At 38.5% G+C, this 288,358-nt stretch overlaps 3 protein-coding genes and 1 non-coding gene across 10 annotated transcripts; 1 reads left to right on the top strand and 3 right to left on the bottom strand.

Moving 5' to 3' along the window:
* Positions 1-3,498: 3,498 nt before the first annotated feature.
* GUCA1C (guanylate cyclase activator 1C) lies at positions 3,499-55,156 on the bottom strand. Of its 3 annotated transcripts, XM_054551551.2 has the most exons (5): positions 54,953-55,156; positions 16,250-16,399; positions 11,972-12,059; positions 3,790-4,068; positions 3,499-3,675 (listed from the first exon to the last, which is right to left on the bottom strand). In XM_054551551.2, the coding sequence occupies exons 1-4, from the start codon at positions 55,154-55,156 to the stop codon at positions 3,881-3,883; spliced, it is 630 nt and encodes a 209-aa protein (XP_054407526.2). In that variant the 3' UTR covers positions 3,499-3,675; positions 3,790-3,880. The 3 variants fall into 3 exon arrangements, 2 of the variants coding, with proteins under 2 accessions (XP_054407526.2, XP_009236829.3); XM_009238554.3 differs by lacking the exon at positions 3,499-3,675 and having other exon boundaries at positions 3,960-4,068; positions 11,932-12,059; XR_010139143.1 differs by lacking the exons at positions 3,499-3,675; positions 3,790-4,068; positions 54,953-55,156 and adding an exon at positions 26,561-27,141 and having other exon boundaries at positions 11,846-12,059.
* Positions 55,157-59,577: 4,421 nt separating this feature from the next.
* On the bottom strand, positions 59,578-234,886 carry MORC1 (MORC family CW-type zinc finger 1). 2 transcript variants are annotated; one of them, XM_054551550.2, is made up of 29 exons: positions 234,687-234,865; positions 231,111-231,164; positions 227,489-227,523; positions 220,619-220,687; positions 217,198-217,288; positions 216,127-216,235; positions 205,622-205,781; positions 204,170-204,275; positions 174,175-174,300; positions 167,686-167,765; positions 166,520-166,590; positions 164,372-164,436; positions 161,920-162,063; positions 159,303-159,457; positions 153,680-153,769; positions 135,228-135,356; positions 132,634-132,739; positions 127,663-127,801; positions 106,986-107,048; positions 105,028-105,273; positions 104,775-104,846; positions 100,547-100,651; positions 86,892-86,961; positions 84,726-84,792; positions 79,542-79,694; positions 72,711-72,783; positions 71,059-71,112; positions 64,766-64,960; positions 59,578-60,458 (listed from the first exon to the last, which is right to left on the bottom strand). In XM_054551550.2, exons 1-29 carry the CDS (start codon positions 234,749-234,751, stop codon positions 60,303-60,305), a joined length of 3,048 nt encoding a protein of 1,015 aa, XP_054407525.2. In that variant the 5' UTR covers positions 234,752-234,865; the 3' UTR covers positions 59,578-60,302. The 2 variants fall into 2 exon arrangements, with proteins under 2 accessions (XP_054407525.2, XP_024100675.3); XM_024244907.3 differs by lacking the exon at positions 153,680-153,769 and having other exon boundaries at positions 234,687-234,886.
* On the bottom strand, positions 118,831-119,043 carry LOC112132973 (small nucleolar RNA U3). Its single transcript, XR_002914663.3, has one exon. It is a non-coding gene; the product is annotated as a small nucleolar RNA U3 (small nucleolar RNA).
* A 74-nt stretch (positions 234,887-234,960) lies between the features above and the next one.
* C2H3orf85 (chromosome 2 C3orf85 homolog) lies at positions 234,961-266,148 on the top strand. Of its 4 annotated transcripts, none has more exons than XM_054551128.2 (5): positions 234,961-235,172; positions 238,333-238,414; positions 251,674-251,726; positions 262,998-263,131; positions 264,550-265,989. In XM_054551128.2, exons 3-5 carry the CDS (start codon positions 251,678-251,680, stop codon positions 264,637-264,639), a joined length of 273 nt encoding a protein of 90 aa, XP_054407103.1. In that variant the 5' UTR covers positions 234,961-235,172; positions 238,333-238,414; positions 251,674-251,677; the 3' UTR covers positions 264,640-265,989. The 4 variants fall into 4 exon arrangements, 3 of the variants coding, with proteins under 3 accessions (XP_054407103.1, XP_054407104.1, XP_054407102.1); XM_054551129.2 differs by having other exon boundaries at positions 238,333-238,488; XR_008523425.2 differs by lacking the exon at positions 262,998-263,131 and having other exon boundaries at positions 264,550-264,562.
* The last annotated feature ends 22,210 nt before the right edge of the window (positions 266,149-288,358 follow it).

The raw sequence follows: 288,358 nt of genomic DNA, 5'->3' as shown, positions 1-288,358 counted from the left end.
AGGCTGGAGTGCAGTGGTGCAATCTCGGCTCACCACAACCTCTGCCTCCCAGATTCAAATGATTCTCCTGCCTCGGCCTCCTGAGTAGCTGGGATTACAGGCATGCACCACTACGCCCAGCTAATTTTTGTTTTTTAGAAGAGATGGGGTTTCACGATGTTGGCCAGGCTGGTCTCGAACTCCTGACTTCGTGATCCACCCACCTCGGCCTCCCAAAGTGCTGGGATTACAGGCGTGAGCCACTGCACTTAGCCCTAAAATTATTTTGCTCCTGAATTTCTGACTTATCTCCTTCTTTGGACCACCCTCAGAAAAACTATAACATAGATATTGTTTTATGGTTTGTTTTCTTATAATGAAAAGTTAGTATCTTCACATTCTCCCAATCCACCAACCAGTGTTTTTTGTTTTTGTTTTTGTTTTTGTTTGAGACAGGGTTTTACTCTGTCATGCAGGCTGGAGTGCAGTGGCATGATCACGACTCACTGCAGCCTCAATCTCCCAGGCTTAAGAGATCCTCCCACCTCAGCCTCCCAAGTAGCTGGGACCGCAGGTGCACGCCACCACACCTGGCTAATTTTTGTATTTTTTGCAGAGATGGGGTTTTGTCATGTTGCCCAGGCTGTTCTTGAACTTATGGGCTCAAGCGATTCTCCTGCCTCAGCCTCCCAAAGTGCTGGAAATATAGATGTGAGCCACCGTGTCTGGCCTCAACAAGTTTTCCTAAGCAACCTACCAGGGTGTGCTGTGTGACACCAAGAGAGGACACCCAGATAGGACAAAGCTATTCTTTGGAAAGGAAGTGAGTACCCCTTTCACTACTCTGCTATGAACCTGGGGGGTCAGTTTGGGAGGCAGAAGACCTGGAGCGAGCTTTGGGTACAGCGCATAGAACAGAACTTAGAAATCTAAGAGGCAGCATCTAGGAAGAAACCAAAACCAGATCTGGGCAAACTACACAAACCAGTCATGATGCCAAACGGACTATATGCTGAGAGAGAGGATCAAGGCATGAGGCAGCAGAGTGATGGGAGCCTGGGGAAGTCAAAGGGAAACTACAGGGTTTAAAACAGACAGTGGGAGGCGAGGCCCAGGCTAAAGCTGAGCTTGGATGCTCTTAATATGCTACCTATGTTGGTGATGGTGTCTGGACGGTGTCTCCTTGGCTCGTCCTACCCATCCCATCTGTGCTGGTAATTAAGTCATGAACTCTCAGCTCCAAGCCCATCCTTCTATAATAGGCTCTGTGATGCTGGGGTGGAGTCCTACTGACAATTCTCCTTTGCCAGCTGTTTCCCTGGTAGGCTCAGCCCATAGCGGGTGCTAGAGAGAAACTGCTAGGCAAGAGGAGGTAGAACGACCTGATCCCTCCCGCTCCTGTCAGCCTTGCCTCAGCAACAGCCCTGTCGTAGCAGTGATCGTTGATTGCAATGCTTTTCCTACATTCCTCTGAGGCACCCTGTGTTCCTTCCATGGAAAACTGGATCCCAGCTCTCCTCTTTCAAGCTTCTGTGTTCTAATAACCCCAACCTCTTCCCTTTGCTCCCCTAGCCTAGGATGGTAGCTGCTTCCTGCCATTACTGGTTCTGTGTTATTTCTGTGTCTTCTCTTTGCATTTCCAGTCTTCCAATGCCTTTTAAATCAATTCCTTATATTAAACTCTCTCTGTTAATATAAGTGTGGTCTCCATGTGTTTCCTTGACTGGATCTTGCCTGACTGAAGGGTCAATCCTGTTGAAGGTGGGGAACCCACCCGCTTCTTTTTCTACATGCACTGAGCACTTACTCTGGAATTTTGTTGAGTGAACTTATTTAATCCCAATAGTCCAGTGATGGTGCTGTTATCCCCATTTAATTCTGGTAGCTGAGACTCAAAGAAGTTATGTCATTTCCCCAGAGTCACAAAGTACATGCTATTAGAACATGCTAATAGAACTTGATTCAGACGCAGCCTTGCCTGACTCCCAAGCCCTTCTCTTGTATTCCAACTTGCTGCCTGCTGTTCCTGCCGGTGTCCCAACTTCCTCCTTGCACTCTTCCATCATCTCCTTCTCTTTCCTCTGAGTGGGGTGTGCAGAGGTGGTTGAATCCTGGGGCAGAGGAACAGAAGGGCCCTGAGTGCCCATGAAAGATGGGTGGAGGGGAGGATGTTGAGGCTACAGAGTCCACTGAGTTGAAAGGATCCATGAATACAATACAATGTCTGGAGTGAGAATGGCGCCACCAGTAGTGAAAATAGCCAGGCCAGGGAGGGAAGCATTGGGTGGGAATTCTGAAAGTGAAAGCCAAGATGGGGTGAACTTGGGAAGCAACAGCTTCTGCTTTGAAACTGCTGCCTTTTCTCTAAATAGGTTCTGATACCTTGAGAAAGATAAGCTACAAGGAAAAAGCTCTGTTTAGCATTATCCTTATAGCTTGCATTTGCAAATCTTAACAATACATGGAACATTGGACAGTTTAAGGCATAATGTCATCTGGCAACACAACAACTTCGTGGGATTGTTTACCTTGCTGATATTCTGGCTCTTATAATGATGTTTCCCTTTTCACTTTTAGGAGGCGCAGAGTCCAAAGAGTAACCCACCTTTTGCAAATGAGTGAACTTTGTGTCACCACCGCTACAATAATTTTCCTTATATTATCTGTGATAATTTTATTTCAACATTTTATCTTGCATTGCATACATCTTTGTGAATCTCCTTGAAATCTTTTGGAAAGAAATTCCGAGGACATTTCTACCTCCATCTATATGTTCATCTAAATGTTCATCTATAACTTTTTCTCGACCTCCATTTATACTTCATTTCTACTGCCATTTATTTCCTCCTTGCCTCCGTTTCTGCACTGATCTGCTCGGACAGCTGTGAGGGAGAAATGGATAGTCCAACTCTGTCTTTGTAGCCTTCCAGTTGTGTGCTTTTAACCCACATTTGAATATGAAAGTCTAATTATGAAACTTTTGACATAAAGATGGTTCACATCTGGTCTTAGAAACCTCCACTGTGTTTCTACAAGAAAGCCAGTCATTGACAGACATACTAATGGGCCTGTGATACAGAACTCAAGTCTTAAAAAGTTCTAACCCATCAAGAAATCCCATTCATCATTTCATTTTCTGGAAAGGATATAAAAAATGAAATGTCAGAGCTATAACGTCAGGACTGTTTAAAATGTCAAGTGCTTGTTGTTGCATAGCCTGGCTGTCTGCTGTTCTGATCAAACCTCCAACTGGCATAATAATTACAGATGATACATCGCATTTTCATGCACAACTGGACGCAAATTTATAACGAATCATATGAAAACATTCTCACTGCCCAGCCTGAAGTTTTCTCCTCTTACTACATAGCTTAAGATTTTTCTTTTGAAGCAGAGCATCATCACTAATGCAAGACAGCATTCACGAATGAGAAATAAGTCAGAAAAAAAAGTTTCTCAAATAAGCCAGACTCAGTCATTTATAATATACAGATGCAACAAGAGCAAAGAGGCAGCAAACACATTTACCACATGAATGTTTAATCTAAGAATGCTAAACTGTGGAGACACTTTCCAACTGATAATCCAGATCTATTCCAAGGTGTAGATTAAGTGCACAAGGAAACACATATGAGAGTTCTAATTTGAACGGATAGGTATGGAGACAATCCTTCAGTGTCATCGTTATGTTTTAATCTGCAGAGAGAGCACAGAAAAGCAACAATGCATCTGTTTAGGATCTTTATGGAAGTCTCTATTGGATTAAAATCAGTGCTATATTCACAAGCCTATATGAATTATAACAAAGACCTGAAATCAATAGCATGTACATGGTGAAGATTCTGTTTCTTCTCTACTGAAATGTTGTGCTCATTGATAGCTGGGAAAGGTATTCTCACAGCTACTTCATTTTCACCTTCCCTAGACCAGCCTTGTCAGGAGATTTGGAGGAGTCTGTCTCCATGTCTGGCTGCTTCCCATTACAGATTACTCTCAGCACATTGGAGAAGTCGAAGCTCTTGTAAACAATCTCCAGGAGATCCTGATCTTTTGCCATGCCATTGATAAATTCTTCTAAAGTCAATTCCCCTGGAAAATAATAAACAGTTAATAAGAGGCTTTGTCTATACCACTCACTGGCACAAATGATATACTCACTGTTATGTTTATTGATATTCTTTTGATATCCTTTCCCCTCAGCCAGACTCTAAGATCTTTGAAGATCTTCATTTAAAGAAAAAAAAAAACATTCACTGGTGGTGTTGCCAATGAAAATAAAGATAATGAAACTATTTTTAGGTTTAGTTGAAAACATCAGGTAATGCCCCAGATGAAATAAGAGCACATATACAATTATATCTCTGCACAGTATTGGTTTTTGGACTTTTAATCTTGAAGATATGACCAAGTCTTAGGAGCATGATAGATTGGAGATTTTTAAGATCAAGACAAAATGACTACTCACAAGGCTATTTTCAATATTCTTCTCTCTGAAGAAATAATTCTTGGGACTATCTAAATCTGTGAGAAAGCTTCAACATGTGTTCATTCCACAGGTTATTTTTGCTCATTAGTTCTCTTCTCCTTTTCTGGTTTTTGAGTCCTAATCTTATTACCTTGACTTACGCCTTAGGTCTGTGCTGGCCAGCCCACTGCTGTAAATTTATCGCCTTATATCCATGTGTCCTGGCTGCCATGTTTTTCTCCTACCTTCACCCCACAAGATGACTTTTAAACATTTTTGGGAAGGTGGAATTCTCTGTTGATATAAATCATTTGAGTTGGGATTATGAGTGTGTTCAAGTTGAAGGGTACAGATGCAGTTACTGATCTCGAAGAGACTACCCAGGGGAGGTTTGTGGATGGATAGATCAGCCAAAGACAGATCGAGTGCATTCAAGAACTGGAGAAAGTACATTCAAGGAAGGAAGTCAACAGGGACTGAAGTCAGGTGTTAGGCTGTACCTATACTTTTTAATGGAGAAGACAAATATCTAAAATACCACAATATTGATTCAAATGTCAAAAAGCATGAATCATCATATATTCGTAAGACACCTCCCTTTTGGTTTCAATGCAAAATGCTAAAATGCATTTTTTAAGAGAAAAATCTAATCTGTGTTCTTTATGTTTTGCTTAGGCCAAAGAAAGGTCTGTGAAAAACCTTAGTTAACAGCAGTCAGGAGTAGGGCCCCACGTGTGTCAAAGAAAAGGAACAATTGTAGAATAAACCATAGGGAGTAGAGAAGATTGCAAATTTTTAAAAGTGGTATGTGTGTGGCAGGGGAGAGTCCCATGGGTCAGTGGCAACGGGGTAGGGAACCTCAAACAATCACAGAATAACCGCCCTTTGCAAAAGAAAGTCACAGCTGGCAAATTCCCAACCCCAGAGACTTTTCAAACTTATCGGGGCTCAGCATGACCAAGAGAGAAGTGCAAGTGGAGCTGGAGACAGTTTTGACTGTTTAGTTATCAAACTTCTCTGCTATAACTACTGGCTATAGAAGAGGCAGCATCTGAAAGAACCGGGATATAGTAGTGGTCTCAGCTGAAAAGCAATGCAGGTTACTGACATGGAAAAGAGAGAAAAGATGGAAGTATTCACTGCTGTTTTTTCACTTTCTTCAAAACACTTGTGAACTCTGCTTAACTTTTTTCATGTTACCTAACCACTTACCATAAAAAAAATCTCTGTTCCAAATCATCAAACTCTACCTATAGTTACATGTTTACTATATCTAAACTACTTCTTTTGAAATTTTCTTCACTGTTTCCCTCTAGCACTCAACATTCATTTATTCATCACGTTTATTAAGCCCTAACCACAATTACCATTTTCTATTACCACACAGCTACCGCCACTATAGCCGACTACACTGCTATGAATATGGTAGGTGCTCAGAAGGCACACACTGACTAATTGCCTTCCTTTATCTGATGTTCTTTAACATTGCTTCCTATTCTGCTTTAATTTGACTGTGGTTTAGGCCCCAACAAATTAAAAGAATGGGCTTCCGTATTTCCCTAGAAAGAGTCACCTGTTGAGGTCCAGAAGCTTCCCACTAAAGAATCTACCAGCAAGGCCGTGAGCAGTGGCTCACGCCTGTAAATCCAGTACTTTGGGAGGCCAAGGCGGGCACATCACGAGGTCAGGAGTTCCAGACCAGTCTGGCCAACATAGTGGAACCCCATCTTTATTAAAAATACAAAAAAATTAGCCGAGCGTGGTGGTGGGCGCCTGTAGTCCCAGCTACTCGGGAGGCTGAGGCAGGAGAATGGCAAGAACCCGGGAGGGAGAGGTTGCAGTGAGCCGAGATCGCGCCACTGCACTCCAGCCTGGGCGACAGAGCAAGACTCTGCCTAAAAAAAAAAAAAAGCCAATGCCTGTGAGAGATGATAGAGCAGGGAGATCATGGGACTTAGAAGGAATCTAAAGTCCTTACTGAGTTTTTATTACTTTGTATAAGTAATAAAAACTTATTATATGTTTTATATACACAGACACATTTCTTTCTTTTTTTTTTTTTTTTTTTTTTTTTGAGACAGAGTCTCGCTCTGTCTCCCAGGCTGGAGTGCAGTGGCACAATCTCGGCTCACTGCAAGCTCTGCCTCCCAGGTTCACACCATTCTCCTGCCTCAGCCTCCCGAGTAGCTGGGACTACAGGCACCCGCCACCACGCCCGGCTAGTATTTTGTAATTTTTGGTAGAGACAGGGGTTTCACCGTGTTAGCCAGGATGGTCTCCATCTCCTGACCTCGTGATCCGCCCACCTCGGCCTCCCAAAGTGCTGGGATTACAGGCGTGAGCCACCGCGCCCGGCCGACACATTTCAATTTTTGTAGGACATTATTCGGAAACTTCACGATTTTATTTTTACAAGTTGAAATATATGTAATTGGAATCTACGTTGTTTAGGGCTGTTTGTTGTATTGGTGGGTGCATTCTGTAGGTCTGGGGACCATGAAGGTCAGTATCACTGGTGCTCTTTCATCACTCACTACCAATTTCAGTTTCATTAGTAATAGAATAGCTACCCAGGAATGTTTAATTAGTCCTGTTTTTGCAATCCGGTTACCTGTTGATATTCCTAAATCATGCATTTCTTCCCATTTACATCTTAAATAATCTTTTATAACAAAACAAAACATTCTCCTTCACCCTCACCCCCCTCAAAAAAAGCAGAATTTACTGTGCATGCCTGCATTAGCATTTCTGATCTAAAGAAGTCATCCTGGTTTTAAAAGAAATCAGCCTGTGTGGAGGATTTTTTTAAATTTTAATTTCTTTTCATTATAACGTCATAAAATTTTGAGCTGGGGCTGGAACAGCAGCAAATATAGGGTGGAGAAGATTCAGGAGATGAGAATAACCAAGTTTTCAAGGGAGGATGCTGGTGAAGATTTTGAATGACACAGAATTGTGTTTATTAGCAAGGTGGCACTAGAGGCATTTAGCGACATTTTACAGGAGAGCTTTAGCACGCAGTAATTTCTTTTCCTCTCCGTGGAAACTCAGTTCCCTCTCATCTCCTGGTAATTCTCGGTTTCCCAGTTTGATTCAATGTGACCCTCGTGGTTTTTCACAATGTTCCAGTCTAAAGCACTGGTCTTTCTTGTTAGTTAATCAATAACATTTATTTATGCCCTGCCTATGTTTTTTTACCCAAAATATCTGCTCAATAATCACCCTTTTCGGCCGGGCCCGGTGGCTCATGCCTATAATCCCTGCACTTTGGGAGGCCGAGGCGGGCGGATCGCCTGAGGTCAGGAGATTGAGACCAGCCTGGCCAATATGGTGAAACCCCGTTTCTACTAAAAATACAAAAATTAGCCGGGCGTAGTGGCGGGTGCCTGTAATCCCAGCTACTCGGGAGGCTGAGGCAGGAGAATCACTTGAACCCGGGAGGCAGAGGTTGCAGTGAGCCGAGTAGTGCCATTGCACTCCAGCCTGGTGACAGAGAGAGACTCCGTCTCAACAATAATAATAATAATAATCACCCTTTTCATTTCCTCTTTGGCCTCTTTTCACCTTCACCATTTGTTATTTTGAGCCACTTAAGTCTCCCTTATTCCTGTGCCTTATTTGGCTCCATGTGAGACTTACCGAGGCACTTTCTGCACTTGATGTTGTGAACATCTATAAATCTCCCTAAATCATGTCAAGAATGATGCCTAAATAGAGCATGGTAGAATATGGATTGCTATTCTTCTGGTGATAAAGCCTGCAGAATTCCACACTTAATCATTTTTCCTGACTTGTCTTGTTGTCTTCTCTGTTTTCATTTTTGAATAATATTGAATGTTTAGCTTCAATTTTCTGCCTCTGTCTCTTCAAGCTGTCTTTCCTGATGCTTTTGTTCATAATATAAAAATAAAACTAATTTGTTAAATTATAACAATAATATGTCCTCATGATTAAAAAAATTGAACAATACAGAAGGATGTAATGAAAAGAAAAAAATTCCCCTTTAATCTCTTTCTGGCACCTGGTCTGACTTCCTGGTCAGGTAATTAACTCCTGCTAACTGATCCAGGTTTATATTTTATGAAGTTTTTAACATACATGCATATATCTGTTAATTTCCAAAAAAAAAATTCTAGATACCTTTCTTCCTATAGATAGAATTGCATATTGTGCTTGTTTCTTGATTTAATCTTTTCTTTATATCTTATATGACATCTTCTTAGCAGACACTCTTTCATTTCACAGTTATTTATAGAGCACCTACTGTGTGCCAGCATAGGAAATATCAAAGTACACAAAATGGAAATGGTTCTTGCCTTCATGGAGCTCATAGCTCTTCATCTTGTTATAAATCTAGCATTAATCCTGTACCTTTATTTTGCTTAACTTTCTAACTTTGATTTGCTATTATGAGAATTATGTTTAGAATATTTCACAACTGTTGTGTATTTTTCTGTCACAACAGATGTGATGTTGACCATTCTTTTGCAAACAATTAACAATCAAATTGGGATTTTTCATATATGTACCCAAAGTCTTTTTAGTTGTATCTTTGTGTTCTGTGATCATCTTTACTTTTGGTTTCAATATTCATTAGATTATCGGCACAATGATGTGCTTGCTTTTTATTTTAAGAAATAAAATATATATGTGTCGGCATATAGTCAACAGCATTTTGGTGTACTTAATTGAGCAACTCTATCAATGCTGATGTTTTGATAACAATGATAATGAAAAATAAAAAATTATATTTGAGGTATACAGAGTTGAGCTTTTACAAATGTGAATAGACATTCTCCTCTGTGGTGCTAACTCCCCCTTTATTTGTAAATGAAGCACTTCATGTTATTCTTTTCTGTCAAATACTGGCCAAATCCTTTTGTACTTCTGCAAATATCAACCTTTTATGTCTTCATCACTTTTTCTTCCTTGTCTTCGGTTACACTAGGCTGTCTCTGTCCACCAGCACATTTGTTAGCATCTTTTTCTTGATGTATGGAGTGATCCAGCTGTCTCTTGATGAAACAATGTAACGGCTGTCAATAATTTTTATACAAAAGCAAGTTCTATCAATTTTAGTTCTGTATATGCATTTGCTAAGAAATAGTAATACATAGTTACTCCAAAGTATATATGGATGTGGATGTGTGTCTATTTTTTTTACTTAAAATACAAGTATTTGGGGCTGGGCAGGGTAGCTCATGCCTGTAATCCCAGCACTTTGGGAGGCTGAGGCGGGTGGACCACAAGGTCAGGAGTTCGAGACCAGCCTGGCCAATATGGTGAAACCCCATCTCTACTAAAAATACAAAAATTAGCCGGGCATGGTGGGGGGTGCCTGTAGTCCCAGGTACTTGGGAGGCTGAGGCAGAAGAATTGCTTGAACCCAGGAGGCGGAGGTTGCAGTGAGCCGAGATCGCACCACTGCACTCCAGCCTGGGCGACATAGCAAGACTCTATCTTAAATAATAATAATAATAATAATAATAATAATAATACAAGTTTTTATAAGAGGAAACAATTAGTGTATTTAGTTCTATAAACTATTCTAGAAACCATAATTCATCCCCTTTTTTCTGTCGTTGACTGATTCTTGTAGGTGAAAGAGCTCATCTCTCTAACTTCAGGTAACCTCAGCTATTGCCCAGGCACAATTTCTGTTTTCTGAATTCACATCTCTTTTAACCCAGCGCTTTCTATTTCAAGTTCCTTTCTAATCACAGTCCCCATTTTATCGATTCCTTATACTTTGCCCTTGGGGAATCTTCTTGGATAGTAAACAAAAAGTCCTGAATCATATTCATGTTTTCTGGAATACATTATCTGTGTCCTCAAACTAATAGAATCTTAGTTTTTTCCTAAGAATACCAAAATCTTCATACTTCTCCGAGGAAGGTCACTTTCCTATTTCCCTCACTCCTAGCACTAGAAGCAGTGTTCATGGATATTATCAAACATTCTTGAGCTGCCCTTTTGAAAGTCACTATGCATAAACCAAGTCTTAAAACTTTGTGATGTCCCATCTTCTACTCATTCTTCTACATCAATGCTTTCAGCCCCAGGCTGAAATGGATGATTTACTCTACTCCAATCCCTTCCATCCTGCAGCACCTCTAAGATTAAAAACAAAGTGAAACAGAATAAAATCTACAGCACTTCTCCAGTTCGATGACCACAATTTTCAGTTGCATATTCCAAGTAAAGTCTTCATTGTCCTCATCAGACCCTCCACTCTCCATTTCTCTGGTCCTTTCCTGGCTGCACTTAGCCTCCTTATCTACTCTGGGTAGTCTGACTCTGTTTCTTACAAGCTTTCACATGTACTGGCATGTTTCATTATTTGATGTCAGTATACTAGTAGGTGAGCATACTGAATTGAGATTCAGGAGAGGCAGATCTACACCGAGGTCCTTAAGAGAAGAAAATTGATGCGACCGATGCATCTTCAGATTGCTTTCTTGAGCAGTATACTCTTGTCCAGTCGTTTGGCTTTTTTGCAGCAATGGCTGCATTTGACCTTCCTCCCGGCCTCACCATCCCATCCTGCCACGCTGAGCTGCCACATTTTACTAGTACAACCTGCCACACTCAACATGGGAACATGCGTCTCTACTGCCCTCTCGTGTCTACCAGAAGAAGTGATGCATGGTGGGCAGGTTGATGCCTTTGGAAGTTTTGGAATGATGACAACTGTGATTGGCATGCCAATGCCTCTTATCCATTTTTTTAAACCTTTTACTAATATCTTATATGTTTAACAATGTCAAATTTTCTGTTTTTCAAGGACCATTCCTAGATCTTCTGCCTCAATCTCAAGTCATTATGCTCACCTACCTGTTTGCTGATTTCAAAGCTATGTGGTAGAAGCACTCATTTCTCTTGGGCTGTCTGTGTCTTCTCTCTTCACTCCTACCTCTGAAGAAGAAAGGTACCTCCTCTGAGCTAAACAGGAACCCAGATTACAGAGTAGAAAGAGCAGATGGAGAAATAATTAGAAAGAGCAGAAATGTAGATAGAAAAGGTAGAAAAAGCAGAAATGGAGGCAAGTGTGGACTCTTCTCCAGAAATGTTTAGTCCAAAGGAAGAAAAAAGCCTGATAGTAGAAGAAGATAGCATAAATGAAGGAAAGTTTTCTACAGTAGGGAAAACTTGAGTTTATTTATAAGCTCAAGTTTTCTATTACTGGAGAGTTTTCCTCTCCAGTGGAGAGGAACTGATTAATAGAATGTGTCTCAGAGCAAACAGCAGAAGGTACTTCATCCTATATTCTTCCGATTTATTTGCTCATCTCACCTTTACTCTTTGTATATCCCAACATGTCAAGCACCACACATTGGAAATAAATATGATCAATAAATATTTACTCAATTGAATCATACTGAGAACATTGGATTTGTCCCATTATGAAGCCCAAATCACAACTAGGGTTCTCTTGAATGGTTCCTGCTTTTGTCTAAATGACACTCCCCACTACCACCATCTCCTACTTTGTAGGAGAAGTGATCCAGTAGACAGAAGCTCCATTACCATCATTGTTTATATCAATCTTATGGAACACCAAGTTGATGAATTCTTCAGGACTCAGAGTTTGCTGGCCATTGAGGGCTTGTACCGCCTGCAAAAAGACATTAAACGAAAGAGGTCAACTTTTCTGGAAGCAAATACATTTTGCAACATTTCTGCTCCAATGTGACAGAATTTGGGGATGTGCTGTCAGTTGCTATCCAACCTGTACCAGTTGTTAAAAGTAAATAAAAAGAAAAGATTGTACGTCAGTTCTGGGTAATAAGACTTGGAAATTCAACGAACTGAATAAAGACTGAAGTCCTGTTTTATACAGCATACAGGGATCCATTCAACATATTAGATCACAACAGATGCAATGAGCCCATTGGAGAAAATATTGTAGTGGTTCCAGACCCAGAAAACAGACATTGCTCTCAATTTCAGACAGATTCATTTGGGTCTTATGGATGAAAGTAAAAGGATGACCACAATGCTGTAAGAGTCTCAAGCTTCCTCTCTGGCTTCCACCGCTGGCATCCCTGGTTCTTTGTGCCCCTTTTGTGGAATGATTGACTGGGGAGACAGATATATACGCCTTAGAAGGGCACTGAATTTCTCCCACATACTGCCAGGGCCCAGGGGGCAAATGACATTTCCAGCCTTCCTAGAGGGAAGATGTAGCCAACCTCCCCTAACTCCAAGATGATTAAATTAAATGACTCAGACTTGACATGGAACTTCATAATAAAATGAAAGAGCATTATTCATTTGGGAATTTGAACATAACTATCTTGATTGAACATGAAGGAATCTTTAGAAAAACTTCTAGCAACGTATTTCAATTAGAGGACACAATCATAAATATGACTCTGTCTCTCTTGCTGCTTCCCAAGCATTACCAACCTTGAGTTCCAGGATTAATCATAATAAATGACAGTAAAACACCAGTCTTGGCTTTAGCAAGTTTAGGTCTGATGCATCTCATGGTTAAATATAGGACAATATTTAAAGTAACAGTTACATACATATAGCATCACATTTGAAGAAAATTTTAAGGATTTCTCAGTGTTTGGTCAGAGGCTTCAAAGGCCTAGAAAATGTGGCCAGGTATCCAGTATCCCCACATTCTGAAGTGATATTAGCCCACATAAAAAGTCATAACAAAAAATCGTGAGATCTTGATTTGTTCATCACCAAGTGAAATACTGATTGGAAAGTGGAGGAGCACTGAAGGGATAATATTTTTGGAGGGAGTCGTCAGCTTGCTCTGTTTTCCTTCTTTTTTTTTTAATGGAAGCAGCAGGATCGGGGGATAGGCAAGAAGCTTTTTTTCTTCTTCTTCTTTCCTTCCTCATTTACTATATGCAGTCTTTCTTCCCTAGTTTCCTAATCGCAGTCTCTGAGCACTCCCTATGTGGGAGCAGGAGGATGCAGGAGAGAAAGGGAAGCAGGAGAGTTCTCACTTGGCAAGTACTGTCCAGTTAGCTAATTTCCGTGTTCCCTGGCCTGAGAGGTGTAGACTCTCTCTCCTGCAGTTCTGTAGGCATGAATCATGCATCTTGATTCCAGCTGGTCCCTTTCCCGCTTAGAATTTCTTAAAATCTGCAGCCGGGCGCGGTGACTCACACCTTTGGTCCCAGCACTTTGGGAGGCTGAGGTGGGCGGATCACCAGGTCAGGAGTTCATAGACCAGCCTGGCCAATATGGTGAAACCCCGTTTCTACTAAAAATACAAAAATTAGCCAGGCGTGGTGGCGGGCACCTGTAATCCTAGCTACTCAGGAGGCTGAGGCAGGAGAATCGCTTGAATCAAGGAGGTGGAGGTTGCAGTGAGCCAAGATCATGCCATTGCACTCCAGCCTGGGTGACAGAGTGGGACTCCATCTCAAAAAAATAAAAAAATCTCTTAAAATCCGCACAATTGCCATTTTCAGACTAGGCAATTCTTTCTTGTTCAGGGCTGTCCTGTGCACCGTTGAATACTTGGCAGCATCCCTGGTCTCTAAGCAATAGATGGTAACAGCACTACGCATTCTCTACTCTCCAACTCACCAAAATGTCTCCAGACGTTGTGAAATATTCCCTGAATAGACAGTGCTCTAGGTCTACCTGCAGCTTTGAGCTTTCTTCACCTGTGCCAGTGGCCCTGCAGGATAAGATCTAACACAGCTCTATGCCAGCTTCCTCTCACAGTGTTCCATGCCTGGTCTATGGAAAACACCCTAGCATCCTTTGTCCCGACAAATTCTAGGAAGGCAGATACTTCCAAAATGTGCACTCTTGCTGCCACTGTTTGCTTCTTTAGACTTCTCACTCATGACTCAGACACTCACTGTTGTGGTCCTCAAATTGCAGGATACAACCACATCTCAATGGTTTCCTAACATCCCCATGTTATTGACTTGGGGGGGGTCCTACTAAATAAATTTCCCTCAAAAATCCTTAAAAACTTTATACCCTTGAAGTGAGATTAACCTATAACTGTCTCCTTTGTAGATCCTGCCTATACTGTGGTACTTCCTTGCAATCTCTTAATGCCTGGGCTGAATTCCATTTTAGCGTCTGTTTTATGTGTAGACAGAACTTAGATTGTACACTTTGTATTTACCTTGCTGATTTTTTTCACTTTCCCGTTATATAGAAAGTATGTTCCTAGGCTACCAATTTCTCAATAAGTATATATTCCATTGCATTAATTTATTTAAACATTTTCCTCTTTTAGTATTTTAAATTTTTTTGCTATCTTAAGAGATTCTGTGATGTAAATCATAGGACTTTTATCCTTAATAATTGTTTTTCCTGACTCAAAATAAGTAATGCTAACTCTAAAACAAAGATCAGCCTCTTGACACAGATTACCACATTTCCTGGAATGTTTTCTCCACTTACACCCTCTCCACAGTGTGTAAGGTGCCTTCCTTACCATGCTCTTACAAGAACTTGCTATTATTGTTTTTAGTACTGATTAATTTAATTAGAGACAAATGATATCTAATTATTACATTTCTGTTCTGTGATTTTATTATTTCAATTTTCCTATGTTCTTTTTTTTCCCTTTCTAAGTTTAGCCCTTAAGTTTAAGGCCTAAAATGACTCCTGAAGGCCATTGATTCTTAGATCCCAGAATAAAAACCCTTGTTTCAAGAAATGCTTTGGTGGCATCCTAAGATCTGTATGCTGTATTTATATTTTCATTGTTTTTAGAAAAAGCTGAGTATTTAAGAGAACATTTTAAAATTTACACGGGGTTGGGTATTCTCTATAGAATATTTGATTTCTAAATTTGTGTTGCAATATGTAAGGTATAGGCAGAATTTCTAAATTGTTCACTTGCCAAGTGAATCCTAGCACATTTTTTTGTGTGAATGATCTATGTGAAATTAAAACATTAGCAATATTGGTATTATCCTACCCTTGAATTCTTTCCATATGTTGGTTAACTCTACATTCGCTTATTTAGCTTTACATTTTTATCTGCTTTGAACATTTGTTGAGAAGTTTAATTATAAATGTAGTTCTACTCACTTATTTTTCTGGCATTTTTGCTAATATTTCTACTGTGTATTTTATTTGTAACTCAGCCCCTTCATCTCTGAAACAAAGAATTTGAACCAGATCATTTCTAAGACATCTAATTCTAATGCTCTTTGAGTCTGTGATACAAATTCAATGTCTTGAATTCATAACATTAATTACACCTCTGATCTTCATTTAGGTATAGTGTCCCGCTTAACCATTTTTTTTACTCTGGGATCTTCGTTGTTTCATACCACGATAATAACTATCTCCTACTCCATTGGGGTGGTGGTATAGTGGCTCATAAAGGCACTTATTGAACTTTAGATATGGAAAAGACCTGAGATCCCTGAACCAACTATTAGAAATACTTCAGTATAGCTCCCAGAAAGATTAGTCCTCACATACCTTCATTCTTAGTCCATGTCTCTTGTTAAACATATATAAACCATCTCATAGTTTAGCTATTCCTCACAAGGTATTCTGCACTGAGGCAGAGAAAAAGATAAGTTGTTTTACAATATCATATTTGTTTCATTTTTTCATCGCAATGCTCTGTTAAATTTGTGAATGTCAGGGTGGACTGCACCAAGAAGAAAAAGCTGATTTGCCATTGCCCATTCAGTAATCAATAGGTTAAGTAAAGCTTATATTACTTCAGCAATTCAAAATGTATATCCCCAAAACAGCCAACCCCATAGACAGCTGTTATCTACTCCATAGGAAGGGAAATTGGGTTAACTATATAGCAGCCTGAAAAGGATACTTTACTACTTCACTTACCATGAACATGTCCAGTAGTTCATTTTTGTCAATAGAACCATTTCCATCAGCATCATACAGCTTAAAATACCATTTTAATTTTTGCTCCATTTTTTCTTGCACGATTAGATTTACAGCAGCAATAAACTCCAAAAAGTCAATAAATCCATCCTATGGAAAGTAAGGTGAAAAGAGAAATAAATATTTAAGAAGAATAATTGTTTTTTATTTGAGAAGTCAGCATTCGTGAGCAGGGCCTTTAGTATAACTTAAATCAATCCATAAGATTTCAGCATAAAACTTTTCCCTAGTGTTTCATTTTAAAAAATGTTTATAGACACAAGTGACTTTAATTTTACAATTAAGTGCCTTAAGTAAATAGGCATTATTTTTTAGTGTAGTTTTAGGCTCACAGCAAAATTGAATGGAAGGTACAGAGGCTTCCTATATACTCCCTGTCGCCACACATGCATAGCCTCCTCCATCTCCCACCAGAATCGTACATTTGTTACAATTGCTGAATCTAGACTGACACATCATCATCACCCAAAGTCCATAGTTTACATTAGTGTCCACTCTTTGTATTTTACATTCTGCAAGTCTAGATATATAATGCCATGTACCCACCATTATAGTATTGCATAAAGTCGTTTTGCTATCCTAAAATTCCTCTGTGCTCTGCCTATTTAGTCTTCCCTAACTCCTGGCAACCATTAATCTTTTTACGGTCTCCATAGCTTTACCTTTCTAGAAAGTCATATGGTTAAAATTATATAGTATGTAGTATATAGTATGTAGCTTTTTCAGATTGGCTTCTTTCACTTAGTAATATGCGTTTAAATTTCCTCCATGTCTTTCCAGGGTTTGATAGCTCATTTCTTTTCAGCACTAAATAATACTCCATTGTCTGGATGTACCTCAGTTTATTCATCCATTCACTTCCTGCAGGACGTTTTGGTTGCTTCCAGATTTTGGCAATTATAAATAAAGTTGCTATAAATATCTATGTGCAGATTTCTTGTGGACTTAAGTTTTTAACCCCTTTGGACAAATATCAGGGGATTTGGATGATATGTAGGAGTATGTTTAGTTTTTAAGAAATTGCCAAACTATCTTTCAAAGTAGTTGAACCATTTTACATTTCTGCCAGCACTGAATGAGAGTTCCTGTTGCACCACATCCTCACTGACATTTGGTGTTTTTAGTGTTCTGGATTTTGGCCATTCTAATAGGTGTGTAGTGGTATCTCCTTGTTTTAACTTGCAATTCCCTAATAATATATGATGTTGAACACCTTTTTGTGTGCTTGTTTACCACCTGTATTTCTTCTTTGGTGAAATATTTGGCCTATTTCTTAATCAGATTGTTTTCCTTTTTTCAATTTTTTTATTTCTATAGGTTTTTGGGGATCAGGGGGCATTTGGTTACATGAATACGTTTTTTAGTGGTGATTTCTGAGATTTTGGTGCACCCATCACCTGAGCAGTGAACACTGTACCCAATATGTAGTCTTTTATCCCTCGCCACCCCCTACCCTTTCCCCAAAGTCCAATGTATCATTCTTTTACCTTTGCATCCTCATAGCTTAACTCCCACATATGAGTGAGAACAGACGTTGTTTGGTTTTTCCATTTCTGAGTTACTTCACTTAGAATAATAGTATCTACTTTTATCCAGGTTGCTGTGAATGCCATTGTTTCATTCCTTTTTATGGCTGAGTAGTATTCCATGGTGTATACACACACACACACACACACACATATGGATAATTTTCTTTATCCACTCATTGATTGATGGGCATTTAGGCTGGTTCCATATTTCTGCACTTGCAAATTGTGCTGCCATACACACGCATGTGCAAGTATCTTTTTCATATAATGACTTCTTTTTCTCTAGGTAGATACCTAGTAGTGGGATTGCTGGATCAAATAGTAGGTCTATGTTTAGTTTTTAAGGAATCTCCACACTGTTTCACATAGTAGTTGGACTAGTTTACATTCCCACCAGCAATGTAAAAGTGTTCCCTTCTCTCTGCATCCACACCAACATTTGTTGTTTTTTTTGATTTTTTGATTATGGCCATTCTTGCAGGAGTGAGGTGATATTGCACTGTGGTTTTGATTTACATTTCTCTGATAATTAGTGATTTTAAGCATTTTTCCATATGCTTGTTGGCCATGTGTATATCTTCTTTTGAGAATTGTCTATTCATGTCCTTAGCCCACTTTTTTTATTATTATTATACTTTAAATTCTGGGATACATGTGCAGAATGTGCAGGTTTGCTACATAGGTATACATGTGCCATGGTGGTTTGCTGCACCCATCAACCCATCATCTACATTAGGATCCCTCCCCTAGCCCCCTACCCCCCGACAGGCCCCTCCCTGTGTCCATGTGTTCTCATTGTTCAACTCCCACTTATGAGTGAGAACATGAGGTGTTTGGTTTTCTGTTCCTGTATTAGTTTCCTGAGAATGATGGTTTCCAGCTTCATCCATGTCCCTGCAAAGGACATGAACTTATTCTTTCTTATTAGCCCACTTTTTGATGGGTTTGTTTGTTTTTTTCTTGCTGATTTGTTTGAGTTCTTTGTAGATTCTCTCTATTAGTCCTTTGTCAAATGTACAGATTGTGAGATTTTTCTCCCACTCTGCCGGTTGTCTGTAAACTCTGCTGATTATTTCTTTTGCTGTGCAGAAGCTTTTTAGTTTGATTCCTATGTATTTGTCTTTGTTTTTGTTGCATTTGCTTTTGGGTTCTTGATCATGAAGTCTTTGCCTAAGCCAATGTCTACAAGGGTTTTTCTGGTGTTATCTTCTAGAATATTTATGGTTTTGGATCTTTGATTTAAGTCTTTGATCCATCTTGAGTTGATTTTTGTATAAGGTGAGAGACAAGGATCTAGATTTATTCTTCTACATGTGGCTTGCCAATTATCCCAGCACCATTTGTTGAATAGGGTGTCCTTTCCCCCACTTTATGTTTTTGTTTGCTTTGTCAAAGATCAGTTGGCTCTAAGTATTTGGCTTTATTTCTGGGTTCTCTATTCTGTTCGATTTGTCTATGTGCCTATTTTTATATCAATGCCATGCTGTTTGGTTGACTATGGCCTTATAGTATAATTTGAAGTTGGGTAATATGATGTCTCTAGATTTGTTCTTTTTGCTTAGTCTTGATTTAGCTATGCAGGCATTTTTTTTTTTGGTTCCATATGAATTTTAGAATTTTTTTCTAGTTCTGTGAAAAATGGTGGTATTTTGATGGGAGTTGCATTTAATTTGAAGATTGCTTTTGGTACTATGGTCATTTTCACAATATTGATTCTACTCATCCATGAGTATGGGATGTGTTTTCATTTGTTTGTGTCATCTATGATTTCTTTCAGCAGTGTTTTGTAGTTTTCCTCGTAGAGGTCTTTTGACTCTTTGGTTAGGTATATTCCTAAGTATTTAATTTTTTGCAGCTATTGTGAAAGGGGTTGAGTTCTTAACTTGATTCTCAGCTTGATCGCTGTTGGTGTATAGAAGAGCTACTGGTTTGTGTACGTTAATTTTCTATCCTTAACTTTTGCTGAATTCATTTATCAGTTCTAGGAGCTTTTTGGAGGAGTCTTCAGAGTTTTCTAGGTATATGATCACATCATCAGCAAACAGCAACAATTTGACTTCCTCTTTATTGATTTGGATTCCCTTTATTTCTTTCTCTTGTCTTATTGTTCTGGGTAGGACTTCCGGTACTAAGTTGAACAGAAGTGGTGAAAGTGGGCATCTTGTCTTGTTCTTAGGGGAAATGCTTTCAACTTTTACCCATTCAGTATGATGTTGGCTGTGGGTTTGTCACAGATTACTTTTATTACCTTAAGGTATGTCCCTTCTATGCCAATTTTGCTGAGGGTTTTAATCATAAAGGGATGCTAGATTTTGTCAAATGCTTTCTCTGTGTCTATTGACATGATCATGTGATTTTTGTTTTTAATTCTGTTTATGTGGTGTATTACATTTCTTAACTTATGTATGTTAAACCATCCCTGCATCCCTAATATAAAACCCACTTGATCTTGGTGGATTTTTTTTTATATGCTGTTCGATTCAGTTTGCTAGTATTTTATTGTGGGTTTTTGCATCTTTGTTCATCAGGGTTATTGGTCTGTGGTTTTTTTTTGTTGTTGTTATGTCCTTCCTGATTTTGGAATTACGGTGATACTGGCTTAATAGAAGGATTTAGGGAGGATTCCCTCTTTCTCTAGCTTTTGGAATAGTGTCAATAGGATTGGTACCAATTCTTTTTTGACTGTCTAATATAATTCAGCTGTGAATCCTGGACTTTTTTGCTGGCATTTTTTTTGTTACCATTTCAATCTTGCTGCTTGTTATTGTTCTGTTCATAGATTCAATATCTTCCTGATTTAATCTAGGAGGTTTGTGTATTTCCAGGATTTTATCCATCTCCTCCAGGTTTTCTATTTTATGCACATACAGGTGTTCATAGCAGCCTTGAATGATCTTTTTGTATTTCTGTGGTTTCAGTTGTAATATCTCCTGTTTCATTTCTAATTGAGCTTATTTGGATCTTCTCTCTTCTTTTCTTGGTTGATCTAGTTAATGGCCTGTCAATTTTATTTATCTTTTCAAAGAACCAGCTTTTTGTTTCATTTATCTTTTGTATTTTTTTTTGTTTGAATTTCATTTAGTTCTGCTCTGATCTTCATTATTTATTTCCTTCTGCTGGGTTTAGGTTTAGATTATTCATGTTTATCCAGTTCCATGAGGTGTGACCTTATTTGTGCTCTTTCAGACTTTTTGATGTAGGCATTTAATGCTATAAACTTTCCTCTTAGCACCACTTTTGCTGTATCACAGAGGTTTTGATAGGTTGTGTCACTATTATTCAGTTCAAGGAATTTTTCAATTTCCATCTTAATCTCATTGTTGACCCAACAATCATTCCGAAGCAGGTTATTTAATTTCCATGTATTTGCATGGTTTTGAGGGTTCCTTTTGGAGTTGATTTCCAATTTTATTCCACTGCAGTCTGAGAGAGTACTTGATATAATTTCAATTTTCTCAAATTTACTGAGACTTGTTTTGTGGCCTACCATATGGTCTATCTTGGAGAATGTTCCATGTGCTGATGAATAGAATGTATATTCTGTAGGTGTTGGGCAGAATGCTCTGTAAATATGTGTCAAGTCCATTTGTTCTAGGGTATAGTTTAAGTCCATTGTTTCTTTGTTGACTTTCTGTCTTAATGACCTGTGTAGTGGTATCAGTGGAGTATTAAAGTCCTCCACTATTATTGTGTTGCCATCTATTTCATTTCTTAGGTCTAGTAATAATTGTTAATAAATTTGGGAGCTCCAGGCTGGGTGTGGTGCCTCATGCCTGTAATCCCAGCACTTTGGGAGACTAAGGCATGTGGATCACCTGAGATCAAGAGTTCGAAACCAGACTGACCAACATGGTGAAACCCCGTCTCTACTAAAAATACAAAAATTATCCAGGCATGGTGGCAAATGCCTGTAATCCCAGCTACACAAGAGGCTGAGGCAGGAGAGTCATTTGAACCCAGGAGGCGGATGTCGCAGTGAGCTGAGATCGTGCCATTGCACTCCAGCCTGGGTGACAGAGCAAGACGCCATCTAAAAAAAAAAAAAACAAAAAATTGGGGAACTCCAGTGTTAGGTGAATATATATTTAGAATTGTGACATTTTCCTGTTGGACTAGTCCATTTATTACTATATAATGTTCTCCTTTGTGTTTTTTAACTGCTGTTACTTTAAAGTTTGTTTTGTCTGATGTAAGAACAGCTACTCCTCCTCACTTTTGGTGTCCGTTTGCATGGAATGTCTTTTTCCACCCCCTTACCTTAAGTTTATGTGAGTCCTTATTTGTTAGGTGAGTCTCTTGAAGGCAGCAGATAGTTGTTTGGTGAAGTCCTATTTACTCTGCCATTCTGCATCTTTTAAGTGGAGCACTTAGACCATTTATATTCAATGTTAGTATTCAGATGTCAGGTATTATTCTATTGATTGCGCTATTTGTTGCCTGAAGATCTGGTTTTTTTTGAGATGGAGTCTCGCTCTGTCACCCAGGCTGGAGTGCAGTGGCGTAATCTCAGCTCACTGCAAGCTCCGCCTCCCGGGTTCACACCATTCCCCTGACTCAGCCTCCCAAGTAGATGGGACTACAGGCGCACACCACCACGCCAGGCTAATTTTTTGTATTTTTAGTAGAGATGGGTTTTCACCGTGTTAGCCAGGATGGTCTCGATCTCCTGACCTCATGATCCGCCCGCCTCAGCCTCCCAAAGTGCTGGGATTACAGGCATAAGCCACCATGTCCAGCCTGGTTTTTTTTTTCCTTTTCATTGTGTTATTGTTATACAGGTCCTGTGAGATTCATGCTTTAGGAAGGTTCTATTTTGGTTTATTCTGAGGATTTGTTTCAAGATTTAGAGCTCCTTTTAGCAGTTCTTGTAGTGCTGGCTTGGTACTGGAGAATTCTCTCAGCATTTGTTTGTCTGTAAATGACTGTATCTTTCCTTCATTTATGAAGCTCGGTTTCACTGGATACAAAATTCTTGGCTGATAATTGCTTTGTTTAAGGAGGCTAAAAATAGGACCCCAATCCCTTCTAGCTTGTAGGGTTTCTGCTGAGAAATCTGCAGTTAATCTGATAGGTTTTCCTTTACAGGTTGCCTGATGCTTTTGCCTCGCAGCTCTCAAGATTCTTTCATTTGTCTTGACTTTAGATAACCTGATGACTATGTGCCTAGGCAATGATCTTTTTGTGATGAATTTCCCAGGTGATCTTTGAGCCTCTTGTATTTGGATATCTAAATCTCTAGCAAGGCTGAGGAAGTTTCACTTTACTATTCCCTCAAATATGTTTTCTAAACTTTTAGATTTCTCTTCTTCCTCAGGAACCCAATTATTCTTAGGTTTCAACATTTAACATAGTCCCAAACTTCTTGGAGGTTCTGTTCATTTTTTTTTTAATTCTTTTTTTTTTTTGTCTTTGACAGATTGGGTTAATTCAACAGCCTTGTCTTTGAGCTCTAAAGTTCTTTCTTCTGCTTATTTGATTCTATTGCTGAGACTTTCTAGTCTATTTTGCATTTCTCTAATTGGGTCCTTGACTTCCAGAAGTTGTGATTGTTTTTTATTTATGCAGTCTATTTCACTGAAGAATTTTCCTTTTCCTTTCATATCCTATATCTTTAAGTTGGTCTTCACCTTCCTCTGGTGCTTCCTTGATTAGCTTAATAATCTACCTTCTGAATTCTATTTTGCAGTTCAGAGATATTGTCTTGTTTTGAATCCATTGCTGGTGAGCTGGTATGATCTTGGAGTCTTGTTTTGTCATACTATCAGAATTGTTTTTCTGGTTCCTTCTCATTTGGGTAGACTATAACAGAGGGAAGATCTGAGATTCAAGGGCTGCTGTTCAGATTCTTTTGTCCCGTGGGATGCTCCCTTGATGTGATGTTCTCCCCCTTCCCCTAGGAATGGAGCTTCCTGAGAGCCAAACTGTAGTAATTGCTTTTGCTCTTCTGGGTCTAGTCACCTAGTGGAGCTACTGTGCTCCACGCTGGTACTGGGGAGTATCTGCAAAGAGTCTTGTGATCTGTCTTCAGGCTTTGCAGTTGTGGATACCAGCACAGTTTTTCAGCATCTCAGGAAGACTGCAGTGGTGATCTAGTTCCTTCAAAGGGTCTGTGGATTCTCTCAACTTTCCTAATATGTACCTGTGGTAGTTCTTGGAGCAAAAGTCCATGATGTGAGTCTCCACACACTGCTCCATCCATCTGAGCAGGAGCTGCAAGCTAGTCCTGCCCCTCTCCACCATCTTAATACAGATTGTCTTCTTCTTGTTGAGTTTTAGGAGTTCTTTTTGTATTCTGGATAACAGTCCTTCATCAGCTATGTTTTTTGCAAATATTTTCTCCAAGTTGGTGGCTTGTCTTTTCATTCTCTGACAATGTCTTTTGCAGAGCAGAAGTTTTTAATTTTGATAAACTCCAGCTTATTATTTTTCATGAGTTATGCCTTTAGCATTGTATTGAAAACATCATTACCAAACCCAAGGTCATCTAGATTTTCTCATAAGTTATCTTTTAGGAGTTTTATAGTTTTGCATTTTATATTTAGGTCGCTGATTCACTTTGAATAAATTTTTGTGAAAGGTGTAAGGTCTTTGTCTAGATGCTTTTCTTTGCACATGGATGTTTCATTGTTTCAGCACCATTTGTTGAAAAGACTGTCTTTTCTCCACTGTATTGCCTTTGTTTCTTTGTCAATGATTAGCTGAATAGATATATGTGGGTCTATTTCTGGCCCTCTATTCCTTCATATTGATTGATGTAACTATTCTTCCAGAAATACCACACTATCCCAATTACTATACTTTTACAGTAAGTCTTGAAGTCAGGTAGTTTCAGTCCCCCAAATTTGTTCTTCTCCTTCAATATTATATTGGCGATTCTGGGTCTTTTGCCTCTCCATATAAACATTAGAATCAATTTGTCAATATTTACAAAGTAACTTGCTAGGATTTTGAATTTCATTGAATCTACAGATCAATTGGGGACAAAGTGACACCTTGACAATACTGAGTCTCCCTTTCCGTGAATATAGAATCTCTCTCCTTTTATTTAGTTCTTTGATTTCTTTTATCAGAGTTTTGTAGATTTCCTCATATAGATTTTGTACAGATTTTGTTAGATTTATACCTTATAATTTCATTTGATGGTGCCAATGTAAATGGTAATATGTTAACTCCACTTATTTATTGCTGGTATATAGGAAAGTGATGACTGATGACTTTTGTATAAAAAACTTTGTGTCTGAAACTTTGCTAAAATCTCTTATTAGTTCTAGGAGGTTTTTTTTTTTTTTTTTTTTGGTCAATTCCTTTGAGTTTTCCAAAGTTGAGCATCACGTTATTTGCAAAGACAGTTTTATTTTCTCCTTCCCTAACAGTTTAAATTTTATATCCTTTTCTTGTGTTAATGCAGTAGCTAGGACTTCCAGTAAAATGCTGAAAAGCAGTGATGAGAGGGGACATCCTTGCCTTGTTTCTGATCTTAGTGGGAAAGCTCTTAGTTTCTTACTATTAAGTATGAGGCTTACTGTCAGGTTTTTGTAGATATTCTTTATCAAGTTGAGATTAACTACCTTTTTAGAGAAAATGTTTACTTCTTATGCCAAAGAAACAAACATAAAATGCCATGATAGAAGGCTGAATCCTCACCACTGAACTTCTTTAATGCCTTTCTTTCTCTGAATTTCTTCAGATTTTGTCCTCTTCTGAAGACCAAGTACCAATTTTTAATAGAGGGAAAACATATCAAGCAGACAAATTTTATATTCCTTTTAATAGGAACTGGTTGATATTTTTGGACTGCTAAATTCCAGGTTAGGATTTAAGTGCATAGTTTCAGGTATGTCAAAATTAATGAGGCTCTTTTTCTATAAAGATTTTGTCGTATTCATCAATCTTAGAGAAGATTATTTAAGGACTGCAAGTTTAGGTAGTGTCCCTTATCCTGTTTTTAATTGGTAAAACATTTTCAGTTGAAACAGAAACAATCTGTGTCACTGTTTAGAATCATGTGCTTCAAACCTGGCATACGTAAATGTTCAACTGTTTTAGGAAAGGTGGCCAGCTCTCGGGAGGCATGTGACTCATTCTTCGCTATTTTCCCATGTGAGTTCTGATGCTAACGGTGGCATATCCAGCACAAGAAAACATGCTGCAGGCTGTAGTCTTTTTGGAGTATTTGTGATGCCAGGGCCTGTTTACAAAACCGGGATTTGACATAAAGTAAACCACTGCTCCCCAGAAATAAAGAGCTTTAGATTTATCAGTCTGTAAAGTGTTATGTGTTTGACTGAGTCGCAAGCTTTTGTGAATAGTTTCACGAAGTCTATAAGAAAAGCAACTGAGAAACAACCAATAGTTCTGAATTGAGAAGCAAAGTCTATTTGGCTTTTTAAAAGTTTTTAAAAATAAGATTACCACAATATTTCAGATGTTGGAAGCTAATATGGTAATCACTGTAGCATTGTTTTCTAAATTTATTATACTTTTATTTTCTACACTGTGGATGTTTTACCTTTACAGTCAGAAAGTGATAAGAAAACATTTCAAAGTCATTTTACTACATTTAGTATTAGATTTTTGTGTTTTACAACTTAGACCTCTTTACCCCATCACTAACTCTGATACTTCTTATAAGAGATAAGATTTCTTCTAACAGATAGGATTCTATTTGAATGGGTGTCCTAAAAGAAATTTGTTCAAATACACAAAACCTAACTGATTTTACCTTTTTGCTGCTTGCCTTTCCTACTGCTCACTGCCACTTCACTTTATTAATCCCCAGCAGAGCTATGACTGAGACAAGAGAAATATGTTATTATAGGGTTGAAATTTATTTAAGATGACAATGAGGTATCATATCTCCAGATTCGGCAGGACATGACCATTATTTTTCAGAAACAGGTCTGGAAGTGTGGATGAAATAAGCTGAATGGACAGTATCCAACCAGAGGTACATTTACTCCCAGGCCTTCCTCCGGGGTCTTTAGGGTTGACCAATCAATTCAGCAGTCTCCTGGACAGTTATTGTGTGAATTTACCAAAGAGTCACAGGAGCATCCTCCCTGCAAGCCTGGCTTGTTATTAAGTTGATCCTCCAGAGTTTCCATAAAAACCTTTTATTTGATGATGGTCTGTTTCACTTTACAAGTTCCACTTCAGTGACTGCATTTTTCAATGTCACCTGCATGATGAATGGCAAAAGGCTAAATACAGCAATGTTGCCCTTAGAACATTTGATATTTTATTTTTAGGTACAGTGCATGGGTGGTCCTAATATTTTTCAATTCAGGCTCTAAGAGCTCTGGGCAAGCCCTTACCATGAGATGCACATAAATATTTTCACTGTATGGTTTTTAAATGATCAACCTGGTTAATCAAACCTTTCTACTTAGACAAGGGCATCCTCTTTCAAAAGCTTCTGTAAGCAAAACATTTTGTGTTTTCATTTCAGTATTCTGTCATGCACCCAGGCAAATTAATCTTTACAATTTACAGCCAATTCTTCTGTTCCATTATATTTCTGTTAAGATTTTGTAGAAATTTGCACTGGTGAAATGACTTTGGCAAATGTGACTTAATGGCTTGTATTAGTGTTGGAGAGGGTTTAGGGTACTTACTTATTCTATGAATCAGGAGGAAAAAAAATTACGGTTTTCAGTTAATCTATGGATTTCAAGGGCTGGAGAGGGGGATAATTATCACTGCAAAGGTGAGGAGATGTCCCTGCAAATGTGACTAAGAAGGATGCAATAGAGAAAGTCCAAAGGTTTTCTTTGGGGTGATCCAAGGGAACAGTCTTTTTCTTCCTTTCTTTTTTTTTTTTTTTTTTTTGAGACGGAGTCTCGCTCTGTCGCCCAGGCTGGAGTGCAGTGGTGCTATCTGACCTCCCGAGTTCATGCCATTCTCCTGCTCAGCCTCCCAAGTAACAGGGACTACAGGTGTCCACCACCACGCCCAGGTAATTTTTTGTATTTTTAGTAGAGATGGGGTTTCACCGTGTTAGCCAGGATGGTCTCAATCTCCTGACCTCGTGATCCGCCCACCTCGGCCTCCCAAAGTGCTGGGATTGCAGGCGTGAGCCACTGCGCCCGGCCGGGAACACTCTTAAGCTCACGTTTCCATAGTTGAACTTCAGGAGTCCCCTGACACATGAAACTGTTTGGAAATGACGAATTCTTATTGGCCTGAGCCTGAGTGGGGTTCATAAATTCCTTGCATGAGAATCATATGGGGGATAATGAAACATGCAGATTCCTAGACCTCCCACCAAAACAAACAAACAAACAAACAAACAACAAAAAAAACCAGCATCAAAGCTCCTTGGGATATAGTCCAAGAGTCTATATTTTAAAAAGCTCCCCAGATAAGTCTTATATGTCCTAAGATTGGAGAACCATGGACCTAAGCTGTTTTTCTAATCCACACCTTTCTCTGTAGGCAATTTTATCATCTAGCCATCTCTCCAAGTGGCTATTGTAATTGTGATTTATTCCAATCTAAATTTATGTAACCTTATTAAAACTAATTTGGAAAATTATGACCTGTATGGCTCAGTCTCAAAATGATATATGCCATAACAATAAAGTCCAGCAGGCCGGGCACGGTGGCTCATGCCTGTAATCCCAGCACTTTGGGAGGCTGAGGTGGGTGGATCACCTGAAGTTGGGAGTTCAAGACCAGCCTGACCAACCTGGAGAAACCCCATCTCTATTAAAAATACAGAATTAGCAGGGCGTGGCGGCGCATGCCTGTAATCTCAGCTACTTGGGAAGCTGAGGCAGGAGAAATCGCTTGAACCTGGGAGGCAGAGGTTGCGGTGAGCCGAGATTGTGCCATTGCACTCCAGCCTGGGCAACAAGAGTGAAACTCCATCTCAAAAAAAAAAAAGAAGTCCAGCAATCAAACATTAATTTCAAAATAATGGAAGGTCTTTGCTTGTATTTCTGGAATACATACGAGTTGCAAGAAATTTTAAGGATTTCTTCACAACACCCTCTTCCTCTCTCATCTGCTTCTCCACATATGTCATACTCTTCAATTTTCAACAATCTCCACTTCCTAATCTTTCACTGCCAGCCCTAGCATGAAAACATTTTATCCTTTTACCCCACCAATTTTTCTTATAATGCTACATCACAAAATTGTAAAGAATTTATTTGGCAATGGCAGAATCCCCCTCTGAAACTGAGGAAGGGGAAGAAATTAAGAGCTCACAAAGCCAGAACCCATTCTAGTGAGGCTCAGGAAAGGAGAGTTTGGGAGCATGTATATAAAATAATTTTAACCCCAACATGTTTATCTATGTATACATCATGTTCTGGAGAGGATTCCAGGGAAAAGTTTAATGGGGGGCTAGGGGAGGAGGTGTCAGGATATGAAAGCATAACAGCTTCTCAGGCCCCTAAGGGAGTTTGGTTCCATTATATATTGTGAATCATTTCATAAGGGGGAGAGGAAAGAAAGAAAAACTATATGGAGACTTCAAATTTAAGGTTTCTTCTGGTTCCTAAAACCTATGGAAGGTCAACATCACTAATCTTCAGAGAAATGCAAATCAAAACCACAATGAGATATCATCTCATACTAGTCAGAATGCCTATTATTAAAAAGTTAAAAAACAATAGAGGCTGGAGAGGCTGCAGAGAAGAAGGAACATTTATATACCATTGGTGGGAATGTAAATTAGTTCAGCCACTATGGAAAGCAGTTTGGAGATTTCTCAAAGAACTTAAAACAGAGCTAGCATTTGACCCAGCAATCCCATTACTGGGTATATACCCAAAGGATTACAAATCATTCTACTATAAAGACATATGCACACTCACGTTTATTGCAGCACTATTCACAATAGCAAAGACTTGGAACCAACCCAAATGCCCATCAGTGATAGATGGGATAAAGAAAACATTGTACATATACACCATGGAATACTACGCAGCCATAAAGAAATGAGTTCATGTCCTTTGCAGGGACATGGATGGATCTGGAAACCATCATCTTCAGCAAACTAACACAGGAACAGAAAACCAAACACTGCATGTTCTCACTCATAAGTGGGAGTTGAACAATGAGAACACATGGACACAGGGAGGGGAACATCACACACCAGGGCCTACTGGGGCGTGGGGGGGCAAGGGGAGGGAAAGCATTAGGAGAAATACATAATGCATTCAGGGCTTAAAACCTAGATGATGGGTTGATGGGTACAGCCAACCACCATGGTGCATGTATACCTATGTAACAAACCTGCACGCTTTGCACACATATACCAGGACTTAAAATATAATTTTTAAAAAGTCAAAAAAAACAATAGATGCCGGCGAGGCTGCAGAGAAGGAGGAACGTTTATATACTGTTGGTGGGGATGTAAATTAGTTCAGCCACTACAGAAAGCAGTTTGGAGATTTCTCAAACAACTTGAAACAGAGCTACCATTTGACCCAGCAATCCCATTACTGGATATATATCCTAAAAGAAAACAAATCATTCTACCAAAAAGACGTATGCACTTGTAAGTTCACCACAGCACTACTCACAATAGCAAAGACAAGGAATCAACCTAGGTGCCCATCAACAGTGGATTGGATAAAGAAAATGTGGTGCATGTACACCATGGAATACTATGCAGCCGAAAAACAGAACAAAATCATGTCTTTTGCAGCAACATGGATGAAGCTGGAGGCCATTATCCTAAGGAAATTAACACAGGTACAGAAAAGCAAATACCACATGTTCTCACTTGTTCTTGCTCTTAAGTAGGAGCTAAACGTTGGGTACTCATGGACACAAACATGGCAACAATAGAAACTGGGGACTACTGGTTGGGGAAGGAGAGGAAGGGAGCAGGGGTTGAAAAACTACCTATTGGGTACTATAATCACTATCTGGATGATGGGATCAGTAGTATCCCAAACCTCAGCATCATGCAAAATACCCAAATAACAAACCTGTACTCCTGAATTTAAAATGAAAATTGAAAAAAAAGACCATAAAAAATATAAGCACATTTTTATATCTATAAAGAAAGCATAAAGGCCGGGTGCGGTGGCTCATGCCTGTAATCCCAGCACTTTGGGAGGCCGAGGCAGGCAGATCGTGAGGTTAGGAAATGGAGACCATCCTGGCTAACATGGTGAAACCCCGTCTCTACTAAAAATACAAAAAAAAAAACATTAGCTAGGCATGGTGGCATGCACCTGTAGTCCCAGCTACTTGGGAGGCTGAGGCAGGAGAATCGCTTGAACCTGGGAGGCAGAGGTTGCAGTAAGCCGAGATCACGCCACTGCACTCCAGCCTGGGCAACAGAGCAAACCTCTGTCTCAAAAAAAAAAAAAAAAAGAAAGCATAAAAATACATATGTACAAATGTATGGTTAATTTTTTTCCTTTCTACCATTAAATAGATGAAACTTTAGAAGTCAAAATAAGGAAATAATCAAAAATAAGGAAAACGAAAGCTTGTAGTGCTTCTGTCCAACAGAAAACCAGAAGTGGAATATATGGTCTTCAGGCAATGTTCATGAGCGCCCAGAAATCACAGGTGTTTTCAGGACATGATCAATTTGTAGGCAGGTAAAAAGTTAAATTATAAGGCTTATATGAGGTGGGGTGTGGCGGCTCATGCTTGTAATCCCACCACTTTGGGCAACTAAGACAGGTGAAACACTTGAGCCCAGGAGTTTGAAACCAGCCTGGGCAACATGGTGAAGCCCCGTCTCTACAAAAAATACAAAAATAAACCAGGCGTTGGAGGAGCCAAGATGGCCGAATAGGAACAGCTCCGGTCTACAGCTCCCAGCGCGAGCGACGCAGAAGACGGGTGATTTCTGAATTTCCATCTGAGGTACCGTGTTTATCTCACTAGGGAGTGCCAGACAGTGGGCGCAGGCCAGTGGGTGAGTGCACCGTGCACCAGCCTAAGCAGGGGCGAGGCATTGCCTCACTCGGGAAGCGCAAGGGGTCAGGGAGTTCCCTTTCCAGGGGTGACAGACGGCACCTGGAAAATCGGGCCACTCCCACCGGAATACTGTGCTTTTCCGACGGGCTTAGGAAACGGTGCCCCAGGAGAGTATAGCCCGCACCTGGGTCAGAGGGTCCTACGCCCACGGAGTCTCGCTGATTGCTAGCACAGCAGTCTGAGATCAAACAGCAAGTCGGCAGCGAGGCTGGGGGAGGGGTGCCCGCCATTGCCCAGGCTCGCTTAGGTAAACAAAGCAGCCTGGAAGCTTGAACTGGGTGGAGCCCACCACAGCTCAAGGAGGCCTGCCTGCCTCTGTAGGCTCCACCTCTGGGGGCAGGGCACAGACAAACAAAAAGACAGCAGTAACCTCTGCAGACTTAAATGTCCCTGTCTGACAGCTTTGAGGAGAGCAGTGGTTCTCCCAGCACGCAGCTGGAGATCTGAGAACTGGCTGACTGCCTTCTCAAGTGGGTCCCTGACCCCTGACCCCCGAGCAGCCTAACTGGGAGTCAACCCCGGCAGGGGCAGACTGACACCTCACACGGCCGGCCAGGTACTCCAACAGACCTGCAGCTGAGGGTCCTGTCTGTTAGAAGGAAAACTAACAAAAAGAAAGGACATCCACACCAAAAACCCATCTGTACATCACCATCATCAAAGACCAAAAGTAGATAAAACCACAAAGATGGGGAAAAAACAGAGCAGAAAAACTGGAAACTCTAAAAAGCAGAGTACCTCTCCTCCTCCAAAGGAACGCAGTTCCTCTCCAGCAACGGAACAAAGCTGGACGGAGAATGACTTTGACGAGCTGAGAGAAGAAGGCTTCAGACGATCAAATTACTCCGAGCCACGGGAGGATATTCAAACCAAAGGCAAAGAAGTTGAAAACTTTGAAAAAAATTTAGAAGAATGTATAACTAGAATAACAAATACAGAGAAGTGCTTAAAGGAGCTGATGGAGCTGAAAACCAAGGCTCGAGAACTACGTGAAGAATGCAGAAGCCTCAGGAGCCGATGCAATCAAATGGAAGAAAGGGTATCAGCCCTGGAAGATGAAATGAATGAAATGAAGTGAGAAGGGAAGTTTAGAGAAAAAAGAATAAAAAGAAACGAGCAAAGCCTCCAAGAAATGTGGGACTATGTGAAAAGACCAAATCTACGTCTGATTGGTGTACCTGAAAGTGACAGGGAAAATGGAAACAAGTTGGAAAACACTCTGCAGGATATTATCCAGGAGAACTTCCCCAATCTAGCAAGGCAGGCCAACATTCAGGTTCAGGAAATACAGAGAACGCCACAAAGATACTCCTCGAGAAGAGCAACTCCAAGACACATAATTGTCAGATTCACCAAAGTTGAAATGAAGGAAAAAATGTTAAGGGCAGCCAGAGAGAAAGGTCGGGTTACCATCAAAGGGAAGCCCATCAGACTAACAGCGGATCTCTCGGCAGAAACCCTACAAGCCAGAAGAGAGTGGGGGCCAATATTCAACATTCTTAAAGAAAAGAATTTTCAACCCAGAATTTCATATCCTGCCAAACTAAGCTTCATAAGTAAAGGAGAAATAAAATACTTTACAGACAAGCAAATGCTGAGAGATTTTGTCACCACCAGGCCTGCCCTAAAAGAGCTCCTGAAGGAAGCACTAAACATGGAAAGGCACAACCGGTACCAGCCACTGCAAAATCATACTGAAATGTAAAGACCATCGAGACTAGGAAGAGACTGCATCAACTAACGAGCAAAATAACCAGCTAACATCATAATGACAGGATCAAATTCACACATAACAATATTAACTTTAAATGTAAATGGACTAAATGCTCCAATTAAAAGACACGGACTGGCAAATTGGATAAAGACTCAAGACCCATCAGTGTGCTGTATTCAGGAAACCCATCTCACGTGCAGAGACACACATAGGCTCAAAATAAAAGGATGGAGGAAGATCTACCAAGCAAATGGAAAACAAAAAAAGGCAGGGGTTGCAATCCTAGTCTCTGATAAAACAGACTTTAAACCAACAAAGATCAAAAGAGACAAAGAAGACCATTACATAATGGTAAAGGGATTAATTCAACAAGAAGAGCTAACTATCCTAAATATATATGCACCCAATACAGGAGCACCCAGATTCATAAAGCAAGTCCTGAGTGACCTACAAAGAGACTTAGACTCCCACACATTAATAATGGGAGACTTTAACACCCCACTGTCAACATTAGACCGATCAACGAGGCAGAAAGTCAACAAGGATACCGAGGAATTGAACTCAGCTCTGCACCAAGCAGACCTAATAGACATCTACAGAACTCTCCACCCCAAATCAAATGAATATACATTTTTTTCAGCACCACACCACACCTATTCCAAAATTGACCATATCCTTGGAAGTAAAGCTCTCCTCAATAAATGTAAAAGAACAGAAATTATAACAAACTGTCTCTCAGATCACAGTGCAATCAAGCTAGAACTCAGGATTAAGAATCTCACTCAAAACCACTCAACTACGTGGAAACTGAACAACCTGCGCCTGAATGACTACTGGGTACATAACGAAATGAAGGCAGAAATAAAGATGTTCTTTGAAACCAACGAGAACAAAGACACAACATACCAGAATCTCTGGGATGCATTCAAAGCAGTGTGTAGAGGGAAATTTATAGCACTAAATGCCCACAAGAGAAAGCAGGAAAGATCCAAAATTGACGCCCTAACATCACAATTAAAAGAACTAGAAAAGCAAGAGCAAACACATTCAAAAGCTAGCAGAAGGCAAGAAATCACTAAAATCAGAGCAGAACTGAAGGAAATAGAGACACAAAAAACCCTTCAAAAAATCAATGAATCCAGGAGCTGGTTTTTTGAAAGGATCAACAAAATTGATAGACCGCTAGCAAGATTAATAAAGAAAAAAAGAGAGAAGAATCAAATAGATGCAATAAAAAATGATAAAGGGGATATCACCACCGATCCCACAGAAATACAAACTACCATCAGAGAATATTACAAACACCTCTACGCAAATAAACTAGAAAATCTAGAAGAAATGGATAAATTCCTCAACACATACACCCTCCCAAGACTAAACCAGGAAGAAGTTGAGTCTCTGAATAGACCAATAACAGGAGCTGAAATTGTGGCAATAATCAATAGCTTACCAACCAAAAAAAGTCCAGGACCAGATGGGTTCACAGCCGAATTCTACCAGAGGTACAAGGAGGAGCTGGTACCATTCCTTCTGAAACTATTCCAATCAATAGAAAAAGAGGGAATCCTCCCTAACTCATTTTATGAGGCCAGCATCATCCTGATACCAAAGCCTGGCAGAGACACAACAAAAAAAGAGAATTTTAGACCAATATCCTTGATGAACATTGATGCAAAAATCTTCAATAAAATACTGGCAAACAGAATCCAGCAGCACATCAAAAAGCTTATCCACCATGATCAAGTGGGCTTCATCCCTGGGATGCAAGGCTGGTTCAATATACGCAAATCAATAAATGTAATCCAGCATATAAACAGAACCAAAGACAAAAACCACATGATTATCTCAATAGATGCAGAAAAGGCCTTTGCCAAAATTCAACAACCCTTCATGCTAAAAACTCTCAATAAATTAGGTATTGATGGGACATATCTCAAAATAATAAGAGCTATTTATGACAAACCCACAGCCAATATCATACTGAATGGGCAAAAACTGGAAGCATTCCCTTTGAAAACTGGCACAAGACAGGGATGCCCTCTCTCACCACTTCTATTCAACATAGTGTTGGAAGTTCTGGCCAGGGCAATTAGGCAGGAGAAGGAAATCAAGGGTATTCAATTAGGAAAAGAGGAAGTCAAATTGTCCCTGTTTGCAGATGACATGATAGTATATCTAGAAAACCCCATTGTCTCAGCCCAAAATCTCCTTAAGCTGATAAGCAACTTCAGCAAAGTCCCAGGATACAAAATCAATGTACAAAAATCACAGGCATTCTTATACATCAATAACAGACAAACAGAGAGCCAAATCATGAGTGAACTCCCATTCACAATTGCTGCAAAGAGAATAAAATACCTAGGAATCCAACTTACAAGGGATGTGAAGGACCTCTTCAAGGAGAACTACAAACCACTGCTCAAGGAAATAAAAGAGGATACAAACAAATGGAAGAACATTCCATGCTCATGGGTAGGAAGAATCGATATCATGAAAATGGCCATCCTTCCCAAGGTAATTTACAGATTCAATGCCATCCCCATCAAGCTACCAATGACTTTCTTCACAGAATTGGAACAAACTACTTTAAAGTTCATATGGAACCAAAAAAGAGCCCGCATCGCCAAGTCAATCCTAAGCCAAAAGAACAAAGCTGGAAGCATCACGCTACCTGACTTCAAACTATACTACAAGGCTACAGTAACCAAAACAGCATGGTACTGGTACCAAAACAGAGATATAGATCAATGGAACAGAACAGAGCCGTCAGAAATAATGCCACATATCTACAACTATCTGATCTTTGACAAACCTGACAAAAACAAGAAATGGGGAAAGGATTCCCTATTTAATAAATGGTGCTGGGAAAACTGGCTAGCCATATGTAGAAAGCTGAAACTGTATCCCTTCCTTACACCTTATACAAAAATCAATTCAAGATGGATTAAAGACTTAAATGTTAGACCTAAAACCATAAAAACCCTAGAAGAAAACCTAGGCATTACCATTCAGGACATAGGCATGGGCAAGGACTTCATGTCTAAAACACCAAAAGCAATGGCAACAAAAGCCAAAATTGACAAATGGGATCTAATTAAACTAAAGAGCTTCTGCACAGCAAAGGAAACTACCATCAGAGTGAACAGGCAACCTACAAAATGGGAGAAAATTTTCACAACCTACTCATCTGACAAAGGGCTAATATCCAGAATCTACAATGAACTCAAACAAATTTACAAGAAAAAAACAAACAACCCCATCAAAAAGTGGGCGAAGGACATGAACAGACACTTCTCAAAAGAAGACATTTATGCAGCCAAAAAACACATGAAAAAATGCTCACCATCACTGGCCATCAGAGAAATGCAAATCAAAACCACAATGAGATACCATCTCACACCAGTTAGAATGGCAATCATTAAAAAGTCAGGAAACAACAGGTGCTGGAGAGGATGTGGAGAAATAGGAACACTTTTACACTGTTGGTGGGACTGCAAACTAGTTCAACCCTTGTGGAAGTCAGTGTGGCGATTCCTCAGGGATCTAGAACTAGAAATTCCATTCGACCCAGCCATCCCATTACTGGGTATATACCCAAAGGCCTATAAATCATGCTGCTATAAAGACACATGCACACGTATGTTTATTGCAGCATTATTCACAATAGCAAAGACTTGGAACCAACCCAAATGTCCAACAATGATAGACTGGATTAAGAAAATGTGGCACATATACACCATGGAATACTATGCAGCCATAAAAAATGATGAGTTCATGTCCTTTGTAGGGACATGGATGAAACTGGAAATCATCATTCTCAGTAAACTATCGCAAGAACAAAAAACCAAACACCGTATATTCTCACTCATAGGTGGGAATTGAACAATGAGAACACATGGACACAGGAAGGGGAACATCACACTTCGGGGACTGTTGTGGGGTGGGGGGAGGGGGGAGGGATAGCACTGGGAGATATACCTAATGCTAGATGACGAGTTAATGGGTGCAGCGCACCAGCATGGCACATGTATACATATGTAACTTACCTGCACATTGCTCACATGTAACATAAAACCTAAAGTATAATAATAATAATAATAATAATAATAAATAAATAAATAAATAAAAGAAAAAAATAAAATAAAATAAAATAAACCAGGTGTTGTGGTGTGCACCTGTAGTCCCAGCTATTCGGAAGGTTGAAGTGAGAGGATCACCTGAGCCCGGGAGTTGGAGGTTGAGATGAGCTGTGATTGCAACACTGCACTCCAGCCTGGGTGACAGAGTGAGACCCTGTCTCAAAAAAAAAAGGCTTATGTACATGTGAAAATATTATTTTATTATTTATTGCTAAGTATAAAAGCTACCATTACTTTTTCAAAAAAAAAATAAAAGAAAGAAAAAAGCCTATGTCCTGAGCAATGTGTTAGTCACTTTCAATGCATTATTTCTAATTCTAACAGCAATTTTGTAGGTCATCTTATTATTCTTACTTTACAGAGAATAAAACTGATTTCAGAGAAGTTAAATAAATGAATTAAAGTAATAAAAATGAGGACGGGGTGAATGAAGGATTTAAACCCAGTCCACCATACTCTAAGGCCTTGGTTTTTTGTACCACCGACCATTACCCTCAGAACTCATTACAATTGAATTCTCTTTCTAGGAGAGGCGTCACAGACTTGAGTAGATGGGACACATTGAGTGCAGTGCGCTATTCTGGATTCCTGTGTGTGAGCTACTTGGTAGTAGACAGAATTGTATAAAGTAAGGAAATTCAGAGGCGCTTGGAGATGAAGATGCTGCACCTTGGAGCCTATGCTCTTTTCATACTAGCTCAAGGGAAGTCTGGCCTGGATACAATCAACTGCTCAGCCTCGTGGAGACTCTGAGCCCAGACAGGTCTTGGGGCCACCACCTGTAGGGCCCTCCCACACCTCGCCTTCAGTGCCATCTGGCTCATTCTCTTTTTCTCCTCCTCTGCTTCCTGGTGTATTTCATGAACATTTCTTCTGTCCATTTTGGAATCCTTAGCCCTCTGCCCCCCGCCCATAAGTTTAACTTTCAGCACCCCATAGACTATAGTCTCCCTCAGCCTACAGTGTCCCCAGGAAATGTTCCCAAATGCCCTTCCAAGGCCTGATGTGTTCATCCTTGTCCAGCCTCAACTGACCTTGTTGTTAATCTTCACCCACACTCTCAGCCAGGAATCCACAGCTGGCTTTTGCTGTGCAGTCTGTCTTTGCTTTGATTCAGCATCTCTCCACCCACCTGCCATCCAGGGGGCCTCACAGCTGCATTATAGGCCCGACTAATTCTTCCATTCTCCCTACCCTGTGCAATCCCTGGGTGAAATTTCACTGCAGATACCATCTGATATGCCCAGTATGGTCCCACCATTGCTCCCTCTGTTTGCTTGCATAACTCCAGAAGCAGATACTAAAATGTTATCTTAGTATATTTCAGAGACATCTGCTTTGGGGTTTTGTCCCAATAATAGAGCTATGAATTTATAAATTGAGTAATGTCATTAAGGGAACTTGGCTTCATTTCATTGCTTCAAATCTTCGAATTTTAGTTCTAGAAACAGTCGTTTGTTTTTAGATGGGAAACAGACTGAACTAGTAATAATAATCATAATAAAAGTTATCATGATGACAATTATAATTACTGGTGTTGATGTAATACTTGCTATCCATATAAGACCAGGCATTGTGTTTTGCACACATGAGGCCTACACGGTGTTAACAAAGAGTTCTAATAAGGCTCTACACAGTGTTGACCAAGAACCATAGCATCTAGAGTTCTAGTAATATTAAGACTACAGAAGGCGGGGAACGTGGTGGCTCACGCCTGTAATCCCAGCACTTTGGGAGGCCAAGGAGGGTGGATCATGAGCTCAGGAGTTCAAGACCAGCCTGACCAAGATGGTGAAACCCCGTCTCTACTAAAAATACAAAACAGCCGGGCGTGGTGGCAGGTGCCTGCAATTCCAGCTACTCGGGAGGCTAAGGCAGAGAATTGCTTGAACCCGGGAGGCGGAGGTTGCAGTCAGCCGAGATCGCACCACTGCACTCCAATAGAGCGAGACTCTGTCTAAAAAATAAAAAACCACAGAAATAGAAATTGTTGTTATTACAGCAACTAGGGATAAACCCATTTATTCTATGTACCCTCTAATTTAGGAAAACAATCCAGCTCCAACAAAAATTCACTGAACTATAGACTCAGATCAAAACTGATTCCCCACACAGCATTAACTTTCAGTTATTTTTCATAGCATCACTATCTGTGAAAAATTCATGAATTTTCACAGCCCTATAACCTGAAGACATTTGCATGCTTTCTTTAACATACGACACTTTTCAATGACATTTTACCAGCTGTGGTGAGTTGGTAGCAACATATGAATTGAAATGTCTCTGAAAATGATTACTCAGATGGTCAGACGGCTAGCATAAGCACATTACACAATTGATTAATAATTGTCAGTGGTATTTAATTTACATTTTAGGAACTTTAAAAATAGGCAACATAAGGTCCTGTCATGTTTAATATATATTAATACCTTTAGTGAATTTTAAAAATCCGTAAGGGAAATGTTGTGTACAGGATTTATGACCTAGCCTATTTTCACCCACAGATACTAATATTAACAGCAAACACAGTCTCTATGAAACATGGAATTGCTGGAAGATCCTGACGAGAGGCTTGCCTCTGTGAGATCAGAAATATACTGCTGGCTTGGTAATTGGTTATATAATGTGATCTTTATGCAGATCTGAGATCAGACACTGTTGTTCTCGACTTGACCATGACTGTAATAATTCAAAGGGTTCTGAGACAAATGACTTCTCATAATGTTTACCAAATGAGCTCCTGATTATTTAATAGGTTTTCTGGATATCAGAAAGCCCTAGCCATCTGCCCCCAGAATGCAGCCAGCTTAGCAGGTCCACTGTGAATCAGAAGTCATCTCATGTGGGTTTGGGGAAGGCAAGACAACTGTCCAAGTTTGACCACTTCTGAATACTATAGTTAATTACTGCAGACCTAGGACTATAGTCACAGTAGTCTTTTGCAAGGAACTTCCTCAGGTAGACATTATGGGCTTCCTCTTACAAGCATCTGTCTTCCTAAACTGATTTTGCAACAGATAAAATAAAACCCAGCTTCACCCTTATTCAAACAGCCTGTCTCCTACAAGTGTTTCATTTCCCTTGTAACAGCCTGGATCCCTGCTCCTTAATTAATAGAAGAGGTGAGTTGAGAATGTAGAGAATGGCAGAATTCGATGGTGGGATGGATATAACTATTAATATATTACTTGCTTCAAGGCTTTTTTTTTTTTTTCTGAAATGGAGTCTTGCTCTGTCGCCCAGACGGGAATGCAGTGGTACGATCTCACTGCAACCTCTGCCTCCCGGGTTCAAGCGATTCTCCTGCCTCAGCCACCCGAGTCGCTGGGATTACAGGTTCCCACCACCCTGCCCAGCTCATTTTTGTATTTTTAGTAGAGACAGGGTTTTACCATGTTGGCCAGGTTGATCTCAAACTCCTGACCTCAGGTGATCCACCAGTCTCAGCCTCCCAAAGTGCTGGGATTACAGGCGTGAGCCACCGCTCCTGGCCAAAGCGGACATTTTTTTTTTAACGAGGGCTGTAACTAAAAGTCAGAAGAACTGCTTCTGAATTAGACTTAGACTGCGGTCTTTCTTGGATAGCAGTGATCCTTATGTGTGGCTACACATTAGAATCATTGGGCAGCTTAAAAAACAAAACGATTTAGTTGTTCTGAGTTAGAAACACAGCCACTGGTATTTTTAATAATGTCTCTACGTGCTTCTCATATATAGCCAGAACTAAGAACCATGATTTCAATAGATTTTGTTAAAATATGTGAATTACAACAGCTTACGTTTAAATGTATGTCAGTGGGTAAAGTTGATGTCTTTAACAGGTAAAATTCTGTGAGAAGCTTAACCAAAATGTTGTGTTTGATAGTATATATGAAAATTCTTCATAAATTATGAAGTGCCAAACAAATATGACGTATTTTATTATCACAATAAATGCTTCCTGAGAGCTTCCATGCTAGCAGCTCTGAACCTTTGCTCTTAACCCTTAAGAGATTGCAACTTAATGATTTACAATGTAATATAAGATCATCTATTTCCAGTAAATATATCTTATGAATGTCAACAGTTAATTGTGGTCACTTTGTAGGCCAGAAAACCCAGTACAGTGTTATAGGTTGCAGGGTAGCCAGGGGTTAATGAACAGCAGTGATTATGACACAAGTTAAAAGGCATGTTGCCCGTTCCAATTTCTAAGGGCTCCTACACAAAGAAGCTAGGGAGCAGATAACCAAAGGTCACTTCTGAATTTCAAGTAGAGCTGGGGCTCCCAAGCATGAGTCCTGGGTTATAGTAAGATGACAGTCAAAATACTAAAATGATTCTCATTTAATGAATTTCATTTCATGATTGGCAGCCATTGCAAGGGGCAAATGTTGCCCAAAACAGCACGAATAAATGTCCAAAGCATTAAGAAAAATTAAAAACAAGAAATGGCAGGAAAGCAACTCCTGCACCTGTAGAAACACCTTTCGTTTGGAAATACAATACAAGCTTGATAAGAAGTACTGTTAAATCTGCACTGTTATCAAACCTGTGGGGGCTGAGGTCAGAGTTATCTGCATTTTACAGATAAACATTCCATTCATTTGTGGACTGGATTGCACGTTTTTTCAAAGTTCTTTCAACTGCATTGTTTCACATGAGCTCAATGATAATGCAGGTATAGCATAGGTCTTGTTGTCCCAGTTTTGGAAATAAACCATTTGAGACACAGAGAGGTTAATGGTCTTGTCCAAGATTACATACCAAGTAACGGTCAGAGCGGGGACAGGAGGCCAGACATTCTGATTCTTCCCAAGGTGCCGCCTCCACTGTCCTGTTGTTGGGCTGTGATTCATATCATAAAGAGATTCCCTAAGGGGCTCATTAAAAAAAAAACAGCAAGGACTTCTGCTACATTAAAACTAAGATGTGGTTTATGGACAGATTTGTAGGTAAACCATCATCACATCCACTGTAATAATCATTATTCAAATCCCACAGCCCCGCTACTTCTCATTCCTCTTCCTGTCCAGGATAAACCTCTGCCCTGTTTCTAAGAATTCACTCATCATCCCCTCACTCCTGATGCCCAGGGTTTGGCTGAAGCTGCTAACTGAAAATAACAACCTAAGGATTTTCTGGGTGTTGTGTTTTATCCTGGAGTTTACATAAACCTAGTGCTGACAACTGTTCTTCTGGCTTAAACTGGCACTCCATTTGTGGTTTGAGTTCCAAACCCATACATTTAGAGAAACCATTTTACCTCCCTCTGTAAGATCTTTGGAGCCCCAAAAGAGGCAAAGACTTTTGACAAGTCTTTTAGACCCCTGTTTCCCTCCTTCATTTCATTCCCCTGCCACCAAAAATCAGACTTCTATTAGTTCAGTTTTGCCCTTTGGAAATGGGCTCATCCCTGCCTTCCTGCATCTGACAAGTGAGTATTCTTAGAGGAGTTTTGGCCTAGTTTAAGGGTCAACAATGACATTCTATTTGGATAAAACCCTGAGGGCCATTTATTTACCTTCACACCCTATTACATCAACAAGAAGTTGGACCAGAAACTGGAGGTATCATCAAAGGCTGACTTTCTGCTCTGAGACTCTCCAGGCATCTCAGTGCTCTGAGTGCCTCATTTCTCAGCTAGGATGTAAGTGTAGTCCTGACGACTGTTTGGTTGCCCATATGGAGCAAAAGTTCTTGTTGAGACACCTAGAGTCTGTGGCCAGTTATGCTCTAGCCGTAACCCTCTGCCTCAACTAGGCCCCCAAATGCCGTCTCCCTCTTCCCTCCTGCTCTAATTAGAGCTGTTTTTTCCATTACAATTCTCAACTCCTTTGTTAAAGGTGGAATAACACACCAATTCAAGGGTGCAGTCAGCATTCTAATCCTGATGTGTAGTTTCTGGCAAGTTACTTAACTTCTCTGTGCCTCAGGTTCCTCATGTGTAAATGCGGATGAGAAAAATAGTATCTACTCTATAATATTGTTGTAAGGATTCTATGAGATAATAAACATAAAATGCATAAAAGGGTGACTGGCACAGAAGTGTTGAGTGTTAGCCTTTATGAGTAATAATCAAAGTTTTTCACTTCTTTCAAGATCCCCAAATGCCTCAACTTCTCCAGAAAGCCTTTCCTAACTAAGTCCATCGCTCAACCTCTGCTGCATCTTCTGATCCCAGTAAATGAACTTTGGATCACGCAGTCAGTCCTGCTTATACTGTCTTGTTTTATTCATTGGTTATATAATCTCGATATAACTTTTTTCCTCAACTAGGTTATAAATTATTCAAGGGAACAGAAAATCATGTTTTCTACATATTCACACACCCCTAGCCCCACACAACCCTAATATTTGAATGTAATTTTTCTATTCTTATCTGCCCTGCTGGGATGGGATTGAAGAATTCCCCTAGGGGACCCTTGGCCATATTACCAGGTTTAAAAGCAGCCCTTAACACCATGGGTCCATTTGGAACCTTGGAACCCCAGGGTTAGTACAATGTGAGGGAAACCTCTCTCAAGCTTTGATTCTTTATTTACTTCTTTTTATTTTTTGAGGATGTGCCTATCTTCCCCACTAGATTGTAAAGTCAATTTAGGACAGAGACCAATTATTATCCCTTTTTGTGGCATCCTTCCCTCCTCCGTGCCTCCAGGTGCTTAGTAAATATTTGCAAGTGCAGTGAGATAGTAATACAGAATGTTAACTATGTGAGTTTGCTCCTGGTAATCCCTCCTGTCATCCAGCTCTCCCCACATTCATAAAGACATTCATTGCCTAAGAGATAGGTCATTGTAGCAGAAAATCAAGCAGGAATCAAGAGTTCATTCTTAGCTCTCAAGTTTCAATGGTTGAAGCCATTTAGGATTCAGAGCATAAAGTTTATGCCATAAACAAAAGATTTAGAAGAATGCATAATTAGAGGGAGTTTTTCTAGTTTCTCTACTCCTAAACTACATAAAGATTCCATAGGCTGGGAAGGTGTGGAATAAGGGAAGGAAGAGAGAGTTGCCAACTATCGAGGGGGAGGGGGGCGCTGATATGTGAGAGCCAAGAATGGTTGGATGACAGACAATAGGAACACCACGTTTGGCAATTGTAAGAGCAGAAGCACCCGTGATTCACCTCCTGGGTAGAGATACACCAAGTTCCCCTGCACCTAGCGTAGATTGGGAGAAAAGGCTGTAGGTATATTTGGCCAGAGAAGCCTGACCCAGACTAAGAGGCCTTGGAGTATAAAGTAGCTGAGGGAGAATCTGACTTAGGAGGCATAGCTGTGAAGAAACAGCCCTCTGCATGAATCAGAAGATAAGGAGGGGGACTATCTCCACAAATACTGGTGTAGACACATTCTCCCCCAACACCTTGAGGTTTGGATGCACATTTGGGGTTTACAAGCAATCCTGGAGAGTGGCGGGAGAGCCCTCCTTCGTAAAGGAGGACTCAAAATATAAATTTAGTAGTAAACTAAAGTAACATTTCTTGAATGCCTGAGTATGGAAGCTGAAATTCTTACCAGATACACAAATAAAAAATACATTTTAGTCTTTTATCCCTCGCCCCCCCTCACTTTTCCCCACAAGTCCCCAAAGTCCATTGTATGATTCTTATGTCTTTGCGTCCTCATAGCTTAGCTCCCACATATTACTGAGAACATATGATGTTTAGTTTTCCATTCCTGAGTTACTTCACTTAGAATAATAGTCTCCAATCTCATCCAGGTCACTCCACCTGTACCCCAATAACTTATAGACAAATTTTTTTAATTAAATAAATAAATAAAATGATAAACCAAATTTAAAATAAGCATATAAAGTCTGTGGACAAAACAAGAAATCCAAATAAAAAATAAACATATAAAGAAAAGAAATATATTTTAAACTTCTTGAGATAATTACTCCAATTAAGCACTAAGTTACAATGTGGAAGATATGGTGGCCTCCCTTGAAATATATATGGGGAAAAAAAGGAGGGAAAGAGAGGAATGGAAAGGAAAGAAGTGCATATGTAAAAGTGAGGCTACTTAAGTTGTTTCCTGCAGGGTAAACACACCTGATAGGAATAATTTCAGAGAAACCTGAGGATGACCCTGTCTGGCAGATGCACCTGAATGTGTTCTGAGCTAGAGAATCTGGGAGTAGTCAACCCAGAGATTTGTTTCTTGTCTATGAGGAACATCTAAGCCCCTGTCCCATCCTGTGGAACATGGGTCACAGGTGATTGAGGCCCTGAATTTTAGGTTAAATGAAGGTTGCCAGGTGGAGGTCATTAAGGGGAGGGTCTTAACTGAAAACACTATAGGAACTGCATGCTGTTTGTAAGTGATTGCAGTTTTCCTGCCCAGCCTGCCACCACTGGGCCATGCAGTTACGTTGTCCAGCCCCTGCCACTGGGCTCTCTCTCATATGTAAGCCCCTAATGAAACCCCGTGTCTCATTTGCTGGCTCTGGGCAGCTTGTTTGGTCTCTTGAACCTGGTGCCTTCCTTATGAAGGTTAATAGGGGTTCAGCACAACATCTCCTCATTATTTTATTTAATCACTCAGTAAATATGTTTGCTATCTCCTGTATGCCATCATGCTATAATAGGTGCCCGTTCTGGGGAAATGTGGGATTTGAGGGGGTCAATAATCCTCTTATTCTTCATATTTCTATACTGTTGTTTCATGAGGATGAATTGATGCACCACTTGCACTTAAAAAGAGAAAGGAGACTCGGAGAGGAGTAAATGGAGGGTGAGAAAGAAGGCAGCATGCCTAAAGTACAGAGCGCAGGATGAGTGGCAGGGCCAGGTGCTCCTTCATCCTCAGCCTCTGCATTGATGTCAGTACAGCAGAAGAAACTCCACTTTGTGCACTCCCTAGGAGCAGAGCCAGAGTGCAGGTGCATTCCCAGAACAGCAAGTACTTTCCCGAGAACTGGGTGTTTTGTATCAATCTCCAGGTGAAGCCTGAGGATGCTTAGGTGAGAATAGTGCAGCCCTGCCCACTTTCACCGCCTTTAAGGAACCAATGGCCAACAACAAAAATCTACAGTTTCTGTTATCTGTGCTGGCCCGCACCTGGCCCTCAAAGGCTCACTAGGCTGTCACCAGGGTTTGCGTTGGCAGTAGTAGTTGCTGTGGCTGGTCTTTGGAGCCCACCTAACTTCAAGTCCCATCATCTCACCTGGTTTAGGTGTAACACTGACCACAAGAGCCACATACTTTCATTTTGTACTCATCATGGAGACTTTATATTTTGACACATTTGCACCAGTCTAGGACATCGGCTTTGAAGTCAGTAGAATTTTAATAATGGAATGGACGATTCCCAGTTGTAGAAACTAAGGAACTTGTGTTGCCAAGTCTTTCCCAGAGACAGATCTTAATTTTGAGAGGAGCAGTTTCCATCACTGACCTCACCTAGTAAGATTCGCTGTCTTCTGTGCTATCTTTAAATTTTTAAAGCATCCTGTTTTTAAGCATGTACATAGAACATGTACATATTTAAAATTAAATACAACTAAAAGGCCTATAATTAAAAACACTGAACTTGTGGGGTTTTTCCTAGTCTTAACATTTGTAATTAAGATGCTTATTCTTGTATCTTGATTTATTAATTTTAGACTTTGGCTTCCTGTTATACTAAAAGAGAAGTATTTAATTTTATGACCCTCATATAACCCAATGATGTGCTGGAGCATATTTCATCTGCCAGTGTGAGCTGATTGTTAAATTGTATAAGCCAAGTATTAAACAGTCATTAGCTTCAAAATTGGCCATTGCGCGAGTATTTACTCTATGGAAATCTGAAAATGTCACCAGAGTTACCTGCCCTTGAACCCTCTGAGCTAATGAAGCATTCACCAGCACACTATTGTTCTCCCACCAGATTCCCTTAATTGTAGTTAATCTAAAAGACTTTCATTTTAATGATTGTGGTAATTTGTTTTTTGAAACAGGGTCTGTCACCCAGGCTACAGTGCAATGGTGCAATCACTGCTCACTGCAGTCTCAACCCCTCCGGACGCAAGCGATCTTCCCACCTCAGCCTCCTGAGTATCTGGGACTATAGGTGTGAGCCACTGTGCCCAGCTACTTTTTTTGTGGGTTTTTTTTAGAGACAAGGTTTTGCTATGTTGCCCATGCTGGTCTCGAACTCCTGCACTCAAGCCATCTGCTCGCTTTCTTGGCCTTTCAAGAGTGTTGGGATTACAGGCGTGAGCCACCGTGCACAGCCTATGGTACATTTTGTTCTCTGCATAGCCGTGGCATACCAAAATTATTGACTTCCTTGTTATACATGGAGTTAGTAATTGCCTCATTGTAATCAGCCTGACACCACCTGAACCTAGCAGAGAATTCACTAAAGTAAGACAACCAATAATTATGTGCCTGTAAAGTATTCTTGCCAAACAAATCTGAATCTATTTAAGTTTCTATAGCTAAATACCAGTTTATAGGTAATATGAAGAATCAAAAGCAAGTTAGATGACGCAAGAGGACAATCAGATACATTTAGAATGCGGGATATTCTACAGAACCAATGACTCACTTTCCCTAATGAATCATTGGCATGAAAAGGGAAGGAGATGATTAGAGAACTATTACAGAAAAAAAATGAAGACTTGAGAGTCATAACCACAACTGCAACATGAGCACCTTGTTTGGATCCTAGCTCAAATCAAGAATCTGAAAAAAAAAAAAGTATGCTTGAAACAATCGAAAATTGGTCCACAGACTGGGTATTAGATGATATTAGCAATTATTAGTTAATAATAATGTGTATTTCAAAATCACTAAAAGAGTAGATTTTAAATGTTCTCACGACAAAGAAATGATAAGTATGTGAGATGATGTATATTTTAATTAGCTTGAGTTAATCATTTCACAATGTATTAACTATTAATAGCCTGCTATTGCTTGGAAGCCTTACCAATAACAGAAACAGTTGATTAACACATAGTTTCTATGTTATGTATACTGTATAATGCATTCTAACAATAAAGTAAGCTAGAGAAAATAAAATGTTATGAAGAAAATAATAAGGAAGAGAAAATATATTTACTATTCTTTAAGTAGAAGTGGATCATCATAAAGGTCTTCATCCTCATCAGGATATCCTCACGTTTAAGTAGGCTGAGGAGGAGGAAGAGGAGGGGTTCGTTTTGCTGTCTCAGGGGTGGCAGAGAAGGAAGAAAACCTGTAAGTGGACCCTCATAGTTCAAACCTGTGTTGTTCAAGGGTCAACTGTACATCATACCATAGCATTATACCCCATAAATATATACCATTATTATTTGTCTATTTAAAGTTTAAGATGGAATTACTGTTATTTTTAGGTATGTTAATGGCATAGTACTTACGGTTTAAAAATGTCCTTATTGGTATAGATGAATAATAAATATTTTTAGGATAAAATTACATAATGTTGGAGTATTTTTTCTTTTAAAAAATCCAGAAAACATGTAGGAGGACAGATGAAACAAAAATGGCAAAATTTTTATAATTGCTGAAGCTGGGTGATGGGTCTGTGAGAGCTATTCTCCTTTTGTATGTGGAAAATTTTCATAATAAAAATGTTTAAGCTATTTCATTTTAAATTTTGGTAGTTTTCCCTGTACTTTGCCTTGTTATCTTCAGTCAAATATAGCATCAGATTTGTTAAATATCTATTAACAAATTAATATTGCTTTTGAAATCCTCAAACATGGTAGCTGATTCATCAATGTCGTTTTTTAAGGTCTTCCTCCCAGGGTCCCCCTTCTTCCTTCTCAAACGGGATTAGCAGCTCATTGGGCTTTCTGCATATAGCTGTTGATCTGGACTTTCCTGTTCTATGATCCTCAGACTGCCCTTACCTGATTTCCTATGTTGGATTCCTCTTTCCCTGTTTGTTGATACATGTCCTCTGATATGGTTTGGCTCTGTGTCCCCACCCAAATCTCATGTTGAATTGTAATCTTCAATGTTGGGAGAGGGACCCGGTGGGAGGTGATTGGATCATGGGGGCGGTTCTCCCCTTGCTGTTCTCACAATAGTGAGTCAGTTCTCACGAGATCTGGTTGTTTAAAAGTGCGTAGCACTTTCCCCTTCGCCCTCTCTCTCCTGCCACCATGTAAAGACGTGCTTCACCCTTCTATCATGATTGTAAGTTTCCTGAGGCCTCCCCAGCCATGTCTCCTGTGCAGCCTGCAGAACTGTAAGCCAATTAAACTTCTTTTCTTTATAAATTACCCAGTCTCAGGTAGTTCTTTATGGCAGTGTGAGAACAGACTAATAAACCCTCATTTTTGATGGAGCACCTACTTCAGAGCTTCCTAAAAAAAAAGTAAGTGTGAAATAAATTTTCTAGTCTTTGCATGTCTTTATTCTCTCTTCATGTTTGATTTGGCTCGATAATTTCCTCTCAGAATTTTGGAAGGATTTTTTCCACTTTTAGCTTCTGGTGTTGGTGTTAAGAAGCTCAGTGCTATTTTGGTTTCTATTTCTGTTTTCTTTCCTTTCTTGAAAGACTTTAGGATTTTCTCTTTACCCTTCTTTTATGGAATTTCTCAGAATATGCTGTAGGTTGATGTCTTTCTGCATATTGTGCTGGGCCTTGTGAAACTTGTGTCTAACAGATCTGGGAATTTTTTTTTTTTTTCCTGAGATGGAGTCTCACTCTGTCACCCAGGGTGGTGTACAAGGGCACGATCTCAACTCTCTGCAACCTCTGCCTCCCAAGTTCAAGCAATTCTCTTGTCTCAGCCTCCCGAGCAGCTGGGATTATAGGTGCCCACCACCACGCCCGGCTAATTTTTGTATTTTCAGTAGAGATGGGATTTCACCATGCTGGCCAGGCTGGTCTCGAACTGCTGACCTCAAGTGATTTGCCTGCCTCGGCCTCCCAAAGTGCTGGGATTACAGGCATGAGCCACCGCAGTGGCCAATTTTTCTGATTTTTTTGTTATAATCTCCTATTTTCTCTGGCCCCTTTTTCTGTGAGTCTTATTAATAGGATAGTAGACCTATTCAGCTCAATTTAAGGATTTTATTTGGAGAAATCCATGTGTGGAAGGAAATAGGGAGGGAGTCTGTGACAGTTGAGCCAGCTGTCAGACCATGGTGTCAATCTGATCCAGGTGAAGAAGAAAGGAAGGGAAGGTTGGGAGAAGTGTCCTAGGCACTCCTGCAACCCAAGGTCCAGCAAAACTGCCAGGGAATCCCTGAGCCAAAGCCTGTAGACAGAGGACTCTCCTGTCTGTTAGGAATAACCTGGCCTTAGTATTTTTGCTGCACTCAATCATTGGTAGTAGTCTAAGCCCAGGCAGCATGGACTCAGGGCAAGCACAATTTGAATTCTAAAGTGAAGCATCTAGGGCATTGGTCAATTACATTCCCCAAAGGTCTGAGGTGCTAAGGCCATGGCCATTACTATAAAATAGGTTCCATTACCATTGTGATGGTTGAATGTATTCATCTATTCAGTGCACCTAGAGCACTGTCAGGCACATCATAACCACTCAAAAAGTGGGTTTTGTTTTCCAGCTTTATTAAGGAATAGTTGACAAATAAAAATTATATATATTTATGGTGTACAATATGTTGTTTTTATATGTGTATTCAATGTGAGATGATTAAAAGAAGCTAATTTCCATATCCATCACCTTATCACATACTTACCTTTTTTTTTTGTGGTGAGAACATCCAAAATTTTCTTTCTTAGAAATTTTCAAGTATGAAATATTTTATTAACCATAGTCACCATGCTATACAAGATGCCCAGAACTTACTCATCCTGCATAACTAAAACTTTGTACCCTTTGACAAACACCTCCCTATTACTCCTCTTCCCCATCACCCCCAGTCCTTGGCAACAGCCATTCTACTCTCTGCTTCTATGAGCTTGACTTTCTTAGGCTCCACATATCAGTGAGGTTGATGATGCATTACTTGTCTTTCTGTGTCTGGCTTATTTCACCAAGCATAATGTCCCCCAGGTTCATCTATGTTGCTGGAAATGACAGGATTTCCCTGTTTTTTTTAAGGCTGAATAATATTCCATTGCATATACATGGCACAGTTTCTTAATCCATTCATTTGCTGATGGATAATACTTGGGTTGATTCCATATCTTGCCTGTTGTGAATAGTGCTGCAATAAACATGGAGTGCAGATAACCTTTCAACATATTGATTTCATTTCCTTTGGATGTATACCCAGAAGTGAGATTTCTGGTTTATATGGTAGTTCTATTTTTAATTTTGTGAGGAACCTGCATACTGTTTTCCATAGTAGCTGTACTAGTTTATATTCCCACCAACAGTGTGTAAGGTCTCTCTTTTCCCCACATCCTTGACACTCAGAAAGGGTTATTGTTATTGAATGCCAAGGAGAAATCCACCATGCTGTGTGATTAGCTAAAAAATATTATTATAAATTTTATGCTTTAAATCTCAGAATGTATTTACTTTTATTTTAAGCACTATCCTAATAGGCTTGCTTAGCTTGAATACAATCCAAAGCCAGGTTAGAAATGGCACATTAAAAAGAGATCAAAAGCTCATTAATATTATAATAAGAAAGCTGTGAAATGTGAGGTTGACAGCAGGAGAAAAGACAGAACAACAAGAAAAAGCAAACACAATAATAAAAGCACAAATTTTCAGGGTTTTTAACATTAGGAAACAGCTCCAGAAACTTCAATGGGAATGGGTGTCTCATGATATTACACAGAATGTAACAACTGCTGTTCATAATAATGACCCTGATATATTAAGAAAGTGCTTTACCAGCACTTTGAGGAGGTAGAAAAGTATGAAATGCATTTTAAAATAATTTCCATCTATAGCACATAAAAGAAAAAGAAAAATATTGCATGATCTCATTTACATGTGGAATCTAAAAAAAAATCAAATAGAGTGGTTACGAGGAGTGGGGTGGGAGAAGAGGAAATGGGGAGATGTAGGTCAGAGGATAAAAGTGGCAGATATGTAAGAGGAACAAGTCTGGAGATTCATTACACACCATGAGGACTACAGTAATAAAATTATACTTATATGCAACTCATGCTAAATGAGTAGATTTTACTGCTCTTGCCACAAAGACCAAAAAATGGGTAACTATGTGAGATGATGGATATGTTAATTTGCTTCATTACAGTAACCTTTTTCCTATCCATATGTATCTCATAATATCATGTTGCATACCTTAGACATACACAATAAAATTCATTTTAAAAATAAAATTTAAAAAATAAAGTCGAACTTATAAAAACACAAAGAAAACTGCAGAGAAGCTGCATAGAAATAGTAAATCTTTGGGGATTCTGGACAGTTGCTAGTTTTATCAATTCATCTAATTAAATATATGACTTTTCCTGTGCATAATTGCACATCATTTCTTAGTATCACTTGATAATGAACAATCCTTACCCTTGTCATTTAGCACCTGATTTTATGTTGAGATCCCCACACCTTTTGTGGCATTTGTCATTACTCCTTAGGCTCACTTCCTTCCTAAGCAAACATAAAATCTCTTTGATGAATAGCAGCGGAACTTCCAAGCCATCTAAATTAAGCTCCTGGGATGGGTCGGGCCATTCCTGTGGTGGACACTGAGAGGGCTCTCACACCAAGGACACACACACCTGTTTGGACATTGTCCCTGCTTCCTTGACAGTGGGCTTCATCTGACAGCAGATCCTTGCTTCCACCCAGGACTCCTTTCCACATGTTCCCACTCTTGCATGTGAACCACTGACATGTACAATGCGTTCACAAATACTGGGCTAGCAACCTAACTGCTGGCATGGGATATGACATCAACGCCTTTGGATAATAACTGTAAAACTCGATGATAGCTCATTTTCTAACCTCTCAGGAGTACTTAGAGCCTAAGAAGCTGCTGTCTAGAGCAACAGACTTTCATCCTGATATTGGGCTGCTTATAGCAGCCATACAAAGAGTGAAGCACAGAGAATGACAGAAAGAAAGAGAAAACCAAGATTGAGAGCTGAGAGAGACATACACAGGGAGAGGCAAATAAAGATAACGTGGCGTCATGCTTATAGTATCTGGAACACATTTCCAAGATTAATAACAAAAGCGGAACCTGCCACATTTTCCCACTGATTTGTCAGCTCCTTGAAGATCGCCTTTTGCTTGCATTGACACTAAGTAAAATTGATGAGGAGGAAAGCACGGTCATGCTAAACAGGCAGTGCTTAACTCATGTTTGGTAACAAAGCACAAAAGACCATACCATAATGTCCTAAAGAAATCTATTCCTGACATTGCTACAAGGATTAAAATAGCTGTTAATTTTGCACAGGTTCAATCTTCCCAAGTTCCTGCCTGTTACCTCCTTTTAAGTCACCTGCTTCTTGGTTTAAAGTATTTTGCTAAATTCTACACATCCTATCAAACAACCAGTTGTTTTTTTTTTAATTTTACTCAATTTACCTCCCCTTCTTTCTCTTCTATTATCAGTTGGATGGCCTTCTAAAGTCATCTATTTTCTATTAGCATTTTCTCTGTTCCTTTTTATTCTAGTCAATATCTACACATTTTGAAATATACAAATCTACAGTAAAATAACCAAAATAAACAAGTAAAAGCAGGCAGAACTTGAGCCTGATATTTCAAGTTGTTGCTTTTTTGTCTCTCTTTTTTTTCATTTCCATATATTCTTTTCTCTTCTCTTTGTATTTTTTCAAGAAATGAAATTAAATGCACTACAGCTCCTCAGGAATGAGTAAATTCAAGATAAAAGTTGAGTAACAATCTTTAGAAACAAACATTTGTCTGAATTTAAAACTGTTAAGCTTCCATTTTCCCCAAACTAAATTGGTAAACTATGGGGAAAAAAGTAATAGGAAGCAGTTTAACTTTTGATTTGAGTACAGACAACATGTCGGCTAATTTGTATTGATTATATCTGCCAATCTAGATGCAATCACACTTTTAAAAGCAGAGTCCTGTAATTTGCTTTTCTATAAAATGTCACCAATGCATTAAATACTTTGAAAACAGTCTTTGTAAATCAATCTGTATTTATTAGATTTATTTAAATGATAGCATTAGAATTCCATGCCGAGATTTAATTTGGTTTTAAAATAACTCCCTACATGCAGAACACTTCCTAGGGTGGGAGAGGCTAGTTCCCAATTATTTTCATGCCGTCAGTACTAAAAGTGTTTAATGACTCACTTACCTACAAGCTGTGAGTTGCGTGAAGACCTCTCCATTCAGTGGGATGCACACATTTTACTTAAGGCTATTTTACAGGAAAAAAAAAAAAAAAAAGGAAAGCGTGCAGAACCATAGCATTTTCAAATGAAATGAAAAGTGAAAGATCTTACCTTGTTCGTGTCAAAGGTATTATAAACTTGATCAATATGTTTATTGGCCTTCTGATTCAGACCTTGCAGACCCAAAAGTGTCTTAAATTCATGTAGTGTTTGCAGGCCGGATGGATATTCCATCATAAATGTTCTGTACCACACATGGGTCTCTTGTGTAGGAACTGCTTTCTGATCACCAGCTATAGATTTGCCATTCCCCATCTTGACTCATAGTCTACAGCTTTTCCTCAGGTTGTTTTCACATAAGTTTTTGCTGGATTTAGTCCCTTACTCCTCACTAAAACTGAAGGCTAACATATGCCCTCAGAAAGCTACTCTAAACCTCTTACAGCAACAAGCTAAATAAGAATAGAAAGCCAGTGAGATTAACTCATCTGCCCAGTTTTAAAACCAAGGTCACTTGGCACTTGGTAACTAACATGCTTACAGGCATGCAGAGACATAGTTTTTTGTGAAGGGAACACGCAATATTTTAGAGAGGGTGATCCTTGTTATATTGCTAGCCATAAATTTTGCCTACATTATCGAGTGGTACAGTGGGTCTAATGGCAGGAACTTTGAGTTGCAATCAGGAAGCCTGGATTCTATGCTTTGTTCTACCACTTATTAACTACATTGAAACATTACTTACATTCTCATCTGTTTCCTCATCTGTAAAACAGTAAGAAAAGTTTCTGCCTTTTCATACCTGAGTATTGTGAAGATATATTTAGATAACATTTTACATGAAAAAATCATACACTGAGTATTATTAAAAAGAAGTCTATGTATAAGAGAGAAAAATAGGTAGAGAGAATCAAATAGTAGTAAGAAGAACTTCAGATGTAGTAGTCAGATAAAGGAACATATTGGGCTGTGTCTTCTGGCAGTGTTCTTCCTTTCTCTCCCCCACCCTCTGTTCTTACCTTTTTCTGGTCTCTCAAGTATCTACACATGCCATTGGCCTGCCAGCTTTATCTCACTCCAGTTTTCTAATCTGGCTAATCTTGTCCTAACCAAGCCCCATTTGCCAATGAACTTAAGAACAGGGTCAATGGACCTAAGAACTGTATCCAAGGTCCAGTAGTGGAAATGAATGCTTTGTGTGGTCCTCAGCCCATTTTGGTACCAACCATACTTAGAACCAGAAAACCCCAGGTGGAATATAATTCTGTTACCCCTAAATTACAGTTCTCCTTTTTTTTTTTTTTTTTTTTTTTTGAGATGGAGTCTCGCTCTGTCCCTCAGGCTGGAGTGCAGTGGCATGATCTCAGCTCACTGCAAGCTGCACCTCCCGGGTTCATGCCATTCTCCTGCCTCAGCCTCCCGAGTAGCTGGGACTATAGGTGCCCACCACCACGCCCAGCTAATTTTTTGTATTTTTAGTAGAGATGGGGTTTCACCATGTTAGCCAGGATGGTCTTGATCTCCTGACCTCATGATCCGCCTCAGCCTCCCAAAGTGCTGGGATTACAGGCACAAGTCACCACACCTGGCCTACAGTTCTCTTTTCTAACCTCACTCAATTCTTTCTTTTATTTTCATTTTGGCCCAGTTCATATATCTGGTCTCTGTCTTTGTCCCTACTCCTTAGTCCTGACTGATTACCTGTTTATTATAAAACCCTTGATTCCTAAGAAGTAGTCATCATGGCCTAAATGAACTGCCTTGACCAGAAGTGGTGGTGGTTACGGTGAATATGGTTAATTTTGTTTCAAACATATAAATGTAGACTCTCAATGGGACATTTCGATGCCATAATTAGAGTTAAATAAAAGGGCCGGGCACAGTGGCTCATGCCTGAAATCTCAGCACTTTGGGAGGCCAAGGTGGGTGGATCCCTTGAAGTCAGGAGTTTGAGACCAGCTTGGGCAACCTGGTGAAATCCTATTTCTACTAAAAATACAAAAATTAGCCGGGCATGGTGTAATCCCAGCTACTCGGGAGGCTGAGGCAAGAGAATCACTTGAACCCTGGAGGCAGAGGTTGCAAGTGAGCTGAGATTGTGCCACTGCACTCCAGCCTGGGCGACAGTGAGGCTCTGTCTAAAAAAAAAAAAAAAAGGTGAAAATAAGGTCATAGAATGTAAAACTTATCCATTTGAAAGAATTACTTGAAACCATTAGAGTGAATGATACTCTTTTTTGGACAGTAAAAAGGACAAAGGGGAGACAGTGAGGACTCAGCCTCGGGATTATTCAGCTAGGAATTAGAGAAATATCCTGCTAGAATTTTCAAAAAGCATTCTTTGGGGAAGTCCCCTTTAAGACTCTTTCTAAATGTCTGCCAGAGGATGCTCAGAGGCACTTCTTATCACCATTAACATTTATTAATCACTAATTTTTTAATTAAAGAAAAAACGGATACAGATGATGGCAGAGGAAGGTACTAAAAGTTTTCAAGGAGGCAAGAAAATCCTTTGAGGAAGGAAAACTTTGGATGGATCAAGAATATAAGGACCTGAGATCCAGAAACTGTTTCTTCATATAAATTCTACTTTAAAGAAAATTGGCCAAGCGCAATGGCTCACACCTGTAATCCCAGCACTTTGGGAGGCCGAGGTGGGCGGATCACCTGAGGTCAGGAGTTCGAGAGCAGCCTGACCAACATGGCGAAACCCAGTCTCTACTAAAAATACACAATTAGCCAGGCATGGTGGCGCGGCACCTGTAATTCCAGCTACTCGGGAGGCTGAGACAGGAGAATCACTTGAACCCGGGAGACGGAGGTTGCTGTGAGCGGAGATTGTGCCATTGTACTCCAGCCTAGGCAACAGGAGTGAAACTCGGTCTCAAAAAAAAGAGAAAAGAAACAAAAAGAAAACCTGCATAATGATCATTTGCTGATGCAGAAAAACTTTAAAATTATTTGTAAAATGAGAATTCTTATATTGAATACAATATTGTATTAAAAAATCAGGAGTCTTGCTGTATAGAACATTAGCCAGTCATAAGATCACGGGAAAAAGCCTTCATTCATGATAGGCTAAAAAATAAATCTAACTGCAATAAATATAACTAGGAATGTGCAAGATGTATTTGAAGAAAATTTAAAAACGGTACTATAGGGTTCCAATGAAGACTTGAGGATATGCAAAGGCATATCTTGGTCTTGGGTAGAAAGACTTAATATTAAAAAACATATCAGTTCTCTCTATATTAATCTGTACTATCACCACAAACCCCCATCTAAAAAAAATAGAATTTGAGGGATATTGGTGGCTACAAAATATAATTCTGAGAATCAAGCATAAAAAAATACACAAAAAATTTTGAAAAATAAAATTATTAAATAGCCCTACCAAAAACACCATGAATCTGGCATGAGAAAAGATGAAGCACTCAATGAAAAATAAATAGATTCTTTTTTAACTAGGCTCAATTACAAATAAGAATTTAATATGCAATAAAGGTGGTATGGTAAGACAGTAGGAAAGAACTGATTATCAATTAATAATTCTGGGACAAAGCTATGGCTATGTGGAAATGCACATACACACATACATAAACACAAAGCATTTCTAACTTACTTCTTACTCCAAAATAAGTTTTAGATGAATCATAGGTTTAACAATATAAATCACTATAAGAAAACAAAGCAAAATTGTTTTATAATTTTAGCATGGGAGAGTCCTCTCTAAATATGACCATAGAAGCCATAAACAAAAGGAAATTAAATCGTAATCTTTTAAAAAATCCCAGATGACTCAAAACACCATAAAAACAAAAATAAAGTTTGTTAGAAAATATCTGTAATATATATCATATAAAAAAGATAATATCCCTAATGCGAAGATAGTTCTTACAAATCAATAAGAAAAACACCCACCACCAAGTAGAAAAATTGACAAAGTCCAATTTAAAAATCTGAATGACTTTTAAACATATGAAAAGATGCTCAATCACACTCAAAGTATAAGAAATGTTTGTTCAAACTACAAGGATATACCACTTTTCACCTGTTTGATCAGCAAGATAAGAAAGTCTGGTAATCCACCAGGTAGGTGAAGGTATGAGGAAAAAAACTCATACACTGCTGTAGGAGTGTAGACCATAAAAATTTTTTCGAAGTGCTATTAGGCAGTATCTATTCATAATAAATGTATATGCCCTTTAATCCAGCAATTTGTTTGCTGAGACATTTGACAGACATAATTGTACATGTGCGAAATGAACAAATTTATAAGGATATTCATATGTTGTGTGTATGTAAATCCAAAAGAACAATAAAAACCTAAACATGCATTGATAAGGAAATGGTTAAACAGATTTAGTATCTCCATTGAATAAAACAATAAGGAGCAGTTGAAGATAATGAGAGGTTACCTCATTAGCTCTCAATACATATGTATTATTACATGTACTGGTCTCAATATGGAATGATCTTGAAGGTATACTGAGTGGAAAAAAGCAACAGCAGCATCTTTTGGATGCTATTACATCCATATCTATAGCTATATCATGATATATATGGTTTTACAGATATTGATTGTGGACAGATTTACGAGTAACTGGTAAAAACATGCCTCTTGAGAAGAGTACTTAAGTGGCTAAAGACAAAAATGAAATGAAGAGTTTACCATATTCCATTTCCCATGTTCCAGGCTTTTGCTATGTGCATATACATAAATTAAAATTATACAGTTTCACAAATGAATATTAAATGTTTTATTGTTTTTGTCTAAAGTTTCAGACATCTTTAAACAAAAAAACCACTTATCAAGAAAAGTGTAAAAACATACTTCTTTATGTATATGTAAATGTAAAACAACAATTTTTACATATGTGTAATATGCATACATATTATGCTTAGGAGATTTATTCTTTTACTATGACTAAATAATAAAATTATATAAGCTATGTCTCAAAGTTTTGGGGGGATTTGTATTTTCTGCTTGACTGAGTGTTGGCTATAGTGGAGAAAGGGCACAATGTCTTTCTTTTTCAATATCTTCAAGAGGAGGTGATTCTGTAGTCCTTCGCATATTGATTTTGAAAACATCTGCTTTTAAATTTTTTTAAGGAATAACAAAATTACAATAACAATCTTTTAAGGAATAACAAAATTTAAGCTTGAGTGACATTTTCATTTTTTTCAGTAGCTCACATGAAAATTAGAGAACGCTAGATATTATTAATATTTCTGAAAGAAAACGAAGATTTAGATAATAGGGTTAGGGAATACATAAATTGTAAATCGGTTTCCATTTCTAGAGTATACAATTTTCTTATTTGAAAAAAATTATTTCTTATTTCTTATTGTTAAACAGAATAGACTTTATAGTAACAACAATAAAAAAGAAAAATGTTTAAAAGAATCTTCCAATTTTCTCATTAGCATTTTTTTAAAAGGTAATAACATCTCTGACTTAATTTTCAGGAGTCTTTTCTTTTTTTTCTAAAGGGAGTCTATGTCTTGTATCTATAGTTACTTTATTTAAATTGTTCTGGAAGAGAAGATTATCTTCTTTAAGCAAAGCTTCTAAATAACTGTCAATCTGCTCCAGGTCACCTTCTGGACCACCCTGGAAAAGAGAAGCAACAGTCACACCAGGGAAAGAAGCTGCAGAGCTTATTCCTGTAATTTGGGCAGCCTCCTAACAGTCTTCCCTATGACTCATGCTGCAACAAAAGCCACCTTACATTTGAATCATGCTTTTAACCTTTCAAAAGATTTTCTCATTTAATGTCATTTTATGCTAACAAGTGGTTAGAAACTTGGTTCATTTTTTTATTCTTTAGTGGAAGTTAGTACAACTTTTTTTCTCTCTTTTTAAAAGATTACTTGCTATATTCCTAAAGCCCCCTCAGTCTAATCTCATCCTTCTCTGTTATAGGCTGTCATCTCCCATTTTTAAAATTAATGAATCTTTAGCCTTGTAGGCAAAAACAGACAAGCAGCCAAATTTTGTCTTCTCTGTTTCCTCTATTTCCATTGCAGAGTCTTTTCCCTCAGCTCTTGGCTTACTATCCCGGTCTGTCTCCTTCTCTTTATCCTCCCCTTCTCTCTTTAACTCAGCTCCCTACTGAGGCGAGCTCTTTAACTCATGCTCTCCTTTCCTGGGCTTCTTGATCCATGGAACAATTAGACGTATGAGTTGGGTCTTCAAAAAGTTCACGGAAAATGCATATTATGAAAAAACTATGTAGGCATGGATTTCAAAATTTTTGAACAAAAATAAACTCACACTAAGTTGTTATGACATATTTGACCAGGATCTAGTTTGAAGCACTAAAAGGATAAGATATCAGTTTTAAAGCAGCCCCTATCAGAGCAACATGAATTCTGCTGCAATTGAAGCAAGAACATACATCAAATTTATGGTGAAGCTTGGGTGGAAGAATGGTAAAATCACTCATGCTTCATGAAAAGTTTATGGGGACAATGTCCCCAACTGAGAGCCTATAACAGAGAAGGATGAGATTAGACTGAGGGGGTATAGGACTATGGCAAGTAATGTTTTAAAAAGAGAGAAATCAGCAGTTAACAAATGGATAACTTAAGAACAGATGAGATGATGTTGAAGAGGGAGCTAGCAATGTCAGACTGTCCACATCCCTTTGCAAGGCAAAAGTTAATCTTGTTCATGCTCTAACTGGAGAGGATGGACGATGATTAATAGCAGAAACAATCGCCAACACCACAGACATCTCAAGTGGTTCAGTTAACACAATTCTGACTGAAAAATTAAACTTGAGCAAACTTTCCACTCAATGGGTGCCAAAAACCATTGTGCCTAGATCAGCTGCAGACAAGAGCAAAGCTTTCAATGGAAATTTTAGACAAATGGGATCACGATCCTGAAGGATTTCTTCAAACAACTGTAACAGGAGATGAAACATGGCTTTGCAAGTATGATCCTGAAGACAAAGCAACGGCCACCTAGAGGTGGAAGTGGTCCAGTCAAAGCAACAGTGGTCGGTCAAGAGCAAAGGTCATGCCAACAGTTTTTTGGGATACTCATGGCATTTTGCTTGTTGACTTTTTTGAGGGCCAAAGAGCAATAACATCAGCTGATTATAATGGTGTTTTGAGAAAGTTAGCCAAAGCTTTCACAGACAAATGCCTGGGAAAGCTTCATCAGACAATCCTCTTCCACCAAGACAATGTTCCTGCTTATTCCTCTCATTAGACAAGGGCAATTTTGTGAGAGTTTTGACAGGAAATCATTAGGCATACACCTTATAGTCCTGATCTGACTCCTTCTGACTTCTTTTTAAAAATCTTAAAAAAAAATCTGTAAAGGGCATCCATTTTTCTTTAATAATGTAAAAAAGACTGCATTGACATGGTTAAATTCCAAGGACTCTTAGATCTTTAGAGTTGGACTAAAAGGCTGCTGCCATTGCTTACATAAGTGTCTTGACCTTGATGGAGATTATGTTGAGAAATAAAGTTTACATTTTGACTTTTAACTTTTAATCCCATTTTTCCACAAACTGAGGTCCCCTTAAATGTTCCCTCTTGGCTGACTGATCTAAATCTCATTCCCTTGGGCCCAACTATGGGATCAACTAACTCTCCAACTGAACAGATAGATAAGAGGATTTTTAGGAAGGGCCTTTCAGAAACAATCCCAGCACTAAGTGTCTAGCACCATTAACCTCGCCTCTGCATCTCTTCTCTGGTTCCATAAAATATGCTTCAACTTTACTCCCTCTACCACAGATTTGCTCTAACAAGGCTGAATTTTACTGAGTTCCAGCTTTGTGACTGGGACACTGTTCCTACAGATGGATTACAATGATGTTGATATTTACCTTGACTTCCAAATATTCGCTGACCCTGAAGAATGCCCTGTGACCCTGACACAAAGCACTTCTCGTCCTGTTAGATATAATCTGATCTTTTGGCTATTATCCTCTGCCTGGTGGAATAAACTTCTTCCAGGATGCTACATTATTTCCACACTCGGCTTCTTCATGTGCCTGCCCCATCTCTATCTGCTCTGGGTCCCTCATCTCGATTCTCTGCTGTACTCTACTGCAGTGGCTCTGGCAATCAGAAACTGTGAAACAGAAATTTCATGTGGGGGGATGAGAGTAACACATTTGGGCAGGAGCCCTTTGAGTACCTCTCCACTGAGATTAGGCAAAAGAGTTTCATACTCTGCTGGCTGAAGCCCTTCCCCTGCCTACCAAACTTTGTGAATACAGCAAATTAAATTAGTATGGTTACTCTGGCTGCTGCTTAAGAACCTAGAGGTTTGGCAGAGAAGGAGTAGTAAATGATTATTCTTTCAGTTTTTCTTAGCCAAACGTGGATTTGCTATTATGAAAGCCAATTATTTTATAAACTTGTTTAATAGTCAGGAAGTGGTATTCAGTTTCTGGGATACAGAATTTCTTTGGTCTTTCTAGTTTACTTGTTAGTGAAACAATAATCATCACTGAAACACTACCATGTGCTAGGCTCCATACCAGACTTTTAACACATGAAAACATTTGGCATCCTTCACAGCCACAAGAACCAAAAGGAGCTCTACTGAAATCCTACTCTCATAGCAATAAATAAACTAGACAAATTGGCTGAAATGGTATGGTTGATAGAAGCGCAAATACAATTACCTTTATATAAAAATTAGCATTAAACATCTTTCTAAATTTTAATAACATAACATTTTAACTGTTGCCTAGACCATCAAAGGGGAGAGGGACTTCTCTTTTGGCAATATACTTAAATTAAACAAAAAAAAAAAAAAAAAAAAAGCTTTTCTGCATTTTGTTTTGTACTCAATATAAGATAAATTTCAGATAAATTAAAATTTTTTTTGAAGTGGGAATGGACTCCCACATTTAAATGTTCACAACCAAGAATGAAATCCAGGCAGCCTGGCTTCAAGGTCCATGTTCTTCACACATTATACAGATGTATGTATGGCGAGTTTCCTTGTCTCTCCCCAGCCTTTTCAAGGGCAAGGCAACCCTCCAGCCAATCCTCCATAAAGGTCTCAGTTCTTGTCCCCTCACCTTGCATAGCCCAGTAAGGCTCTGTCTCCTGTTCCAGCACTGAGGGCCTATATTTGAGGACAAAATGCCACAGGCTCCCTAGGCTCACTGTTCTGGCTTGGATTTCTCAATTTATTTCTAGAATCCAATCTTGACTACATATATTTTCAGTTTTGTTGTATTTTATGCAGCATTTCCATGTGCTATAGAAGATGGGCTCTTCCTCATTAGTTCAACCTATCACATAACTCAATTCTTTATACATTAAAACATACAAAACAAAACTGACAGTAATCCATACTTACATGATGTTTCCTGACTTCTCCCAAACTGTCCTCTAAGATTAAGAGGGTTTATTTTTATTTATGCATTAAAATAAAAGTAAAGTAAAATATTTCGCTGTCTGAAAAAACTGAAAAAATAACCTACTGGTCACATGTTATTAAGGGGACACCAAGGGTGATCATGCTATACCAACAGCACAAGCAAAGATTCTGAATTAAGATACAAAAGAATGTGTGCCTGTAGTTCCAGCTACTCAGAAGGCTAAGGCAGGAGGAATCACTTGAACCCGGGAGGCGGAGGTTGCAGTGAGCCAAGATCGCGCCACTGCACTCCAGCCTGGCAACAGAGCAAGACTCCATCTCAAAAAAAAAAAAAAAAAAAAAAAGATACGAAAGAACACAGAGTTTCTAAATGTTCTGATATATGCCTTCACAGTTCATTTATTTATGATTTTCAAAATCCTTATGTGGAGAGTAAGGGCTGACTTAAGTGACTTGTCCAGGTCAGTAAGTGAATGACAATGTTAGGAGAAGAAGTGAGCTGAGTTCTCGTTCCATAGAGTCTACTCCTACTGCTCAAATACAATTTTTTCACTCACCAGTTGAAGTTTCTGCAACAATAGTGCCAGTTTTATACGAAGATTCTTCAGCTTATCCTCAGAGATTTTTCTTTTATTTTCACATTGCCCCAGAGAGATTTCATTATGTATTCCTCTTGTATTTGAATCATAGATAATGGACTGCAATTTCCTCTTTATTTTTTTTTCATATTGGACCATGTAAGTATTCTGTATCTGGGAATGTTTTAAAAACAGTTTTAGCATGTTTTTAAAATATTACTTTCCCCCTAATATCACTAGACAATTTCATATTCCAACTCTGCCTACATGTACCAAGTGCCAACTTTGTAGGTGGTCTAAATTTAGGAAATATTGATACCCTTAAGGAACTTACATACACTCTGATAGAAAACTAAGAGAGAAGAGAAAAATGTATAATGTTTCAGTAATTGTAATTATAAGGAGGAAAGAGACACATGACAGTGAGCTTGGAGACCTTTGCTCTGGAATGAAGAAGAAACCTCGTAAAGGTTGAATCTGTTCTCCCAATGGTGATCACCAGATTATTTAAGGCACAAAGTGAGCAGGTGCCTGTGACTCTCTCTCCACAGCACCAGTAATTCACAGGCAATGACAGAATGGCCCACCACTTGGGGCTGTCTAGCAGATGATGTAGTGTTACTTGTAAGGCAAGGCTGTAGCATCTAGAAAGCACAGAAACTACAGAAAGAGGAATTCCTGTTCTCACTTTCTTCGGGCTCCTTATTGTGATACAAAAAGTACAGGTAGTTATGTATATGACCCTCATTAATTGAAGAATCTTGGTTGTTCTCCAAAATTTCATGCTGTGCCTGAGGCACTCATGAAGTAGAAAGAGGTAATGGAGAGGCCAAATGCTTCAGTTTCAGAATGACATTAATTGCTTGTATAAACATTTCTAGAAGGCCAAGTGATATTCTGAGAAAAGAGATACATGGCAAATCCCACTTTGATAAGCATTTTGATGTTTATGTAATAAGGAGATTTCTGCGTTCTAATATGACTGGGTTGCCAGGAAAGTTGGAAGGTAGCCTCATTTGTCTTTTGGGCCTACCCTTCCCTCTTCAGACCCTCCACTACGTTGACTATGTGCAGACCCTTCTCTGACATCCACATCATCTCCTTTAGCATTCACTGACCTCACGAGTTTCCCTTTTCTACAAAATCCTTTAAACAAGCAAACAAAAATCCCTACATATAGGAAATTCTGTTTAATAAATATTCACTAACTAGTTCCTAACTCGAAAGCACTGCATTTAATTATAGATGATGTGGAGATATATAAGGTACAGTCTTTGCCCTCAAGAACTCTCTAGTCCACAGCATGAGATAATACAAGTGTGCAAATAAATCTTATGGAACATAAGTACCTTGTGCCCCCAAGAAAGGCACAGGGATTCAGGACAGCAGATAATGCAGCACTCACAGCAAGGGAATTTCAAACACATGGGTAAATCCTGCCTTGAAATCCAGGCTACATTTAAAGATCCTGGAAGGGAATCCACTTTTGAACATCTTTAATTCAACCTACAAGTTGATGACTTACAACTAAGGTAACCACCACCTCCACCAGGAAGCTTCATAGATGCTTCCTATAGAGGCTGCAGGCAAACCCAGGGAGAGACATCTACTGCCTGAAGGTGGAGTAGAAGGAATAACTTAACTCAGCTGGAATAAGGAGGACAGCGTTACATACAGTTCACCTGTCACTAGCCACTTAATTTACAGTTTTCAGAACTCCAGAATTTTATAGCTTTTGCCATGCTGAGTAATAGTCAGAAAACACTTTTTTCATAAAAATAAAAGCCACAATAAAATAAACCAAAACAAATCAAAGATAAATATCAAAAATGGCAAACATTATGGAAACATTATTTGAAAAAACAATAGTATTGCTCATCAGCCATCAAAAGGAACCTACTGATACACTTAAATGGACCCGAAGTGATGCTGAATAAATAAAGCAATTGTCAAATGACACATACATATGATTCCATTTCTACAGCATTCCTGAAAAGACAAAGCAATAGAGATGGAGAACAGATTAGTGGATGACAGGAGTTAGAGGTAATTGTGGAAGGGCTGAGTGGATATGACTATAAAAAGGTAGCATAAGGGAGATACTTATGGTAAAGAGAATTCTGCATCCTGATTTCGGTAATGAGAATTCTGCATCCTGATTTCAGTAATGGTTATACAAACTTCCATGTATGATAAAATGACATACAACTATACACACACATTTTACCAAATTCAATTTCCTGGTTTTGATATTGTACCATAATTATGCATAATTATGCACTGGAGGAAACCGGGTGATGAGTACACAGGACCTCTCTGTATTATTTTTGCAACTTCCTATGAATCTATAATTATTTTGAAATTGAAAGAAAAAAGCAAAAACAAAAAGCCTCGACACTATTAATATGAGATGAGACCAAGAATGTTTATATATTACACTACAAAGTCATATTCAGTCTCTGAAAGTTTACCTTTTAGTAACCAGTAAACTACGTTTTTGTCAAATTCTACAGGCCAGCTTTTTGGTTTATTCTCCTGCCTTTCTCTCCAGGAGGTTCTGCTAACCTCTCCAGGAAGTTTCTATGAAAGGTAACACTTTTGACAACTTTTCAAGCTCAGTGTAAAAGGACATCTAGTTGTACTAACTTTTTTGTGTGTTAACATTTTAATTAAAGTGAGAAAATAATTGTAACAAGATGAGAGGCTTAGTTCTGCTGGTTAAACCCACTCCTGTAGAGGTATCTGCAGATCAAAAACCAAAGTTTTTCCGAACTACATTAATTCAGAATGGAATTAGGATTTGAAAGAAAAGATATTTAACTGAGATTTTAATTTTCTGCCTTCAATTCAAAGAGTAGGAGCTCTAGCAGTTTTGCAGCTCCAAAATCCTAATGAGTTTGTGCAAAGTAAGGAAGGCCAACAACATCTATAGATTTTGTACCATACAAACAGGAATATTCATTTAAGTGTTTATGTTGGCAGTCACTAAAGCAGAAACAATCAACTTTGATTCAACATGTAACTATTAAGATCCAGATGCATTCAAAGGCACTGGTTGAATGCTGCTAGAATAGAGTTTGATGACAGGATTATTAACTTCAAGGATTCTATCATCTAACTGAGGAGAAAATGAAATATAATAAACTATTATAAGACAGAAATGTTAACTAATGCTAAAACAAAGTTTTAAGGTTCTCCCAGAACACAGAGAGGTCAAGATTAATTTCACATGGAGAAACTGAAAGTCTTCACATAAAACATAATATTGACCAAGCTCAATGGGGAAGGATTTCAAGAGGCCCACTGTGTATTGGGAGAGTCAACAGGAGTATTTTGGGGAATATCAGGAGGGGAAAGGCTCAGAGGTAGACCAGTGTAAGTAAGCTGGAATAACTCTGGGGCACTCATTTTAGATGGAACAGAGGCCTGTGAGGAAAGAATAAAAGATAATGGTTTGAGTCAGGTGATGCAGGACCACCAATGCTATTATGAATCATCTACTACTACAACAGTAGTTATGAAAACCACTGTTGTGACCAAAGAAGCCCGTGACTTATGTAAGTTTCTCCTGTGCTTTGATGTGGCTCTCTTTATTAAATGCACACACCTTAAATCAAGTTGTTCTGTGTTTTGCTTACGAGATCTCATTTCAGTAGGAACTGCTGGTCTCCTGATTGTTTATCTCGCTTTGATTTTTTTAATCCGACTTGTCCTGCATGTTAAGGGGATACTGCTCATCATCTATGCTAACTCTGTTCACCCTGAATAAGCATGTACCTTATTCACTCTGGCTCTACTATGAGCCAGATTTTCTACTGCTGTCTAGTAGTAATCTTACTACTGTACTACTAATGGTGTAGACATTGGAAAAAATATTTAGAAACAGATATAAAAGGGTATATATAAGCTTGGATAAACAGCTGTATGACAGTATAATTCTTAGCAAATTTCGAAGTTTTACAGTGTATTCAAATCAGAGTCCCCTAACCAGTAAATGGAGAGCTACAGGAAGATCCACGAGCCTTACTGATAAGCTCCTCAAGCTGACTGCCACAGACTTTCAGTTGGGACAATGAATTCCTGGTGAGCCAATACACCAACCCATCTACCACACACACCCCACAGAAATATATTACTGTCAGCATCTCCTCCATATATGTCTCATGATGTAATGTCAGGTCTCTAGTAACTTAAAAATAATTTTTCTACACCAACAGGCTGAGAAGTTGTAATATACTTATTGCAAGTAATACATGTGACCTCTATCACAAAGATGAAGTATTAAAGTCTGGATGAGAATAAGATGAAATAGCCAGGTGTGGTGGTACAAGCCTGTAATCCTAGCCACTTTAAGGCTAAGCCAGGAGGACTGCTGGAACCCATGAGTTCAAGACCAGCCTGGGCAATGTAGCAAGACCCTATTTCAAGACAAAAACAAGCGACATGAAAATAGAGGGGGTGGGCAAAAAAAAGTTGAAAAAAAGTAGAATGAAAACAACTTTGGAGTGGGAAAAATCAGGGTTCCAATTCTGAATCTGATCATGACACTGGGATATTATCTTTCTGAATCTCTATTTCCTCATTACTAAAAGAGATAGTGGTACCTACCTACCAAAGTTGTGAGGATAAATGAGTTAATATAGAAAAGACCTAGTTCAGTGCCTGGCTCTAGTGGCTCTCAATCAATCAATCCCAGTTTTACATTATTGATGAAAATAATATTAGTGGTAGAACAGCATCAAAATACATTGAAAGTAAACTTTGTCTTTTATTCTTGTTAGGAAATGTTGACGAGTAACTCTTCAAACTGAAAATGTTCAGTTACTGCTTTTACAGCAAAATGTTAATCAAAAAATAAATTCACTTTTCAGTTGAACAGTAATGGGAGACCAATAATTACACCTCCCCTTTCATTTCCAGTTGTTTATCACCGTCCAGTTGATAGAAACATCAAAGGCAAACGTATGAACAAGGGTTGTTAAATTTAGGCCCAGTCTGAACTTTAAATACTGTGTGATACAGTCTTTGTAAGAAGGAATATGGTTTAGGTTCTACTTGTCAAGTTTGCCTAGTTGTATGTCTTTTGGGAATTTACTTCACTATTCTTTTTCACTTATAAAACAAAAATATTCAGATGTCTTCCATTATAATTGCTTCTTGGACTTTTGGCTAAGATCAAATGCAAAGGTACGCCATTACCTATAAAAACTATGAGGCAGTGTCTCTGCTTAGAGTCATTCTTTGCACAACTCCAGGAAGGGCCAGTCACCTTTCAATCTTTATAGATTTTCATGTTATGAGAGCTTTCCAAAGATGGCTGTAAACATAAGCATACAGAAGAAGATGCTAATGGATGCACTAATGATGGAGCTAGTGATTAGGTGAGAAAGCACAGGTAAAGTGTCAACAAGACCCAACATTTCAGTATTGATCCTGGTGTCAAAGTTCTTGGCTACTCTGGCCTGTGTGATGAATCTGGGAACCTTCATGGCCATCCTGGCTCCAACATTCATCCCCTACATCAGCTTGGCCAAGTTCACATCTTGGAGTACCAGGGTTTTTTTTTTTTTTTTTTATTAAGTGTAAAATAAGGGATTTGAGGGCATATGATTTTTTGAGATATTTCTGTAGTAGAACTGAAGGGCACTCTGGACTCTTTCTCCCCCAGGAAATCCTTAAGGACTAGGTACACAGCATTATTTGGTAACTGTTAAAAAAAATCTACCCAGAAGAAGACAAAGGTTGTAAGGAAATACACAAAAATATTAATATCAGTGATCTTGGAATGGCTTGAGGCTATGGATGAATTTTTAAAAATTGCTTTTACTTCTTATATTAGCATTAATTACTTTTATGTCTACTTTTAGAATGGAAAAATCACTAACTTAAAAAACTATTGATAAGGTACTTAAAAACTCAGAGAGATATCAAATTGTTGGAAATAATTTAAAACTTTAAAATTTCTGCTTCAGTCTAGCATTTTGAGGATTCGGTGAAAATATTTCTTAAAAGCTCAGAATGTCCTGTTTCCTATTCATGATACAGTCCTACTCCAAGTGTTTCATAGCTTTATGTTATAGAAATGTTAGTATTTTAAAATTCAAAAATATGTTGCTTTATGACACCTGATATGCTATACATTAATCTAAGTCTCGATAAGTGAATGCAAATTTGATTTCCTTTCAAACCTAACATTTGGAAATGTACATTATTTATCCTTTCGAACACAGGATCATTTAGAATATAAATGGTGATACTGAAAGGAAGCTTACCTGGTTGAAACACATTTTCAGCTTTTTGTTTATCTGCTCTGGGCACTGCTCCAGCTGTTTTCATAAATGATAATAGAACAGGATATTAGCTTTTAGAGAATGTGCTGTCTACAGCAGAGTTATATCACACAAGCATTGAGTGTAAAAAGCATCAAAGCCTAGAACTGGCCAACATTGGTACTATGGGCCTTTTAAGTCTGGGTATAATTAAATTAATTAACTAAATTATACTTTGCTTCCTTCCAAAAAAGGATTAAGTCAGCTTACATAAATGAATACAGCACAGTTAAAAAATTGTGCAGATACAAAACTCAAGGTGAGGGAAAATTAAGCGATAAAATAATAAATATTCAAAGGGAGATGTCAAGAGCGCAGCTGGAGTCTGGGTTTCTTGGAAGGGAGTGTCAGAGAAACAGATGGGGAACTCACTGGCATGTGGGGGTAGTATTAATATTTTAAAGTTAGAGATTAGACGAGGTTACCCAGAAACAGCATTTAATAGAGAAAAGAAAGGGGCCCAGGAACGAGCCTTCAGACATGCCAACACTGAGAAACCACATACAACAGGAGCTTCCACAAAGAAGATGGGAGGGAGGAAAGAAAAAAAATAAAAATAAATAAAAAATAAAATGGGCAGTGTGCAGTCACAGGAGCTACACAAAGAAGGTGCTTCAAGAAGGTGAAAGTGGTCACCTGGGTTGAAGGCCTCTGACAGGTCAGGTAAGAGTGACACTGCACTTATCAAGAGGTCACTGGTGGCCCTGACAAGAACAGTCATAGTTCAGCTGTGGAATCAGAAGCCCCACGGGAGAGGATGAGGTGAGAGTAGAGGGTAAAGAGACAGAAACAATGATTACAGACTAGAAAATTAGGGATGGTGCCCAGGATCAGACTCATATAGTCCCTCTGTTGCATTCATAATTTGTGCTACTTTCACCAAGACCAAGTGTACCCATCATCTCCACAGGCAACACTGAGCATGGAGGTGGAGAAAAGCCTCCCACCCTCCTGCACTAGGCAGCTCTTCCCTCCACTTCTGCTGAGCAGCTTGTCAGGCATGTGCACCTCACTCAACTTCACCACAGCCCTGCGGGAGCCCTTTGTAGACTACTCGTTGTTACTTAAGCATAGCCAATAGATGTGAGGCTTGCTCTTTGCACCCCAAGTAGCTGCTCAAAGTTTTCTTTCCAATCACATCTGGTACTGTTACTGAGAGGAGATTTGGTAAACACAATTTTCTTCATCTATCTCAGTGATGTCTTGGTGATTTCAGTAAGATTAGTGCTTTGGATACCTAATGTGCCTGACCTACCCAATCCTCAGCTCAGCTCCTCATAATAAGCAGCTGAGGAGATGTACCTAAGGAACAGAAACTCTGTTTTTGGTGGGGGAGAGGGAAGTCAGGGACTATGTCCTGTTTCTTTTCATCTCTGCAACTATCTGTCTGTAAGATCTTTTCCACCTTATTTAACTCACAGCCACAATGATTTCAAATATAGCTTTAATTATGAATCACCATTTGGTATAAAGACGCTTATCTTCATTCACTTAAGCCACTCTAGGTCCTCTTATTGGAAACACTTTACATTTTTCTTCACTGAGATTCAGGCTATTCTATCATTCCCTCACAGTTCCAAAAAAACCCAGCTTACCTCACAACTTAATGCAGGTTCTTCCAATTCTGATGGTAGCTGATACTCAGGAAAAAAATACAGAAGAGTCTCCCTAGGAATACAAGCACAGCAGATATGGGAATATACTAGGATAACAGAGGTAGCACTCATCTGTCAGAACTGGGTTTGTCTCCTGGGTATTAAATATCCTGGCAAAGATGAACATTAGTTCCCCCCGAAACATTTTGTTTTTATCATTGACATCAAACTGTTCTTCAGAAAGCACAGTCTGGGGAGAGGAAGGTGGGTGTGGCTATAAAAAGGCAATAGGAGGGACCATTCTGGCGAAGGAACTGGTCTGTATCTTGACTGCATCAATGTCAATATCCTGATTGTGATTCTGTTCTAGACTTTTGCAAGAAGCTAGGTGAAGGGTACAGGGGATCTCTCAGCATTATTTCTTACAACTTAATGTGAACATACATTTATCTCAAAATAAAAAGGTTACTGAAAGAGGAAGGAAGGAAGGGAGGGAGGGTGGGAGAAAAAAAAAAAAGAAAAGAGACCAGCCAACCTCACAATGCCTTGCAATCCATAAACAACCAGTCCAGGAAAGGCCTGTACCTAGTTGAGTGTTCTCTTCTGCAGAGAACTCAGCATTGCAAATCTCCTGGAAGAAACTAGGCTGACTACAGACTTACTGACTTTTTTCCTGAGAAAAACCAAAGAGTTTAAGTCTCCAGAGTGATTTTTGCACAAGGGACTCCAAGACTACTCTTAGAAATCATACATGGACCCTGCTCTTTCTTAACAGTGGTGGCCATTGTTCTGACAGGGGCTTCATTTTGTCAAAAGACAATAGCACCCATCCTTCTACTGTGACAGCTTTTCTAGGATTAATCACCTATATGACACATATTTCATTCCTGGGTGAATATGAGATCTAGAAATTTACAGCCACCACATCTTAAAAGTGTATAGTATTCTAATGCTGACGTATTCCAAGAGCCTCATGTATATTATCTAAGGGATTTGCAAAATTTTTCCAGTTGTAAAATAATATGGTATACCAAAGAGAAAACAGCTCTTTCTTACACAATTTACATTCCTCATACTTTAAGTATATTATTTGTATTAATACACATTTATAATGTCAAGGAGATTCAAACCAAAAAGCTGAAAATTCTTGGCATTGCCCAAACATTAAATATGACATACAACACTCCTTAGAGTTATTTACCTGGCTAGCAAGAAGATAAATGGGGTAGGAATGGGATTAAAAAAAGGGGGGGCAGCTTCCAGGTATATGAGATGAGAAGAAATCATATGGCATAGAAAGAAAAGTTGTAACAGGAGTTCCTGGGAAAGAAGACCTGGGTCAACATTTGGCCGTTTTGTTGGAGCAGGAGGGGTGAGAGAACTTTTACACAAACTAAACCTTGCTTCTCCTCAAATTCAGGCTCCCTTTCCCCACCACAGGCTTGAAACCTTTTCAGAGCATTGGTTCTTTCCATTGTGAGTATAAATTATTTTGCCTTTAAATTTAGAGCAAATCAGAAATCCCCTAAGAATACGCTCTTAGACAAATAAATATTAGATGGCAACATTTACTAGGGAAGGGGAGAAACCAAAGGGGAAGATTGGGGCAAGAAAAAGTTCTGGATTAGTTCTCAATTACTTTCAATCTGTGGCATCTCTATTTCAAAATCTATAGCAAACATCATCTATAGTCTGAATACTGTCTTACACATGTACTATTATTTCTAAAATTAGACACATAATAGATATCTTTAAACACGATTTCATGTTTACTGAAATCACAGTACCTTTTGCCATTTTGCATTTTCTCAACTCATTAATTCCACAGACATTCTTTAAACCTCTACTAAAACACCTTTGACCTTCAGTGCCCCACAGAGCCTGGCATCATGCCCCCCCAATACAATCTTACTGAACTGATTTGGCCTAGTGGGGAAATAGAGACAAGAAAGCAAGCTATTCCAATACCATGTGACAAATGCTTGGAGGACAATGAGAAAGGTGCACCATGGAGACCAGAAGAAGGGGTTCTAACTCATATTTCAGTAGCCATAAAGGAAGAGTGGGAGTTAGCCAGGTGTAGCAGATGGGGGCATATGAAGGAAGTATTCCAGGCCACCTGCACCATACACCAGAGAATTTTGTATTTTTCTTTGGGAAAATATCTGACCAAAAAGTTGGTCAGATTCAAGTATTTTTTCTTGGTGTTTTTTTGTTTGTTTGTTTGTTTTTGTTTTTGGGGTTTTTTGTTTGCTTTGTTTTGGTTTTTTTTTTTTTGAGACTGAGTCTCACTCTGTTGCTGAGGCTGGAATGCAGTGGTGCATGATCTCAGCTCACTGCATCCTCCGCCTCCCGGGCTCAAGCAATCCTCCCAACTCAGCCACCTGAGTAGCTGGGATTACAGGCGCACGCCGCCATACCCGGCTCATTTTTGTATTTTTTTTTAGAGACGGGGTTTTGCCATGTTGCCCAGGCTGGTCTCAAACTCCTGAGCTTAAGTGATCCACCCACCTTGGCCTCCCAAAGTTCTGGGATTACAGTTGTGAGCCACCGCACCCAGCCAATCCAACTATTCTTTATAAAGTACTAGAATTGTGCTAAGCACTGCTATCATTTTCTACACATAGTTTCATGTAATCTTTATGGAAACTCTTTGATTGAGGAATTATTCCTATTTTCTCTGATTTCCTGGCTATTACAGACACCCCCACCCCCCCACCAGGCCCAAGCAAGTTCCCTGGACCCTCTTTCAATGTCTATCTCCCTCCTGGACTCCCTGGTATTGCGCCTTTTACTCTCTTCCACATTGGATTGCTCCTAAATAGCTTCTCCCTTGCAGATTCTGGTCTGTAAGACTGACTAGACAGGAAGACAAATTACCCAGCAACTTGCAGTCTCTAAACACAAACACACAGGCCTTTCCCTTTTCCTGTAAAATTAATTCAGGAAAGCAATTAGATTCGTATAAACCTATAGGATACCAAAAATCACATATGTAGGGTCTGATTGTAGATGCTTAAGAACTCTTTAAAAATTACTTCAGTTTTACTGTCTTGAGTCCCTTTCTTGAATGATATTCTTCAGCAATACTTTCTTTGTTCTTGAGGGTACGTCTTATCAAACCTCTCTCTATCCTCAAACTTGAGATTTCCCCTAGAACAGACACAGTGAACCAGGAATCTATAAAGTACATTTAAAGGTGGGCCAGGAGACACGAAGCACAAAATTATAGGAATAAACCTGGATTCATTCACTAGTATCCACTGCATCAAGTAGATGCATTTGGGGCAACTCCTGAACCAAGTGCTGCCATTTCAGTGGGACTTCTGTCCCCCTTAGGAACAGGAATAGTCCTTCTCTTGAAGCATTTACTCAGAATTTTATCCCCAGAGTTGATAATAAAATCAGAAATTTGTCTTTGTTTAACATTGTCTTTCTTCTCAAAAATTCAAGAAATAAATATCCTAAAGATCTCTTCCAAAGTTGTTACTTTCATTCAGAAGCTTGGCTATGAAGCCCATCTCAGATGAATTTCTGTAGAATCCACATCTATATCTGCAAGTTTGAATTCAAAGTTTTTATAGAGTTCAGTTAAGTGAGCTGAACCACTAAATCAACACCATCTCTATAAATGACGGCCAAGCTTTGAAAAGTTCCAGCTAAGGGCCATTTCCATTTCACTCCATAGTCATATTCCTTTCTCAACAAAATAATTTTTACTAAGAAAAATCTTTGACTCATGTTGATACAACTCTACTCTTTCTAAACATAGTAGACATGGGCAGGAGTCCACAGAGTTACCTGGTCATCCAGCTGTTCTTTTTAAACAATAACCTAGTTAATTAGCTTAGTCCTAGCTAAGGAGAAGAGCAAGCCTCCTACTGGAGGTTGACCAAAACTGTCTTCCTCAACTCAGTAAAAGACCAGTATGAAATGGAAATGGCACAGCTCTAATAATGTTTTTTGGCAGACCTCAACTGCTAGTATATGTATTTTCATGGCCTTTTCCTTTAACAACTGGCAGAAATGTTAAAAAGTTACTTTCTTTTTAAAACTTATTTTTGGTATTTTAAAAATCTAAGATAACAAAAAGCATGTTTATATTTTATAGAGATGAAATAAATGGAGTCAGCCTTATCAAGTTTACATACACAACAATAAACCAAAAACAAGGCATCACATTTCAACAGTTAAGAGCAAGGACTGTGAGGTCAGATTGCCAGGATTCAAATCCAAGCTCTGTCACTTAAGTGTTATATAATGCTAGGCAAATTACTTAACCTCTACATGTCTCAGTTTTCTCATCTGCAAAATGGTGATAATAAAAATATCTATTTATAGGATTGTTGTAAGATGACTGAGCTATCATATGCAAAGCCCTTAGGACTGTGCCTAGCATATAGTAAGTGAATAACAAATATGTATTATTACTAATATTATTGCTATTATTATTATTATTGAAAGAGATTTGAAATGTAATACTACTCCAATGTTTAGGATCATCTGATAAAATTTAATAGTCTGGAACCAGTTCAGCTTATGTACCACTAACTTAACACAACTCAGTTGCACTCCAATACTTAAAAGTATTTTATTCAAAGAGAATAAAACACCTAGGAATCCAACTTACAAGGGATGTGAAGGACCTCTTCAAGGAGAACTATAAACCACTGCTCAATGAAATAAAAGAGGATACAAACAAATGGAAGAACATTCCATGCTCATGGGTAGGAAGAATCAATATTGTGAAAATGGCCATACTGCCCAAGGTAATTTATAGATTCAATGCCATCCCCATCAAGCTACCAATGACTTTCTTCACAGAATTGGAACAAACTACTTTAAAGTTCATATGGAACCAAAAAAGAGCCCGCATTGCCAAGTCAGTCCTAAGCCAAAAGAACAAAGCTGGAGGCATCACGCTACCTGACTTCAAACTATACTACAAGGCTACAGTAACCAAAACAGCATGGTACTGGTACCAAAACAGAGATATAGATCAATGGAACAGAACAGAGCCCTCAGAAATAATGCCACATAGCTACAACTATCTGATCTTTGACAAACCTGAGAAAAACAAGCAATGGGGAAAGGATTCCCTATTTAATAAATGGTGCTGGGAAAACTGGCTAGCCATATGTAGAAAGCTGAAACTGGATCCCTTCCTTACACCTTATACAAAAATTAATTCAAGATGGATTAAAGACTTAAACGTTAGACTTAAAACCATAAAAATACTAGAAGAAAACCTAGGCATTACCATTCAGGACATAGGCATGGGCAAGGACTTCATGTCTAAAACACCAAAAGCAATGGCAACAAAAGCCAAAATTGACAAATGGGATCTAATTAAACTAAAGAGCTTCTGCACAGCAAAAGAAACTACCATCAGAGTGAACAGGCAACCTACAAAATGGGAGAAAATTTTCACAACCTACTCATCTGACAAAGGGCTAATATCCAGAATCTACAATGAACTCCAACAAATTTACAAGAAAAAAACAAACAACCCCATCAAAAAGTGGGCGAAGGACATGAACAGACACTTCTCAAAAGAAGACATTTATGCAGCTAAAAAACACATGAAAAAATGCTCACCATCACTGGCCATCAGAGAAATGCAAATCAAAACCACAATGAGATACCATCTCACACTAGTTAGAATGGGATTCATTAAAAAGTCAGGAAACAACAGGTGCTGGAGAGGATGTGGAGAAATAGGAACACTTTTACACTGTTGGTGGGACTTGGGACTATAAACTAGTTCAACCATTGTGGAAGTCAGTGTGGCAATTCCTCAGGGATCTAGAACTAGAAATACCATTTGACCCAGCCATTCCATTACTGCGTATATACCCAAAGGATTATAAATCATGCTGCTATAAAGACACATGCACACGTATGTTTATTGCAGCACTATTCACAATAGCAAAGACTTGGAACCAACCCAAATGTGCAACAACGATAAATTGGATTAAGAAAATGTGGCACATATACACCATGGAATACTATGCAGCCATAAAAAGTGATGAGTTCATGTCCTTTGTAGGGACATGGATGAAATTGGAAATCATCATCATTCTCAGTAAACTATCGCAAGGACAAAAAACCAAACACTGCATGTTCTCACTCATAGGTGGGAATTGAACAATGAGAACACGTGGACACAGGAAGGGGAACATCACACTCTGGGGACTGTTGTGGGTGGGGGGAGTGGGGAGGGATAACATTAGGAGATATACCTAATGCTAAATGACGAGTTAATGGGTGCAGCACACCAGCATGGCACATGTATACATATGTAACTAACCTGCACATTGTGCACATGTACCCTAAAACTTAAAGTATAATAATAATAAAATTAAATAAATAAATAAATAAATAAATAAATTCCTCAAATACCATGTCCACAAATGTTAACATTCTACACAGAACAAAACAAGTAAAACTCAATTTCCCTCAATAAGTTCACTATCCAAAACTAAAACAAACCAAAAAAAACCCAGATTTTTTAAAAGGCCATGCAATGTCATACGAGCCTTTGTTGGGGAAAAAGGAAAGAAAATTCAGTAAAAATTATTTATTACATTCAAGAGAAGACTAATGTCCACCATACTGCCAGACTATGTAACAACAGGCAGTTACCAGTTCTATTATAAGGGATATTTAACCCATAGTATATCTAAATCAGCACAGTTAGGAGACAAGTCATAATGTCACTCTACTGAATTTATTCAGTATCATTAAAACTCAGTAGGGAAAACAACAGGAGTTGTCACTGCTTAGAAAGTTAAACAAAGCATGTGGAAATATGTGAGTAAATATCTTTACCTTAATTTAGACTTCAGTTTTCTCACTGTTTCCTTGACAGGTGTGCTTTGAGAAGACGTTGGCGAAGAAGCAACTTTACAACCGCCACTCACAGAAACTCTGGCTTTGTGTCCAGAACTTAGATTCACATCTTCCATCGGCACATTGAGCAAGCTGAGGTTTGTCATTTCAAAGTAGAAATCATGTTAGGTATTAATAATTTCAGAAACACTAATATACAAAAATGAGTGAAATGTTCATATACAACAAATGAGAACAAGAACATACGTGTAATGCTGAAAACTGCCACCACTGTAGTTACATGAAACAAATTCTTAATTAGAAGAATTTATATTTATTCCAGTCACATATTTTTTCAAAGTTTTTAGGTAGTACCAATTAAATGGAATTGGTGATAATTTATTTTTAACAGTAAGTCATATACTACTTGTCTCTCACTTGATGAAAGAGACTTTTTAAACCTGTTAAACAACTATACAATATTTTTTGTAAGCCTGATGGTAACCATACGGCAAAAATCTACAATGGATATACTTAAAAAGCAACAAATTAAAACATACTGTAATTAAGTAGCCCCATTTTTCTAGGAAAAAGAAAATGAGTTACTATTATTTTTTATTTTCTCTTTTCTCCATTTCCCCATTCCCCACTTCCTACATAGTCCTGTAGAAATAAAATTATAACCTTTTACCTCCCCTTCACCAGAAACTCCCTAGAGGGCAAGTTCATGTAACTTTATGCTTAGAAGCTCCAGAGTGGAACTTTCAGCCACCAGGAGACTGCCTCCAGAGATAACAGTTGATTTACAATCCAAAGTCCCACTATGGAACTCTCTCCCACCCAGAGAGTTTTCAGCCACCTTTACAACCTATTTCTGCCCATGAAATGCTAACTCAACTGCCCAGTAGATAAGGCACCAAGCTAGCATGGGGACCCACCCACCTGCTCACCTCCTCCCCTGTGGTGCCATTCATGATAGGCCCCCTTTAAAAGTGTCCACTTTCTGCTACAAAGGTGAAGCTGTACCCTTAAAGCAGGAAGCCCATACTTCTTTCCCTAAGCTAGCTTTGGAATAAAAAGTCACTTTCTTTACACCAGACCTAGCTCTTATTAATTAGACTCTGCAAGCAGTGGGCAAGTGAACCTGCGATGTGGTTACAATACTACCAGAAAAAATCACTTAACTACGAATGCAAGAGACTTTTAAACTAAAGTTATTTTAGCCTGAGAGAAAAGCATAGAAATAAAACAGAAAAAGAACAAAGTAAGTTGAGAGAAATACTTAGTCATGATCTGGAAGAGGAAGAAGAATGTTCAGAGCCACTGGGCTGGAGTGAGCAGGAAGCAGATGGAAAGAGATGATATGAGAGAGGTCAGTGTTGGGATTGCAGGGCATCGTGGGCATGGGGAGGGAACTAGAGTTTCTTTTAAGCAGAGTGGGCACTACCATTGGAAGTTTTCAGGCATGGGAACGAGGTGATCCGATGCAGGTTTTAAAAAGATGTATGGCTGCAGCATGAAAAATAACTCACGGTAAGGATGTATAGTTTGTTGATGAGACTAAAGCTTTCAGTACCATAGGGAAAAAAAAGTACAAGAGTCTGGGGGCAGTATAACATGGGAAATGGAGCTGGGGAGGGCAGGTAGAGGTCAGATCATGAAGGGTTTTGTTTGTCAAGTAATAAAAAGATTTTTTTTTGTAATCCTTTCATGCTTATGTCCATAAATTAAGATCACAGCTCTAGAGAATTTTACATGTTTATAAGATGAAGATCTTTTAAAATTGGATAACAGTTTATATCAAACGGAATGTGCTTCTACTGTCAACAGCTCTTTGGCATTAATAATACTGTCTAACTTTGCTGATTTTTTTAAGATTAAGAACATTATATAAACTAATGCTTAATTGCCTGTTAAAGAATACTTACACAATCTCTGAATGCTCATTAGTTATAACCTCCTTTATGCTGACATTTTATTAAAGAAGTCTTTTTCTTTAACCATTTTAGGGATGATTCATTCATGTTGGCATTGAGGTTGAAGGGTAAAAAGTACTATACTAGACAGAGCACAGGAGATTCCTCTCTAAACCTCTGTTTCTTGTTCTGTTGAATAATAATAGGGCCTACCTCATAGAGTTGTACTGAGGATATACGAAGAATGTAGCTCAATGTTTAGTGTAAGTGCTCAGTAAATAATACCTATTTTTGTTGTTATGATCATCTTTATCATCACCATCATTAGTAATGCATTTGATAAGTTTCTTCCATTAAGATTGTTTTTCCCTAGAAGAAAACCTAGGCAATACCATTCAGGACATAGGCATGGGCAAGGACTTCATGACTAAAACACCAAAAGCAATGGCAACAAAAGCCAAAATAGACAAGTGGGATCTAATTAAACTAAAGAGCTTCTGCACAGCAGAAGAAACTACCATCAGAGTGAACAGGCAACCTAAAGAATGGGAGAAAATTTTTGCAATCTATCCGTCTGACAAAGGGCTAATATCCAGAATCTACAAAGAACTCAAACAAATGTACAAGAAATAAACAACCCCATCAAAAAGTGGGTGAAGGATATGAACAGACACTTCTCAAAAGAAGACATTTATGCAGCCAACAGACACATGAAAAGATGTTCATCATCACTGGTCACCAGAGAAATGCAAATCAAAACCACAGTGAGATACCATCTCACACCAGTTAGAATGGCGATCATTAAAAAGTCAGGAAACAACATGCTGGAGAGGATGTGGAGAAATAGGAATGCTTTTACACTGTTGGTGGGAGTGTAAACTAGTTCAACTACTGTTGAAGACAGTACGGCAATTCCTCAAGGATCTAGAACTAGAAATACCATTTGACCCAGCAATCCCATTACTGGGTATATACCCAAAGGATTATAAATCATGCTACTATAAAGACACAATGCACACGTATGTTTATTGCAGCACTATTCACAATAGCAAAAAAAAACACTGCATGTTCTCACTCATAGGTGGGAATTGAACAATGAGAACACTTGGACACAGGGTGGGGAACATCACACACGGGGACCTGTCGTGGGATTGTGGGGCAGGGGGAGGAATAGCATTAGGAGAAATACGTAACGTAAATGACCAGTTAATGGGTGCAGCAAACCAACATGGCACATGTATACCTATGTAACAAACCCGCACGTTGTGCACATGTACCCTAGAACTTAAAGCATAAAAAAAAAAAAAAAAGAAGAAGAAAGAAAGAAACCATCACCCAGATCAAGTTATGGGACATTTTCCCCAGCCCAAAAAGTCATTAAGGCCCCTTTCCAGTCAATCCTCACCCCATTCCCACTTTGGCAATCACCATTCTGATTTCTATCTACATGGATTATTTTTGCCTCTTCGTGAAATTCACATAAAGGAATATACTGATTTTGGTTTTTTTTAATGCAAAAAAAAAGATTGTTTTTCATGGATTGTTTCTAACATTCATATTGTATTTACAAGTCAACAGTGATTACAAAAAAAAGAATCTCATAAAGACCAAAAAGTATTACATGAAATAATATATACATGCATACACACACTTGCATACACACAAATGTGTTTTAGTTTTTGGATGATTCTTAAATCATAAAGCAAATTCTCATAAATAATTCTAAGTCAAAGTATTGGCCATGAGAAGACCTGGCAACAGCACTGGGGAAAAAAATTACGTCACTTATTTAATCAACAAATATTACTGAGTGCCAAGTATGAGTCAGTGTCATTCTGGATATCAGAGACAATGGGATAAGCAAGACAGTCCCTACTCTCATGGAGTGCATTGGCATCTAGTGAAAAATAGAGAAAATAAGCAAGCTAAAATTAAAAAATGGTAAAAAGAAATAGGTGGTAAAGCAGATACTTTAAAATAGTAATACACGCTTTGAAAAAAATAAAACAGGATGATAAAAGTGTGACTTGTCAGAAATGAGATGGGTACTTTAGATGGAGTTGTCAGAGAAGACCTTTCAAAAGCTTAGAATTATGAAGAAGACAAGAAGGCCTCTGTCCTTTAGGAACCTGTATGCAACGGGAAGACAGAGATTCAAGCAGATAACTTCACTTGACTGGGATCACTGCTCACCATTGCGCGTCAGAACACAGAATTTAACAAATAACTATGGAACAAATTACAATATAATCTCATCATTGCAACAGTGACTCTGTGAATACCTGAGTTTGGCGAGGAAAGTCAAGAAGACCCTAAAGAAGGGAACACTTGAACTGAGACTTAAATGAAAGGGTAACTGACACTGGCATATGAGTTGCTGAGGGCATTCAAGTAAAGGAAGTGGTACAGACAAAGGGGGGATGAGAAGATGTGATAAAACAGAACTACTAGTAATTTAGAACCTTTGGGAAGCAAAGTGGTGGCTAAAAGTAGAGGCAGGAGAGAAGAGGATTTGTGCCATGCTAAGGAGTTTGTGACTTACCTTAAAAGTAGTGGGGGCTGAAAAGGCTTTGGAGTGGAAGAGTGAAGTGATGAGGTTTGAGTGCTGGATTGACTCACTACCCTGTCAGCAAGTGCAGGAAAATAGCCCCTCTCTGTTTTCTCTTGCTCTTAATTCAGTGTGCTCCTATGCAAAGAGCACAGGATTTGGATTCAGAGAAACTGGGTCTGAACGCCTGGAAAGCAGCTTAGATGGGTTTGTACAGAGGATAAGAGTTTGCTTCCTTTAAAACATTCTTTTGATTCTATTGGATATCCAAAACATTCAGCTGATTTCATTTTAAAAGTGATAAAATTCTCATGTCAAGAAAATTCTAGCACACAATGATTATAATTACATGTATGTATGACAATAAGATAATGAACCACAGAGAAAAAAATCAGTTAATGATTTCATAATCATACCTTATATATGTGTGACGTTTTCAGTTCTTTGACTACATTAAAGTAATTTGAATTGGTTACTTGCTGTGGGTAGGAAGTTAAGCCAGCTCCATTTCATTATTTCCAATTCTTCACGAAGGAAATGAAAAGATTTGGGGGGAAGGTGTATTGCTAATTCTTTCACGTCTCTGTTGTAAAATTTGGTTCCATTCTTGATTGCTTTTGTTGCTATTATTTCCTTTCTTCTTGCATTTAAACATTGGTAATTACTTTTCAGCAGTATAATTGCACTCACTTAGAATTTGTATAATTGTAGTACACTCACCTTTTCCAGCTAGGTAATGAAGAGCTTCTTTTCACTGCTAGAACATCATTGCACAGCTCCTGTTTTTCTTCAAAAGAACATAGACAGACAATCGCATTTGGATGATCACACAATAAACTGAACCAAAAGAAATGTTAGCGGTTCATTAACTACCTCTGTATAATATGGATTTGTATTGAAACATCCATTTATAAAACTGTACCAGTTGTAACGAGATTTATAATATGTTCTTAAGGTAGTTTATAATGTTTTAAAATAAAGTTTATGTAGTATATATAGTTATCTGTACTTTTTTTGGTACAGATAACTTTTTTTGGTAATTTTTAAATGGACATTTTTTACCAGAGCCTGGAGTATGATCAGAACTGTTGATTCTCTGCTTTCACCAGCCTCTACCAAGACAACCATCTTCCCCTAATATCCCACTCTCTCCTATTTGGGGTTCAGGTTCAAAGACATTCTGACAGATCCCAGTGAAAAATGTGTCTCCAGTAGGAAAGTGAACTTTAAAGCAGGAAGAGACCTAGAGTCATTTAGTTAGTCTTCTCACTCAGAGGACCTCAGAATTATAGGTTCACAGGGCTTGGTGATTTATTTCCAGCTCACAGCAAAGCAGAAATTCTATGATCCACTTGGATTGTTTTAAGAGTGTCTTGGGGACAGTATAAGCAATGAGTCAATGTGTCCTTCTTCCATGTAGAAGTCTTTATTATAACTGTCCAGATATCTTGTTCCACCAAGTAAACCTTTACCAAGAAGTTTAGGGTTATTGAAGGCTAAGTAGAAGAGGACATCAACAAGCAAACTTCTAGATGGTGGGTAAATGGCTGAGGATCTGCCTGACCCTTTTAAGGAAAAAGAATGAATGGACAGATGTTTTCCAACCATGCTGTAGGCACCATTGGTTTTACTCACTGACTTGCAATGCAAAGTGAAAATTTTTAACCCAAGAGCTAATTCAAAATAATAGTCATTTAAAAACATTTCACAATTTGTTCCTGCCAAATCTAGGATGAGTATTTAAAATTAAATATTAATTTTAGGATAAAATTGTATTAGCAATTTTTCTAGTACAATTTGGAAATCCAACAGAACCATACTTGAAGGCACAGTAGTAGTTTGAACTGTCTATAAAAGATTGGCTTTAAAATTAAGACACCCTTACAAAAGAAATCCTGATGGTGGAATTGCAAATTATTATAATTAAGATGAAAAAGAAAAAGTGTGATTTCTTAGGGACCTCACTAATGGGTTCAAACATAAAGTTGTGAATGAATAGCTGATTAGGTTACCTAAGCAACAAAGTATGAAGGAAGGAAAAACGTGCCACCAAAAGAGAACATAAAACCATGGCATGGATTGATAAAGAAAAGGATTGGGAATGATGAGACCAAATGAGCTGAGACTAAGAAGACTAAGATCTTTAAAACTTATTTCAAAATAAGACAAAGACAATGAAAATAATGGATGTGTTTCTTGGGTCCAATAGTATAATATCAAAATTAAAAGATAATGGCATAATAACATTAGAATGCATAATAAAAGAATTACAGTAATAATAATGAACACTAAGAAAATAAAATATTTTGAATCCAGTTTGTTTTCAGCTTCTCTATCCACGAAATTATTACTGGATTGAATATTATAAAATGGCAACTTCATGCCTTAAATAAGTTCAAGTCTTTTACCTGAGACACATTACATCCCCTGGGCATGAAGAAACTAATAAACGTGTTTGTTGAACTACTTTTAGGGACCTCAGAAGAATCATGAAAAGCAGAAAGTTACTAAAAGATGAAAAAACGGGGACTGTCATCATCATAATTTTCAAAACAGATTTTGAAAATTATTGACCTGATATCAATCCTAATCAAAATTAGAAAGAGAATTCAAGACAGAGAGTGGCATAAGTCTATGGAAATTTCAGGCAGTGTGGCAGTGCTGGGGACACTGTCCTCAGCCAGAAAGTGTCTCTCTGCCCCGTCAAAACACACAAGGTTGGCAGCTCACCCTCTCTCTACTCCTCTCACTTCTAGAACAACAAACTTAATTTTTTAAAATCCAAGTTGCTGACAAACTTCTGATCTATATATCAGGCTGTCAAGCCATACTGAAAATATCTCAAACATTATAGCTAATATATATATACGAGCTGATTTTTTTTACCTTGGTTTAAAAGAGGAATTTCCTTTTTTTCTTGTTTCAATGAAACATCAGTGTTGCTTTTATCTGAAACCTGAAAAACAAGCTCTTTATTTAAAACTGTACAAAAACATAGGACATATTATAAACTTGACAAAAGACCTTGAAAAGCAGTGTCCCCAGCAGAAAAGAAATCATAATGTTAGCAGCAGTAAAGCTATGCATTTTTTATAAAAGGAACAAATGGTACATGTACAAAATGATAATAGCATAAATCTCAAGGATGATTGCATTATCATAGTCATGTTTACTTATTTGATTTCTTTAAAGGGATTTTTGTATTTCTACTAATATTTGTGCAGATATTTTAAAAATTGATATTACACATCGATGTAACAATGTCTACAACAAATGGGTCAAGTATTTGATTCACCAGCAACAACCATTGAGCCTCTATTGTTTTGAGGAAGCTTAGGGTACCTCTGGTTGCTGCAAAGCAAACAGAGTAAGAGTTCAGCATCCCTGCAATGAAAACTTTGGAGAGTTTGGGGCTGGGGCCTGTAGTCCCAAAGCATAATAGATAAGAAGATGGGGAAAGGGAGTTGACCTGGAATACTGGGGGATGGGATATCTCTTCTTCTGACAGAATCCCAGGCCAGTTGCCTGAAAGGGGCTGCAGAGCCTTAGTGTATTGATTGCTGGAGCCAGGAGGGTTACTGGCACCTGGAGAGAGAGGATGGATATGTGCTGGTGTGCGATTGGGAGGCTGAGAGGGTGGGAGTGGACGGGGGACATTTGAGGGGTGGAGTGCACCATTAATAAGCCAGGTATATCATCACTTTGGGAATCCTGTTAAGATCCATTTTACAAGGCTCACATAAAGCTGACTTACACTTTGGGAATACACCTTAGATGAGAGAGAGAGAGAGAGAGAGAGAGAGAGAATGTGTCTGTTTATGCCTTCAGGGAAAGACACCCAGAATGCTCCCTCTACGTATTTTGTTAAACTGTGAGAAAGTGGAGGAATAGGCAGTTATGAAAGAAAGAAAATGAAGAAAGCAAGCAGAAGGCAAAAGCTCCTGTCTGCTCCTTGTTCTGAAGGCCCCTGAACACACAATGATGCGCATGCAACCATGTTCCCATCTGTTACCTCATGTAAGACAGGGAGCTGTCAGGTTTTTTGAAGTTTGCTCATCGTAGATACATCTCTCATCTTTCATGCCCTCTCTAACCTGCTAAACAAATGTAGTCCAGAGAGGATGTCAACTCTCTTTTTTTCCCCTCCCAGGAAATAAACGAGTATTTTTACTTAGCATTCTGGAAACTGTGCTCTCTAAGGAAGCAGGTTAAATGGGCACATATGTAGCCTAGCAACAAAATAACTGTGTAGCTGTCTATCATTGCCATTTTCCATTTCACCTAAATCAAGAGCAAGAAAAGCCTTATGGATAAGGGAAAAATAAATAAGACTACTTCTAAGCTACTTTTGTCTATTTCAAAAAATTTTTGTACTTAAACTGTAAATAAGTTCCTGCCCCAGGAAATAATCAACATGCATATTTTTAAAGATCATTTTGAAAAAAATCTTGAAAGTGACCTTAAAGTGTATGTTTTATTTACTTCTGATTAACATAAAATTTAAAGTTTTCTTCTGATGCACTGATATATAAGGAAAATCTACATGATATTAAGTGTCTCCAACTTCAGACTAAAGATTTTTCAGACCAGTTTATAAGCAGCATAGACTATTATCAACAACAGCTAATAGGAACCACAAGATAAGCTTATGAGAGGAACTATTTAATGCCTTTTCCTATAAGCGCTTTGTTATAATCCATGATGATTATAACAAAATGTGTTAATTTTCTTTGGTAGCTTTCTTTTATGATGAAATCAGACAAGATGAAAGTATCCAAGGTTAACGAAAATGACAGCACTCCCAGAAGAGAAATTTTGTTGTTGGTGTTATTAATACAGCCTCACGAAATTAATTACGTTTGTATTCTATTGTTTAGTTCTCTGCTTTGAGCTCTGAAGGGCTGTTTTCCCTAGGATCAGATATGCCCTCTTTCCCCAAAAATGTTACTTGTACAAAGCTCTGCCATCTCTATAACATGAAAAATTTTTCTTTTCCTTTGCTGTATTATCTTTATTCTAATGTTTAAAAGATTTTTGGATAAATGATTTAAAGCCTACAGTATTTTCTTTGAAATAACATTGTGTAAATCTGATTTTATAGGATGCTGCCTTCTATTACAATATAGTTGAGGGTCTGAATTTTTTCAAGATGAGACAAGAAAACACACAGCCGTTTTTTCGATTATGTTATTTGTATATTTGATCTTATTTACAAAGGTCTTTCATTTACATTAATTGGTTTCCTTATAGAAATGTTCTTCAGTCACTTAGGCTTAACTGTGTCTCATATTCTGAAGCTGGAGGAAATCTCTTGCCTGAGATTTTTACCTATATCATGAAATAGACAACACCTCATACAAAGTAAATGAGATTATAGCTAAGTCTTAACATAGAGTTTAAGACATCTTAATTAAAATTATGTTAACAATGAGCAGGATGGGATTTGTCAGTTCTCCAAGGGATGTGATGGATCAACATAATACCACATGCTCCATTTTGTAAAGTGTCTACTTAAGAAGATAAATCATAAATAAGTCAGAGGAAAAAAGAACACGCCACAGGCAGCTGTGCAACACCTATTTAATTTCATTGCTGTTAAGGAAACTTAAAAACTGAGTGATATCACTTTATCTGATTTCTTTACTTCTACTCCTTTACCCCTCCACGCCTACTTCAAGCACTTATTATTATGAAGGAGCCATAAGGACTATAAGACCAGTAAATACCTTTCTGCCAACTTCAAAGACCCCTTCTGTTTGCACTCGTCCACAGTTAACATTATGTTCCAGGCCCTCCCCTTCACTCAGTAATTTATTCACTAACATTGGGTTTCTAGTGTGGGCCAGACACTACCACGGTGAAAAGTTCAAAGTCCTGCTGATATGGTTTGGCTGTGTCCCCACCCAAATCTCATCTTGAATTGTAGCTCCCATAATCCCCACCTGTCATGGGAGGGACCTGGTGGGAGGTAATTGAATCATGGGGGCGGGTTTTTCCTGGCTGTTCTTGTCTCATGAGATCTGATGGTTTTATAAAGGGCAGTTCCCCTACACATGCTCTCTTGCCTGCCGCCATGTAAGACATGCCTTCGCTCCTCTGCCTTCCACCATGATTGTGAGGCCTCCCCAGCCATGTGGAATCTCTTTCTTTATAAATTATCCAGTCCCAGGTATTTCTTCATAGCAGTATGAAAATGGACTAATATACTTGCCTTTATGGAACATATTTTCTACATTCAATAAATAAAAATATAAATAATATACTGTCAGGTAATGGAAGTTCTGTGAAGAAAAATAACACAGGTGAGAGAGAGTGATGTAAGTTCCTGCATAATCTGACCCCCCCACCTCTCTGTCGTCATCTCACATCTCCATTTGGCTCTCCAGAAGCTCTTTCACAAATATGCCAGGCACACTCCTCTCATGTCTTTGGCTTGTTGTTTTATAGACTTGTTTGTTCCCCCAGCTTTTTCCTAGTCTTTCCTAAGCATCCACTCAGTGGGGCCATCTGCGGTCACTCTACCTAAAATTGCAACTCCTGTTCATCACATGCAACACAGATACTTCCTATTCCCTTCCCATGCTTTCTTTTTCTCCCTAATACTTGTCATTATCTACCATACACCATATTTACTTATTCATCTTGTCTATTGAATGATCCCCCCACTAGAATGGAAGCTCCACAAAGGCAGGGAGGATTGTCTGTTTTTACCCCTGCTGGATCCCCATTGTTTAGGACAGTAACTGATGCTCAAGACAGTCACAGAATAAAAGAAAGCAGAAAAAAATCAAGTCATGAAAATACATGTGTGCTGCTGACAGTGGTGACGGGGGTAGTGTGGGTAGTGGAGTCCAGGTATATGAACGACAAAGGAAAAGGCTTAGGTTTATGTTTCTCTGTTTCTCTCTCTATCTCTTACCTGTATTATTTTTCTTCACAGAATTTATATGACCTGATATTATATTACATATTTACACTTTTATTTATTTAATATTCCTTAGGGTACTGGAAGCCAACAATGGTCAGGGTGGCTACAGTAGACTAAGAGAAGGAATGAGCAGTGGGGTCTGTAGCCTCAAAAGACATCAGGCCAGGACATTTAGGGCCTTGAGGGCCACAGCAAAGCCACTGAGTTTTGTTCTAAGTATGAGCAGAAGCCGTGGAAGTGTTCTGAGTAGGAGAATGACATAATATGACATATTCTGGATGACATACTCAGATTTTTAGACTGTCTAGGCCAAGAGAAACAGTAAGATGATTTATAGGAGTACTGTTGTAGTCCAGGTAAGAGATGTCAGTGTGTTGGCCAAGGTGGTAGCTATGGAGGTGGTAAAATATGTTCTATGTTTAAAGGTTGATTCAGCAAGATTGGCTGATGGGTTGAGTGCAGGATGAGAAAGAAGGAGAGAAATTCAGGATGATTCCCAGGTTTTGGCCAGAGCAGCAGTGAATGGTGGTATCATTTACTGAGTTAAGGAAGCATGAAGATGTCTCTTGGAATTCTTTCCTCTCTTGATCTTCATAGCCTTCTATGTCTCAACTCTCTCTGGGTAGTTCATCCTTTTTCTGTCTACTCTCAACTTCTCAAGGAACCTATTAAAATTTCTGGAGTTAAGCTGTCACACTTAATCAAACAGTGGCTTCATCGGCATCATCAACCCTAACTTTTCACCTTTGCTCCAGTTATTTCCAACTGATCTCATGACACACGTGAATGTCTTGCTGAAACTTCAAATCCTCAGTCCTATCTTTGACCACTTGGTCAGATTCCCTGTCAATGCTCTTCATTCTATTCACAGTACCGTTTTTGTTCCAGATTGCCATCTCAGAACTGCTTTCATTATTTAGTTTTCCATATTTCTTACCAAGCTGTACTACCTTTCTTTTAAAATTTCTTAAGTTTTTCTTGTCTTTCTATACTACGATTTTCAGGAAGCATCCATCCTATGTGTTTTTGTTGGTCTTTAGTTTCTCCTTTTTACAGTCCAAGCCATTATCCCAATCTGATTAATTTTTTTAAACAAAATATCCATGATTAAATGTTCCTTCTTAAAACCATCCCTAGGCCCTGCATGCTACTATCTCACGCACAAACTCTTTATCTGTCTTTCAAAGCTCTTTTCAATGTGATTCTAAGTTATCCAGACACAATTTTAGTATTTCTTAACAAATATCTCTTGTTATAATCAAAATGTTCTCTTCAGAGTTCCCTAAAATTACCATATACACTCTTGCTTCCACATCTCTGCCATGTAAATGTTCTACCTGGAATGGCTTCTCTCTTCTCTTCGTTTCTTAAAAGTTGTATTCACAACTTTTAAAGACAAATATACATCCTACTCTTTCCAAAACATCTTTTTTGTTATTACTCCAGCACATATTCTTCCTTCCTCTGAATAACTATTAACAGTAAGTTGCATACAGTTTATTTACTCTTACTACTGTTATCAATAGTCAAGCATTTTATCTATATGACCCAGATAAGACTGGACCCTACAGCAGCCTTGGATTCTTACCTTGATCCTTCTAAGCAAAACTCAAAATGTGACTCCATCTCCCAAAAACAAATCCAACTCTATAAAGCTTTGATAAATTTACAGATTTTACTAAAGATTATATTGGAAAATGGAGGAAATGATTACATGTAGCAAAAAATTGTAGCAACTAAATAATTTTAACTTCTTCATCTGCTAACTGCCTCATCTCTCTCTGCACACCTGCAGCTTCTCCAGTTCTGCAGCTCCCGGTATTTTCACTTTTGGCAGTGCTCCTCCCCTCTTCTATCTTCCACATAAGCTCACTCTTTAGCTCTCTCTTTTTTTCCACAAAGAAATTTTACTTTGTCAATTTTCATTCTGCTAGCTCACCCAATAAAGGCTGAATTCGTCTTCTTCAGAATTACAGAAGGTGGCTTTAAAAAATACTTTTTATAATGCAAATAATTATTTTCATTCTATCATGAATATAATTCTCATAACAACCTTGAGAACAGATGGCATTATTACTCACATTTTATATACAAGAAAACAGAATATCAAAATTTGACACAACTGACAAACCTCATGGAGGTCTGAATTTGAGCCTGGGTCAGCCTGTCAGAGTGTACAGCCTGTATCCTTTCCATAACATAATACTACCTCATGGTGTTGTAAAAGTGTCTTCCAATTTTTTTGTTCCTTCAGCATAACAGATACTTGACTTTTTTGGTGTCCCTCAAAAATCTCTAACATAGTATTGTTCAATAAATTTGTTTTGATTAATTGGCTCGTGGTTGCTGGTAGTTCAGACTTTAGCACTTGAATACTTAGATTCCTTCTAAGTCATCCACAAGGTTTTTCCTTAGGTCAGGGACTATATCACACATTGTTTTTGTGTCTCTCTGAACGTTTGCTGGAGAACTGATGAACAGTCCTGTGGAGGATGAGTATAGATGATCTTTCCTTCAAAGCCCTTAGGGCAGCTCTGGTTTGCATCTTGTAAGAGGGCTTCCCGAGAAATGTCTAGTATTATTAGCAATGACCACAGCATTGTACAGATTCATAAAGAGGTGATGGTGGCACCATCAACCAGGAATGGTAGCATCATCAAAGCTGATGAGAAATCACCTGCTTTTGAAATTAAGGCAACTTCAGTAATCTGAAATTATGTTACTGTACTACCAGTGCAGTTTTCTATTTTAAAAAGGCATTCTGTCGGGAGTCCGAAAAATGATGTGTATCTAGGGTGAATGCAGTTGATTTAGGGACTAATTTTGCAAGTTTTTGTTTTTCTTTTTTATCTGCTTTTAGGTTACTTCGTCACCTTTTCAGTCTCATTGTTATGATTCGCTATCATGTAGTACTGACGCCAAACACAGTACTTATAGTTGTTTTTCATTCTTTTTCGCCACCATAAAACATAAACCCAGACACGGTAGCAACTCATCAGCTCTTCTAGATGTTCTCCAGTTTTTATAACATACCATGAAGGCCCTGTTAATGATCTTAGGGATTCAGAGTGCACTGATGTTTTTTCTAAGCTGGAATCTGCCTCTTTTGAAAGCTTCCCCAAAGAGCTGACCAGGTACAACTGGTAAATGACTTGGCTCAGTTCTGAGACAGGAAGATGGTTCCATCTACTCATTGCTATGTATCTTTCTTGAGCCTCAGAAAGTGCTCTGTTCTAGACACCAGAGGATACATGTTTCATAATAAATACAAGGTTTCATTGCCAAACTCTTGAAATACTTTTGTCAGCAGTGTTCTGACCATCACGTGCTTAAAAATGTCTATAGATTGGGAAAATGAAACACATCCCTCTGTCAGTCTGCTCTTGAGGCCAGCTGCAAGCCAAAAGAAGACCTAAATGACCACAGAGACAAAAGGGCCAGTCAGTCAATTAAAAAAATTGTATGGTTCCTGGTTATTAAATAGAAGGTCTATTCGAACCACACCATACATATTCTTCCACACCATACATATTCTAACCACACCATACATATTCTTCCATGTCTTAGCAAATCTGGGTTTGCCTCTGACATTCAGAATAGTAACTGAAAGATTATTATTATAAAATATGAATAAATGACAAACACCAATATTTATGAGAAAGGCATATGTTGCTTCATGTTAGAATTAGAACATTTCTACAATGTCGGTTTGGAGTGTGTGTTCCTCCAAGATGAAAAAAAGCATGTACATGTGTTTTTTAATAAAGTCAGTACTTTTATCGCTCTGTCTTGAGCCTCAGCACATTATTGCTATTCAACTTCTCTAACTGCTGGCATCAGTAATTTTATTCCCCTGGTGTTCCTCAGTTTTGCGGCTCGTTTCAAATTGACCATTTGCTTTCCTGGCCATCTATTGTGGTCTGGCAACCTATTCTTCCCAGTCACCTTTCAGAATAGATCCCCTAGGATGTTTAGTCTGTGTGGTTACTTCTTACCTCTCACCTGGTGATATAATTTGGATGATCTGTTTACTTCTTTGATAGGATGTAAGATAATCTAATCGCATTGTTTCATTTGTACTTTATCGTTTTTATGAAGCATTGTATAGTAACAGCTGATCAGAGTGCATCACTTTTGAGGGGCATGGAAAATACCAGATCCATTCCCAGATCCAGGGTGGTATGGAGTTTGCCTGGAGTAAAGTTGAACTGCCAGTTTATCACACAGCAGTGCACAGGAGTTTGTAACTATATCTAAACAAACCCTTAATTACAGCAGTACCACAGGACACTGTTCTTCCAATAACAGCAGAACTATAGCAACATCTACTCAGACACTGATTCTCCTGACAAAGGCTAGCATACCTATAAAAGGTGTGATTTAAAAATATTCTGCTTCCTTCCTATCTGGGATTAACTGGGACAAATTTGAACTTTACACATGGGTTTGGAAATGCCTGAGACAGAACACAGTTCAGAATACTCACTATTCATTAAAAAACAGGGCAGGACATGTGTTTTGGAGCATGGAAGACAGAAAATAATAAGATTTTCTGGAGGCCAAAGGTAAAGCAACAACAGCTCATGGAAGGGGTTGGTGGTAAAGTTATGACCACAACCGTATTACTAGAGTGATAATCTTGGACAAGAAAAATACTTTCTTTTTTAGAAGCCAGGAATTAGTGGAGACCCCAAGAAGATGAGCCTCATGACTATGACTGGACTCTAGCTTGACTAGAAGGACAAAAGCTGGGTCTTAGAAGAAAAGAACTATTAATACATTGTTTAGGTCAGATTTAGGGTGAATATGGAGGGAAATGGGCTGAAGAGAGCTTAGTCTGGGCAAGGCATGGATGATGGATTGGTCTTTTAAAATTGATTCAAGACACCTGGCTGGAGATGCCCATCTGAAAAACTTTGGAAACACAAGCCAAAATGCTGAATGTTAGCCAGTGTAATATATAGGTGGCCCTTGAAACTCTCATGCCTGAGTAAAGTGTATTTATGTACTTCAACTGACCCAAGTGGAATGGGGTGATTGAATTCATGTAGGGTACAGTTATGAAGGTGGGAGGTAAAGGGAGATGTCATATGGGGAGTGATTACAAAAGGAGGAGCAAAGTCAAACAGCTGGGGCTCACGGTGCCTACTTCCTGGCAGTGTGACCTTTAGCAAGTTTAATTTTCCCCATCTGTAAAATAGGGGTGAAAAGAATACTTGGCTCTCAGGTTATGAAGAGGTGAAGTGAGATGATGGAAGAACAGTACCTGAATCTCATCACGGCCACACAGAAAGAGAAAAGACTGACGCTACCACAATACATATGCCTGTGCACATGTGCGTGTGCGTACACATACACACACACACACACAACTAGAATTTCTGGAGAATTCAGCTTTATAGGGTCAGAGATAATAAATATGAACCACCCTAGTTACCCTAAAATGGTGGAGAGAGCTGTAGCTGTGCTAACAAGATTGTGAAAAATAAGAATTTTGCTGAAATGCAGAGTCCCATACCAAATATCTCCGAAGGTCCAACTGAGAGGCTATCTAGAGCATTTGGAAAAGGATTAAGATTTTTTAAAGAAAAACTCCTCATTATTTTCCTGGCAGTTTTTTAATCTCCAGAAAATGCCTGGAGCTTTAACCAAATCCCAGTTGGAAACTTCTACAGCTCCAAATGATGTGCAAGGTCTTGCCAAGAACATGCTCATTGCATGGACTTTGAAAATGAATGGCTCACACTGGCTAAAAGGCCAAGCACAAATTAATATCAAAAACAAAAAATGCGGCCGGGAGTGGTGGCTCATGCCTGTAATCCCAGCACTCTGGGAGGCCGAGGCAGGTGGATCATGAGTTGAGGAGATGGAGACCATCCTGGCTAACATGGAGAAATCCCGTGTCTACTAAAAATACAGAAAATTAGCAGGGCATGGTGGCGGGTGCCTGTAGTCCCAGCTACTCGGGAGGCTGAGGCAGGAGAATGGCGTGAACCTGGGAGGCAGAGCTTGCAGTGAGCTGAGATTGCGCCACTGCACTCCAGCCTGGGTGACAGAGCGAGACTCCGGCTCAAAAAAAAAAAAAAAAAAAAAAAAATGCTGTGGAAGCAATGCCAACAAAGAATATGAGCAGAAGTAACCAGAGATGGGACAAATGAAGCTCCACACCACATGAATGACCTGGAGCATGTTAAATGGGAGGCATGGTGCAGAACGAAATGCCAGACATTAGAAATGATCAGAAAATAAGGATTGTCCCACTGGGAAAAGAGGAAACAAGAAGAATGTGGTTTTTAAAAATTGCTTCAACAAGGCTGGGCATGGGGCGCATGCCTGTAATCCCACCACTTTGGGAGGCCAAGGTGGGTGGATCACTTGAGGCCAGGAGTATGGGCCAGCCTTGCCAAGATGGAAGAACCTTGTCTCTATTAAAAATACAAAAATTAGCTGGATGTGGTGGTGCATGTAATTCCAGCTACTCGGGAGGCTGAGGCAAGAGAATCGCTTACAGTGAGTGGAGACTGTGCCACTGCACTCCAGCCTGGGCGACACAGGGAGACTCCGTCTCAAAAAAATTTAAAAGGTAAAATAAAAAAATAAAAAATTGCTTCAACAGACCACAGGCCTTAGAATAAAAACAATAAGAAGAGCATTCAATCAAGAATTGAGGGGCTCAGTGGGGGTAGGGAGGGAAGAAGTTAGGTAAATAAATAAAACATAACAGTGAGCCACAGCAGCAAGGTAATTTTGGAGAATGAATGATCAGATGGCTGAAATAATCAGCAATGGTAGGGTTAAATATGAATCTGGAAAGTAACAAATACTTTTTTTTCATTTCACTAGAAATTGCATAACTATTAGTACAAGAACCAGAGTGAGATGTTGCCTGAAACATGGAACAGAGAAAAATAAAGTGCTTTAATATGAAAAAAAAATCCTTTCAAAAGGCAGACTGATAGACATTTATTAATTTTATTAACATAGCAAAAACAAATCTGCCAATCAGAATGGAGTTATTCTCCCAAAAGCATGAAAAAAAGTACAGTTATAGGAGCACAGGCAGGCATAGGGCAAAGGTTCCCTGAGTTAGTGCTCTTTTAGTATTATAGTTGCATTGGTAACATCATCTCTGTCATGTCTCTTGGGGAGGTGGACACAGCAGGCTGTCTTAGCTGGACGCCTTTTAAATATTCAGGCACCTAGCTCACCAGCAACTGTCAGATTATAATTGGCCAGCCCATGCAGATGGGCATAACGGGACAGAATGCATAGCTTAAGTCAATATGTGCCTTCCAGTTGAACTGAAGCTGTATTTATCTTTTAAATGACTAAACTGATATTATGCTATAATACAACAGTTTCATGAATTTGGACAATGTGAAGTCATCCCCATGAGATGAAGTTTCTTTGGTGTGCTGAATATATTTCTTAGTTTCTTATACCTAAAAATAAGACCCTAGGTCCCACATCCAGTAAACTTGCCAAAATAATAAATACCACCTTTAGGGGTCAGCGGAGGGAGTCTTTTGTGGTAGCTAATTATTCTTCCTTAAGTGACAACCTCCTGCACCACCATTAGCACTGAGTGCCTTCCTTCTTGAAATGTAATAGACACAGGGGCACATACACTCACACGTGCACACAGACACATGCTATAATTAGAAGATAATTAGGAAGGAGCACGGGGGATGGGATGATCTTTTTTTAATTTCTAGGTTTAAGAAAGTACAGACAGACAACTTTGAGGAGCAATTATTTCCTACTTGAATTATTGCAACTACAGCCAAACAGAAATTAATGTGCATCTCTGGAGAATACGTGTTTATCCAAGTTAATTAGACACCATGAGTATGAAAACAGACATCCTGCTAGGATCACAGAGACACTAATAACTCATACCACACAGCTACACACAAGTAATATAAGAACTTGAGAACTATTACCTAAAAAGACAATATTTTAAATATAAACATCATCTCTAATTCCTGAAAAGGCACCTGCCAAAAGCTCTGTGCAAAGCTGAGAGAGGTGACAAAGTAAGGGCTCCATGAAAAACTCACACAGACTTTGAAACTTCTGAAAAGCAAGTGGTGAACAGTAATATTCACAGGTACAATTATATTACATTTTGCTTTGAAGAGGTCAAGAGAGGCGGCATTATTTATAACACCAGTTGCAGTTTTGTCTTTCTTTCTAGCCTCTGATTAAATTTTGACCCTTTTCCTTTCAAAAATACTTTGGTGTTTACTTTTCATTTAGTTGTTCTTTATTGTTAATAGTGAGGCTATTTCTGTTCCCATTCACAAATTATGTCTGCACCTTTTTAACATCCCTTCAAAGGGCTACTTCAAATGATTACAATTTATGGATGAAATCATATGATGTCTGGGAATAATGGGGGCAGGGAGGGGATATGGATGAAACAAGGCTGGCCATGAGTTGATAACTACTGGAGCTGGGAAATGGGCACACAGGAGTTGGTTGCACTATGTTTAAAATTTTCCAAAATCAAAAAATTTTTAAATAAAACCTTCATTATAGTTATATCATGCACCTTGTGACAATAATTTTCTAGTGAAGGACATTATCATAAGTCAAGCTAAAGTCAGAAGAAATGATATGTCCCTCACTGGCACAAGTGCAATTTAAACCTAATCCACAAATCTATATAGCATTTTGAGGGATCTTACCCTAAAGACATGTCCAAAGAGGCCAGGTCCTTTTCTAAATACTCTCACTTATCATGTCAATAATAGAACCATCCAGGCTACTGTAGTTACTCTTACGCGGGTTAAAGTTTAGCTATAAGCTTCTTGGCAATCAAGGTAAAAATGAAACTATAATTAGTAACAAAATTTATATTCAGATAAAAGAAAATACCAAATAGATTTTTTCCCTGACATTAAATTCTAATGTGTAAATTACTTTTAGTGAGTTTTTTAACAGAAAGGACACTATATAACATAATGAACACCATGGCTTCACAGATGAAGCATTTCTCATATAGTCAGTCCTTGAATCATTTCTTCCTAAACACCAAGGGCTTTTTACACTTGGTTCAGTGAAGGCAAAGCAACTCAATTCTACAGGAGCCCAGATATGTACTCTTTGATATCAACTATCAAGTTAGAAATACGAACATATTATTTAAAGGAGAAAATGGGGAGCATGCCCATAATCCTTGAATACACTTTTCTCTGCCTAATTTAAGTCAATTCAGAATTAAACCTTCTGGTGAGAGTCCAAATTACAAATTACAGAAAGGTTCCTATTCTTCGGATTTGGGAATGAGTTTTCACAATGACCTTCAAATTATATATATAACTTTTGTATATTTTTGCATATTTACATATATATTAAGGCTTTCTTATCCAGATAACTAAAACAGAAAGGGGCCGTGGACTAGGGGTGGAGATGTGTAAGTTCCAGTTGTATCCCTACTAGTTTATGTAGCCTTGAGCAAGTAACTTAAACTTTTCTGAGTCTTATTTCTTCATCTCAAAACTAGGTTATCCAACTAAATGTTTCCATTACTTTGAGACACTAACAGATCCCTCTAATCTTTGTGAATATGAAAATCTCAAGGTGTCATTTAGTGTGTAGTTTATCTCACCAGGATTATATCTGAATCACTCTTGTTGTTCTCATCTTCAATCAATACCTTACATTCCTCTACAAAGTTCAGACTCTGCTTCCTTTTCATGTCCCAAGAAGCGGCCTATAACAAGGAATTAACAAAAAAAAAAATAAGGATTAGTGGCAATCAATGGTACACACTAAACTACCTTCACTCTTCATTCTGCCTCTACTTACTGCAGACTTTCGTAGGATATATAGCGAAAATTCAATTTCCGATCTTTGTGTATGATAAGCACTTGATAAGACTTACTCAGAGCATATCTGCCTTCCTAATTCCATGCTGCTTAGGTTAATATTAAAATTAATTATATTTCCTGCACCTTCTCTGTTAGTGGTAATGCCTAGTGTGTTTATCGGACAGGATATTAGAAATTTACTACAAATAATCCTCGAGTAATCAAATGTTTCAATTACAGTTTAAAACCTGATTAAATTCATTTTTCAAGTGCTTATAAAGAATTTCACAATCTCCTGATTTATCCAGGAGAAAATTGGGTTTTCTAGATTTTCTTAAATATATAATGTTTTCTGGAGTGAAATTAGCTTATCTTTCTTTTTCTTTTTATTTTTTTTGAGATGGAGTTTCGCTCTTTCACCCAGGCTGGAGTGCAGTGGCATGATCTCGGCTCACTGCAACCTCCACCTTCCAGTTTCAAGCAATTATCCTACCTCAGTCTCCAGAACAGCTGAGATTACAGGTGCCCACCACCACGCCTGGGAAATTAGCTTATCTTTCTAAGAGCTGATATGCAATCTGTCGCCATTTCTTCATCTTCCACTTAGCAGTAAATTCATTACTTTTAATGGCAAAAACAGAAATTACTTTTGCAAGAATCTATAATCTGGTTTCTACCCTTTCTACTCCAACAACAAAAATATTCCTGAGATCATCCCTCTTACCTCTAAATCATTAAGTCAACAGACAATTTTTAGGCCTTTGGCCAGTTGAGTTGGCTTCTCAACAGAATTTAGCCTTTGTGACAGTCTCTCTTCAAATCACCCTTTTCCCCCATTTTGGTTTTAATGAAATAATAAATTCCTGGTTTCTTCTCTTACTGCTCTAGCAATTCCTTCACAATCTCTGTGCACCTCTATACTCTCATAGCTAGCCACAAAATGCTAAAATTCCTCAAGCTTCTGTCTAGTCCTTCTTTTCTTCTTACCCATTCAACCTCATTCATCCTTAGGTATGCAAATACCTCACAAGACTGTCTCCTATTTAAACCTCACCTCTGAAATCCAGACTCATGTATATGACTTTTCACTTGGCACATCCTCTTGGAAGTCTCAAATTATGTAAGCTGAAATAATGCTGTTCTCCACAAGCCCAGTCACCTTCTACAATTCCCAATTTCAATTAACGGAATCACTATTCAACCTGGCGAAAGAGCTCAAAATTCTGTAGTCATTCTGCCATTTTCCTCTACATGATCCTCTACATCCAATAAAGACTGCCTCCAGGAAAAGGCAGTGTTACCTCCTCCATCACCATCACCCTAGCCTACACCACTGTGATCTCTCCATCGGAGCATGGTCAAGTCTCCTAACTGCTCTGCCCACATTCGCTTTTGTTAAGCATTATCTGTGAAACAGAAATACCATGTACTGGTTATCAGTTCCAGAGGAGGAGTCTCATAACTTCTGCCCATAGTATCTTGGTTACTGGAGTTGCCAAAGACAACACAATGCAGTCAGGCACTAGACAGAACAATGCTTTACTCACATAGAGAAGAGACAAAGCAAGATCAGCCTCAGAAATGTGTATCAGTCCCCCATGCCCAGCAGCCTCCCCCATCAGCCAATGCTGGGCAATTGGCTACATGCACCCTTCTCATGCTACAGGAGACAGATGTTGTGTTCCCTCCCCAAGGAAGACAGATATAGCAGTGGGGTTGACCAAGGTTTCATGTGACACATACATTTAAGCAGTACAGAAGAGCATACACTGGGCTTGCAACAGAGAAATATATTTCCGCACAAGGCAAAAAACCCAGCATAGGCCATGTGTGCTCTTTATTTCTTGGTAAGAAAGAGTCCCAGGCTCAAGGTCCATTCTTATGCAGCAAAGTGGAGGCTAAAAGGCTATACCCCTGAGACTGTCTTTCCCAACAACTCTACTAACCTTTCTTCTACACTTGGCCAAAGCAATCTTTACTAAAGAAAACTCTGGTCATGTCACTTCCCTGCTTGAAACTCTTCAATGGTTTCCCATTACTTATAGGATAAATGCAAAACCCCTTATGACTGGCCTATAGTACCTGCCCTACTCCTCCACACCACAGTCCATTTCTATCTCTTTTCCCTGCCATAGATTACTTGTCTTTTTAAAGTTCTTTGTATTCACCATATTCCCTCTTTAGCAAATGCTGTTCCCATTGCTTAGAAGTGCTTTTCCTCTCCTTTTACCAATGTAATTACATTTCAATCCTAAAAGGCTAGTTACCATATTTTCTGGGAAGATGTTCCTGTCCTACCAGAGTCAAAAACCCTTATTATAAACAGTCATGCTACTGTGTCATAAAAACTGCCATAGTAGCAGTTGACATTTGTCTCTGTAATTATTGGTTGTCTGTCTCTATCACTAGACTGTAAGTTTGATGGTGGCAAAAACCATATGTGGTTTTATTACCAAATCTCCTGTGACTGGCATACTGAATGGCACATAGTAAAATTATATATATATATATACACACACACACAGACACATCTATGTTTACATTGGTATATGTATACATATATGTGTATATATATCTACATGAAGTGTGGGTATATTGCTTCTTATAGCTTTACATATTATACGTTTATGCACACAAACACACACACAAACACGCATGCATACTGAGTGAGTCCCTGTATTTAATGTCTAAAATGTTTTGCTCTAACACTTGGACACACTCCCAACTTCTCAATGGACTGTATGTTTTTAGAGCATGCAACATATCTATACAATAAACTGACAAATCCTAAATCTTGAAATTGCACAGCTAATGAGTTTTTCTGGAATTCCAAGTTAAAAGAGATATGATTATAAAGTGATAACATGCAGGAGTTCGAACACAGCAAGGGTTGAATATCTGCTGAATATATAAAACTTTACATTCAAGTACAATACATAATTCAAATCAACAAAAAACCTGAAATTCTGTAGGTCGTAAACAGATTCAGCTTGGCTCATATAGTTTCAAGAAAAGATTTGGGCAAAAATTTCAAAATCATAGGAAAATGGACTTGAAGTACTTTAAGAGGATGAGCTACCCAAAAATGGTATTAAGGAAAGGCTGCCTTAGGAGGTAAGGATTTTTACTAAAGATTTTCAGAGAGTCTGTATACCATTTGCCAAAGATATTATAAAGGAATGTGTGAGAGATTTCTATAATGTAACTACTATTCAAAATAATTCCTTTTGACTGCTTGCAGTGAGCTGAGATCATGCCACTGCACTCCAGCCTGGGCGACAGAGCAAGACTCCGTCTCAAAAATGATAATAATAAGAATAAGAATAATTCCTTTTGAAAAGATCATGCATAAAATATCTTGCCTCCCACCATGACTACCCAGTGTCTTACACTGGGCAGAGCTCAGCAGATATTTGCTAATTAAATAAGTTTATGGCTTTCAGAGCCTACAGCAGTTCATTTGAATATTTTCTATGGTGAACAATATCTACTCTTTAAGGTTGAATTTAATTTGTGGACATAGTAAAAGGGCATTAGAAGTCAAATGTGATGGACAAGGTAGATAAACTAGGCAGTAAATTTTGGCTTAAAAAGATATAAAATGAAAGTTATTGAGATGATGTCTATAATCATTCAGCACTACACCTAGCACAGGGTAAATGCCCATTCAATTGTAGGCATTAATATTGTTATAAGCTGAATCTGAGGGCAAATTCTCAAAAAAAAAAGAATTAAATAATGGCAACTCTGTAAGAATGAATGTGTTGTGATTCTTTTCAAAGAAGTAAACTCATTCGGACACATGGAAATTCTAGAGTGATGCATTTGTTAACATGACTCTCAACACTTGCTAATACATTAACATTATATCCCAGTTTTTTCAGAACCTTGATTACAGGGTAAACAATATGTATGATTTAGTTAAGCATTTTTCCTATAAAGCACTGAATGCAAAACTTAAAGATTAAAGGTTTATCCTATATGAATATTTCTCCCTTAAATACAAATTTAAAAGCCTTTTCCCACCTGGGCATTCTTCAGGCACCCTTCAGTTGGTTGAGCTCTCCAGACACTGGTAATATTAGCAATCTGACTTTTCTTTCAAAACAGAGAATACAGAAAAAAAAATCAGAAATTGGGACCTTGTCCAGGAAACACAGATTGCAATGTATATTTTATAATTAAAGTGTCTTAAAATGTGAAAATGAAGCAAAACCTTGACTGAATGCTATTTCCAGAATGAGTGAATTGTTTTGTGAATAAGAAACAATAATAATACCTGGGATCTCTCAGCTAGTTTGACATTTTCTGGCAGAGCTACTGGAATTCTCTGCTGTTGAGAGTTCATTTTCTCCCCCATAGACTTTTTCATAATTTTCGTTTCTGAAATATACTCTACATCAGAGTCTGTCTCTTCTGTGTTTCTTTTCTGTCCTCTATGGCTCACCAAAAGCTCAAAGGATGAAACAGATTCATGCTTCAAGTCATCGCCCAAAAGCCTGATTTTCTGGGTTTTGGTATTTTCCTTAAATAACAAAGAACATGTTTTTATTTTTTGGTAGATAGCCTATTTATAATTAATCACCACTTCTCTCATAACCTCATTATAATAGGTATTTCTTATTACTAATAAAAAGTTTTAAAATCAAAAGCTTAGAAACAACTTTAGCAAATGTATAATGCCACAATGGCTCATTAAGAATTTGATTCATAAATAGCTTCAAAGTTGTACTGGGTCAAGAAATCTGATTTTGAGGAATAAAAAGCCCAGCAACTGAGAACATACTGTGCATTCTGACTTTCTCCCAATAGAGGTTCGCTTGCCTTTGGCTCCCTGCTGCAAACAAGGCTGGTCGTCATCCCTACCCACATTCACATCCTGCTTCCTGCCCCTTGCTAGCTGCTACTGCAGCCAATGAAAGATATATTTGCTAAGAGATCTAGAATACATGTGCCTGCTTGTTAGAGCCTACTCTCTTTTGTAAGAAACCAAAAATAACTATTAGAAGGAGAGGAGTTGAGGGCAGACCACCAAGTGACACTCTATTTATCCTAAGCATATCATTATCCTCCATAGTCTTAGTGTCCACTAGTCAAGTAACCCTCTCCGCAACAGTGCTGAAGTCTCAACGAAACTCTTTAGCTCCCATTTTCCTTCACATAAACCACCAACATTTTGTAAAGTTATGATACAGTTATGTATACTAGTTTGTTCATGGCTAAGTCAAATCTCAAGGCATGAGACAATGTTATTATTACAGAGGACTTACAATGACATGTTACAATCTATTTCCCATGGCAAATTACTTGCAGGTGATTTTTACTGCTCTCCACTCCAGAAGAATCCCTTTCTTCATGTTGCTCTCAGACTCTGGTGATAATTTATTATAAAACGGGTAGGTTCTAAGTCTGGTTCTGCAATTCAGGTATGTGGTGATCTTAGATAAATTACTATAAAAGGAGGGAGTTGGATTATAAGACTATACCAGCTCCAACTTATTACTGGGTTTATTGGTCTCTGATTCCTTGATATAGTAGCAGAAAATGCAAATTTAAAAAACACACACAAACTAAAAAGATAGCATGGAAACAGCTGTTCCAATATTTAAAGTGAATAGTAAAGAAATGCCAAAGATACAAAATACATTATGTATATCAGAAATCTATTTATTTAAGGGTTGTCTGAGTTTATAAATCCCATCGTCTGCCTGTTAAGAAATGTGAATAATTAAAATTATAAAGAGTTCCATATTTTTGTGTGTGACTGATATAATTGAGAAGCTCTAACTAAAGGCTCAAAAATGTTCTTCTCTAAATTTTAAATTCTACATAAGAACAGACACTTGAGGAATATAATGTAACATGACATTTAGCAAACACAAGAAATGATATAAGAACTATATATACAACATATTTCTAGGCAAATTCACATCCGTAGACAAAAAATATATATGTATATATCCCTAGAAAGTACTGGAAAGAAATACATTATTTAAAAAGGTTTTTATGTGCAAGAAGTAAGATAATGGATGATTTAAATTTTGTTTATATTTTATTTTCTAACTTATCCCTAATAAACATGTATCACTCTAACAAGAATAAAATGGCAGTTAAAATATATTAGTGCTTCACTATGTGAACCTCATAAACCATGATGACAGTTGGCCCTTGACAAGGCTTCTCCTTCACATGGTTAAAACATGACACAAATTGCTTAATCCTACATTAATTACTCACCTTATTTGCTGAAGTTAGGCAGGTGGAAGTGACAGTGATTTCGTCCACTGGTATAAATTGAGGCTTTATGGGAAAGCAAACCATTAAGGCAAATGTAAGTAAAAATAACCTTCAACTGGCATAGGGTAATAATTCAGCATTCTCCATTTCTTAAAGAAGGGTCAAGATAGCAAACCCTCATGAATAATTGTTCAAGGAGTGCATTTAAGTTTAGATATCCTGCAATAATGTTCTGATTAGTAGTGACAAGACAGTGCAAGAAAATCCAATGGTTTGTTGAAGCATTACGGATCAAATGTCTTATGAACAAGGCACTGCTCTGTTGAACTGGGTCTCGTTTCCAGCCTCCACAGCCCTTGCCTCTTATCTCTCAAGACTCTGTTCCCCACCTACAGGGTACAGGGTCTGGAAGGAATCCTGACCTTAGGCAGTAGCACTGTCTAGTTCAGAGCTCCAGCTGTCAGCTTCAATGGACTCTTGAGGGTAAACTGGCCTTGACTGTGTCCTTAACGCACTCAATGCCCAAACACATTTACTATTCCTCAGGCTTATTTTCATGTTTCCACACTTTGGCCTGAAATGACTTTCCCAACCTTGTCCATTTGTCAAATTCCACTCATCCTTCAAGTCTCAGTTAAATTATCTATCCTGAAGGTCTCCTCCAATTCCCCAAGGAAGAACTAATTGCTTTATCTTCTATGCCCTCATGGCATTGTTTCTGTTTACATGTTTGTGGAGGTAATATAGTCACATACGACAACACATTTTTAGAAGTATATTAAAATGAAGCCTCTTTACTACTTCATTCTCCACTTGTCTAATTCATATTCCATTAATATGTGACCACTGATACCACTGTCTTGTTTAATCTTTCTGGGGATGTGTTTATATATCATATATAAGCACATATATGTGTGTGTGTGTGTGTGTGTGTATACATATATATACAAATTTTTCCCCCTTTTTGTGGTAGGGAAATATGGTAGCATATTATACACATGGTGTGAATCGTTGAATCGTGCCTTTTCATCTAAGGATATATCTTAGAGGTCTTTCTCTTTAGTATATAAAGAGCTTCTTATTCTTTTACAGCTGTATTATATTCCAGTGTATTGTTGTAAAAAAGTGTATTTAACCAGGTCTGTTGACAGACATTTGGATCTTCTCAATCTTTTACTATACAAACAATCCTGCAGTGACCAACCTTGTAAATAGGTAATTTCACATTTGGGTGAATATGTCCATATAATCGATTTCCAAAAGTGACATTCCTGGGTCAACAGATACATGCATTCATAATTTGGATAGACACTGCTAAATTGTCTCCACCAGGCTTTTTGGTGGCCTAGCATATAGGCCTAGTATATACGATTATTCCAAGGGTACTTGAAGAGAAATACATACTCACATACTCTATTTTGGGAGTGCAGAGTATATATATGTATAAAATTATATGTACATTGCTATTATTATTATTGATTGTTTAGGTATCCCTGAGCTGAGAGTAAGTTAAAGTTTCCTATTACTAGTATGATTGTCTCTTTCTTCACGTATCACTTGTAATTTTTGCTTTATTGATGTCATATACATGTTTGATATTAGTTCAATCATTTTATTTTATCCTTTACTTTCATAATTTAAGTTTTTAATGATACATTGTATTTTCTTTTTTTCTGGTGACCTCCATTATGATGATAACTATATGTAATATTTTTAGCTTTCTCTGTGTTTAGACAGGATCTATGTATTTCCTACTCTGAACAGTGGCAAAATTTGTTTACTTTTTCTTCCCCGTTTTCTTCCCCTGATATTTATCAATAGTATGATCCTTCTCAGTGTTTACTTTAGTACTAAGAAGTATGCTAAAATCAAATGACACCTCTTGATCTCCTATTACAGTTGAGGCAAACATCAAACTACTTTTCCCCTTCTATCACCCTTGACTTTCCTTTTTTGTTAGCCGAATTATTTTTACATTGCCAGGGTATTTACATTCAGTTTGGTGTCTAATGTCACATTTGTTTTAGGCTTTTTGCTTTAATTAAATACAGTCAATGCTTACATCCAGTCCTTTGATGTAGAATTTTCAGACATCTCTTGCTGGTTGAAGTTTGATCCCTAGCAGTTTCCTCAAAAAGAGACCATGAGAATATTTCCTGAGTTCTTTCCTATTTTTACGGTTTTTTTTTTTTTTTTTTTTTTTTTTTTGAGACGGAGTCTCACTCTGTCACCAGGCTGGAGTGCAGTGGTGCAATCTCTGCTCACTGCAACCTCCACCTCCTGGGTTTGAGTGATCCTCCTGCCTCAGCCTCCCAAGTATCTGGGACCACAGGCACACGCCACCACACCCAGCTAATTTTTGTATTTTTAGTAGAGACAGGGTTTCACCATGTTGGCCAGGGTGGTCTCCATCTCTTGACCTCATGATCCGCCCACCTCGGCCTCCCAAAGTGCTGGGATTACAGGCGTGAGCCACCACGCCTGGCCCTTTCCTACTTTTAAATCTATTTACCTGTAGGCTTTTTATGTGAAGAGTAATTTGGTGAATATAAGAGTCTTGGTTTACACTTCCTTTCCATGAAGATCTTACAGTTTTTACTTTATCACCTGAAGCTGATTTTTTTTAGAGAAGTTTGAAGCCAAAGTGAACTGTTTTGTCCCTATAGGTGACTTGATGTTTATACCTGTTGGTCAAAGGAATCTATATTTTTTTTTACAGTCGAGTAATTTTATTATAATATATGTCTTACTGTTGACTATTCTGGGGACAGTTTTTCCCTATTGTGGAGCATTCCATTTCAAACACGTAGCTTCAAGTTTTACCGTTTTCCTGAAAAGTGTGCCTGATTTATATCTTTAAAAATGTGTTCTTCCATTACTCTGATTTCCCTGGGTATTCAAATTGTGCAAATATTGTGTCTCCTTCTTACTTCTATCATTCATTATCATTTTCTGTGTAATTAATTGTAAGCAATTCTTTCCTAATTTCTATTATTTTATTTGCTTTTTACTTTTATCCTCTATACCAGGGGACAGCAAACTTTTTCTGTAAAAGGCTAGATAGTAAATAGGTTTGCAGGTCACATACAGTCTCTGTTGTGTATTCTTTTCTCTCTCTCTCCTCTCCCTCTTTCTCTCTTTACCATCTAAAAATGTAAAAGTCATTTTCAGCTTGTGGGCCATAAATGAACAGGACTAGATTTGGCCCATGGGTAATAGTTTGTGACCTTTGCTCTATATCCCCACTATACTTACCAAAATGATAATTTGCCTCGTGTTTTTTCCAATTGTATGATTTCATTTCTTCTGTTTAAGTTCTGCAAATTATGTTTTATTTCATTGTCTCGTACAGTCTCAGCATCTCTTCATAAATCCTTATATTTGTTTCAGAATCTTCTTTCATAAAAATGACTTTTTTCATTGGGTTTTTAAAAATGTATGTATAAATGTGTATGTTTAATTTCCTTCTGATGTGCATTTTTTCTTTTTTCTAATTTACAGCTTTAGTGAGATATAGTTGACAAATAACAGCACAAAATTCAAGTATATAATTTGAAAGATTTTGATATAAGTATAATAATCAAGATAATTAACATACTGATCATCCCCAAAAGTTTCCTTGTCTCCCCACCACCTCTTCCAACCCTGCCCCATCCCTAACCAACCACTGATCTGCTTTCTCTTGCTGTCAATTAGCTGTATCTTCTGGAGTTTTATATTAAGTGAAATCACACAATATGTAATCTTGACTTCTTTCACTTAGAAGAATTATTTAAAAACTCATCCATATTGCTGTGTGAATCAAGAGTGCACTCCTTCCTGTTACTGAGTAGTTTTCCACTGAATGGACATGCCATAATTTGTCCTTTCGCCTTTTGATGGTCATCTGGATGGCTTCCAGGTTTTGGCAATTACAAACAAAGCTACTTAGTATAAGCACACATGTACAAGTTTTGAAGTGGATATATGCTTACATTTCTCTTGACTAATACCTAGGAATGGAATATCTGGGTCATATGATAGGTATATCTTTAACTTTTTAAAAACTGCCAAACTAGGCTTACTCCTATAATCCCAACTCTTTGGGAGGCCAAGGCAGGAGGATCGCTTGAGGCCAGGAGTTTGAGACTGCTGTGAGCTATAATTGTGCCACTGCACTCCAGCATGGGCAACACGGTGAGACCACACCTCAAAAAACAAAACTCAAAACAAAAAAACCCTGCCAAACTAAGTTTTCCTATGTCACTTTACCATTTTGCATTTTCAATGGTTGCTCTCTATCCTAGGTTAACATAGCGTAATCATTTTAACTTTATCCATCATAGTGAGTGTGTAGTGGTTATCTCATTGTGGTTTTAATTTGCAGTTCCCTTAATGATTAACGAAATTGACTTTTCATGTGTTTATTGGCTATCTGCATGTCTCCTTTGGTTAAGTACCTGCTTAAATGTGTCTATTTTTTAACTGCATTGTCTTATTATTGTTTTTTTGTTTTGTTTTTGAGACGGAGTTTCACTCTTGCTGCCCAGGCTGAAGTGCAATGGCACAATCTGAGCTCACTGCAACCTCCGCCTCCCAGGTTCAAGCAATTCTCCTGCTTCAGCCTCCAGAGTAGCTATGATTACAGGCATGCGCCACCACGCCTGGCTAATTTTGTATTTTTAGCAGAGACGGGGTTTCTCCATGTTGGTCAGGCTGGTCTTGAACTCCCAACCTCAGGTGATCCGCCCACCTTGGCCTCCCAAAGTGCTAGGATTACAGGCGTGAGCCACTGAGCCCAGCCGAGTTTTAAAAGTTCTCTCCATACTCCAGATACAAGTCCACTGTCAGGTATTATTTTGCAAATATTTTCTCCCAGTCTGTAGCTTGACTTTTCAATTTCTTAACAATGTCTTTTGAAGAGCAAAAGTCATTAATTTTGATGAGGTACAATTTAAAAAATTTTCTTTTTATAGATCATGCATTATGTGTCATTTTTTAGAAATATATGCCAAATATCAGGTCACTAAAATTTCTTCCTATATTTTCTTCTAGAAGGTTATCTTTTACATTTAGCCCTATGATCTACTTCAAAATAATGTTGTATATGACAGGAGGTAAGAATCAATGTTTGTTATTTTGGGGGATATACGGCTATCCAAATGTTTTGGTTCCATTTGTTGAAAAGATTCCTATTCTCTCATTAAAATGTCTCGGTCCCTTAGTTGAAAATCATCTGGCTATATACATGTGGGTCTATTTCTAAACTCTCTATTCCATTTCATTGCTATATTTGTCTCTTTTTACACCAATACCACACTGACTTAATTACAGTTTTATTACGAGTATTAAAATTAGGTAGTATGATTCCTCCAACTTTGTTCTTTTTTAAGGTTATTTTAATTATTCTAAATTCTTTGCATGCCATATAAATTTTAGAATCAGTTTTTAATATCTATCAAAATACTTGTTTGAATTTTAATTGATGCCAACTGGGGAGAATAGACATCTTAGCAATGTTGACTCTTCAAACTCATGACATGGAATCTCTCTCCATTTATGTGTTTTATTTAATGTTTTCAGTAGTGTTCTATAGCTTTCAGTGTACAGGTCTTACATGTATTTTGTCAGTTATCTGTAAGTAGTTCATATATTTTAATGCTATTGGAAATGGTATTTTTCAATTTCAATTTCCAATTGTTTGCTGCTAATATATATAGTTAATTTTTATATATCGATTTTGTATCCTGCAACCTTGCTAAAGCTCATTTCAGTAGTTCTAGTAACTTTCTGTAAATATAATGTTTTCTACATAAACTATCAAATCTTGAAAGAAAAAAAACTTTTACCTCTTCTTCTGCAATCTGAGTGCCTTTTCTTTCTTTTCCTCTCTTTTCACACCATCTAGAACCTCCTGTACAATGTGGAACTGGAGGGGAGAGAGTGAAACTCCCTTGCCTCATTCCTGACCTTAGTGGGAGAACATTGATTCTTTCACTAATAAGCAAGATTTTGGCTGCAAGTGTTTTGTAGATGCCCTTTATCAATTGAGAGAGTTTTCTTCTGCTTTTCTGAAAATTTTATCAGGAATGGCTATAGTTGCTTCTTTTTTGTCATTTATATTTTGCTAGAATTCTTTAACGTTTTTCTTGCAGTATTTTATTTATGTTATATAATTATATGGTTTCTTATTGACGTTTTACTGGAATCTTTTTTTTTTAGAGTATCTGTTTAGATGCTATACTAGTTTGTCTTTTTAAACATGTCATTATAAAAGCTGGATTTTCCAGGACCAGCTCTTTGCCAGAGCTTTCTATAGAAAGAGTAAGTGGAGGGCAAATTTCTAGGCAAGTTATTTTTCACAAGCCTAGCTTCTTTTCCTCTGATCTCTACAAAAAATACTGCTTCTGCAAATTGTGACTTATTTGAGTCCTTTCACGTGCATTTCACATTTTCTACTTCTGTGAATCAAAGTTGGTCCAGTAGGGTTCCTGTTGCCTGCTGGCTATTGCAGATAACGGCTATAGCTTTTCCATCTCTAGATGTATCCTTCTTCAGTAAGTGTATTTGTATGGATTCTTTTGATATGCTATCGCTGGGCTCTTCCTTAGATTTCTCTTCTGTTCTTCCTGTGGAGCTCCTGCATCATCTTGATTGCTTTGAGCAGCCCTAAGAAATATGTTGATATACATCTATGCTATGGCTTGAATGTGTCCCCCCAAAAGCATGTACTGGAAACTTAATCTGCAATGCAACAGTGTTGGGAGGTAGGGCCTAAAGGGAGGTGTTTAGGTTATGAGAATTCCATTCTCATGAATGGATTAATGCCAATTATTACAGGATTTGAGACTGCAAGTTCAATCTCTCTCTCTCTCTCTCTTTCCCTCTCTTGCTTTCTGCCCTCTCTTGCTTTCTTACACAGCAAGAAGGCCCTGACAAGATACTGGCACCTTGATATTGAACTTCCCAGCCTCTAGAACTGTGAGAAATAAATTTCTTTTCTTTATAAATTACCCAATCTTTGGTATTTTGTTATAGTATCACAAAAGAGACTAAGACAGTTTCCTGGTTTGACTAAAATTTCAGTTTGCATTTTTGTCTTCCATTTTCTATGTTGCTCTTAGAAGACTTTCAGAAAATGGGGAAATGCTAAGTCTATATAGCCATACTTATACCAAAAGTCCCCTGTAACACTTTACCTACCTTTATCATTGTACATATCATAATGTCTAATAGTTACATGTTGACACGTGGGTCTCTTTCAATAATTGTAAACTCCCAATTATTTGTTTCTATCTGTAGTACCTCATACAAGATTTTGAGTATTATAGGTTCTCAACAAAATGCTGATGATTGGCAGGATAAACAGATGCTTCTAGAGCCCACTGCTCATCTCTTTCATAGCCAAAACAGTGCCACAAGTCTACTCTACATTCAAAAGGTGGTTACTTCTCCACTACTTGTGGGAGCTTATCACACCATTCAGATGCTTTATATTAAATTCTAGTGTATACTCTCTTCCAGTGTTTGCATCACTCTGGGATGAGTCTTGTTCCTGATACAGCAAAATGGATTTCACAATGTATGATTCTCTTAAATTATTTGGGTTTGTAATATTTAGGTGCTAGCTTGAAGATAATTATTTTGTGCTAGTTTTATTGTAATGGATTTTGACCTGAACTATTAATCACATCACTAAACAGAATTTTAAGTCAATAAAAATTTTATAAGTTCTATAAATTATACTCTTTCATTTTAACATCAGAGTTGCTTCTACAAAAGAACTTGAGATACTATAGAAAAACACAGCAGAGATGTCTCAACTACATTTTGAGTAGAAAGACATTAATAGTTACGTCAAATAAAACTTGTTTGTTTTTTGAGACAGAGTCTCACTCTGTCACCCAGGCTGGAGTGCAGTGGCGTAATCTCGGCTCACTGCAACCTCTGCCTCCTGGGTTCAAGCAATTCTCCTGCCTCAGCCTCCTGAGTAGCTGAGGTTACAGGCACCTGCCACCACGCCCAGCTAATTTGTTCGTGTTTTTAGTAGAGACGGGGTTTCACCATGTTAGCCAGGTTTCGAACTCCTGACCTCAAGTGATCCGCCCTCCTTTGCCTCCCAAAGTGCTAGGATTACAGGCAGGAGCCACCACACCCAGCCCCAGATGAAACGTTTTAAGGTAGTACAGAAGCAAGAACAGACACAGTAATGACCTCCGGTAACAGGGTGAAGGCAAAAATTCACTCACAACTGGAAGTACACAGCAGGAGATAGGGGAAGAATTCAAAGACAGCTGCACTGAGCACATTTTCTACCTTAGATCTATACCTAGAAGATTATACCATAGTCAATGAATGGGTTACATTTTAACTGTATCTTTAGTAAAGTGCACCATATCCTTAAGAATATTGGGTCTATTCCTCCCACCCATCTGAGTTCTGCTCATCTTCTTTAATTCTATCACATGCTACTTGTTTCTGAACAAGCTGAAATTTAGTCACCTTGAGGAACTTACACTGGTCAGACTTTTCATCTCTTAAAACTTATCTACCTCTGAAATGCTTTTCTCTTCTTTATAATTTATAGTTCTTCTAATTCGTTCAGGATTATTATCAATGTTCTTCATATGCATAGAAACTTCTTTTCCCACAGTTCTTTCTCTGAATTTACTATACCCCTCCTGACTTCCCTTCCATTCCCAATTCTGCCTGAGAAAAACAGTCCATCATATCAGCTATGCTCTGCCACGCCATCCTCATAATCCTCAATCTTGGATCAATGTCATCATTTTCCATCTTTGCAGAAATTCCAAGCTGCTAAAATTTGTGCAAGTTGAGTATCTCTTATCCAAAATGCCTGGGAACAGAAGTGATTCCCAGGACAGTCTGTCTGGGAATCAGATTTGGGACTTTTTGAATTTTGGAATATTTGCATATATATAATTAGTTATCTAGGGAACCCAAATCTGAACATGAAAACCATTTATGTTTCATATACACCTTATACACATAGTCTCAAGGTAATCTTATACAATATTTTAAATACTTTTGTGCATGAAACAACATTTTGACTGTTTTGACTGCAACCTGTCACATAAACCAGATGAATTTTCCTCTTGTAGTGTTGTATCGCACTGAAAAAAATTTAAATTTTGGATTATTTTGAATTTCAAATTTTCAGATCAGTGATGCTTAAACTATATATAACCACTGAATCCACACTACAAGAAATATGCATAATTCTCATACTCTTCTGGACAATCTTTTCACTTGTCCCTAACTAGCTTCTGTATCCATCTCTACAAAGATTGTTCCAAATCTTTACTGTACCCTCCATATAAAGCCTGCCTCTTTCACTCAGATGACCCTAACTCTTTATAGGAAGGAAAAAAAAATAAGATTTTTAGGTGTGTGTGAACACCCTTAACTTCTTTTCCACAATCTCAGAGGAAAAAATGTCCCTCCTCCTGCCTTAACTTAAACCCTGCACCTGGGTCCTCGTAATCCTTACTTCCTGTCCTTGCTGGACTCCCTACATGAAAAAGGTCCCAGGCCAGGCGCAGTGGCTCATGCCTGTAATCCCAGCACTTTGGGAGGCCGAGGTGGGCAGATGACTTGAGGTCAGGAGTTCAAGACCAGCCTGATCAACATGGTGAAACCCTGTCTCTACTAAAAAATACAAAAATTAGCTAGGCATGGTGGCGGGCGCCTGTAATCCCAGCTACTGGGGAAGCTGAGGCAGGAGAATCGCTTGAATCCTGGGAGGCAGAGGTTGCAGTGAGCTGAGATCGCACCACTGCATTCCAGACGGGGTGACGGAGCAAAACTCCATCTCAAAAAAAAAAGAAAAGAAAGAAAAAAGGAAAAGGTCCCATCACACCTGTGTGCTGTATTTCTTCAATTTTACTGGCTTTTTTCTCTTACTCCAGAAACATTGTCTAATCTCTCCTAACCGCGAATTTACCTCAACCCTACCTAATGCTCTAGCTGTAACCCCATGTTTCTTTGCTCCTTTAGTACAAAACTTCCTAACACAGCTTATTACCCACGGCTTCCATTTCTTTACTTTCCATTCACCACTTCCCTTCATCCCACCTGGCTTTCCCTCTGAAACTTATCTTGCTGAGGTTGGCAATCGCCTTTCTGTTAAAAGGCCCAATGGACTTAGCACAATGCTTAGATCATAATAGATATAAAGGAAATACTTGCATACTTAATTTAATAATCTAATGGAATTGAAGTGAAAAAGTCAAAGCAAAATAGTAAAACACAAGATCAGGAGAAAGTTTTCTAAAGCATTAAGACAAAAAGTAGGATACTTTGGTTTATCTTTTGAAGCATCTTCTGTGGAAAGAGCGATTTACATAAAATTAGTGCACTAAATTTGCACATGTTAAGTGTACTAAATGAAGTTGACCTAAATGAAAAATGTAAATAGTTCCCCTAAAAGTTTTCCTTCTGGTTCTAATTAGAGATTGAGATTTCCACTAATAGATACATTTCAACTAATAGATGAAGATTTTCAGCATCAGTTTTGGGGCTGGCCTATAGTTTTAAAAATACATTTTTTTTAAATCATATATGTACTTTTTTTGAGGAGTGCATTCTTACATCTTTGATTGAATTTTTGTAAAATAGAAATCTGAATAACACAGTTAACCTACTTCAAAATCTGAGTTACTTAATGAGTAGCTGTTTACCAATGATAGCATCTTTTCTTATCATCATCATCTTTTCAGATTTCAAAGAAGAATCATTACCCTAGAAAGCTTGAAAATATCAGTATTCATTTTTAAATGACACTTACAACTTCTCCCAGCAAGACTATTACATTTCTTTATGAGTTCAGAAAGTCCCGCAAATCACAGACTGAATCAGTGAGAGCTGCATAAGATGAACTGTCTCTGGAAGTAGAAAAACTGAAGAATCCTTAAACCAGGAATAAAGAAGTGAATATTGGTGGTGCATACATCTGGGAAGCAGCAGAAATGGAGATTCCAAAGCACCAGACCCAGAGATTCTTGTTTAGTCCATCTGGTGTAGATCTCAGGAGTGAATATTTCTATAAAATTGTGATGTTGTTTTCAGACAGACAGTCCCATAATCTTAGACTCACAGCCCTGGAAAGTAAAGAATGCTCCTTTCTAATTTTCTATCAATTCTTTGTGGGACTATAGAGAAAATACTTTTATGTTTCTGTACAGTTAGGATTTTCTGATTAAATTTACTTCACTTGGGACCTGGACTAAAAGAACAAATCTTAGAATTTAATCTGCAACTGATTATTAGTGGAGAGGGCATGTGAAGAGATTTGCCTCCAGAGACATTTACCTCCCTGGAAATATGTGTTTAGATTTTAAGGGAGGAATAAAATCTGGGACCACAGAGACAAGACCAGAATTGTAAAGCTGGAGAAACTAGTCTCATCTTCCCCTACCCCCAGAGATCTGTTTATATTCCAAAGGGTAAGAGTTACAACTCAGGGCCCTTCCCAAAGAGCAAAAGAATGTGGAGAGGGTGGTTGCCACTCTCCTACAGAAATGTCCAGATACATTTTCTTTAGGAGTTCTTTGCCTGCAGTACAAATTGTAAGATATCATCTGATCTGACTCTCACCCGATCCATTGCTCCAGGGGTAAAAACCAGAGCAAAGGGTGATTCCTTGTGTTATATATAATACTTTGCTCTGCTCCAGAAATATCATGTTTATATTCAAAATGGTATTAGTAAATATAGATATTTCAAACATAACTACTTGTGATAGAAGATTGGCAACTGATATTCACGGGTTCTAAAATTTGAATGGGTCTTTGCAAACATCTAGCTTAATTCCTCACCTCCACCTTTTTTATTTGTTAAAACAGGAACTCCTCAACTGTGTCCTCTCCCTATTCCTCTCCCAAAGGAAGAGAGGAACGATCACTAAGAGCAAATGAACGGCCAGTTGCAGTGAAGCAACACTGGTTCCATGCTCAGGAGAGAATGCTGCGCCTCCTCCTCATGGTTTCCTGTGCCCGAAATGTTCAGAGAAGTTTCTCTAGAAATGACCTATAGACATGATCCCTGAAAATACAGTCTTAATCTTCTTCTTTTCACCGGCCTGATGGTACTCAGATCAAGGACCACAGACACCAGACAGGCCTGAGGTCAGTTGGCTTATGAACAACAGAGCTGGGACCTGAAGGCAGGGATCCTAACGCCAGGCCAATGCTGTCCACCACATCCTGCTGCTTGCATCTCCTTCTTCAAAGAGCTCCTAAGCATTCCTCCTTCTGTAAAACTTTCCAAAGTCACTTTGCCTTCCAAACCTGCCCACTATAGACAGAGCTACTCAGAAAAAGAAATTATGTTTACAATTAGCAGTTAATTTCTCAACTTCTCTTACACAGAAGAGCTACTGAGCCAAACTGAAAATAGAAAAGCAGAGTCGTTCAAACAGCTTTGAACTAAGAATCAATCCTACATTTCAGATCTACCCCTATTCTTACATTGTTTACGTCACGTTGGCCAGAGGGGCAATATAATTTAGTAATAGAATGAGGGGTCTGGAGCCAGTCTGTGTTGGCTGAAATCATGGTTCGGCAGTTTCCTAACTCCATCTTTGGCAGATTATTTCTCTGTGACTCAGTTTCCTCATCCACAAAATATGAATCATAACAATCATAGCATTGTAATAAGGATTAAATGTCAGTGCATTTACAGCACTGCTGATAGAGGCACATTCTAAGTGTTATTATCATTTCACCCCTCCATTCATCCTTCTCGTTAGGTTTCTTCATCTATGTACAGTTACAGGAATTAGGTAGTTTTAGAATTCACCAAAAGTATATATAATTATGGAAATCTTGGGGGAGAGATTGGAGAGAAGGGAATTGGAAATATGAAAATATGTAATTCTCCTTTATGACAAAAAAACCCTGCGGTGACCACATGGTATAATACATGCAAAAACAAATAGTGGGTGAACCATGAAGTATATGTAGCTTAAGCAGCAATATCCCTCCCTTACACAAGCCTCTTCCATGGCGCTGTCCTAACTTCATATTTATAGTTTGGTATTTTCTGTTTTAAAAGGGATCCCAAAAATTGTATGAACCTCAGGCTCAAACAAAACAAAACAAAACAAAACTAGATCTGCTCCTGTTCAGAAGCATTTTAAGTAATACTTCATTTTATTTTCAATTGCCAGAAATTATTCCTAGTGGTCTTGGCTTGTGCCTACAAGGGCGGTCCCGCCAAGTGGAGGAAAGGTTATTCTAGACCCTTGTGAAGCAAAGTTCACGGACTAACGTCAGTTAGTTCTTTAGGACTCGATGCAAATCCCTGATGTGTCAGCAGACCTTACACCCTGGTTAGAATGCTGGACTTGGTGGGGGAAGACTAACTGAAGGAGTGGAGAGGTTAAATCACGTGAAAAATAGACCCCAGTTAAGATTAAGTATGAGCCTGTAATCCCAGCACTTTGGGAGGCCGAGGCGGGTGGCATCATGAGGTCAGGAGATCGAGACCATCCTGGCTAACACGGTGAAACCCTGTCTCTACTAAAAATACAAAAAATTATCTGGGAGTGGTGGCAGGTGCCTGTGGTCCCAGCTACTGGGGAGGCTGAGGCAGGAGAATGGTGTGAACCCAGAGGCGGAGCTTGCAGTGAGCCGAGTTTGCGCCAGTGCACTCCAGCCTGGGCGACAGAGCGAGACTCTGTCTCAAAAAAAAAAAAGGATTAGGTATGAATTTTACTCCAGCCTCCAGGAATTGAGACGGAGGAAGGGAGCAGATTCAGATCACAAATATGGTCAGGGGACAAGGATTGAATGAGGTTGAATCAGGGGTACAAGATACAAGGTTTAAGTTCAAAATCAGAACAACAGTCCTGAAACACAGTTCCCCAAACTGAATTCAAAATGTAAAGTTAGGTCCTAAGTAAGAAGGAAATTGGGTCAAGCAAATTGAAAAACAGGATTCAAGCTCAGAGAGGAAGACTCAGGTGGGCTTGTGCCCAGAGGGTACAGGCGTGGAGGCACAGACTTCCTTGAGAGGGGAGCAGCGAGCAGCCTGCTACGGAAGGAAGCCAAAGACTTGTATCTTACTCTGAGCACAGTCAGGGAACAGGCCCTGAGGTGTACCCCAGACACCAGGCAGCCTCTGATAGTCCCTGATTAACATGCACACTAACTGGGGACTGGTTGTACCTAGAGTTTAGATGCTCAAGGAGTTTTCGTAAGGTAGAGATCAAATAGGTGTATTTGCATTAAAACCCAAATTAGTATTCCCTGCAGTGAAAATCATTTCAGGCAACACATCTGAACCTCTACTCCTCTCTCCATCTCTGCTGATGTGAACAGGAATGACTGACTAGCATGCAAAGAGAGGGGTGTAATGTGGCAAGACTGCCTGCAACTGTCAAAGCTACTGCTGTCCTTCTGGAAGGAAAAATGTGTTCCCTCTGGACTCAAACTCCTCTTGGCCTTTGACGACAGCATTTGGTCACTTCTGTGAAACCCAGGAGTAGATAACAATGGATGGCATTCCTCAGTGTCAACCCCATGGCAAAATAAAGTTGCTTATGAAGCCAGGAGCTGAGAATGTCCTGAGTTCCCTGCACCACGCTATGCCACAATGCCAGGCTGTTCTGATGCCCTTTAATCATTAGTGCTGTCTGGGTCTGTTTAGTAAACCACAAATGCTGTTCCATCAGGAAGTATGATGTCAGCTTCTCCAAAAAGGAAGAATAAGAAAATAATTTGGAGAAGCAGTGCAAGTTAAGGAGTTGAACTCCTGTTAGACACCTACTGTGCCCAGCATTGCACCAGGTGTGGTAGTAGGAGGTACACAGAAGAAAGCAACAGATGATACCTGCCTTCAAAGGACTTGTACACTAGTTAATCATAAGGCAATTTGTTTAATGTCTCATTTGGTATGCCACGAACACAGGGCATAGGACCCACAAGTGTGAATATATCATGCATTATCCCTCTTCGAAAAGCAATACATCACCATAGAGAAATGAGATCTTTGTAGTAAGAGTAATAAAGTAACATATTTCATCTACAATAACTAGAATAGCCTCTTGTTAGACAAGGGCCTTTAGGTGTCACAAATTTTAGATCATGACAGTTTATATAAGGAGGCTGAAAAGCACTCTTGAAGAATAAATATATTTTCTATGGCATCTGTCACTATAGTTATACAGATTTGAAACCTCAGCAGCCTACACAATAATGACACATTAAAAAGATTAAGTTCTACACGGAAAAATGCATTCACATTCTTCATACAAAGCTGTACTCAGATATGCCATTCAATCTGAAAAACACAGCTAAAAGTTCGGCAAGCCTTCTTTGTTCTGCATTTACTGCTAAAACAACCAATGTGGGAATTGCCAGATTATACTATTTCATTTCTGTATGTATGTGTGTCCACATAAGCACTGAAAAAGAACAGAATTCTATTGCTGGAGTTTCTTCTCACCAGACATGAAGTCTTATAAAGGCTATATATTTGATGGGATGACTATGAACATGACAAATGAAATCCAAATGCAGTCTCTGTACTCCAATCCAAATACAACAGTTTATTGTGACCAGGTATAAGAACATTTTGGTCTTCAGTAATATATGCAGAAGTTGGTAAGTCTAACCTATGTAGAGTCAACCAATCCAATCAAATATAAAATACCTTTCAGGATTTCTGCATAAATCAAATTATTCTTTCCATTCTTCATTGTTTGCTAAATACCTATTACATGAAAGCTGCAGGCCTAGGTACTATTGGGAATGCAAAGATGAAGAGAAATAGTCCTTTATTTCAAAAAGCATATAGTCTGATATGGCAGACAGATCAGACACATAAGTAACTATAATATTAGACACAAAGTGACTATAATACCAGGTAGAAGTAAAACATGCTCTAAGAAAAACCACTTGGGACAAAGGGAACTGGAAGGAAGGAGATACTTTTCTAAGCAGGTAAATGAAAGTAGGTAAATGAAAGATACTTTTCTAAGTAGGTAAATGAAGGAGATACTTTTCTAAGTAGGTAAATGAAATGAAGGAGATACTTTTCTAAGTAGGTAAATCATACAGGGATTGGCAATAGTTTTGGATCTTGAAGGACTGGAGAAGGACCAGAGGCTGCTCCAGACAAGAATGCAGAAACAAAGGCCTGCAGAGCCACATGGAAGTGAACACTTGTAAGAAATATGGAGAAGCTCAGTAGGAGCACTATACAGAGTGAAAGAAACGAATGCTATTATATTAATAGAAAGGCAACTAGTGTCAGATTATAGACAGCCCGGACTGTAGGCCAAGAATTGTATAGTAAATACAAAAGATTAATTCAGAAAGACCTAGGGGACACATAAGCAATTCATCACACATTGCACAAATATATTGATTATGCAAATACACTACTCATTAACATTACTTAGGTATAAAGGGGTAAATATAGGGTAGCTTAATTCAGGGAGAAAGGTATGATCTGTCTTTTAATGATTGAGGGTATTAAGTGGATTTTAGATGGTACCATAAAATCCTGAATAAAGTGTAACTAAAACTAGGTTCTGTGTGCATGATAATGACACAATCATCCTTGTCATACAATAGAAGGTAGAAGAGAAATTTTAAGTTAAATCTGAGAAAGAGGCAAATTTGAGAATGGAGAGGTCCTGAAATACAGAGAATTTTATTTTATAACATTATGGTTTTAAAATTATTGCCTAGGTTTACCAAAAAATAACAATTATTCAGCTAATATGCCAATTACAACTGAGCAATCCAGTGAAACAATGGAAATAAAAGCTTCATCACTTGGCCAGCAGGTGGCACTTGTCACTCGGTATAGAAAACAGCAGGTAATGTGGAATGAAGCTGAAAGTAGTTAGAAACAGATTACTTATTCATCTATTCAGAAGGATAAAGATGGGGATGGGTTGTATTCAGAAGCACAATTTATAACAAGGATTTTGGCTTGTTGACATAGCTTATCAATTACATGGAGGACAACCCTTTTAGTCTATAAAATGCATCGCAGGTGACAGATCTTGAATTTGAGCTCTCCTATTAGGTTTACTGAACTTAGGTTATTTCCCTTAACAAATATGATTTGCAATATATAAGTTTGTTGCTACTGTAAATGTTCTTATGTCCTTTTTGTCTGTATTTTTCCTGTGAGACTGCGAGAAATATGGTGCTGGAATTGGGCAAAAAGAAAATAAATTCCAGCTTCACCATTTAAAGTTATGTGCTTTGATTAAAATTATTTTTAACTTTTTTGGATTTCACTTTCCTCTTTGTTAAAATAGATATAACTAGCTGGAATGTTTAGGAATTAAATAAGATACCATGTGGCAACGATACCCTTAGATCTAGCTACTTCATTTTCTCCTATGGGACAACATCTAATGATTAGGATAACTCTCTTACCATCTAATCATTGGATACCCATAGAACCTAAAATCCAGAAAGATCTTTGATTTACCTGGTCAACCCTTCATTTTCCAGATCAAGATTTCTGCTACCATTAAAGCTGAAATGCAAGAGTGTTAAGGGATAGGGTGTTCAGGTTTAGGTCATTTTTATATTCACTACACAGGTCTGGTCAATTGATAAGTGGTCATTGGGAGTGGGATGGAGGAATAGAAAACAGGAGGTGGACAAATAATAATTACATGGCACATATTGTATGATTCTGTGATACTGAATGGGTGAATGGACACCAACAACAGACATACAGTGAATCACAGTAATAAACTAGCCAGTTCTTGACTTTTTCAGTGATGTCTAGCCTACACCTCAAACTGAATGGGGCCAATGATGCCTTGTTTTTCTAGCTTTCCCATCCTTTCTTATATCACATTCCAAAACTTCTTCTAAAGGGTTTTAGAAGGAGGACAGGAAATTTACACTGAACACTGCATGGTTTTTAGTCTTAGTTTTGACATCAGATAAATATCACCAAAACATAGTTTCTGAACATGTTCATGGATTATTTTTGTGAAAGGAGGAATCGAGGTCATCTTTCAGAGGTCTTCCGTTCAGTAATTACCATGTTATAACTATATGGGAGTTGCATCGTTATAACAAGTCACACCATTTTTAAAAGAGAGATACCACACAAATACTGAGTTTAATTTTTAAAATATGAAAGCTTAACATGTAATTTAAGTGACTGGTTCCACGAAAGAACAAATCAGTGCTCATCTCCAAGTGTTCCTTTAGGTTGTTTTTCTCACCTGAAATGCCCTATCCTTTTCCCTCTATTTACCCTAAACAGACTTCAAGATACAAGTGTCACTTCCCCTATATAACTTTCTTTGGTTTCTTTTTCTTTTTTCTTTTTTCTTTTTTTTTTTTTTTTTTTGAGACAGAGTCTCGTCTTTCCCCCAGGCTGGAATGCAGTGGCGTGGGCTCACTGCAACTTCTGCCTCTCAGGTTCAAAGGATTCTCCCACCTCAGCCTCTGAAGTAGCTGGGATTGCAGGCGTGAGCCACCATACCCAGCTAATTTTTTTGTATTTTCTGTAGAGATGATGTTTCACCATGTTGGCCAGGCTTGTCGCAAACTCCTGACCTCAAGTGATCTGCCCATCTCAGCCTCCCAAAGTGCTGGGATTACAGGTGTTAGCCACCGTGCCCAACACCCCTATATAACTTTCTTTGATTGAAGCTGCCCTCACTATCTCCTGCAATAAACCTCTATTGCAGTGTCAGTTACAATAAGAAAACACATGCGAATTAATACTACTTTATAGTGGTTGCTCATTTTTAAATAGCTGTTAGACTTGGTCCACAAAAAGACTGTATAATATCTGACGGCATGTTTTACTTATTGATTCAACTACCTATTGAGTACCTGGTATATGCCAGCACTGTTTGGTTAACACAGATTCACAGTAAGTAAAACCAAGACTATCCCTGCTCTCACGGAACTTACATTTTGGTATTACAGATACTCTGTATTTCCCGTAATTCCCAGCCTGGGACAGACCTGAGGGCAAGTATGTGCTCAATGATCACCTCAAAATTAACTGGTTGCCTTTGGTTGAGTGAACCACAACCCAAAGCTTTCCTTGGTTACCACAAAAGCAGGGTCAGTTACAAGCCCTGAGTACTAGAAAGTACGTAAAAGATGTTAGGAATCTTTTCACAAAAAGATTTTGTAAAATTTTCCTTTTGCAAAAGGAAAAAGGAGGATGGAGTGGATTCTTATGTCCTTTGAAGTACGGGCAGTGAATTTCTATATAAATACTGCTAAATTTCTTTGTTTACATTTGAAACAAACTGGATCTATACCCTTGGCTTAAATCTTATGGAAAAAAAATCAACCACCAAGAAAAAAGAATAAACAGAGCTGTTGGCCCAAATCTGCTATTCCACCAGCTGCCATCAGATTCTCTACCTCAATGATGAATACAACATCCAATCCTAAACAAACAACAAGCTAATTAAGTCTTGATGATTGGCATTATTAGTATACTGGGGTTGGCTATCATTGCTATAGAAAAGAAAAACAATGTCCAGAGATGGCAATAAAGATGCAATCAATTCATAATGTGCTGAATGCCTTCACAAAGCTACCAAGTATGGTAAATAAGAAAGAAAAATTAAAATATTTCATAACAAAAAGATCTGAATGTACCTAATTATTTATTAAAAGTCTGTGAAACCTTTATTTCTGACTTTTGTCTGACAAGAAACCATGACTAAAGGCCTTAAAAACTGTAGAAAGTTGAGCCACTTTTTGGAGGTGGGGAGTGTTTAGGAGAATGTGTTTCCAAAGTGACTCTCAGTATCTTTCCAAGAGAGACCCTAAGACTCCAGGGTAAAAAAGATGGCTCTGGTTTCTTTGGTTGTTATCGCAGGTGGTATCTGACTTGCACTGCAGAACCCTAGCAAGTTAAGTGAGGTAAAAGAGTAATCTTCTATGAGCCCAGGAAAACACTTACTATAAGCTGCTACGGCTGGGGAGCTTAACTCCCACTTCATCATTGAATTTTATATTTTAATAAGCATTTTATTTCCTGACGTCTATAGATGTGTCCACACATTTGGACATATGCTACAAGTGCTATTTGAGGAAGCCGACAGGCCACACATTTAAAAAATGATGAATTTATGTGCTAAATCTACAGAGATTTAATTATTAGTCAAGAAAATAAAATAATTTTTCTACATGCCACATTTTCTTACACTCGAAATTGTCATGGTTACCTACATTGATTGATAGTAATGTTTTATTTATTGAATTTTCTTAACAATTAAATATGACTTTGACTTTCTAAGTTAATAGGTTAATGTTTTTTAAAAGAACTCTTTACCTTAAAACCCTCCCTCAGGGAAGAATGAAATAAAAACAGCCTAACCTTTGGAGTTACACAAACTTGTGCTGCGCCTTGACCACATGACCTTGGACATGCTGGCTGACTCTATAAGGCTCTATGTGCAGCTGTGGAGTAGAAATAAGTGTCCCTATTTCTCACATGCATTGTTGTATAGATGGGCTTAGATATCACATACACAGTATTTTTTTTACAAAACTCACCCTCTAGAACAGGTCTTAGATCCAAAATTAAAAGATGTCAAAAAGGACAGAAAAAAGAGTATACACAGTTTACCGTGTAAACCACTTTAGTCAATTTACACGTATGAAACCAACAGTTAAAGAGTCACAGTAGAATTAGGGAGGAATTAATCACAACTCACCTGTGGCTGCTGTTCTGCCCGTCTATGTTGATACTTTACGACCGACTCTCTAAGTTGCTTCTCTTTCTCATTTTTTGATGGTGATATTGTGCTCATGGTGCCCAATGGGATGGAAGGTAGACGTTCTACCTGATGACAACTTCAGAATCAACAAGTACAAGATTAACATCAGGAGAAATATAAAACTACTTACTGTCTGTAAAAGATGACTTACGTCTACAAGGAGTTACTCTTTATGTCATATATCCAAAATTCAAATAGAAAGGAAAAGCATTGTATTCATGGCTTTCGATAACAAATAACCTTAAATCTCTAATTTGCATGGAAAACAGCCTAATAAAATACGTGGACAGTAGCATATATTAACGAGGATGGGAAAGCGTCAATTATATCGCTAATGCTTCACTTATTCTACATTATCATAAAATGAGGCCTTTTGCAAAAATTATTTTGGATCACTGAGCTTATCTCATCACTGCCATTCCCCCCAACAAAAAAAATGGTAGCGAAATATATATGTCTCTTTAAAATATAGCAAATAATTATGCCTCTGAAACATATGGATTATCTGTTTGATGACCCAGGATGACTGTGAAGACCCGTGACTACGTGATGTGATGTAGGATTCAGCAATAGCCTCGGGAGGTAACGAGATGCGTTAAAGCCCCTTCCCCAAATCGCCCACTGGTCCTGACTGCAGCATCCTGCCCAAGTGCTCTGCTGCCATAAGAGTGTCTGCCTTCCAGCCTTACAGATATGCTGTTCTAATAACTTGTGGGTTAGTAAATACATAATAACGTAGAATGATTTGTAAATGAACAATAAACAGGCTATGGATGAGCACAGCCCTTGTTATAACTATAAAAAAATACTAATAACCCTCAAAGCATATGGTTTGGAAGGTTTGAGGCCATTTTTCCTTTTCTTACTTTTGTTTCTGTGGCTATGTACTGGGGAACTGAGTCAGCCAAACTGCTGAAAAAGTAAGATATTATTTTGTTCACTTTGGTATCAAGGCTTGATCCAGACAAGAAGTTCAGCTCCCACTGGGCATAGCTTTGATTCAGGGCATGGAGGGGAACATGCAGTAGTGTTGTAAGACGCTGAGGTCAGTTCTTCGAGCCCGCTCTAGGTCATGGAGTTTTCTATTATTGATTGGGGGTAGGGAAGGGAGGAGTTCCACTGAGCTACCAAAAAGAGGAGGGACAAAGTCCACAGAAAATACATGGGTGTTAGGCCAGGCAAGGGAGGAGGAGGCTGAGGATCGAGAGAGGACTTTCTCCCATCTGAAACAGTGAAGGAAAAGGGAGGCAGATGAGACCCACCATTTCTCTGTTTTTCAGGGCTGCAGCATATATTTTTCTCGCCCCATACCAACAGAGAAGAGTTAGGAACTACAATCAGATTCAGGTAGTACTGTGAAAAAACACTTAATTCCACCCACACATGGTGTTTGTTATTATCGTTATTTTCAAAGAAAGGTGTTAGGTAAACAAATTCTAGGGACAACTTCTATATATACAGCAACCCACAGTGTTGATTTGAAGACATCTGTGGGGTGACATCTATATAGGCTTCTATTTCATTTCAGAAAAGAACCTGTGACAACATTAAGTTTTTATTCGGAAGGAAGAAACCTCAAGCATTTTATTAGAATGCAATTCATTCAACTGTCTTCATTTAAAGATGTCTGGAAATGAATTACACCTTAATATGCAATACAATCCATAAATATTTTTTAACATCCTTTTCAAAATTCAGACATTTTTGGTTCAGCCAAGTAACAGGCATCATTTTTTCTCTGCTGGTAATCCCTATTTTCAATGCAGATAAGTGCATGGTATGAATGTAATGGAAGCATACTGATGGCTATTTCTCAGATACTGTGTCAGAAATGTATAGCCTCCCTCTGTGCTCGAAGTGGAAAACAAAACCAGGCTCCAGTGGTTTGAAAAAAGAATGGCTCCACCTTACCCTCTCCGGGTTACTAAATACTACCATTTGTAAGATGTATTTTGTCCACTAAAAAGTATCTGAATGAAAGTAGGCTTCCTGAAATGGAAAAGGATGCCTTCCAACAGACAATGTGATAAGGCAGGAAGAGTACAGGTTTTGCATCATTTTGAAACTTGGCTTCCAGTTTCAGCTGTAGTGAAGAATTCTGGGCAAGTCACTAATCCTTTCTTAGCCTATTTTCTTCTCTGAGAAATGGGGAAAGTTCATAGGCCTTTTATAAAAATGGAATGAGATAGCATATATAATTGCAAAGTAAGAGAAAGTTATTACTATGTTTCCAGCCCAAGTTCTAGTTACACATTGTTCATTCAAATGCTGTCTGTTGGCAATGGCCTTGCTGACAACTGGCAAATAACTACTGACAAGAAACCGTATTTTCTGTAAATACAGACAATGACACTTTTCACCCCATTACTCTGTCCTGCTACTCATAGACTATTCCCTAATAAATAATTATACTTGTCATCACTTTAATACACTTATTTTAAGTGATTCTATCCAAGTCCAATGGCATATATGTCAGGGGTTTTGCCTAGCAATAATGTATTTTGAAGCATATTCTCAAGGTGTAGATGGCCCATCCTACCATTTTGAATCAAAGAACTGAGCAAGGTCATCAGAATAATTTCTTCCCCCTCCCTGGGAATCATCATATCTACATCACCATTAAGGAGCTCCCATGAAGGAAGTGCCAAATCTCAATTAACTGCCCTTTTAATAAATTTTGCTTTACATCTCCCTTAAATCTCTTGCTGCCACTTTAAGCATATTTTTGTCACAATCTTTTCAGTGAAAATAAAACACAGATGGTTAATATCATGTCAGTATATTTAAAGAATCAAGGACTTAAGAAAATTATAAATATAAGAAAACATTTTTTGCATTTTAGGCTTTTAAGGTCCATCAGTTTTCTGTCAACATGGCTAAATTTATCTAGCCACTCATCACAAGTGGCACTGTTCTTATGTGTAAAAGAGACAATTAAATCAATAAGATCTTGTATTTGATAGCACAAGGTGACTACAATCAGCAATAGCTTATTATACATTTTATGATAACTAAAAGTATTACTTGAAATGTTCTAAAACAAAGAAATGATAAATGCTTGAAGTGATGAATACCTCCATTTATCCCGATGTGATTATTACATATTATATGCCTTATCAAAATATCTCATATCCTCAAAAATACATATACATATCATGTACTCATACAAATTAAAAATTAAATTTTTAAAGAGAGACAGAATTAATACAGCTTTGAAACTAATTTTACAATGCTCTGTGATGGTACTGTTACTTTTCAGAAGGGGGTGAGTCTGTGCCAATGCAGGGACAACAGTAAGTTGAAGGTAAGGGAAACTGCAGAGGACAGCTTCCCAGTTCTGTAGGTCTGACAGTGCCCAAGACTGGTCTAAGAAATCCTAGGGATAGGGTTACATCTGTGGGAAGTAGCCTAAATTCTGGGATCAAGGGCCTCTAGTGACCAGGGACTTTCAGCAGGTTGTCCTAACTATGGGGCTTAGCTGGATCCAGAGAAGATGCATAAAGATCCTATAATTATACCACATTCCAGTGTATGGGAAGCTGAGTTAAAGGGAGGTTATATAATTTCTGAGATTTCACAGCTAATAGAACCAGGAGTCAAACCCAGGCAGTCTGTCTCCAGAGTCTGAACTCTAAATACAACCCTAGACTATATGAAATTTCTTAGTTCATGGCAAGTTCATATGATTAACTATTCTTAATATTGAAACTGAGCCAACACTTTGTTCCTATTTGGGAGATACTTAAGTCCCAAGTTGGGGATGAACGCAGGTTAGGAAACAGAAGATCTTGGCCAGTGGCTTCATACATAGGTTTCTTAGCCTGGATTTGGGTTTGAATTCTCATTTTTCCAAAATAAAGAAGAATAGATCAGTGTTTTATAATCATGGTCCCTGGAGCTCTAGGCTTTCTGCAGAGTAGGGAACAGAAATAAAAAGTGGATACCTTTGGTTCCCAGCCTCTAATTCAATCAGGACATTTTTGCATTTATCTACTTTATTTTCGGGTTCTGTGACAAGTTTTTATTTGGGAAAAACAAGGTTGCATTGCAAAACAAGAAAGGGACACGAAAAAACCTGGGCCATGAGAAATCTAAGACCCTTTGCCACCTCTGACATTTTTCTTCAGTCTCTAAATATAAATAACCTAAGGACTCTAGATGAAAGGGGTTTTAGCAGCAGTTTCCAAATGTTTTCTTTTTCTTTTATCTTTTTGCTCGTCTTTTTCAGAGCTAGATAAAAAAAAAAACCAAACAGGAGTTATTACCCTAATGTCTATATTAAAAATATTGATTCACGTATCCAGCTCAAAGGACTTAGAACAGACTGCATGGAAAAGCAATGCTTGACTTAGGGGTGCCTTTGTTAAAGGGGAATACTAACTATTTTCCCTATGGGGGAAAATATTAGTCTAAAAGGGCTTGTAATAACATTGACATCCTTCAATATTTAATCAGTCTTTTTCCTGTTTTAGTCTGAACTTTTTCCTCCAAGAGTGTAAAGCAATGAAATCAATATATGATTTAAGCAGAAAAAGCATATGGTCTAACAGTTTAATGCCCCTGGAGACACTCTCTGAGTAACACTCCTGTACAATAAGGACATATGTTGTATGAAAATGAACTGGAAGGAAGAACTCTTAAGTACCAGGTTGTGGTCTCCCATGGGTGGAAGTGCAGAGCTGCTCACCCCAACATCTTCAGATAGTTACACCCAGATTTCTATTACTTGATGGAAAAGCACACCAATGAAATAATCTTTGCACAGGTAGCAGGGCATTAGAAAGAGTTTGAAGAGATACCAGATACTAAGCTAAAATCTATATTATAGATTGACATTTTCAAGGTTCATACATATGAACTTTAGAAATTAAAAATGAATAAAGAATTTTAGAAAATAATCAAAAATACCTGTTTTCCAAGCGGTTGGGATTATTAGCACAAATCCAAATGTCAAAAAATTCTTTTCCCTGATAATTAGTAGAGGAAGGTAAGACTCTCCATTTAAGACAAAGATCTGACAATCAAAACAAAATGACACAGAAAAGAGATCAGAAATGAATCTATCATAGTAAGATGTCAGTTTGCACATACCAAAAGTATGAGGTATCTCTCAATCCAAAGACAAGTGAATCCTTCATCATATACCATTATTCTTGATGACACATCTATTCTAAGGTTCTATGAGCTACTTCAGGACCCCAGAAACAAGTTATTATTATTATTGTCTCAGTTCCCTCCAGTTAGTTTCTGCTACTTTCAGCCAAAAGAACCTTAAATAATACATCCACTTCACCTCTTCTAAAACCAAATTAACAATTTCAGTGACTTGACTCTCCCATTTTCTCTGACCTACTACCCGTCTGCTGACAACACCACTTTCTGTCTCCAACTACATGATTAACGTAAGAAGGAAAACCATGGTCTCATCTAGCACAAAATTAAATCGAAAGAAAGAAGGAAAGCAAGAAGGAAGGAAGGAAGGAAGGAAGGAAGGAAGGGAAGTTAGTTTTTTGAACCATATACACATTTTCTTCTGTACTTTCTTCTGTTCTTATTCCCCTCTCCAGTCTATAGTTTCTGATTTCTTCACCCACTTTCCAAAACAGTCCTTCCTTGCCTTTAGGACGAAGGCACACTTCCCTCTCCAGGCTACACTTAGATTTAATCCTGAATTCCCTCCAGACACACTGCTAACGGCTCGTAGGTTAACACTTGTCTCTTTCTTCTAAGGCAGAGACAGTCAGTATACACAAAGGTTAAGAACTTGAACAGCTCCACCTCTTACCACCTCTGTGATCTTGGACAAATTATTTAACTTCTTATATTTCAGTATCATTATCTATTAAAAGATTAATATTATATTAGTACTTATCTAAAAGTTACTGAGAATGAAATGACGTCCTCCTCCTCATCATCATCATAAAAACCAACACTGCTAGACACTATCCTTAGCACTTAGTAAACTTTATTAATTCACATTATTCTTAAAACTCTATAATGTAGCTACAAGTACTAATCTCATTTCATAAAAGAAGAAACTGAGACTTAAAGAAGTTAAACAATTTGCCCAATTTTGTATAGCTCTTGGGTACTGGAGATTGGATTCTAACAGTACCTGGTACAAATCAAAATCACAGTAACTGTTATCCATTATTATTAGCATGTGACAGGCTGTCACATACTGTCATCAATTTCCTCAATTATACCTTCTAAGTATCTGTCATGTATGATTCTTCTAACTCTCACTGCCACACCTTCATTCAGACATTTATAATTCGTCACCTGGATCCTAGATTACAACAACAGTCTCCTGTTCTAGCCCTTCACCAAGTCATCCTTCACTGAGCTGCCAGAACAACTTTAACTACAAGTTACCTCTGACCAGTCAGGTCTTCCTTGGAATACTCCCAGGCAAAAGGCTGGGGAGGTGCTCCCCGAGAGCTGTATAAATACTTCCACAGAGTTTTACACACTATAGGCTGCTTTTTTGTTTGCTCGTCTGTTTTTCTCTCCTGAGCTGTTAGTTACAGATATTACAGACTCTTTAATTCCCTGCCCCTTTGTGTAGTGGCTAGAAAACATATCAGTAAGTGCTGAATGTAATTATCCTCCTATGGAAAAAATTCCAATACCTCCTGCTTGCTTATCAAAGTAAAACCTTATCCTGACATTCAAGAATCTCTAACATCTTTACCCAACCTAATACTTTTGTCTTATTATTTATTCATTGTTCAGTGATTCAGTTGTCAGTTACTAAACTCCTACTATGTATTAGTGTTACATATTAAAAATAGAAAGATGGCTCTTTCTATTACTCTTTCACAAACATTTTAGCTGAAGTGAACACCTGATATTAACTCACATTTCCCTACTCTTCATCTCTGCCTATCAAAATTCTATTTTAATTAATTAATTTATTTTTTTTGAGACAGGGACTCACTGCGTTGCCCAGGGTGGAATGCAGAGGCACAATCACAGCTCACCACAGCCTCAACCTCCCAGGCTCAAGCGATCCTCCCACTTCAGCCTCTCAAGTAGCTGCGACCACAGGTGTGCACCACCGTGCCTGGCTAATTTTTGCATTTTTTGTAGGGGCGGGGTTTTGCCACGTTGTATAGGCTGGTATCGAACTCCTGAACTCAAGCAATCTACCCACCTCAGCCTCCCAAAGTGCCAGGATTATAGGCATGAGCCACCATGCCTGGCCTGAAACTATTTTAAAGACTATCACAAATGCTACTCCATCATAGAATCTTGCCTCTACTCCCCCATCCTTTTCTTTGAACCCTCAAATAATTATTTGTCTCTATTATATCATTTACCTTATTTTTCCCTGTATTACAATTATTTTCACACTTATAACTTTCTTCTAGACTGTAAACTCCTGGAAAGCAAGATGTCTTACTCACCTTTGTCTCCCTCATCCCTCATTTCTTAACACAATGACTTGCATATTTAAGAATTCTTAATATTTGGTAATTAGAATGGACTTCAACACTCACCACATTGTACGATGAATGGGATACCCATGGCTTGTCTTCTTTGATATTGAATAGAATTTAAAGGTTTCTCCACGTCGATGTCATTCTGGTATCCAAATTCATTGCAAAACAATGTTAGATTTCTATTATCTTTAAAAAAAAAAAAAGCAGGCAAAGAATAACAAAAAAAATCATTAAAATCAAAACAATTGGCAAAGGGAAGTGTGTATATACAATATGATCTCAACTGTGTATTAATACATATACAGAAATAAGAGATTAAAATATCAATATTGGTTGTCTCTGAATAGTGATATGATGAGTAAAAACTATTTTCTGCTTTAGTCTTTTTGCATTTTCCAAATTATATGCAGTAAATCTCCAACATCTTTATAATAAAAATAAAGACAATAGCATGTATTTTAAAAGTTACGTGTTTATGCAATAAAACACATTGACATTTAAAGCATTGTTCTTAAGCATTCCCTGGAAAGACTGTACTGATTAAACTTTAAAGGGCACTCTTAAAATTATTGATATAAATATTTATCTTTCTTATCTCACAGACAGAGGTGGGGTTTTTTATCTTTATTTTATCTCTGGTTCCTTTTCTCTCCAGTCTTTATTGTTTATGCACTATCCTATCCCCAAATTGAGTATTTCCTCCTTGCTTGGAAACACTACTCATCATGGAGGACTGTTAGAGAGTTGTTTTGTTCTTATTCTTTGATCCAGCAATTATACTGTTAGGAATTATCCTTACACACGTACATAAGTTGCCATGTATATTATAGCATTGCTCAACTAGTAAAAAGTTGGAGATAATGTAAAAGCATATGAACAAAAGAACTGACAAACTCTGTTCCCCAAAAATGGAACAGTGGGAAACCTTTAAAAAGGAGGAAGTAGAGCTAAATGTAGTGTTGCATCAAGATCTCCAAGTTATAGTTTTAATTTTTTTTAATATATATATATCAAAGAGTATCCCTAGTGTAATCATTTTATGTAATGTATGAAAAGCCTGTCCATATAAAATTGCGATGCACATTTTCCTGAATGGATGCAAAAGAAAGTTTTAATAGCGGATATCTTTAGAGCAGAAAGAGAGGTGGAGAGGAAGGCAAGGGAAAATACTTTTACTTTTCACTTTTTATTTTTCTTAGCACTTTGAATATCTTTACATGTGCATATACTTAAAATTTAAAGAAAAAAAAAAGAATCCATGTTTGACTGTTTTGTCCAATATGATAACCACTAACCATGGTACCAGCCTTACAACAACCTTAACATATGGCTATGTAATCCATGAAAAATGCAAATAAATGACCTAACACCTTATTATTCCTGTTAAAATTTTGGCTCAGGGTGCTATGGGGCTTAGAGATCAGCAGAGAAATAACTCAGCTTTCAAAAGGGTCTTCACAGTTGGGCTGGGCTAAACAGACCTCACAAATTCCCAGGTCTGCCCTCTTGTCTCTTCACAAAATCCCCAGCTGCTCTTGCTCCAAATTTTCCTTTGCATTTGGCTTTTGGGGCTTTTAATTCAGACTTTCAGTTTCTTCTCTTGGCCCAGTATTTGTTTTTTGTGGAGAATCAAGCAATTTCATCTTAAATACTAATCTGCCGTATTGACTTACGATTAACCCGTTCTGGAAATGCCTCTAAAATTTCTACTTTATCTACTGTTACTGTAAATCCTTCCCTTAGGTCAAAACAACCCTTGACCATAAAACCTGTAATTAGGTAGATTCACATTGCATTCTTACAATTCACTGAGGGGTTGACTTCAATTGTCCTACACATTCTTTCCCTATGGTTTTTAAGTCCTGGGTCTGGGGGTTAACGGCACAGGGATCCACCATTCTTATCTCACCACAGTCTAAGACATAGCTTTTGTTCCTAAGACCCTATTAAATGTTTCTTTCTAAGAAACTGGATTCGTCAGCCTCTTTCTTTGGCCTCTCAGCTTCCTTAGCCTTTGAGGGTAGCGTCACATGGACTTGTTAACAGTGGAACTGTCTTGGTTCATCTCATACTCTTCTTCTCTGTACACCAGATCCTGATGTACTACTCCCTGGTATCTAGAAGGGTTGATGAGGTTTTTCTTCTCTGATTTCTTTCTCTGTGTGTGTGTGTTTTTAATTATACTTTAAGTTCTAGGGTACATGTGCACAATGTGCAGGTTTGTTACATAGGCATACATGTGCCATGTTGGTTTGCTGCACCCATCAACTCGTCATTTACTTTAGGTATTTCTCCTAATGCTATCTCTCTCCCAGCGCCCCCACCCCCTGACAGGCCCTGGTGTGTGATGTTTCCCTCCCTGTGTCCAAGTGTTCTCATTGTTCAATTCCCACCTATGAGTGAGAACATGAGGTGTTTGGTTTTCTGTCCTTGTTATAGTTTGCTCAGAATGATAGTTTCTAGCTTCATCCATGTCCCTGCAAAGGACATGAACTCATCCTTTTTTACGGCAGCATAGTATTCCATGATGTATATGCGCCACATTTTCTTTATCTAGTCTATCATTGATGGACATTTGGGTTGGTTCCAAGTCTTTGCTATTGTGAATAGTTCTTCAATAAACATACGTGTGCATGTGTCTTTATAGCAGCATGATTTCTAATCCTTTGGGTATATACCCAGTAATAGGATTGCTGGGTCAAATGGTATTTCTAGCCCTAGATCCTTGAGGAATTGCCACACTGTCTTCCACAATGGTTGAACTAATTTACACTCCCACCAACAGGGTAAAAGCATTCCTATTTCTCCACATCCTCTCCAGTGTCTGTTGTTTCATGACTTTTTAATGATCACCATTATAACTGGCATGAGACGGTATCTCACTGTGGTTCTGATTTGCATTTCTCTGATGAGCAGTGATGATGAGCATTTTTTCATGTGTCTTTTGGCTGCATAAATGTCTTCTTTTAAGAAGCATCTGTTCATATCCTTTGCCCACTTGTTGATGGGTTTTTTTGTTGTAAATTTGTTTAAATTCTTTGTAGATTCTGGATATTAATCCTTTGCCAGATGGGTAGATTGCAAACATTTTCTCCCATTCTGCAGGTTGCTTGTTCACTCTGATGGTAGTTTCTTTTGCTGTGCTGAAGCTCTTCAGTTTAATTAGATCCCATTTGTCTATTTTGGCTTTTGTTGACATTACTTTTTATGTTTTGGTCATGAAGCCTTTGTCCATGCCTATGTCCTGAATGGTATTGCCTAGGTTTTCTTCTAGGGTTTTTATGGTTTTAGGTCTTACATTTAAGTCTTTAATCCATCTTGAGTTAATATTTGTACAGGGTGTAAGGAAGGGATCCAGTTTCGGCTTTCTTCATATGGCTAGCCAGTTTTCCCAGCACTATTTATTAAATAGGGAATCCTTTCCCCATTTCTTGGTTTTGTCAGGTTTGTCAAAGACCAGATGGTTGCAGATGTATGGTGTTATTTCTGAGGACTCTGTTCTGTTCCATTGGTCTATATATCTGTTTTGGTACCAGTACCATGCTGTTTTGGTTACTGTAGCCTTGTAGTATAGTTTGAAGTCAGGTAGCGTGATGCCTCCAGCTTTGTTCTTTTTGCTTAGGATTGTCTTGGCTACACAGGCTGTTTTTTGGTTAAGACAGAGTCTCACTCCTTCACTCAGGCTGAAGTGCAGTGGCGTGATCTTGGCTCACTGCAACCTCTGCCTCCTGGGTTCAAGCAATTCTCGTGACTCAGCCTCCTGAATAGCTGGGATTACAGGTGTGCACCAAAGTGCCTGGCTAATTTTTGTATTTTTAGTAGAGATGGACTTCACCATGTTGCCCAGGTTGGTCTTGAACGCCTGACCTGAAGTGATCCACCCGCCTCAGCCTCCCAAAGTGCTAGGATTACAGGCATGAGCCACCATGCCCCGCCTGCTTCTCTGATTTCTACATTAACTATTTAGTATTTACTATATCAAAGCAGAGGGTGCTGTAGATTAAAAGAAACATGGATTTGAGTGCTGGCTCTGTTATATATTAGTTGTATAGTTGTGGGCAAGCCACTAAACTTTCTCATCTATCAAGTGAGTGACTGCAGTAATCTGCCTTGCAAATTTATCACAAAGAATAAATGTGAAGGCACACTAAAAACTATAAAACCTGGAGGATTCTGGGAAGAAGATAGAGTAGGAAGCATCAGAAGTCTGTTTCACCACCTAGACAAAAACTGCACTGGCAGAATCTCATGTAACTATTTAGGAACTCTGGAGTCAACTGAAGGCTTAAAACTTTCAGGGGAAGGGATGGATATTAAATTGCAGTTAATTTCAGTCATTTCAGCTCTCAGCCAGTAGTAGCTACCCATCCTATACTCCATGTTCCTGGAAGGTCTTTCACACAGCTTGCTGAAATTAGGATGGGGAGAAAAAAAGACCCTGTCCTCCAAATAATGGGGACTCCTGCTCTGATCACTGATTGCTGGCTATGATCACAGAAGTATACATGAAGAGGTGAAGGCCATTTTTGTTACACCTCTCCCTCACGGTTGCAAGTCCCTCCCCTTCTAGCTGGAGTGAATTCCAGGGGATTTAAGGGACTGGTGTTTTTTTTTACCTCCTTTCATTTATCTCCTTTTCACCTTATGGAAACCAGACATTGAAGACTAGTGCATCCAAAAGCTGCTACATGTAGAGAGGAAATTAGGAAGTCACTGCACGTGTCCAGGCAAAGGCACAGGCTCAGGCTCAGAAAAACCCAAGAAAACCTTAAGTGCATAGCTCGGGCTGATCTGCACAGAGAGCGCCTACAACAATTTAAACAACAACAACAAAAAAAAGCAGTAAGTCTTAGAGAAGGAAGAGACTCTGATTTCCGGAAATACAACACTGTTAGATTCAAATGTCCAGTCTTCAGCAAAAGAAAAATCACAAGTCATATGTAGAAACAGGAAAGTATGGCACATTCCAAGCAAAAGAATGAATCAACAGAAATTGTGCCTGAAAAACACCTGATGGCAGATCTACTAGACAAAGACTTTAAAATGACTGTCTCAAAGACACTCAAAGAACTGAAAGAAAAAAAAAAAGAAAGAAAGAAAGAAAAAAAGAAAAGAAAAAAGAAGGCCAGGCACAGTGGCTCATGCCTGTAATCCCAGCACTGTGGGAAGCCGAGGCAGGTGGATTACCTGGGGTCAGGAGTTTGAGATCAGCCTGATCAACATGGTGAAACCCCGTCTCTACTAAAAATACAAAAATTAGCCAGGTGTGGTGGCACACACCTGTAATCCCAACTACCTGGGTGGCTGAGGCATGAGAATCTCTTGAAACTGGGAGGCAGAGGTTGCAGTGAGCAGAGATTGTGCCACTGCACTCCAGACTGGCTGAAAGAGTAAAACTCTGTCTCAAAAAAAAAAAAGAAAGAAAGAAATGTGAAAAAGTCAAGAAAATGATGTATGAACAAAATGTAAATATCATAAAGAAATATAGAACTTAAAAAGAAAATAAAAAGAAATTATGGAGCTGAAAAAATACCATAACTGAAATTTAAAAATCACTAGAGGGATACAGAGTCAGATTTGAGAAAGCAGAAGAGAAGAGCCACCAAGCGTGGTGGCTCACGCCTGTAATCCCAGTACTTTGGAAGGCCAAGGCAGGTGGATCACGAGGTCAAGAGATCAAGACCATCCTGGCCAACATGGTGAAACCCCGTCTCTACTAAAAATACAAAAAAATAGCCAGGCGTGGTGGTGGATACCTGTAGTCCCAGCTACTCAGGAGGCTGAAGCAGGAAAATGGCGTGAATCTGGGAGGCAGAGCTTGCAGTGAGCCGAGATCGCGCCACTGCACTCCAGCCTGGGCGACAGACAAAGACTCTGTCTCAAAAAAAAAAGAAAATAAAAAGAGAAAGCAGAAGAGAAAATCTGAACACAGAAGTGAACTTTAATACAGAATAATGAAAACTAAGTCTAATGAACAACAACAAAAAAATATTGTATAAAAGTGGCCAGGCACAGTGGCTCACACCTGTAATTCTAGTACTTTGGGAGGCCAAGGTGGGCGGATCACCTGATGTCAGGAGTTCAAGACCCCCTGGCCAACATGGTAAACCCCGTCTCTACTAAAAATGCAAAAAAATTAGGCCGGGCACCATGGCTCAAGCCTGTAATCCCAGCACTTTTGGAGGCCAAGCGGGCAGATCAAGAGGTCAAGAGATCAAGACCATCCTGGCCAACATGGTGAAACCACGTCTCTACTAAAAATACAAAAGTTAGCTGGGTATGGTGGCACATACCTGTAGTCCCAGTGACTCAGGAGGCTGAGGCAGAAGAATTGCTTGAACCAGAAGGCGGAGGTTGCAATGAGCTGAGATCGTGCCATTGCACTCCAGCCTGGTGACAGAGTAAGACTCTATCTCAAAAAAAAAAAAAAAAAAAATTAGCCAGGGGTGGTGCACACCTGTAATGCCAACTACTCAGGTGGCTGAGGCATGAGAATTGCTTGAACCCAGGAGGTGGAGGTTGCAGTGAGCCGAGATTGTGCCGCTACACTCCAGCCTGGGCAACAGAGTGAGACTCCATCTCAAAAAAAAAAATTGAATAAAAGTGAACAGAGCCTAAGAACTAGACATCATCAAGTAAGCCATTGTACACCTTATGGAAACCCTAGAAGAAAATGAGAGAAAGAAAGGGGGCGACTATTCAAATAAATAAGGGCCAAAATTTTTCTATATTTGGTGAAAAACATGAATGTAAACATCTAAGGTGCTTAAAAAATTTCAAGTAGGATGAACTCAAAAAGACCCAAGAAACATCATAATCAAACTGTAGAAAGACAAAGACAAAGATTTTTGAAAGTAGAAAGAAAAAAGCAACTTGTCACATACAAGGGATCTTCAATAAGATTATCAGAAGATTTCTCATCAGAAGGGAAGCCAGAGGCAGTGAACTGACATTATTAAAGTGCCAAAAGAAAACAATCAACTAAGAATCCTATATTTGGCAAAACTATCCTTTAAAAGTGAGAGAGAAATTAAGACATCCTCAGATAAACAAAAAGCAAAAGAGTTCATTACCACTAAGACCAGCACTGCAAGAAATGCTAAGGGAATTTTGCAGGTTGACATGAAAGGACATTAGACAGTAACTAGTAACTGTATAAAGAAATAAAGATATCATTAAAGGTAAATAAATGGGCAATTATAAAACAAGTATTATTGTAACAATAGTAAGTAACTACACTCCTGGTTTCCTACATAATTTAAGAGACTAATGCATTAAAATTATTAGTTTATGTTTTTGTACATACATGGTATAAAAATGTAATTTTATGACATTAGTAACTGAAAGGAGTGGGAAAAGAGCTTCTTGACCCTTTTCCTGTTTGGAAAAAAAAGTGTAGTTCATTGCCAGCATTCATTTAACATGTTCTTTGAGGCTGAAGCAAATCTGACTGATTTTCAATGTGAAAATAAAATATAAAAACTGATCTTTAGAGTTGTTTCTAAACAGAACTAACACCAGAATCATCTGAATAATCAGAATTGCCTATTTTGAAAAAATCAGATACATCAAATGAATCTTTGGCCAACAACTGTTTGAGAACAATGTTAGCATCATGCATAGGAATGCTTTGTTTTCCTAGGTTTACATTTTCACGATCAAAAATTACCATATTTTGTAAATAGAAATGCCACTACTAAAAACAGAATGCTATAAACAAAGCTGATATACTAGAGCAATGTGAAAATAATAATTAAAAGTGAGATATTTCATGGCAAAGTTATCTTGGGGTAAATGTAGCCGCAAGCGCCACTGGTGAGTATCCTTGGGGCAAACAGGAAAAGGGTTAAGGATCAGAGTTTTTGTATGTTATTGAAGTTAAGCTGGTATATATTTAAATTAGAATGTTATCACTTTAGCATGTTAAATGTGATCTCCATAGTAACCACAAAAAAATGGCTAGAATATACTTTCGTTTCACTACAAAAAATCAACAAGACACAAAAGAAAATAACGCAGGAAATGAGTAACAAAAAGCTATAAGGCATAGATAAAACAATTAATAAAATGACAACATTTTCTCCTTATCAGTAATACTTTAAATGCAAATGGACTAAACATTCCATTCAAAAGACAGAGATTAGCAGAATAATTAAAAAACGTAATCCCAGCATATGTTGTCTACAAGATACTTACTTTTGATCCAAAGACACAAATTGGTTGAAAATGAAATGATGGAAAAGTATATTTCTTGCAAATAGTAACCAAAAGAGAGCAGATATGGCTATGATAATATCAGGCAAAACAGACTTGAAATCAAAAGTTTATGAGAGACAAAGAAGGACATTATACTTTAATGGGAGGTTCAGTATAGCTAGAAAATGTAACAATTACAAACATTTCTGTACCTAATAACAGACCATCAAGTATATAAAGCAAAAATTAATAAAATTGAAGGGAGAAATAAACAGTTCTACAATATTAACTGGATACTTTAATACCTCACTCTCAATAACTGATAGAACATCAAGACAGAAGTAAAGTAAGGAAATGGAGTAGTTGAACAACACAATAAACCAACTATATCTAAAAACAAAGAGTCAATAGATTTAAAAAGATAGATATCATATACAATACCTTCTCCGACCACAACAGGATGAAATTAGAAATAACAAAAGGAAAACAGGAAAATTCACAAATTTGTGGACATTAAATAACAAACTATTAAATAATAAATAAATCAAATAAAAAATCACAGGTGTAATCCCAGCTACTCGGAAGGCTGAGGCATGAGAATCACTTGAATCCAGGAGGTGGAGGTTGCAGTGAACTGAGATCATGCTGCTGCACTCCAGCCTGGGCGACAGAGAAAGACTGTGTCTCAAAAAAAAAAAAAAAAAAAAAAAAATCACATGGAAATTTAAAAATATTGAGAGATGAAAACAAAAACACTACATGCTAAAACTTACAGGACACAGCAAAAACAGTGCAATGGGGAAAATTTACAGCTTTTACAAATGCTTATATTTAAAAAACAAGAAAGACCTCAAATAAAAATCTAACTTTACAACTTAAAGAACTAGAAAAAGAAGAACAAACTAAACTGAAAGCCAGCAGGAAAAGGGGCATAAAGGTTAGAGCAGAAATAAATGAAATAGAGAATAGAAAAATAATATAGCAAATCAACAAAATCAAAAGTCAGTTCTTCAAAAAGAGAAACAAAATTGACAAACCTTTAGCTAGACGAACTAAGACAAAAAGAGAGAAGGTCCAAATTACTAAAATCAAAAATGACAGTGGGGACATTACTATGAGTTCTACTGAAATAAAAAGGACTATAAAAGAGAACAATGAGCAATTATACAACAAATTGGATAACTTAGATGAAATGGACAAATTCCTAGAAACACAATACCTACCAAGACTAAACCATGAAGAAACAAAAAATCAGAATAGGTCTACAACAAGTAAGGAGAATGAATCAGTAATAACAAATCTCCCAACAAAGAAAAGTCCTGGAACTGATGGCTTCTTCAGTGACTGCTGCCAAACATTTAAAGAAGAACCAACATCAATCTTTCTCAAACTTTTTTTAAAAATTGAAAAGGAGGAAACATTCCTCCTTAACTCATTCTATAAAGCTGGCATTATCCTATCTCTTTGACACTAACACAAAAGAAAACTACAGACCAATATTCCTTTTGACAATGATGCAAAAGTTCACAATAAACTACTAGCAAACTGAATTAAGAAGCATATTCAAAAGACTATACATCATGACCAAGTGGAATTTATTCATTGTCAATATACAAAAATCAATGTAATAGATCACATTAAGAGAATAAAGAAAAAAACTGCATGATCATCCCAACTGATGTAGAGAAGGCATATGATATAATTCAACATCCTTTCATAATAAAAACACTCAACAAATTAGGACAGAAGGAAACTACTTCAACATAATAAAAGCCGTATGTGAAAAATCCACAGAGAATATTGTACTCAATGGTAAAAGACTGAACCTGTTTTCTCTAACATAAGGGACAAGGCAAAGATGCCCATTCTCACCACTTCCATTCAAAATAGTACTGGAAGTCCTAGCCAGAGTGATTAGGCAAGAAAAAGAATACAAGGCATCCAGACTGGAAAGGAAGAAGTAGAATTATCTCTGTACACAGTTGATATAATCTTATATGTAGAATACCCTAAATATTCCATGCAATTTTTAAAAAACTGTTAGAACTAATAAAAAATTCAACAAAGTAGGAAACAAAGTCAATGCACAGAGATCAGTTTTATTTCTATACACTAACAATGAGCAACCCAAAAAGAAAAATTAGAAGACAATTCCATTTACAATACTATCAAAAAGACAACTTAGGAATTAACTTAATCAAGGAGGTGAAAAACATGTACAATGAAAACTGTAAAACATTTCTTAAAGAAATTTAAAAAGTCATAAATAAATGGAAAGACATCTCATGGTTATGGACTGGAAGTTTAACTTAACACTGTTAAGATGTCATTACTACCCAAAGCAATTTACAGATTTAATGCAATTCTTATGAAAATTTCAATGATCTTTTTTGTGGAAATAGAAAAACCAATCCTAAAGTTCACATGAAATACAGAAAGATTCTAAACACCCAAAACAAGCCTGAAAAAGAGTAATAAAGCTAGAGAACTCACACTTCCTAACTTCAAAACTCACTAAAGCTACAGAAATCTAAAGAGTTGGCACTGACATAAAGACAGACATATAGACCAATGGATAGACAGTCCAGAAAAATAAACTCTCACATAATCAAATATGGTCAAATTATTTTTGACAAGGGTGTCACAAACATTCAATGGAGAAAAGACAGTCTTTCCAACAAATGGTATGGAGAAAATTGGATATCTACATGTGAAAGAATAAAACTGGACTCTTACATAACACCATTTGCAAAAATTAACTCAAAATGAATCCATAACCTAAATGTAAGATCTTAAACTAGAAAACTCTTAAAAAACAAAAGGCACCATTACATTTGGCAACACTTCGTAAAATATATCATACCAAAGGCACAAGCAACAAAAGATAAAATAGACAAATGGCAACCCACAGAATGAAAAAATATAATGGGAAATCATATATCTGATGACCGGTATCCAAAATGGAGAGAGAACTCCTCAAACTCAGCAACAACAATGAAAATAATCCAACTCAAAAAAAACCAAAGAACTTAAACGGACATTTCTCCAAGGAAAATATATAAATGGCCAGTAAGCACAAGAAATGATGCCCCAAATCACTAATAATTAGGGAAATGTAAATCAAAACTGCAATGAGATACCACTTTATACTCATTAGGATAGCTACCATCAAAAAAAGAACCCACAAAATAACAAGTGTTGGTGAAGATGTGGAGAAATTGGAACCCCTGTGCACTGTCGGTGGGAAGTAAAACGGTGTGGCCACTGTGGAAAAGAATATGGTAGGTCCTCAAAAACTTAAAAATAGAATTACCATGTGATCTGGCAATTCCACTGCTGGGTATATACACAAAAGAACTTAAAGCAGGGTCTCAATTTTCAAAAGAAGACATATAAGTGGCCAACACACATATATTTTTTAAATGCTCCATGTGACTAAGCACCCGGGAAATACAAATTAAAACCACAGGGAGATATCACCTCATATCTGTTAGAATGACTATTACCAAAGACATGAAAGGTAAGTGTTGGCAAGGATGCAGATAGAAACAAACCCTAACACTGGTAGCAAGAATATGAATTAGTGTAGCCATTATGAAAAATAATATGGAGTTTCCTTCAAAAATTAAAAATAGAACTACTATATGATCCAGCACGTCCTCTTCTGTATATTTATCCAACGGAAATGAAATCAGTATGTTAAAGAGATACCTGCACACCCATATTCATTGCAGCACTATTTATAAATAGCTAAGATATGGGATCAATCTAAGTGTCCATCAATAGATGAAGGGTTTCAGAACATGTGGTACCTATACAATGGAATACTATTTAGCCTTTTAAAAGAAGGAAATGTCATTTGCAAAGCCATGAATGAATCTGGTGAACATTACGTTAAGTGAAATAAGCCAGGCACTGAAAGACAAATACTGCATATTTCATTTATATGTGAAATCTTAAAAAGTCAAACTCATAGAAGCACAGAGTAGAATGATGGTTACCAGAGGCTGGGGGAGGGGGTTGGGGAGATGTTGGTTAAAAGATACACAATTTCAATTAGGCAGGATAAATAAGTTCAAAAGATCTATTGTACATCATTGTGACTATAATTAATAACAATATGTTATGTACTTGAAAATTGCTTTTAAAAAACACAGGGCCTTAAAGAGAAATGTGTATACCCATTTTCAAAGTAACATTATTCACAATAGCTAAAACATGGAAGCAACTCAAGTGTCTATGCACAGATGAATGGATAAGCAAAATGTGTGGGGGGGGTGTGTATAACAGAATATTATTCAGCCTTAAAAATGAAGGGAATTTGACATATGCTATAACACGGATGAACTTTGAGGACATTATGCTAAGTGAAATAAGCCAGTCACAAAAGGATAAATACTGTATTGTTCCACTTACATGAGGTACTTAGAGTAGTCATAGAGACAGAAAGTAGAATGGTGGTTGTTAGAGGATGGAAAAGCGGGGAATTGGGAGCTATTGTTTCATGGGTATAGCATTTTAGTTGTGCAAGATGAAAAGAGTTTTAGAGATGGATGGTGGTGACAGTTGTACAGCATTTAAATGTCCTTAACGTTACTCAACTGTACACTTAAAAGTGGTTAAGATGGTAAATTTCATGTTATATGTATTTCATCACAATGAAAAAAAAAGAAAAAAAACACAAAAGAGCCCTGCAGAAATTTAAGTTTGCTGTTGTCACGTATTTTTCCTCTTTAAAAGTTACTTCTCCATGAGCACTGCACTTTTCCAAAGGAGGAAGTGTGCTTTATAATTCTGCATGTCTTCAACTTGTAGGTCAGCATCCTGCACCTAACAAGCCCTCAACCAACGTTGCTGCTATTCTTGACAAAATGCCTCATTAATATGTTGTCTGAAATAAAATGAAAGTGGAATAATGTCTCTTCCAAAAAAAATTAACCAAAATATTTCTATCCACCTATAAAAAGAGCCATGAAGATAACCCCAAATTCATTAACTCCAAAATTATAAATTATTTTAACATCCTCAAGATAGGTTGATTAAAAAATTCAGTTTACTACTACAAAGAGTAGATGGCTGAAAGCACACAGCTAATTTTCAAAATGATAAAAGAGTACATATCTTAAGACTTTTGTATGAAGAACCAATAAGCTCATTAAATTAATAGGATAATCTGGGATTAATGCACACAGAATTAAAGTCTCAATTTCTAGAAGAAGTATCTGTGAGAAAAAAACTGAAAGGTTAATTTACTGCTGGCTATGTATGGAATACTTTATTCAGTAGATTCCTAATATTTAAATTAATCTAATGAATTGTTCAGGAGCCTCTTTAAACCAAGCACCTGGGGGGAAAAAAAAGGGAAATACTTGTAATCCCAGCACTTTGGGAGGCCGAGGCAGGCGGATCACGAGGTCAGGAGATCCAGACCACCCTGGCTAACACAGTGAAACCCCATCTCTACTAAAAATACAAAAAATTAGCCAGGCATGGTGGCGGGCACCTGTAGTCCCAGCTACTTGGGAGGCTGAGGCAGGAGAATGGCGTGAACCCAGGAGGCAGAGCTTGCAGTGAGCCGAGATCGCGCCACTGCACTCCAGCCTGGGCAACAGAGTGAGACTCCAGCCCAAAAAAAAAAAAAAAAAAAAAAAAAAAAAGGAAATACTGCAATAATTTACTGAAAATTTGCCAAAAACCAGTAACTACAAGAGCAGGTGACACATATTTTGCCTCTAAAAAATAAGAGAAATGTGTGGGGCACGGTGGCTCATGCCTGTAATCCCAGCACTTTGGGAAGCTGAGGTGGGCGGATCATTCAAGGTCAGGAGTTCAAGATCAGCCTGACCAACATGGTGAAACTCCATCTCTATTAAAACACAAAAAATTAGCCAGGTGTGATGGCGCGCATCTGTAATCCCAGCTACTTGGGAGGCTGAGGCAGGAGAATTGCTTGAACCCAGGAGGTGGAGGTTGCAGTGAGCCGAGATCATGCCACTGCACTCCAGCCTAGGCAACAGAGTGAGACTCTGTCTCAAAAAAAAAAAAAAAAAAAAAAGAAATACAACATCCTCTTAGATGTCAGTTTTGTATCTGTTCATAGAACATACAATGACATTCAGGGAATCAGTTAGCCTAGGAGAGACTCAATCAAATTCAATAGTAAACTACCACAGCAAAGCTTTGATGGTCTCCATCAAAATAAGGAGGCCTGAAACAGTTTATAAACTCAAAGCACCAGAAAAATGGTATACCTGGAGAATGTTAAATCAGTTCCCACTTTCAGGTGGTTCTGCATCTATATAGATAATTATATTCTAAAGATCTCCTGAGATTGAAATTTCATACCTTTTCTCAGGGAACAGTTAAATCACTCTTCCTCCTCTGTTGAATACTGTCCTGTTTGTCATTACCCCTCTCATTTAAAGCTAATATAACAGCCAGGCATCAGACCCTTCCTATTCTGGTCCAAGGTGGGATCGCTTATCATCTTTGTTCTTAATGAAAGCTCTGGATTAGGGATGGCAAACTGGTTTCAATTGATAATGTCAACTCCAATCAGTTGGTAATGATGCCTGGTACACTCCTGAGAAGAACCATGAGGCCAACTGCCGTTTATCAGGAAGAATTGCCATGATGATTTAGTGTGTGGTGCAAGGGTAATTGAGGCCTATTTGCTATCCCTGCTTGTTTTTCACTTCCCAAGGTGGTCTACTTGAAGTGAAAAAAAGCAAGGCAAGATATATTCAGTGGTGGTGAAGATGCTACAGTCCTTCTTCCCTTTCTCTTGGCTCCTGGGTACGGTGGCGTGCGGTTGTGCTAGTCTCATGTTATGAATCCAGTCGTGGCAAAAGTTACGTGGCAGCTGCTATCAGAACATTTTCACTTCTCCACTCTACTGTAAGCACAGCACGCTCCCCTGCAAAACTCCAGTAGTCTGCAGCTGGCCCAATTCACTCCAAATGTCAACTTCCTCATTTGACATGGCCATGTAGCATCATTTTCTCTAGTTCCATATCACTGGTTACCCACCTTCTTAAGTGTGAGGACCTCCGTATGCTGCAAGAAACTTTTAGAACCCCCACCCTCAACCTAAGAAAATATATGATGACAAAAAATAAACAAATTATGAATTTAATAACACTTTGAGTAATTTTATATTTTACTACCCACAACTACATCTCTATACATATGAAAATCTATAGCATATAGATGTATGAGGCATAACGCCATCTTAGACAATTATTTGTAGACTTAGGAATTCATGGACTCCCTGGAATACTCTGAGATCCCCTAGGGCATTTTGGCTCCCAGTTGGGAACCACATGATGCTGTGCATGGAGACTAGAAGGGAGAGGGCTACAGGCCTCATTATGGCAAATCTTCAAAAACAACACTGGGGAAAATTATGTTTCTCCTGGTTCTTTCTTCAGGAAGAAATAAATTTGACCTTCTTTTTTTAGGTTATATTTTTATTTAGTCATTGTCACTGCTCTCCTTTGGATACATTGCAGTTTCCCTCTAAAATGTGGAAATCAAAACTAGACATAAAAATCAAATCTAAAGTGTATTCCTAAGGAATTCTGTGTTACCGTGGGCAACAGCCTAGTCAGCTCTGTATATCTCCCCAATACCTGGGTTAGACTACCTTTCTACTAGAACTCTCCTTACTCAAGATATACATGAAGCCTACTGACTAAACTAATGCTCCTAAAGGCCTAAAGACCCATATTTGATTTTTATTAATACAATGTATGCTTAATTCTGGCTACATTATTTTATTTTTAATGGATTAGAGGAATATTTTAAAATAAACTTTATTGTGTGTGTTTAAAGCATACAACATGTGTTATAGGATACATACAGATAGTAAAAGGGTTACTACAGTGAAATAAATTAATATATCCATCTCACACAGCTACCCATTTTTCTTGTTTTTGTAGCAAGAGCAGCTAAAACCTACTCAGTGTAAGTCCCATATACAGTACTTTTTTTTTACTTCAAAGATGCATTGTGAGCTGCTTTATTATAGTGAAATGAACCACTTAGCAAACTGTGAACTTCATAAGCAAGTGTTTAAAACACGATTTTCAAAGACATTCCTTACCATTGTGTTTAAAGCCATAATGCAAAGAGTTTACATGTACACGTTTAAAAGATGAATCTCAGCATGTTACTTCAAAGATGCATTGTGAGCTGCTTTATTACAGGGAAGTGAACTGTTTACCAAACTGTAAACTCCCATATACAGTATAACTGTATTACCTACAGTCCTCATATTGTACATTAGGTTCCTGATTGCAGTTTTAAATTCAGAGTCATTAAATATAACTTACTCTTCTTAAGCAGGCTGATGAGGAGAGTTTTGAGGTCTTCCTTTGGTGTGGCAGGGAAAAATCAAACTATAAGAATCAAATTTTATTGAATTCCAGAAAGAATAAGGGTCCTAAACTTTTTAGTATTTTATTTGCAACACGGGTGAGATCCTCGGAGATATTTTAGCAAAAAACTTCATTGTAGATGTAAAAAATGTCATTATCATGATAATACAGGTACAGTCAGAAAGAAAAGGAAGCATAAGTGCTGTCAATGGTAATAATTTCAATTACCAGCTGAAAGCAATGTAAATGAATTAAATCTAAGAATGTGTTTTTTTTTCCAACAGTCAATTTGATGAACTCCTGAACCATCTTCTTATTTGCTGGGAGCTGACATGAAGTAATTATTTTAAACAGAGTATATATTTATGTCATGTAAATCAATTAGGCAAAATGTCTATATCATATTTTAATCTTTTAATTGTCTCTTACTCTTTTCACATCAAGCTTTTATCCAAAGCAATTTTTTAAGAGTATATATTTATGTCATGTAAATCAATTAGGCAAAATGTCTATATCATATTTTAATCTTTTAATTGTCTCTTACTCTTTTCACATCAAGCTTTTATCCAAAGCAATTTTTTAGCAGTATAGAGTTCAGTTGCTTCTGTTAAACAGTAAAAATACCAACAAGGGTAACCAAGTAGTAGATGAAAGACAGTTTTTCCTTATAGAAGTATTAGAGCAGATGAAGAAAACATAATAGAATTAGAATATAATTTTTTGAACTCCTAAGGAATCTAAGCATTGATCATTAACTGCTAATATCATTAAAAGAGAGACAATCAGCCTCCCAATGGAAGAACACACTACCACCTATGAAACATCTTGACAAAAAAGCCACATCTGAATGGGCAAGCTGCTAGTCTACCAATTTAAATAAAAATGAACAGAATGGAAGAACCTGTTGAACTACTCCTAGTAATGCAGTGAGCAAAATCTAGACTGTGTGATAACTATAAGACAACCAATCTGGTTTCCTTACAAATAAACTTAAGGAAGAACAGAGAGGAGGGGAGTGGAAGAGGGAGAGAGTGTGAGAGAGCGATAGAGAAAGAACCTTGCAGTTTATGACAGGAGATAATTAGAAATATGAACAACAGACTGGATATTTTATTATATTAAGAAGGTAATAACTTTTAGGTAATGATATTTGTACTGTGGTTTTTAAACAGTACTTACTTTAAGAAATGAATGCTAAAATACTTAGGGATATAATTATACAGGGTCTGAGACTGCCTTCATAATCCAGTTGTGGGGGAATAGTTGGGCTACAGATGAAACCAGTTCACCTACAAGTTGATCACTGAGGCTGGCTGATGGGTTTATAGAGTTTCATTATAATATTCTCTTTAATTCTAATTTTGAAATCTCCCATATGTATTAGTTTGCTAGGGATGCCATGACAAAATACCACAGACTGGGTGGCTTAAACAACAGAAGTTTATTTATTTTCTCACTATTCTGGAGGCTGGAAGCCCAAGATCAAGGTATTGGCAGGCTTGGTTTCTTCTGAGGATTCCCTACTTTGCTTACAGATGGTCACCTTCTCCCTGTGTCCTCACATGTTTTTTCTTTGTGTGCACCTATCCCTGGTATGTCTCTTTGTGTCTGAATTTCCTCTTCTTATGAGGACACTAGTCAGACTGCATTAGGGCCCACCTGAATGACTCCATTTTAAATTAACTATTTCTTAAAGGCCCTATCTCCAAATACAGCCTGAGCTACTGGGAGCTAGGGCTTCAACTTATGAATTTGAAAGGAATACAATTCAGCCCATAACACCATAATAAATTTAAAAATAATATAAAATATAATATTGATATTTTTAAATAAAAAGGGTGCATACATAAAATCCTTAACTTCAAAAACTGAATTAAAAAGATATGAACTGTTTGTCAGACTACATCTTCAAATAAACTTGTCTCATATTCTCACCTTTTAATATTTGCCTCCTCACTCGACGTGTATCCTTAGCAAAGTTGTTATATTCATTTTCCTGGTAGTCCCTTTCTGAGATCTTACAGACTAAATTGCATCATATGGAAAACAAAATTCTGTTGTGAGCAACTAGCTATATCCGGGTACTACAGCATTGTCTATGTTTTAAAGAAAATATTCATGTAACAAATATTATTTCTCACTTTCAAAATTATGCACAAACTGGGTAATTGACAAGGGTTAGGTGATAGCATAATCAGGAAAACATGTCCCAAGGTACCCACTTTTATCTCAGTGGAGATCATTGGAAGAAGGCCAGGGTGTCTGATTTTCCTGTCCTATGCAACAGGGTTTACATGAAGTCATAGACAAAATACTAGCCAGACTTTACGTAAATCTGGGAATATAACACATTAGTTAAAAGTTAGCATTAGATTCCAAAAAAAATGTCATTACAACCTGAAAGAATGAGGCCTAATAAGGTGATAAACTTTACTAGGGATTAATGTATGATTCTACACTACGGCTCAAAACCACTTACTGAAAAAAATAAGAAAAGAGAGGTATGGCTTTACAAGAACACATATTAATATTTTTGTTAAAAACTTTAATGGTAAGGAGGACACTGAGGGTCAATAATGTGTTTACTGAGAGTTCACATATTATTAGGTGTACCAATAAGATTCCAACAACTCAAAAGAAAGATGAGGATCCCATTTCAGTCAAGGCTGTTCAGGTTTCATCTGGCACATTTTGTTTCTAGATGATACACTTTAAAATATAATGCTAGGATGGTAAATATATTTAATACCATGTCAAATGAAGAATAATTACTATTCTTGACCTTGGAAGTGTTAGTCAAGATTAAACAAAGACTGAAGAGAGACATAATCTTGTCTTCAAATACCTGGGGGGCTGCCATTTGGAAAAGCTTTAGGCCTATCCTCCTGGGCCCCAAGCAGGAAGAACTCAGTAGACCCAGCTAACCCCTCCCCAATCTTTAGGAAATATCACTTCCTCAGGGAGGCCTTCCCTGGCCTACAGACTGTGGGCTCCTGGCCACTGGCTTCTGCCGTTTTCATTCTTCTCTGTTGGGCACTAATCCTATTCCTAATTGTCAAATCGTATTAGCCTGTGTCTTAGTCCATTCGGTTGCTTATAACAAAATACTATAGACTAAGTGGCTTACAAATAACACATTTATTTCTCACAGTTCTGGAGAATGGGAAGTCCGAGATCAAGGCACTGCCAGATTCTGAGTCTGGTGAGGGCTTGCTTCCTGGTTCTTAGATGGCTGTCTCTCACTTGAACATCACATGGAGAAGGGGATGAGGGGTCTCTCTTGGACCTCCTTTATAAATACACTAATGCCAATCATGAAGGCTCTGCTCTCATGACCTCATCACCCCCGTAAAGTCCCAGTTGCTAATACCATCATCCTGGGGATCAGACTTTCAACACACGAATTTGCAGGGGAGACATAAACATTCAGACCATAGCACCACCCTAGACTGTAAGTTCTCAGAGAAGACAGACCATGTCTGATTTGTTGGTCCTAGAACACTTGTGCCTAGCACTGTTGAATGAAAGAACCCATGAGATATGGATTTGGATTTAATATGAAGATTTATGTATCTTTTAATAGTGTTGTGCAAATTCATGGGCTGCCTCAAGAGAGAGCAGTTTTCCTTTCACGGGTGGCCTGCATTCAATCTTAAAATGGCAGTGAGAGTGAGCGGATTAAAGGTGACTAGGCTAAATGAATTTTACCCTCTTTGCCAACTGAAGAACTATGATTTGAATTCTTCTGGGAAACATCAGCTCAATTCTGATCCATTTTGGAAAAGTTTAATAATAAATTTTTCATAATTGCTCCTGTTCAAACCCAAATTTCATTTGTTTCTCCCCACTTTTTATTTCTCCTTCTCTCTCTACTCCCCAAAGCTGATGATTAATATTTCTATTTTATTGTAAGGATGTATAAAGCTTCAGAAAACATAGTAGCAGACAGTGAGGTGAGGTCAGACTTAGAGACAAGGAAAATATTTCTGAGATTCTTAGCATCAGCTGGGCCAAAAGTAAATGTAGATTTGATAAATGACACAAAGTCATTACCTCTCCATTTCTCTTTTTGCTGATTCGATTTTTACAAGGACACAATTTTCCCTAAAAACACATCAGACTTTCAGCAAATATTAAGACTGCATCTTTTATTTACAAGGCAAAAAAATCTACTTAAATACTTTTCATTAAAACCGTGTGCCCTGTAATACCGGTTTTCAGATAGTCAAATATTACGTAACTTTGGTTATTCCTGTGGGAGTTAATGATCAAAGACCTTGAAGGTCAATCTCCTTACAAATTACTGAAACTACCAATTCTGACCTTGATTACTTGATTTAGTTTGATAATGAAGTTTGAGGATGAAGTGAAATATATGAACAAATACACACGCCTGCTATCCTTCCTCTACTCTCTACCTTCCTTCTAGAGGAACATCTTTTGTGACAGTATCCTCTAGCCCTCTATCAATTCATAGATAATTATGGAATTGTGAAAACAATATGTCATCAAACAATAATAAAAATACAAATACATTTATTTCAAACCCTATTATATCTGTTGAAAAGGTTAAGAAACAGGTAGATAAAACAATTAGGTAGAAGGTGAGAAACAATTCGATAAGGACAGGGAATTAGGTAAGGAGTGAGGGCTAGCAAATGATACCCTGTACTTGGGAGTACAACTGTTGGGAGGGTACCCACACACCAAGCAAAGGGGCTTCGAGAGTGCTCCACCCACAAAGAAGACTGAGTATGACTCTCCTAACTGTGACCTAGATGGAAATAATTTTTATGACCTTTAAATCTAATGCCTACCTCTTTCTGAAGACTTAATTCCTTATTCTAAGGATGAAGACAAGGAAGGGATTACAGCGAAGACAAAAGGAGTATGGGGAGGTTCATGATTTTCAAATGCTTAATGTTTTCCTTTTGTATCATGTCATACTGGCAGTTAAAGACCAGAGAGTAGATGTTTGACTTAAACTTCACTATGTTTATGTTGATATTTACACCTTACATGCTTTCTACAGCTTTAAGCAAACCCTGCCAAACAATGTAATGATTCTCATGTTTAGCATAACTTCATACATGTCTCTGAAAAAAAAATACATGTGAAAAAAGATACGCCTATCCCAGGAAAAATTACATAGGTATACTCTTCAGAGCAGTGCTTCTCAAATTTGATTGTGAATATAAATCACCTGGAGATCTTGTAAAAATGTAGATTTTAATTCAGTGGGTCTCAGGTGGGGCCTGGGATTCTGCATTTCTAACAAGTTCCAGGTGATGTTGATAATACTAGTGCACAGAACACACTCTGAGTATGTTTTAGACCATGACATGAAAACTCAGCTTCAGCAGGAAATCTGTCCCCTCAACTTCATTCCCCCTTTCATAATTTCCCACTGAGTTCCTATGCTTTTCTCTGTTTTGCTGGTGAGAAAGTTTTAGGTACGGCAGGATGGATACAAATGAAAAGAAAATATTCTAAAATTGCAACTTCAAGTGAAGATTTTAAGTTGACTCAAGGGTAGAGACATATTTTTAATGTACATGAATTACACATACTTCATCCAAATCATTGAATACATGATATCCTATTTCCTGACATAAATGGAGCCCTATGTCTGCCTAACTTAAAAGTAAGTTTATTTACAGACAGCCTATAGAATGGGAGAAAATATTCACAAACTATTCCTCTGACAAAGGTCTAATACCCAGAATCTATAAGGAACTTAAAGAAATCAACAAGCAAAAGATAACCCCATTAAAAAGTGAGCAAAGATCACAAACAGATACTTCTCAGAAGAAGACATACATGCAGCCAACAAACATGAAAAAAACGGTCCACATCACAAATCACCAGAGAAATGCAAATCAAAACCACAATGAAATACCATTTCACACCAGTCAGAATGGCTTTTGTTATAAAGTAAAAAAAAAAAAAAATGTTGGTCAGGCTGTGGAGGGAAAGGGACACTTACACAATGTTGGTGGGAATGTAAATTCGTCTAGTCACTATGGAAACCAGTCTGGAGATTTCTTTAAAAACTAAGATTTCAACTACCATTCAACCCAGCAATCCTGTTACTGGGTATATACTCAAAGGAAACTCAGTCGTTCTACCGAAAGGACACATGCACCCACATGTATGTTCATTATAGTGTTATTTCCAATAGCAAAGACACGGAATCAACCCAGGTGTCCATCAACAGTGGACTGGATAAAGAAAATGTGGCACACATATGCCATGGAATACTACATAGCCATAAAAAAGAATGAAACTGTCCTTTGCAGCAACATGGATGCAGCTAGAGGCCATTATCTTAAGCAAACTAATGCAGAAAAAGAAAACCAAATACCACATATTCTCACTTATAAGTGGGAGCTAAACACTGGGTAAACATGAACATAAAGATGGAAACAATAGACACTGAGGAATATAAAAGAGGAGAGGAAGGGAGACAAGGGCTGAAAAACTACCTGTTGGGTACTATGCTCAATACCAGGGTGACAAGTTTAGTCATATCCCAAACCTCAGCATCACAAAATATACCTCTGTAACAACCTTGCACAAGTACACCTTGATTCTAAAATATAGTTGAAAAACAAAAAGAAGTTTAATTAATACACAGCACATCAATTCATTGTTCAGGTGTCTCTGGGGAGTGAGGTGATCTAAATAAATCACATTTTTCAGATAACTAAAGTTTATCTTTTTAAGTTTCCAGATGTCTTTATTTTAGAAATTTTTAATTGCAATCTTTCTGGAATTAACATACTCAAGAATTTTTAACTATGCAAAACAAAGTTTAACATATCTGCCCAGGTGTGGTGGCTCAGGCCTGTAATCCCAAAACTTTGGGAGGCTGAGGAGGGTGGATCACGAAGTCAGGAGTTCAAGACCAGCCTGGCCAAGATGGTAAAACTCTGTCTCTACTAAAAATACAAAAATTAGCCGGGCGTGGTGGCAGGTGCCTGTAATCCCAGCCACTCGGGAGGCTGAGGCAGAGAATTGCTTGAACCAGGGAGGTAGAGGTTGCAGTGAGCCGAGATTGCGTCACTGTACTCCAGCCTGAGCAACAGAACAAGACTCCATCTCAAAAAAAAAAAAAAGTTTAACGTATCTACAATTACTCAGGGTCAGTAGTTTTTACTCCATGGTATGACATAACAACATTACAAGAGCTACTAAGGTCTGCATGGGACTATGTGCTCTCACACAGTGGAGTCCAGTGCAGCAGGGTTTCTCAGTCTATTTGGAGCAATCTTCCGCTTCCTTCCTCCATGATCAGCTGCCACCTCACTCTGTTCTCTGATTGCCATTCCCTTGCAATTTCTAATCTGCTGCTTTGTTTTTCACGATAGTCTGGGAAAGATTCTGAAATGGGCTCCCTTCTCACTCCTCCCTTCTCACTCCTGTTTTTAAAGCAGGAGCTCCCTTTCAGAGTTTTCAGTTGCTGGTAATCTGAATTCCGATAATCATGTCAGCTTAAAGAAATCACAGAAAGTAATCCCTCTGTAAGTATCTCCTACTATGACTATTGAATACTCACTGATGCCGGTGTCCTTACAGTACTGGACCAAGTACTGTCCCATGACTTTTAGTAGATGATTATACTCCTGGACATTGAGAAATTCCTGTTTATTATGGGACGGTTCCATGACCTCCAAGGGTATATTAACAATTCCAACCACGCCTGCACCAAGTCTGAGAAAATATATGCATATTTAAATTTTGAAAATTTGGCTAAAGAAAAAAATCAAATATATTCTGGTCATTTGAAATCATTTTTTTTTTCAAAAATAAATTCATTCTGTTGATCTGGACCATGTCAAAGTTTAACAAGTTAGCTAATTATGTTATCATAAGTCTGTGGTGATCCCAACATGTTTGGTCCCATAATAAAAAAAATCACTTTAGCACAATGTTACTGAGTTAATATGACTCGTTTTACAAACCTATCGCCTTACATGGAGAGTGAGGGTGGGTGGGAAGGCAAGGCCTTTTGACATTAAAAATCATGGTGCCTTACTGCAATAAAGTGGCATACTCTTCTAAATGACAGTGGCCAGAGAACCCCTTTCTTTCTCTGCATTTCATCTATCAGATTGGATTTCTCCTCTTCATTGCAGAGGTCCTTGGGGTGCTCAGTGAATTCTACGAAGGAATCACAGAGTTGGCTTATCCATGAGGATCTCACTGTAAATCTGGTTGGTGACATAACCTGCTTTGGCAAAGAGCATACAATTGTCTAAGCCTTTAGGGCTCCCCACTGCCTTTTGCACGGCACATGTATCAAAGCCTCACAATTTGGGGTCCCTGCCTATCGTGTTTTGTTACCACTTCACTCTTCCACTTTGCTTTCCTTTCACTATTCATTCTCTAAGTCTAAATTTGGGCTTCATTCTTCTAGAAGGCCTAAATTGACTTCTCCCGTTTGCTTTACTGCCCCTCCTAAATGCTCTTTTTGCACTGGATGCTCACCTCTAACATAACATTCATTCATTCATTCAAGCTCAGCACCCAGCCCTGTTCCAGGGACTAAGAATATGGTGAGAACCAGAAATACAGGTTCCCCCTGGCTTTGAAGTTTCTCTTTTATAGAAGGGTGGCAGGCATGAAGCTAATAAACAGATAAATATACAAGATCATTTCAGATGGTGATAAGTGGGGTGAGGAACATAATGCAGGTGCTGTGATATGTGAAGAGTGACAGGTGGTGGGGAAGGGAATGGACCAGTTTTAATTAGACAGTCAAGGAAGACCTTCCTGTGGAGAATACTTCAGGCTCATGGCTGAATGGCATGTTAGGGCCAGCAGTAAGAAAATCTGAGAACAGAAGATTCAAGGCCGAGGAAATGGCATGTCCCAAGGTCTCAATGCAGAAGTGAGCTTAGGAGGTCTGAGAAACAGGAAATGCAGAGAGGGTAGGGTATTAGTAGGGGGTGAGGCCCCACAGCCAATCAGAGGCCAGATAACTGGAAGCCCATGGCAAGCAGTTCTATTCTGAGTGCACTGGGATTTAAGCAAGAAATCCAGCTAATCTAGGTTTTATTTATTTATTTTTTTTTTGAGACAGAGTCTTGCTCTGTCACCCAGGCTGGAGTGCAGTGGCACAATCTCGGCTCACTGCAAGCTCTGCCTCCCGGGTTCATGCCATTCTCCTGCCTCAGCCTCCCGAGTAGCTGAGACCACAGGTGCCTGCCACCACACCTGGCTAATTTTCTGTATTTCTAGTAGAGATGCGGTTTCACCGTGCTAGCCAGGATGGTCTTGATCTCCTGACCTCATGATCTGCCCACCTCGGCCTCCCAAAGTGCTGGGATTACAGGCATGAGCCACCGTGCCCAGTCATAATCTAGGTTTTATAAGATCATTCTTGTTATTTTCATACAATATAAAAAATATGCATTTATATGCTTGTCCTTTTCACTGGACTATACATTCCTTAGCAAAAGGAGCATTTATCAGCAGAGCTTAGTATAGTGCCTGGCATACAATGCTGCACTATAGGTGCTTGTTAAATAAACAATGAATGAATTACTAATTCCTTGAGAGTGAGGAAGCAAGATAGTAAATGCTCCCTGACCCATTCTGTTGGTCAGGATTACCTTGTCTGACCCTGTCCTTTTCTGTGTGTCTCTTCAGGACTCTACATCATTGATGAAAGCAGCTTGAGAAGTTTCAGACCATTGGGAAAGCACAAGAATGTATTACCCTAAAATCCAAATAGGCTAGAGAGTTTCAATAACATATGATCATGAAGCTAACTGGCATGAACTCACACATGTAGGGTTGCTTTACAAGACTATAGATTTTTCTTTTCCTTCTCTTCTAAAATGTATTTAATATGCTTGTATTATTTTTAAATTGGTAAAGCATTAAAAATTTACGCCAAAGAGGTGGCACAAGGAATGGCCCCACATCAAGTTGTTCAATAAATGCATTCAAAAAAATTTCCCAAAGTGTGCTTTTTCCTTAGAGCATGCATGCAGATTCACTGATACTATAAATGAGGCAGATTAATGCCTGCACTTCGACAGGAAGGGTGAACAGAGACTATGACACTTGCTCCCATTGTGATTAGTCACTCATCTCACTTCACAGACAGAATCTTACTGTAACATCCCTTTCTCTGCTTATATCTCTGAAAGCAAAAACATACTTACAAGGACTTCAGTTTCAACTGTGAGCCCACTTTTTCATGCATTTTGATCAAACGGTTATTACTGTAAATGAACATTCCAGCTTGGCTTCGGTTTTCTACGTTCACTCCATAGAACAGGGAGAGCGTTCTTGCTTTCTTTAATTCTCTAGAGTTATATTTAGAAAGTTTAAAAAGTTGTTTATTAAATAAACATACACAGTTTAGGAAACTGCTAATAATTAAACTAGAAGGTTAACGTCAAAGGCATATATCCAAATATTTTGTAAAACTTGGTAGGCACACTCAGTTGTCTCCGTATAGCCAAGTATTCTGCATAAACGTGATGCCAGTAACTATGCCAGTCAAACAAAAGCATTTACTGATTCAAAAACACGTCTGCCAATTTAAATTTACAAGAACTAGAAAATGCTAACAGAGTTCTGAAACATTAACTGGTTGTATAGGTACATTGCAGCATTTTTTACAAAATGATGACTTGGCTATTTTAAATTTTAGGTATTTCTAACAGTAGATGTGATTTCTAAATTTCAGCATGTTCTCAAGTCTCCAGATATCCTACATAGATTGGAATGTGCCAAAAGATATTCTCTGGCTTCCTCTCTAACCTTTTCCAAAATACAAGGTAAATAAGTTATTATAATAAAGCAAGTTTACAAGGGCAACAGAGATGAGCGCCTGTTTTTCTGACTGACCTTCTATATTATGTTTTGTGTGAGTTTTCTAGTAAAAGTGTAAAATAGAAATTGAGAAATACCAAAATGTGATAAAAACAGCTATGGTAAGGAGTTATGATATAAACACCTGTAATATCAGAGGCTGCTGGAAGCTATGAAAATGCCTGGATGTGAGAGGCACACCTGGTTTCAAGTACAAGCCTGTCTTTGTAATAACCATGTGACCATGGATGGTGCCTCTTAAACTTTCTGTCTCATTTGAAAAATGGGAGTAATAGCTACCTAGCCACTTGTGATGTCATAAGAACTAAAAGAAATAATGTTAAATATAAGCCTGGAACAGATTAGGTACATAACAATCATTATTTTCTTTACCCAATCAAGAATGACACCAAAAATAATTCTCCTGCACTTACCCTGTAGCTCCCCTCTCTCCACAAACTTGGCCTTTTGTTTTCACGCTTATGACCATGTGCTGTTACAATTGACATAATATACTTATTGGACTAATTAAATGCATCTACCATTAAAGAACAATGATAAAGTTCTATCAGTCCTTCCATCTGGATATGATATATATATAGAACATAAGACATGAGTTAATATACTACATATTTATTAAACACATGTATATCTAAGGTTAAACATATAGGAATCAAACTTTTTCTCAAAAATCACTACTCAGTAATGAGATCCCAAATATTCAACAAAAGTACTGACTGTATAAGGGATACCTAAATAGGGTATTACAGGATACGACATAGTCACTCTACAATATTAAAGGATATACTGATATTCTTCGATAAAAAAACACAGCATTTTGCCATTAAAAGAAGTTCATGGCAACTGGCATTATTATTAATAAAGTGTTGATTGGTCACTTTTCAAACATTTCACCGTATGAACCATCTCATATGGTGAACTTGTTTCAAGAAGGTTTTTATTTCTAAAGACCTTGGAAAGGGCTTCGTTTTTAAATTACAATTTCTATGACATTTATTTACATTTTTCTAGTAAATGCATAAGTAACATTTCACATTTATTTATTTTGATAAATGCAAAATTGACATTTAAAATTTAAGTTTTGAGGAAAGTTATGGTTGAATGTCAGTGCATGGTTCACGAAAAATAATGTTAAGAACTAATCATATTTCCCTTAAAAATAGTTTCACAAAGGTATCACAGCTTTCAAAGTCTGATCTTATGTGGGCAGCAGTGATTATTTTCAGTTTAACTTCTTTAGCATTTGAGTTGGAGAGCAAGTTCATCTTACAAATGTAAATATTTGGTTTTGTTAACATATCCTTCCTATTTTCATTTTTAGCGATATATAAGCAATACATTCATGTGAAACATTATTTCCTATCTTAAATTTTAAGCTACTAGACAAAGGGAAGAAACTGGAACCAACTCTCTACTATTTAAATGGCAAATGACACAGAAGGAAAGTGAGTTATCAGCTGTTCCTCCGGGCAGTTCACTTCCTCATCCAGACATTTTCATCTAGCCCAATTAAATGCTGAACTAATTTTTCACTTTTTTTTGGAAGTTTTGGCATTATGTAGACACACATGTGTACGTGCAAATATATACTTTACCAATGTTTTACATTGCTTATCTTGGTTGTGGGAACTTGACTATATTAGGTTTCAGATTATAAGATGTCACAAGCTGAAAAAAAAATTGTCACAATAACCACTAAATCTACCTACTTAGAAACCAGAATTTGTTTTAACATAGTACAGAGGATTCCTGCAAACAGAAAACCTTGTGTCTTACCTTTGTTTCTCTTTAAGATTCTTTTGCTTTGCTTCTACATCTTCCAAAGCTCTCTGTAACACATCCTGGAGAGGTGCATTGGTTGGGAGAGAATATAATGCCACTGAATTAACAAAAAGCAAGTTGATTTTATCCTATTATCCAAATGTTTCAAGGCTAACAATAGCTCACATTACCCAGTGCAATTCTACCGTTGTAGATTCTCAATACTTGATAAATTATTCAGTTCCAATACCTTAGAAGATAAACCAAATCCTAACCCACTATTCTCTTTTGTACATACCCAGATATCCTCTCTGCCTTTTAGAGAAAGAAACTTTATTCTCTATAATGACACAAAGGCTTTGACAAAAACTACATGAAAACTTGGGTGAGTTATTTAGTGGACCCAGGCTCTGACTTTTGTTTGTGAGAACAATAAATGCTCAATTATGTGACCACTAAGTGTTTTTGCAGGAAAAAAAAAAAGATAATTGAGAAATTTTGTTAGTAGCCAACAGAAAATATCTCCTTCATATTGAATTCTGGATACCTCTAATATTTCTCAAACTTTCCCTTTATAGGATACCCCATGCCCAGTTATCTTATTAAACTTTTGATTTGATATACCAACTCATTCACTACTCTAAATCTGGTATGCTCCCTCTAACCAAGCAGAAGAGGAATAATTCATTATTGTTGTTCTCAGGCATAAGAATAGCCTCTTACCATGCTTCATTCACCTGAGGTGAAAGGTGGGTATCTCTTTTGATGTATGGTATACCACCGAATGAATACTATTTTCACTGAATTTCAAGTAAAAGAAAGTGGAAAATGGTTGGCAAGTATTCTATTTAAAATTCATCTTCCCAGAAGAATTTAAGACGTCAAAAGTTCAGGTCATTCTGCTTTGCTCTCTTCTCTGCCTTAAAGAAACCAGAGTGCATCAGAGCAACAGGACAAATGGGTCAAGGACTTCCCCACCCTGCCTGGCAGTGCCCCCACAGCACAGAACAGAGGCAGGGAGAAGAAACAGCAGAAGGCAAAAAGGAAACAAGGTCCTGACCCATTAGTCTTTCTCTGGACTCTCAAACATACAAAGCAAAGGGAAATGATTTCTTAAAAACAAAATTTTAAAAAGCTTAAACTATTAAAAATCAATGATCAATAACAATAAGATAGGTTTACCTTTAATTTAAAAAAAAATGAAAAGAAAAAACTAAGAGAATTTGGGGCAAGCCTTGGACAGAATTAACTTTGGGGCATTACCACGAGCTACTCTTCGATGTCATCCCTTACTCAGGACCTTAGATATGAAAAGTCTTTATCAGACACAGCCTTGGTCCTGGAAAGTCAAATGGCAAAATCACTGAAAGGATTCATATATTCAGTGTGTAGAAGAGGATGAAGAGAAGGTGAAGTAAGGCATTTTACCTCCATATTCCTACTTATCCCTTTGTATGTAAGCAAATAAATATGTTGCTTAATCATTCACCATCGTTTAAAGCTTCATACCATATTTTTGGTAAAAGTTAGCAAACTTACATGTCTTGTAGCAATATTCTTTTTCTCTTAGTTGCAATGCATTATAATTAATAATAGTTCTTTTTAACTTATCTTACTCATGGGCATATTGTAAGAATTACAAAGAATGTTTATGAACTGTGTGGAGCAACTCATAATAAAAGCTTTGTAAGCTGGATGCATTGTTATTAATATTCATAATTACAGTATATAATTCCTAGCACTAGAAAGAAGGATTGCTTGTTAGACCTTTCCTTGCTTTCCCCATTTATTTAGGTCCACAGGGAGCTCTAATTTGAATAGATATTTTCAAGGAGACTCGATAGGCTAGTTTTTTCTTCTGCTGGCTTTTCATTATTTTTTCCCTTTCTCCTGTTACTTTCCTTTCCATTTTAACCAAATGGGTTGTGATGCTCTTCCCCACCATTTCAAATTCAAGGCCTCAGCCTTGCCCCCACTTGCTCAGTTTCCTCTCCTTTCTCTGAACTCATCTATTCTGTTTACCTGAATTAAAATCAACTTAATCTTCTGAGCTTATCTGTGCTTAAAAGTTTAGGAAGTAGATGATAAGAGACAATTATGCACAGGAAAAAGCAAATGACACAATTTGCCATTTAATAAGACTACTCTCTTTACATGTCGTACCTTGGCAGAAGATAAAGAGGTTCTGTCACACTGGTTTACTTTGATTTGTGCTTCGTTCAATATGGATTCAGCTGGAAGTGGAAGCCAAATAGTTATAACACAGCAAAATTATTTCAAGCAATTTTAAGTGAGTATTTTCTATACATGTAGCATGACCAGTGAAAATGGCATACAGACCATGATCTCAGAAAACCCTATGTTCCTCTTATAACTTTTACACATGTTAAATTTTCCTTCTATTGGGGTTTCGTTTAGGTATGACAATTTATAGGACATAAATATACAAATATAAATTTAAAAGTCATAAATGAGTTTTTAGCTGACAGAAAATGCTTTAAAATCCACAAAATATGGATATAGAGCTACTACTCACTCCCAGATACTGGGGAAGAGAGCTTTGCTCCTGCAGTAGGAGGAGTGAATATGTAGAACATCCTTCTTTTTTTTTTTTTGAGACGGAGTCTCGCTCTATAGCCCAGGCTGGAGTGCAGTGGCGCGATCTCGGCTCACTGCAAACTCCACCTCCCAGGTTCACGCCATTCTCCTGCCTCAGCCTCCTGAGTAGCTGGGACTACAGGCGCCCGCCACCACGCCCGGCTAATTTTTTGTATTTTTAGTAGAGACAGGGTTTTACCGTGTTAGCCAGGATGGTATCGATCTCCTGACCTCGTGATCTGCCCGCCTTGAGAACATCCTTCTTAAAGCGGATGTAGTGCAGGGATCTAAAATGACCTAACACAGTGCTATGACAAGCAGGGTTTCTTAGTTTATTTGTATTTTTTTAAATAGAGATACAGTCTCACTATGTTGCCCAGGTTGGTCTTGAACTCTTAGCCTGAAGTAATTCTCCCACCTTGTCCTCCCAAAGTGCTTGAATTATAGGTGTGAGCCACCATGCCCAGACAGACAAACAAGGTTTCTAACAAATATCAATCTAGTTTGAAGTGTGTTCAGGATCATACTTAAAATAATAAATAATATCATGAGTAAACAAACTCAGAGATGGAAAGAACGTGTTTTGAAGTTCCATAGAGACAGAAACTACATTTAATTAATTGTAGTAGCTCCTACAATGCCTAGAGCAATGTATGTCTCAGAATAAGTGCACAATTAACATTTGCTGAATGACTGAACAACAGTGATGTAGGCTACAGGTAATCGCATACCAATCTTTACTGCTTCTTCTGCCTTTTTAACTTCATTTTTAAATGCTCCTTTAAAAGAAGATGTGACATAAAGATACTTTCTGGAAAGAAAGAAAAAAGAACATAATCAAGTCAGATTATCATTTTAAAATACATAAGACAATATTCTTTAGTAAGACTATATGCTCCAGAGATACATAATTATTAAGAAAGATTCATCAAGTGAGTTGCATCCAGCTGGTAAATTAGCAAACTTTATACCTAAGTGAATTTCCTTGCCTTTCATTACTTAGAAATGTTGCTTTTGTAAGGAAACTTCATGAGAGCGATAAGAAAATCTGCCCACACAAATGTTCACTTAGACATCTAAAATAGGATAATTTTCTTTAAAAAATTTTATGAAGTTGTTCCCTTATCAAAGTTTCTGGTTAATATGCATAGCCCTCTTACTCAGATTATCATCGACACTGGATAAACTACTTCTCCTAGTCCCAAAACAATTATCTCTAACTGCAATGCTCAGAAACACACATTCATGTATCATTTTAAATTACTAAAAGTACATTTTCTACTTTACTGATTGAAAAACCTGTTTTCAAGGTCCATTGTTTTAGTGATGGCAAAAGATGCTCTAGAACAATAAAGGAAAAAATATATACGTACATATATATATCCATAAACTCAAAGAGAACAAAGCATAGATGAGAAAAGCTCTACAGAACCTGAGGTTCTCTGAATACAGTTGAAAGTATGTGCACCTGTTATAGAAAATTCCTGGAACCGGGCTTTTAAACATTGGTTTAAATCATCATAGAGAGAAAAATTCTAGAATAATATTTGGTTTGAGAATGCTCAAAGCTCTGTAAACCCTAAATGTACATCAATAAGAAAACAGTTAAATAAATCATAGTGCTATGCAATATATTTAACAATGACAAAGTCTCCAAGATATAACTGTAAGAGAAAATAACAAGTTGTACATAATTTTATGTTTAAAAAAACCTGTGTGTGCATGCATGCGTGTGTACATATATATAATGTGTAGAAAACAATCTGGAAAGGTATTTATTAAACTTCTAACAGAGATTCTCCTTTGGGGAACATTATAAATTGCTATAGCACAGAATAAATCACAACTGGTAAAAGGGGCTTTTGGTTATTTGATTTTTCCCCCATATCTAATTCTGTATTGTATAAATTGTTATTAATTTTACTATTTTTATGAGGAAAATAGAACCCTTCTCCATCAAGAGAAATAAAAATATGAAGAAACACTAAGTACCTTTCAAGGCTTTGTGCTGCAGAAGTATAGAGCATGACTTAATACAGCATTTTGGGTGACTGGTTTGATCAGAACTGGCAGAAATTTAAACTTTCATTGACTTTAATTTTCACACTTAAAACATTTGTTCAAAATACTCTGGCCAAAATCAAATATAGTATTTTAAAATTTAAGTTAAAAAAAACAGACTTCAAGTAAACTACGGTTCTGAACTTTTATTAACACAGAAAAAATTAGCCCCCGGTTGTAAATCATAACTACATTGGAGTATTCAATCATAATTATTTCTTTTAAGTTATAAGAGTTTACCTGGTTTAGTTATATTGTAAAAATAATTCTAATCCTTAATTATTCTTTACAACATGTAATTAGGCAGGATCAATAATTTTCTGGTTCGTATAATATTGATAGGTAGAGATGTGGACGTCGAATAGACCTCCCAAATTTAGTGTGTCCACTACGATATGAAGAGAACTCCATCCACCATTCCTCCTAACCTCTACACTTGCACCTCCCCTATCATTCTGAAGATTTTGTTCAGGATAAAAACTCAGAACGCCTTCTGGACTCCTCATTTTCTCTCCACCCCATATCCAATCCACTGGCAAGTCTTGCTGGCTTTACCTTCACAACATATCTGTAATCCAGACACTTTTCATCCCTTCCACTATTACTACCTGAGTTCAAGCTCATTTCTCTCCTAGAATACAGTAATAGTATCTATCCTACCTCAACTTCCCTCCTTTCTTCTTGTCCCATAAAATCAATTCTCCACTCAACAGCTAGAATAATCTTTTAAAAACATAGGTCAAGTAATGCCACTCCTCTGCTCAAGTCATTCCATTCTCAATACAGCCGCCTCTTCTTGTCATGTTGCTTCAGGCCTTACCTGATCTGCCCAATCTACTTCCATCTGTTTTCTGTGTTCTAGCTAGACTAGCCTTTGATTCCTGTCTTTGCACTTACTGTCCCCCCCCCTTCTAGAACCATCTTCCTACAAAATTATTGCATAACTCACTGTGCTACCCACCATCCAAGATATCTTCTGTGTTTTTTTTCCTCCTGGTATTAATGCCTATGTGTGGTGCCCCCACACCCCAACACTAAATCTAGGCTGACCTGTGGCATGGCAAAAGTGATGGTCTGTCACTTTTAAAGATGGGTTCTAAAAAGTTGCAAGTTCTACTTTGTTCTCTTGAATTGCTCACTCTGATAGAAGTCAGCCATTATGTCATGAAAATACTCAGGTGGACCTATGCAATGGCCTTTGTTAAGAGGAACTAACTTGCCCCAAAAGACACACACACTCATATGTTTATTGACACGTTATTCACAATCGCAAAGACATGGAATTGGTCTAGGTGCCCATCAATGGTGGATCGGATTTTTTAAAAAGTGGTACATATACACTATAGAATACTACACAGCCATAAAAAAGAATAAAATCATGTCCTTTGCAGTGACATAATGCAGTGGAGACCATAATCTTAAGTAAATTAACACAGAAACAGAAAAACAAGTACCTCATAGTCCCATTTGTAAGTGGGAGCTAAACATTGAGCACACATGGACATAAACATGAGAACAATAGACACCAGGGAATACAAGACGGGGGAGAGGGAGGCAGGGATGGGGGCATGGGTAGAAATGATCCCTATTGGGTACCATGCTCACTAGCTGGGTGACAGGATCCATACCCCAAATCTCAGCATCACACAATATACCCATGTAATAAACCTGCACATGTACCTCCTGTATCTAAAAGTTGAAATTTAAAAAAAGAATTACCTGATATTTTATCATCCATTTTAATTTACATGTTGTTTTTCCTCCCCCACTAGAATGTAAGCTCCATGAGGGCAGGAATTTTCTCTTTTTTTCTTTTTTTATTTTTTCTGAGACAGAGTTTCACTTAGTCGCCCAGGCTAGAGTACAGTGGCATGATCTCAGTTCACTGCAACCTCCACCTCCTGGGTTCAAGTGATTCTCCTGCCTCAGCCTCTGGAGTAGCTGGGATTACAGGTGCATGCCACCATGGCTGGCTATGTTTTTGTATTTTTAGTAGAGATGGGGTTTCACCTTCTTGGCCAGGCTGGTCTCGAACTCCTGACCTCAGGTGATCTGCCTGCCTCGGCCTCCCAAAGTGCTGGGATACAGGCATGAGCCACTGCACCCAGCCCAGGAATTTTCTCTTTTTGCTTTTGCCAAATGTCCAATGCCTACAAGAGAGCCTTGCACATAGTGGTCATTCCATCCACTTGCTCTTTCACATTTGTATAATAACAACTACTATTGGTTTACAAACTTTTCAGAAACCTCGCTGTTTTTATGTTTAACATAAAACACTGTTTTATTTTAGCCCTCATAATAACCTCAGTAGCAGAGGAATTCCCAGTTCACAGTGGAGAAGAGTAAGACTCAAGTAATTGCCAAAGATCCACAACTAGTAAATGACAAAACCTAAATTCAAATCTAGATTTGGCTAATCCACATTTCGCTTCCAATTTCATACTGTAATAAAAGATTAAATAATTCAGCATTGTAAAAATTCAAAAATGGACACATAACATGCATGGTGTACAAAAGAATCACTGTTCAAAAATTACTAGTCTGATGGGTGGGTGGGGTGTTAGCATATGGAAAGCATCCCTAAATAATGAATTCTGCTTCAGAAGCATAGTGTTGCAGAGTATTCAACAAGAGAACATAGCGTTAATGTCCCTGAATAACTTAAAAAGGACCATGCAGTTCCTATGAATGCAGGGTAACACCCATCCCAACTCATTTGGGCTCCTTTCAGCATTATGGGTCTATGGTTAAGCAATGTTAATGAAGAATGTTTGTTGCCTAAAATCAAGTAACACAACTATATAATAACTTGTCTTTATTATATAAACAATATTTTAAGACTCCAAGATTTATAGACTTACAAAATGTTTAAGAGACCTGAGAAATCACCTAGAAATTTTTTCCAAAGTAATAATTTATTCTATGATCTAGACTCCTCCAGAGACAAATTTGTACACATCTTGAGTGGGAGTCCCTTCCGTTGCAATATACTCGAGTGGGAAGCAGCCATCACTTGATATAAGTAATTTAGGTAGATTACACTCAATTTACTAAAATTCCCTCACAAAATAGAGACAAATCCACATTTTCCATGGACTTAAACTATTTTTTACCCAAACTCACTGACAGAAATTTAATTTGAAAAGATCGGCTATATTGATTGATCTAGGAGACACTTGGCGCTTCCCAGAAGAATGAGACTGATGAAAAGGAAACATTGCTTTGGTATTTATTAGGAAATGAATGGACTGATTTATAGGGAAAGTCTCAGGATTGGTATATTTTATTTTCAAAAGATGATGGGCAGTATAATTAGAGATCAAAAGTAAAGCTTTTGTGAAATCCATTGGTGCGTGGTCAGGGAGTACGATGCAGAGATCTATAATTTTTAGTATTAATACCTTTATGAGTGATAGCAAGGCCCTACTCAGGACAGCAACTGCAATTTCATGAAAATAAGACAAGATGACAAATGTAGACATATAATAAAGAGTTAATGTGGTATAGGAGAAGAAGCATTGAATTTGGATTGGTAGAGAATTTAGAGCCAGAAGGTTTGAGTTCTTTTCTAGTTTTAACATTTCCTTATCTCTAAAATGGTGATGATAACCTAACACACAGTGTTACTGCAGAAATCAAATGAAATAGTTCAGGCAAAAAGGCACATATATAGGCAGTGTACACAAATTAAATGTTTCTCCCAATAGATATCAAGGTCCTCAAAACAAGAATTAATCTTATCTTTTTTCTATTTTTCCATAAGTTATTGGGGTACAGGTGGTGTTTGGTTACATGAGGAAGTTCTTTAGTGGTAATTTGTGAGATCCTGGTGCATCCATCACTCAAACAGTATACACTGCACAATATGTTGTCTTTTATCCCTTGCCCCTCTCCCACTCTTCCCCCTCAAGTCCCCAAAGTCCATTGTATCATTCTTATGCCTTTGTGTCCTCATAGCTTAGCTCCCACGTATCAGTGAGAACATAAGATATTTGATTTTCCATTCCTGAGTTACTTCACTTACAATAATAGTCTCCAATCTCATCTAGGTCATTGCAAATGCTGTTAATTCATTCCTTTTTATTGCTGAGTAGTATTCCATTGTGTGTATATATATACCACAGTGTCTTTATCCACCTGTTGACTGATGGGCATTTGGGTTGGTTCCATGATTTTGCCATTGTGAATTGTGGTGCTATAAACACGCATGTGCAAGTATCTTTTTCAAATAACTTCTTTTCCTCTAATCTCAAACTCACAGAAAAATCTGATAAATGTTTGGTGTGTAAATGAAAGACTACCCAGAAACCACACCAAGAAAATGACCATTCTGATGGCATGCATGGTTGGAAAAAATGGATTTTATAATACGTAAATATAAACTTAAAGGCCGGGCCTGGTGGGTGGCCAGGGGCGGTGGCTCACGCCTGCAATCCCAGCACTTTGGGAGGCCAAGGCAGGTGGATCACTTGAGGTCAGTTTGAGACCAGCCTGGTCAACGTGGTGAAACCTCATCTCTACTAAAAATACAAAAATTAGCCAGGCGTGGTGGTGCACGCCTGTAATCCCAGCTACTGGGGAGGCTGAGACAGGAGAACCACATGAACCAGGGAGGCAGAATTTGCAGTGAACCAAGATTGCGCCACTGCACTCCAGCCTGGGTGACAAGACAGACTCTGTCTCAAAACAACAACAACAAAACCTTGAAAACATTTATGTTAATGTAAAAAAACACACAAAATATAAATCAACCAGATACATATTTATAAATATATTCGTTCTATATGTATAATATAAACATGTATATATATGGTTTAATAGTTCAAATGTATTGTGTAAACAGAAGATAGACGTGAACTGTGATCATTTAGTGGAACTAATCGCTGTCAAAGCACCTAAAATTCACTGAAGTAAAAAACAAATTTCTACTGGGGTGATGATCTAACTTAGCATGCTCACTGCAGTATGTTTCTATTACTGCCAAATATTTGTTCACATCCAATTACTCTTTAGCATACCTTCCCGGATGTGGTTTAAATTCTGTTTACAATGTAAAAATCTTACTATCAAAGTCAATGTCCTGACTTTGACAACTTTAGGGAGCATATCAATTTTATAAATAAAAACTCTGTGAAGATAACCGAAAAAAGATGAGTTACCTGGGTCTGTAGAGGCAATAGCAAAGATGTTTAGTTTTAACTCTCTTGGCTTGAATGAATATTCTCATCCATGGGTCAAAATACAGAACAGATGTGTAGGCTCTAAATGACCACCTCGCTGGGAAACTGAAATAGAAAATACAAAATGTCACAATACAGAGGACACAACAACTACATCTCTTTGAGAAGAAATAACATCAGACTATCAGGTTATTACTGTTACTACAAGAAGCTTCAGGAACTTTTCTTCTAAAACTAATGACACCACAAACACCAGCAAATCTCACAACACTCACTTCATTAAGGAGGCCTCTAAACACACGGCCCAACACAAATAACCTACACTTTGGTTAGAACTGAACTTTTGTTGGCAACCAACTTATTCTAAGTAGACTTATATCAGCAATCTAAAATATACTTTCCACTAAAGCTGTTGACCTAGGAGAACAAAGTCAAGTCAAATCAACAAAACAATCCCTCGTTCAAACATAACAAAAAGAATCTAGGCTCACATGAATAAAAAGCATTTCCATTAAGTCCTTATAAACAGAGAAATGCAGTAAAAATGTTTCATTTGCTTTTAAAATTACGAACAAGAAACATAAAACTTCATTCCATAAGTGCAATAAGTATTAAAATAAGTATTTATGGCCAGCTGAGGGGAAGCATCTGACCACACGATAATGAAAAAGGAGAAAAGAGAAAAATAAAGAATCGGAAGGCAATAAAACGGAAGCAAAACCAGCGTAAATAGCCTATGAAGAAAACTACCCTTGTAAAGCTGCATTTTGGGAAATCGCCATGTCATTGTATACTTATAACTCCAGGGAATTTCTATATTAAAGTCCGTTTATGAACTGTAAATCCTCTCCAATAAGATAGGAAATAAAGATCCACAACAAGCCCAGCCACACTGAAGAAGCGATGCTCTTTACTACTCGGTCACAGAAACGGCTACTCTACAAGGTCAAATGGAAAGCAGAGAGCAGTAAACCCATCATTTTTATACTTGTATCTCAGTCCAGAATAAGACAAAGATGATGGGAAAAAAAAATGTAAGGCCGTCTAAGGGGGAACTACTCAACAGGTTAACACTATTGCCAGTAACTCAGTAAGACAGGCAGAGCTCCAAGGAATTTCCAAAAATGAAGATGAAGCCATAAGAAATTCAAGAATTGCCTGGTTGGTTTTAAGTTCCTTCAGGCAGGATCTGAAGCTCATTAAAAAGTCAGAAATTCATTTTAATTGTTCCAAAGGAAATTCTCTTAAATAAGTCTTGAGCAGAATTTTCCCAGTATAAATTACATATTAGTATCTAGTCCATCACTCTTATTCCCTAAATATTAATACTACTGTATTTTTTAATGTAACAAGATAGGCTGTCTGTATTCGGCTGTTGCACTACAAATACAATAATGTGGCTGCTTTTAGTATACCCAGAACTGCACAATTAAGTATGTCCTCACCTGATAAAAGAAACGGAAAGAAGTTACCTTGGGATGTTTAGCATTATTTGAATCCTTTCTGGGTCTCCTGATGTTAAATTGCTCTTAGAACTGGTAGCTCTTTCTTCTGACTCTCTTCAAAACGGACACATATTTATCATTTGAAGGTAAAAAAGTCAAAAGTAATTCAGAGCCAACTTTGAGAATTTGAGAAATATTGTGAGAGATAAAACCAGCTAAACATATATATACACACACACACACATATATGTGTGTATATATATACATGAACACTAATACTTCTACCTTTTAATAGCTCAATTTATTCACTCATTCAGTATCTAGTTAAAGGTAAATATTCATAGCATGCATGTTGGGGGATCTTCAAGGTCTCCCCTATGTTAGGAGATTCACTGTAAGGACTCATGGGCCTTAGCACACAATTGTACTCATGCCTTCGACATCACAGTGCTGTAGTGAGGACACACACTGGCTCACAAGGGAAAAAAAATAGGTGGAGTCTGGAGCAATCTGTCTGCTAGCTGTCCTACATTCTCTCCTTCTCATGAAAGTTCACATACAGCATACTTTTCTCCCAGCTATAAAAATGCAGCAACATGTGTGTGATGTTTCCATCTAGGATAGCTTATTAGAGACTTAGCATCCAAGGTTTTTATTGGGAAGCTAGCCACACAGGCACCTTTGGCCCAGCATGAAGCAAAGTTCCAGAGTCCCAGAAGGAGAGGAGGTTTGCATATAAGCCATATGGTTTGCATATCTAGACAGAGCAAGCCACTGTTATCAGCTAGGAAAGGTTTTATGTCATTGTAGGAAACTGTTTACCAGGCAAGTTCCCAAAAGCTGGCCACAGACCAATTTTGCAAGCAAGCCTTTCTAAGAACAGACACCTGCAATTTAACCCTTTTCTCTCACATGCCTACTTTTAGAAGTTCCTGTTTATTTGTGACAAATAGAAGGGTACTACCTCTTATTTGTGATGCTTTTAATAAAAAGAAGACAAAGAGGGCTAAATATAAAACCTGTAAGTGAAATGGGCCACCTCATTATAAACGTCAAACTTTTTAATGGGATGCATAAGATCCTTCATGGTCTGACCCCCACTTAATTCTCCAGCCTCATCTCGTCTTCAGCCTGGCCATTTAGGACCACTCTCAGTTCTCCAGCCCTGCAATCATGCTTTCTTATCCCCAAGGCTGGCATATTCAGTTCTTCAGCCACTCCTGCTTGGCGCACCCCTTTTCACCCTGCGGTATACAACTTGAAACTGCACTTTCGAAGCCTTCCCTTGGCCCTGAGAGAGATGAAGTGCTCTCCTTTGTGCTCCCCTCCTTCTGTACTTCCCGCCGTCAAGGCACCTGCCACTCAGTCCTGTCATCCTCTGTCTATGCATCTGCATCCCCAACTGGCTGTGAACTCCATGCAGCTAGCGCTCTCATCAATAAAAATATGTTGAATAAATGACAATCATTCAGGACTTCCCTGGCTTAATTTGGAATAAACAACAGAGGGTTCCTTATGTATGCAGGATTATCTTCAATGGCAATGCTACCAGTCTTTACAAATAAAGCCGTCCACTTAGCAAAGGGAGATAAAAATATGCTAAATAGTCAGGATATCTTCAGAAGATGAAAGGAAAAAATACTATTACTCCACACTCACCAGGAACTGTTTCCATGTATTCTTCAAGAGTATTTCTTCCTGTTTCCTCCTAAATACCTTTGTTTCCTGTCTCCTTACACTTTGTCAGAAGTGTCCCGATCTCTATCTTTCTCTCTCATTTTCTATGTAACTGGCTATGATAAGAAACTGAAGAAAGGAAGAGACAGAACAATCTCCCTCAACACACACACACACACACACACACACACACACACGCACACACACACAGAGTCACAGGACAGATGCGGGGAAAGAGGAGAGTATTTCAAGGCAGAAACCAGCTTCATAGTCTGTGGATATAATAGGAGGGCACGGAGTAGAATCAATGCTTTTGTTCCCTGCTCAGCACTGGGTATTCTTAACAGTCTCTAATTTAGCCCCTACCTGTGGCTGTGCTTTCTGTGTGGCCTCTTTCTTCTCCCAACCTGTCCACAGTATTCTGCTGCTGTTTTAAATGCTGCTCCATGTGCCATGCATCATGGGTGGATCAATGTGTTGCAGTCATCAAACTGTGTTAAGGGCAGTGAAGGAGCCAGAAACTAATGTTCTGTGGCCAAGGCCACAGCTCCTTATCTGCTGATTCGGATTCTCTGTGGCTGGAGTCTGGAAACATGAGGTTTTTAAAGCTACCCAGGTGATTCCTTTGATTCTGCCAGGTTTGGACACCACTGCCTACCTGACCTAGTGGACAGGGTAGTATGTAAGGCAGGTTGCCACAAAGAGGGGAGGAGAACAGTCTCTCACAGGTGTTTGGACCTAGACATGAGCTGAGAAATACAACCCCTCCATTATTCACACTGGGCACACAGACAACAGACCCCCATCTAGCCCAACAACTAAGCTACTTTTCCTGGGTTGAGAAAATGACTCTAAACTGCAGACTAAATTAGGTCCCTTTTGCAATATCTCAGAAGTGCCATATTTTTATTCACGAAAATATTACATAACCATAATTGTTTTCTAAATTACTCAAGTCCTTACAAAATCTATGAAGACTTTTTGAAGTTGAAATTAACAGGGTTTGTATTATCTTGAATATAAACAAGTGCATAAAGATTTTTAACTAGTTTAAATTCTGAACTTAGAAGGGGGTAACTAAATTTAATATTAGGGTAGATTATACCTACGAGAAATGTCAACTCGAAGAAGTAATTTTTTTTAAAAAGTTATAAGCTACACAAAGTAATGAAAGTGCTTCTTTTGTGACAATCACAGTATGGCAAGCAGCACATTAGAACAATTTGAAGCTATAACTTTTGATGTGTTCCTGGGCAGCTCAGTTAAGACATAAAAAGTAGAGACATGGAATGCTGCCCAATGACTGTCAATTTAGAAACATGCTGGCAACGTGGCACCTAATTTTAAAACATTACCTAGCACAAAATTTCAACTGCATTACTCTGTATTATATCATCGCTCTCAGAGCTGTTTTTTGGATGGGTTTTTCTAGCTGCCTGAGATCGATCCCGAGCCATGGCGGATTTCAGGGATGTGGCAAGCCCCTTTGATGACAGCCAATTGCATGGCATGCCTTTTTTACTAGGGGCTGTCCTTTTTTCTAGTTTCTTACAAAGTTGAGTGATTAGTATTTGTAATGTTTTGAAGATAGTTAAGTCACTGAAAGCAACATGAGCACACAAAAATAATATGCAAAAGAGACAGGGTGAAATGGACACATGGTCCTGACCTCCAAAAAAGGAATCAAGAAAGATGATATAAGGGGTGATCTGGCCTCACAGTTTGGACCTCGAAAGAGATTTCAAAGGTAACAGAAGTACTTTACAAAATCTTTTAAACTCCCTCTCTCACCCTAACGATGATCTCCAATAATCTTCAAGGATGAAGGACAATGGAACTGACATCGAGAGTCCAAACACCTTACAGTGAAAGCATTTGTCATGTCCTTAGAAAATTATCTAGACAATGACATTCAAATCAATTTACTTGAATGTAATTCATTTTTTATTTGCTATGTACCAGACACTGACTTACTTTCCACAACATGCTAGTAAGCTAGAAAGAGGTGTTGTAGGAAAAAGTAGAATGAGGGGAATTGTGGGGGTTACTAAAATGTACAGAGATTTTCCATGTGCCTGGTACTGTGCCTGTTCTATTTAAACAGCTTCCATATGAAGTAGATGATGTTACAGCCTTATTTTATAGATGGGAACACAGAATTTCGGACACTGAAGATAACTTCCCACTAGAATTAAAGCTCTCCCAACAGAACTCAAGTCACTCGATAGCATATCAACCTAGAGTTCTGGTCTCTTCAATTTGCTCCTACAGAACTGAATTCAAAGATCTGATGTCCATCTTTTCCAGTTCTATACATATGTCACTGTACAAAATAAGTCATATGGCAGTAGACAATCAATATCTCCCAGCCATTCAATTACACCTAATGTCTCTGCTGATAGATCATGCCATTATGCAAAATAATATCCTTTTGGAAAAATGAAGACATTTACAGATTCAGGCTAGTAGACTAAGAATACATATTATTCTCCTGCTGAAATTCAAGGAAGACTATTAATAGTGTGAAGAATAAGAAAACTGTATGACCCACTGACAGACACACAATGGGAATTATTAAAAGTTAAGAGAAAATATTTGCCCATGCCTACGTCCTGAATGGTATTGCCTAGGTTTTCCTCTAGAGTTTTTATGGTTTTAGGTCTTATGTTTAAGTCTTTAATCCATCTTAATTTTTGTATAAGGTGTAAGAAAGGGGTCCAGTTTCAGTTTTCTGCATATGGCTAGCCAATTTTCCCAACACCATTTATTAAATAGGGAATCCTTTCCACATTGCCTGTTTTTGTCAGGTTTGTCAAAGATCAGATGGTTGTAGATGTGTGACATTATTTCTGAGGCCTCTGTTCTGTTCCACGGGTCTATATATCTGTTTTGGTACCAGTACCATGCTGTTTTGGTTACTGTAGCCTTGTAGTATAGTTTGAAGTCAGGTAGCATGATGCCTCCATTGTTCTTTTTGCTTAGGATTGTCTTGGCTATAGGGGCTCTTTTTTTGGTTCCATATGGAATTTAAAGTAGTTTTTTTTTTTTATTCTGTGAAGAAAGTCAACGGTAGCTCAATGGGGATAGCATTGAATCTATAAATTACATTGGGCAGTATGGCCATTTTCATGATATTGATTCTTCCTATCCATGAGCATGGAATGAAAACACCAAAAGCAGTGGCGACAAAAGCCAAAATTGACAAATGGGATCTAATTAAACTAAAGAATTTCTGCACAGCAAAAGAAACTATCATCAGAGTGAACAGGCAACCTACAGAATGGGGGGAAATTTTTGCAATCTATCCATCTGACAAAGGGCTAATATCCAGAATCCACAAGAAACTTAAACAAATTTACAAGAAAAAAACAACCTCATCAAAAAGTGGGCAAAAGATATGAACAGACACTTCTCAAAAGAAGACATTTATGTGGCCAACAAACATACGAAAAAAAAGCTCATCATCACTGGTCATTAGAGAAATGCAAATCAAAACCACAAAGAGATACCATCTCACACCAGTTAGAATGGCAATCATTAAAAAGTCAGGAAACAGATACTGGAGAGGATGGGGAGAAATAGGAACACTTTTACACTGTTGGTGAGAGTGTAAATTAGTTCAACCACTGTGGAAGACAGTGTGGCAATTCCTCAAGAATCTAGAACCAGAAATACCATTTGACACAGCAATCCCATTACTGGGTATACACCCAAATAATTATAAATTATGCTACTATAAAGACACGTGCACACGTATGTTTATTGCAGCACTATGCACAATAGCAAAGACTTGGAACAAACCCAAATGCTTATCAATGACAGACTGGATAAAGAAAATGTGGCACATATACACCATGGAATACTATGCAGCCATAAGAAAGGATGAGTTCATGTCCTTTTCAGGGACATGGATGAAGCTGGAAACCATCATCCTCAGCAAACTAACACAGGAACAGAAAACCAAATACCACACATTCTCACTCACAAGTGGGAGCTGGACAATAAGAATGCATGGACATAGGGAGGGGAACATCACACACCGGGGCCTGGCGGGGGACTGGGGGCTACGGGAGGGATAGCATTAGGAGAAACACCTAATGTAGATGACAGGTTGATGGGTGCAGCAAACCACCATAGCATGTGTATACCTATGTAACAAACCTGCACGTTCTGCACATGTATCCCAGAACTTAAAGTATTAAAAAAAAAAAGTTAAGAGAAAATCCTGAAAGTTCTCCAGAGGAAAAAAATAAGTAATTTACAACAATTTGGTAATCACGTTTCTATCAGACTTCTGATCAACAACATATATTCAAGAAGCCAAAGAAGCAAATAGTTCTAAGGGAAACTATTTTTGAACCAATATTTCTATAACCATTTAAACAAATATTGAAGTGGAAGGGAAAAATAAAGACACTTGTAGAGATACAAAGCTTCCAACAGACTCTGAAAGAATCATTTAGGGATATAATAAAGCAAATTAACTAATAAATCCAAGAAAGAAGATACAGGATGGAAGATACAGTAGTAAACAAACACACAAAAAACAAATCTTATAATTTAGTCTGAATAATTGTTCATGTCTGATGTAATAAAAATGTGTAATTAAAATCCTACAAAAAATAATTTTAAAAGGTGGAACTGGAAAGGAAGAAAGATAAATGCATACTAAGACCATACCTTATTTGTGAAATGAAATACACACTAATTAACTCTACAGTTTGATAATAAAATTGTAAGTTTAGACATGTTTATTAAAAATGTAAAAGTAATCCACTGAAAGTATATAATGGAGCAACTAATTTGCAAATCATTAGAATGGAAAAAAATAAACTTTTCCTTTTGGGAAAAAAACCACAACTCAATTATTATCAAAAAGAGGGGAGAGAAAAAATAAAACAGAACAAAATAAATTAAAAAATAAGAAAGCTCAAATAACAACAAAAGCAGCAAGGCAAATACAAAGTATAAGCAGGCAGAGCAAGTCCAGCCATAGCAGATGTCACAGTAAGTGTGAATTAGCTAAAAGACAGAAGCAGTTAGAATAAGCAAAAAAAAATCTACTTATATGCTGTTTGCAAGAGACAAATCAAAATCAAAATATCACTGCTGGAAAGAAATTGGTGGCAAAATACATAGTAGGAAAATGTTAACCAAAAAAAAGCAAGTATAGAGAGATTAATATTAGACAAAAAAGAAACGAAGTGGGAGAAATAACAGACACAGGTGGGTAGTGTGTATTAATAAGAGCTTCACTTAAGATGACACGTAAGTCACAATCTAATGACTCACAAAAATAGATAGCAAAAACTAGTAGAAATACAAAATACATGTACATAGCAATAAATATTGCAGAAGATTCTAACATACTGCTCTCAGAAACCGAGCAATGAAGAAGAAAAAAGACATAGAAGATTTGAATACTTAATTAAAATATGTATGTAAATGAAATGGATCCAGCTCTGTCCCTATCAGAGATTCACTTTTAAAAAAATGTTTAAGACATAAGGCCATAAGAAAATCTGAACAGATTTCAAAGAGCAGATATAATACAGGCTAGATTCTCTGACCACCATACAATTAGAGCAACAATAAAAAGATACCTGACTCCTCTCTCCAAAAAGCAAACCTATGCACTAGTAGATTTTTTAAAACATTTTTAAAAAGCAACTCTTGAATAACAGGAAATCAAAATAAAACTATAAGCTATTTAGAAATAAACAACAGTAAGAGTTCTATATTTTGAAACCTGTAGAATACAGCTATTATATAATGCAGAGGAGAAATAAGAATCTTATTGTTTAGATTAGAAAACGAAATTTAAAGTCAATGAATAAAACACACACCTCAAGGAAGTAGAAAAAGAAAAATAAACAAATCCAAAAAAGATATAAGAAAATAAAGAAATGTAAAATAAAAGTAATCCCAGCAGACTTAATTTTAAAAATCCAAAACTGTTTTATTTTTAAAGTCAATTGAAGTAAATTTCTTTGGCCAAGAAAGAGAGATGGCAGAATACACGATATAAGAAGAAAAAGTGAACAAAATCTATCAGAGGAAAACATAAATTTTATAAAAATTCCATGTCAACAAACTGGAAAATATAAATAAAATGAATGTTTTTATAAGAAATTATAAATGACAAATTTAAGCCCCAAAATTCCAAAATCTGAATAGAATAGCAGTCCTAGCACCGTTAAAAAGTAATAAAAGAAATAAAGTAATAAGGCAACAAGATTTTCAAGGAAGTTCTAAAAAATCTATGGACAGACAAGACTCACTTTACATAAACTCTTCCAAATAATAGAAATGGGGGTAGAAATTCCCAACTCATTCTATGAGGCTACCATAATTTATATACCAATCAATACTAAATAAGGAAATGATAATAAAAGCACAGTTACAGCCAGTATCATGTGCAAACATAAAAGCAAAAAATTTAAAGGATCAACAAAATGAACACAGTCACGTAAAAGAATAATACATCATGATCTTGTTGGGTTTATCTGAGGAATGCAAAGATCACTCAACATCATAAACTCTATTATAATAAAACACTACTTTAAAGGAGAAAAACAAAACTAAATCACTTCAACAGATGTCAAAAAGCATTAAAATTGAAACCTGTAGAATACGGCTATTATGCAGAAAAGAATAAGAATCACATTTCCTCACGCAAAAAATAAATAAAACAAAATGTACTCTATAAATTGAAAATACATTTCTCAATTTCACAAAAGCCATTGATTAAAAAGAATAGTAACTAGAACAAATGTCACATATAATAGTCAAACATAAAAAATGCCATTATGACAAAAACAAAGCAAAGAAGCATACCTGCTATTACCACTTCTATTTAACTAGCCAACTAAATTAAGAAAAAAGAAAAAGGATGAGTAATAGAACACACAAAATCACAAAGCTGTCCTTATTTGCAGATGATAAGACTATACAGAAAATCTAATGAAAACTATTAGAATAAAAGAGTTCAGTAAGTGGTCAGATATAAAATCAACAGGAAACATCAATGGTTTTTAACAAATGAATAATTAGAAAAGCAATGGAGGAAAAAAATCTTATATGAATACCAAGAAGAGTCATAAAATACCCAAAAATATACCTAACAAGAATATACTAGAGCTATATGAAGAAGTAATAACAGCTAACAATCATTGAGTACATATTATGTGTCAGGTAGCGTCCTAAGCACTTTTCATGTCATAAATCACTTAATCTTCTCAACAACCCCTGGATATAATACTATTATTTTTATCACCACTATTTGCAGATACGTAAATGAAGTCCTGTGAGGCTAAATTCCTTTCCCATATCATGTATTAGTCCATTTTCACAATGCTGATAAAGACATACCTGAGACTGGCCAATTTACAAAAGAAAGAGGTTTAATTGGACTTACAGTTCCACATGGCTGGGGAAGCCTCACAATCATGGCAGAAGGCAAGGAGGAGCAAGTCATGTCTTACATGGATGGCAGCAGGTAAAGAGAGAGAGTTTATGCAGGGGAATTCCTCTTTTTAAAACCATCAGATCTCGTGGGACTTACTATCACAAGAACACCACAGGGAAGACTTGCCCCCATGATTCAATTACCTCCCACCAGGTTCCTCCCACAACATATGGGATTTCAAGATGAGATCAGGGTGGGGACACAGCCAAACTATCACCATAATAATACAGCTTATAGAACTATAAACTGAACCCAGACAGTCCTTCAAAGTCTTGTTTTTAATTACTATGATACACTATGATGTTATAAAACTCCACTCAATTATATAAAAGAAGACTGGAATAAGAATCAACATATAAGTGTGTCAGTTCTCTCCCATTTGATTATAAATTCAAGGATCTACCAATCAAAATCCCAAGAGCATTTTTATGATAAAACCTGAAAAGCTGATTTTTAAAATTCAGATAAAAAAAGAATATTTGCAAGAATAGCAAATAATGACTTTTAAAAGAACAGTGAAAGAAAGGCTTGGTATTTGCCCTTCTAAATATCAAAACACATTATAAAGTCTGTAGCAATTAAGTTCTAATAGGGCAGGAAGTGAAATATATATCACTGAAAAAGAATACTTCGTCCAGAAACAGAACCATGAATGATAAAAATTTAGTTTATAGTACTGATTTATTTCACATAAGTGGAAAATGCTGAAATATTTCATAAATACAGATTTATTAGAAAAACATTAAATTAAACCTTCACCCTCCATGTACACACACTTCGCACCATATTCAAAAACAATCAGGATAGATTAAAAGACTATACAGAAATAAACTAAGATTTCTAGAGTAAATTATAAGAGAATACATCTAAATCATGGTTAAGGAAAGCATTTTTGAGCTGAAAATTACAAAATAAGAAAAACATAAAGAAAAATGTTGACAGATATGAGCTCAAAAAAATTGAAAAATTTTACAAGACAAATAACAATGCTAAAAGTCAAGTTGAGAGACTTCTGCTTCCAAAATGGTGGTGTAGAAGTAGAAGCAAGCTGGCTTCACATTCCCCACAACAGAAAACCAAAAACAAATATACAATGCCAAAACTAACACCAGCAATACCACAGAACTCAAATATCAGGATGGGAAAGTTCCCAGAGCATAGAGAAATGAAAAAATTCTTAGCAGATGGTACAAAAATCAAACTATTTTTTTTTTTTAGACAGAGTCTCACTCTGTCACCCAGGCTGGAGTACAGTGGCACGGTCCTGGCTCACTGCAACCTCCGCCTCCCAGGTTCAAGTGATTCTCCCACCTCAGCCTCTAAATAGCTAGAACTACAGGCACGTGCCACCACGCCCGGCTAAGTTTTGTATTTTTAGTAGAGACGGGGTTTCAGCATGTTGGCCAGGCTGGTCTCGAACTCCTGACCTCATGATCTGCCCACTTCGGCCTCCCAAAGTGCTGGGATTACAGGCGTGAGCCACCACGCCCAGCCAAGAATTGAACTTTCATACCCATGATGATCTTTCCCCCAATCTGCTTATCTTCTAATATGCAGAAAATTTCCTCCTGACTCACAGTTTCTATACCAGAAAAAGTGAGAGCAAGGTGAACAACCAGCTTCCTCACTACCCTGGGTTCCCCAGCAGGGAACCCTGCTTCAATCCACAAGAAGCCTCACAAGTGCCTGGAAGGAGAAACGTCCTTGAGGACAGCAGGAAACTACTGTCCTCAGCCCTAGAAACTGTGCTAGGTAACTCAGACAAATCAAGTGGCCGTTCAGCAGCATCACACTGCAGGAAGTATGTTCCACAGGTCCCTTGGGCACAACCCCCAGCCAACCTTCCCACACTGCTGGGAAATCCCCCTTAGGACCTTCCCTATTTAGGACAGGGCAGTGCTCTGATGATTTACTAGAGCCAAGGCCAACCTGGGTTACAGCACCACCTAGTGCCAAAAAGAAGGCAGCAACCTAGGAGAACAATTAAAAAAAAAAACAGGTAAATTATGAATAATCTTCAAGCAAATATATCCAACAAAAACAAAACAAAACAAAAACCAGACAGAGAACACTGGGAGAGGTCATTAATCCTTCAGTGCAAAGACATAGATGTACATCCACAAAACACAACAGCAGAAAAGCAGGACCTGTCCAAACACAGCAAGGAATCAGTGACTGACGCTAGTGAAAAAGCAATATGTGAGCTCTTGGATAAACAATTAAAAATAGGGGAGTGGAGCCAAGATGGCTGAATAGGAACAGCTCCGGTCTACAGCTCCCAGCATGAGCGAAGCAGAAGACAGGTGATTTCTGTATTTCCATCTGAGGTATCGGGTTCATCTCACTAGGGAGTGCCAGACAGTGTGTGCAGGACAGTCAGTGCAGCACACCGTGCGCGAGCCAAAGCAGGGCGAGGCATTGCCTCACTCGGGAAGCGCAAGGGGTCAGGGAGTTCCCTTTCCTAGTCAAAGAAAGGGGTGACACATGGCACCTGGAAAATTGGGTCACTCCCACCCCAATACTGTGCTTTTCTGATGGGCTTGAAAAACGGTGCACCAGATTATATCCCGCACCTGGCTCGGAGGGTCCTATGCCCACGGAGTCTCACTGATTGCTAGCACAGCAGTCTGAGATCAAACTGCAAGGCGGCAGCGAGGCTGGGGGAGGGGCGCCTGCCATTGCCCAGGCTTGCTTAGGTAAACAAAGCAGCCAGGAAGCTCAAACTGCGTGGAGCCCACCACAGCTCAAGGAGGCCTGCCTGCCTCTGTAGGCTCCACCTCTGGGGGCAGGGCACAAACAAACAGACAGCAGTAACCTCTGCAGATGTAAATGTCCCTGTCTGACAGCTTTAAAGAGAGCAGTGGTTCTCCCAGCACGCAGCTGGAGAACTGAGAACAGGCAGACTGCCCCCTCAAGTGGGTCCCTGACCCCTGACCCCTGAGCAGCCTAATTGGGAGGCACCCCCGAGTAGGGGCAGACTGACACCTCACACGGCCGGGTACTCCTCTGAGACAAAACTTCCAGAGGAATCATCGGACAGCAGCATTCTTGGTTCACGAAAATCCGCTGTTCTGCAGCCACCGCTGCTGATACCCAGGCAAACAGGGTCTGGAGTGGACCTCTAGCAAACTCCAACAGACCTGCAGCTGAGGGTCCTGTCTGTTAGAAGGAAAACTAACAAACATAAAGGACATCCACACCAAAAACCCATCTGTACATCACCATCATCAAAGACCAAAAGTAGACAAAACCACAAAGATGGGGAAAAAACAGAGCAGAAACACTGGAAACTCTAAAAAGCAGAGCGCCTCTCCTCCTCCAAAGGAACGCAGTTCCTCATCAGCAACGGAACAAAGCTGGATGGAGAATGACTTTGACGAGTTGAGAGAAGAAGGCTTCAGACGATCAAACTACTCCGAGCTACAGGAGGAAATTCAAACCAAAGGCAAAGAAGTTAAAAACTGAAAAAAATTTAGAAAAATGTATAACTAGAATAACCAATACAGAGAAGTGCTTAAAGGAGCTTATGGAGCTGAAAGCCAAGACTCAAGAACTACGTGAAGAATGCAGAAGCCTCAGGAGCCGACGCAATCAACTGGAAGAAAGGGTATCAGTGATGGAAGATGAAATGAATGAAATGAAGCGAGAAGGGAAGTTTACAGAAAAAAGAATAAAAAGAAACAAACAAAGCCTCCAAGAAATATGGGACTCTGTGAAAAGACCAAATCTATGTCTGATTGGTGTACCTGAAAGTGATGGGGAGAACGGAACCAAGTTGGAAAACACTCTGCAGGATATTACCCAGGAGAACTTCCCCAATCTAGCAAGGCAGGCCAACATTCAGATTCTGGAAATACAGAGAATGCCACAAAGATACTCCTCGAGAAGAGCAACTCCAAGACACATAATTGTCAGATTCACCAAAGTTGAAATGAAGGAAAAAATGTTAAGGGCAGCCAGAGAGAAAGGTCGGGTTACCCACAAAGGGAAGCCCATCAGACTAACAGTGGATCTCTCGGCAGAAACCCTGCAAGCCAGAAGAGAGTGGGGGCCAATATTCAACATTCTTAAAGAAAAGAATTTTCAACCCAGAATCTCATATCCAGCCAAACTAAGCTTCATAAGTGAAGGAGAAATAAAATACTTTACAGACAAGCAAATGCTGAGAGATTTTGTCACCACCAGGCCTGCCCTAAAAGAGGTCCTGAAGGAAGCGCTAAACATGGAAAGGAACAACCGGTACCAGCCGCTGCAACATCATGCCAAAATGTAAAGACCACCAAGGCTAGGAAGAAACTGCATCAACTAATGAGCAAAATAACCAGCTAACATCATAATGACAGGATCAAATTCACACATAACAATATTAACTTTAAATGTAAATGGACTAAATGCTCCAATGAAAAGACACAGACTGGAAAATTGGATAAAGACTCAAGACCCATCAGTGTGCTGCATTCAGGAAATCCATCTCACGTGCAGAGACACACATAGGCTCAAAATAAAAGGATGGAGGAAGATCTACCAAGCAAATGGAAAACAAAAAAAAGGCAGGGGTTGCAATCCTAGTCTCTGATAAAACAGACTTTAAACCAACAAAGATCAAAAGAGACAAAGAAGGCCATTACATAATGGTAAACGGATCAATTCAATAAGAAGAGCTAACTATCCTAAATATATATGCACCCAATACAGGAGCACCCAGATTCATAAAGCAAGTCCTGAGTGACCTACAAAGAGACTTAGACTCCCACACAATAATAATGGGAGACTTTAACACCCCACTCTCAACATTAGACAGATCAACGAGACAGAAAGTTAACAAGGATACCCAGGAATTGAACTCAGCTCTGCACTAAACAGACCCAATAGACATCTACAGAACTCTTCACCCCAAATCAACAGAATATACATTTTTTTCAGCACCACACCACACCTATTCCAAAATTGACCACATACTTGGAAGTAAAGCTCTCCCCAGCAAATGTAAAAGAACAGAAATTATAACAAACTGTCTCTCAGACCACAGTGCAATCAAACTAGAACTCAGGATTAAGAAACTCACTCAAAACCGCTCAACTACATGGAAACTGAACAACCTGCTCCTGAATGACTACTGGGTACATAACGAAATGAAGGCAGAAATAAAGATGTTCTTTGAAACCGACGAGAACCAAGACACAACATACCAGAATCTCTGGGACACATTTAAAGAAGTGTGTAGAGGGAAATTTATAGCACTAAATGCCCACAAGAGAAAGCAGGAAAGATCCAAAATTGACACCCTAACTTCACAATTGAAAGAACTAGAAAAGCAAGAGCAAACACATTCAAAAGCTAGCAGAAGGCAAGAAATAACTAAAATCAGAGCAGAACTGAAGGAAATAGAGACACAAAAAACCCTTCAAAAAATTAATGAATCCAGGAGCTGGTTTTTTGAAAGGATCAACAAAATTCATAGACCACTAGCAAAACTAATAAAGAAGAAAAGAGAGAAGAATCAAATAGATGCAATAAAAAATGATAAAGGGGGTATCATCATCAATCCCACAGAAATACAAACTACCATCAGAGAATACTACAAACACCTCTACGCAAATAAACTAGAAAATCTAGAAGAAATGGATAAATTCCTCGACACATACACCCTCTTAAGACTAAACCAGGAAGAAGTTGAATCTCTGAATAGACCAATAACAGGATCTGAAATTGTGGCAATAATCGATAGCTTACCAACCAAAAGGAGTCCAGGACCAGACGGATTCACAGCCAAATTCCACCAGAGGTACAAGGAGGAACTCGTACCATTCCTTCTGAAACTATTCCAATCAATAGAAAAAGAGGGAATCCTCCCTAACTCATTTTATGAGGCCAGCATCATCCTGATACCAAAGCCTGGCAAAGACACAACCAAAACAGAGAATTTTAGACCAATATCTTTGATGAACACTGATGCAAAAATCCTCAATAAAATACTGGCAAACCGAATCCAGCAGCACATCAAAAAGCTTATCCACCATGATCAAGTGGGCTTCATCCCTGGGATGCAAGGCTGGTTCAATATACGCAAATCAATAAGTGTAATCCAGCATATAAACAGAACCAAAGACAAAAACCACATGATTATCTCAATAGATGCAGAAAAGGCCTTTGACAAAATTCAACAACCCTTCATGCTAAAAACTCTCAATAAATTAGGTATTGATGGGACGTATCTCAAAATAATAAGAGCTATCTATGACAAACCCACAGCCAATACCATACTGAATGGGCAAAAACTGGAAGCATTCCCTTTGAAAACTGGCACAAGACAGGGATGCCCTCTCTCACCACTCCTATTCAACATAGTGTTGGAAGTTCTGGCCAGGGCAATTAGGCAGGAGAAGGAAATAAAGGGTATTCAATTAGGAAAAGAGGAAGTCAAATTGTCCCTGTTTGCAGGGACATGCAAACATGATTGTATATCTAGAAAACCCCATTGTCTCAGCCCAAAATCTCCTTAAGCTAATAAGCAACTTCAGCAAAGTCTCAGGATACAAAATCAATGCACAAAAATCACAAGCATTCTTATACACCAATAACAGACAAACAGACAGCCAAATCATGAGTGAACTCCCATTCACAGTTGCTTCAAAGAGAATAAAATACCTAGGAATCCAACTTACAAGGGACGTGAAGGACCTCTTCAAGGAGAACTACAAACCACTGCTCAATGAAATAAAAGCGGATACAAACAAATGGAAGAACATTCCATGCTCATGGGTAGGAAGAATCAATATCGTGAAAATGGCCATACTGCCCAAGGTAATTTATAGATTCAATGCCATCCCCATCAAGCTACCAATGACTTTCTTCACAGAATTGGAAACAACTACTTTAAAGTTCATATGGCACCAAAAAAGAGCCCGCATCGCCAATTCAATCCTAAGCCAAAAGAACAAAGCTGGAGGCATCACGCTACCTGACTTCAAACTACACTGCAAGGCTACAGTAACCAAAACAGCATGGTACTGGTACTAACACAGAGATATAGATCAATGGAACAGAACAGAGCCCTCAGAAATAATGCCGCATATCTACAACTATCTGATCTTTGACAAACCTGAGAAAAATAAGCAATGGGGAAAGGATTCCCTATTTAATAAATGGTGCTGGGAAAACTGGCTAGCCATATGCAGAAAGCTGGAACTGGATCCCTTCCTTACACCTTATACAAAAATTAATTCAAGATGGATTAAAGACTTAAACTTTAGACCTAAAACCATAAAAACCCTAGAAGAAAACCGAGGCAATACCATTCAGGACATAGGCATGGACAAGGACTTCATGTCTAAAACACCAAAAGCAATGGCAACAAAAGCCAAAATTGACAAATGGGATCTAATTAAACTAAAGAGCTTCTGCACAGCAAAAGAAACTACCATCAGAGTGAACAGGCAACCTACAAAATGGGAGAGAATTTTCGCAACCTACTCATCTGACAAAGGGTTAATACCCAGAATCTACAATGAACTCAAACAAATTTACAAGAAAAAACAACCACATCAAAAAGTGGGCAAAGGACATGAACAGACACTTCTCAAAAGAAGACATTTATGCAGCCAAAAAACACATGAAAAAATGCTCACCATCACTGGCTATCAGAGAAATGCAAATCAAAACCACAATGAGATACCATCTCACACCAGTTAGAATGGCGATCATTAAAAAGTCAGGAAACAACAGGTGCTGGAAAGGATGTGGAGAAATAGGAACACTTTTACACTGTTGGTGGGACTGTAAACTAGTTCAACCATTGTGGAAGTCAGTGTGGCGATTCCTCAGGGATCTGGAACCAGAAATACCATTTGACCCAGCCATCCCATTACTGGGTATACACCCAAAGGACTATAAATCATGCTGCTATAAAGACACATGCACACGTATGTTTACTGCGGCACTATTCACAATAGCGAAGACTTGGAACCAACCCAAATGTCCAACAATGATAGACTGGATTAAGAAAATGTGGCACATATACACCATGGAATACTACGCAGCCATAAAAAAGGATGAGTTCATGTCCTTTGTAGGGACATGGATGAAATTGGAAATCATCATTCTCAGTAAACTATTGCAAGAACAAAAAACCAAACACCGCATATTCTTACTCATAGATGGGAATTGAACAATGAGAACACACGGACACAGGAAGGGGAACACCACACTGGGGACTGTTGTGGGGTGGGGAGAGGGGGGAGGGATAGCATTAGGAGATATACCTAATGCTAAATGACGAGTTAATGGGTGCAGCACACCAGCATGGCACATGTACATATGTAACTAACCTGCACATTGTGCATATGTACCCTAAAACTTAAACTATAACAATAACAAAATTAAAAAATTGAAATTAAATAAATAAACTTGGAATGATGTTTTATAGACATATTTGTAAAAAAAAAAAAAAAGTACTGATAGAAAAAAAAACAATTAAAAATAATAGTTTTAAGGAAACTCAGTGATCTCCAAAGTAACACAAAACAAAAAAGTAATTCAGGAATTAAAGAAATTTAATAAAGAGATTGAAATAACTTAAAAATCAAACAAATCTTGGAACTGAGAAATATGTTTACTGAACTAAAAAATTCATTCAAGGCTCTGCACAACAGAACAGATCAAGTAGAGGAAATAATCTGTGAGCTCAAAGATAGGTTATTTGAAAATACACAAAGGAGCCAAAAGTAAAAAAATGAAAGAAACAAAGATTGCCTAGAAGATACAGAAAATTACCTCAAAAGACCAATCTAAGAATTACTGGTGTTATAGAGGGAATAAAGCAAGAGCAAGGGGTAGAAAGCTTACTCAAAGAAATAATAACAGAAAATTTTCCCAAACTGGAGAAAGAGACAAATATCCAGGTATGGAAGTTCAGAGAACACCAAACAGATCCAACCCAAATAAGACTACCCCAACGCATATAAGAATCAAACTCTCAACAGTCAAAGGCAAAGAGAGAATCCTAAAAGCAGCAAGAGGAAAGAAGCAAGTAACATGTAAAGGAGCTCCAATTTGTCTAGCAATATACTTTTCAATGGAAACCATACAGGCCAGTAGACAGTGAAACAATATTTTCAAAGTGCTGAAAAAAATGCTGCTATTCAAGAATACTGCATCCAGCAAAGCTATCCTTCAAATATAAAAGACAGATAAAGCATTTCCTAGACAAACAAAATTCATCACCACCAGACCCATCTTACAAGAAATGCTAAAGGTATTTTTTCAATCTGATAAAAACAAAATACTAAGGTAAAGAAAAAAAAAAAAAACCTTTTCGAGATACAAGATCCACTGGTAAAATTAACTACATGAACAAACCCAAAATACTATAACTGTGGTGCACAATCTACTCATTATGCTAGTATGAAACCCAAAAGACAAATCTATCAAAAACAATAATATCTACAGCAACCTGTTAAGAGAAGTAATATAGTGCTGGGCGCGGTGGCTCACGCCTGTAATAAGAAGGTGCCCATCAAAGAAAATCCCAGGACCTGATGTCTTCACTGCTGAATTGTACCAAACATTTAAAGAAGAACTAATACCAATTCTATTCAAACTCTTCAAAAAAGTTGAAGAGGAAGGAATTCTTTCAAACTCATTCCACAAGGCCAGCATTGCCCTGATACCAAAACCAGACAAATACAACCAAAAAGGAAAACTACAGGCCAATGTCACTGACGAACACAGATGTAAAAATCCTCAACAAAATACAAGCAAATCGAATTCATCAACACATTAAAAAGATCATTCATCTTTATCAAATAAGATTCATCCCAGGGATGGAAGGATGCTTGAACATATGCAAATAAGTAAACATGAAACATCACATTAACAGAATCAAGGAGAAAACCATAGGATCATTTCAACTGATGATGAAAAATCAATTTGATAAAATTCCACATCCCATTATGATAAAATCCCTTAATAAACTGTGTAAAGAAGTAATATACCTCAAAATAATAAAAACTATGTATGATAAACACATAGTTAACATTATACTGAATGAGGAGAAATTGAAAGCCTTTCCTCTAAGATCTGAAATAAGATAGGGACACCCACTGTCACCACTTTTATTCATAATACTGAAAGTCCTGGCCATAGCAATTAGGCAAGAGAAAGAAATATGGTGCATTCAAATCAGAAAGAAAGAAGTCAAATTAGCCTTGTTTGAGAATGATGTGACCTTATATTTAGAAAAAACTAGATACCACCAGCAAACTGTTAGAACTGATAAATGAATTCGGTAAAGTGGCAGAATACAAAAGCTGCATACAATTAGTAGCATTTCTATATGCCACCAGCAAACAATCTAAAAAAGAAATCAAGAAAGCAATCCCATTTATAATAGCTGCAAAGAATATAAAACACCTAGAAGTCAATTTAACCAAAGAAGTGAAAGATCTATACAAAGAAAATTATAAAATACTGATGAAAGAAACTAGAGAATTCAAAACATAATGGAAAGATATTCCTCACTCATGAATTGGAAGAATTAATGTTGTTGAATATTAAATACTACCCAAAGCAATTTACACGTTCAATACAATATCAAAATACCAGTGGTATTCTTCACAGAAATAGAAGAACAATCCTAAAATTTATATGGAACCACAGAAGACACTGAATAGCCAAAGCAATCCTGAGCAAAAAAACAAAGAACATCACACTACATGACTCCAAAATATACTACGAAATTATAGTAACCAAATCAGCATGGTACTGGCATAAAAACAGACACAGAACAATGGAACAGAAGAAGACACAACCCAGATATAAATCCACACATTTATAGCCAACTCATTTTTGACAAAGCCATCAAAAATGTGCAAAAGGGAAAGGACAGTTTCTTCAACAAATGATGCTGGGAAAACTGAACATACATATGCAGAAGAATGAAACTAGACCCCTATCTCTCACCATATACAAACATCAAATCAAAATGAATTAAAGACTTAAATGTAAGACCAAAAACTATGAAACTACTAGAAAGCCAGCTAGAAAACATTGGGGAAACTCTCCAGGAAACTGATCTGGGCAAAGGGGTGTGTGTCTGTCTGTCTGTCTGTCTGTGTCTGTGTCTCTGTGTGTGTGTGTGTGTGTGTGTGTCTATGTGTCTGTGTGTGTGTAAGAACTCAAAAGCAAAGGTAATTAAAACAAAAATAGACAAATGGCATTACATCAAGCTAAAAAGTTTCTGCAAAGCAAAGAAGACAGTCAACAAAGTGATGAGACAACCTGCAGAATAGGAGAAAATATTTGCAAACTATCCACCTGACAGAAGATTAATATCCAGAACATATAAGAAGCTCAAACAACTCAATGGCAAAATACCAAATAATCTTATTTTAAAATGGGCAAAAGACCTGAATAGACATTTCTCAAAAGACAACATACAAATAGCCAAAGATATATGGAAAAATGCTCAACATCACTAATCATCAGAGAAATGTAAACCAAAACCAGAATGAGATATCATCTCACCCCAATTAAAATGGCTTTTATCAAAAGACAGGGAATAATGGATACTGGTGAGGATGTGGAGAAAGGGGAACCCTCAGATGCTGTTGGTAGTAATGTAAATTAGTACAGCCATTTTGGAGAATAGTATGAAGGCTCCTCAAAAAACTAAAAATAGAACTACTATATGATCCAGCAATTCCATTACTGGAAAGAAACTGAATCTATCAAAGAGATATCTGTATTCCCATGTTTACTGCAGCACTATTCAAAATAGCCAAAATATGGAATCAACCTAAGTGCCCATAGTGGATGAATGCATAAAGAATTGTTGTACATATACACAACCGAATACTATTCAGCCATAAAAAAGTATGAAATCCTGTCACTGTAGCAACGTGGATGGAATTGGAGGTCATTACGTTAAGTGAAATAAGCCAAGCACAGAATGACTAATATAACATGTTCTCACTCATATGTAGCAGCTTAAAAAGTGGATCTCATTAATAGAGAGTAGACTGGTAGTAACCAGAGGTAAGGTAATAGGGTGGAGATGAAGAAAGGTTGATTTAATGGGATGAAATATACAGTTAAATAGAAGAAATAAGACCTACTGTTCAACAGATCAATAGGGTAACTATAGTTAACAATCATCTGTGGTACAATTCAAAATAGCTAGAAGAGAATAATTAGAATGTAGCATAAAGAAAAGAAATATTTAAGGGGATGAATATCCCAATTACCTCTATTTTAACTTTACAAATTATACGAATGTATCATATACCCTTAAAATATGTATATATATTATCTACCAATATACTCTTTTAAAGTTATTTTTTTAAGTCGAGTTGATGGAGAAAGAAGGAGGTGTGTATAATTATAACGGGTAACATAAGGGATATTTGTAGTGATGCATTGGTAGATTTCTATCAAACCTGATGGATTGTGTTCATGTCCTGGTTCATGTCCTGGTTCATGTCCTGGTTATCATATTGTACCTTGGTTTTGCAAAATGTCACCATTGAGGAAAATTACAACCACTTAACCCAGTAATAGTATTTCTGAGAATCAATAGTAAATAAATACTTGTCTAAATGTCTAACAATTTAAGTATAAAGACTGACATTGTTCCCAAAAGTGAAAAATTAAAATCAACCTGAATGCCCATCAACAGAGAAGTACTGATGTACAGGTGGACCATCCCTTATCTGAAATGCTTGGGCCAGACATGTTTCAAATTTCTAATTTTTTCATATTTTGGTAAAATATCAACATTTGGGAAATCTGGGTGAAAGATACATGGGAATTTTCTGTATTATCTTTAAATTTTTGAAAAGTCAAATTATTTCAAAATTTTAAAAAGGGTAAGTTAAATCTAATATAAAGTGACAGATAATAAATATCTAGAAGATAGATTTAAATCCCAAGTAGCAAAATAATTTCTACAGTAGAAGAGAGACTGGGGGAGCTGAGGTGGAGAATGAGGATGCATTTTTACATTGCTTTACCTATTTATGAAAGTTTAAAAATTTTTCAATGAGTTAATATTTGTAATACTAATTGAAGCTCCTCCCTTCATTCTCACTCCATCCTCTGCCCCCAAAATTAATGCCTCTTGAACAGGTGCTGAACCACCTGGCAAACAAACAAGGGACAGTGAGGTATATGAGAAGTAAAGAAAACTATTGCTTGGCAATCAGGCAAGAGAAAGAAAGAAAAGGCATCCAAATAGGAAGAGAGGAAGCCAAACTACGTGTGTTTGCAAACGACATGACTCCATATCTAGAAAACCCCATAGTCTCAGCCCAAAAGCTCCTTCGGCTAATAAACAACTTCAGCAAAGTTGCAGATACAAAATCAATGTACAGAAGTCACTAATATCCCTATACATTAACAACAGCCAAGCCGAGAGCCAAATCAGGAAGGCAATCTCATTCACAATCGCCACAAAAAGAATAAAATACCTAGAAATATGCCTAAACAGGGAGGTGAAAGACTTCCACAAGGAGAATTACAAAACACTGCTCAAATAAATCAGAGAAGACACAAACAAATGGAAAAACATCGCATGTTCCTGTATAGGAAGAATCAATATCATTAAAATGACCTTACTGCCCAAAGCAATTTACAGATTCAATGCTATTCCTGTCAAACTACCAATGACATTCTTCACAGAACTAGAAAAAATTATCTTAAAATTCATACGGAACCAAAAAAGAGCCTGAATAGCCAAAGCAATCCTAAGCAAAAAGAACAAAGCTGGAGGCATCACATTACCCAACTTCAAATTATACTAAAGGGGTAAAGTAACCAAAACAGCACGGTACTGGTACAAAAACAGACACATAGATCAATGAAACAGAATAGAGAGCCCAGGAATAAGGCTGCACACCTACAAGCATCTGATAATCAACAAAGCTGACAAAAAGAAGCAATGGGAAAAGACTCCCTCTTCAATAAATGGTGCTAGGATAACTGGCTAGCCATATGCAGAAGATTGAAGCGGGACCCCTTCCTTATACCACATACAAAAATTAACTCAGGATGAATTAAAGATTTAAATGTAAAACCCAAAACTATAAAACCCCTGGAAGACAACCTAGGTAATACCATCCTGGACATACGAACAGGCACAGATTTCATGACAAGATACCAAAAGCTATTACAACAAAAGCAAAAATTGACAAGTGGGATCTAATTAAACTTAAGAGCTTCTGCACAGCAAAAGAAACCATCAACAAAGTAAACAGACAACCTACAGGATGGGAGAAAGTATTTGCAAACTATGCATCTGACAAAAGTCTAATATCGAGTATCTATAAGAAACTTAAAATTACAAGAGAAAAAGAAACAACCCATTAAAAAATGGGCAAGGGACATGAACATTTTTCAAAAGAAGACATACATACAGCCAACAAGCACATGAAAAAAAGGTCCCAATATCATTGATCATTAGAGAAATGCAAATCAAAACCTACCATCTCACACCAGTCAGATGGCTATTATTAAAATGTCGAAAAATTACAAATGCTGGAGAGGCTGCAGAGAAAAGGGAATACTTACACACTGTTAATGGGAATGTAATAGTTCAACCATTGTGGAAGGCAGTATGGCAATTCCTCAAAAAGCTAAAAAGTAGAACTACCATTCAACCCAGGAACCCCATTACTGGGTATATACCCAGAGTAATATAAAGCATTCTGTCATGAAGACACATGCATGCAAATGCTCACTGTAGCACTATTTACTATATCACAATAGCAAAGATATGGAACTTAAATGTCCATAAATGACAGATTGGATAAAGAAAATATGGTACATATACCATGGAATACCATGCCGCCATAAAAAAGAACGAGATCATGTCTTTTGCAGGAATATGGATAGAGCTGGAGGCTGTTATCTTTAGCAAACGGAGGCTGTTATCTTTAGCAAACTAACACAGGAGCAGAAAACTAAATACTGCAGGTTCTCACAAGTGCAAGCTAAATAATGAGAACACATGGACACACTGAAGGAAACAACAGACACTAGGGTCTTGAGCGTGGAGTGTGGGAGGAGGGAAAGGAGTAGAAAAGGTAACTGTTGGCTATTGGGCTTAATACCTGAGTGATGAAATAATCTGTAAAACAAACCTCTGTGACATGAGTTTACCTACATAACAAACCTACATGTGTACCCCTGAACCTAAAATAAAAGTCTAAAAGAAAAGTAATGCTTGGATCCAATTCAGTGGCATATCTTCCATGTAATTTTAAAATCCAAATTAAGATTCCTCCTGGTATCCACATAAAGAGGTCTATGGCCTATGAATGAAATAAGATCTCTATGTAAGGAACGCCAAAGTAGAATTACAGTCCTGTAGATTTCACAGATGAGAATCCATACTAGTCACATAGGAGGTCATGATGGGCAGTGACTCATTTTAAAACTCTCCACTAGCCTGTTATCTTCTGTACCCACTCAATAAAGGACTTCTGAAAATGACTCTAAACTTTAATCATCTGTATGACTGTAAATGAAGCTTACTAAAAGCCACCAATAAGATAGAGGGAAAGAATTAACTAAGGATTTTGTTTTGCACAAATGGACTATTTAAAGAGAAAAAATATAACTTAATGGAAGAAAACATCTACAAAAGTTTGAGATATGGGATTTGGGTCCAGAATTCCAAAAAATTACCACAACATAAATTAGTAAACACACCTAGCCCAGCCCTGAAGAAATATCTTGTTTTCTGTCATTAGCCCACTTTCATTTTCTTCACTGTTCAGTATTCTTGGCATTACCCCTACCCTTTGTTTCAAACTCTTGATTTTCTTTTGATTTTTTACAAAGTTATTTTTTGTATCTTCTTCCCTTTCAGGAAACACTGCCTAAGTTTACGGCGACATATAAATTTAAGATAATTTTTACCCTGCAAATTCAACTCACTTTCTGCATATAGCCCTGGAACCTATGTATGATTCCCTGGCACTCTCCATAAGTCATATTCACAATTTCAAAATTCAATTTAATATTTCACACATAAAATGCAGACTTGTGTATCATGTGCATTCTGAAATTATGATGACTGCTATCTATTTGAAAAATTTTTTTTTAAATTTAAGTGAAAACAGGTCTCCTTTAAACTGATAATGCCAAACCACAGGCCACCACTGTTCATGTGCTTGAACATCACTTCTACTGAAATTCTCTTGACGTGATTGTCATCTTGAAAGAAAACCCTGCCACTGGTCTGGTTACTGCTGTTAGTGCCTCAGCCCAAAGCAGAATGATAAAAGGTTTTGAATCCTATGTTTAAAACTGTTGTCAAAGCTGGGTGCAGTGACTCACGCCTGTAATCCCAGCACTTCAGAAGGCCGAGGTGGGTGGATCACCTGAGGTCAGGAGTTCAAGACCAGCCTAACCAACATGGTGAAACCCCATCTCTACTAAAAATACAAAACAATTAGCCTGGAGTGGTGGCACATGCCTGTAATCCCAGCTACTTGGGAGGCTGGGGTGGGAGAATCACTTGAACTCAGGAGGCAGAAGTTGCAGTGAGCCAAGACTGCACCACTGAACTCCAGCCTGGGCAACAAGAGCAAAACTCTGTCTCAAAAAAAAAAAAAACCATGATGTCAAATGTTCACAAGAACTATGTGAAATAAATAATGCCAAAACACCTCTTCCCTGAGGCCAATACGGCTTGAAAGTTTGAATTCTCACATTCCTATACAGAAAATTAAATTATTTTCAGAATCAGCAGGACTCTACTATCTAAGACCAAACCTGAAAATTACATAGTTTCAAGATTTGAAAATTGTTTTGGACAGCTGTAGAATCCTACCCAGTAGAGATAAAGGGATACAATAATCACCAGGAAAAGAAATGGTAAAAAATGTGTTATATTATAAACTGCACCAGATTAGGGGTTCAAATATCAGAAGCCATAAATGAAAGAGGACTCAGAAAAAAGACCCACCTTGGACCAGAACTAATCCTTTAGGACTAAGAATTAATGTCTTTTCTAGTCTCTTATTGAAGAGTAATTGGATGTTAATGTTAGAACCCATGGGACCACACCATTATCCATAACCTTGTGTGGCAAACTATGTACCATTTTTTAACAAGTTAAAAATACATGTATGTTGGCCAGGTGCGGTGGTTCATGCCTGTAATCCCAGCACTTTGGGAGGCTGAGAGGGGCAGATCACCTGAAGTCAGGAGTTCAAGACAGCCTGGCCCACACGGTGAAACCCTGTCTCCACTAAAAATACAAAAAATTAGCCGGGCAGGGTGGCGCATGCCTGTAATCCCAGCTACTTGGGAGGCTGAGGCATGAGAATCGCTTGAACCCAGGAGGCAGAGGTTGCAGTGAGCCAAGATGGCACCACTGCACTCCAGCCTGGGCAACAGGGTGAGACTCCATCAAAAAAAAAAAAAAAAAAGAAAAAAGTATGTTCTAAGTTTAAAGGAAGCTTGGGAGTGATGGGGAGAGACAGTAGGTCAAAATCAACAATGAAGTGGAATTAAGGGCAAATCTTTTCCAGAAAAAAACTGCAGAGGCACTGCTACCCCCGAGGAGGTGGTGATGCTATCCCTTCTTGGCACCATCACAGTACTCGTGTCAGACGCCATGAAATGTATAGCATCCTCGGTTCAGAAACTATGAATCCTCTTTACAGTGATTCTTCCTTATAAAATCCTAGCCCTGTCTTTAAAGGCTTTTCTTGTGATTAAACTAAAAAAAAATTTTTTGCTGAAAAACAAATTAGAAAATCCAGTGTGATCTATGTGCCAAAGTGAAAGCGTACATGTTTTAGGTCTGATTCATTTTCTTTATTTTGTAATTGACTGCCTAAATGGCTAGAGAAGCTCTGGCTTCATTACACAATCTGGAAACAGCAAGAACATCTTTCCAAAGATGTAGCTGTCAAATTATCTCTCTAATAATGTATTGTTTTCTAATGCCAGTGTAGAAATGCCAAGGCACTCTGACAGATAACTGTTTCAAAATGCTTTTAAATAGCATGAAATATCGGTTTTGGAACCAGCTGGCAACTAGAAGGGCAGAGGCAGCAGGAAAAGGGGAAGATAGTAATGGAGATGCTGAAAATCCTGGGACTCCTTTCTGACACTGGCATATTAATGCTGGCACACGGGTTCCCAGCATTTGTGGAACAGCCATTAGGCTGAATATTTTTTTCCAAAAGAAAAAAAATCCCTCCATTTATGTGTATATTAGGAATTCCACATGTTGGAATATGAGATAAAACATACATCAGCAATAAGGAGAGAAGATAATCTAAAAGTGTGTTATCAAATAGTTATTTGCTAACTGTGGAAAGAAATTTCTAAGTTTCACCTCACTGGGAAAAGTAAAAGAAGTTCTCTGTAACCTGACATGTCTACTTGGATCTTAACAGCTTAGTCTAAAAACATATGGTAGCTACTGGCCACCTGTGGCTACTGGGCACTAGTCCAAATTCATATGGGCTGTATGTTGCAAAACACACACTGGATTCAAAGACTTTGTATTAAAAAAAGAATACAAAATATCATCAATATTTTTCATATTGAAATTTAAATGACAATATTTTAGATATATTGGATTAAATAAAATCATTATTAAAATTAATTTCACCTATTTTTACTTTTCTTAACATGGCTACTAGAAAATTTAAGATTAAATATGTCCCTCGTTGTGGCGCTCATTATATTTCTATTGTACAACACTGAAATACAAAATAAATCGCACTGGATTAAATTACCTTTAAAATCTCTTCTAGCTGCAGTTTTTTAGTCTTACTTAAAGCTTACTTAAAGCTAAGTTTTAAGTAACAATGTTATTTTAGAGAAACCTAGCTTTTGTCGCTATTTCATTCTTTCTCCACACTTTTTCATGCAGAAAATAATGATTGAATTGCCACTTGTTCATATTCCTTTTTGCTTCACACTATCCTGATGTCCATTTTTAATGATCTGTAATGAATAATAAACTCTGCAGGTTTTTTTCAGTTTTAATATCTACAAATTAGGAGTCAAGGTATTAGAAAGCTTTAGAAGTCTTATATTCCAGTGGTCCCTAAACATACTGGCACCTCTGAATCATCTGGGGAACATTTGAAAAAGACTGATTCCTAGGCTTGATATCTGGACATTCTGACTCAGTAGGTCAAGATGAGGGCCCAGATCCTGTACTTCTCAAGAAACATCCCAGGGCACTCTGAGGCTTAAAGTTTGGAAACCACTGGCCTAGCCCAACTTCATTGGTAACTAGGGTAAGATGAATTGTCCCAGTGCTAAAGCCCAGTGACCTCAGACCTGGAGCCAGGACGCAGGGCTCCTAACTCTAGCTCACCACCATTGTTGAAAAACACTCTGTCAAACACACACATACTCCTCCAGAGCTCCAGCCATCAGTATATCTTCTTTGTCAGTTTTAACATCCAACTCTGGTTCTCCATTAAGCAGAAGCTTCAAGTTATAAATAACCAGCAAAGTACCTGGTAGAAAAATAGATGTTTGACTTGTCAGTATTTTAAATACACTAAATGCTAGTCATTGTGCTATCATTTAATCTATGGAACTGAGTCTGCTATAAATAGTATGTTTGGCTAAGTCTTTGGCTAAGCCAAGATATGTCTTATAGCAAGTTTCACTCCCTGCCAAAGAGTGCTGAGTTTCTACAGTATGGTGCCTCTTATCACTATTCAATTCATTACAAGTCTTTCAATGTGGATTTTTAAACTTTGGCACTCTTTTCATAATTTGCATTATGAAATATGTTAAGAGCCTGAGCCAAGCTTGTGTTATAGGTAAAGCTCTCATTGGTAGTACTGAATTTAACACACATAAAAACAAAGAAGGGTTTTTAAACATTGTACAAATAAGAAATATTGTTTTCATACACTACAGCAGGTGTTGGTAAATTTTTTCCGTAAAGGGCCAGATAGTAAATATTTTAGGCTTTGCAGGCCATACGGTCTCTGTTGCAACTATTCACAATGCAGCTCTGCCACTGAAGCATGAAAGCAGCAATGGAGAATACATATACGAATGAGTGTGGTTGCGTTCCAATAAATCTTTATTTACAAGAACAGGTATGGGGCCACATTTGACCCGATACCATAATTTGCTGACCCCTGCTCCAAGGCATGATTAACAAAAAAAGTCCAAATTATTTCCAGTTGATTATGATACAAAGTCAAACAGGATCATTAGAGAAATTAAGAGGACAACTAATTATACTTTTTGGTAGTTCTTAAACACAAGGGAGAATAGCATAGTAGCTAAGAACATGGGCTAAATGGCTGTGTCTAAATCCTGAATCAACTGTGTCAGTAGACACAGTGCATTGGACATGTTGAACAGAAAATTGGTGGAGGTGGAAAGAATGGGGAAAAGATCTGTTAATCTGGAGAAGAATGTCTGCAATGCTTTTGCTAACTCTTTGCCACAGAGACATTAATTCATTATTTTATAAGTTGCTAACTCTCTTACATACCTGTTATCACCCTATCTCAAATGATGCAATAAGTGTCTCCTAACTTTGCTATCTAGTGCAGTGACTGTGGCGTCCCTGTGGTCATAGCCTGTATCATCCTCTTCTTACCCAGTTCCACCAAGCTCATGCAAGTACACATCCTTCTCCCAGTGTCAGGGATTTACAGTAATTTATGTTTGGATGCTCTTAAGACAAAGCTCATATGGATAAAATAAATGACTGTCCCCAGTGTGAATCCACATGAGATTATAAGAACAAAAAAAATGAAAACATATGTACAGTGTCTTTGATAAGACACTGAAAACAAATACTTCCATCAAATTGTCAGAGTTTTGATGATCTTACCACATTTTCCATAGATCACATCAAACTGCTGCATCAATTCTGCTTCAGTTTTAAATGGGGAGTATTTATAAATTATAGATAATTCCATTGCAAATTTCTGGGGATCATCTGTGACAGATTCTCTGGTTCTTATTAACCACGAGGGCATTGGAACTACAACCTATTAAAAAAACACATCAATTTATTATGAAATACACAAAAAACATTATTCTTTCGTCTTATCTATTTCATTCCACTCTTCATCTAGACAAATTACAAAACACTAAGTTCAAAGTTCATTTTCCTCCTATAATCTAGTTGTATAAGAGACACATAACAAATGTGTATAGAGAGGCTTGTATTTTAAAATACTCCATTGTGGAATGCGGGAACAGATGGAGTGTACTTCAAAACTCCCTCTTGAAGGGTAGAATGGCAGAGGAAACAATAGACTCAGCATTTTCAAACTTGAAAAGCAGATGACAGCACATGCAAGAAAAGCAATCTAAAGCCCAAGCCAGAAAGAAGAGCCAGCCTGATTTGCAATTCAGAATTCCTACGCTGAAATGCTCAGGGACTGATGGCAGGAGATAACCCTAGAGTTGGGGTAGGGGGAGAAGAGAACTAGAAGTAGCATCTAGATCCCCATCAGCAACAGCTCCTCCTCAACCCCCAGGGTCTGGATATTTACCCTCTGGAAAGAGTAGAACAATGGATTTCTAGACTGGAAGACATACCAGGCACTGCTGTTGGGGGCATCTTACTGAGATTAGATAGACCAAGTGAAAGTATACTTAGCAGATGCTGGGAACTCAGATCTCGTTCCCATTTGTCTCCCAGAAGCTGACAGGTAGGACTGTAGGCAGAAGACTAGGAGTCTTCCTTGAAAAATCTGACCAATCCAGAAGGAAAGACACAAAGACAATTACATTAAGGATTCCCCAATAAAAAAAAAAAGTTCAGTTAGATCACATTATTGTGACAGTCATAGCAGCCAGGCCCCACTCACATTCTCAGAGCTTGCACTTGTCATTTTACTGGACTTATCTTGAAAGTACTCAGGAGTAATGGCCATCTAAGAAAAGCCTCTAATATGATAATAGAGAACAAACAACTATAAACAAAGTAACTCAGTGAAAACAGAAACCATAAAAAGATGAAAATTTCAACAGTGCAGAAATCAATTATTGTTAATATCTTCAGAGTTATAAGAGAAAATACTGTATCCATGAAACAAGAATGAGATATTTTTGAAAAAGAAACATTCAGAGAATAAGAAAGACTTCTTGGAAATTAAGAATATGATTACAGAAAAAAATTCAGTGAAAGTGTCAGAGGTGTTTGAATCAGAGTGACTCCATCTTGAACAGGGGCTGGGTCAAATAAGGCTGAGACCAACTGGGCTGCATGTTCATGTTAGGCAGTCTTAGTCACAGGATGGGACAGGAGGTGGGCACAAGATACAGGTCACAAAGACCCTGCTGACCCAGCTTCACTAAGAAGCTGGCCAAATCCCACCAAAACCAAGATGGTGACCTCTGGTCATCCTCACTGCTCATTATATGCTAATTATAAGGTATCAGCATGCTAAAAGGCACCCCCACCAGTGCCATGACAGTTTACAAGTGCCATGGGCATGTCAGGAAGTTGCCCTATATGGTCTAAAAATGGGAGGAAACCTCAGTGCCTGGAATTGCCCACCCTATTCCTGGAAAACTCATGAATAATCAACCCCTCGTTTAGCATATATAATCAAGAAGTAACTATAAGTATACTCAGTTGAGCAGCCCAGGCCACTGCTCTGCCTACGGAGTAATCATTCTCTTATTCCTCTACTTTTTCTTAACAAACTGCTTTCACTTCATTCTATGAACTCGCCTTGAATTCCTTCTTGCACGAGGTCCAAGAACTCTCTCTTGGGGTCTGGATCAGACCCCTTTCTGGTAACAAAAGGGTTCAAAAATAAATATTAGAACATCTCCCAGAAAATAAAACAAAAATATAAAACTCAGAAAACAGGAAAGAAAGGCTAAGAAAGTTAGAGAACCATTTCCAGAATACAATAGCTAAAAAACAGGAGTTACAAAAGGATAGAAAAGAGAATATGAATAGAAGAAAATCATCAGCTCTTACAAGATTATCCCAGAATTGAAGAATATGAGTTTCCAAATCAAAAAGACCCAACAAGTGACCAGCACAATGGGTGTAAATAGACCACGCAAAGGCAAAACATTGAAATCAGAATACTGAGACAAAGAAGATTCTTTTGACCTTCAAAGAGTAAAGGCAAACAAACAAACAAACAAAAAATGAATGGGTCACATATAAGATTAAGTAATTAAATGGCTTGAGACTTCTCAATAACAACACTAGAAACTAGATAATGAAGCAAAACCTTCAAAATCCTGAAGGAAAATAAATTCCAACCTAGAAATAATACCAAGCCCAACTACCATTAAGTGTTCGGGTAGAATAAAAACCTTTTAATGCATGTGAGGTCTCCAGATATTTTGCCCCCTATGTTCCTTTGCTCAAGAAGTCACTGGAGAACATGCTGTACCAAGGAGAGAGAGCAAGCTACGGAAGAAGACATGAGCTCTAGGATCTCAGAGATGACACAGAAGAGAGGGGAAGGGAATCACCAAGAAGAGGGCAAGGGCAGATCCCAGGATGGCAGCCGAACACCACCATGGAAGCAGGAGTGTGAGCTGCAGCACAGGAGAAAGCCCTGAGCAGACTTTATCAGGAAGATGGGACTGAAAGGACAGCACTTTGAGACTGGGGTTAACACAGTGACACGAACACAGAAAACCAAGCAAATATTCAGTGACTGTAATACACATAAAAAACTAAGCAGTCAATGATTAATTTTAGGGGAAATAAGTTGCACATGAAAAGGAAAAATAATAGTTGATGACTTGGTATAATTTGAACAGTGTTTATAAAGTCTTACAAAGTAAATACTGAATACTGTCATAACTAAAATTACAATAAAGCTATGTTGCGGGTGGGGGATGAGAAGACTATGATTATATGATAGAAGCAGAGAAAAAAGGTAGGTAAATCCTCTTTAAAGTGGGAGGTTAACAGATAATGCCTAGATAAAATCAAGAAGTAGCAATACAAGCATGCTATTTAGAGATACACAGGTAAATATCAAAAGAACAGGCCATTTATTTTTATTTTTATTTTTATTTTTTTGAGACAGGGTCTCACTATGTTGCTCAAGCTGGCCTCAAACTACTGGGCTCAAGTGATCCTCCCTCTTCAGCCTCCCGAGTAGCTGGGACTACAGATGGACTCCACCATGCCCAGCTAGAACTTGTTAATATTGTTGTAAGAGGTTGTCTCTGTGGAAGTAGAAATGGGAAGTGGTTGCTGTTTTTAGGTTTTTTTTAAAAAGGGAATGGCCCATTTTAAGAAAGCTATAATTAAGGGTTAGCCCAATTTTCCTTGCCCTTTACACACATAACATGCAACATAAATGCTTACAGCATCACTTTTCCTCAGGTCAGGCTCCCACACGGCTTATTCCTTTTTACCTGCAGACTGCTCCTGTCACCCAGCCCCACCCACTGGCAGTCTCACAGTCCTACACCGTCCATCCAAACTCCATATGCATCTCCAGGTCTGAGACTTGCTGGGGCCATTATTCTCTAGCACCATCTTTTCCAGCTGCAAGTTGTACTCTTTCCATAAAACCCTCATTGGGCACTCTAGGCCCTCTAATCTCTCCATCCATATTATTGCTTTTGATAATCTGCTAACAGTAGCCACACAGACTCATTGAGGAGCATTCTTTTTAAATACCCTCACTTTTTTATCCAATTCATATGTGTCTACCTTATTTTGTGATAAAGCTGAAGACTCGAGGGAGGAGCCAAGATGGCCGAATAGGAACAGCTCCGGTCTACAGCTCCCAGCGCGAGCGACGCAGAAGACGGGGGATTTCTGCATTTCCATCTGAGGTACCGTGTTCATCTCACTAGGGAGTGCCAGACAGTGGGCGCAGGTCAGTGGGTGAGTGCACCGAGCGCCAGCCGAAGCAGGGGCGAGGCATTGCCTCACTCGGGAAGCGCAAGGGGTCAGGGAGTTCCCTTTCCAGGGGTGACAGACGGCACCTGGAAAGTCGGGCCACTCCCACCCGAATACTATGTTTTTCCGACGGGCTTAGGAAACGGTGCCCCAGGAGAGTATAGCCCGCACCTGGCTCAGAGGGTCCTACGCCCACGGAGTCTCGCTGATTGCTAGCACAGCAGTCAGAGACCAAACAGCAAGTCGGCAGCGAGGCTGGGGGAGGGGCGCCCGCCATTGCCCAGGCTCGCTTAGGTAAACAAAGCAGCCTGGAAGCTTGAACTGGGTGGAGCCCACCACAGCTCAAGGAGGCCTGCCTGCCTCTGTAGGCTCCACCTCTGGGGGCAGGGCACAGACAAACAAAAAGACAGCAGTAACCTCTGCAGACTTAAATGTCCCTGTCTGACAGCTTTGAGGAGAGCAGTGGTTCTCCCAGCACGCAGCTGGAGATCTGAGAACGGGCTGACTGCCTCCTCAAGTGGGTCCCTGACCCCTGACCCCCGAGCAGCCTAACTGGGAGGCACCCCCCAGCAGGGGCAGACTGACACCTCACACGGCCGGCCAGGTACTCCAACAGACCTGCAGCTGAGGGTCCTGTCTGTTAGAAGGAAAACTAACAGAAAGGACATCCACACCAAAAACCCATCTGTACATCACCATCATCAAAGACCAAAAGTAGATAAAACCACAAAGATGGGGAAAAAACAGAGCAGAAAAACTGGAAACTCTAAAATGCAGAGCACCTCTTCTCCTCCAAAGGAACGCAGTTCCTCACCAGCAACGGAACAAAGCTGGACGGAGAATGACTTTGACGAGCTGAGAGAAGAAGGCTTCAGACGATCAAATTACTCCGAGCTACGGGAGGATATTCAAACCAAAGGCAAAGAAGTTGAAAACTTTGAAAAAAATTTAGAAGAATGTATAACTAGAATAACCAATACAGAGAAGTGCTTAAAGGAGCTGATGGAGCTGAAAACCAAGGCTCGAGAACTACGTGAAGAATGCAGAAGCCTCAGGAGCCGATGCGATCAAATGGAAGAAAGGGTATCAGCCCTGGAAGATGAAATGAATGAAATGAAGCGAGAAGGGAAGTTTAAAGAAAAAAGAATAAAAAGAAATGAGCAAAGCCTCCAAGAAATGTGGGACTATGTGAAAAGACCAAATCTACGTCTGATTGGTGTACCTGAAAGTGACGGGGAGAATGGAAACAAGTTGGAAAACACTCTGCAGGATATTATCCAGGAGAACTTCCCCAATCTAGCAAGACAGGCCAACATTCAGATTCAGGAAATACAGAGAACGCCACAGAGATACTCCTCGAGAAGAGCAACTCCAAGACACATAATTGTCAGATTCACCAAAGTTGAAATGAAGGAAAAAATGTTAAGGGCAGCCAGAGAGAAAGGTCGGGTTACCATCAAAGGGAAGCCCATCAGACTAACAGCGGATCTCTCGGCAGAAACCCTACAAGCCAGAAGAGAGTGGGGGCCGATATTCAACATTCTTAAAGAAAAGAATTTTCAACCCAGAATTTCATATCCTGCCAAACTAAGCTTCATAAGTGAAGGAGAAATAAAATACTTTACAGACAAGCAAATGCTAAGAGATTTTGTCACCACCAGGCCTGCCCTAAAAGAGCTCCTGAAGGAAGCGCTAAACATGGAAAGGCACAACCGGTACCAGCCACTGAAAAATCATACCGAATTGTAAAGACCAGCGAGACTAGGAAGGGACTGCATCAACTAACGAGCAAAATAACCAGCTAACGTCATAATGACAGGATCAGATTCACACATAACAATATTAACTTTAAATGTAAATGGACTAAATGCTCCAATTAAAAGACACAGACTGGCAAATTGGATAAAGACGCAAGACCCATCAGTGTGCTGTATTCAGGAAACCCATCTCACGTGCAGAGACACACATAGGCTCAAAATAAAAGGATGGAGGAAGATCTACCAAGCAAATGGAAAACAAAAAAAGGCAGGGGTTGCAATCCTAGTCTCTGATAAAACAGACTTTAAACCAACAAAGATCAAAAGAGACAAAGAAGGCCATTACATAATGGTAAAGGGATTAATTCAACAAGAAGAGCTAACTATCCTAAATATATATGCACCCAATACAGGAGCACCCAGATTCATAAAGCAAGTCCTGAGTGACCTACAAAGAGACTTAGATTCCCAAACATTAATAATGGGAGACTTTAACACCCCACTGTCAACATTAGACAGATCAACGAGACAGAAAATCAACAAGGATACCCAGGAATTGAACTCAGCTCTGCACCAAGCAGACCTAATAGACATCTACAGAACTCTCCACCCCAAATCAACAGAATATACATTTTTTTCAGCACCACACCACACCTATTCCAAAATTGACCATATACTTGGAAGTAAAGCTCTCCTCAATAAATGTAAAAGAACAGAAATTATAACAAACTATCTCTCAGATCACAGTGCAATCAAGCTAGAACTCAGGATTAAGAATCTCACTCAAAACCGCTCAACTACGTGGAAACTGAACAACCTGCTCCTGAATGACTACTGGGTACATAACGAAATGAAGGCAGAAATAAAGATGTTCTTTGAAACCAACGAGAACCAAGACACAACATACCAGAATCTCTGGGATGCATTCAAAGCAGTGTGTAGAGGGAAATTTATAGCACTAAATGCCCACAAGAGAAAGCAGGAAAGATCCAAAATTGACACCCTAACATCACAATTAAAAGAACTAGAAAAGCAAGAGCAAACACATTCAAAAGCTAGCAGAAGGCAAGAAATAACTAAAATCAGAGCAGAACTGAAGGAAATAGAGACACAAAAAACCCTTCAAAAAATAAATGAATCCAGGAGCTGGTTTTTTGAGAGGATCAACAAAATTGATAGACCACTAGCAAGATTAATAAAGAAAAAAAGAGAGAAGAATCAAATAGATGCAATAAAAAATGATAAAGGGGATATCACCACTGATCCCACAGAAATACAAACTACCATCAGAGAATATTACAAACACCTCTACGCAAATAAACTAGAAAATCTAGAAGAAATGGATAAATTCCTCAACACATACACCCTCCCAAGACTAAACCAGGAAGAAGTTGAATCTCTGAATAGACCAATAACAGGATCTGAAATTGTGGCAACAATCAATAGCTTACCAACCAAAAAAAGTCCAGGACCAGATGGGTTCACAGCCGAATTCTACCAGAGGTACAAGGAGGAGCTGGTACCATTCCTTCTGAAACTATTCCAATCAATAGAAAAAGAGGGAATCCTCCCTAACTCATTTTATGAGGCCAGCATCATCCTGATACCAAAGCCTGGCAGAGACACAACAAAAAAAGAGAATTTTAGACCAATATCCTTGATGAACATTGATGCAAAAATCCTCAATAAAATACTGGCAAACAGAATCCAGCAGCACATCCAAAAGCTTATCCACCATGATCAAGTGGGCTTCATCCCTGGGATGCAAGGCTGGTTCAATATACGCAAATCAATAAATGTAATCCAGCATATAAACAGAACCAAAGTCAAAAACCACATGATTATCTCAATAGATGCAGAAAAGGCCTTTGACAAAATTCAACAACCCTTCATGCTAAAAACTCTCAATAAATTAGGTATTGATGGGACGTATCTCAAAATAATAAGAGCTATTTATGACAAACCCACAGCCAATATCATACTGAATGGGCAAAAACTGGAAGCATTCCCTTTGAAAACTGGCACAAGACAGGGATGCCCTCTCTCACCACTTCTATTCAACATAGTGTTGGAAGTTCTGGCCAGGGCAATTAGGCAAGAGAAGGAAATCAAGGGTATTCAATTAGGAAAAGAGGAAGTCAAATTGTCCCTGTTTGCAGATGACATGATAGTATATCTAGAAAACCCCATTGTCTCAGCCCAAAATCTCCTTGAGCTGATAAGCAACTTCAGCAAAGTCTCAGGATACAAAATCAATGTACAAAAATCACAAGCATTCTTATACATCAATAACAGACAAACAGAGAGCCAAATCATGAGTGAACTCCCATTCACAATTGCTTCAAAGAGAATAAAATACCTAGGAATCCAACTTACAAGGGATGTGAAGGACCTCTTCAAGGAGAACTACAAACCACTGCTCAAGGAAATAAAAGAGGATACAAACAAATGGAAGAACATTCCATGCTCATGGGTAGGAAGAATCAATATCATGAAAATGGCCATCCTTCCCAAGGTAATTTACAGATTCAATGCCATCCCCATCAAGTTACCAATGACTTTCTTCACAGAATTGGAAAAAACTACTTTAAAGTTCATATGGAACCAAAAAAGAGCCTGCATCGCCAAGTCAATCCTAAGCCAAAAGAACAAAGCTGGAGGCATCACGCTACCTGACTTCAAACTATACTACAAGGCTACAGTAACCAAAACAGCATGGTACTGGTACCAAAACAGAGATATAGATCAATGGAACAGAACAGAGCCCTCAGAAATAACGCCACATATCTACAACTATCTGATCTTTGACAAACCTGACAAAAACAAGAAATGGGGAAAGGATTCCCTATTTAATAAATGGTGCTGGGAAAACTGGCTAGCCATATGTAGAAAGCTGAAACTGGATCCCTTCCTTACACCTTATACAAAAATTAATTCAAGATGGATTAAAGACTTAAATGTTAGACCTAAAACCATAAAAACCCTAGAAGAAAACCTAGGCAATACCATTCAGGACATAGGCATGGGCAAGGACTTCATGTCTAAAACACCAAAAGCAATGGCAACAAAAGCCAAAATTGACAAATGGGATCTAATTAAACTAAAGAGCTTCTGCACAGCAAAAGAAACTACCATCAGAGTGAACAGGCAACCTACAAAATGGGAGAAAATTTTCGCAACCTACTCATCTGACAAAGGGCTAATATCCAGAATCTACAATGAACTCCAACAAATTTACAAGAAAAAAACAAACAACCCCATCAAAAAGTGGGCAAAGGACATGAACAGACACTTCTCAAAAGAAGACATTTATGCAGCCAAAAAACATATGAAAAAATGCTCACCATCACTGGCCATCAGAGAAATGCAAATCAAAACCACAATGAGATACCATCTCACACCAGTTAGAATGGCAATCATTCAAAAGTCAGGAAACAACAGGTGCTGGAGAGGATGTGGAGAAATAGGAACACTTTTACACTGTTGGTGGGACTGTAAACTAGTTCAACCCTTGTGGAAGTCAGTGTGGCGATTCCTCAGGGATCTAGAACTAGAAATTCCATTTGACCCAGCCATCCCATTACTGGGTATATACCCAAAGGACTATAAATCATGCTGCTATAAAGACACATGCACACGTATGTTTATTGCGGCATTATTCACAATAGCAAAGACTTGGAACCAACCCAAATGTCCAACAATGATAGACTGGATTAAGAAAATGTGGCACATATACACCATGGAATACTATGCAGCCATAAAAAATGATGAGTTCATGTCCTTTGTAGGGACATGGATGAAATTGGAAATCATCATTCTCAGTAAACTATCGCAAGAACAAAAAACCAAACACCGCATATTCTCACTCATAGGTGAGAATTGAACAATGAGAACACATGGACACAGGAAGGGGAACATCACACTTCGGGGACTGTTGTGGGGTGGGGGGAGGGGGGAGGGATAGCATTGGGAGATATACCTAATGCTAGATGACGAGTTGGTGGGTGCAGCGCACCAGCATGGCACATGTATACATATGTAACTTACCTGCACGTTGCGCACATGTACCATAGAGCCTAAAGTATAATAATAATAATAATAATAAAAAAAAAAAAAAAAAAAAAAAAAGCTGAAGACTCTTAGATGGCCATATGACCTTCTGCTTCTTTCCTACCTTCATAGAGTCTATCCAGTACTAGGTAGAGAGTAGTTCCTCAACATGTATTTGTTATATTGAATTATAACTGATAGCCATAATAATAAAATTCAGGCACCGGTAATTAATAAAATGCCTCTGGATCAGCAAATGGAGTTGAAATTATGGTCACCAGAGTTACAGTTTTAAGTCTATTTTGCATTCAATTTCTTTACATTTTGTATTCCAAGTTTTTGACTCCAATATTTAATTTATTTTTAAAATGATAATCAATTTATGGCATATATGGTGGAAAGATTTTGCAGGTTTCTTCTAAAAAGCTCATCATGTCTAAGGGAGCCTCTTACTTTGGGAGATTTGAGCACATGGATAATGAAAATGAAGTCCTCAGGAAAGGGTCAAGAGGACAGCTCTTTGATGTCCTCAGAATGTCTTGATACCTTCTCTCCATTTCCCAAACATATTCCTAAGTTTCTAAATCATATCAGAAAGAACCCATGACAAGACTTCACCTCGTGAGAGAGTAAATGAAAGCAACATCATTACTGTGGGAACAGAAGGAAAACTTCAACTCTTACCTCACTAAGACTTTCTTCTTCACAGAATGTCTGAGAAAAAAACACACAGGTCATCGTTTCTTCCTTCTTCGTAAAAAGAATAAAGTCTTTTCCAATTCTCATGGACCCGCTATATTAAAAATGAAGAACATCATGTTTTACATCTCAAATACTAAAAAGAAAGAAACAGGCAGGCTGTTATCACTGTGTACTGTAACAGGATGTTCTTTCCAACACTCTGTTCTGCTGACCCATCATCAAGAGGGTACAATTTTTTTTTTTTTTTTTCAAAGTAAAGCAGAAGAATTTGAACTAAGCCAGCTCCACACTCTTGCTTGAGGTTTGGCTGCAGGGGAAAGGGTCCATTCAGGGCTCAAAAGAACAATCATCTATCTCAGGCAGGAGCCGTACAAGTGAGCCTCATGTCGTGACCTTTCAATGCAGCATACTAAAAAAAAGAGCTGCAGATGCAGCACCTAGGTTAAAATATGCTTTGGGAAAGAACAGAACATAGAGATGCAACAAAGCACTAAAGTCCAGGGGTACCACCTCAGGAATCTTTGAAAGAGGATTTATCTTATTATTTGGGAGAATTAACTTAAAATTTTGTAAAGATAAAAGTCAGTTATGGGCCAGGCGTGGTGGGTGGCTCACGCCTGTAATTCCAGCACTTTGGGAGGCCGAGGCGGGCTGATTACTTGAGGTCAGGAGTTCGAGACCAGCCTGGCCAACATGGTGAAACCCCGTCTCTACTAAAAATACAAAAATTAGCTGAGCATGGTGGCTCACGCCTGTAATCCCAGCTACCCAGGAGGCTGAGGCAGGAGAATCGCTTGAACCCGGGAGGCAGAGGTTGCAGTGAGCCGAGATCCCACCACTGCACTCCAGCCAGGGTAACAGCGTGAGAATCTGTCTCAAAAAAAAAAAAAGTCAGTTTTGTATATGGAGATTCCAACACAAAGTAGGTCACCCCTGCCTCAAGTTTATATATTTTTTAAAGCTTTACATGCCTGCATCATTCTGTGTAAATTGCTTTATAAACAGTGTTCCCAGTATCAATAATATATGTCTCAAGGGAAAAAAAATTCTCACCTTTTAAGACCATTGCCGTATTGCCCTATGAACTTCAAGGTTGACAGCCGTTTTTTGGATCGTCCAAAGTAAATGATGTCTGAAGCTTCCTCTGTAATTGACAGTGACTTTTAAGGTGGTTAGGAAGACTCTTTGACACTGGCCTGAGGCCCAGCTGTCAGGATCTCACATTCCTCAGAACATCAGGGCAAACCCATAGCTCTTGGGTCAGCCCAGAGACAAGGATTTTCATCAGAATCCATAGTCTCTGACAAGGGTCTTAATGGTATTACAGTCAGCCCAAGGTACGGCGGGCTCCACATTCATGGACTCAACTAATCTTGGACTGAAAATATTCAGAAAAAAATAAATTGCATCTGGACTGACCATGTACAGACTTTTTTTTGTCATTATTCTCTAAACAACAAAGTATAACAACTATTTAATAGCATTTACACTGCATTGGGTATTATAAGGAACCTGGAAAAGATTTAAAGTATACAGGAGGATACATATAGGTTATATGGAAATACCATGCCATCTTCTTTCCACAGCTTTTGGTATCCTAGAAAGGTCCTGGAATCCATTCCCTACAGATACTAAGAAACAACTGTATACTGAAAGAGATGAGACAGACCTAACCATGTGGCCTTAGGCAGAGTTTAAAAGTCTGAGCCTTAATTTCCATGTGCTGTAAGAGGGAACTACGTAATACTTATATCACGGTGTTGCTGAGGAAGATAAATGCAACAAATGAAATAAGATGATGTATTTGTGAAATCCTGAACACAAAACTTGGCACTTGGTGGGTGTTACCAAATTACAAGTGTTATAATTATTTGTACCACTAGTAATTTCCCCACGAATTTAGCCCTTAACCAGGCCCATGTGAGACTAAGAGGGGCAGGATGACCTCTGCTCTGATACTACCTGGGAAAGAAGGCTAATCATTTCAGACGTTCCAAGTCATTCTCCCGACCTCTCCAGGTATTCTGGAATTCTAGACAGTAATCCTCTGGACTTCAGAATATATTAATACCAACCTCCAGAACCAAGAATGTTCTTCTTGTTGGCCTACCTGAATACATGCTGAAGAATTGTCCTGAGGACCCCGTGTCAGTCTGGGTACAGACATGCTATAGTTCAGTGGCACATGGTATGAGATGTGTAAAAGCCACCAAACATTCTGCTTCTCTGAAACTAACTGGACCTCCTATGATGTGTTCCTATGAGGGGTTAGGCATTAGGTAAGGATATCCATAATGACAATATTAGCTAACACTTATTGATTGTTTAGTACATGCTAGGTACTATGTTGTAAACTTACACGCACAGCTTATTTAATACTTATAACAAAACAAGAAAGGTATTATTATTATGACCTGCATGTCACAGATGAGCAAATGGAAGTCTAAGGAGTTTTAAAAACCTGCCCAAGGTCACAGAGCTGATAGAGGGTACAGCTAGGATTATAACCCAAAGTTCTGAGTCTTGGTACAGACATGGTATAGCTCTGAACCAAATCCCATGAGTTCATTACACACTACATGAACTCACATGCATGGTTACCAGGTTCTGAGCATGGGAATAAACCACTGAACAGGCCAGGCATGTCTTCTGCTTTGGACAACATTATGTCATGGTAGGAGAAACAGACTGCAAGTAAACTAATAAACAAGATCATTTCTGACTGAGAGTATTAAGTGAAGAAAACAAAACCAGGGTAATGCGATAGAGAATTAACAGGAATGTGGCCTGCAGACAGAATGATCAGGGAAGGCCACTGGCAGATGGTTAACATGAGATGGATTCAAATGATGAGAGGTCAGCCATGTGTGGGTGGAGTGTTCTAAGGGAGGAAGTGGGAAGAACAAGAAAAGGCCAAAGAGGTGCATAGGGCCAAATAATGTGAGGCCTTAGAAGAGATGCTGGGAGTACAAATTGTATTAAGTAATGGAAAACCACTGAGGGTTTTCAGCAGGAAAATGATATGAGAAAATGTACATTAAAAGAAAGAAAATCACTCAGGATGCTGTGTGGGGAATGGACTGTAAAGGGGCAAGACTAGAGAATTTTTTAAAAACCCGAAAAGTACTGTAGTCGTTTTCTATGGGTCAAGATTGATCTAGCTCCGTTTGAACAATGGATAGATTCTACTTTTAGTCATCTTCCTTCTACTTTATTACTACTTGATGCTACTATGTAACTGAAGTGTGAGTTCCTTCTGAAGGTCGGAATATCTGTCACTTGTCTGTGTTTCAAACATTTTGTTCATGACCCATATAAAAAGAGTTGCTTCTTTTCATAAGGAATTCCCTTAGAATATATCACATATATTCTGTCATTTATTTTAGGAATTCAAAAAAATGAACTTAATATTCAGGCCAGAAGTGAAAAATTACTTTTTTCAGCATGAGTTTTTTCTGTTGTTGTTACAAACTCTTCTTTCTCATTTAAACAATAAAAGACCAAGAATACTTTTAATCAAAATAACCTGGAAAAATCAAAATTATCCGAAGTCAGAACAAAACTGGGTGAAATAGTCTTTCTAAACTTGCTAATACTCTTCAACTATTCAGACCAAGGGGAAACTTCAGAGCCGAAATAAGATATTTGCCATATCTCATATCCTCAGCTTCTATCAACAAATCAATATGTGAGCATACTGATGCATCCTTTCCTCAGTTGTGGAACTGAACATGGCAGTTCCATATTACTGGAACTCTCACCATTTTTTAAATCTAGTGGTCAAAAACCCTGGCTTGTGGAACACATCGTGTTTAAAGAATTCAGGAATACAATATCTAAAACAACCCAATGCCCTCAGATGGAATCACATTTCAATTTCACAGCACACAGACACTGTATACCCATAATGTGCTGGCTTTGTGCTAACCTTGAATACACAAAGATAAGTCGTGAAATATATTGTAGATGTATTCTTTATGATGGGAACATTCATTTGCAGCAAGTAAAGCTTTCAAAATGCAGAGGAAAAAACAAGGCTAAAAACAAGGAGAGGAAACCTCTACCTCAAGGTTAAGCAAAATTAAAAATAGCCTACAGGCACAAGAAACTGCCTGGGGCTCTCACAAGCAATACCTAAAGGATGAGCTAAAAACAATCTCAGAGTCCATTCAGTGACTATTTGTTTTCCATTCATTCCCAGATGCTTATTTCTTACCAGTAAAATTTGCCTTTCATTTTTCTGACAATATTAACATACATTTACTTTTTGTCTTGGTTTAGATGGTTACAATAAATTTACTCTGCCAGCTGGGATACTTAAATCTAAAAAGTTCAACAAAAAGTCTGGGGCTTATTTTCCTTAATAGCTCCATACCTGTTTTTGCATAGATAGTTCAATTTATTTTTATTTATTTTGTAGGTTTTCAGACTGTTTCCTTTAACAGCCAGTTAGGTATCTAGATAATTAACTTACCAGGGCTCATGCCACATCCATCATCCAGGAAACACAACATGAATCCCCCCCGCAGTTTTTCATTATCCACTGTAAGAGAAAGCAGTTATTACTAATAAATATCGGGCTTAATTTGTTAGTCAGAAAGTCATGCTGCTAGAATAATTATTTGTCTTCCTCCAATGCAGCCACAGAGTGACAGAGTTATGGCACAAAGATGGAGCCTAGAGTGGAGTCTTGGCTACAGCTTCACAAGAAACTGCAGGGGAAAAATAATCATGCAACATAAGGGCTTTAAATTAACACAAAACATCTACATGTGAAAAAATTATGTATACAGCAGGACATGTTCTGCTCTGCAACTGGACTAGTCCTTTAAATGTCAGGCATTTCCTCTCTGTGGGGAGGGAAAAAGGTAAATGGTGAAGTGACCCCAGGATCCTTCACTCAAACTGACCAACCTTTGTGCCCTTCCACCAAAGCACAATTATAAAATAAATCTACGCCATTCTTATTAAATCCATCAGGCTCCCTTCTAAGTAGTTAATTTTCATAAGAGCCATTTGTGAGTGTGTCTTCATGGGAGCAAATACTTACCTCTTGAAGACGCATTTAATTTTTGAAAATGGCTAAGTTATTTGAAATCAACTTTGATGATTTAAAGATATCATTAAATTACATAACATAATCTTTGGTTTACAACAATGTTGGAGGTAGGCTGGGTGTGGTGACTCATGCCTGTAATCGCAGAACTTTGGGAGGCTAAGGCAAGAGAATCACTTGAGGCCAGGGGTTCAAGACCAGCCTGCCCAAGGTAGTAAGACTTTGTTTCTAAAATAAATAAATAAATAAATAAAGTTAAAGCTGTAACTAAAACTAATGAGACTAATTTTAGTGCCCAGTTTGTAAACTGGCCCTGAAAATAATTTCAGTAGTTGGACATATGAGTTCTAGCACATTTCTCTTTCTTAAATGACAGTGTTATTCAGGAATAATTTATGCACAATAAACTCCACATGTTTAAAGTGCACAATTTGACAAATTTTCACACACACACACACACACACACGTATGAAATCATAACCACAGTCACAGCAGCGAACATATCCACACCTCAAATGTTTCCTCCTGACCCTTTGTAAACCCTCCCTTAGGACCCTTCCATGTCCCATCACCCTCACCTTACCCTCAAGCAATCACTGATATGCTTTCTGTCCCCATAGATTCATTTCTAGCACATTTATTAAGTCAACTTCTCTGTTCAAAAGTCACTTAGAGACTGGATGTGGTAGCTTACGCCTGTAATCCCAGCACTTTGGGAGGTCAAGGAGGGAGGATGGCTTGAGCCCAGGAGTTCAAGACCAGCCTGGCCAACATAGTGAGACCTTATGGCCACTAAAAATTAAAAATAAAAAAATAGGCTGGGCACGGTGGCTCATGCCTGTAATCCCAGCACTTCGGGAGGCCAAGGTTGGCAGATCACGAGGTCAAGAGATTGAGACCATCCTGGCCAACATGGTGAAACCCTGTCTCTACTAAAAATACAAAAATTAGCTGGGTATGGTGGCGCATTGTCTGTAGTCCCAGCTACTCTGGAGGCTGAGGCAGGAGAATCACTTGAACCCGGGAGGCAGAGGTTGCAGTGAGCCAAGATTGCACCACTGCACTCCAGCCTGGGTGACAGAGCGAGACTCCATCTCAAAAAAAATAGCCAGGCATGGTGGCGCATGCCTGTAGTCTTGGCTACTTGGGAGACTGGAACAGGAGGATCATTTGAGCCTAGGACTTCAAGTTTGCAGCGAGCTATGATCACACCACTGCACTCCAGCCTGGGCAACAGAGAGAGACCCTGTCTCAAAAAAAGAAAAAAAAAGTCACCTAGAATTAATATTTTAAAAAGTAATAAGTCTCAAGATAGCCCATGAATACATACTTATAAAACATACTTAATCTTTCTGGGTTTATAATTTCATGGTGATGTGCCCACTTCTAATTCCCCCTTCTCTCTCTATTTTACTTCTTTGTCTGTAAACTTTTAGGATCTGGCCTACCATTTCATTTTCCCAGTTCCTCCTCTCTACCTAGTCCTCTGATCTGCTTACCTCAACTTCTGTGTCAGGACATTCCTCCTCTCCCCCTTTAAGGTATTTGTTCTGTTTAGTCCTCCCTCTAAGGCTGATATTTCCTCACTGTTCAATGAGGGGAATCCAACTCTGCTGAGTTCTCTGCATAAGGCAGTAGCTCTCAATCTTGGTTGCACATTGAAATCAGCTAGAGATATTCTAATGTAACTGGTCTTGGATAGGGTTCAGAAATTGGTATTTTCTTGTAAAATCTCCCTCAGTTATTCTAACGTTCATCTGGGATTGGGAACCACCTGATGCAAAACCAGGTTCAGCCTCGGGCAGCTCTGCATAGTAGCCACAGCTGATTTGCACTTCTTTGTAAATATTTCTCCTGGAAGGAGCTTGCAGAAAGAAGGGCATTCCTTCAGTAAATGGCTGGGAAAGACCCAAGATTCCTAGCAGACATATACTACAGTACCTCCCTTTTTTGTAAATCCATATTAGGAATTGGAGACAAACAAGTATAGCCTCAAAATTTAATACTCCCCATTATCCACTCCGAAACCTGGCCTTGTTATTTCCTTAAAACTATGAATTTCAGGTATATTTTATCACCTGTTAATTATGCATGTCCAAAACAAAACAAACACCTCCTCCCGCATTAGACTTTCTCCTCCTTGTTTCCTGTTCAATAAATGGCATCACCCTGCCCCTAGGCTTCAGCTGTCCAAGTCAAAACCTCAGGATCATCATTATGTTCTCCATCTCCTCACCCCTCACACGGGCAACCATCTGGTCCTCTCGATTTCACTGCCTTAATGACTCCCGTTTGACCACTTTCTCTATCCCCAGTATACTGTCTGGTTTCAGGAAACCACCATCTCTTTTCTGGATCACAACAGCGCCCTACCTTCTTGCTCTCCCTACAGTCACAGGGTGCAGCCAGTCTTCCGTCAGTCGTGCATTTCACTGCTCTCCTGCTTAAAACCTCTCCATATCTTCCCACTGCTCTCAGGATAAAATCCAACCACCTAACAAATCTTGTTTGCCCTCCATGACCAGGCCATCTGGATAACTCTCCAAGCTCATTTCTTGTCTTCCCCTCACCTGCCCATACTGCCACCTTCCACTCCTGCACAAATACTCCCCTTGAACAAATCTTAAACATCTCAAACATTTTTTCTATATTCTCTCCATATTCCAGTTGCTGCACATAATGCCCTTCCACCCTTTCCATGCTTCACTCACCAGGCGAATGCCTATTTTCTCTTTCAATTAGTTCATATCAGACTTCTTTTAGGAAGCCTTTCCTAATCCTTCCATGTCATTAGTGCCCATAATTAATGACCCCTTTATCTGTTTTCCTACCTTTGTAGTATATTAAAATACCTGTTCGTGTATCTATTTGTCTTTTGGACCAATGGTTCCTACACTTTTTTGGAACACAGTTATCTCAGAGATATGAGGAAAGCTATGGGCCCTCTACCCACCAAAGTACAGCTACATACTACATTTTTCATGGGCTCCACACTAAAATGCCAGTTCCTTAAGAGTGTAAACGCAGCACCTAGCCCAGTGCCTGGCATTTAGTAAGCACTAAAAAAAAGTACCGAATGCATATCCATGTTTACTGGAACTAATACACACAAATGTATAAACCACCACGGTGAAACATATTTCATTTGAATTTTATAGCCTTCAAATTATTACTTGACAGAAATGTAAGACTGAGAATAATTCAAGGCCACAGTAAATAATTTGAAAACTAGTCCAATCTTAGATTAACTTTGTATCCCCAGAATAATTCTATGTATTGATGCATAAGCATTGTCCCCGCCTTTTTTATCCATTTTTTTAAGAAAATCAGTTTGCTAGGTTGATAGCCATATGATAGCTTGCCTCAATAAAAAATGAATAGGTAAATCAATAAAAACATGAATAGGTAATATTAAGCCAAACTGAACTATAAGTTCAGTTTTTCACAAAATATACATAAACACAAAAAAGAAGTAAGTGCCAGCCAAGTGTGGTGGCTCACGCCTGTAATCTCAGCACTTTGGGAGGCTGAGGCAGAGGGAATCACTTGAGGTCAGGAGTTTGAGACCAGCCTGGCCAACAATGATGAAACCCTGTCTCTACTAAAAATACAAAAATTAGCCGGGTGTGTGCCTGTAATCCCAGCTACTCGAAAGGCTGAGGCAGGAGAATTGCTTGAACCTGGGAAGCAGAGGTTGCAATGAGCTGAGATGGTGCCACTGCACTCCAGCCTGGGCAACAGAGTGAGACTCCATCTCAAAAAAAAAAAAAAGGCCAGGCGCGGTGGCTCACGCACTTTGGGAGGCCGAGGTGGGCGCATCACGAGGTCAGGAGACAGAGACCATCCTGGCTAACATGGTGAAACCCCATCTCTACTAAAATACAAAAAATTGGCCAGGCGTGGTGGCAGGCGCCTGTAGTCCCAGCTACTCGGGAGGCTGAGGCAGGAGAACGGCATGAACCTGGGAGGCAGAACTTGCAGTAAGCCGAGATCACGCCACTGCACCCCAGCAAGACTTCATCTCAAAAAAAAAAAAAAAAAAAAAAAAAAAAAAAGAAGTGCCACTTTAATCTCAACTTGGTCAAGATCTTATTTTGTTTGTTTATGATGATGCTAAGTACTTAGAGAAAGTGGGGTGAAATAAATGCTCTCATTCCCTGCTCGTCTCCAGTCACAAACCCCAAAGAATATAATGCATGGATTCTGATTGTATTTGTTGTATTTTGTGACTATGGATAAGTCTTCTCAACCCACCATCAATTGTGCATGTGCTCTGAATGAAATGCAGCTTACATCTGTTCCTCCTCTTCCATTTCTAGAACTACTGCCTATTATAATTCTCATGAAATCTTATAGGTAATTCCAATAGCCATACCTCCCTGCCATCCTTGCTTTCATACTTCTCCAGACTCTCTTATAAGGTATTTCTGGAATGAGTATCTTTCTTTAAAAAAGAAAAGAGCACATGTCTACTTAGAAAACTGACACTGCTCAAAGTTCTTCAGTGGTCCATTGACTGCAGAAAAAACCATAGTATGGTATTGAAGATGCTCATTCATTTGGTTCTGACACTTAGTGCCAGTCAACCCAGCCTCAGCATTGTTCCCTGAGTGCTTTTTCACCAGGTATCTGTGTGGCTCCCTCCCTTACATCATTCAGGTCTTTGCTGGTGTGTTAGCTATTTAAATAAACCTTCTTAGACCACCCGTGAAAAACTGTATACCCCTTCCATGGCTCTCTGTTCTCTTCTCCTGCTTTATTTTTTCCCTTTTAGCACTTATCATTGCCTGGTATATTACGTATTTGTTCATTTCTGTATTGTCTATCTCTCCCCATTAGGATACATGTTCCAGGGGAACACAGACCTCAACATTTTGCTCAGTGCACTATCCCCAGCACCTAGAATAATAGACAACAAATTATTACTGAATAAATTAATGAATCTGTGAGTAGCCTACCTCCATTTGTTTTCTCATAATTATTACCTACACAGGAATATTCTTTTCTTCCTGGAGTATCTGACAAAAATCACATCCATATTTCAAGCTCTAGCCCCTTAATATGAGGCATAATTTCTCCTTTCTCTGTGTTCCCACCATACTCTGAGTCTCCCCTAAGCAAGAGTGTTCATCCTATTTTACTTTATTGGATATGGAAGGGAAGATGACTTTTTCTCACTAGAAAGGCCCTATTCTGTGCCTTCACTCATTTTTCCCCTGTGGAGGTGACCTCACTCACCTACTGGTCACTTAGGGAAGGATAAACTGGGGAGGCTCAGTTCTGACCCTGCATTTTCCTCCTAGGAGAGAGCTGCCTGCAGAGAGCATAAGTCCTGATCCGTTGTCCCAGGGCAGATGAGTTTCAGAGGAAGCCCAACTCCACCGGGCTGGTGAATCCACGTGATCCCGGGGTCTGACCTGCAAGTCCATTTGCTCTCTCACACTAAGCTACATACTCCAGCCTAACATTTATCAGCAATAAACGCTGACTCTTTTTTTATTTCTCAAGTGTTTCAGGACCTAGATAGGAGAAGGAGATGAAGAGTGTCATTTATTGTTTCCTCAGTTATCTCAAGAGGTCCACGTCTATCTCCCTCATGAAGCATAAGCACTCCTCTGGCTCAGAACACTCAGTTAACTGAGGTACTTTTTAAACAGAGATATGGATTTACATCATGGAGCATATCCTCTCACCCGTGACCAGTAGCCAATATTGCAGAACAGCTGACAGAAATGTGGTAGGGATGCAGCGTGACTACCTGGGCATTACTCTACAGAGCTGGACCACAGAACCTAACTTCATTAGCATCATAGTCTAATGAGATAACTAATGAGAGCAATAAATATTGGATGACTACAAATAAAGTCAGCAAAGAAAACAGATTTGGTTTGGATTTTCTAGCCCTCATACCACACACTCACGTACACACTTTAAAACTAATAAGTTGGGAATGATGTATGCTTAATTATGAATAACCATTAATTTAATATACTTTTTAAAAATAAAACTGTTTCTCATGGCAGGCAAATTGAGTGCTCCAAATCACTCTGATACATTCACAAAACTCTGGAAGACCTAATTTTGTAAATGGGTCCTTTAGCACACAATTTGACTCTCAGAGTATACTTTCCTCACCCTGGCTCCCCATAGGGTCACCATACCCACAAAGCACTTAGATTACATTAAAATTCTATAGAATGTGGTTTTATTTCATGAAATAAAATACAAGCAAAATAACTACAGGCTTTCCATTAGAAGAAAATAAAAGAAGAAAGCAAATCTGCTCACCTGAAAAGACATCAAGTCTTTCAGCCCCTGCATCTCTGGAAACAATAGAAAAATATTATTGCTTCAATATGAAATGAATTGCTTACATAAGGTATAACCTATTGTCAGATATCAAACAATACAAAAGCCACTTAAATTGCTTCAAAATCAATTTCTAAAATGTTTCACTGTGCTATTATATCATAAAACCTATGATTAGTCATAATTTGAGAATATGAAAAAGACTGCAACTCAGAAACGTGAAAGAAGAGATGGAATTTAGTGGGAATTACACAAAAAACTAACAAAATGGATAAAATTTTTTTTAAAAAACCAACAAAAAAAGCTGCCTGGCAAATAATCCAGAAGTCATGGAATGTTTTTCATATTTTACTTCAAAAAAAAAGAAAAATCAAATTACTAGGTAATAGTGTACTATAAGAAGACATTTTAAAGAACATACATGGAAGGAAAGAAATCAAAATGTTAATAGGAGTTTTCTCTATGTTAGAGGTTGGAAAACTATAGCCACAGACCAAAATGGCCCATCAACTGTTTGTAAATAAAGTGTTATTGGAACACAATCATGCCCATTCATTACATAGTATCTAAGGTTGCCTCAGCACTACAGTGGCAGAGTTGAGTAGTTTCAAAGGAGACCCCATATCCCACAGAGGTGAAAATATTTACCATCTGGTCTTTTACAGAAAAGGATGCTGACTCCTCTTCTAAGTGATGAGAGTACTGATGAAGATTGTTTAAAAAAAAATTCTCCATTTTCTAAAATTCAGATATTATTTTTGTATTTTTTTTAACAATTATTTTTAAAAGTAAAATTTTTAATAGAAAAGGAGAAAGGGCCAGAAGACTCTGGCTTCAATATCAAGGGTGTGAGAGAAAGGAGGAAGGCATAGGCAAGGAAGACTTAGCTGATGAGGAAGAAGGTAAGGTGAGGAGGAGTCTAAAAGGAAGCTCAGTGCAACAACAGCAACTACGTAACTCTGGTGGGGAAACCTGAGCGTCTCTCAAAAGTTCCATCAGTTCTAAACCCAAAACTACCCCAGACAAATCTGAGTAGGTACACTGTACTTGCTCCACAGGCCTAGAAGTTAGTCCCATATAGCTCCTTCCTCTAGCCAATTGCTGCTTCTCAGTCCTCCCTATATAGACACTCTGGAGTTACCACTGCCATTTCTTGAGCACCTCTCATGTATCAAGTAAGCACTGAATGGTATATTTTTGAAAATTCTCTTCCAATCCTTAACATAGTTCCATAACACATAGATATCAACATCTCCATTATACAATCATGCATTACACAAAGTACCATGTACGCAATAAACGCTTAATAAATGCCACCGTACTGAAATGGAAGTTTTTAAAGAGATAGTTTTTTCATGAGCACTTCCACGGACGACGGCATAAAATATTTCACCTTTATCGTATAGAGACATTTTATAATAATCTTTGTTCTTTAGCCCAGGATACTTCCTCTCTGAAGAGCTACTGTATTAGGAAGAGGGCCCTAACAAATCCTTCCTATATCACCACATATTCTTCTCCTCTCTCTACGATATTCTTTTAATATTTTTCAGTTCTAACTTTTAAAACTACAGGAAATCATTAAAATATTGAATACAATGATATAAAAGAATTTCTTAGAATAACATGGGGACTTCATAAAGCTCTCCTTCATAAGACCAACTGAGTATCTTAAGTCTGTTAAATAGCTTCTTTTGATGTCAAATACTAGCATCTAAGCAATGGTGGAAAACTCAAATGTCCATGAAGAAAGAGGGACTGAAGGGTTGAGGCTGTCCATGGGGGAAAACTGGAAATGAGGCAAAGCTGAAGGCACAGGCTGGTCCCAAGAGAGCACCTGCTACTCACCTCCAGCCCCTGCTCCCGTGGAGGAATGTGGCCTTGAGGTTGCTACTTCTCCTAATCTTTCAAGGAAGGCAGAGGGCCCAAATTTTTTATTTGGTATCTCCAATATCTTAAACCTTATAAACAATTCCTTTTTTCTCCCTTCCTTTTCTTTATAAACACTGTGCAAACTTTCACTATGAGCCAAACACACATAAGACAGGCTGGACCTGGTCAAGGGGCTGCCAACTTACAAATGCTGCTCTAAGAACTGGTTTATCGATCACATTTCTCTCAGTCCCCTGAGTCTGAAGTCAGTCTTTCTTTCCCAATCAACCTCTACTACACAAACTGTTTCTATTCTTCTACTTCTTCTACATTCTGATTTTACTTGTCCTCTTTCATTGAATGAATGAAAGAAACAACTTCAAAGGAGAAAAGACAGTTGGAAAAATAGACAAATGTGTTATTTCAGACTTGCAGATATCAAGTTGCTGAAAGTGGGCCCATACAGTAGGAGGCAGGACCGATGACATAGGAGGAGCCTTGCTTCCAAGCTCTGAGCAGCAGCAACAGTAGCAACCCTAAGCTCCTTCAGGGAAACTAATCGGAAGTGTTTATCTGTCTTGGCTTCATCCTTATTAGCTCCTTCCAAGCTGAGTTCATGGCTCTGAACAACAGACTTTATTCTTTTTCTCTACTTCCCTCCCTTTTTATGATTCCATTAGCTCAACAGAGACAGTTTCCTAAAAGTAGGGGATAACGACTTTCTACTTAGTGCCGGGCAGGAACTTCTGGATGGCTGGTTAATTGACTACACTTTGTGGTCACACTCTCAGAAGGGTCATCTCCCATCTAAAGCAAAAAATGGGGAACAAATGCAAAAAAAGCTAAAATACTGTTATCTACCAGTGGCAGGGAATTTAGGCTCCTACTGAGATCCTTGATCTAACAACTGCATATTACTTCCTGGATGGACTTTGCTTTCTGAGGAAAAGGTAGGAAAAAATCTTCTGTTATAGGGAATACCAATATAAAACACATCAAATGCTTTATTCAATTTAACTGAAAAAAAAAAAGAAGCCCCTCACAAGCTCCCACAAATACACTACTGAGTAGAACTTAAATTGTCTAACGGGTTCCTTAATCATTAACACCTTCATTGGAGACAGTAAAATGTGGCAGTGAGATTCTGCAGCCAGACTGCTCTAATTTGAATGCCAGCTCTGCCAAATATGAATTATGTGACTCTGAATAAATCATCTAATCTCTCTATGCATCAATTTCCACATATGTAGAACTAGGATATTAATTCCCATCTCAGAGTGTAGATGTAAGGATGCATGACATACTGCTCATATATAAAGTGTTTATATATGTCTGATACATAGTAAGAGATCAACAAGTTAGCTATGTTCTTAACTATACAATTTGCTTCAACACAGACTTCAATAAATGCCCAAATCCATGTGTAAATTCTCAAGACAAGTATACACTGACATATAATTCAAAAAATATCTAAATGAATATGTACTATTAAATGATTATTAACATAAAAACAGACTTCAAGTTTGATCATAAATTAAAATTAAATAAAGGTGAATAATTATTTCTCTCAACTATCCTTTTCCTAGAATACCTTGATTTTATAGGAAATCAAGTCACAAAATATTTCAGATGGGAAAATATGACATGATCTTTTTATCTTCCCATGTAACTAGACAAGAGTTATGTCATGAAATTCCCTCAATAACTGTTGTTCACAGATAAACCTTACCTTGCATTGTCCAGCAATTCAGCCAGTGCTCCAAAAAGGAAACTGTGAGTGGTGCTGATGAAGAAATAAAGAAAAACAAAAAGTTAAACCAGGTGTGTAATCAATGTAAAAGCTTTAAGATTCTTGCAGACAAATGTTCTCCAGTGCCAGACATCTAGTGAATTAAGAAGTTACTCTAGAAACAACTCTCAGCACGGTCAAGATTCGGAACTAGATACCCTCCATTATGAAGCCAGGGTTAAAAACACTTTTGGCAAAATATCCTGTCCACTTCTAATAAAATAAAAACTTAAGGGCCTTAGTATCTATCATTGAAATAAACTTTGACCTTTTAATATTACTTTATAAGCATGTTTTCAAGTGAGGTTTTTCCCAGAGGATTTTTCATTAAAATTGTATTATTTAAAGACAAAATATTTCTGAAGCATACTGATCAAAATCCTTGCCTACTAAAAGGCCATAAGGCTCCATCTGCAGGCAAAGGAACTGGCAGGAAGCCCTTGTGTGCCTCACCAATCTGTATTTTTCCGCGGAATCTTTCCACCACTGAAAAGCCTGCTCCTTACATAACCTCAAAAATGGCCTCAGGTCACTCTCTCCTGTACCCTCGAATGCCAGGTCCTCCATAACAGAATGCTCCAGACAGCCTTCAGTATTTACAACATTTTGGAGGTTGCATAGTTATCTAAGGGTGGAATCACACTAGCTTAAGGCTCCCATGCTTGCTTCTCATTTCCTGATGCGGGATATTTCAATCAGCAACCTTATCACAGCATTAAGGGAATATTCAGTATGCAATTTTCTTTCTATATGTAGTAAACAGGTAACAGAAGCAAGAGAGCCTCATTTATCAAAAACACATCTGCTCTTCTATACAAGAGAAAGCATCATCTGCAATATCTCAGAGTCTCCAAACGCCTCAGGCCACAGGACAACACTTTAGCTTAAAATGTATTTTTAAAACACATACACACACACACAGAATATATCCCCATATTTTGGAGTTTCAAACACAGAGGCTGATTAAAAGTCTCGAGTCAATTAAGCTTTAAATTTTGTAATTGAGGAAAAAAACTACTATAATGCTATTGTTACAAAAAGATGTCCTTCGCCCAAAAGAAAGCCACTATAAAAATGTAAAATAGTGTAAAAGAGAAGTATGATATGCTTTACAAAATCAGGACTTTAAATCACAAGCCCTTCTAGGAAATTTAAAGTACATGATTCAACATACATAAATTCAATACATAAACAATCCTTTAGAAAAGCAACTGCAGTAATTCTGACCAAAAACGTCATATGAATTTCTGCACTAGCTCATTCAAGAGATTGTCACTGACTGCCTACCATGTGCCAATGTGTACAGGCAGGGTCTTGGATGTCCTGGAGCTCAAGCTGGCGGGGTACATGGAAAACACACAAGTAAACAAACTTATGAAGATGATATTACAGATTTTGACCGGGTGCTACCTTCGTAGTAGTGATGGGAAAGAGTAACTGGTGACGAGGGGCATGGTGATAGAGAAAGCACCTCTTGGTAAAAGGTATTTAAACTGAGTCCTGAAGGATGAGAGAATTCACTCCCTTGCAGAGTATGGTAGAAACTTTTTACCAAGAGCAAGAGATGCAAAGACCCTCAAAGCAGAAAAAGAGCTAAGGAGACCAGTGAGCTCTGCTTATGGTAAAATGGGGAGAACAGGTTGAGATCAGGGCATGGCTGGGTCATGCAGGGCTTCCTAGCCCACAGAGAAGAGCTTGTACTTGGCTGACATACAACTGGAAACCACTGTAGTGTTTTAAGAAGAGGGGCGTAAGTTGGTTTACATTTTAAAAAGCTCTCTCTGTCAGCTTGCCATTGAGCAGCCAGAATGAGAAGCAAAGAACCCAGTTAAGAGGCTGTCTGGAGTAGTCTGGATAAGGGACAGTGGTGGCTTGGACTAGTCAGTGGCAGGGGAGACAGAGAGAAATGGATAATTTGAAACATATTTAGAGAAAGCATGCACTCTGGATTGGACATAGAGGTAAAGGGAGAAATTTAAAAATCACTCCTTTTGCAAAAGGAAGTCTCAAACAAAAATCTACCTGGGCTGAGCTCAGTGGCTCATGACTGTAATCCCAGCACTCTGGGAGGCCAAAGTGAGAGGATCACTTGAGCTCAAGAGTTCAAGGCCAGCCTGAGCAACATAGCCAGACCCCATCTCTACTAAAAATTAAAAAAAAAAAAGAATTAGTCGGGCATAGGGGTGCATGCCTGTAGTCCCAGCTACTCAGAAGGCTGAGGCTGGAGGATCACTTGAGCCCTGGAGTTCGAGGCTACAGAGAACTATGATCATATCACTGCATCCCAGCCTGGGCCACAGAGCAGGACCCTGTCTCCAAATCCAACCAACCAATCTACCCGGAGGAGCTGAGAAGTCTTCCATTTGTATCTAATTTTGTTGTTACTCCATGTCGCTGTCACTTGTTAAGTTACTACACCACCAGTTGAAAATGGGACTGGGGAAGTGGCTACCACAGGGTGGTTTGGGGGAATGGAGGTTGTGAAGCAGTAGCCACAAAATCCATATAAAACTGAGGCTGAGGAATTTTTCTGAGACAAAATTCACAGTCCTTCCAGCACTGCCCTGAGCATTTTTCTTAAACTCACTTGAAACTATTATTTCTTCATTTGTCTTCCACCTCAGCTACCTTTTAACTTTTTGTTCCAGCTTTTCCAGCTTGACATCATTCTCTATAGAGAGATAAAAACTGAGTATCTGCTGAATATTGCCTGTTTAACTCTGTTATGTTAAAATTATACAGTCTGTCCCACACAGCAAGGCTGGCCTTCCCTGGCTTTCTTTACACCTCCATTTCTGTGGTTTCAAATTTGGTACATCCCTGATATCAGTCCCTATATTTAGTAAATCCAAATTACCAAAAGATGCCAAAAAAAAAAAAAAGAAAGAAAAAGAAAAACCCGGAAGTACCACTGTGAATTAAACAGCACTAACTGCTATAATTTGCTGTATGGGAAATGGCAGATGAGAGAAATAATCTCTGTGATTCCCTTCTGCAATCTGAATATCTAAAATGACACCTGAGAAGCTCTAAAAGGCAGACAGGCATGGCAGAGAAGAAGAAATGCCCAAATAACTGAAAGGTGAGATTCCTATCCTTAGACAGGTTACATTTTTGAAAAGACTCAGGAGGCCATAGAGTTTGAAATCAATATATGCAAATTACTCTGTTTGAAGGGCAACTTTAACTTTTAAATTGTCAGTGTGTTAGGCAGACTAAGGTTAGGCAGGATCGGTAGAATCACGGTTCTGCTGACCAACAATTAAAGTTATGTTAAATGGTAAATGTGGGGCCTTCCAACCACTTGGTGTTCACTGAAGAGCACCAAAAGGGTTCAGCCTGGCCCAGAATATATCTTTATTATGCTTTCATCGTTTTAAAAAAGCCTATACAGCTCAAATAAATAAATAAATCCATAAATCAAGTTCACTTGTTGAGTATTCCTCAGGGGACGGGCAAAACCTTTCTTCATGGCGCAGAGACCCTCCCCGACCCCGACCCCACCTCGGCACTCACGAGTTGGCGTGGATGAAATCCAGATGCAGCTGGGCCCGCCGAAGCGCAGCGTACCTGTCGTCCATGCCCTCGAACACGACCCGCGCAACTCAAAGGTACAAGGACACCTGACCGGCAGCCGTTCGCCTGCTCCCGCGCCCACACCCACGCCCACGCTCACGTGCAGAGGGCGGGCTCAGCAAACACGTGCTCCCCCTTGCGGCGGCACCGCGAAGCTCCCCCTGCGCCGTCGACCCAGTTGTCTCGCGAGGTTTGTTGTTTGGTCTTGGAGCCGCAATTTGAGAATGACGCATCTGAGCTAGATTCTCCTGGAACTGAGGTTTATGTAACCTTCTCAGACGGTTGTTCCCCACCCTGCCCCTCTCAATCACTCCCCAGCTGGAAAATGGAGCCCAAAACTGGGATTAAAATTTGATTCGAAATGATTACACACTCACACAAGATGGTGGGGGAACGTGGGCGGCAAGGCAGGACAGCGCGGGGAAGGTGAGTGGGTAGTTCTCTTTGCTTGTCCAATGTGTTACATAGAACCAGAGGTAAGGGTGCTCTGTCCTGTAATCCTAGCACTTATCTTCCTGTGTCTCTTGAGTTGATCATGTTTTTTCTATTTGGAGGAAAAAATGAAAAACAAAAGTGACAAGCCGGAGAGAAAACAAAAGGAATAACTAAAGACAATCAGAACAGAATTTGGACTTTAATATAGAGGCTTGTCCCTAGGTGAGAATAGCTGCCCCCACCTGAATGGATCACTAACCTTTTTTACCTGTCAGCTGACATGGAACTATTGTACTTGCTGGCCTGGCTCAATGCCTAGATATTCGGTATTGCTCCGAAAGATAGAACTAGGCAGGTAGAAGGTAGGGGTGCGGGGTTGGGGCTGGTAGATAAATATGAGGAAGGACTGCGCAGATGTGTAGAACAGCTGTGTAAATAAATGGTGTTTCTCTACTCACAAAGCCCTGAGTTCTTAAGTCACCAAAACCCAAGCGGATTCAATGTCTTTTGACTTGGAAACCAAGGTAGTTCAATATTACTCAGCAAAGATTTTACATGATAGTCATAAAGTCAGAAACAAACATCTATTAAATAAAGAACTTGAACTAGATGTGTTTGTAATTTCCAGGCATCATGCAGGCAGTGAAGCTCTCAGAAAAGAAAAAAAAAAAAATTTAGTTTTGGAGTAGTCATTCTACTTCCAAAGAGAGGAGTTTATCAGCTACTACATTTATGGGAATCAGGAGAGGAAGAGAGAATTTGAATGGCAACCCGAAGGAACATGATGTTCTAATTTCAAAACTGGAAGTAAACATAAACATTTCAAGTAATTTGCCTGATTGCATTTTTGTTATAACAGTGGCTGATGTGGTGATGTTTTGACAGCAAAATTCTCTTTACTAAGCAACTTGAGCTATCTTTCCAATTTTTCCTTCTATAGAACTTCACAAATACGATATTTTATTTTCATTTTATGAAATAAAATTTTCATTTTACTACCCAATTTCCAGCTGCTATCTCAAAGCAATTTACTGTCGGAAGGGCACCGGAGCCACCAGCCTATAATTAGTAAAGGCTGTGATATCTAATTTTTATCAGAGGGAAGGGTGTGATTATTGCAGAAGCACTCCTTCTAATAATCTGAGCAGAGACTTCCTATAGTAAGTGGCCAGCCCCAAAGCACCAGACAGTACTGGTTAGCCTGGATGACAGGGACAGACAGAATCCATTAGATTGTGCTTAAAAAGAGGCCTGGAAGTCACTGCACAGAATCCACCAAAAGCCTTTCCCCGCCTCCCCATTTCAACACTGTTTAGCCACTCTGCCATCATAAAGGCAAACCTTGTTTCTCCACAAGGAGTACTTTTGTGATTGCTTATTTCAGCCGTATCCCTCAACCCTGCCTCAAGATTCATTTTAACGTCATTTCATGGTAAAAAAAAATACTGGGGGAGTGGCAGGCAGGGGAAATTTAAAATGAGAATGCCATTTGATCATCTAATGGTTGGTACTGATTTTAAGGAAAGCCTGTTTTGGGATAAAAGACTCTTCAGCTCTTCCCAACTTAACATTTCAGGTTTGTAAAATTCATATTGTAGTCACAAATAATGGCTCAGATCTTTCAGACTACACTTTCCCTCTCATTTAAACAGCTATTATGTGAACCAGCATTTCATTGCTCTTCACAAACATATTGAACTCAAGACAAATTTCATAAGCATAAAAAACTGATGTTTTGAACCTACCGACCATCCACAATGGTTTGCCATTTGTTAAGAACTAGAATTTAGAAGTGACATTGGCATACTATAATAAACACAGAAAGCAAATGCTATTAAATTGATGATATTAAAAGAGGCCAAGGACCCTCAATTGGCAATAAAATACATCTGAAAACAACTCACACTCTTTGCTTTGGCTTCAATATTTGTCTCCTCCAAAATTCATGTCAAAATTTAATCCTCAATATGGTAGTTTTGAGAGGTGAGACCTTTAAGAGGTGATCGGGTCATGAGAGCTCTGCCCTCATGAATGGATTAATTCATTCATAGATTAATGAGTTATCATGTGAGTGGGACTGGTGGCTTTATGAGAGGAGGAAGAGGGACCTGAACTAGCACATTCAGCCCCCTCTCATTATGTGATGTCCTGGGCCACCTGGGGACCCTGCAGAGAGTTTCCACCGGTAAGAAGGCCCCTGCAAGATATGTCCCCTTGACTTTGAACTTGTGAGCCTCTATAACTATAAGAAATAAATTGCTTTTGTTTATAAATTACTCAGTTTTAGATATTCTGTTATTAGCAACATAAAGTGAACTAAGACACTCTTCTTATTTTATTGCATTCATGTGAGACAATCTGATTAGTGTGTTTTTATCTCTCTCAATCTACTCCATGTTAGACAATGGTAGAGTTTTCATTGCATTAATCTAAGTTATTTATATTACTGGAAATCTTTATGCCCAGGTATGCAGCACAGTGGTAAGCATGTCTGAAAATTGTAGAAAAACACGAGATCTTGAATTTGCCCAAATAGTAGTGATGGTATTAGAAGATTTAGAAAATAGTGTAGTCACTTTGGTTTGGGTAACCCAATAGCCATTTCCAACTGTCTTATTTCCATCTCACAGCTGAAAGCTTGCTTTCCTGTACTCTTCTGTAGTGACGGATGACAATTTGACCCAGTCTTCAGAAATAACATAGATGTAAAAGTATGCTAAGTGGTTTCTAGAAAGGCTTTTGCTTTCCTATTAAAAGGCACAGGCAGGCCTGGCTCTATCTCCCTCCTTCTGTGTGCCTGCCTTGAATACAAGCACGATACCTGGATCTTTGGGTGTCATTTGCATCCTTGAGGAAAAAGTCAAGAAAATCACTTGAAGCTGCTACAAACATTCTCGAATTACTAAACCAAAACCAGCGATCTCTCACCTCCAGATTTTTTGTTACAAAACAAAACTGAAGTTTAATCCTTATTCATTTAAGTAATTAGACTTAGCTTTTCTTTTACTTGGATCCAAAGCTATTTTAACTGGTATAGAGAGTATCAAAGCATAATGCCAGAAAGCACCAGAAGTAAACATTCTTTTCATGGTTTGGCATCAGCAAAAGAATATTTATTATAAAGAGTGATATTTATGTTTTTTCTTGACAGAAGTGGTAAATGTGAATTGGCAGAAAGGAAGGAAGACACTGCAGACGGGAGCAGCCATTGGAACAAAAAGATAGAGGAAGGGGTAGGACATACGTGTATGGAATATAATAACTAGAATCAGTAGACTGAAGCACAGGAAGGGACAAGGTTGGCCAGGTAAAGAAGGAGAGCCTTGAAAGAGGGGTTTGCGTTTCAGGGGTTTGCGTGTCAGTAAACAGGTTTATGTTTACCGTGATACATCATTTGGAGTCATTATTGGCTCATCTAGTGAATCAGCCATCTATTTGGTGAAAGCCAGCTCTGTGGTCATCCCAAGAGAGTAGAAAGAAAAACACCTGTTCTTGCATTCAAAAAAGTTATAGTTTAATACAGGCAAATGTATCAGGTTTCAATCTAAGAAACAGAAACCATTCCAGGTACTTCAAGCACAGCGAAATATAATATAGGGAAATGGATATTTATAAAACTTCTGGGAGGAATAGAAGGGCCAAAATCAGGGGCTCACTACTGGACAATTGAATTCAGGCAAACTTCATAAAGCTGCAGAGCACAGGGCAGCATCTGCTGATACCACGGCTTTGTTGTCTCCAATTACCTATGGGGATGGCTTCCAGATGGTAGAATGCTGAGCCTGGCCATTGCCTCTAAACCTCACATCCCATGTTCTGCAGGCTAGCAGCAAAGTATTGAAAAAGAGAGAGAGAGAGACAGAGACAGAGACAGGGAGACAGAGAGACAGAGAGAGAGAGAAAGAGAGGAAGAAAAGCATCAGACTTCTGATTTATAGAACATAGTCTAGTTGGTAGAACCCTTTTTCACAACCAGAGCCTTGGTTGCTAAAACATCTAAATGTAGTTTCTAGTTTTTCATCCTCTCTTACAAAACAGACTGAAGAGAAAGTACACAGAGACAGAGGGAATTTCTACTGCATTAATAGGCTTTTAAGGCATCAATTAGAGCAGTAAGGTCTTAGAGGTTCTCTGAGAGAAGGCTGGTCTCCAAGGAGGGAGGCGGGTTAGGAAAGATCTCAAAGAAGCAATGAAATTTGAACAATGCCTTGAAAGATGAACTTACATTTGCCAGAAAAAAGAATCAGGATTGGCATTCTAGGTAGACTGCCCAGTTTAAAAAAGAAAAAGTATGAAGCTGCCTGGGCATTCAGTAAGTAGCTCATTATGTCTGGAGTGTTTTGTGCAAAGTAGGGCGGGAGAAGAGGAAATGGAAGTTTAGATGGAACTTGAAAGGGAGCGGAACTCAGCTCATGGTGAGCCCTGAATGCCATGCAGAAAAATTTGAAATGTATCTTGAAATGAGTGGGAAACCAGACCCAAGCCTCCAGCAGTGGAGTACCGTGAATGAATTTAGGCCTCATAAGGATCATTCTGGATGCATGTGGAGACTAGACTGGAGGAGTTCAACACTAGAAGCAGGAAAGCAGTTAGAAGAGTGTTGCAATAGAAAGTAAGAAACAGAACTCTTGAGCTGGGGAGAATCTTGATATTAAACAAAGAAAAAGTGAATCGGATGCCCTGATAACTTATTTATCTGGAAAGGTCATCCCTAAAAGACTTGAAGTAAAGTGAAGAAGAGATAATGGAGGTAAGAACTAGAGTGGTGTGAATGTAAGGTCTTGATTAGGAAAACTTAGGAGCAGGCTTTTCTAAATGAGATCAACAGATAGGAAATGCATGGAGAAAATATGTTTTGGTGGCTTAATTTACTACTTCTGGTATCTGAGAAAAGCAGAAAAGAAATAGGGGCCAAAAGTCAGTTCATGCTTTTAAGTCTTAAATCCTGGGCAGATGGCATTGTTGTTCATAGTACTGGGCAAGTCACAAAAAATTACCAGGTTGAGAGGTGGAAGAAAATCAGTTCATTTTTGTCAAAGTAGGATTTAGCACTAAATAGCATATCAAAGTAGAGAAAAATTGTCAATGAAGTTTAAATAAATATACGGTTTTCCTATCTTCAATGGAATTAGCTAACAATGGGTTGTCATTTTTTCCATAAAATACACTTTTTGTTGTGGAAAATAACTGGTGAAGTTTGTGAAACTTGTGTGTCTCTAAAATCAGAGTCTGAGGAGCTAGCTCATGGGGATAAAAGGAGCCAGTTAAAAATACCAGGAAGGAGAGAAACACACATAGGTAAACAGAAGGGGACATGCAAAGTCTATAGATATTACTTAATACCTTTTAAGACTGACCAAAAAAATGTATAAAGAAAATTTTCTGCACAGAACCCCCATTTAGATGCTATTGTCCAATTTCTGAATTGAAGCTGTCTGTCAACTCAATTGGCTTCCAAGAATTACGCACCAATCTCAATCTGAAAAGACAAGACAGGGTTTTCTATAATTGTATTTGCTGGGATTTGTCCATGGAAAATGAAGAGAAAATAGCACATACAAATTCCTCTCAAACTTGTTTTATCTTCTTTCAGCAAAACCTTTTAAAAAAAACCCTGGCAAATAGCCAACTTTGGTGCATTATTAGAATGCAAAGTGATAAAACAAGACACATTGATCTTTGGGGCACTCTGTAATAAAAGCCTTTTAAGAAGTTCAAAGGTGGAAAAAAACCTCACACATGTAAGGAAGACTTGTACCTTGACCTTTGAGCACAGCACTTACAGACATGCAATGAATCACTGGTAATTCAAAGGAAGAGGTAAGCACACTTTTCCTGCTGTCGCAAAAAGAACTGCCTCTTAAAATTTCTTATCTAACTCAAATTGCAGACTTTTGAAGTGAATCAAATTGTCTTGTATTTTCTCCAATAGACAAATGTCAGTCTAAGGAACTTACTTACCCATCATTATATTATCTTCCTCTCATATCATACTACAACAACATGCAGAAAATGCCTGGTATATTTTAGACACTCAAAACTTTTTGTTTCTAATTGACAATTTGTTGACTATCTGATTTTCCTTTTACTAGTGTCATATCCCTCCCACATCAAATTGCCAGACTTCTGTCATTTGAAGTAAGCTTTAAAATGTTGTGTCGTCTGAGCGCAGTGGCTCACGCCTGTAATCCCAGCACTTTAGGAGGTTGAGGTGGGTGGATCACGACGTCAGGAGATCCAGACCAGCCTGGCCAATACGGTGAAACCCCGTCTCTACTAAAAATACAAAAATTAGCCGGGCATGGTGGGACGCGCCTGTAGTCCCAGCTACTCGGGAGGCTGAGGCAGGAGAATCGCTTGAACCCAGGAGGCGGAGGTTGCAGTGAGCGGAGATCACGCCGTTGCACTCCAGCCTGGGTGACAGAGCGACACTTCATCTCAAAAAAAAAAAAAGTCGTGTCAACCTAAATAACAGAGAGAGGCTCTCTAAAAGAAAAAGATATCTATTAGGAACAGAGCATTGCAATAGGAATATGCATGCCATAGTAAACTATGTGCATATTCAGGGAGGTAAAGGAAGTCAAAGATTTTTTAAAGAAAAAATGAAAAGGGTAACATAATTGTTTTGAAATAATTATCCTTGGCTACAAAGATCGACAACGCAAAGGTGATTCCCGTCCAAGGTTAGACGAGCAGTTGCTGGGCAGATGTTCTTGCAAAAGTATTTTTTGTGTGAGGTCACGATGGCCTTTATGCAAGGTTATGATTTTTGCGAAGTCTTCTATGATAGTTTTGTTATCAGACATACAAGCATGAGAACCCTCTCTGCCTGGCCTTCCCCAGCAATTTTGTCAGGGTTTTTGTTTTTGTTTTTGTTTTTGTTTTAACACTAGTGACTATTTTAATTCTGACAACTTTCACAGTTGTAATAAAAGCATTTTAAAATAGGCACAGCATTTGTGTATAACCAAAACTGCACACTTTTAGAATAATTTTTTGTTTTATTTATTTATTTTATTGTTGGATGTTCATTATTTTTGTTTCACTATAATAATTATATGACCATAAAGTAATAATTTTTAAAAAGCCCAACCTGTTAAAAGAAATAAGCCTATAATGTGATGTCAGGGACCCTCTACCATCAGCCCAGTACTCCATCATCTCTTTATTTGTAGCCTGAAATTTCTTCAGCAAGGCATAATACCTTTCATTGTACAGATACCCCTGGGAAAAAATGATAGGGTGTGGTGGAGAATTGCTGAATGCTGGCTGATTGTAAAAGCACTCGTTTCAAGGTTCCAAATTCTGAAACACTGATATTATCCTGCTCTTCTGGCTGAGAGGCATTTGCTGGATATTCCTAGCTTGAATGGGGACTGAATTCCTGTCCAGATAAGGGGACTGACTCTTAGACTTTATCCTGGTATGAAGGTTAATGATGGAGCATCTTCGTGGGTCTTCTCACTGATAGTGTGAAATGCCATTGGAAAACATTGCATCAATAAAAAATGCCAACCGGCTTTGATATGCCATGTGTATTTGGAGATTGAAACTCCATGACATCTCTCAGGTTTCCAAATTCCACACCTTTTTGTGTGGAGAGGTTGGGAGGGAGAGTGAGTTGTTCGCTCTGAGTCTGAATCCCTTCCACAGTGGCTTCCTGCCTTTGCATCATTCTCTGTAACAAGCATCTTTCAGTCTCTCTTTTTTTTCGGTTGGGGGGAGCGTGGGAGTATCTATTTCTCTTGAAATCACTCACTTGTCCTTCCCCTACTCCTGGAAGAAGCACTATCTACCCTCTAATCAGTTGCTATCAAACTAGTAGATGGGTTGTCTGTATTCAGTATGTCACTCCCTGCCAAAGCGAATCACCTCATCTTCTAAGGGGGCCTCCATCTCTAGGTAGCCTCTCACTAACGAAGAGTAATAGTTGGAGTGGATATCATCACTCCGAAAGCAACAACTCCAAAAGTGATATTTTCTTTTTTCATATATCCAACCCTTACAGATAAAAGTCTTCATAAATACCAGAGCTAATGAATATTTATTATAATTAATTTCCCACTGGCAAAATTTTCTCCCAGAAAGATGTATGCCATATGCCAAGGAGTTCATGGGACTGGGTTCATTAGATTTGGATGTATTTTTTATTTTATATTTATTTTATTTTATATTATTATTTATTTTATCAACTTAAACATTCGAAAATTTATTCAAGACAGCTAGGTGTATGACAAAATTGTATATAGTTGATCATATACTACCCCCTCTTGTGTCTTTCACCTGTCTCTGGTGCACAGACATACCCCAACCTCTGCCATAGTCTCATCTTTATACCTGTATCTCAATCAGATCATGAAATATTTTTGTTTAATTATCTTAGATTGGGTGCTAATATTGTTTATTCTTTCTAGGTTTGTAGTTTCTTTTCCTTTTTCTCATTTTCCTTTTCAGGACTACATGTCTATACTCTTCACCCAAAGCTCTTGTCTTTATAGCATCATAGTTCTCATCTAGAGTGACCAAAGGCTTACGTATTAGTCCGTTCTCATACTGCTATGAAGAAATATCCAAGACTGGGTAATTCATAAAGGAAAGAGGTTTAATGGACTCACAGTACCACATGGCTGAGGAGACCTCACAATCATGGGAGGAGGCCAAGGAGGAGCAAAGGCACATCTTATATGGCAGCAGGGAAGAGAGAGCGTGTTCAGGGGAGCTGCCTTTTATAAAACTATCAGATTTCATGAAACTTATTCCCTATCATGAGAGCAACCTGAGAAAAACCCATCCCCGTGATTCAATTGCCTCTCACCAAGCCCCTCGCATGACAGGTGGGGATTATGGGAGCTACAATTCAAGATGAGATTTGGGTGAGGACACAGCCAAACCATATGGACTTACTACTCTTGAGAAGAAAATCTGATGGTAACAGTGGAGAATACAGCATCCTACCAACACTGGAACATCAAAAAGGCCAGGCTCTGTAACCATTATACCTCTATTAAAAGTGGAATTTCTATAAAATTCCTCCTATGAACCCTTGGTATGGGGATAATAATAGTTTTGAGATCCTTGGAACATGCACTAAATTTGATTTTCTAGTTCCAAAGGATAATATTCTCAGGCTTGCTTGAGAAATATATATTACAATTGATAACAAAGAAAAATGATTATGATAATTCATTTAATGCCTATTACATGACCAGGATACATTAAATAATCTGGATTTAAGACTCATGAGAAAGTCATTAATTCTACCTGAGGAACCTTCAAAAAATGGAACCAAGGCCTGTCATGGATATAGGAAGCCCCTGGCAATCTCCCCAACTCACTCTTGCCCATTTCCATCTGCTCTGGTACATCTTGTTTCCGTGAAAAAGAAATTAACCCATCAACCTGTTGGGTGACCTCAGTGGGAGTGAGAACTAAAATTTCACATTAGCTTTAACATGTTGGCCCAGAGATACAAATAATTTAACAATTTTGAATTACTAGGAAGGAAATGGAATCGGGAAATGGAGAAGGAAGATTGTAGAATAGCATTTCTTGTCTTTCTCAAACCTCTCTTCTATTCAAGAAGGAAAGGAAAGAAAAAACAATTCATCAATGGACCCATGCTACTGGGGCTGTTCCTTCTGATATTCTCTATCAGCTTTCCAAAAACTCCTTTTTTGTCTGGGCACAGTGGCTCACACCTGTAATCCCAGCACTTTGGGAGGCCGAGGCGGATGGATCACATGAGGTCAGGGGTTCAAGACCAGCATGGCCAACATGGTGAAACCCCATCTCTACAAAAATTAGCTGGGCATGATGGCGTGTGTGTGTAATGCCAGCTACTTGGGAGGCTGAGGCGGGAGAATTGTTTGAACCCAGGCGAGCTGAGATTGTGCCACTGCATTCCAGCCTGGGTGACAGAGCTGAGACTCCATCTCAGGAAAAAAAAAAAAAAAAAAGTCCTTTTCTTTATGGAAAATCAGAAGTTGGTAGTAACAAAACTGCCCACATTTGAAGGGTTTTGTCTTTGCTACTGTCATGGACTGAATTGTGTTGCCTCCCCCCAAATTCATGTTAAAGCCCTAACCCTCAGTACCTCAGATTGTGACTGTATTTGGAGATAAGGCTTTTACTGAGGTAATTAATTAAAAATAAGGTTGTTGGGATGGGCGCTAATCCAATCTGGACTGGTGTCTTTCTAAGAAAGGGAGATTAGGACACAGACACCAGAGATACGTATGTGCACAGAAGGATGACCATGTGAGGAGGCAGCAAGAGAGTGGCCGGAAAAGAGCCAAAAAGGAGACTTTAGAGGAATTCAAACTGCCAACACCTTCTTGGACTTCCAATCTCTAGAACTGTGAGAAACAAATTTCCATTACTTAAGCCACCCAGGCAGTAGCATTTTGTTACGGCAGCCCTAGAAAACTAATACAGCTACCCAACAATCATGCATGAGAAGTAATTTCTACTATTCTTATGCATCCGCTGTGGCATCCCTCATGTTCTCCTTTTAACCTCTTACACCTTCCAAGCCAGGACTCAGAATTCTGTTTACTCTCTCCTATTCCCCTACCCACTCATGGCATTTAATTCCCATACACCTTCCTCCATATCCCTTTGCTGTATCAAGTCTCCGATTTTTTCCCCAAGGACCCAGGAATTTCAAGAAATACTTTAAATCCTTCAAAGCTAAGCCTTTCCCTGGTGAATCCAACTGTTGGTTTTACATGCACTGGACTGAAACACATGTACTTAGGTTTGATCCTGAGAAAGTCACACTGCTGAGGGCTCAATTACTGGTTGCAGCAGAAAAAGCGTCATAAATCCTAGAACAGCCTTTACCTCAAATCTACGCTAGATTATCAAGTTTATCTTCTGTAATTACCAGAACCGTGGGAACAGATTGAATCCCTATGGAACTAATACTAATGTCCACAGAGCTACCTGCAGAGAAAATCTGGCCTTGTTCAATGCTACAGTGACTCTCCAGAAATGCTTTTCTTTTTTCTTTTAGTTTAGTGAAGCATGGAAGACTTAGGAAATGACAGACTGTGTTTTGATAGTGAGCCAATTGGGCAAGGTCCCTTGATAGTTCTGTGCTCTGTAAGCGAGCTAGCACATTGCTGATGCTCAATAAATGTCACATATTGTCAACTATCAATTATTCAGAGTGTAATGAGAAAAATGCCTTGGCATGCATTACTGCAAAGCTTAATCACGAAGCTGTGTGACTCTAATACCATATCATGTAACAGATTGGCGTTTTACTTAAACTGCTAGACTGTATACATTTGTATTAATGACACATCTTTAAATGACTCCAACTTGTTTATAGTGACAACCAACAGAAATCACTGAAATTATTGAACATCAGTAACATAGAAAGTTTTTAAAGTAGGCCTGAAGAGTATTCATAAATGTACTGTGATGGCCCCAAATGATGCCTTGCTGATGCATCGTGTCCATTCAAGCCCCCTGACCTTTCCTCAGGCTCTCTTTTCCTGGATTTTTCTTCCTTCCCCAACTCAATTTGTCCTCATGGGAAATTCCAACTCACCTCACTGGGAAACATTCCCTGAAACTATTTTCTCCCACACAAGGAACAATTGTGATGTCTGTTTGTAATGCTAGTACTTGGAACAGTGCACATGGAGTATGTTCAAATAGATGGATTTTGAAACGTACTTAAAGCCTAGAAAGTGTCCAATAAATGGTTGTTGAATGAATGAATAACAACTGAAGGATAAGACTAAATTCTCAGTTTTCTGTCTTTTAATGCTACTCTTTGGTGCATATACAAATTAGGAAATAAATGGAAAAGAGTGAAAAGAAGGAGACCTTGGACAACATGAGCTTAATTGTCACCTTCAGACCCAAGGTCATGTTGGATCATCTGAAGTTCCAAGATTGGTCATTTTAAGATCCAAGATCCAATATGACCTTTGATCTTAAGATGACAATTAAGCCTCATATAATGGGGAGCTCTCCTCTTCCTCGGTGCAGGTAGGATCAGTCAGTCTTTCAAAGATTCTGAGCTACCTACAACTACTTGTTCAAGTCCTTAAGCTACATTGCCAAATATTAAACCTAAGTTATCTCAGACTGTAGCAAATTTTTTTTTTCAGACGGAGTCTCACTCTGTCACCGAGGCTAGGCTGTAGCAAATTTTAAAGCCTGCAGTAACCACGTTAAAATGAATACAAGGGCCGGATACATTTCTCTAACCTTTTAGCTAATTTCTCCAAGTTAATCTGGCTCCTACTGTTAATATATGGTGAATATATGCCCTCATATCCTGATGACAGCAGCATTAAAGCCTCGGTAGATACGAGAAGAAGTATAGTGTACTTGAGTCGAGTGGAAAGATTAAAGAGAGAATATACTTCTTCTGTGTCCTCAGCAAGGCCTGATTTTATTCTTAAATTGAGAAAAAAAATGAAAACAAAAGTTTCAGCTTCCAAGACAGAACCATATTCTACACAATAATTGAAAAGTAGTTTTTAATTACACCAACTAGGTCTGAATCTTGTTATCTTGTGCCTTGCTAAAGAGCTACTTTCTGCGGGTAGCTCAAGACTTTACAGAAACCGTCATTCATTCTTAGGATGTGGTTGCTAGGTCATTCTCTGCTTAAATACCAGGATATTCTCCCAGTCCTAGGAAAGAAATGGCGCCCCTGAGAGGTTTGACCTGATAATGATGACACATTATACTAACAATACAAATTATAGTAAACCTTTATTTGTAGTCAAATCAGTTAAAAATGATTCCCTTAACAGGTGCTATAGTAAAATTTTGCTCTCATGTAGCAATTATTTGAGAGTCTCAAATAACTTCGTAAAAACAAGTGCTATCACCTGCTCACTTCCAATAGGTTGACTGTAGTTGAAAGTTCATTTCAATGTTTAGTTAAGAGTTAATATCTTCTCCTCCCCCAACATGTTGGCTGGCTCTCCACCTTTTACTGATGCCAGTGATGACATTGAATCATGCCAAGCTGTACTATGCCCTTCATTCCTTCTTATCAGAATTTTATAAATGAGCATTACATTTTCCAAAGCTTTGCGGTTTATAGGGTTGGATTGCCTTGCTGGCATGACTCAGAACAGAAACTAAGTTCAGCTTGCTTCTTAATAGTGTAAAGGTTTTTTTGTTTCAGTGTTTTTTTTTTTCTTTTTTTTTGGAGACGGAGTCTTGCTCTGTCACCCAGGCTGTAGTGCAGTGGTGCAATCTCTGCTCACTGCAACCTCCGCCTCCCTAGTTCAAGCAATTCTCCTGTCTCAGCCTCCCGAGTAGCTGGGACTACAGGTGTGTGCCACCATGCCTGGCTAATTTTTGTATTTTTAGTAGAAACAGGGTTTCACCATGTTGGCCAGGCTGGTCTCATACTCCTGACTTCAGGTGATCCACCTGCCTCAGCCTCCCAAAGTGCTAGGATCACAGGCGTAAGCCACCGTGCCCAGCCAAAAGGTTTTTTTGTTTGTTTGTTTGTTTTTTAACCTTTCTTTTTTCTTCTTTAAAATTTTTTAAATGATAGCAGATCTGATTTCACATGTTTCTCTTCCAACATTTATTTTTCGTTGATATGTAATATGGGAGCTTACCAAGTTCTGTCATATCGTATTAAAGTAATGATTTCTAAGTATAGAGCATCAGAGTTGTAAACAGACTCCATTGACAAGCTTCATTAATTCTTCCCACTTGATCTTTCTATTTTTCAAAGATATTCCAATTTGATTTCAAAGAGCATTACTATATCTTTATAATTAAGATTGCCAATTTTCATGGATTTCAGCTTTTTTCTTTCATAGATCATAAGAAGAGACAAGTTCTGGGGAAAACTATTTAAAACCCAAGCATCAACATCAAAACAAAACTACAACATTCTATTTGTTTTCTGTAGCCAGTTAGAAAAGACTGTAAACTAATAGGCCAATGCAGGAAAATACTGACTCCAATTAATTCAATTTAATTTGAATCAGTTAATTCAATTAAGTTCAGTAATGTTTACTGAGAACTATTATATGACAAGCACTGTGCTAGGCACTGAAGGCACACAAACAGGAGTAAAAGGTAGTACCAGCCTTCAGGAAGCAGGTAATCTACCCGGAAATACTGAAATGTACCTACATAACCATCATGTGGGAAAGCATGGCCTAACGATTAAAGGTATGCAGATGTAAGAAAAAGCAGCCAAATCTGAATTGGGGGATCCGGGAAGGCTTCATTCACCAGGAAGGATAACAGTTTCTGGCCCATGAAGGATCTTGTATATATGTTCACCTTCCTGATAAAACTGAGTTGCCCAGGCCACATTCACCTCTGGGCCCAATTGGGGCCACACTCACATAATTTGTCTCATTTTACTGGCTCATGCTTTTGTGTGTGAACCTCATCTCTACTTCTGCTGTAAAGCTTTACTCTGTTATTTCTGAACACACCTTGGACAAATTATGAAACTTGATAATACTGTCTCCATAGAATTGCTATATTAAATGAGACAATGTGTGTAAAAATTTGTGGAACAGCTGTTATTATTTTACACTTGCATTATCTAACCCATCCAAAATAATTGACTGATGACCCATTGAGAGAAGTAAGGTAAAAGAGATAGGAAGCAAAGCCCCTCTCCCATTCCTCCTCCAGACAAACTTCACTTTAGGCCTATAAGTTGAAGAATGATAAAAGTAGAGAAAAGAAAGATAAATTTCTCTTTTGGTGCTATCATCTCCCAGTTTAAAAAACAAAAGTTTTTGTTCTCACTCATAAGTGGAAGTTGAACAACGAAAACACATCGACATAGGGAGGGGAACACACACACCAAGGCCTGTCAGCGGGTTGGGGGGAAAAGGAAGGGAGAGCATTAGGACAAATACCTAATAATGCATGCGGGGCTTAAAACCTAGATGATGGGTTGATGGGTGCAGCACACCACCATGGCGCATGTATACCTATGTAACAAACCTGCATGTTCAGCACATGGATCCCAGAACTTACAGCAAAATTTAAAAAGAAAAAAGAAAAAAGAAAAAAAGTGTTTTCCTATGATTTTCTTGATATTATTCTAGTTTATCACATAACTAAAAATGTATACCTCTTTACAAAGTAAAAAATAACGGAGACTTACGGAATTGTGGCAACAGCTATTGCATCTCCAAAATCTTGTATAGGTGGACACATGGCTTAAGCTTCCAAGATTTTGCAGTGTGTGTTTCTAGTTAGCTGTCTTCTAAAACCTTTCATTTATCAGTAAATGGAGGCATAACTCCCAGGTAGGTTTCCAAACACCCTTTACAATTTAAAGATAGTCATCAACAAAGTTGTTTTCTACCACTTTTATAGATCCATACCAATTCATTACAGATTGCATAATCTTAACGAAACTGGCACACAGGCATAATTTGTCATTAAGAATAAATTGTATGATGATGAACTTAGTCGATTAGTCAAGGCACTGAAAAGGGCAATTGTTTGAAAAATGAAAGTACTGTTCTGGTTGTATTGATTATGTACTGTTTTTGGAACACATTTTACAATGTGTACATTTTGTACACATTTTACAATGCAGTAAAACATTCCTTGTTTTTAATTAAACTTTTTTTTTTGAGATGGAGTCTCACTCTGTTGCCCAGGCTGGAGTGCAGTGGCATGATCTCAGCTCACTGCATCCTCTGCCTCCCAGGTTCAAGCTATTCTCCAGCCTCAGCCTCCCAAGTAGCTGGGACTACAGGCGCGTGCCGCTGCATCTGGCTAATTTTTGTATTTTTAGTAGAGACCAGGTTTCACCATGTTGGCCAGGCCAGTCTCGAACTCCTGACCTCAGGTGATCCACCTTGGCCTCCCAAAGTGCTGGATTATAGGTGTGAGCCACCACATCCAGCCAATAATTATTATTTTTAATAGTTATTATTATGACTGCTGGTAGTAATCCACAGTATAGATATATCACTCTTTAATATTCAGTTGTTGAATGACATCTGGCTTGTTTTTAGTCTTTGTCTATAGCTAATAAAGCTGTTATGAACATTCTTCTACAGATTGTTTTTTAACGTAAGTTTTTATCTCTCTGAAACAAATGGCCAGTAGTGTAATTGCTGGGTTGGACAGTAATTGCAAGCTTGAATTTTTAAGAAACTACCAAACTGTTTTACAAAGTGACTGGACAATTTTACATTTCCACCAGCAATACGTGAGTGATCCAGTTTTTCTACCTTTTTTTAACATTACGTTAATCTATGTAGATGGTAAAATTAGTAAATAAATGAATTACCCATATAAGAACAGCCTGTAAAAAGCCAGTTCAAAAAGTCCAAAGGGTAAAAAGGCAAGAGCTATATAAAAAAGCCACCTCAGCCTCTCTCTGACTGTGTCTCAGCTCACAGGGCTTCCAGGTATGCAACAAATGCTTTATACTTCTGAAAAGTACCTGATATACCCTAAAGCTTTTTCCAGCTAAATTATAGTAAATAAATCTTTTTTTTCCCCAAAATAGGATCATGGCCTATAAAATACTTCAAGTAGCCCTGTGTTCAACATTGCTTATCGGTAAGAGCCTATTTCTTTTTTATCTATCATGTCTCCTACAACCATCAGGTTGATGATACCTTTTGTCTTCTTAAAGAAATGAACAAACACATTTTTATCCATAGGCCTATTCTATAGCACTGGGGAAACCAAACTATTGTAGAAGTACAATACAATTCATGTATGTATTGAACATGTTAATGTTAACTCTGTGTGTGTGTGTGTGTGTGTGATCATTTTATTTCTAATTATATATTAACATGATACTGTTGCTAAGAAGTCTAATTGCTGCCTCCAAAGAAGTGCTGTTGTGTCCTTGAACAAAGAAAATTTTAAAATATCTTTCAGAAGTATAATACTTACATAGTACCATTATATGAAGACCTCAAAGTACTTTGGGAACATGAATTTATTAACCTTTAGGGCAAGCTGTAGCTCAAAGTGGTGCTTTAAAGGCAGATCAAGGAAGGCACCAGAGGCCAGGCGATTTGCTGCCAAACTGACCCGGTAACTCAGTGGCTTCTATCAAAATTGAACTGAGAAGTCATTTGTTTTGCTTGTAACAAAAACTGAAAATACTTACAAAGATACAAATTATCTTCATGGTTAAATCTCTATAATTTATAAATATTTTTGATGCAGATGCTTAAATTAGAATAAACTTTTGCTTCTATGAAAACCTTGAGACTCATGCACAAAAATTATATTTTTCCTGAAGCCCTTCCCACACATAGCTAGATAGATGTATATATGTGTGTGTATATATATATATAAAAAATAAGCCTTCAATTCCTAAACATAGAAATAATTTTAATAATGAGTTTTAATCATAAATATTGCAATTTGCTGTTGGGTCATGTTTAAATATGTGATTTAAACATTTTTAGCCAAGTTATTATTAAGCAGTTATAACCAAAGCATATACAATCATACACAATTACAGCCCACATCGCCAGATGAAGAAAGTGAGGCTGGCTCAGTTTAAGTGAGTGTCTCAGAGCACATTGTAATTTAAAGTCGTGAGCTGGTTATAACTCACCAGTGTAATGCTTTACTTTGACCACTGATCCGTGCAGTTGACTTTAGAGGGGGTAATGGTGGTGGATGCCTGCAAGGCTAAAGCAATGCCGGCGGGTCCACATTTGCCTATGAATGCTGCAGGGTCAAAAATATTTGACAAAGGAAATGGTTCTGCAAAATTTTTAAAGAGGCTTCAAAGACTTTCTTAAGAAACAAGTTTGAATTTACTTCAACTCCAACTGAGATACAAATATGTCTACCTATAAAGACAACTGGTTTGATTGACTTGACTCTAAAAAAATAATTATAAAGTTATCTAGTTGAAGTTTATAAAATAGCAAGTTGAGAACTAGAAACTAAGGACAGAGTTGTATGTACACTGCTGGATTAGCCCTTCAGATCTCAGGAAAGAAGGCTTCACTGCTTGCAGATTGAGGAGACTGACGTCTTCAGAACTGGATTCATTCATTACAATAATTGGTTTAGCTGACAGTTTCTACATCATATAGCTCTAGAGAAGAAAGTAGTAGCTTGAATGAACTTTCTTTGCTTCTTTTCCTCCACATTTTCTTTTAAGAATACAGCCTATTCATCTGTACTTCTCTGAAGCCCTTCTGCTTATTATAAGAAAACCACTATTTTTTTAAAGTTTATTTTCATGTTTTTTAAGTTTTCTCTATTATAGCTTAGTTGTCCAACAAATTACTTTCCTTTAGAATTTGATTTAAGGGAGATAGGGAGAAGGTCTCGTTTATCCATTTTCCTGATGGAAATGCTGAGGCCAAAAACAATGAAAGGCCTTATCCAAGTAATTAAATTTATGGGCAGAGTTGACAAGTTATTGATTATTTTCAAAGCAGTAACTTATACACATTGGAGCTGATTCTCTAGTCAGAGAATTAGAAGTTCAAGTGTTGTGACTTGATTTAAAAGATAAGCATATAAACCTCTCTTGAACATTTAGATCAAGAATTGCCTTCTTTCAGAAATGAAGGAGAGGTAAAGAAAAAAATTTTTAATTGCCTTCTTCTATAATGAAATCAGCAAATGTTAATGCTACTAATTTAAATTCCTTTTATGTGTCAGGGGCTTTGCATGGTCTTAGTCAATTCTCATGACCACTCTGAAAATATTAACAGATGCTGTGCTCCTCATTTTAAAGAAAGAGGGAACTGAGGGCTTAGGGAATTCAAGTGACCAAGCTACACAGTCAATCAATGGTAGAAGCTGCATTCATGTCCTAATCCTACATCTACCACTGATGAGAACAAAACTCTTCTTTCTGCTACACAAACTCTCCCCTCTGGCACTGCAGTGCCTGACATGGGCTAGCAGTAGCTCACAGAGCAAGACCTCCTCTTGAAAAAGTGGTGGAGGCAGTATCATAGCCGTTGCTTCCACAAGAAACCACCAGGAGTTAAGAAGCTGGGAGACCATATCTGACAAAATTGAGCAGAACCAGGACACCAACAATGACTTTCAATGACAGTTCCTAGTTGTACTAATGGTGAAGAGTAGCAACAGGGCATTTATTAAAACCAAACAGCTTTATATCACATACAAAGGAAATATGGAAATATGGAAAAAAACATATTTGAAAATTGTTTTTCTAAGTGAACCAACTTTTGAACACTATTAAGAATTATACTGGTGTTTTTTTGTTGTTTCTCATTTGTGTGTTTTTTTAAAGTATTGCTTTCATTGTTCTGCTAAAAGGAAAAATAGATTTATTTTCCCTCAGCAATCATGTTCTCCTGATTGGATTTGGCAGCTGGAGTTGACCTATACACGAAACAATTTGGGGTTCCATGCCCGTATTGTTGACCTGCAATCAGATCTGTCCATAAAGTGCAAGTATGTCTTCTGGTTTTAGACAGGGAGAATAATAAGCTGCCTTTAGTCTGTTTTTCCTCTCGTAGTTCCACCTCTTATTTTTCACTCCACAGTTAGTAACCAATGCCAGTTTGTCTTGAAAGATTTTTGATTTGCTTTGTTTTTTGACAAGAGCTTTTAAGCTCACATATTCTAACACACAACCCTGTCAGCATCCCCAATCCCTTTCTTTTTGCTTTCTTCTCTACCATAGGAAGACTAGCCCTTTTCAGTCATCCCTGCAGCCCTCCAATTCCTTAGAGATTCTGTATTCTCTGACACAGTTTTGGTTTATTTTAAAAGATTTTGTTCTTAATTTTATCTACTCACTTGGGCTTATGACTGATTGATGATCTCAAGAAGATACATAATGAGAATAAACTGGAAAATAATTTAGTTGAAAAAAGAAATGTTGTTGTAGGAAAAGCCAGGTTCTTGTCACGTGACCAGGAAAGATTAGGTTCGCAGACACTTTGAAGGGTGAAGGGGACGGAATTTATTGGACGAAAAGGAAAACGGTAAAACAACACAGCAAAGTGGGAGAAGGGTTCCTGTTAACAGGCCCTCATCTCACAGATTGAATCCCAGGTTCCTACACAGGAACAGGAAGGGCCAGGCCAGGCCCCTCCCCTCTGCAAACAGCCTGAGCTTCCGTGGGTCCACCCCTTCTCCCAGTGACCAGGCTGGTCGGAGGTTCTCCTGGGACCCCTTTATACTTGGTTGTCTCAATGTCGTTGCTTATGACTAGATACATTGAGCAGTCTGGGTGCTGTAGAAAAACTGTTTTCCTACACATATGGCATCATGTGTCATATGTGTATGGAGATGGCGATCCCATCAACACATGTAGGCAATGACCCAGAAAGAGTCACTATTGAATCAAATACAATGCTGCCTTTCATGAATTATGAATTTCCATGTCTACAAGATTAAAAGTAATAAAAGAACCACCAGCTCCAAAAACATGTCCAAGGAAATTATGTGGCCATACGAGTGAGTGCCAACATTGTGTATGTGTGTTAAGAGCAGGTTAGAACAGATTTAAGTTAAACCCAAGTGACACCACTTCCTGTTTACTTTTCAAAATACTCAACATGTCAGCAATTGTAATACCAGTAAAGTGGAAGTTACTGAGTTAAAAGGTCAGTTAGAAAGCATCCTGTTAGACCTTTGTTTTTTGTTGTTGTTGTTCGTTTGTTTTGTTTTTGTTTTTGTTTTTTGAGACGGAGTCTCTCTCTGTCGCCCAGACTGGAGTGGAGTGGTGCAATCTCAGCTCACTGCAACCTCCACCTCCCAGGTTCAAGCGATTCTCCTGGCTCAGCCTCCTGAGTAGCTGGGATTACAGGCGTGCACCACCATGCCTGGCTAATTTTTGTATTTTTAATAGAGACAGGGTTTCACCATGTTGCCCATTCTGGCCTCAAACTCCTGACCTCAGGTGATCCACCCACCTCGGCTTCCCAGAGTGCTGGGATTACAGGTGTGAGCCACCCTCCCGGCCCCTGTTAGACGTCTGAACAGGACACTAGGATATGAGAGCCGGTCAGCAGTTCAGCACCCCTCTCAATTTTTTCCAGTTTCCTTTCATCCTCTTTGCCTTCTGTTGTGTTACTTCTTTATCTGCCCTGTGGCTTTTCACCTTTTGTCTTTTGTAAACCCCCTTCATTTTTCTCTCTTTCTTTTGATTTTTTTTCTTGATTTCTCTCTCCATCTCTTTCCTTCTATTCTCCTCTTTTTCTTCTTCACATTTTTCTCTCATAACCCAAATTGCTTCTCTTCCATTATCTGTCTCTCTCTCTCCTTTTCTCACCAATTTTTATCCAAGTTCAAGCAAAGTGAGGGAATACATTCTACTAAACACAACTCTCCTGTCTTCCACTACACATTTTTGGGTCAGTGACCAAAGGTAATGGGGAAAGAAATAAAATAACTATGCCATTGTGTGTAAAAATTACTTACTTGGTGGGGCGTGGTGGCTCATGCCTGTAATCCTAGCACTTTGGAAGGCAGAGGCAGGCAGATCACTTGAGGTCAGGAGTTCAAGACCAGCCTGGCCAGCATGGCAAAACCCCATCTCTACTAAAAATACAAAAATTAGCCAGGCGTGGTGGTGCATGCCTGTAATCCCAGCTACTCGGGAGGCGGAGGCACAAAAATCACTTGAACCCCAGAGGTGGAGGTTGCAGTGAGCCAAGATCGTGCCACTGCACTCTAGTCTGGGCAACAAAGCAAGACTACATCTCAAAAAAAAAAATTACTTAACAAAGAGAATATTCAAGTTTTAGAAAATATGAACTTAAACATGAATATTTTAGTCTCTCACTAAATCATATAATTCCTCCTACATTTACAGAAATCTTTGAAATTTTTACACCATTACTAAGACATTTATATATCCTTTTCTCTAGATCCTCTTTTGTACTTTATTCATAGTGACCATTTATACTTTATTTCAGTACTTAATTTATGTGTGTCCATAATTTTCTGGGCAGTTATTTCATCTTTTCTTAAAAAATAAATATTTTAAAGGCAAGGACTGAGACTCAGCAGTTCAATAAAAATAGTAAACAATAAATATTATTATGTACTTATACTGAGGGCTAAGTGCTTTACTTTCACCATCCCATACGTAAATATCTTTGAACTTTAAGCAAGTCGGCACTGCTTACTCTCCATCTCTAGTACCAGGTATCAAGTAATACCCCAGATATCAGTATTACCTAGACCCTAAAGGAAATAGCTAGCAGTAGACCTCTCCTGTGGATCTGCCCAGATATTTTATGTCTTCTGACCCCACTGAATCTCATTGCATTTATTTCAAAAACATACAGACATTGAAGGTTACATGTGCGAAATAATTCGGTTGTGCCTATCTGGGAATGACAAGCTCCCACCAGAGTGCCCTGGCATGTGCTCTGGTTTTGTTTTTTTTTTCCCCTCCTTTTTTAGTGAGGCTTTGAGCAACAGACTATTGGGTTCTTTAAGCTACTCTTTCTTCACCTCCCTCCAACAAATAGCACCCTTCTTCTTTGTCCAGTTTTGATCAAGTTGAGAAATAAAGAAATATGATTATGGAAGGCAATCAATTTCCTTTATTCCTGAGAAGGGTTAATTTGGAAAATGTAGCTTAGTATAAGTACATAAAGGGCCTGATGACTGGACCCCCAAATTTGGCAAATTTATAACCAATTGCAGGTTGCAGAACCAGAACAGGAAGCATGCCCTAGGAGGGCAGTTTACTCTCAAGAGAAGAAGAAAGAGCTGAGCTGGACATGGTCAAGTTAAACTTCTTGGATTTACAAATTAACTGAGGCACTGCCCCTTCCCAGGAGCAGAGCACACATAGGGGTGAAGAGGGGCCTAGGCTTACCCTAAATGAGCTTCCTTTACATCAGGGAAAAGAGAAATCTGCCAGCAGACTCTGTCCTTTAATTCTGTATCTTATTTTACCTTAGGCTTTCTGATCTTTTAGATATACAGGTTCCTATCACAAGTATCATTTCAAGGTTATGTGTATAGGTTATAGAATATTGTCTTTTCCCCACCATTATGTTTAAAGAGTTTTTTTCAGCTTTCTGTGGGTGCTATTAACATAGAGACTTTCATTTCTAAAGATGCAGTTTTCATTATGCTCGTACTGCTCATTAGCCTGTGATGGGTATCCCCACTTTGTTCATAATATGAATACATTTTTATCTGTTTTGCTTTAATTATTGGGTAAGTCTACTTTGACCTCTCTTTCACTTATTTCTGACTGTCGCAGTCCTAAATTTTTCAGTAAGTTCCTTGAAAGTAGTAGGAACTGTGCCCACTTAGCATATTCTCTGTGCTTCCAATAACACGATACCATGCATAGAAAGTAGTTTTTGATTAATGACCTATTTGTTATTAATACATTCCACATCAAAATATTAGAGCTGTAAGAGACCTTAGTGGTTGTGTAATCCAGACTTGTTTCGCAGAACAAAAAATGGAAGTGCAGGAATAAGAAGTGGCTCAATGACCTAGCTGGTCACCGGCGAGGCCAAGAAAAGACTCTGGGTCTCTGATCTCCTTGGCTTGTGTAAGGAGAGCTGTGATCCCAAATAGTGTTTGCTTTATACTCGGAAGTGTTTGCCTTGTTTCTACTTTACAGAATTTTCTGCAGAGGATATTTGAGAAATGTTTAGACAAAACATTTAAAGATCCTATTAAAGCTGACTATGGTGTGGGTGAAAAAAGGGGCATGTGCAGGGAGTTGTAAATAAAGAGAGAAGGATATTTTTCATAGCTGATGATCATGAAGTTTAAGAAAGGCATTAACCTGGTTGATATTGCCTACATTTTTTTAAAAACACTCATTTAAAAATCAACAAAGCAATACAACTCAGGGTTCAGTTTTCAAACCCCAGCAATATTAGATAGGTTCACAAACACAAAACCCTGGTCTTGCTCTCACTAACTTTCAAGGTTGATCAGGCAGAATGAAAAAGGGAGGAGAAATTTCTCAAGCAGAGAGGATAATAGCCTGCCCTTCTATATTACTTGCACTTTTATTTCCAGCCCTGCCACTGACTTACTATATGACCTTGAGTGAGTCATTTCATCTCTGCATGTCAATTTTCTCAATTTGTAAAGTAGGATAATAAATACTACTTTCTGTCTCTCTCATGGGTGGTGTTATCATCATCATCAATTAAGATTTATTGGATGCCTGTCGGGCTTATAATGCTGAGGTAGGTGGTTTTTCCTAGGGAGGAGAAGGAGATTGTATCGGTAAAACATTTTCCATGAACAAAAAGGTAAAAGACTTACAAAAGACAGAATTATTAGAGCTTAAAATAGCTATGGTATATATTTTAAAGCATGCTTCTCTGCCAAGATTTATGCAATAGCATTTTTTTTCTTAGTGATTGTATAATGCACCAGGATGACTATGGTACAGAATTCTGGTTTTACTTTTAGATAATTCCAAGTAACACTATCTTAAGCAATTACTACAGATTCACTATATAGCTATAAATCATATCCTAAGCATCATTTACTTAGAGCTATTTATTGTTTATTGACGGAATTGGATCTATTTTGCACAGCCACTAATTTGACACTGTAACACACACCTTTTCTTCAAAGAGAATAATCAGAAATCTGAAAAGTGACCCATTAGTGCATTTCATCTAAAAGCAAAAAATCACAGCTGGTTAGTCCACACTGGTCAGCCCAAATGAATGTGGGTTCCTTCCTCCTGTCTTCCTCAAATCAATCCTGTTTTCCCATCCCACGTTCACCAGATTCAGGCCCTTCTTATCGCCCTCATCTGTACTATTGAATAGCCTCTGATCTCGTGTCCCTCACTCTTCTCTTCCTTTTACTATCTGTCCTTACACCACTGACAAAAGGATCTTTCAGAGTAAATCTGTGAATGAATAAATAAAATGTGGTATATATACATATATATTAAATACATAAAGTATTACTCAGTCTTTAAAAAGGCATGAAATAGTGATGTCACAATGTGGAAGAACTTTGATGGTATTATGCTATGTGAAATAAGCCAGACGGAAAAGAACAAATACTCTATGATTCCACTTACATGTGGTGCCTAGAACAAGCAAATTCATAGGAAAAGAAAGTAGAATAGTAGTTACCAGGGATTGGGGAGGGGTTAATGGGGAGTTGTTTAAAGAGTAAGAGTTTCTGTTTGAGACAATGAAATAGTCCTGGAGATGGATAGTGGTGATGGTTACAAAACACTGTAAATGTACTTAATACCACTGAATTGTACACTCAGAACTGGTTCAAGTGGTATGTCTTATGTTATGTATATTTTACCATAATACAAACAATTTTTTAAAAAAGTAAATCTGGTCCTTCCTATCATTTTCTTATTCAGAAATGATTATTAATTATTTAGAGTAAACCCCAAACTCCTTGGTATGACAGTTAAAATCATTCAGAATCGAGCTCCAACTTACCTTTCCAGTGTTATCTCTGACCACATCTACACCACAACCCTACCTTTCAATCATATTGGTAAAATTAAAGTCACCAACCCCGAATCTTCCTTTGCTCCTCCATTCTTTAACTCTCCAGTCTCCTTCAGCCTAGAATACATGCGCTTTGTTTCCACTCCCTTCATCCTCATTGTCGAAGTGTAACAAATCTTTGAAGCCCAACTCAAAACAAATTTCTCTGTGAGGTGTCCATGACAGTATCAAAATTGCTCCAACTGTGGATGGTCTGATCACAATATGTCTTCTTATAATTATATATGAACTCTGACTATAATGTGAATTCTTTAATGGTAAGAGTTATTTGTTGTCTATCTTTGCATGCAGTAGTGATTAGCAAGAGTTATTTTTGTTTATCTTCCATGCAATGATGATAATCAGAGCAAGGACTAGGGTGAGAGAAGTGAGGAACTTATGGTACAAAATTTGTATGACCCTGAAAGTGAGTTCCTTTTATCCTAGGTGTCTCACTTGCCTCAACTTAGTCTTAAACCTTGTGATTAGCTATTTACCTTGACATCAGTAAGTGTGTATAATGCATTCTATAAGTTATCTACTACTGCATAACTAGTTTTTCCAAACCTTAACAGCTTAAAACAACTAACATATTATTGCAGTTGCAGGGTCATGAATTTGGGAGTGGCTTAGCTCAGTGCTTGTGGCTCTGGATTTATTGATGATGCAGTAAAGATGTCAATGGGGGCTACAGTCATCTGAAGGCTTGACTGGAGCAAAAACATCAGGTTCCCAGATGGCTCGTTTACCTGGCTATTAGTGGGAGGCATCATTTCCTTGTCATGTGGTCTTCTCCCTCAGGGCTGCTTGAGTGCCCTCACAACATGGCAGCTGACTTTTCTTAGAGCAAGTGGTCCAAAAAAGGGGCAAGGCAGAAGCTGTAATGTCTTTTATATCCTAGCCACAAAAATTGCACACAGTCATTCCACAGTAGCTTATGGTTACGTACATCAGCCCTATTAAATAAAAGAGGGGACTACTATACAAGAATATGAATAACAAGAAGTAGTAATTTTTGGGAGCCACCTTAAAAGATGGTTTCCACAAACTTGCTGGTTGGATAATACTAAATTTGATTAGCTAGCAGCAGAACAGTATTAATTCTGGCATCTGTCACTAATATCTCCTAAGTTTAAATGTTAACTAATATTTTTTTTTATATAAAACTCTTCTATCTAGCCAACTCTGACTATTGTTTTAAAATAGTGAAACACATCATTCCTCTGGCTTAAGTTTTTTTAAAAATGTTTCCCCTTCTCCCATCTTGCTAAATCCAATTTTTCCTTCAAGGAGCAGGTGAAACAACTTCCTTGACCGTGAAAACGCCTACTTGTACCCCAGTGTCTTAGTGCTCAATAACATCTTCTCCTAAATTCCTTTAGTGCAATCAAATCTTGTGTTGCCTCATTTTGTCTTTTATCTTTGACCCTGGATCCCAAATAAACAGAAAGCCCCATAGAGGGGAATTTTTATACCGTATAGCTTGCTATAACCCAGGTTTATACAGAAGGTTGGTCCACAGAGGACTGCTAATAATGAGGTTAAGTGCCTAATGTAACATTACTCACAATTAGATGTTGTAATAAATGCTTCTTTATCACAATGAACAAATTGTATTGTTGTCACCTATAGGTCAGGAGAAAATGTGTTCTTCCTTTGTATTGATTCAAGTAATAATTCTGAACGCAATTGTGTTTTACTTGAGAATGAAAATACAACACAGATTGTTAAAATCTCAAGATCTTTAAAAAGTCTGGATTTTTAAAAATTATCATCTCTTTTTTCTTCTTAATCCTGGAGTAGGAAGGAGTTGCAAAATACAAGGTGGTTCGATTTGATGGTGAATTGATCAATGCCAACAATTTAAACAACAGTGTCAGGTTTGGGAGCAGCCTAGTTCAAACAGAAAGATCAGTTCTGTTTTGGAGGGCTAGGAAAGCAAGAATAAAATTGTTGACTGCCTAGTTTGAGCCAGATAGTTTATAGTCATCAATTTATCCAGTCCTTACAGCAAGTGTGTGTGCATTATTATACCCCTTAACATGCAAGAAAACTAAAGTGCGAAGAAATCACTTTCCCCGAAAAGTGATAGGGCTGGAATTTGAATCCAGGTGTGGAGGCCCCCATGCATGTATGGAAGCTCTGCTATCCTGCTCCATCCACCACATAGCACTGGCTTTCAAGGTGAACTAAACACAGGTCAAATTGAGTGGTTAGCATACAGTGGTGACAAAGGGCCAAGGAGTAGCTGTCTCACTCAGAGCTTAGCTTTTCCAGAGTTTCCTCCTCAGGCCCCCAGCCTACCAAAGATCACAGCTGGGTCTCTTGAAGAGGAAACATTGAGATGTAAACTATTGCTCTAAAAGATGCTGTGCTCTTGGACTCTAAATTGCAGGAGCATTGGGAGCGCCATTTTTGTTGGAGGACCCTGCAAACCAGTTCCTACGTCTCAAAAGACATGTAAATTTGCAGGATTACTGGGACCCAGATCACAGTTCAGATGTGTGGGGAAACACACTGGCTAAGCAGGTATTTGTATTAGAAACAAATGGTCCTTCACCATTTATCTTTTTAAATAGTCATTGCATTAGCTGACCACTAATTAACACATGACTAGCCTAGCCCTGATTTTTCCTCTCTAGACACTCTGAACTATATCTGCTTTTTCTTCCCCATGAAGTGGTTTTTGCCTGGTAAACTCTGCCTCTTGCTTAAAGACTAGACTCAAATGTCCCTCTGAAGCCTTTCCCTTCTTCTCAGGGCAACATTTGTCTTTCCTTCTCTCCCTTTTTGCTTGCTCTTTCACAAGTAAATAGCTCTCAAAATGCCAATTGGAATTACTTGTTTTGTGTACCCAACCTACCTACCTAGACTATAAAGGTAGGGTCTGTATCTTATCCTTCAAGGTAATTATTCTCGGGAACTGGCAAAATGATTGTTATATAGTCAAAGCTTAATAAATTATTACATGTATGTGTAGATTGATGAATAGATAGTGGTCGGACTTTAGTTCACTTTCAGTTGTTCAGTAGCTAAATATCCCCTGTGATAATTATTCAAGGCTTTAATGTTGTTCCTCCTTTTGCTTGCCTTTTGTACATTTTCCTATTCATTTGCATTCTCGCTGCAAAAGAAACAAAGAAGAAACTTGCATTGGCCTTTTTTATTCTATGTTTGCTTTTCTGATAGAAGACGACATTAAAACTCCAGGCCAAATGAAATTGCTGAATTATCTGAGGATTTCAATTATTCATGATCTCCCACTTACAATGCAGCAAGTTAGGAAACAAAGTTGTATAATGAATGAATTAATTCCTTCACTTATTTTTTCTTTCTTTCCACATATCTCAGGATCTGATTATTATCAGGCATGAGGATTGTATAAAGTCATAAAAAGTTGAATGTCCTTGTTTTCATGGGGCCTTGATCCTGTCCTTACTCCACATGACTGGGTCTTAACCGGTCTACCAGGATCTGCTTGTTTTGCACTTGCTGATGAAAACTACTAACTGAATAATGCATCTAGTTTTATGGCTGTTTTTGTCCAATAGGCATTATTTAGCATTATTAAAACAAGACATTTGTTTATTTGGTCAATTAAGTAATTAAGTAGGCTGGTAGACTGTGTCTTCTTTATAGAATGTTGACATTTTCAGGTACACTCCTGCCTCTACTTGTAGACCAGATTTGTACCAACTGACAGACACTATGTAATGTAGCAAGACTCTGCTACATTGGTTTATACTGTGGCCCCGCAAATACTGTAAAATATCTGAGTACTGAAATAAACAGATAATTAAAAGTATGAAAACCAAAGTCTATTTGGTATAATTCTTCCATTATATTTTTCTCATCTTTTAGGAATATCTGTATGATAATCAGAATAACTGATGCAAGATGTGTTCTACACACTCAGAGATCATGACTTGTGTTTCCTTTTCTTGCAGGCTCATGAAACATGGATTGCTTTGAAAACAACAGCACAGTATTATTTGGATATGAATACCTTCACCTTTGACATGTCTACTGCCCAGTAAATATGTTTTCCTGGTTAAAGCAGGAGGATGAAGATGGCACAAGTTGGAATGGCATTGTGCCCAAACCATGGGTTTTAGAGATCTGAGGGTATATCCATGCTGTTTACTACATTATTTATTATGTCTGTCTCAAAGTTGTTGAAAAGAGTAGTTATGAAAACCCATGTAGAAACTTGGAATAAGACATTCTCAATAAATGGTAGTTCTCAAAAAAAGAACTAAAAAAAAAAAAAGGCTGTAGTAATAACATTTACCAAAAAGATGGCATTTATGGGAAAAGGAAAGCAAAAACAAAAACAAAAACAAAGTAGTTTCATTAAACCACCCTGTTCATAGCTTTTACTATCTATTGCCTCTTCTTTGAGAGAGTTTTTTAATTCAAAGAAGGACAGGGAGCTCTCAAATGGAGCTGATCCTCTTCTCTCTTCTTCAGTGCTTGTCAACCTTCTTAAGTCAGTCTATTTTAAAACCATGATTTTGAAACGTTTTTCATCAAAGGTGTACTGCTGAGTGGAGAATACAGCCTTAACTTAATATAACAAGTAGATAGTGGCTAGGAACTCAATGGAAGTCATTCACTTGTAAGTGCAAACTTCTTCGAAGTTTTGTAAAATTTTTGTAAGCTTTGCATTCTGTTCCACAATTTATTGATGTTTGCTTTAATGTGAAATAACGGTTTTGACTCACCGACCAGGCACATTTTATAATTTTTTCAAAAAAAACTGAAAAATTGGCCATAGGGAAAAGTGGACTGCATTTATCCTATAACTTTCCTAATATTCATGGATTACCACCTCAGTCTGAGAAGCACTGAGATGATATAACTAATTGCCAAGATTGCCCCCAAAATCACAGGTAAATGGAATTTTTGTCTTCAGAAGTCTATTTATCTCCATTCTCTATTCTCTATTTTAGTTGTTCTCTTGAACAATTTATTTTTAACTTTTAAGGTAAATGGAAACATTTCCCTAAGACCTTAGTTGATCTTATGTGGTCTTAAAACAATCTTAAGCACTTTTTGAGTGGCAAGTAAATCAGAAAAACCAAATGCCAAGAAGTTGACTGGAAGGACTTTGGCCTCAGCAATTTCTTCTCCAAAAGGACACTGACAGCTGCTCAGTATTCCACATTTCCCGTCCTGTGGCCTAGAGGTGTTTTCAGTGAGAAATTTAAGGCTAATTTATAACTTATTAAGTTAACTGCTATCCTTTTCTAATAAATGTGAACATAGATTTTTAAATTACATCCGAACAAACAAAACAAAGATGATGAATCATTTAGTTTTGCAGTGGGAAATAAGTTTGAGATTGTACATAAATATATCTTCAGTGTTTTAACAATAATATACATTTTACTAACACAAAGTTTCATTCTTTAATTATTTAATAAAAAATTGAGAATGCCTGTGTATTAGGGTTCTCCAGAGAAACAGAACCAATAGGATATGTATATATAGAGATGCTCCTCAACTTACGATGGAGTTACATCCCAATAAACCCGTCACACACTGAAAATATCATAAGTCAAAAGTGCATTTAATACACCTGACCTACCCAACCTCATAGCTTTGCCTAGCCCACTGATATGGTTTGGCTCTGTGTTCCCACCCAAATCTCATGTTAAATTGTAATTCCCATGGCCGTGCACGGTGGCTCACACCTGTAATCCCAGCACTTTGGGAGGCTGAGGCAGGCAGATCACCTGAGGTCGGGAGTTCGAGACCAGCCTGACCAACATGGAGAAACCCTGTGTCTACTAAAAATACAAAATTAGCTGGGCGTAGTGACACATGCCTGTAATCCCAGCTACTTGGGAGGCTGAGGCAGAAGAATTACTTGAACCTGGAAGGCAGAGGTAGCAGTGAGCCAAGATCGTGCCATTGCACTCCAGCCTGGGCAACAAGAGCGAAACTCCGTCTCAAAAAAAAAAAATTGTAATTCCCAGTGTTGGTGGCAGGGCCTGGTGGGAGGTGTGGTGATCATGGGGGTGGTTTCTAATGGTTTAGCATGATTTCCCTAGTGCTGTCTTGTGACAGAGTTCTCGCAAGACCTGCTTATTTAAAAGTACGTAGCATCTCCCCTTAGCTTGCTCTCTCCTGCCACCATGTGAAGATTTGCCTGCTTCCTCTTCACGCTTCTGCCATGATTGTAAGTTTCCTGAGAACTTCCCAGCCGTGCTTTCTGTACAGCCTGTGGAAGCGAGTCAATTAAAGCTCTTTTCTTTATAAATTATCCAGTCTCTTTATTGCAGTGTGAAAACACACTAAACATACTTAAACATACTCAGTACACTTACCTAGGCTTACAGTTGGGCAAAATCATCTGGCAACACAGTCTACTATAGAGTACTGTGTTTGTGTGGCTGATTGGGAGTCATGGCTGGCTGCTGCTACCCAGCATCAGGAGAGAGTGCTGTATCACATATTGCTAGCCTGGGAAAAGATCTAAATTCAAAGTATGGTTTCTACTGAATGTGTATCACTTTCGCACCATAATTAAGTTGAAAAATTGTAAGTTGAACCATAGTAAATAGAGGACTGACTGTAAAGAGAAAGAGATTTATTTTAGGGATTGGCTCATGTGATTATGGAGGCAGGCAAGTCCAAAGTCTTCAGGGTGGGCAGGCAGACTTTAGACCGGGGAAGAGCCCATGCTGCATTTAACACCCAACGCAGTCTGCTGGCAGAATTCCCTCTTCCTTACGATAGGTCAGTCCTTTGTTCCTTCCAAGACTTCAACTGATTAAATAAGGCTCATTCATATTATACAGGGTAATCTCCTTAACCCAAAGTCAACCAATTTAATGTAAATCTTATCCAAAAATACCCTCACAGAAGCATTCATTTAATATTTGACCATGTTTGTATATTCTACTGGAGGATTACAAACGTAAATACTGTGGTGACTCTGAATTCTTCTGAATCAGGTTTTCATTGTGAAGTTTAAAGGGAACTCTGCTGGTTTGCCTTCTTTACCTGCTTAATATAGAGGCCCACTATGTAACTGGAAATGACGGGTAAGGATAATCCTACTAAATCCAGACTCCCAGAGGCTTCTGTCCAAATTTGAGGCTCACTGGTCTGACTCTACACAAGCAATATTCTGCCTAAGCTTTCCTGCATTTTCTGTAGAACCAGTCAACATATATACCAAGGATCAGGCTGACCCTTTTTATGTCTTTTGGACATCCTACCCTCTAGAATTCCTGTAATGCTGATTCACATGCTTTCCCAGTGGACATTTCAATGCCATATTAGTCCGGGGAAACAATTCCAAGTCTTCCTTTGATGATATGAAAAGCATGGTGCTAATCTTGTTATGTATCCTATTCAACCACTTTTCAAAACCTTCGACTGATTAAGAAAGAGGAAGTAAACATTTATTGAGGTATATATTTTGCTGTGCACTAAACTAAACCGTTATACCCTTTATCTTATTGTATTATAACAATCTGATAAGGTAGTGTGTCCGGAATTGGTGGGTTCTTGGTCTCACTGACTTCAAGAATGAAGCCGTGGACCCTCATGGTGAGTGTTACAGCTCTTAAAGTGGCACGTCTGGAGTTTGTTCCTTCTGATGTTCGGATGCATTCGGAGTTTCTTCCTTCTGGTGGGTTCGTGGTCTTGCTGGCTCAGGAGTGAAGCTGCAGACCTTCGCAGTGAGTGTTACAGCTCATAAAGGCAGTGTGGACCCAAAGAGTGGGCAGCAGCAAGATTTATTGCAAAGAGCAAAAGAACAAAGCTTCTACAGTATGGAAGGGGACCCGAGTGGGTTGCCACTGCTGGCTGGGGCAGCCTGCTTTTATTCTCTTATCTGGCCCCACCCATGTCCTGCTGATTGGTAGAGCCGAGTGGTCTGTCTTGACAGGGCACTGATTGGTGCGTTTACAATCCCCTGAGCTAGACACAAAGGTTCTCCAGGTCCCCATCAGATTAGTTAGATACAGAGTATGGACACAAAGGTTCTCCAAGGCCCCACCAGAGTAGCTAGATACAGAGTGTCGATTGGTGCATTCACAAACCCTGAGCTAGACACATGGTGCTGATTGGTGTGTTTACAAACCTTGAGCTAGATACAGAGTGCCGATTGGTGTATTTACAATCCCTGAGCTAGACATAAAGGTTCTCCAAGGCCCCCACCAGAGTAGCCAGATACAGTGTCGATTGCTGCACTCACAAACCCTGAGCTAGACACAGGGTGCTGATTGGTGTGTTTACAAACCTTGAGCTAGATACAGAGTGCCAGTTGGTGTATTTACAATCCCTGAGCTAGACATAAAGGTTATCCACAGCCCCACCTACTCAGGAGCCCAGCTGTCTTCACCCAGTGGATCCCGCAAGGGGGCTGCAGGTGGAGCTGCTGCCAGTCCCGAGCCATGCGCCTGCACTCCTCAGCCCTTGGGTGGTCTATGGGACTGGGCGCCGTGGAGCAGGGGGTGGTGCTCCTCGGGTAGGCTCCCACGGCACAGGAGCCCACGGAGGGGGTGGGAGGCTCAGGCATGGCTGGCTGCAGGTCCCGAGCCCTGCCCGCGGGAAGGCAGCTAAGGCCTGGTGAGAAATCGAGCGCAGCGCCAGTGAGCTGGCACTGCTGGGGGACCCAGTACACCCTCCGCAGCCTCTGGCCCGGGTGCTAAGTCCCTCATTTCCCGGGCCAGCAGGGCCGGCAGGGCCGGCCGGCTGCTCAGAGTGCAGGCCACCAAGCCGACGCCCACCCAGAACTCCAGCTGGCCCACAAGAGCCACGCGCAGCCCCAGTTCCCACTCGCACCTCTCCCTCCACACCTCCCTGCAAGCTGAGGGAGCCAGCTCTGGCCTTGGCCAGCCCAGAAAGGGGCTCCCACAGTGCAGCGGTGGGCTGAAGGGCTCCTCAAGTGCCGCCAAAGTGGGAGCCCAGGCAGAGGAGGCGCCCAGAGCGAGCGAGGGCTGTGAGGGCTGCCAGCACGCTGTCACCTCTGAGTAGGTCCTACAGATCCCATTTTAGGGCGATTAAAATTAAGGCTTAAATTGTCTAGGTAGAGCTAACTAGAGGCAGCTCTGTGACAGCAATTAAGAATGTCTAGACTTCTGGCCAGGCACAGTGGCTCACTCCTGTAATCTCAGCATTTTCAGAGGCAAAGGTGGGTGGATCACTTGAGGCCAGGAGTTCGAGACCAGCGTGGCCAACATGGTGAAACCCCATCTCTGCTAAAAATACAAAAAAAAAAATGAGCCAGACATGGTGGACTGCACCCGTTAATGCCAGCTACTTGGGTGGCTGAGGCACGAGAATCGCTTGAACCTGGGAGGTGGTGGTTGCAGTGAGCTGAGATAGCACCACTGCTCTCCAACCTGGGCGACAGAGTGAGACTCTTTCTCAAAAAGAGATGTCTAGACTTCAATCATGGCTTCACTTTGGCTGGCTGTGGAGTCTTAGTGACACCTCTCTGTGCTCAGCTTCCTCTTTAGTAATATGGGAATAATTGGATCTACTTATTGTGAGGAATAAATAAGATGAGGTAGAACAGTGCCTGGCATGGAACTAAGCACTCAATAAAAGTTAGCTATTACTATTAGCTTTCCTAAGGTCACATAAGTCTATACTCTTTTTGGTTTTTCACATTGTACTCCAGAATTCTGTTATCCATAACTCAAAGCTCCCCCAAACCTGGCCTTTTTAAATTATTTCGTCTACTCCCCTCAAATACTCTTTCTACCTTGTATCATTTATTGATGCCTTTATCCACTCATTTAACAAACACGACTGCCATCTTTCCTTGGCCTAGGCATGGTGAAGGTATAAAGAGGACTGAGACACAGTTTCTTCTCCATAGAGCTTCGAATTTAGTAAGAGAGAAAAACATCCACTGCATTTATACAGAGGAAAGCTACATTGATTCAAGTTACAAATTTATATATACACAGAGGATAGACAACTTACTCAGCCTGGGAGATTCAGGGAAGGTTTCACTGAGGAGGTGGATTTAGATTTAGGTTTCAAAGAATGCAGAAGAGTAACATATGCATATGTAATTATAGCATATAAATTGCTATAATTACAACTTTTATTTATAGCAATTTATAGTACACTTACCTACATTCGTCACTATCACTGTTGTATAAAAGTATACCATTATCGGGAGGCTCAGGCAGGAGAATGGCATGAACTCAGGAGGTGGAGCTTGCAGTGAGCCGAGATCATGCTACTGCACTCCAGCCTGGGTGACAGGGTGAGACTCCATCTCAAAAAAAAAAAAAAAGTATACCATTATAGTATTGCAGTGCAGTTGGCCTTCCATATTGGTAGGTTCTGCATCCACCAATTCAACCAACTGTGTATCAAAAATATTTGAAAAAATGAACAATAAAAGATAAGAATAAGACAACTAAAAATAATACAAATGTTAAAACCCATACCCTATAACACCTATTTACATAGCATTTCCATTGTATTAGGTATTATAAGTAATCTAGAGATGATTTAAAGTATACAGGAGGATGTGCACGCCTTATATGCAAATGCTATGCCATTTTATATAAGGGACTTGAACATCTGCAGATTTTAGTGTCTGTGGCGGAGGTGGGGGTCCTGGAACCAATCCTCTGTGGATAGCAAGGAACGGTTTTAAGGTTAGTATTTAATTGAGATTTATATTTGCAACTCCAAAGATATCTAGGACAATGTTTGGTGTGCAGTAAGTGTTTGATGAATAAATGGGTACTGACGAGGATGCTGCCTATCAGGAAGTCATAGTCACAAGATTTTGCTCTTACCCTTTTATGTCAGTGACAGGACAAACAAATACGATATGGTGTAATTTATCCACATTGCTGTCCAGTGAGTCAATAAGATAACTGAATAAGAACTCAATAGTATTTTTTCACTTCTGCTTCTTCAGTTTCATCCACACAGCAGAGCCAGTCTCAAAAGATATCCATTTTTGTGCCAATTCATTATAATTTAAATAGAATAACTAATGGATGAGAACCACTGTACACATAACAAATTAAAAATGAAGGTATTTATTTTCCTGTATGGATTTTACTTATTCCATTTACTTTCCTCAGATTGATCTCAAATATCTCAGGCAATTGAATCAGGCAGAAAAAATATGTATCTCACACTGTTATCTTCAATAACAGTGGCAGTCTGAATGAATTTTGTTGAAAGTAATTTAGCATTGACTGGTTAAATATACAAACTACCCATCTAAATCAGAGATAGTGCTGGACTACTTCAAATTAGAAACAAAAAATAAATATTTGGAGATTACATCACAAATTGGAACTGTCTTAGAAGGCAGTTCAAATGTAAAAATGAAATAAATTATTTAAATTTAAAATATTTTACTTCAGCCATCAGTGACAAAAGCAGCTGCACTTTCTTTTTCTGATCATAGCAATAGAAAACAAGCTAGTTATTTTTTAACAGACAAGTTGAGGAAAGATATGCCTTATTAGCTCCATTCTTTTGCCCCATCAAAAGTATATTTTTGAAGAGGTATTCTGGTGATCTTTAATCTAGGCAGTAACTATACAGAGAAAAAAGTAGCCAGACCTGTAGCGTAGTTGAACTTTTAACTACCTTTAAAGACCAGACAGGAATTCTCTGGCATTTTTCCTGAGAGTTTTAATGTTTAACTTTGGGTTGTGTCCCACTTGGGGAAAGAATATAGAGGGAGTATAGCCTGGTATTTAAGAATGTAGCCTCTGGAGGCAGAAGTCTGTTTAGGTCTTATAAACACCTAAGGGCTGCTATTGTTAAAGTTACAGCTATACCTGATTATGGTAGCCGTGTTGAGGAAATTCCTACTGGGGACCCCAGTCAACAATTTTTTTTTATTTTCTTTAAATTTTTTGTTTTTCTTAGAAACAGGGTCTCACCCTGTCACCCAAGCTGGAGAGCAGTAGTGTGATCGCAGCTCACCACAAGCCTCAAACTCCTGTGCTCAAGCCTTCCTCCCGCCTCAACTTTCTGTGTAGCTAGGACTACAGTCGCATGCCACCACACCCACCTAATTTTTTTATTTCTATTTTGTAGAGACAAGGTCTTGCTATGTTGCCCAGACTGGTCTCAGACTCCTGAGCTCAAGCGATCCCCCTTCCTTGGCCTCCCAAAGCCCTGGTATTAGAAGCATGAGCCATCACATTCATGGCTAACAATTTTTTTGATCACCTGAATTTCTCTGATTCACATACTATCACAGATCATTTCCCCTTAATGTGCCGTAAAATAATTACCCGAATGATGAAACATTTACATTTTAAAATTCAAGGAGCTCCCAGTAGTCAATAATCCCAAAGCAACTGAGATTAGTCTTGCTATTGTTGTTTTTCTAAAGAATCTCACACATCATCCCCACCATTTCTACATTTGTGGGCTTGCTATGTTTGAGGCACTACAGCTGCTTTGTGCAGGGCATCAAAGATGAATGAGACCAGTTCCTGCTGGTAAAGATCTCCAGATATGCAGTGAAGTGAGGGGCTACTGTCTGTGCACACTACGACGAGGTAAAGTGCCACAACAGAAGTCTTGTCCGCAAAGGGTTCTCGATGCCTGGGTGCCTGCCTGGAGCTCCAATCTCATCCTGCACTCTTCTCCCCTCTCTCTCGCTCACTGACATGTTCCAGAGCATTGGCCTCCACTATGATTTTACAGCACGTCAAGGCTGCTCCACTGTCAGCAACTGACACTTCCCTCTTCCTGGACTCTCCTTCCCTGTGAAATTTAAAAGGTTGCTTTCTCTCCATCATCCAGGTCTAAGCTCAAGTATTCCTCTTCAGGGATAGCATCCTTACTATCTGGTATTAAATAGCTTACTGTATCACTTTATTCTTGCTGCTCTAACAAATTACCACAAGTTCAGTGGCCCACAACAACTTGAATTTATAATCCTTTTTTAAAACTTTTTTTTTATTTTAGAGAGGCTATCTTGCTATGTTGGCCAGGTTTGTCTTGAACTCCTGGCCTCAAGCAGTCCTCCACCTCGATCTCACGAAGTACTAGGATTACAAACATAAGCCACCATGCCTGACCCTTAATTTATAATTGTATAGACCTTTAGGTTATAAGGCTGACATTAGCCTCACTGGGTTAGGATCAAGTTGTCAGTGGGACTATGTTTCTTTCTAGACAATCTTGAGAGAAATCAGTTTCCTTGCCTTTTTCAGTGTCAGGAAGAAAATATAATTTTCTTCATCCCTCAAAAGTTTGTAGTTGGGACAGACCCTTATAATAAAAGAGACATCATCATCAAGAGAAAAACAGTTTATTTTAAAACACAGGGCATATCACACAGAACAAACCTCAATGAAAAGTACAGTGGTCCTTTCTTATCTGCAAGTGATATGTTCCAAGACCCCCTCTAGATGCCTCAAACTGTGGATACTACTGAACCCTACTGTATTAGTGCATTCTCACACTGCTATAAAGAACTACTTGAGACTGCGTAATTTATAAAGAAAAGAGGTTTAATTGCCTCACAGTTCCACCAGCTGTACAGGAAGCATGGCTGAGGAGGCCTCAGGGAATTTACAGTCATGGCAGAAGGTGAAGGGGAGGCAAACACGTCTTCACATGGCAGCAGGAGACAGAGAGTGAGGGGGGAAGTGCTACATACTTTTGAACAACCAGATCTTGTGAGAACTCACTATTATGAGAAGAGTAGAGGGGAAATCCATCCCCATGATCCAATCACCTCTCACCAGGTCCCTACCCCAACATTAGAGATTACAATTCAGCATGAGATTTGGGTGAGGACACAGAGCCAAATCACGACACCTACATATGCTGTTCTTTCCTATACATATATACCTATAAAAGTACATTAGGGAAGAGTAAGAGATTAACACCAATAACTAATAATAAAATAAGACAATTATAATAATATATCCTAATAAAAGATATATGACTGTGACCTCAATCTCTGTCTCTTGCTCTCTCAAAATATCTTATTGTACTACCACACTCAGCCTTTTTTTTTTTTTTTTTTTTGAGACAGAGTACCATCCTGTTGCTCAGGCTGGAGTGCAATGGCGCAATCTCGGCTCACTGCAACCTCTGCCTCCCAGGTTCAAGTGATTCTCCTATCTCAGCTGCCTGAGTAGCTGAGATTACAGGCACACACCACCACACCCGGCTAATTTTGATATTTTTAGTAGAGGCAGGATTTCACCATGTTGGCCAGGCTGGTCTCGAAACACTGGCCTTAAGTGATCTGCCAGCCTCAGCCTCCCAAAGTGTTGGGATTACAGGCGTGAGCCACCATGCCTGGTCTATAATCAGCTATTTTTTAATCACAGTTGACAGCAGGTAACTGAAACCATGAAAAGCAAAACTGTGGAAAAGCAGAAACTACTGTAACTCAAGGCAGTGGCTTAGAACTCTGGCTTATTTGCCATCTTTAACAAAGAACAATAAATCTAGATTTGTGAGGCAGGAAACCTGCTAGCAGGAGTCTTGCTTTTCTAAGGGTTCCTGTTTCCGTTTTTATTTTTTTCCTTTTCACCCAATAAATTCCATTCCCCCTCACTCATCAAAGTGTCTGTGTGCCTAACTTACTAGTTGTACGACAAGAACCCAGTTTTTTTCTACAACATTTTTGGCGTCCGGACATGGGGCTTGAAGAAGTTTCAGTCAACCTAAATCTTCAAAAAACTTGAGAAAACTGAAGACCTAGAAATGGATCAGGCCTTGAGACTCTGAAGGAATTCACAAGTATTCAAAAAAGCTCTCTTTGATATAAGAAGTCTTCAGGAGAGGATGGAGGAACTTAGATAGCCAGCAGCTACTGTATGTGCTTTCTTGGAAATAAGACAACCTCTGCTGTAACTTTTCTGGTCTCTGAGCTTTGAAGAGAGCAGTGGTTCTCCCAGTACGCAGATGGAGATCTCAGAACAGGCAGACTGCCTCCTCAAGTGGGTCCCTGACCCCTGACCCCCGAGCAGCCTAACTGGGAGGCACCCCCCAGTAGAGGCAGACTGACACCTCACATGGCCAGGTACTCCTCTGAGACAAAACTTCCAGAGGAACGATCAGACAGCAGCATTCGCGGTTCACGAAAATCCGCTGTTCTGCAGCCACCGCTGCTGATACCCAGGCAAACAGGGTCTGGAGTGGACCTCTAGCAAACTCCAACAGACCTGCAGCTGAGGGTCCTATCTGTTAGAAGGAAAACTAACAAAGAGAAAGGGCATCCACACCAAAAACCCATCTGTACATCACCATCGTCAAAGACCAAAAGTAGATAAAACCACAAAGATGGGGAAAAAAAAGAGCAGAAAAACTGGAAACTCTAAAAAGCAAAGCGCCTCTCCTCCTACAAAGTAATGCAGTTCCTCACCAGCAATGGAGCAAAGCTGGATGGAGAATGACTTTGACGAGTTGAAAGAAGAAGGCTTCAGATGATCAAACTACTCCAAGCTACAGGAGGAAATTCACACCAAAGGCAAAGAAGTTAAAAACTTTGAAAAAACTTTAGACGAATGTAAAACTAGAATAACCAATACAGAGAAGTGCTTAAAGGAGCTGATGGAGCTGAAAGCCAAGGCTCAAGAACTACATGAAGAATGCAGAAGCCTCAGGAGCCGATGCAATCAATTGGAAGAAAGGGTATCAGTGATGGAAGATGAAATGAATGAAATGAAGCGAGAAGGGAAGTTTACAGAAAAAAGAATAAAAAGAAACAAACAAAGCCTCCAAGAAATATGGGACTATGTGAAAAGACGAAATCTATGTCTGATTGGTGTACCTGAAAGTCACGGGGAGAATGGAACCAAGTTGGAAAACACTCCTCAGGATATTATCCAGGAGAACTTCCCCAATCTAGCAAGGCAGGCCAACATTCAGATTCTGGAAATACAGAGAATGCAACAAAGATACTCCTTGAGAAGAGCAACTCCAAGACACATAATTGTCAGATTCACCAAAGTTGAAATGAAGGAAAAAATGTTAAGGGCAGCCAGAGAGAAAGGTCGGGTTACCCACAAAGGGAAGCCCATCAGACTAACAGGGGATCTCTCGGCAGAAACTCTACAAGCCAGAAGAGAGTAGGGGCCAATATTCAACACTCTTAAAGAAAAGAATTTTCAACCCAGAATCTCATATCCAGCCAAACTAAGCTTCATAAGTGAAGGAGAAATAAAATACTTTACAGACAAGCAAATGCTGAGAGATTTTGTCACCACCAGGTCTGCCCTAAAAGAGCTCCTGAAGGAAGCACTAAACATAGAAACTGGTACCAGCCACTGCAACATCATGCCAAATTGTAAAGACCGTCAAGGCTAGGAAGAAACTGCATCAACTAATGAGCAAAATAACCAGCTAACATCATAATGACAGGATCAAATTCACACATAACAATATTAACTTTAAATGTAAATGGACTAAATGCTCCAATTAAAAGACACAGACTGGCAAATTGGATAAAGACTCAAGACCCATCAGTGTGCTGTATTCAGGAAACCCATCTCACGTGCAGAGACACACATAGGCTCAAAATAAAAGACTGGAGGAAGATCTACCAAACAAATGGAAAACAAAAAAAGGCAGGGGTTGCAATCCTAGTCTCTGATGAAACAGACTTTAAACCAACAAAGATCAAAAGAGACAAAGAAGGCCATTACATAATGGTAAAGGGATCAATTCAACAAGAAGAGCTAAGTATCCTAAATATATATGCACCCAATACAGGAGCACCCAGATTCATAAAGTAAGTCCTGAGTGACCTACAAAGAGACTTAGACTCCCACACAATAATAATGGGAGACTTTAACACGCCACTCTCAACATTAGACAGATCAACGAGACAGAAAGTTAACAAGGATACCCAGGAATTGAACTCAGCTCTGCACCAAGCAGACCTAAAAGACATCTACAGAACTCTCCACCCCAAATCAACAGAATATACATTAGTTTCAGCACCACAGCACAGCTATTCCAAAATTGACCACATAGTTGGAAGTAAAGGTCTCCTCAGCAAATGTAAAAGAACACAAATTAAAACAAACTGTCTCTCAGACCACAGTGCAATCAAACTAGAACTCAGGATTAAGAAACTCACTCAAAACCACTCAACTACATGGAAACTGAACAACCTGCTCCTGAATGACTACTGAGTACATAACGAAATGAAGGCAGAAATAAAGATGTTCTTTGAAACCAACGAGAACAAAGACACAACATACCAGAATCTCTGGGATGCATTCAAAGCAGTGTGTAGAGGGAAATTTATAGCACTAAATGCCCACAAGAGAAAGCAGGAAAGATCCAAAATTGACACCCTAACTTCACAATTAAAAGAACTAGAAAAGCAAGAGCAAACACATTCAAAAGCTAGCAGAAGGCAAGAAATAACTAAAATCAGAGCAGAACTGAAGGGGATAGAGACACAAAAAACCCTTCAAAAAATTAATGAATCCAGGAGTTGGTTTTTCAAAAGGATCAACAAAATTGATAGACCGCTAGCAAGACTAATAAAGAAGAAAAGAGAGAAGAATCAAATAGACGCAATAAAAAATGATAAAGGGGATATCACCACTGATCCCACAGAAATACAAACTACCATCAGAGAATACTACAAACACCTCTACGCAAATAAACTAGAAAATCTAAAAGAAATGGATAAATTCCTCGACATATACACCCTCCCAAGACTAAACCAGGAAGAAGTTGAATCTCTGAATAGACCAATAACAGGAGCTGAAATTGTGGCAATAATCAATAGCTTACCAACCAGGACCAGATGGATTCACAGCCGAATTCTACCAGAGGTACAAGGAGGAACTGGTACCATTCCTTCTGAAACTATTCCAATCAATAGAAAAAGAGGGAATCCTCCCTAACTCATTTTATGAGGCCAGCATCATCCTGATACCAAAGCCTGGCAGAGACACAACCAAAAAAGAGAATTTTAGACCAATATCCTTGATGAACATTGATGCAAAAATCCTCAATAAAATACTGGCAAACAGAATCCAGCAACACATCAAAAAGCTTATCCACCATGATCAAGTGGGCTTCATCCCTGGGATGCAAGGCTGGTTCAATATACACAAATCAATAAATATAATCCAGCATATAAACAGAACCAAAGACAAAAACCACATGATTATCTCAATAGATGCAGAAAAGGCCTTTGACAAAATTCAACAATGCTTCATGCTAAAAACTCTCAATAAATTAGGTATTGATGGGACGTATCTCAAAATAATAAGAGCTATCAATGACAAACCCACAGCCAATACCATACTGAATGGGCAAAAACTGGAAGCATTCCCTTTGAAAACTGGCACAAGACAGGGATGCCCTCTCTCACCACTCCTATTCAACATAGTATTGGAAGTTCTGGCCAGGGCAATTAGGCAGGAGAAGGAAATACAGCGTATTCAATTAGGAAAAGAGGAAGTCAAATTGTCCCTGTTTGCAGACGACATGATAGTATATCCAGAAAACCCCACTGTCTCAGCCCAAAATCCCCTTAAGCTGATAAGCAACTTCAGCAAAGTCTCAGGATACAAAATCAATGTACAAAAATCACAAGCATTCTTATACACCAATAACAGACAGAGAGCCAAATCATGAGTGAACTCCCATTCACATTGCTTCAAAGAGAATAAAATACCTAGGAATCCAACTTACAAGGGATGTGAAGGACCTCTTCAAGGAGAACTACAAACCACTGCTCAAGGAAATAAAAGAGGATACAAACAAATGGAAGATCATTCCATGCTCATGGGTAGGAAGAATCAATATCGTGAAAATGGCCATACTGCCCAAGGTAATTTATAGATTCAATGCCATCCCCAACAAGCTACCAATGACTTTCTTCACAGAATTGGAAAAAACTACTTTAAAGTTCATATGGAACCAAAAAAGAGCCTGCATCGCCAAGTCAATCCTAAGCCAAAAGAACAAAGCTGGAGACATCACACTACCTGACTTCAAACTATACTACAAGGCTACAGTAACCAAAACAGCATGGTACTGGTACCAAAACAGAAATATAGGTCAATGGAACAGAACAGAGCCCTCAGAAATAACGCCTCATATCTACAACTATCTGATCTTTGACAAACCTGAGAAAAACAAGCAATGGGGAAAGGATTCACTATTTAATAAATGGTGCTGGGAAAATTGGCTAGCCATATGCAGAAATCTGAAACTGGATCCCTTCCTTACACCTTATACAAAAATTAATTCAAGATGGATTAAAGACTTAAACTTTAGACCTAAAACCATAAAAACCCTAGAAGAAAACCGAGGCAATACCATTCAGGACATAGGCATGGGCAAGGACTTCATGTCTAAAACACCAAAAGCAATGGCAACAAAAGCCAAAATTGACAAATGGGATCTAATTAAACTAAAGAGCTTCTGCACAGCAAAAGAAACTACCATCAGAGTGATCAGGCAACTTACAAAATGGGAGAGAATTTTCGCAACCTACTCATCTGACAAAGGGCTAATATCCAGAATCTACAATGAACTCAAACAAATTTACGAGAAAAAAACAAACAACCCCATCAAAAAATGGGCAAAGGACATGAACAGACACTTCTCAAAAGAAGACATTTATGCAGCCAAAAAACACATGAAAAAATGCTCACCATCACTGGCTATCAGAGAAATGCAAATCAACACCACAATGAGATACCATCTCACACCAGTTAGAATGGTGATCATTAAAAAGTCAGGAAACAACAGGTGCTGGAGAGGATGTGGAGAAATAGGAACACTTTTACACTGTTGGTGGGACTGTAAACTAGTTCAACCATTGTGGAAGTCAGTGTGGCGATTCCTCAGGGATCTAGAACTAGAAATACCACTTGACCCAGCCATCCCATTACTGGGCATATACCCAAAGGACTATAAATCATGCTGCTATAAAGACACATGCACACGTATGTTTATTGTGGCACTATTCACAATAGTAAAGACTTGGAACCAACCCAAATGTCCAACAATGATAGACTGGATTAAGAAAATGTGGCACATATACACCATGGAATACTACGCAGCCATAAAAAAGGATGAGTTCATGTCCTTTGTAGGGACATGGATGAAATTTATCGCAAGAACAAAAAACCAAACACCACATGTTCTCACTCATAGGTGGGAATTGAACAATGAGAACACATGGACACAGGAAGGGGAACATCACACTCTGGGGACTGTTGTGGGGTGGGGGTATGGGGGAGGGATAGCATTAGGAGATGTACCTAATACTAAATGACGAGTTAACAGGTGCAGCACACCAGCATGGCACATGTATACATATGTAACTAACCTGCACATTGTGCACATGTACCCTAAAACTTAAAGTATAATAATAATAAAATTAAATTTAAAAAAAGAACAATAAATCTATAGAGAAAAGACAGGATAAAGGAAAGTGGTTTTAGGCTTCCAAAGGTGGAAACCATGGCAACATAAATGTATGGGAAGACACTAATGGAGTAAGGTTTGTTGATTCCTCTGGTCCCCTCTAATAAGTATTGTCTCTAGTAAAGGAGAATTTATATCCTGTAAGCAGAAAAGGGGGAGGAAAGACAGAGGAGAATTCCTCCACTGCTGCTTCTTAATTGCCTTTAGCTCAGCGATAATTTTTATAACAAGGAGGCATATTTTGGGGTGTCATTTCTAAGACACTGCATTCTTTGGCTTATGGCCCCTTCCCACCATCTTCTCTGCCTCTCCCATCACCACCATTCTCTCTTTCTCTCCCGACTCCTCTCTCTCTGACGAAAGCTAGGAAAAGTTCTCCATTTTAAAGGACTTGTGATTAGGTTAAACCCACCTGAATAATCTAGCATAATCTGCCCATTTTAAGCTTCTTCACCTTAATCATATTGGCAAAATCCTTTTTGCCATATAAGGGAACATATTCACAGGTTTCTGGGATTAGGATGTGGACATCTTCGGGGGCTGTTATTCTCCCTATCATCCTTAACCTTCCCCTAGTTTCTCTCTATTATGTTGCCATTTTTTAATTTCTTTCATTTTTCTTTGAGACAGTGTCTCACTCTGTCACCCAGGCTCGAGTGCAGTACAGCAATCACAGCTCACAGCAGCCTCAGCTAATTTTCTTTATTTTTTGTAAAGACAGGGTCTCACTGTGTTGCCCAGGCTGGTCTCAAACTTCTGGCCTCCCACCTTGGGCACTCAAAGTTCTGGATTACAGACATGAGCCACTGTGCTGGGCTGCTTTTTTGTTTCTTGTTATTTTGTATAGCACTATCGGAAATTCTCTTGTTTATTAATTAATTACTATTTTATTTATTAATTATTTTATTTATTAATTATTTATTAATTAATAATTATCAATTAATTATTAATTAATTATTTACTTATTTTTACATATTTAGTCCATGAAAAGCCTCCCTTCCACCTCATTTCCTCTGTGCTCCTCTGTAATCTTCTTGAGAATCAGAACTTGAGCTACATTGATCACAGTAGCATCCCCAGCCCCTAGAGTGACTGCTGGTAGAAATCATTATTAAATAAATAAATAAATAAACTAAATTTTTATAACTGGTATAAGCTTTAGAGAGGAGGCACAGCTTAAGTTGCTTGAAGATAAGTAAGAAAATTATTGGGTGACAATCAGAGAGACTTTCCAGCATGTGCAAGAGAGAGCAGGGTCACCACGGAATGACGATACTATGGTGCTCTTGGAGGAGGCCAAGGATGCGAGAGGCTGAAAAAAGTGAGTTGAAGCCAAATCACTAACAACTGTTTAGAAATAATAATAAATACATAACAAGAAATGCTGAATGATTTTACGTGGAGAAGTAACTTGATTAGCTTTGCATTTTGAATAATCTGTATCCCTGGTGTCATTGTCAAAGGAGATTGCTTGGAGGGAGGCCAAGTGGGAGGCTGGGAAGCAAGTTTTTTTTTCTATCTTCCAAGGTTTTAGCTGGTTAATCTGATGAACTAATGAATGCCAAATCATTTATAGAAAATTGCTAATAGAAAATCCATCTCTTTATCTAGGTAATGTGTATTATAGTAGTTGACACTGGAGATAATATTCTTTCCCTAGCAAGTGGGGAAGACTTTTGGCAACATACCAAGCAGCCTTCTTAAGAGTTTTTTTTTTTTAATCTTGAAGCATAAGTTAGATAAAGTCCACTGCTATAATAATTTCTTTTCTTTTTTTTTTTTTTTTTTTTGAGACGGAGTCTCACTCTGTTGCCCAGGCTGGAGTGCAGCTGCATGATCTCAGCTCACTGCAAGCTCTACCTCCTGGGTTCATGCCATTCTCCTTCCTCAGCCTCCCAAGTAGCTGGGACTGCAGGTGCCCACCACCATGCCTGGCTAATTTTTTGTGTTTTTTTAGTAGAGACGGGGTTTCACCGTGTTAGCCAGGATGGTCTCCATCTCCTGATCTTGTGATCCGCCTGCCTCGGCCTCCCAAACTGCTGGGATTACAGGTGTGAGCCACCACTCCCGGCCGAATAATTTCTTTAGAAACCAAAGGTTCAGTTGTATATGTTCCAGTCTGGCAGTGTCATACAAAGTTACATTTGGAAAGATATTCAAGCAGTCTTTTTCTCTCTTGCTCTAATTTTACAATGGTATAAACAAAACAAAACATTGCTACGTGATGACGGCTTATACTTAAGCAGTAAGAAAGAGTAAAAGATGCCATCAAACTTTCAAGTGTGGGTGACATGAGTAATGAGGGTTTTGAAAAGAGAGATGGCAGCAGGAAAATCTGATAGACTCTCAAAGTCTAGAGATGACGTGTTTGGTTTTAAGCACTTGATTTCATGTTCTATCCTCCCTTCATCCCATTTCCTATTCAGAAAACATTATGCACAAACACAGACGTTGTATTTGGGAAGTTATGGACTTACCTCCTAACTGAAGATTTTCATGTGAAAAAGACTTTAGTTAATAACATATCTGCATTGGTTCATTAATTGTTACCAATGTATTACACTAATGCAAAATGTTAATAGGAGAAACTGTAGGAGTAATGTCATATGAGAACTCTGCTCAATTTTTCTGTAAATTTAAAACTTATAAAAGTAAAGTCTTATTTTTTTTAATGACAGAGAGAAAGCACCACTTTGACATTACATAACTATAGCAGTGCCAGCATCCGCTTGCCTACCAGAATGTTTTACTCAGAGATAGCGTGATCATGCACTTGATTTGCCCAGGATGATCCAGTTTGTGTCTGTTGTCCAGGTGTAATTATCAACTGAGCCTCCCTTTGTTCTCAGAAGTCTTCCATTCCCAATGATAAATTGCATGGTCACTGTACATAGGGGGAAAAAAGAAGTAAAATCTTTTTAATGTATGTCTTTGACTGTGCCCTATTTTTTTTTAGAGTCTCATCTAAGCCTCATAATGTTCCTATGAGGACAACTTAGTTTTCTTCAATTTCCAAATGGGAAAACTGAAGCTCAGAAAGGATAGTCATTTACCTGAGACCATACAATTCATCACTGGCAGAACCACCAGTTAAACCTTAATCTCTATGACTCCAAAGCTCATGCTCTTTTTACTGTAGTATTTCAATTCTGGAAAAAAGCCAGGTGATCTTTGGATATCTTTCAAGATGCTGTAATTTTTGAAAGAATTCTATAGCAGCTATACTAAGAAGCTCATACACATGGTACAAGGTAGTAGAAAGTAGAGATTATATGTAAAGAGTTTTATTTATAAAACTCTGAGCACTTTGGGAGGCCGAGGTGGGCGGATCGTGAGGTCAGGAGATCGAGACCATCCTGGCTAACGTGGTGAAACCTCTTCTCTACTAAAATACAAAAAAATTAGCTGGGCATGGTGGCGAGTGCCTGTAGTCCCAGCTACTCTGGAGGCTGAGGCAGGAGAATGGCGTGAACCCGGGAGATGGAGTTTGCAGTGAGCCGAGACCATGCCACTGCACTCCAGCCTGTGCCACAGAGCGAGACTCAGTCTCAAAAAAAAAAAACCTCTGAGAAATTTTTCTTCAATAAATTATGATGATGTCACAGTTAATGTCTGTTCTATCCCTGGATAATCTGATAATAATGATGTCTGTAATCCATTATCTCCCATAAGTACAGTGATAGGTAGCTCTCAGATCTGCTGGCTGATCTCAGCATATCAGAGAAAAGCTATTAATTTGTGCCACTACATCTGTGCAGGGAGGAGGGAGTCTTTGGGGAAGTAGCAAATCCTGCAGGCTGTGGCAGCAGCTCACATTTCTGGTTGACTGGAAACACCAACCAACCTTTTTTTTTTTTGAGATGGAGTCACGGTCTGTCGCCCAGGCTGGAGTGCAGTGGCCCGATCTCGGCTCACTGCAAGCTCCACCTCCCGGGTTAACACCAACCAACCTTTTACTTTTCCTCCCCCAACACTTTTGGACTCACTTCAAAGACTGCAATATCCTGGCCAGACCTTCCATACACATTTTTCTCTTTCACTCCCAAATTCTCAGAGTGCATCCGCCATCCCTACCATTTGCCATCATTCCAAAACAGTAAGGCCTGCCTTGGGATGGGACCATTTCAGTTGTGGCAGAAGAACCGTAGTAGCAGCTGGATTAGAAGTTGTTTCATAAACGACCTCTTCAAAAGATGATCAAACTTTTCTGTTTCAATGGAACTTTAAAAAGTAGGTAATGGGCCGGGCGCAGTGGCTCATGCCTGTAATCCCAGCACTTTGGGAGGCCCAGTTGGGTGGATGGCTTGTTCTTAGGAGTTCAAGACCAGCCTGGGCAACATAGTGAAACCCTGTCTCTACAAAAAATAAAAAAATTAGCTGGCGTGGTGGCTCACGCCTACAGTTCCAGCTTCTTGGGGGACTGAGCTGGGAGGTTCACTTGAGCCCAGGAGGCAGAAGTTGCATTGAGCTGAGATCATGCCACTGCACTCCAGCCTGGGCAACACAGTCAGACCCCATCTCAAAAAAAAAAAAGTTCATTACAAACTTTATTCTTTGTGTGGTACTTTATATGCATCATCTCTATCATCAGACACACCTGGATTGAGCCTCAGCTTCACCACTGAGTTCTGCCAATAATACCTCTGTGTTCTATAGTTCTTTGTTCCACTCTGTTCCTCAGTTTCCTTATGTGGAAAATGGAGGCAATAAAAGTACCTATCTCATAGGGTTGTGGTGGGCTTGAATGACATAAGGCATGTAAAAGACAGTCTGACAATGTCAGTTCTGTGAGGATAGGAGAGATTGATTTCACGCCTAAATGTGTAGTACAGCAGCTTATTAAAGTATGATCTGGAGGCTCCTGGAGACCCACAGGATGCTGAAAGGGGTTCCGTCAGGTCAAAACTATTTTGGTAAAAATACCAAGATGTTATTTGCCTTTTTCACTCTTTCTCATGAGTGTAGAGTTTTCCAAAAACTACTTGCAACAGATACATGCAGAAGAAGATAAGGGAATCCAGGGGCTTTCTATTAAAGTAGACCTTAAAGAGATTTGCCAGATTATAAAACTATGTCACAATTCTATTTTCGTTTGTTTCGGAAAATATATTTCTGTTACATGAAAATATGTTAATTATATTAACATGTAATGGGTTTATATTATCATTGAGTGAATTAATGAATACTTTTTAAAAATAGCCAGTTTTGGCTTGGCGTGGTGTTTCATGCCTCTAATCCCAGCAGTTTGGGAGGCCGAGGCGGGCAGATCATTTGAGGTCAGGAGTTCGAGACCACCGTGGTCAACATGGTGAAACCCCCTCTTTACTAAAAATACAAAAATTAGCCAGGCATGGTGGCGTGCACCTGTGGTCCCAGCTACTCAGGAGCCTGAGGCAGGACAATCACTTGAACCTGGGAGATGGAAGTTGCAGCAAGCCAAGATCACACCACTGCACTCCAGCCTGGGCAACAGAGTGAGACTCAGTCTCAAAAAAAAAAAAAAATGTTGTTTTCAATTTATAATACAATACGTATCAGTGGCTGTAACCCCCATAATCATGCTGGAGCCTGGCATGCTGGCAAGTGCCTGTAATCCCAGCTACTCAGGAGGCTGAGGTGAGAGAATCAGCTGATCCCAAGAGTTTAAGGTGGTAGTGAGCTATAATCTTGCCACTGCACTCCAGCCTGAGCTACAGAGCAAGACCCTGTCACTTAAACCAATCAGTCAATCAATCAAAACTCACTGGGACCTTAAATAATATCTAAGAATGTAAAGGGGTCTCATGACCAAGAAACCTAAGTACCACTAATCAAGCACAAGCCTGACACATAGTAAGCATTATTAGTAAACCATATAGTAAACATGATTGAATGACAAGCATAGAGCCTGGCTTAGGATAACTGCTCGATAAACGACATTGCTATTGCTGCTGGTGTGGTGATGTGCGGATGGTAGTAATGAAAATCATGGTAGGAAGTATGATGATGGCCTTCTACATGACCATAAATAACGGTGATTTTCAGATGCAAATCTTACCTTGCTTTAGGCTGCAGATGTGAGTTAGACTTTAATGTAACAAAATTATGTTAAGTGTTTCGACTCTTCCTCTTGGCTTACTCCTTTTCTAATGGAGATGCTCATTCTCTTCTTACCTAAAGCATTGTAGATTGAGTTTGGGTCTGAAAAATTCTAAAGTGTTATGTGTGGTTTCAGACTGAAGGAGTTGGAAGTCAGAAACTTTGGGTTTTACAAATTAAGGAACCAGAATATGTACTAAGTATTTGCTGTGAAAATTGGATGTGAGAACGTTCCTCTAAAACTTCTCATTTGATGGGGTGGTAGACGTTCGCATCTCCCCAACCCTTCTCTCAATTTCTCCATCCTCCTGTATGTCTAGTCTAGCTACTGGAGGAACATAGATCACTTTATTTGGATATGCTGGTAAATTGGCTATCCATAAAGAAAAAAAAATCTTTGGTTTGTGGTATTTGCTGATTTCCATGGAGTAAATGCTGCTACCATGGCCAGTTTCAATTACTAATGTAATATTACTGAACTCCAAGTTGGGACGAGAAGAACATACTGTAATTGGCTCTCGCAAGCTGGTTTAAGCTGTTTCCCAGCACATCTGTTTCTGGCCCTCTATTCTGGTAGCGCCAAGTTGAAATATCTGACTTGCTCTCCTACATCTTTAATAGCTGGCCCATCCTCTCCTCTATTTTGTTGTCTAATACTCCCAGCTAGTCAATATCCCCAGGTACCAGGATTATTTCCTGCTACTTCTGCCTTCATGCTTTAGCTAACAGTGTCACCTCTGGGTCCTAATATGCTCTACTACATCCTTCTGCCTACTCATTTGCTATCCAATTCTTTGTGGAAAAACTAAAGTGCTTCTTCCTCCCTATCTTTTCTGAACACACAAAGCTATCACTCATGTATCTCCTGTAAAATGATAGGACATATTGAGGAATAATATTTAATCTCAGAAACGGTAACGTTATTATTACCCAAAATGTGTTAGTATGGTGTTGTTGGTTATTGAAATAGCTTAGGACTACATAGAGAACACTGCATCCCTAACTCTGCCATTAGTGTACTAAGTTGTCATAAGAAAATCACCTAAGGCTAGGTGCGGTAGCTCACACCTATGATTCCAGCACTTTGGGAGGCTGAGATGGGCTTATCTTTTAAGCCTTAGAATTCAAGATGAGCCTGGGCAACATGACAAAACCTTGTTTGTCTCTACAAAAATTAGCTGGGTGTGGTGGTATGCACCTGTAGTCCCAGCTACTTGGGAAGCTGAGGTAGGAGGATCACTTGAGCCCAGGAGGTCAAGGCTGCAGTGAGCCGTGATGGTGGCA

Source organism: Pongo abelii, chromosome 2 (genome assembly GCF_028885655.2).
Source record: "Pongo abelii isolate AG06213 chromosome 2, NHGRI_mPonAbe1-v2.0_pri, whole genome shotgun sequence".
NCBI lineage: Eukaryota > Metazoa > Chordata > Mammalia > Primates > Hominidae > Pongo > Pongo abelii.
Note: the sequence above shows the minus strand (reverse complement) of the source record. Positions and strands in the feature narration are given on the sequence as shown.

What these genes read in the sequence shown, in the direction of transcription:
- GUCA1C (XM_054551551.2), bottom strand. Translation starts at nt 55,156, where the DNA reads ATGGGGAATGGCAAATCTATAGCTGGTGATCAGAAAGCAGTTCCTACA. An exon ending in AACTACTGGACATGTTCATG is followed by an intron (nt 12,060 to 16,249) that starts GTAAGTGAAGTA and finishes GTCTTTTTGCAG; the next exon opens with GCGGTACAAGCCCTCAATGG. An exon ending in GATTGATATAAACAATGATG is followed by an intron (nt 4,069 to 11,971) that starts GTAATGGAGCTT and finishes ATTATTTTCCAG; the next exon opens with GGGAATTGACTTTAGAAGAA.
- MORC1 (XM_054551550.2), bottom strand. Translation starts at nt 234,751, where the DNA reads ATGGACGACAGGTACGCTGCGCTTCGGCGGGCCCAGCTGCATCTGGAT. An exon ending in TGTGATCTATGGAAAATGTG is followed by an intron (nt 204,276 to 205,621) that starts GTAAGATCATCA and finishes TTTTTCTACCAG; the next exon opens with GTACTTTGCTGGTTATTTAT. An exon ending in GAGGAGGCAAATATTAAAAG is followed by an intron (nt 135,357 to 153,679) that starts GTGAGAATATGA and finishes TTTTTTTTAAAG; the next exon opens with ATAATAGAAATCTAACATTG.
- C2H3orf85 (XM_054551127.2), top strand. Translation starts at nt 235,108, where the DNA reads ATGATTACACACTCACACAAGATGGTGGGGGAACGTGGGCGGCAAGGC. An exon ending in GTGTTCAACATTGCTTATCG is followed by an intron (nt 251,727 to 262,997) that starts GTAAGAGCCTAT and finishes TCTAAATTGCAG; the next exon opens with GAGCATTGGGAGCGCCATTT. An exon ending in GAAACACACTGGCTAAGCAG is followed by an intron (nt 263,132 to 264,549) that starts GTATTTGTATTA and finishes CTTTTCTTGCAG; the next exon opens with GCTCATGAAACATGGATTGC.